General features: G+C 39.3%; 15 protein-coding genes across 21 annotated transcripts; 5 read left to right on the top strand and 10 right to left on the bottom strand.

The window, feature by feature from the left end:
* Window positions 1-2676: 2676 nt before the first annotated feature.
* afap1l2 (actin filament associated protein 1-like 2) lies at window positions 2677-42838 on the top strand. Of its 2 annotated transcripts, none has more exons than XM_053340727.1 (19): window positions 2677-3009; window positions 18534-18662; window positions 22632-22697; window positions 25345-25436; window positions 33538-33649; window positions 35415-35626; window positions 36788-36967; window positions 37073-37159; window positions 37301-37385; window positions 37474-37578; window positions 37804-38015; window positions 39411-39556; window positions 39653-39755; window positions 40181-40432; window positions 40638-40914; window positions 41331-41504; window positions 41592-41779; window positions 41941-42132; window positions 42271-42838. In XM_053340727.1, the coding sequence occupies exons 1-19, from the start codon at window positions 2994-2996 to the stop codon at window positions 42295-42297; spliced, it is 2655 nt and encodes an 884-aa protein (XP_053196702.1). In that variant the 5' UTR covers window positions 2677-2993; the 3' UTR covers window positions 42298-42838. The 2 variants fall into 2 exon arrangements, with proteins under 2 accessions (XP_053196702.1, XP_053196703.1); XM_053340728.1 differs by having other exon boundaries at window positions 41592-41783; window positions 41948-42132.
* LOC128380868 (kelch repeat and BTB domain-containing protein 13) lies at window positions 25754-28093 on the bottom strand. Its single transcript, XM_053340740.1, has one exon. It carries the CDS (start codon window positions 27834-27836, stop codon window positions 26319-26321), a length of 1518 nt encoding a protein of 505 aa, XP_053196715.1. The 5' UTR covers window positions 27837-28093; the 3' UTR covers window positions 25754-26318.
* Window positions 42839-43944: 1106 nt separating the features above from the next.
* Window positions 43945-55999, bottom strand: vwa2 (von Willebrand factor A domain containing 2). The gene is made up of 14 exons (XM_053341060.1): window positions 55923-55999; window positions 55529-55599; window positions 51667-51741; window positions 50643-50776; window positions 50451-50560; window positions 48049-48246; window positions 47794-47927; window positions 47235-47364; window positions 46340-46395; window positions 46120-46227; window positions 45458-46039; window positions 44589-45140; window positions 44268-44390; window positions 43945-44075 (listed from the first exon to the last, which is right to left on the bottom strand). Exons 1-14 carry the CDS (start codon window positions 55997-55999, stop codon window positions 43945-43947), a joined length of 2481 nt encoding a protein of 826 aa, XP_053197035.1.
* A 5695-nt stretch (window positions 56000-61694) lies between these two features.
* On the bottom strand, window positions 61695-72881 carry tdrd1 (tudor domain containing 1). Its single transcript, XM_053340723.1, is given in 23 exon segments — window positions 61695-61766; window positions 61920-61963; window positions 62073-62138; window positions 62639-63058; window positions 63154-63321; window positions 65161-65289; window positions 65395-65511; window positions 65599-65946; window positions 66279-66446; window positions 66667-66774; window positions 67146-67277; window positions 67665-67931; window positions 68332-68502; window positions 68721-68828; window positions 69077-69253; window positions 69610-69693; window positions 69824-69989; window positions 70182-70325; window positions 70431-70610; window positions 70710-70831; window positions 71050-71172; window positions 72387-72447; window positions 72693-72881. Coding segments are annotated over 23 exon segments (3564 nt in total).
* A 1257-nt stretch (window positions 72882-74138) lies between these two features.
* ccdc186 (coiled-coil domain-containing protein 186) lies at window positions 74139-103875 on the top strand. Its single transcript, XM_053340724.1, has 16 exons — window positions 74139-74241; window positions 75804-76828; window positions 77280-77406; window positions 78958-79086; window positions 80787-80999; window positions 83106-83225; window positions 83811-83915; window positions 84529-84627; window positions 86611-86697; window positions 86792-86934; window positions 88937-89192; window positions 89642-89831; window positions 91449-91529; window positions 91803-92031; window positions 97987-98206; window positions 101737-103875. The coding sequence occupies exons 2-16, from the start codon at window positions 75825-75827 to the stop codon at window positions 101818-101820; spliced, it is 3087 nt and encodes a 1028-aa protein (XP_053196699.1). The 5' UTR covers window positions 74139-74241; window positions 75804-75824; the 3' UTR covers window positions 101821-103875.
* A 17057-nt stretch (window positions 103876-120932) lies between these two features.
* On the bottom strand, window positions 120933-122126 carry adrb1 (adrenoceptor beta 1). Its single transcript, XM_053340750.1, has one exon. It carries the CDS (start codon window positions 122124-122126, stop codon window positions 120933-120935), a length of 1194 nt encoding a protein of 397 aa, XP_053196725.1.
* Window positions 122127-127721: 5595 nt separating this feature from the next.
* On the bottom strand, window positions 127722-149013 carry nhlrc2 (NHL repeat containing 2). The gene is made up of 12 exons (XM_053340732.1): window positions 148851-149013; window positions 146127-146279; window positions 142288-142337; window positions 141150-141555; window positions 139756-139877; window positions 139515-139644; window positions 136741-136834; window positions 136254-136485; window positions 132795-132917; window positions 132390-132599; window positions 131921-132134; window positions 127722-130120 (listed from the first exon to the last, which is right to left on the bottom strand). The coding sequence occupies exons 1-12, from the start codon at window positions 149011-149013 to the stop codon at window positions 129858-129860; spliced, it is 2160 nt and encodes a 719-aa protein (XP_053196707.1). The 3' UTR covers window positions 127722-129857.
* Window positions 149014-149662: 649 nt separating this feature from the next.
* On the top strand, window positions 149663-160196 carry dclre1a (DNA cross-link repair 1A (PSO2 homolog, S. cerevisiae)). The gene is made up of 9 exons (XM_053340726.1): window positions 149663-150170; window positions 151251-152648; window positions 152728-152861; window positions 154157-154275; window positions 155313-155456; window positions 155788-155933; window positions 157486-157640; window positions 158387-158528; window positions 159982-160196. The coding sequence occupies exons 1-9, from the start codon at window positions 149744-149746 to the stop codon at window positions 160146-160148; spliced, it is 2832 nt and encodes a 943-aa protein (XP_053196701.1). The 5' UTR covers window positions 149663-149743; the 3' UTR covers window positions 160149-160196.
* A 2795-nt stretch (window positions 160197-162991) lies between these two features.
* On the bottom strand, window positions 162992-171239 carry LOC128381108 (pleckstrin homology domain-containing family S member 1-like). The gene is made up of 14 exons (XM_053341059.1): window positions 171215-171239; window positions 170684-170778; window positions 170461-170579; window positions 170130-170264; window positions 168970-169045; window positions 168810-168839; window positions 168333-168386; window positions 167562-167645; window positions 167356-167439; window positions 166670-166740; window positions 165227-165346; window positions 164383-164478; window positions 163149-163275; window positions 162992-163063 (listed from the first exon to the last, which is right to left on the bottom strand). Exons 1-14 carry the CDS (start codon window positions 171237-171239, stop codon window positions 162992-162994), a joined length of 1188 nt encoding a protein of 395 aa, XP_053197034.1.
* Window positions 171240-173761: 2522 nt separating this feature from the next.
* On the top strand, window positions 173762-176891 carry si:ch211-28p3.4 (E3 ubiquitin-protein ligase TRIM39). The gene is made up of 6 exons (XM_053341058.1): window positions 173762-173779; window positions 173910-174005; window positions 174958-175191; window positions 175321-175340; window positions 175989-176131; window positions 176314-176891. The coding sequence occupies exons 1-6, from the start codon at window positions 173762-173764 to the stop codon at window positions 176889-176891; spliced, it is 1089 nt and encodes a 362-aa protein (XP_053197033.1).
* Window positions 176892-177746: 855 nt separating this feature from the next.
* casp7 (caspase 7, apoptosis-related cysteine peptidase) lies at window positions 177747-187143 on the bottom strand. The gene is made up of 6 exons (XM_053340753.1): window positions 187034-187143; window positions 183166-183317; window positions 182933-183061; window positions 181713-181888; window positions 181203-181341; window positions 177747-181055 (listed from the first exon to the last, which is right to left on the bottom strand). Exons 1-6 carry the CDS (start codon window positions 187141-187143, stop codon window positions 180829-180831), a joined length of 933 nt encoding a protein of 310 aa, XP_053196728.1. The 3' UTR covers window positions 177747-180828.
* A 2329-nt stretch (window positions 187144-189472) lies between these two features.
* On the top strand, window positions 189473-207820 carry nrap (nebulin-related anchoring protein). 3 transcript variants are annotated; one of them, XM_053340715.1, is made up of 43 exons: window positions 189473-189538; window positions 190317-190411; window positions 190528-190615; window positions 191763-191862; window positions 192348-192478; window positions 192657-192764; window positions 192933-193037; window positions 193121-193228; window positions 193336-193443; window positions 193625-193732; window positions 194165-194281; window positions 195030-195134; window positions 195354-195446; window positions 195670-195774; window positions 195860-195958; window positions 196112-196216; window positions 196353-196460; window positions 196596-196703; window positions 196810-197007; window positions 197109-197213; window positions 197310-197408; window positions 197497-197601; window positions 198400-198507; window positions 198623-198780; window positions 199474-199627; window positions 199728-199832; window positions 201044-201142; window positions 201253-201357; window positions 201487-201594; window positions 201817-201930; window positions 202071-202268; window positions 202702-202806; window positions 203082-203180; window positions 203350-203454; window positions 203551-203658; window positions 203969-204280; window positions 204389-204493; window positions 205145-205243; window positions 205407-205511; window positions 205602-205709; window positions 206011-206322; window positions 206424-206579; window positions 206676-207820. In XM_053340715.1, the coding sequence occupies exons 1-43, from the start codon at window positions 189473-189475 to the stop codon at window positions 206982-206984; spliced, it is 5436 nt and encodes a 1811-aa protein (XP_053196690.1). In that variant the 3' UTR covers window positions 206985-207820. The 3 variants fall into 3 exon arrangements, with proteins under 3 accessions (XP_053196690.1, XP_053196692.1, XP_053196691.1); XM_053340717.1 differs by having other exon boundaries at window positions 191763-191867; window positions 192371-192478; window positions 206751-207820; XM_053340716.1 differs by having other exon boundaries at window positions 191763-191867; window positions 192371-192478; window positions 206694-207820.
* On the bottom strand, window positions 207282-212820 carry LOC128380866 (hyaluronan-binding protein 2-like). Of its 2 annotated transcripts, XM_053340737.1 has the most exons (13): window positions 212697-212820; window positions 212565-212577; window positions 211783-211872; window positions 211557-211667; window positions 211193-211312; window positions 210850-210966; window positions 210391-210562; window positions 209725-209816; window positions 209183-209426; window positions 208962-209104; window positions 208484-208621; window positions 208189-208331; window positions 207282-208076 (listed from the first exon to the last, which is right to left on the bottom strand). In XM_053340737.1, the coding sequence occupies exons 1-13, from the start codon at window positions 212760-212762 to the stop codon at window positions 207921-207923; spliced, it is 1605 nt and encodes a 534-aa protein (XP_053196712.1). In that variant the 5' UTR covers window positions 212763-212820; the 3' UTR covers window positions 207282-207920. The 2 variants fall into 2 exon arrangements, with proteins under 2 accessions (XP_053196712.1, XP_053196711.1); XM_053340736.1 differs by having other exon boundaries at window positions 212565-212764.
* A 1326-nt stretch (window positions 212821-214146) lies between these two features.
* On the bottom strand, window positions 214147-218721 carry habp2 (hyaluronan binding protein 2). Of its 2 annotated transcripts, XM_053340739.1 has the most exons (11): window positions 218645-218721; window positions 218292-218399; window positions 217765-217881; window positions 217518-217634; window positions 217222-217393; window positions 216477-216568; window positions 216134-216386; window positions 215870-216012; window positions 215588-215725; window positions 214612-214757; window positions 214147-214500 (listed from the first exon to the last, which is right to left on the bottom strand). In XM_053340739.1, the coding sequence occupies exons 1-11, from the start codon at window positions 218655-218657 to the stop codon at window positions 214342-214344; spliced, it is 1458 nt and encodes a 485-aa protein (XP_053196714.1). In that variant the 5' UTR covers window positions 218658-218721; the 3' UTR covers window positions 214147-214341. The 2 variants fall into 2 exon arrangements, with proteins under 2 accessions (XP_053196714.1, XP_053196713.1); XM_053340738.1 differs by having other exon boundaries at window positions 216134-216568.
* Window positions 218722-220207: 1486 nt separating this feature from the next.
* Window positions 220208-241247, bottom strand: dnmbp (dynamin binding protein). 2 transcript variants are annotated; one of them, XM_053340718.1, is made up of 14 exons: window positions 239258-241247; window positions 228319-228527; window positions 227501-227600; window positions 226997-227144; window positions 225746-225763; window positions 224391-224590; window positions 224145-224275; window positions 223937-224041; window positions 223663-223791; window positions 223235-223570; window positions 222893-223081; window positions 222603-222801; window positions 221832-222499; window positions 220208-221604 (listed from the first exon to the last, which is right to left on the bottom strand). In XM_053340718.1, exons 1-14 carry the CDS (start codon window positions 241062-241064, stop codon window positions 221419-221421), a joined length of 4425 nt encoding a protein of 1474 aa, XP_053196693.1. In that variant the 5' UTR covers window positions 241065-241247; the 3' UTR covers window positions 220208-221418. The 2 variants fall into 2 exon arrangements, with proteins under 2 accessions (XP_053196693.1, XP_053196694.1); XM_053340719.1 differs by having other exon boundaries at window positions 223238-223570.
* Window positions 241248-255655: the final 14408 nt, after the last annotated feature.

The following is a 255655-nucleotide window of genomic DNA, read 5'->3' as shown; positions in this document are numbered from 1 at the left end:
CTGTGCAAAGTCTACACACAAGTTCACCTTCTTTACTGAAGCTAATGGGCAACGTGCTTCAAGTGAGACCAAGTCTGTGACATTTGACATTTTCTTAGAATTTTACAACAACAACCACAACAAAGTGTTAGCTATGGTTATTCAAAGTAGCCCAGGATGTGCAAACTCATCTCATTCCTGTCAACAGTATGTCTTCGCACCACCTTAGTTGACTAGCCTTCTACACATACTCCCATGTAGCTTATCTCTTTTGCCTCTGGTTCTGATTTACTTTACAGTCATTGTTTTGTGTCTTGTTGGTGTTTCTTTTATGTATATCTCTTATCTTGACATTATTTCAGGTCATACTTATAGCACTTATAGCCATAATTTCATGGCCAAATAGTCAAGCTCATTGTATATATCTATAAAAAGTTTTATATTTCATAACACTGCTTTGACTGGCTTTTTTTTAAAGCCAGTTTAATACATTATTATTAGAAAACCCAGTCTGTATAGATGGATAAGCATAGTTGATGTATACTAATAAAGCTTTTCCTTATAAACACTGTTTCAGGGATTAGGCCACTAATGTTCAATAGAGTTTAAACCACTAGAAGGGAAAATTTATGACAACACACAACACAGTGAAATCTATTTGACCCCAAATATTGTAGTTTCACATGAGAAAATGTCAAGCGTTCAGTGGAAATTGTTGCTTTTATAGCCCACATTCATACCTCAAACCCCTACCACACACACACACACACACACACACACACACACACACACACACACAACAAAGATAATACACTTAATGCTCATAAGTAATTGCATTTATGTGTGTGTTGCTGTGGGAGAGGGACACAAAAGAGGGATTTAAAGTGGTCTGTATCTTTGGATGAACTAAGGGTCACCGGCTGAAATCACAACTGGGAAAATATATATAGAAATTAGAAAGAAATTAGAAACTTAAACAGAATAAAGAGACTTGTTTCTGAGTCAGAGACCACAACTGAGTATGTTTGCCCCTTTTTGAATGCTATACGACACTGTCTCACCATTACAAGTGAGTCCAAAAGTCAGGCTTTGAAACCTTTCACTCTTGGCTCAAAGACAAAGCCAGAGCCAAAGACAAAGCCATCATCAAAGGTATGAGGCTAGAAAGACTGTTAGATTAATGCTTTTGAAAATACTGGACCTCCTTTAGAGAACGCCCATTACTTCACCATTTCTCAGACATGTGGGAAGTCTTTGGTTTTGTTCTAAGCTTCTCTGTGCTTACCACAAGTCAAGGTGGATTGGAAACTCTGACTGTAATGGACAGAGATGGTTTAGTGATGACAACCTGTCATGACTAAACATTACTTTGTTAAAACCACTGACAACAATACATTGTTTGATTAATCTACATCTCAATTTGGGATGAAATAAACCAGAGAAATACAAAGAACACTTTCAATTAAATGTGTTTACAGTCCATATCTAATGTCACTCAATTATTAGGGATGTTCTAGCACCCCTAAATTTGATCTCAGCACCCCTAAAAATGAATAAATGTATTATTGTTTTGGGTTTTTTTTAAATACTTGCAGGGCATTGAATGTCAAATTCTCATTATGGGCTGAGCCCCCCTAAATGTCTGATCCTACAATCCATGTATACACCATGTATACAATGCGTATACATGGTATACATGGTGCTATCAAACGTTCAAGCACAAGATCAGATAATGAATGTATGAAGTAGTTATGATTCACCCTCCCCACCTCAATGACTAGAATCCCTCAGTGCCTTATCAGCTGAGACTTCTTTGTCCCAGCTGTCCCATCAAGAAGACACTGCTTTTGTCAACTTCTGTGCTACACCCCCATCCTGACCCTCTGTCTGCTCCAGTTAGTCTACAGAAAGACTATCATTGACCAGCATCAGATGACATCACAAAATCTTCACCTGTCATTTCCTCTCTGTGGTTTATCTTGGGTGCAACTCTTGCGACTGCAACTAACCATGACCCTGAGTGCTAGGCTTTCCCTTGGGTTAGTCAACCACAAAATCGCCACTATTGTCTGAGCTGCAGCTTGCATGAAATGAATATCTTGCCTGTGCGCGTGCCTGTGCCATAAAAAAAAATACAAAATCATCAACTGAGCTGCTTTACGCAAAACTCTCGGACGCGCGTAATGCGTTTAAATCATCTTCTGGGGTATGTAATGTTACTCCGCTTGACATTCCTCTCATACCTCCGCCCGGCCATATATCTCCCACGGGAGTGTGCGGTTGTTTAGGTAGAGAACTTCCATGAAAAACCATGGCTGTAAAAGCACAATACAGTAGGACTACGCCATCGGACTTTCTAAGAAACCTATACTCTCTGCATTTAAATGCGTAATGGGCTGATATCGATGCCCTTGATTTTATGTCAGAGTTAAAACACTATACAGACATAATAATTTATTGTGTTTCTGATTGATTTGTGGGTGAACTGTGCTTAAACAGACGTTTTACTCATACGACTGAACACATGTTTCTGACAATATCTTTAAAAGATTGTGCGGTTCCCTGATGTTTTGAGTTTTTTTGTTTTTTGTTGGCAAAATTTGGGTTTAGTTTAGGAGGCGCCAAAAGTATCCATAATGATGTCTCTCAGTGTCACAACTTAGGTAATAATCTTCCACAACTTATTAGAAAAGTATTTTACTGTATGTTACCTAGAAGTCTTTCGAGAAACAATTAACCCAGCGGTTTCTTGTCACTGCGGTCTGGATGCTGCAAACTGGGAGGAGGTGCGGTGTAGAGCAGTTTAGTAAGAAGAGGAGAGCGCTGTTGTTCCGTCACTACTCGGCTCTGTGTAGTCCAGTCAGTCTAGGCTATTTGTCGAAAACGGGAGCGCCGGGTTGAATTCCGCAGAAGTTGTTGACCCCCCCATCACCACCCCTGTCAGCAAACTTTGGGATTGTTTGATTTTTATGAGAGGAGAAAAGCTTGGGATAAAAAGGTGAAACTGCGAGCGAATGGAGAAGCACAAAGGTAAGTGTCACTTACAGGGACGGGGCAGCTGACTTCTAACCCTCGAGTCTCTCCATGACATTGTTGATAACGCATCCTTATGGGCTATACTCTAACTCTCTCTAAAACTGTAACTCCAGTAAATTTAAGAAATACACTACAACCGACTCTATATTCGTTTATTTATTTATTTTACATGCGGACACATTGAATCCACCCATGACATTCCTTTGAGTTTGGATATGAAATTCATTTGCATGTTGTCAGCAGCATGGGTGTGATGTTTTGGCTTTTTTCAGTTTGACAACACACTAACAACTATTTCCAGATATCTGAGAAATGTATCCTTGTTGTGGTTGGTCTGTGCTGCAAGAGCTTATTGTGTTTCATGAAACTGGCTTTGAACACCGGTCACCTGCCACTAATAATACTTTTTAAAATTCTCCTTGGTGGTGGGTATACCTAATTAAAAATGGACAGGCTGTCTTCTCAAACTAGTGAACTATACCTTTAGGTGACTATGCTGCATCCAGTTGAAACCACTTAGAGTTGAAGGCACCCTGTTTTACCATTGAGGATATGAAGATGTGTTGCTTCTCTCTATACCACCTCCCCTCCAAGTGGGCTCTATGTAAAATAGTTTACACTGTGGCTACTGATGAATTCCAATAGCAGCAACATTGTTCTCACAGCATACCTCACATTCCTGTGGTTATTTGTCCATGAGGGATGAGCAAGGCCATTTCAAAACTTCCTGACTGACATAAACAGATAGCCAAAATGCTAAAATCTTTATCAGTCGACCATGAGCTGCACCTCAAGTTGCTGTCTGAACATCAAAGGCAAAGGCAACATCAGAGAGGGGAGGTTAGTTATCTATTATCTGGACCTGACAGGGAAAACATGAGTGCTTTATACACTATAGCTCCCCTCTCCTTCATTGGTCTGGCAGAGGCAACCTGCCGGATAAAAAACAATGGCAACTAGTCTAACTTGAATGAAATCACCACAATTTGTAAGACACCGGTTTTACTGCAAGGTTTCTGTCCCCCAGCTGACTACAGTCCAGTCTGTTTACTCCCACATTCATTCTGGCTCTCTCTGTGTAAATAGACTGTGTTGCAATCTGCCAAATACACTCAGAGGTGTTCTGCGTATAATAAATCGGTGAGCGGATATCATTAACTGTGGAGGCCTTGGATTGGTTTGTATTCATTTCATTCATTTGTTTAGTCATATATCCATCACATGTACAGTTATTTATGAACAAAAAATAAACATTGTCTTGCTCCATCTCCTCAAATGTAAGAATGTACTGATTTTATTGGTTTTAAATCATTTTAATGTATTTAAAGTTGCACTTTGGTGTGTTGGTTGGACAATAGAACTATTTAAAGGTGTTTTGGTTCTGGGAAATCTTGATGGGCTTTTTAAACTATTTTTTATGACATTTATAGACTCAACGATTAATACATTCACTGAGAAAGTAAGCTTAATCAATAATGTCCCTAAGCACATGCATTATATCTGTATACATTTATTAGATTTTGACACAATTTAGTAGTTTTACTGTTTCAGCATTTTATGGAGTTGCACTGATTGTCCACCAGGGTAGCCACATTGTTCACTTGAATGCTAAAAAATAGGTGGGCGGGGATTGCTAGAGCATGTTTCCGTATTTTAATAACCTAGAGTAGTATGCAGAGGTGAGCATTGCAGCATTGGTTATTTTACTATCAACTAATCAGGCTTTGAACCATAAGGAAATGGTTGCATTGGCATGGTTGGCTTTCCAAATTATAGTGACTTCCTTAAGAGGCGAGATTAAGCTAGATGTTTTCTTGCTAGGTGGGGAAAACATGAATAATGAGGATGTAAGTTATTTTAAAAAGGGGGAGCTGAGGTCAGGTAGAGTGAAACTTACAGATAGGAGTTACATAGTGCAGGGAATAAACTGGTGTGAATGGCAGAAATGAGAGCAGGAGTTTTCTCTTTTGGCAGCTGTATGCAGCAGCACCAGGGGACACTGAATTAGATACTTACAGCCACAGGCCGTTAGTGGAGGGGGTACAGTAAGGGGGAACCTGAGAAAAATTTCAGGGAGACCAATGACAAGGCAAGGCATTGTTTAGAATTCTGGATATGCTCTGTGTTTCTTAAACCTTACTCATGCAGGTTTAATTCCTGAAGCAGCTCATGTGACTGATTCTCACACCTTTTGCCAGAAACAAGGATTAAATTAGGGAAACCACCTGAAGCAGTGTTTTGTTTGAAAGACCTTTTGGGCCATGATTGGATATGTTTGAGAATCATTACAATAGAAGACGTATTTTGGCCGGTCAGGCAAGAGCTGATTAGAGCACTTTTTGTGCAATTATTGGCCCACTGGTCACTTTGCCCAGCAGCTAATCACTACTCTACATGCTAATGTTTTAGCAAAGGAACAGTTGAATAATCACATTGTCAAATAGTTTTCTCACATGACTCTGTTTACTCCAACTGTCCTAAAAACTCTTGATTAGCCTGAAAGTATTACATAGATTAATGTTTTCAGAATGATGTCCTACAAGGGAAACCTATATAATACACATATGGTATTAATTAAAAGTATGATTTCCTTAAATATCCCCATAACCCATGGAAGCATTCTTGTTTTGTTTTTTTGCAAGAACTTCTCCAGTAGGCTATTTATTATCATCCTTTTCTTGTCAATCAGTGCCCTCCACCTCATGGCCTTGCTTGTTTTGCTTTCCATGTTATTATGGATCCCACCAGTTTCTGGGTAACACACTGTTCTGGGTTTTACTCAGAAATATGTCAGGATCTTTGATGATGGATCCTTTTCCTTTCCTTTAGCGTCAGCTGTCTTCGACAATAAACTTGATTCTATGATCAGTGCCAAAATAAAATAGAAGACAAATGGAGGCAGACTGACAGACATGGTGATAGACATTGTTGTATCAGTGGATAACTGAGTTGACACCTATGCAACTGAAAACTAAATAAACTTTTATGTTTTGGTACCCAGTTGGGAATGGGTGCAAAATCATCCAGTTTTACCTATGGCTTGTTCTGAAGTTTGGTACAGACAGTCATGTCCCTCTGAGGATTAATTGCAATAACTCGGGTTACCTGAGCTTTTCATTTTGTACCACCATCAGGTCAAACTTCTAATCTGACTATAGCCTATAGGTGAACGTGCTAAACATGACTTGTATGTGTCATGGGTTGCACGTGTGAGTGTGGGTAATTCAGGAAGTTATACTGGGCTATAAAAATGATGAAAAGAAAGACGGTCTTCCTGCTCTGTGGCAGTAGAGTGCTCCGTGTGAGATCGGCCCTTTTCACCCTCTGGGTCTTGCTCTTGTTCATTTTCAACACATCAAACGTGGCTTTGTTTATTGGATACAGAAGCTCTGGATCAGACCTATATTGTGATTTTTTTTTAAATTTTCTCACCAGGTACTCTTTTGAAGGAATACAGGAGAACAGGAGCTTACACACTTGTAATCATGCACATGTGCACACTCACTGGTTCTTAATCTCCCTGCAGCCCTCCTGGCCACTTATCTGTGGGATAATAACTAAGCAGAGAAGCTTTTATGTGGGTGACTCTGAGGCAGCAATGCTAGTTAGTTTTTATTTGTCAGCAGCTGCTTCTGGTCTGTTGCGTTCTTTCTCATCAAGCCAAGACTGTGGAAGCTTGTTAAGCTTCACTTTTACTTGAAACATGAATCAGTTTATCACTGCATATTATATCCTAATTGAACAATGACTGATGGTAAATGCCCACACAAAAGGATATGTACATGTGCATATACACCGTTCACACCTCAGAGCACCTAGGATGCAGTATTTTACTGGTGGTGAGGTCCTGCAGAGCAAGGAAATGTTTTGGAGGAAGTTAAGAGAGAGTGATGAAGGCAGTGTGCTGCATTAAGAGGAGTTGGCACCATGCAGAGTCTTATGCCTCATGGCCCAGGGCTGACAGATTTTTCATCTCTTCATCTCTGTGTGTGTTTGTGAGAAAAACCAGGAAGAGGAAGAGAATTGCAGTGTTTTGAACTAGTCATAATATTACTATCATTTCCTCATGACGAAGATAGATAACTTATTTATAGCCTAGTGTTCCATCACATTGAGTTTACTGAATGAAATACTACTCAGATAATCCTAAAAGTATATGTCTGATGTAAAAAATATATTTAAAATTTGTTTATTTATTTTTTGCCACTTGGGGCAACAAGCTTTAAACACAACACTGACATGTTATCACCTTATTAAGCCGAACAAAGATATTAGCAAAAAGCTGCTTGTACACTTTAGCATTCATTTAAAGTCATGTTTTTTGGCCACCTGGGGAATGTGAGTGCAGTGTTCACTCCCCATCCTGCTGTGTTTTTGGTCTTCCACAACTCCCGAGGGGGGGGAGAGATCTGGCTCTGCAAAATTGTTACTGCTACTATAATCACCAGCTAGCCAATGTTTTTGTCTGCTGTGTGGTTCTGAGCCTGCCTGTTTTTGAGAGGGTTAAACCATAGGCTGTATCTAAAGATGGCTGTAGCAAGGTGTGATATCACCCATTGGTTTGCACTGAAGCCAGGTTGAAGGCCAGAGTTGCTGCATATTGTCAGTGCCATCTTTTGCAGCCAGAACCTTCCAGTGGGAGTGTGGGGTGTTGCCTTTCATGCTCTAGAAACACACCCTGCTACCTCAGACTGAAGCAAACCAGAGCTTACTGGTACCCCTTTTCCACCAAAGCAGTTCTAGTGCTGGTGCTGGGTTAGTGCTGGTGCTGGTTCACAGGCGGTTCAACAGTGAACCAGCTGACAACCAATTTGCTTTTCCACGACTCGAGATGGTTAGGGACAACAACAATGGTAGACTATGCGTTTGTACAGCTGTTGCTCCTGGCTCTACGAGGCTTCATTGGCATCCAAACATGGCAGATACAACGTATTTGTGCTGCTAGACAGGATTGTGATGGTTATGTTAGCCTTTGTTGTGCGCTAGCCGGCAGAGCAGCACCAAATGGTGCAAACCTGAGCTGACATTAGCTACTTTAGCTAAATTGTGCACTCGTATTGTTTTGAATTGGATGGTTTTTTTTTGTTGTTTAGCTTGAAAGTGACTGATAGAGTCTAAAAATAAAAAAAATAAAATAAAAGGGTAAAAAAGGTAAAAAAAATTCCCCTCCGAGCTCGTGGTGGCATGTGAGGCCAGGAGATAGGCGTCTGGATGTGTCAATAAGTGTCTGTATCACAACACTGGAGGATTTCCGCTCAATGATGAAACCGGGCTGTGGTAGAGACGTTCATTTCCTCGTATTTGAGGCGGGATCAACGAGTGGCGATCAAATGCTTCTGTACGCTACTGGATAAACTTACAGCCAATCATATCAATGATACACAATGACGTGGTCAGAGCCTTTAGGGAGCAGCACGAACACATTCCTTTTTATGAAGGACAAATCATGTAGTGAAAGTTTTTGTTCTATTTTCAAAGTGAACTTGCCTTACAATTTATTTGGCACAATCTATTGCTGCGTTGTACGGTTGCTGCACACTTTACATTTAATCTCTTGTTAATATAAAAAAAATGATAAGAGCAGCTTTAAGAGGTAATATTTGACACTTTCATTTTTCTTTTATATCACCAGTTCATACAGTTTAAGAAACGTCATTGGCTTTTGACATTCATCTGTCTTAAACAGCCTTTTTTCATTATTAACATTCCAATACATTAATTAATCTGAAAACACATTCCATTGAAGTACCACTTTAACATCATCCATCGAGCTTTGACAGTATCTCTATCATAGTAGTAAACAGCTGATTTAGTTTTTAGTGGAAAAGGAGTTCAGCATTAAACTCTAACCTTTATTTTCAGTCTACTCTATATTACTCACTTCCCACATATCTGGCTTTTTTGCATACACACCATTTCTTACACACACCCAATGTATACACACACACACACGCATGCACAAACACTCACACATACACGTCATGTCCTTGTTCACTTTTGGGGACATTACATAGTCTTACAAGCATTTCCCTACATCAACCCTACTTTTGGGGATACATTTCAGGCTTAGGAGTAGTTAATTGGGGGTGGCTTGTGTCCCCAATTGGGTAAAAGCTGAATTTTGGGTCAGTGGTTATGGTTGGTAGTGCTTCCCCAACCCCCAACCCCCAAATGCACACACACATACACACACACGTTTCCCTGTGTCACTTTTGGGGAAATTGCAGACTTGCAATCATTTCTTGGAGACCATAACCAAAACCATAACCACTGCTTGCCTAAATCTAAATCTAAATCTAACCTTTACCCTAACCTTAACCACTGACCCAAAACCAGATTTTTAAAAATGGGGGATTGACTTTTGTTCCCAGTTACACAAGCAGTTCCCAATCAAGTGCTCTTAAGTCTGGTGTGTGGCACTGAAAGTAGGCTAAGCCATACCCCCCTTCTACACACACACATACACACACAGACAGACACCCCCACACACGCACACACGCACACACACACACACGCACACCCACGCCACACACACACACACACAAACTTCATGTCATCATGCCTCTGAGCCAAAGTGTTGAATCTGCAGCTCAAGCTTCTATCTGCAGAAACTACAGTAACATGCACTGCATCCTAATCAAGATGAAGTTGCTGAAGTAGACCCAGGCCCCCTCCTATAAGAAAGGGGATTTATTTGGATTTTGGCCCATTAGCATGTTTCGGCTGTAAAACTGCCTGATTTCTCCATGGACCAAGCTGTAAGTCTGAATATAACAGAGACAGCAGAGATCTAAAGAAAGACTAGAAAAAAAAGAGAAGAGTTAGTTAGGAAATATAAAGTGTGAGAAGAATAAAGCCGAGATTCAATAGTTGGGGCGTAGGGAAGATGAAAGAAAGAGAAGGAGAGAAACTTTATAAAGAATGTGAAACTACACTTTATAAATGACTACATATTTAAAGCTTTTGGTGCAGTTTTTATACTGTGCATAAATTAACACCATAATCTGTTGCTCAGCAGTTTAAGATGCATCAGTCCATCGAGCAACACTGTATGCATTTATGCCCACAGATTCTTTGTAGTCTTTCTTACCGTTACTTTACCCTTTTATCTTTTTCCTCATATGACACTGGGGCTTTTGCTCCCTTTCATGTTGTCTCCCTTGTTCTAATCACATTGATCACACTGTTTAATAATTAATTGTCATCGCAGCATGCCTCAAGCATATTTTATAAGCGGTGTTATTTTTTATGTGTCCCATACAAAGACAGAAAAAGATCAAATTTTTAGTGTAGTATCAATTCTCTATCATGTGCAATCTTGGCAAGATGGCAGGTTTCCATTTCAATCATACATATATCAACTGATTCCAATAATTAGTTCCTCGTTCCTAGTTGAAGGCGTGTTAAATAGTGCAACAAGCTGCTGTAGTGTAGGATTTAACTAGAGGATTCTTTACTCTAACACCTAACCACTGGACAGCCTCAAACTCCTCCCACAACTATGTTTCCCACAGTTTCACTACAGTAGTATACACACTAGTATAAAATACTACTACAGTGGTATATTTTTAGTTAGTTTTTCCTCTGAATTGCCTATGAATGAATGGGTGCTTGGATTTAAAGTTTTGCCAGTTTCTATCCTATCTTTTAGTTATCATTCACCTGGTGTTTCAGGTGTGAATCACCTCTTGATTCAGTTGTGCAGTGTTGCTGCATGGCTTAAGGGCCGGGAGTGTAAAAAACTCAGAGGGATTTCCTACAAACACCACATCCTGGTGGTTTTCAAATCCAACAACTATGAATTTTGGTGTAAGTAAAATAATTCTTAAGGGAGTGAGTGGAACCATGCAGACAGTGTTAGCTACATACAGTCCAAGTGCAGTAATATTAATAGCTTTTTTCATAGACTGGTCTACATAATAACCATTTTAGTGTTACTTAAGATCTCCAGATACATTACAAGTACATCATGAAATGTTTTGTCATACTAGGTGAGGCTTTTTATTTGCACTTAACATGCAAAATCCATCACCTTTGCCTTTATGTTCAAACTTAGGGGAATTCTGACTGAGAAAGGAAACTCATTAATTTATCTGTTATGTTTAAGGTCCATCTTGTTTCCAAATAGTTTGGGGTTTTTTTTGTTGCATTTTTTACTTCTCTCTTGTGTCGTTTTGTCTGCTTCTTTCTAAAGTTCCTTCAGTGCTGCTATCAGACACAGGCAGCCCCTTTTCTGAGGTCATCAAGTTGACTTTTTTTTTTATTCACGTTTCTACGGCAATAACACCAAAACACAGCTTGGATTAATTCAGCCATGTCCATGCAGTCCCTGCCCCACAGCTGAACTGAGCTGCTGCAGGGATACAGACCAGTGCCTGCCAATAATGACAAAATGCTAATCAAATTGGTGTTTAATTTAGGCCTATGCCATTTCTCTGCCATTCTAACCAAAACAAGGCCAGGCTGGAAGTAGAAACTGACACAAAGGTCAATGTGATCCATGTATTTACCCCTAGAAGTTTGGTGTGTGATAGTCAAATGATGAGAAAAATCACAAGAAAAAATAAAAGTCAGTTTGTTCCTGTCTTACTGAAGCAGAAGCACCTTGAATCTGTGTCAGTGTGAAAACAGTTAGGGTCATTCAAACATTTTCCTGTCATGTTTAGCCACTAGTTCCAATTCTGCTTCTTGTCATCACTTCCCTTTCAGGTGAGGCTGTAGCTTTTTCATTTACAGCCACGTGAGTGTACTGTAAATGTATCATTTTATGTAACAAATATAATACACCTACCAATCATCAGTTTCCTTAAAATGGAATTATGTAAGTTCATTTTCTTATTTATTGCAATTGATCTTTTGTATATCTTTCAAAAAATTATTTGATTGATGAGTATGCTAATATATGTAAGTAGTCAGACAAGCACAGTTTATACACTCAAGGACTGAACTTTGTCAAGTATGTTTGAAGTGTTAAGTATTCAGTGTCTGGGGAATCAACTAGAGAGCCAAACTCCTAATTAATGTATATCACCAGTAAATGACTATTGTAAACAAGTTTTATGGGTTTACAGAATCTTGGAAGCGTGAGGAGTCAACAAAGGGAAGGCTGATTTATTGTCCCTTCATTACTTAAAAAAAAGTGAACAATGTGGTGATTTCAGTGGTATTTCATGGTATTTGTCAGTAGTCACTGTGTTCGGATAAAAAATAAGTTACTGAAATTATATAATTCATCAGGGTAATCATGATTGCTTAACTGTTATATACCATAAATCAGTTATTTACTATACTGGCCATATTAATATGTGTGTGTGTGTGTGTGTGTGTGTGTGTGTGTGTGTGTGTGTGTGTGTGTGTGTACAGGAATAGAGCTGGTTAGGAATGAGCTATTGTTGGTGTTTCACAGAGCACAGTGTGTTGCTGAACATCTCATTGTTAAACTACTTGGAGTGTGAGTCTGAGTCATACGATTAATCAAGAGAAACTGTCTGGCCTAAAGAGAGACAACAGCACTGCATCCATATTGGTGCCATTGTGTCCACTGTGATCTGTATCTGGAATACAAATCTGCTGAAGAGATGCACCTCTGTAGAATGAAGTCACTGAAGGAATGAATTGGTGAGTGGATGGGTTGATGGTATTGGGTGCATGGATGAACAGATAGACAGACAAACAGACAGACAAACACACAGAGCCCGTTATATAAAGGTTCAGCAAGTGTAGTGTGGACTTTTTAGCCAGACGTGAAGACAGCAATGTGAGCACATCTGCAGCTATTTTCAACATCTGCACCACATCCCAAAATATGACTGTGATTCAGAGTGTAAAGGAAGTGTCCCAAACAGACCTCAACCAACAGCTCCAAGCTGAACAAGCAAGAAAGCAAGCTTACACTTCAGCGGACTTTCTTGCATCATCATATCGAAGCAGTATTATAATTTCACATTACATCTTGTTTTTGTTTTCTTTAACTCTCTAACCATTTAAAATATATCTTTGATCAAAGTCATAAACATGCTTGAAAAGAGCACAAATATTACATCACTGGAAATGCATTTTTCCTAGAGCATGAATAGATATTGTAGGATCTGAGGAGTTGCTTTGAAAGGACAGATGAAGGGAGATGATGTATGAAGATGAGAGAAGACATAATAAGACTTTATATATTATATGGCTGGACCATGCACGAAACGCTAGAAGAAGAACGACTGGCTTTGACTGAAGCCAGCCTTTCTCAATACTAAATATGCCAAGTTTAACTCAGGAGCACAAACTTCCAAGGAAGGGAGGACATGGTACAGTCATTCTGCAACTGGAACAGCAGTGAACTTGTTGAAAGCATGAGGTCAGCTTTAACACAACTTCCTGACAGTGCATTGACAACATAATCTCAACTCAAAGCAACACCTTTTTTTTCTCACAAAATAACCCAATTGGCAGAGATACAATAAATTATCATATTCAGTTTGTAATGCAGCTATAATAAAAATCAAAACCGTTATGTAGCTTAATAAAAAATAATAAAATGTATTAATTTTGATATACTTGTATTTATGTAAAAGAGGCTCTATATGTTGTTCTGTCCAGTAAGAACGTGAAGCTTCACTTTACCTTCAGACAAACTAAGTTGTTAGATTTCATGTGTGAGACCAATTTATCTTCCAAAAGCAACTATTGAATTGATCAAAATGCTACTGAGACATTAGAGTCTGTGGTAAATTACCAAAGAGCTACACAGATCAGTTCATTGAGTCTTGTTTTGACGGTTGATGATGACAGATGTTGTTGCTGATCATCTCAGGAGTCGGGCTGCCAGCAGTTGAGATGACTAGCTGTCTTACCCAGGAATCAAAATGGCTGTTTCCTCATCTGACTAATATTGAAAATTAAAAATGATTAAAGTGACATTAACAGTCCTACAATGAAAATGGCAACAGCTTTTAGCCTGACTCAAAATCTCTGAAATCACTGCAGGTTGGTGCTAAATACACTCTGGAATACTTGGCTGTCCTAAGCGGGTGCTGCCTTCAACTGATCAGCAGTGTAACTTCATCACTCAGTCATGACTCAGCCAGCCAGTCAGCCAGCCAGTCAGTCAGTCAGTCAGTCAGCCAGCCAGTCAGTCAGTCAGTTTACAGGGCTGGTCCTGCTGTTGTGGTCCAGCCTAAAAAGAGGCCAGTTCAAACAGAGAAAGAAGAACAAACCAGTCAGACAGAAAAGGAAAAGACATGCTAAAAGAAGATATGAGTTTGTTTCTGCCATTCAGATGATGTCAGTGACTTGATGGTTTGGTGAACACGCGAGTGATGTACAATACTCACTACTGTCTCAAGTCACCAGTTCAAACCCAATTGACCCATTATAAGAGATTCAAGAGAAATTCCAGGCACAGTCCTCTGTTGCTCAAAATGTCAAATAATGGGAAGCTGTCATTTTCTATCTGCAGGGCTTTTGACAAGGCATATTTAAGGTGTTTTGGCAACTTCTGTGGTCCCGATGGTCTTTTTAACTTTTCTTTTACGTCCTTGGGTTTTGGTTTTGTTTATGTGCTTCTTATTTTAGGCACTTCTTTTGGCAGAGACTTGGTGGGAACGCTAATTAGATTCATGTCTCCTAAAATTCTTCCAGCATCTCTTCGAGACTGATCCCACAAAGCAGGAGTGTAGTGTGTATCAGCAAATCTGTTTAACCTGGAAGCAGTTTGATTGAAATGAGAGTCCATGCCTGCCTTGTTAATTAATAAAGTGAAATTCTTGCGCTTGTCTCTGCTCAAATGTGACCTCTCAGTGTTGACTCAGGGCCTCAAGCTACTCTGAACAGGAAAAGCTGCCAGGATCCTGACAAGACCCTCTTGTTCTGCAGAAGATTTGTTCTAATTTAACAAGGAGTTTGGCAGTAAAGTCAGGTCCAATTCCTCCTCTCCTTTGAATGAAAACATGACATGACTTTTTTGATTGCAGTCCTATTTTTGTCTGTATACTATGGCTTGCAGATCCTTTTGTTTGATTTCATTGTAAATCCCCATACCATTCAACGTTAGATATCACAAATGAACATTTTCTATATATAGTTAACATTGAGATTCTTTTCAGTAAAAACCCTTCTAAATATATTCCCCCTCACAGGACAGCCAGGAGCTTAACGGCTGTGTTCGATGGCTGTTTAAGATTACAAAGAAGCTGTCATTTGTAGTTCTGGTGCACAGATGGATACACAAGTAGACATGCACGCAAAGGCATGGGTACACTGTTGGATATTTTTGGAATTGCTAATAAAAAGAAGGCCACATTCAGTTAAGATTTCAGCTAAATTGAAATAATGAGCCTTTGCGACCACAGCCAGGGTCACAAGGTAAACAGATGGAGACAAGCACAGATAGATGTTTACAGTACAGTAGGTGACTGCAGTAAATATTTCTTAAATGCAATCTCGGCTCTAATGTTTTGGCCTTTAATTGCTTCAGCAACTGTGGAAGTATGTGACATTTCATCACTGAGAACTGGGAAATGCAACAAAAGACTGGTTTTAAACAAGACTCCATATGGGTCAGTCTTCCTTAACAGCTTCATTCTTCTGCCTTAAACTAATTAGGCATAGCAAATACACCTTAATGGTTTGACAATTTATCAGAGCACTTTATCGAAAGCCATAGACGACGATATCTCTAGTATGGGAGAAGTCAAACAAAATAGGGTGTTTATTATTGTTAATGAAGCAAACCAGGAAGTACAACCTTAGGCATGAGGAAGACAAAATTCCCCTTGTTTGTTGAGTAGGTGTTTAGAAACTTTTACTGACTTCTACTTTCACTGATTTAAAAAAAAAACAACTCTTATTTATTTCATTCTTAGCTGTCCTTTTTTACGGTGTTTTATTGCATCAGATTAGTAGGAAACACTGTAGTAGTCTGGCTCTATGATGTTCTCTCAGATTCCTTTTCTACAGAAGTGAATTGTTTATACTGTGGAGGCTGCGGTAACTCACTGGATGTGCTGTGGGCATCTGGCCAAGCCGTAGCCCACAGAGACAGCCTGCTACAGACCTCCCTGTCCTGTCAGCTGACTCCGTTTCCCAGGGTCCCCCAATCCAAAAGGCCATCTGAGTCAATCTCTGCAAACACACAAGGAGGCGAAGCTGGAAAAATGTTTAGATTCATGCTGAGGAGCCAAACATCAGCAGCTAAACAACTATTAGAAATGTAATGAAAGTAAATGTGTGTGGTTTTAATCATTATAGTAACGTTTCAGCACAAGCAGTAGAAAAGTCAGTAAGTTTTTGAGGGGCTTTGTCATTGTTTAAGCTGCTTTTGCTTTACATCCCGTGTGTGTGTGTGTCAGTGTGTGTGCTTATCTATATGTGTCCAAACCAGCGTTGTTTTCCATCCATGACCACGGGGCCTCTCAGCAGTAGTTGACTCAGCTTGAGGGGGAGTCATTAAAACATACCAGCTTGCAAGAGCTTTTGGGAAAGCCTTGTGTCATTTCTGATAGGCAAAACTTACCTGGATCTGACACCTGATGTTGCAGAAATCTCTCTCTTTTGATGGAGCCTTTGATTTGTGTGGGAGTGTAGAAAGGAAAGGAGAGGGTATGAATGTACTCCCACCCCCAGGGCTCATTCGGTGATCAGTATGAGCCGGAAGGAGCCACTTGAATAGACTAGCTGACAGTTTAAAAAGAGTTCAAACAAAGATGTGCAGTTTACTATCCTTACATTCCTTAGTTTTCATTTTTTATCTGGAGTGGAGTTCACTTCTTCAGATTTTCACGAAAATAACATTGTTACTTTCTAAAAAGTATGATTTTCACTTTTATATCAATTTCAGTTTCAATTTTAGTAGTTTGGTTTCTGTGGCTACAAAAGCTGATTTATCCCATGTTTCAGTTTTAAATAGTAGGTCATTAGTACAGTATGTATTTGCACATGTGAAGTCAGTATATGTACTTAATGTATAGAGCTACTGTACGTTTAATAGGATTATCACAGAGTGTTTTCTGCTATTCTTGATTCACTATGACCAAAGGATTTACACTGCACATTGTGGATTTCTGGCACATAGTCAGCTACTCCCAAGGAGCATTGAGAAGGGAAGTCTTAAGCAACACTTTCTAAACAAAATAATGGCAACCGTAGATTCCAGGAAGCTACTGACCAAAGCCAAGAAATTGTCTGGCACATAACATCCTGTAAAACTGGATATTTTTTGTTTTTGGTTATTGATAAGTGGATATTCCAAAATGCAAAATTATTCCTTTCAGTAAATATTTGTATTCTTCTATAACCTTGCTATTTAAAGAGTGCCTCAAGACCAGAGTGAATAGCAGTGTTTTGCTGCCCTGTCTGGTTGAAAGTCAGCATCACCTGATTGGGTGTGATCAATACTGTGCCCTGCTGAACCTCTAACGATACCCACCAGTGATGTCACGGGGTCCTTGTAATACACCTGTACATCATGTACAACATCTGTAGCAAGGTGTAATTTTAAACCAATTGAGACCAGCAAGAAAATTATTTTTACTTGTTTAAAAGTACATGAGAATTATTTTATTCTGTGTACTCTTACTATTCATATGAAGCTGATGGAGGGAAATTTGATTTGCTAATTGAGTTAACTTATTTACATTATCATGACATTTGACCTTGTTTATACTTTCTATTTTTAGCATTAGTCAAGTGGAAACTTGCTATGGTAAAGCATCAAAAACATCTAAAAATGTCGATGGCATACCTTCTGTGGGGGTTTTATACATTCCAGTGTCTAAGACCAGTATGACACCCCCCACCGGTATCTGCCCCACCTTTTCCTTTAATAAAGTCTTTCTTCTTTATCCCCCCTCTGCCTCACACACTGAGGCCCACTGTAGCAAGGAGTCTATTCACAAGGCCAAGAGACAGTGAAGGGAAACACAAAGAACTCCCCACACAGTGAAGAGGGCTGTGAGCTCAGCGCTGACCCCTGAAGGATGTGTGTGGGCTGCACCCAGACACTGTGGCCCCGCCAACCCCTGCCCAGGCTCCACCCACCTCTGGACTAGACCTTTCACTAAACCCGTACAACTCCCAAAACAACCTCAAACGAGGACTGTCAATAGTAACTACTTGAAGAGAGATGAGTGAATGACATAAATTCTCAATGGTTGCCAATAAAAAAACCTCTGAAGAGTCTCTCCCATGTACAATGATGGCATGCAGCATATGGCTTGAAGCACAAAAGCAAGACAGTGAGAAGCAGCAGCTGAAATCAGTATTAAAAGACGTACTTGTGTTGAACTCCCTGCTCTCAGCTATAAATTAAAGTATGATATTCTGAATGTGTCTGCCTGGAAACTTCACAAGCTTTATCACTCATGGCTTTTCTTTTTCTTGTGGATGGTAATCGTGACAGCTCTGAGCTAAAGCCATTGTTTTAAAACTCCCCTACATATTTTCACGCCAAGAAATGTGTAATAACATTTAGCATGAAAGAATTCTTGTTTTTGCTATACATCTGAGACCCTCTTCTCTGTGTGTGCTTCCAGTGCTGGATCAGCTCCTGACAGAGCTGCATCGATTCCTGGTTATCCTGGACAAGGAGACCCTGAGTGGGAATGCCACCGTCCAAAAGGGCCTGCTCACTGATCTCCTCCAGTCCTACAGAACTTCAACCGGTATGAAAGAAATAACTGAGAGTAAAAGTATAGCTTCTTGAACAGAGAGTACTAACCTGCCATTGCAAAGCACATAGATTTTATATAGAGTTTCACATTTGGTTGCAAAAAATAGTTTTTCAATCTAGAAATAATTCACTGTGGTCTGCTGCAACAAAGTAGAATATGTTTGAAACACCTTTAAATGCAGTTTTTTTTTTCATTAAATCATGAGCAGTGTTATTTGAAAAACCTCAATGACTTTTTATTTTACTTAAAATTGTCCAAATGTTGATTACTGTACCTTTTGTGATGAAGTTTTGGTGTTAGTAATTGATTAATCCATTGTAAGACAACTTTTCACTCATTAACCACCATTTAATAGTGTCATCACTTCATTTCATACATTCTGTGCATGTTCATCCTGTCACACAGCGATGACAACCCTCTTTTTACTTTTTACCTACCATAACGACTACTTGAGTGTCTAAGAGTCAAAGTTCCAAGAAAGTTAGTTTTTGCATTTAATGGCAACATAACAGGGATATGTAATCAACCAGGCCAGGTATACAGGAAAAGAGTTGCCTTCCTACCCTCACCATAGGGTTGCACAGTGGCACTTCACAGCAAGTGGCTCATGGATGTGAAGCCACCAGCCGGCTGGGGCCCTTCTGTATGGAGTTTGTACATTCTCCCCGTGCCTGCGTGGGTTCACTGTGGCTACTTCAGTTTCCTCCCACAGACAAAAACATTCAGTTTAGGTTGACTTGTGATTGCCTGTAGATGTGATTGCTTGAAAGTGTAAATGTTTGTCTGTCTCTCTACACTTCACTTCTTGCAAGGTCAGCTGAGAATGGCTCCAGCTCCCCTGCAACCATCGAGAAAATAAGGGGTATATAAAATTGATGACTAGATACTTGAAAGGCTAACTAGTTAACTCATTAGCCTATATGCATTTAAAACATGACCACTTGTCACCTGTAAGACAAATAGGTATGCTTTCTGCTAAGATTGAGATATTGAGAGATTTGGTCACAGGCATTTCTTCAGCGTAATTCTTCCTTACTAATGCTCTGGTTGTCATAACATGACCATTCCATTAGATGAAGTATAACCACAAATGTTTTAATGTGGGTCTGTTAGTCAGGCAGTTAGTCTGCCTTTATGCAAAGCACCTTATGTAACATGTTGTCATGCCCTGTGGTTCCCACAATTCAATGAGTTTACACTGTCGGCAGTTTGACTAATGAGAAGCTATCAAGCAACCCAATGTGGAATTATTTTGCTATTTTAAACCCTCAGTAACCACCATGTAATAATGATACTCTTGCAGGCCTCTATTATCAAATACATTTGGGGTCTTTTAGCTCATTTTGGTTTCTGAAAACCACGTCGTGGTGACAGAATTAAACAATTTTGCCTACATCTCCTAATACCATAGCTTTAGGAAATGTAATATAAGATTTTCTTGCAAAATTATCAAATGGCATTTTTATTGGGTGAATGTTTGCGGTTATTAGTTTTACACTTATAAGCAATCTAAAAGCAAACAAACTGCCTCTCGCTACATCATTAATTGATGCATGACCTGTTAAAGTATTCTGTCAAACAGCTTAAAGACAAGTTTATTTTTCTTGCTCACTGGCTCTGACACTTAACATGAAAATGGTGAACTGTTGGTGGGCTGAGGTGATTTATGGTGGCTGGAAGTTGCATTACATACCAGCCTCAGCTCCTAGGTGTGTGATTAATTGAAAATAATGACTGAAACTCTGCTGCTCCTTCAGAAACCTGAGCTTCATGTAAAGTAGTTAAAAGTTGAGGAGTTATGAAAACATTAAACTGTGTCCAGAACTCATACCGGCCCAAAATCTTTCATTCATGCTAATCCTAGTAATACCAATTTCTGTTAAATTCACTGTCATTTTTGGATTGAAAAGCCCATGAGTTTTTTCAATTCCCTCTGTGTCTTTCTCTGTCTCTTACACACTGACACACACACAACTATAAACCAACACACACAAGCAGTCAAGCTTTTCCATGTTCAGGTCCTGGACTCGTCTCTCCATACTTCCTCTCCTGGCTCCAAGCTGTATCATTTTTCCGAAGCTGCATTTATCCTCTGGGGACACTCACTTCCTTTGAGCAGCAGTTTATAAATAGCATTTCAAGTCCGTTCCCCCGAAAATCTGTTTTCACTGTATAGGCAAAACATCGTTTCCTTCTGCTGCTGTTTGGTTTCACTTCGCAAAATCTATTTCAAAGGAGAAACCTTCTCCAGAGTATCACCCAAGGTTAGAGTTTTGTTTGATTTCCTCTAAGGGTATAATCTTAGTCAGCTAAAATATTCTATTCAATGAAACAACACTCCTTAAAACTTTGCTACAGCTCTGCAACAAATTCCCATGGCAGGTTACAGTAACCAGCTGGAGTCTTCTGTGCCAAAACCGCAGCATTTATTCTGTGACAAAAGACATTCATTCAAACTGTTTATGTGGCAAAGTTATGGCAATGTGTTCGCCAGCTTGTAATTACTCCACCATGTTAGGAGCAACATTAAACCAAACACATGCATTTTCTCACTGAGCTGTCTTCCATACTGACGTATGACATGAGGTTTCATCATCTCCTCGTGATGCCTAAATGACCTGATTGTTCACATTGCCTCTAATAGCTGTCCTGATCATTTGTCTAATAAGATTCAGATCCTCTCACCATGTGAAACATGTCATTTCTCTATTATTGTGCCGTTATTGTCGTCATGGGAAAACTTAACTATGAAAATAATAACATTATTTACTTAATTTCCTGACCCAATTTCTTCAGATTGAGAAATAGAGGTAATAGAAGTAGTGTCTGATTTTATAAAAGTTTCAAAAGTGGATGTAATGGTTGCTTTTGTTTCTTGTAACAAATCTGTACAACGTCCACACCTAATTATTCATGCTGAGATGAAGTATAAGTACTATTTACACATAATCCCCAGTCATATTGTAAATGTGTCTGAAGTGCAGACCGGTCTAAGCAGATGCACAAAGTTCAGGAGCTACATTGTATATTTAGCTGTACGAACTTCAAAGATAGCAGTGACACAGTGCTCTATCTGTGCAGGAAAAAATGAATGCCTGCTGCAGTAGGAGTGGGTGTCAATAATGGGCTCATCTGTTTGCACAATGGGCCGCTTGTTTGGGTGAAGTCCCCCTTTAATCCTAGACTTTTCACAAACATGATGAAAGTTTGTTTGCTACTTTCCAATCTGTGCTACAAGTGAAAGGAAAAGTATGCTTTAGGAAACTCCTCACACGATTGTACACAGATAAATCACATTGTGAATTTGCAACAGAACGAGACAACTTCAAGAAATGAGATTTTGTGAACTGCTCCGGTTACAGTCAACCAGCTATTCAGTTAACATCAAAATTTACTCTTATAACATACAGGTAAAGTGTATCTCCAGTCTTGTACATCATTAAAATGAAATTTAATTTCACAACTAAGCAGAAAAAACGACCACAACTTTGTCACTAAATGTACAATAAAGTCAATGTGGACACGTTTTCACAATGAAATTCAGAAGCTTCCTGGTTCTCACCTCATCAAAGGTTTTATTGAAACAGCATTTCTCTTCTCTCCTTTACAAGCAGCAATCACATGTTTATTTTCAGTTTGATTAAAGCTAATATCATTACTGTGCAGTGGATTAACTGCATGGACAGAAGAAGTGCAACATTTCGAACAACTTTGGACAGTTTCATCCTTTATCAAGTTTCCCCCCATCCTATTTTTATTCATCTTAAGTGTATCGTGTACAACAGCATTTGTATGGATAATGTAACACATAACCTGACTTATGTGTCTAGTGTTTTGGGGCTATTTGAACAGCTACTTCTAGTTCTTCTACTTCTATGTCTAGTTTAATGTTTACTAAAGAACCTTCATGAAGTCTGTGCTGAACTGTTCTCCTGTCAACCTTTTGCTGTTTCTATGCAGGTGCTGATGAGGAATACATCTACATGAACAAAGTCATTGTTACTGGAAAAGACAAAGCCAAAAAAGGTGTGTGTTTCAAAAGGTTCCTCTCCAAAGTTTGATACTGATACTTGGTGTGCATTTTTTTCCTGAAAGGTTCCTGAAACTAATTCCGTAAAGAAAAGGATTTTTATCTTGCTGTTGGGACAAGGGATTATGGCAAGGCATAACATTTTTAGCCTTGCATGACATGAATGGCAAAATCTTTATCAAACACTGGCGTTACCATGTCATGCATGTCATGCAGTTGTTGATATATTTCAGTCTGAAAAATATTAATGACTGTTTGACAGATTTCTATTAACCTTATACACAAATTCATTTTCCTCAGGATGAAACCTTTTAACTTTTCCTCTGGCACCACCACAATTTAGCTATTTTTGTTTTTCCCCATAGTGAATCCTCACGACTTCAGTGATCCCTTATCTTTTCATCTAACGTCCCCAAAACATCAAAATGTGTCCAATACTCTGATTTATGACTAAATATTTGCAAGACCAATGATATTTCATCAGTCTCAGCTACACAGCTTTACATTATTTGGTGCTAATTAGTAAATGTTAAGCTAAGATGGTAAACGCAGTATTAAATCTGCAACATATTTCAGCATTATCATAAACCTTTTAGTTAGTATCATACGTCATTGATTTTCATCTTTAATTAGGGTCATTCTTTGTCAGTCTTCATGCACTGCTTTTTCACATTCAGTGTAAGCATTTGATACTTGAAGTATTTAAGTACATGTTCTGTTAGGGGTATGCTGTCACCTACTGCGGTATTCCAGTTATGATGACTGTAATCTCTCCATTTCAGACAAGCCTGGCTTGGGTTTTGAAATGCATTATCTGTAAGAGATGTTTCTTGTAAAATGATATCTGACTTGGAACAAACCTTTTAAAAAGAAGTCTCCCACTTTCTAAGGTACTTTGAGTTGAGGTGGTCGATGTCGGTCAAACACCAGTGCATACTTGTTAAGTTATTGCTCCTCCTACTCAATGGGATGAGTCAAGTCAAGAGAAGACACACGCAACAACCTCCCAGCTCCCCACTTCTCAACCACCATTTCCTGTTTGCTTCTTAGCAGAACCTCACCACCTTAAACTGACCTATTTTGTTTGGACCCTGATGAAGAATGTGGTTTGAGCGAGCACTAGACTTATCACACTTTTTTTTTTAGCAGCGACGCTAGCAAAGCCACAAGTTTACTTTCACAGAGACTATAGAACTTTAGCGGCCAAGATGTGAAAACTGAAGTGTCTCAATAATTGATAGTGTGACAAATCTGCCCTTTCTCTTTCAGCTGAAGTGCAAGAGAAAGGCATTATATTAATATACCAGCAGAAAAAAGACAGTTATCTTACTTATAGTTACCTCAATGCAATTAGTTGCACAATCAGTGGGAATGCTGACAGGTACTGGAACTGGACATTTTGCTTAATTGTTTTTTGCTGTTTTATGCTTAATATGATGTAAATGAGCTTGTTTTTTAGATAGAGAAATAGACACTGAGAAAATGTTAGAAGCTAAGTCAAAGTCACTGTGTCAAAGCTCTGTCCTTGTACTTCTATGTAAATTTACATATAAATATTCAAGTAGAAACAAGAAAGTAGGTGAAAGGTTTGAGGATAGAGGAAGTGGTAAACAATGGGACACCAAGTTGTCACTTATCTTGGCAGAGATATAGAGTACATTTTCCCACCCTGGGAGTCAAAAGATTACAACAGAATTGTGAGGGATTGTAGGATAACAGAATGGAAAGACAGAATTGACCCTTTTTGTCTTTCTTTCTTTTTTCTTTTTAGCTTTAATGCGGTTTATTTTATAAAGGCTATTTCTAATATTGTCTTTTTTTTTTGTGAATGTGTGATCATTTGATTCCTTTGAATATTCAAATGAATCAATCTGAGAAGGAATAATCTGGTCACAACTCTCAACACATCAGTGATGACAGGTCATACGTATATACTAGCTTCATATTAAAGTAGTTCCACCTTTGGAAAATACACTTAGTTGGTTTCTTGTCAAGACTTAGATGAGATACCACTCTGTAAGCTGTACACTAAAAATGAAACTATAGTCAGTAGCCAATTACCCCCCCCCCCCACCCCCCACCTGAGTCTAGTGTTTATGCTTATCCTAAGCTAACACTAACAGTCAGATATGGGATAATCAATCAATCTTAAAAGCAAAGCATATATTTCCTTAAAGAATTCCTGTAGGCTAAAGTGGTCACAAGTCAGAAAGGTTGTGAATAAAGGTTGTGCATAAGCGTCAGCCATTGTTAATTAAAGGGTAAATTCACTAAAAAAAAACACAGTTTTTCCATCTCATAGGCAAAGTCTTTTCCAATTTTCTTGATCCCAAAATGTGGTGCTGTGTGTTTTGTATAATAGCATTGTTGCTACTCTACAAAAACTTCCCTTTGATTTGACCTATACTGGTCACTGTGATTTAATAACAAAGTGTCTTGTGCTCACAGTGAGTGGTAGAGATCCCAACATCTTGAAATAGTGTTGAATGGAAATGAAGTGAATTTTGACCTGCATGCATAGAAAACCAGTTCTTTCATTTATCCATATTTTCCATATGTTTATTTTATAACAGACAATATAAATGTAAGAGCCCCCTATTTCTGGTGTGCACTGACATCCTGCTGTATACTTTTATGACCTAGATGACAGAACAGATGCCCTGGTCAATGGAAAAGCAGCAAAATATGTCCCTGTCCCACAGAAGAGCCTCCCTGACCTGCCACCCCCCAGAACAGTAAGTGATTACAAACATAATTCTCTCAGTATGGATTAACATGTCAAATGATTTGGCATAACATACTCAGTCTTTTGAACCTCTACCATCTTGGTGGGACTGGTAATAGTACAATTGACCTCAGTAGCACTGCTGAACTCAACAAAGTACATGGGAAAGTTCAGTGGAAATCATGATGTTTAACTATGTGTAATAGAAGTCTAAAGATAAATTCCAACATTAAATGTAACTGACAGTATTTTGGTCTTTTGTTACAGTAAGTATAATACCATCCCTATGCATATCAAGTATGCAAAATAGAGTATTAGGATTAATATCACATGTTGCCAGTCCATTCTCACTCCATTGGTTTTTAATATACCGAAAAAATGCAGTCTGTGGCCATACAAGCAAAACACATTTCCCACAATTCTTAAAGTCACAAGCTAGAGGCTATGTGAAATGTATTCTCCCACAGAAACAGGTATTTAATCATTCATCAACAAACCTGGTAAAGTGAGGGTTTCAACAGTGTATGAGAGAGTAGCTGTGGTGTTTTATGTTGACTGGGAGGTTAGTGGCTCCTGAATTGGCCCAGTGTGACTTCAGGAAAAACTGAAGGATGAGAGGTTTAAAACATCCCGTCAGTGCCTTTGAACTTTACACACATTCACACAAGCACAGTGGCCTCCCCTAATATAAACTACAGTAGCAGCTGTTGCTAATCAGGACAAATACTTAGTGTCAGCACGTGTGCATGTGAGTGCATGTGAAAGTGAATGTTTTAAAATGAAGACCTTTTTTGTTAGTGTTGCAATCTTCAGAAACCCTTAGCCTCAGTGTTATTTCATTCTCAGACTTTAAAAACCCTAAAAAACATTATATTGTTTTTCAGTTGTCCTTTCACAATTGTGATGTAGTTGCCGCAAATCCCTCAGATGTGGTTAGTGAAGGCATTTCTTCTTCCTTCCCTTCTGAACCCAACCGTGGTATAACTGGTCCTGTCTTGGGAAGCCTGAGTAAACACGTCCACAGTGAGCCACTCTTTGGAAATCCCTTCATCTGCCTGCAGGGCTTCCATCCATCTCCAGTGACGGTGTATTCAAGAGTTAACATATGTTTCACTGTGAACACAGAATCCCCCCTTACCATTGCAGTGAACAGTGCCCCCTTGCTGTTTATGTAGTGTCCAGGCAAGGCTGTCCACTGGCCTGTGGTAATATTGTAGGAGTCCATTAGACAACGCAGGAAGTCATCACTAGGCCCGTTGCGCATCACATATAAATTGTCCCTGTGTGCTACCATACAGTGGCCATAACTTTGAGGTTTTATCATGGTGGTTGCCAGTTTCCACTCATCTTTCACTGGTATATATTCATAGATATCTGTGGTATCCGGTGGCCTCCAGAAGCAAACAAATATCCGACGTCTTGCAACAGCGCAAGCCGCAGATGCAACCGGTCTTGGTGCATGTTGTATAAATGTCCACTTTCCTTTATCAGTGTCGTAACTCTCTGCTGTGGAAATCGTTCGTTTTTGGAGCTCGCCACCAATGGCATAGAGTTTGCCCTCGTGTCCCAGCAAGGTGAAATCATATCTCGGTTGCTGGGGTCCCGGAAGAGGAGTCCAAACCCCTGACTCTGGGTTGTAGCAGAAGGTGCTGTCCACTGTGTCCTTACCATAACCGTAAACTCCCCCTACAATGTACAACCGATTGTCAAGCACAGTCACACCAGCCATGGAGGTGCTACAGAGAGTTGGGAGGTTTGTCAGATGCTTCCATTCTCCCTGTTTTTCATCAAGGTAGCAAACAACCCTGAAGGAGTCGTGTAACAGTTCCATTGAAGGAGAATGAGTACCTATTGCAATATAAGTAGCAGGTGACAGTGATTGAGAATATCGTAGCAGGGTTTCAGGGATTGTACTCTCTGCTGCTTCCTTCAGATCATCGAAAGCATCGCAAAGGAAAAGAGCAGCGCTGTGAAAGAGTGTTTGCAACCCAAAGATGGAGGCTGCATGGTAAAGCAAGAGGCAGTTATTTGAGTCAATAATATCACAAAGATACTGCTCCAAACATGCAACCTGCAGGAAAGCAGCACATTCAACAGCATCTGCAAGCTCATCCGGGTCGCAAATAGTTGGAAGCTCCCCTTTGCAGACAGAGAGAGCAATAAGGAAACCCCTTGCGGGCACTCCTCCCTTCAGGCAAAGCTCGTCCTGCTGACTTTCTCTCATTCCAGAGTGAAAGAGGGCACAGAAGTAGCTGCTGTGCCTTGCTAGCAGGGCCCGCTCAACAGTGAACCAGCTCTCTTCCACCCTCACTCTCACCCAGCCCGCCTGGTGCTCTGTTTCCTGCAGATCAAGGGTCGTATTCTCGGCATGAATATCCTGGGTAGGTCCCAGGCCTTCAGGCACTTCCATGATCTCTTAAACCTTTTCCCTTCCTAAAACAGGCTCTCAAGTGGCATTGTTGGGACAAGTGTCTGACTCGAGTGTAGATTAGCCATTTTTTCCCCAGAAGTGGACGGTAAATAAAGGTTTGAGAGAGTTCCATTGCGTCCTGTCTGCATGGTCTGAAAATAGAGTTGTACTATAGATAGCAGCTGTGCCCCTTGTGAGTGTCAGGCAGGAAAAGAGAAACAGTTGACATCCACAGCAAGCGGCGCTGTGGCTGCTGGTAACTGGTGATTATCATAGCCACAATACGATTGGCTGGCTTAGGTCTTTCTGAATTATTCATGATCACATTGTCTACCAGTGTTTACCCCAATTTGATAATTTCCCTTTCATGCACTTTTTGTGTTTTGCTTATTTCTGGTTTGATATTTTAATTTGGTTACTTGCAAACATTTATTCATACAAAGCAAGGGAAAAACTAAATCTGGCACCAAAACTATGGTGGGTATAGTGGAGGTCAAATTGTTCCCATTTAGGCAAAAAAAAAAAAAAAAAAATCACATATTGTATTTATTTTTCCATTTTAATTCATGGTACTTAGTTAGTTTCCGTTTAAATTAAATGTTTTTAACTGAAAGTCTACTATTTTACTGGAAGTGAAGAGATAGGAAAGGTCCGGGGGTTCTCCTGAATCCAGTCTTCCAAATCTGAGCTGCACTGATTATTTTTATCTCTACCTTCTCCTCTTCTCTGAGCTCCCAGCAGGCTCTCAGATACACTCTGTGTGTGTGTGTGTGTGTGTGTGTATGTGTGTGTTTTTGCTGCGCCGGATTCTTGGCATGGGAACCAGGGAATTTCCATGTTCCTCTGACTGTTCATTTTTTGGGCTCTTTTTCCCACTCTTTACTCGAAGACCCTCCACCACACTCCTATCCCTCCCTCTCCACCCCCTCTCCTCACTTTGTTATTTATGCTCTGACTCCCAGATCCATTCCTTTAGCTCAGTGTTTCTGTGGTGAGGATGTGCATATGTGTCTGCGTGTGAAGTGAAAGGTGGGGGCTAAAGTGAAAGCAGGGTGAATGCAAAAGTCTTAGTTTCGAAATAACATATGCCTGTATCCAAAGTAACAGACATACACCTGGCATGTTTCCCTCCTTTCTTGCTTCATGTCCATCCAGCCTGTCTATGCAGCCACTCACAATCCTTCTCTTTATAGCCTCTGCCCAAATAAGAGGCAGATTTAGTTTTTTGGGAGAAATACAGTGGGAGTGAAAGAGAAAAAGAAAGAAGATAGCGATAAGAGTGGGTGGGCGTTCCATGGGGCTGCTGCTGCTGCTGCTCTGGAATGCCTGAGCTCTTTGTTTTAATTAATAACAGATGCCTAAACGGATGGCTTTTTTTTTTCCTTTTTTTTTTCTCCTATATTTTTTTTTACTATGTGTGTGAGTAATTTTTTAAGAATCACTTTTTCTTATTAAGTTCCTGTCACTTCTTAAGCTTTTGTAGCTGTCTTTATTTCTTCTGGGGATGTGCAAACTCTAATAGATTAAGTACTGTCTCTGGTCACATCCAAACCGCAAAGAGACATAATATACTGCACTGGAACTTGCACATTAACATTTGTGTTATTGCTCAGCAACAAAAACACTTGAGAAAAGATTTTTCCATAATTTGTAAGTTAGACAGTGACACATATATTGTTGGCCTCTCAGATCCAAAGACTTTTTTATGTCCATCACTGGGAAATTGGCCTGAATGCATCCTATTCTTTTAAAAGCCAATTAATGATACTGTTTTCCCCACAATTTATTTGCACTTCTTTTGTTGTGCCAAAAAGGTTATTTTATTGCATTTGAACATCCAAAGGTGAGATACTGTTAACATTGTAGCCAAAACACTTTTAAATAGAGCTAGTATAATTTGTAGAAAGTATAAAGCTTTCTCTGACATGTCATACAGAAGCACATGTACGTGAATAACTAATTTTAACGATAGATTTTACTGATCAGGCTTGGCACTGGCACACCTCAACTGAATGCAGTCATTATTGGTGTTAATGGTTTCACTGCTTGTTTGTGTGATGAGTCTGCTCTTAGCCAAAAAAACAAGTTTAATAGTTTAAAATGTGATTATATTCATTTCCTCTATTGCTTCTTGACCTCTGTGATAGCATCTCTGTCCCACTCATTTCTGCAGAGGTTCTACGTATCCCTCTAACTGGCATTTAGGTTAATCACACAAAGAAGTGTGTCATGATATGAAATGACGCCACTTATGTCAACTGCTTACTGCATCTGTTATATGTTACTGGTAATGTGTCAGTTCACAAATGGTGTGGAAAGAGCTCACAAGCAGGGGAATCCCTGTTTGCTGAGAGCCCACATGACAACTAGTGGTGTTGTGATTTTTATATATACAGACAATTATGATTTTTTTTTCAGCCTTTTGTTGGTCTGTAAATCTAAACTAAATAAATAACTCTATAATCACTTTATCATGGTATCTGAGGACCTACCACAGATTGGTAACCACCAGCCTCACACATAACAGGATCTTTTTTTCTTTTAATTGTATTCACTCCTCCTTTATAGAGAGAAAAACAAGCTCAACATTATCAACCTCTTTAAGTCAATTTGGGAGTCATCTTGCAGGAAGGGTATAACTTTTGCTATATCAGCCTTTTTAAAAATGAAAATAAAAACCCATTGATCTCCACCCTTAATTAAACAAACTCTGATATTATGAGATGCTTGAAGATGCTCAGCTTTAAGAAAGCTCATACTTCCCAACCTCCCTCAGGCGCGGTTTGCATGATATATATGTAGCTCCTCTGTTGGAGGGGTTATATCTCATATTTCTATGATCTTGCAGAGAATGTGACAGTCTTTGGGGGAAATAAAGTGAAAATGAAGGAATACAGATGGCATGTGCATGTCAGCAGTGGGAGGGAGTGTTAGACAGAGTTAAGACATTGCTTATTCTTATTCAACTGAAAGGGGTTTATAGAGTTCACTTGAGAAAAACTTATATATATATTTAAAATAGATTTTAAAAAATGTAGTTAAATTTGACTTCTGCACTATGAATATATGAGCTGTATCCTCAGAGGACTTATGTTATATATTTAGCTTGGGTACAACATGAGCAGAATATTTTAAATCATTTTACAGCAATCTCTGATCCATTGAGTAAGTTATTTAATGTGTCCCTGTTTGCATCAAAATGTAATGACCTCTCTTTTCACTTGCTCAGAATACATTGCATCTTGGTAGATTGCATCTTAGGAGGCAGTCATTGACTTTTACAGCTTGTATCTCATCTTGTGTATAACACGTTGCAACATGCACACAGACAAAAAATGTATACAGTACAGTATCTCCCACCATCTGCTACCCACAACAGATACTGTACCTGGGAACTCTGGACTTGTGGTCACAGGTTGAGTTTTTTTCCAATGAAGTAATTCCAAAGGGTGGAACATGAGAGTATGAGTCAGGAAGTGGCTATTTAATGTTTTGGTAGCTCAACACCTGGCAATGTAAAAGTTTAATTATGTAATAAGTATTGCAAAACAAGAACAGGTTCAGTAGGGTGACACATTGTATTACTAAGAGCGGTGGTGTGCTGTAGGTGGATTTAAATAAAAGACATGTTGCAGCAGTTTCACAATTCTGAAGAAATCTGTTTATTCACCAAGCAACTGTAACTGTGTTCCCGAGAAATTCTCCCAAATTCTCTGCAAATGCCATATGTGTGTAATGAATGATGACAACTAACCCAAACCCCTTTAACATTGAAATTAGGACACCATGCATTACTTTTAAAGTTAGGGTGTGTTCACTGAAAATCTTCAAGATTCTCAACTTACCTTCTTTGACTATTAAATAATAAAATGAAGTCCACTAGTGATAGACTTTTCCAAAACATATTTTGAGTCATGTAGCTGACTAGCTGACTTTGGTTCAGCATTAAAGTAATGGAGGTATTCTACATGAATTGAGCCAAACAGCAAGCAGAGAGTTTGGTGCTTTCCAGCACTATGGGAAGGGGCAGACAGACAGTCTTTACCACACAGGAGACTAGGAGAAAGACAGAAGTGAAGCCAAACTGCTGATTGATTTCAGGAAAGCCACTGGGCCACACACACACACACACACACACACACACACACACACACACACACACACACACACACACACACACACACATTTAAATACATTATCCCCCTCAGTTTTACATGCTCTCTCTCTCTCTCTCTCTCTCTCTCTCACACACATACACACACACACACACACACACACACACACACACACACACATACTCTTCCCTGAAGGCAAACATGTAACTCTCCAGTGCACAGGGTCAGATGAGGATTGGTTACACGAAGAATTCCCTACTTACAACTGAAATGACAGCTGGATTACCCAAATGTTAAGCCTGGGAGAAGAACACGTTTGTAATGTGTATGTGTGTTTGTGTGTGTGTGTGTTAGAGAGAGAGAGAGAGAGAGAGAGAGAGAGAGAGAGAGAGAGAGAGAGAGAGAGAGAGAGAGAGAGAGAGAAATCCCTTTCTGCTGGCATCAGTTAGCCTCTCTGTGTATAAACAAGGGTGGTCTCCATGTTTAGTGTGCATATACGTGTTTGGGTGTGTGTGTGTGTGTGCATGGACATTTTTTTCTTGTACACACACTAGTACTCATGAATACACCTGATATATTTGGGATCTTGACCATTTTTGATTTTCAGGAAGAATTTCTTCTGACTGATTTTCTGATGACCTTGATTTCTTAAGCAGCATTGTCAGGTCATGCTACATAGCTTCATTCATTTTTTAAAGTATGTATTTATATATTAATCTCACAGTCTATACTTGATTCCCAAGTGTCATTTCTGAAGATTGGATATAAACCACTGAAAAAGTTTGAAATTTAAAAATGCAATATATCTTTTTTTTCTTCTTTTTTTTGCCTTGTCAAATCTCTTTTACTTCCATTCCTCGGGTCTGATTCAATAGTTCTGTCACAAATTGTCTACTCATTATGTTGTTTTGTTTTTTTCATTTTTAGGAATTTCCATCCTATAATAAAGACTAGTAGTGACTGGCTCCCAGTCAGCTATAGAATAGATTTTAAAGTTCTGCTACTGGTCTACAAATCACTGAATGGTTTAGGTCCAGAATACATGAATGACATGTTAGTAGAATATAAACCCAGTAGAGCTCTGAGATCTACTGACTCAAGTCAGATAGTTGAGCCCAGAGTTCAAACTAAACATGGTGAAGCAGCTTTTAGCTGTTATGCTGCACACAACTGGAGCAAACTACCAGCTGAACTGAAATCAGCCCCAACAGTGAACATTTTAAAATCTAAGTTAAAAACATTTATTTTCTCCTGTGCTTATGATTGAGCTCTTTTAAAGCACTTTTAAGAGCAATTTTAATCTTTCATTTGCACTGTATGTATCTATTTCTTGTTTTTTAAAATGTATGATTATTATGGGGAGATTATTACAGTATATGTTTTGTATGTTTTAATGTTTCCATTTTTTTGCTATTATTGGGTTTTATTTTTATTTCTCTAATTGCATGTTTTTATGTTTGAAGTGAAGTTGATGAATAAAATGCTTTGAGATTTAGAATATCCTACTCCTTTCTATCTCTCTTTGAATCCTTTCTTTTCAACTTCCTCAAATTGTTCTTGTTTTTCTCTCTGTGTCTGTCCGTCAGGGTGTGGTGGGTCGGGAACCTTTTCCCTTACCTGTCATTCCAGCTCCAGCCTGTATAGACACTTCGGAGAGTTACTATGAGGAGGCTCAGCCCTATGAGGAGACTGTCAATGGTAAAACCCATCATTCAGTGTCATGTTTGTCTTTCCCTAATATGTGTTTGATCTTATGAAAATGTAGAATTTTTTACTCAGATTACCATTAGTCATAGAAAGGCCCAACAGCTGCATGATTGTTGGATCTTCATGTCTGCCGATTATTAGGGGAAAAATTTAACTTCTATTTTTCTGCAAAAGCATATTGACGGTAATACTGCAAAAGAAACATACGTACCTATGAACAAGAATTTGTCATATTTGGTTGTCAAAGTGTGTTGGTGAGATTTAAATTGACATCCTTTATGGCAGTTCATTTTTTCATAGTTTTCCAGCTTGACCCACAAAAAATGTTTTAATTTTTGAAATTTATGATGAATGGCATTTGCTATTTATGTATGTTTTAGCTGTATTTTCTAACCCACCACCCTGAGTGATTGGAGATGTGAACTGATCATCTGCTCTGTAGTTTTTATTCTTCTTCAGGGAACATCAACCTCAGAGCTTTTAACCATAATGGAAACAATAGTGACATTTACTCTACTGTCAACAAAAGCGTCAGAGCATATGGTTCCATGCACTGCAAAACCTACAGTACAGCTGTATATATAAAGATAAGCAGCGAGAGACCACAAAGCTATCTATTACAAGCTTTGCTGTTATGGTGCAGTAACTGTTTCACACAATGGGCAGCGGTAAATGAGTCAACTGAAATTTTGTGCAATGTTAAAAGCTAAAATGGTATTTCTTTAGAATTGATACATCGATGAATAATAATTTCTAGATTAGTCACTGAGAATACTCGCCTCTGATTGGGGAGAGAGAGTGCTTATTATTTTCAGACAACCTCATCTGACAACCTCTGATGGCCCACACTCAGTGGACCAATACTTCTCAATAACCTCAAGGTCATGGATTTTCTATAAAGTGACATTGGACTTTATTGCTAATGTTGCTTACATAGGTCAAAATTTTTAAAAAGTTGCTGAATAAGCCATTTCTATACTTTTTGAATATATTTTCTAAATTAAAAAAAAACATTTCTAAATGCATTTCCTCCCACAATTTTCCTCCAATTTTGCTATTTCTTCTTCTTCTTCTTCTTCTTCTTCTTCTTCTTCTTCTTCTTCTTCTTCTTCTTCTTCTTCTTCTTCTTCTTATTCTTCTTCTTCTTCTTCTTCCTCTTCCTCTTCTCCTTCTCCTCTCTGTTTCCTCTGATATTGTGTAGATCTGGACTGTTTTGGCCTCCTCTCAGGGCCCTGGATGCGAGTACAGAGCTCTGACAGTGTGGTCTATGCCGTTATCACCAGGGGTAGCTACCTCTCTGTCAAAGGACCTGTGTGTGTTTGCATGTCTTGGTCTTTGCCACTGTTTGAGGCATAAGCCAGAATGTGCATGGGCCAATCAGCATGCCCTCCAGTCCTCACTGTCAAGCATGACCAGTGTCTTACATGTGAAGGGACAACTTCAAATCAAGACATGCGACAAAAGCCATAAGTCCATTGCATCTTATCAGCTTTCTCATTTTTTTATTTTTTCCACTTTCATCGTAATCTTCTCCCCTTCAACATTTTCCATCATTGCCTTAACAGCTGATTTACAGTCTGACTGCAGCTTCTACTGAAGAACGTCATCAAGGTCAAGAGATCAGGCATTGACCTCCCCATCCCTCAGTCCATCTTTTTATACCTCTACTAATCATACCGTGTCATTTTTCTCCCCTTATGACTTTGCTTTTGTTCTTTCAGTTACATTATCAGCGTTTTTTATTTCTGCTTCTTAGATGACGGAGAGGCAGTTAGCAGTTCCTATGAGTCCTATGATGAGGAGGAAGTGACCAGGGGAAAGTCACCATCGGCACAGCACCAGTGGCCGTCAGCAGAAGCGTCCATTGAGCTGATGAAGGATGCTCGGATCTGTGCCTTCCTGTGGAGGAAGAAGTGGCTCGGCCAGTGGGCCAAGCAGCTGTGTGTCATCAAAGAACATCGCCTGCTGGTAAAATCAGAATTAAAACCCCAGTAAGGCTTTGTGTACAACAATTATAGTTACAAGCCTGCAGGGTTTTATGAAGGATAGGGTTTGTTTATATTGTCCTTGTATTTATACTGTAACAGGTCAGTGTAACTCAAGATGGAAAAAGTACCCATGAAAATATATTCAAAGCTCCATGTTTAGCTGTCAGAAGCTGTCCTTATTTTGCCTCCTATTTTTAGATGGAAAAATACCAATCCAATTAATCAACCTGTACATAAACATAGTACAGTCTATCATGTCTTTCTTCTCATGGGATTAGAATGGTGAAAATCCCCAGCATATTCTTTCACAGCAAACATTTTGAATGATTAATGATTACATCAAAAAGGTGTAACTGCAAAAAAACAGCATCTCATAAACTACACTGGCATGTTTCTGCTGTAAAGACAAAAGGTTAATTGCAGATTAACTGCAAGTTTAAAACAGAGTTTGAAACAAGGAAAAGTTAAATTGGTTGCTTCATTATTGTCAACAGCTTTTCAATAACCAAAAATAACACATACTACACTACACTATAATAATACCAATAGTGACCCACTGGTTTAAGATGCGGTCCATGTTACTATGGTATCTCTGGTTCGAGTCTGGCTATAGGCCCTTGTTGCTAAGTTAAACAAAGGCATATATATATATGTAAATACATATTTTTCTGCTATTTAATTGAAGTACTTTTGTATGATTGACAAATACTTTTTATGTGAGATCATAAAGTTCATGAGAAAGTCATGCAGAATTGTACATCACTGTACAAAACCACATGAGGGTCATGTTAGAATCATTTGACCTGTGATCAACAAGTCCATTGTCTGTCTGTTATATTAAATCACAAAGGGATTATGGACCCTTTAAAACACTTTCAAACGTGTATATTATAACATGAAAAAGGCTCTGTCACATATTAGAATGGAAACATATTTTTAACCTCAAACTAAAGAGACATTTAAGTGATAAGCGTTTGTTTTTTGGTACCTGTCAGAAATCATTCTAAAGATGCTGTACAGTACCACAGATATACCACAAATCTTTTTATTTGCCTCAAAATACATGTAACAGTAAAGCTGTTACCTATGGTCGGTCTGTATAATCACTAAGTTAAGTCAGTGTTGTCTCTGCTTCTCTCAGTGCTATAAGAGCTCCAAGGAGCAGACTCCCCTGCTGGATGTGAGCCTGCTGGGCTGCAGCGTGGTCTACAAGGAGAAGCAGCTGAAGAGAAAAGAGCACAAGCTGAAGATCATTCCAGTTGGAGGAGAGGCCATTGTGCTGGGCCTACAGAGCAAGGAGCAGACAGAGCAATGGCTGAAGGTGACAAATTCACAGAGATATCCTTTTTTAAGAAATCCTGCCATTTTGATAGGGATTTTAAATTAAAAACATATGAATTTAATGACATCTCTTTTTGCTCTTTAGGTGATCCAGGAGATCAGTCCTAAGCCAGCTGAAAACTATGATCACCAGCACTCTGGTTCGGACTCCCCCAGGCTCATTTGTACAAAAGTATGCTCATTTCAAACATTTACCTGTAGGATTCATTCCACATGATCACACATGCCTGCAAAGTCTCTACTGGTGCCTCAATTTGTATTTTTAAAGTAGGTACCTAAATGACTAAAATTGAAATATATTGTTAACTTGCAGGGGGAACTGAATGAGAGACACTCAGTGGCATCAGAAAGCGGCAGCAGCACTGACAGCCATGCTGAAACTTCTGATTACAAAGATGGTAAGTCACCCCTTAGCTTTTTTAGTTTTAACACAGTTTGGTGTTGACATGTCTTAGTTATTCATTGCTTGTATTCTCTACTCCACAGTGAAGAAAAAATCTAGTGGAGGTTTGAAGTTTAGCAACCTCATGAACATTGGCAAGAAAAAACCCTCTTCATTAGAGAACCCAGGGAAATGTGTTGACACATCAGGTGAGCACAGATCTTTAGTTGTAAGTTATAAAAAAAATAAAATAAAGAATAGGTGTCATTTCCCTGCAAGTGTGTGTGCGCACAGCCTATGTGTTGGAAATACCAGTGGTTTTAGCTGAGAAACATATCTAGACAACCATGGGTGAAGTGTTAAATGGAAATGAAAGTTACCAGGAAAGAGACCTGACACCTCACAAATGTGTTTGCCATATCCTCATCTGTCAGGCTACCTCAACGTGCTGGTAAACAGCCAGTGGCGAACCTGCTGGTGTCTTATCAAGAATGGCCAGCTGTGGTTTTACCAGGACAAGGGCAAGAACAAAGTGAGCCAGCCAGCTCTAACCCTGGGGGGCTGTAGTGTTTTGCCCAACCCCAGCCCTGAGCACCTGTACTCCTTCAGGATTGACATGGACGGGACACAGATTGCCACCCTCGAGGTAGGTAGAGGCAGAAAAAGTATATTTTCGGCTTCTTAAAAACTATTAAATATTAAAACTGAACTCAACTGTTTGACTGAAAGCAGGGTAAAAAATACACGCAAAATGTTGACAATGGTTTGACACCTATCACCAAAGTGAACTGTGACACCCAAACTAAAATTAGGTTTGATACTTTGTGTGTATTTGTATACTTCCTTTCTTTACTTACTAAACAACTTAGCTTACTCTTGTTCGCACTGCAAAATGCCACTTAAGTCATCTTGAAAATAGGCTGTGGTGTTAGGTGAACATGCTGCACATTTCCTTTGCTCAGTTCACATTTGCCTCAGATGAGACCTTAGTGGGTAGTAAGAAGACGGGTCAGAGGAAAAAAAACAAGTCAAGCACGTCTAGACCAGAGAAATGTCTGGTTTTTAAAACCACATGTCAGCATTTCTGAAAAAGTCTGGTGCTACTTATACGAAATAAACACTAGCATGTCCTCACTTGGAAAGCCCTTTCTGCTGACATCAGTGAGCCTACGTAATATCTGTGTGCACACAAGGGTGGTCTACATGTTAAATGTGCATATGAGTGTGTATGTGATGGGTGGGGTTGTACTGGGATTTCACGGGAATAATGCAACACCCTTTTTTTCATTAGGCTTCCAGTACCACCCTGCTGTAGTGTGTATTTGGTCATAGCCAATGGAATTTAATGTTTACTCCTTATGTTTATAGTTTGTTTCTTTTCTTGTTCTTATTTTTTTATTTCAACGTCACATTTTATTTACCAAAGTTCAGCAAAGAAACAATCAGAGAATTATGTTTCAAAAAATCACGCATTAAGATTTCACAGCTCTGATAGGCGTGCTTTTTTCTATTTCTATAATCAGGGTGTGAACATTTTTCATTGGCTGTGAAACCATCATATCACGTGTCTACAGTGTTACCCACAGTTTGTGCAGTATTGCTGGTTGACAGTATTGCATGTTACACAAAAGACCTAATTGTAACTGACACCACTGAAATCACATTCTTAATGGTCACGAAACACATTTTAACGTACACAGATCCCTAAATCAAATCATTACTGTGTCTCATTGGTATCTAAGTTGAGTGGCTGTGCTCAGCTGGGGGTGGGGGGGGGGGGGGGGGGGGTCACATCTTCAAAGGTTTTGCATACTGAACTACTCCTGGGAAATGATGCTGTAGTAAACTTTTTGTTAATACACAGTGAGATGGAATGCAACATTACCAAGAGCTAGCTTCAAGCTCATTGCAAATACATGGTATAGGCCTACTGCCACATCAACCATGACCTGGATTTAGGCTCATGATTTTGTGCATGGTATGTACTAAATGCTCTTTGTTGGACTCTTTCCTTTCCTCCCTTTTTTCCGTCCCCTCCCAGGCGAAGACGTCGGCAGACATGGGCCACTGGCTGGGTCTTTTGCTGTCACAGACAGGGACTAAGACCGACCCAGAGGAGTTGACGTATGATTATGTCAATGCTGAGAGAATCTCCAGTATTGTCAATGCAGCCAAAACTTCCTTATAGTAAGATCCTTACTTCTGCCTTCTTCAAGGGACATTGTAATGTATGCTCACAAGGCATTAAGCGAGACATGTATGTGTTTGTGTGTGTCTCTCTAGCTTGATGCAGAGGAGGTATTCAGAGCCAAACACCTACATAGACACCCCACCGTCCATCCCTCTCAACTCTGATGAGCTGTATGATGATGTAGCTGGTCCAGAGGTATGTTTGGGATTAAAGTGCAATATCAAGTTACTCAGGTACCTTTTGTCGAAGAAGAAACAAACAAAAAAAAAAACCCTAGACCCTTGATTGTTACTTAAATATGTTTAACCCACTGTTATCCAAGTCCATGTTGGGGAAATGTCTACTTTCCATGGTATAATTAATAAAAAAAGAAACACAGGAGGTACACAAGGAGGGTTTTCATCTTACTGCTACCTATTACTGATTAGGAAAGACATTGGATTTAATAACAATACAAGGACGCTCTTGCTGATTATTTTAATACACATTTCATCTCAGAGGACAATTGAGGGAAAGCAACTGCTGTTAAGTTTTTGGAATGAATACCTGCAGCCACCTCTGATTGTTTTTGTAATTGAGTTTCACTTTCGGTTCTCTCTTCCTACTCCCGTGTCATACAGGATGCTGAAGAGAGTGGCCTGCCTGACAGTGAGGACAACAACCTTCAACAACATAATGAAACATGTATACAGGCCCCCAAGAACCCAGTGGGTACAGAGCAAGATGCTGACAGGGTTTACCTGGACCTTGTCCCTGTGCGCTCCTTCCTCCATACATCTGGTGGAGGTAAAGTTACTCCTGCCAAAGAAACTTCTAGACATTCCCCGATTCCCTCAGAGGAACAGAAGGTTCCCTCATGTCAAATTAAAGAGGTAGGTAAACAGAGATGTACTCATGTCTATTTGTCATATTTGGTCTTCGTAACATATTCAGTATACCAAGACAGATGCAATGTTATACTCAGTTCAATCCCGAATCCTTCTGTGAAGAAGGCAATTCAGAAAGTCAACAACTTCCTTTCATAATATTGCTTACTTACATTATATTTATACTGTGTGTTTTATGTGTTTACTCCAGGTCACTTCAACTGACCCCCCTGAGACAGAGCCAACACCTGTTTTAAATGGCACCAGTTCAACTCCTGCTATCAGCAAACCAGAGCAAGAGTGCCCCCTGACTCCCACTCCACCGCAGCCGCAAACTCAAACTCAAACTCAAACTCAAGCACCCAAAACCTCATCCCAAAGCCAAGAGACCCCTAAGAGGAACTTCAGCCCCAAAGTCCCAATGACTCAAACTGCTGCTGGGTTCCCTCACAGTCCTCAACCCCCACGGCCCAAAGCATTTACGATCGGTGAGGACAAAATTCATACAGCAGGTTTTCTGGAGACTGTGTCACAAGAGGAGGAATACAAGAAAATATATTAGTGTTTAAGAGTACAATATACTTACTTCTGATTTTTAAGATAGTTTGAAAGAACATTTTCAAGATGAAGCAGAAATATTAGAAAATGGTCTCAAAAGAATTCAGTTTTTTTTTAGTAAATGTAGTTATTGCTGTTGAGTCAGATTAACTACCTCCACTTCTCTGTAATCTTGCATTACCATGGCTCCCTCTAGTGAAAGGTTGCACCCTCTACAATCAAAGACACAGTTTTAGTGGAATGTACAGTAGATGCATATTTGAATACAAGCATTTGCTCATTCTTAAGTAATCCATTTTGTATGTTTGTGTAAAAATGTTTCAAATATTAAATCTTCAATTCCCAGGGTGTCCAGGTGCAGTTGAGGGGAAACTGGGCAAAAACCGCACAGAGGCTGACATGCGCCGCTACACTGACGAGCGTGACCGTCTGGAGAAAGAGAGGGAGGGGGTGAGGAGCTCTCTGGCAAACCTGAAAAAGGAGAAGAGGGAGACTAAAGAGGAGCTGAGCGCCTGCCAAGGTAGATCTGTACTTCCTGTCGCCACAATGCCATTATGAATTTGACAGTGATCTGTGTGACTGACTGACGGCTGTCTGTTTCCCTCAGATCCCAAGCTGCAGGCCTCGCTAGAAGCCCGGCTGAAGCAGAGAGAGGAGGCGTGTCGGGAAGCAGAGCACCGCAGGGTAGAAGTAGAGCTCCGGTTGGTAGAGGTGAAGGAGAGTCTGAAGAAGGTGGAGTCAGGGCCTTTCACACTGGGAACCACACTGGACAGCAGCCTCCAGGACACACCTACGGTTAGTATGCTAGCTCAGTCAAACTTAAAGCACAATACATAATTCATAAAGATGAACACAGGAATGAACAGATTTAAATGAAATATTTGACATTCAAGTCAGATGTGATGCTGGTTGCTTCATTCCATAACTACAGTACCTCTCTGTCATTTTACCCTCAGCCTAAAGCAGTGACTACCCTGCCTGCTCCCCAGACTTCATCATTAACACCATCACCATCACCATCGTCATCCCAACCCTCCAGCAGTAACGTCAGCGCAGACCCAGCCTCTCCTGTCAATTCTGCCTCTGCGCTAAAAACCAGACCTTCCTCCATGATGGCCTCGAAAGTCAACGTCCTGCAGAAAGCTAAAGTGAGACTATAGATTTACATTAGATATACAAGGTTTCAGTAAGATTCGTTTGAGTCTAAAGTCTAAAAACATGGATCAAGAATTCAAGAAGTTATACTCTCAAATTCCTTCAACTTACTTCTTTTTTTGTATTTACAGGAGTGGGAAAAGAAATCCACCACCTAAGAAAAAATGTAAATGTCCTCTGACTTCCTGTGACCTTTGAGGTCAACCTGTTTCTCTCGGTCTGGTCGGCTGTCCACAGCTTGTCCTGCTTGAGTGAGGAAGCGCCGGTTCAACAGCCCAGACAATTAAATCAGCAACCTCTCTGCCCCGGATCTTTCATTCTCATCATCTCCTTGCCAAGACTATAAAGAGCCCATCAGAGAGAGACACGAGCCGTCTTCTCTAATACCACTGGATAATCTCAGTTTCAATGACTTGTAAAGCTGTTTTTCTCCATTTGCTAAAGGAAGGAAATTGACACAGTAGCATTTTGGCCAGTCTTATTATTCTTGATAAAGATGCACAAATAGGATGTTTCAACGCTGCAAACAACCTAAAGTTTGAAACCACTGAAGACAGAAAGACGCCCCTCTACTTAATTGGCCACTTTATACACTCTAGATTGTAGCTTGGTTCATATATGCTGGTAGCCAAGATGTAAATATATTTACACCATTATTCAGCCTTTTGGCTTGTATTGCTAGCTAAAAATGCACTTTTTATTCAAATAAAAATGTACTGACAACTCTGGCTTGACAATTGTCTCCTTTTTGCCTTTAACCTTGACCTAACGTTGGTTTACCTTTTCTGGACTTTGCAGTTTGAACCCAACCAAGCTTGCAAAGGATACTGCATTAAAATGTATAGGGTAATTACATCAAACACAGTCACTGATGAATGAAAATTAAGTTCAAGGTGTTTTTTAAATTTTTCCTTTTGGCTACTGAATTGAGTGGTCATTTTAAACTACCATTTGCATTTTAGAACTTATTAGCTGTTGTACACGTGGTACATTTGTGGACAATCTCATGATAAACAATTAGTCTGTAAAGCTTTAGTAAAAAATACCTATATGAAAAACAAAAAAAAAATATATATATATATATATCGCCACTTTTCACTAAAGCCTTATTGACGTATTGTCCCATTATTTATCTCCTCCCAAAATATGATAGTAAAGTAAAGTATGGGGAAGTAAAAGGCACACAAAAAGTAAAATGTGCAAATTGTTACATAGCACTAATCTAACTATTCGTAAAGAATAAATATATACAGTATATTGATCAAATATTTTGTTCATTAGAGAGGACAAAGAAGCATAAATTGTCGCTCAGTTCAGTGAATTTAAGCATCTATTTATATACCCATTATAACAAAGCTAAAAATGTGCATGACCTATCTCACTATATCAAAGTGTGAAAATGTAGCACTTAGTGAAACACATTGTTTTGGCACATTGTCACTTTAGTCTTGGTAGGAAGGAGAGAAGAAAATTGTGGTGATTACACACTGACAAAATAACATACAATCATGACACAGATATACATAATCATATAATATAAAAGTAATATAAAAGTTTACATCTTTGCATAAACAGCAGAACCATTTCAACAGTGATGACTGGCCAATTCAAGAAAAGACACAAATGAACACAGCAGTAGGAAGACATACAGCTTGATGGCACTTATTGAAGTTTGAGTGCAAGTTTAAATATTGAAACAGTAACATTGGTTTTCCCTTTATTATGTACCCACAAACGTCCTTGGCTCTTAAGTATCCACAGGGGATTTGTTTCTGTGTGTATGTGCATTATGTGCGTGTGGTGCCTCAGGCTACGTGTCTCCTGCGGTGCAGTTTGTAGTGATGCAGGAGCTCCTGGTGACTCTTCTTCTGCCTGCTCTTCCTCTTCAGACCAGCAGGTCTTGGAAGATCTCCTCTGGATGAAGGTCTGCTGCTTTCTGCGAACAAACCACAATCATGACTCAGCATATGCAAATAATGTTTGTTGCTGCGAGAATGGTTCACAGTGACTGCAAGTAACCGTGTACATTTTTAAGTAAGGAGAAAAAACAATAATTAAAAAAAAGGAAGGCATAGGAAGGAATGAAGAAAAGCACATAGGAAAGAAAATTGTCATTAGTTCCACAGACTTGTTTCACAATGTGGTCCCTCAAAACCTCGGCACTGGCAGCGGAAGCTCCCTCCTGATAGGACGCAGATCCCATCATTCATACAAGGGTTGGGCTTGCACAGGTTTACCTGCTTTTTCACCTCTGATAGAAAGAAAGTGACATAAAGCAGCTAATTACCTTGAGGTAAAGCTCACAAATGATGGTTTTGTACATGCCATGTACATAAAAATCTATTTATATGTTATCTAATTCATGAACAGCTGCTATTACTATTCATATCCATCATAAGCTTTCCTAGAAAGGCTTTTTAAGATATGAAGTACTTCCCTGCGTTCTTACCTGCACACACCATCTGCACCAGCACATCTTCAAAGTACTTGAGATCCTCGTAAGATGGCACTGAGATCATGTGCTCCTCTGAACCAGCAATCTGCAGCAGCCTCTCTCTCTGTATATCCCCGATACCGATCACAAACACTGACACTCCATTGTCTCTTATCTTTTGAGCTGGGACTGCAGCATCGTCCCCACCTGAGCCGTCAGTCACCACCACCACGGCCTTGTTGACTCCAGGCCGTGCGCCTTTGGCTACCGTGAGGACGTTTGAGTGGATGTGGAGTAAGGCTGTGCCTGTTGAAGCTACTCCACCTATGTAGTTGGCATCGGTTGCCGCCTTGAGGACCGCAGAGCCCGTCTCGTGGGTGTCCAGGTTGAAGACGGTGGTGGCTCTGCGGCCGTAAGTCACCAGTGCTACTTGAGCTACGTCACGGTTGATGTCAAACTGGACGGTGATGCTGCGCACAAAATCACGCAGGCTGGCAAAGTTGTCACGTCCAACGCCACCTGAGGCATCCAGGGCAAACACTAGGTCTGCCGCTTGGCCTAGGCAACCTGAAAAACAAAAGATACATTACATTTTTCTTTTAATACAAACAATAAGTATTAGCTTAAACATATAAAACAGCTTTTCTACTAAATCCAATGTAAACCAGAAATAAGCAACATTTTAAGGAGTATATTATTAGATACAGATAACATTGCTATTCATGTTTTGAATGACTGGAACTTAATGTAAGGGTTGGGATATTTATCAGGTAATAAGTTTACAGAAAGAATTTATTCAAAAACAGGAAAACTACATCAAATCTTGGGCGGAATATATCACATATGCACTGAATGTTAAGTAAAAGAGCTCAGTTTCATACTACCTTGGGTATCTACACTGCAGATCTTGGCCTTGAGTTCAGGGATCTTGGCGCTGAATCTATGAGGTGATGTGTAGGTAAGAGTCCTTTGGGGATTTCCTGTGATGTTATTCAGTTGTCCCTTTAAGTTGTCTGGTCCCACTCCTACGAGGAAGATCTCTCTGTCCCGTGCATATTTAGAAGGCTCGACCACTTCATCCACAGCGGGTGTGGAAGTAAGCAGCACCACAACGCGGGGCAGATCGTCTGAGACATCAGCATACACCTGTGTGCTCACAAAGCCATGCCGTGTGACATAGCGAAGTGCCTGGCCTGTCCGGGTCTCACCGCCGATTGGCTGAAGCGCCTCCACAGCCTTCAGCAGACCCTTCAGGTCCCCTTTGAACTTGCCGACCTGGGCCTCCACCCGAGTCTCTCCTCCAAATACCGCCAGGCCGACTTTGCTGGGTGTGTCAGACCCAATCACTGTCTGCAGAAAGCGTTTTAAGAAGGATTTGAGGCGGAGGAAGCCTTCCAAGGTTAGAGTGGCGGAGCCTTCCAGTAGGAAGAGCAAGTCCACTGCACAGTCCAGTGATAACGCAGGAGCTGAAGAGAGAGGGTGAGTTAGTTTCTTAGCCACTGAGGAGTTTCTTATATCTCAGAGAGTAGACAGACAGTGTACAGACCACAGTGCGGGTCTCCTCCATAGCCAGGCAGACACACACAGTGGTAGCCCTCTGGACCTTCTGAGACACATGTTCCACCATTCAGACAGGGCTGAGAGTCACACGGATCTACAGAGAGACAGAGAACTGTAGGTAAGTATGTACACAGGTGCAGGCATATACATCTTCCCACACTGTCTAAAGAAGAGAGAGAGTCAGAGAGAAAGAGCAGCAATGTTACCTGGACAGATGGTCCGATGGCAGACTGTTTGGTGTCTCTTGTAGGCCTTGCTGTATCTGCAACACACATTTAGACCCGACTGAAAATCCACTTGTTTTGACAGTTTGAAAAAGACATGCTTACACTTTGAAATATGATAAAATAACATTTCAGGCAGTTTATATCTTGTATTACAAACTATTCAATTGCCATGTATATGAATCCTTATTTACATGGATATTATAAATGAACATATAAACAATATTTAAACAGCAGACTCATTGCTGCCTTTTTGTGATGTTCCTAATACACTGAATTTCAAAGTCAGCTTTTGTGGAAAAAGTTGCAAGTTCATTCAATGTATTAACGATAAACAAGCAACACTTTACTTGCCTTCAGCTATTTCACTATGGTGAAGTTGAAACGTAACCTACTGTGAAATTAATGTTGTCAAAGGATGTTTTAATTTGCCCTGAAAGGATCTGACATGTTCACACTAACTCGTTTTCATTAACACTCCCACAATGACACAGCACATTAATATACCATCCCACTGCAGTCTTAAAGGTGACCAAATATCTTTTTTATATATGCATTTTGTTATGTATGTCTTTTCACTGTACTGTTTATTTAAAATCTGAATTTAAGCACAACAAGCTGAGAAAACTAAGAAAACTGTTTGAATTCTATTTAAATTGAGAATAATTTATTTGCCTTGCTATTTGCTTTATAAAATATGTCATGATTATATATTAATCATTATAAAGATAAAGGAGTGTTACAGTAGAAGACCTATCAGTCAAGAGTTGGGTTTTCTTTTGGGCAAGAATTCAAAATTCATCTTTCACTAAAATGCTATATTTGGGACATCAGATAACAAAAAAGGGTGTGTGGCTTTGCATCCATGTGCACTTGCCTGTAGTATGGACAAAGAGACGTGTATGGAGAATAGCCCTTGGAGCCTTTCCAACACATGAAATTCCCCTGCAGCTCTTTCACGGTCTCCAGGGTCTTTCTCTCACAGGGAAACGACTCCACCTGACAGCCTGGGGAACAGCAGGGAAGGATTGGTGAAGGATAGGTGTTAGACAGAGAGGGGAAACAGAGAGATGTGAAGGGGGTTTAGAGGGTGAGGAGAAGTACAAAAAGTCAATTCCAACACACACACTAATCACTTCTGCACTGATTTATTTAAAAACTGTCAACGTTTCTGACACAAGGACCTTTCTCAAGACATCAAGATCCTTGTCACTGAAACATCGACACTTTTTAAATAAATCAATGCAGATGTGACGGCTGTGTGCAGGAAATGACAATTTTTCTTTGGAAATGGATTTTTTTGGAATTGATTCCCTGTATCACAAGAGAGACAAGGCAAGTGGTGTGAATGTTGTCGTCCACTCAGAGTTAGAGCGAACAAAAAAGAAATGATTTAATGCTTAAAGCTCTATAAAGGTCATGATATGCAATTCTACCTGCAGGCGTGGCATTGCAGACAGAGAAGGTGGTCAGTGTGGTGTACAGGCCATTGACAGCATCATAGAAATGCTCAGCGAAGAAAACATGGCTCTCCATCGGGTCACTGGCCAGATCATGAAGTTCCTCCCACCTGGAGACCAGATACAGAAAGAAAACTATTAAAAACAATTTAAATTTTTGTTTTTTCCCTCCACGATAGTCTAAAAATGTATTTGTGGCAATGATTATTATTTTCCAACCATAAAACATACCTGGGGAAGCGCAGTCCCACAGCAAACAGAACAACACCTGTCTCTTTGAGCTGCGCTGCCGCCTGCACCACATTGCCCTGAGACCTCCCATCTGATAAGAGGATGATGATCCGTGGCACGGTGGAGGAGTTGCGGCCGCCTGGGAAACTCTTCCTCAGCACGTACTTCATCGCCAGGCCTGTCTGGGTGCTGCCTCCCCTGTTAGTTCAGAATTTAGAATAGTGGTGAGAACTAAAAGGATTTGTTAGTCATTATTAAAACAATACTGAAGATGAAACAGTTGAAAGTAGAAAAATGTGAGAGTTTGTGCAATACAGTCAATAATTTACAGCATATTACTGCCAAAGTAAACCACAACTCAATTTTGGTTGAATTCCTTTTGATTTTTTTTAAGCCCTTGGACTGAAACATATGTGGGATTGTCTGAATGTTGGCTAAGTTTCATCCCCCAGGGCTCATGAAGCACATTTAAAACTAATAACACTGTTTCAAAAAGGCATAAAAGTCAGTTAGAGACATTCACATGTCTCACAATTGATAAAAAACTGGGAACAATAGCTGAGCAGCTAGTTGAGGTGCCATCATATCACATTTTTGGCCCTTTTTTATGGCTGAGAAAACAATGTCTGCTCGGAGCGCTGAGACTACAACAACACAATGCAGTGAAAAGCACAAAGGCTCTCACGCATGATTTAACCATCTTAGCTCACTTGTGTCAACATAAAAAGAGGAAATTCTGAGCGTGCAAATGTAGATTTAAATCTTCTTTATGCTCACATCTTGGATGAACTGGATCTAAAATGCTGGGGGTTATTTGTTTTAAGAGCAGTAGGCTTAAACAATGCTGCATAAAAATTCATCTTACGTAAGACATGATCATTACCATTATCAGATTATTAGCTATCGCAGTGTTTATTTACACTTTTTATACCATTTAAGACTCAGCATTGATGTAACAATACTGGCTTTGTCTGTGTATCCATCTATTTCTAAAAGCCCACATACTACAAAATCACATATAAAATAGTTCTCTGGCAAAAATCTATCATACATAATATGTTTGGTCAAATAAGGAATTAGAAATGGCAAAGTAGAGTACTATAAAACAGTATTGTTAAGAATGCAACAATGTAGACCAATAATGCAAAAATAAACACTACAGTATGTACCTGCATTTAATATCCCTGAGATACTAGCTTGATTAGGCATCATCACAGCTATTCATTTGAAAACATGAATAACCATTTCACACACACCCCCTCCCCTCTCCACACACACACTTGGCCAAATTGCATTCTTCTTAGGCTTATGCACTCACCCAGTATCCAGTGACCACCTGTGATGTGCCTCTAATCTGAAATTAATTTGTTTTCCTTCCCGGGGAGTCTTTACTTAACCTCTGAATGTGTGCGCGCTTGTCTTTCTGCCTTTGTGAGGACACATTTTAGTTCGACACCATCGTAGTGAGGACATTTCTGCAGACACCATCGTAGTGAGGACATTTCTGCGCTGTGAGGACATTCTGGCCAGTCCTGCTACTTTAAAAGATTATTTGAAGGTTGGTCAAGACAAACGTATATATGTATATATATATATATATATATATATGTGTGTGTGTGTGTGTGTGTCACAGCATGTTTTAACTAGATTCAGATCCTGTCCATATCATCTAACCTGTCAGTCATGTAAATAAACATACATCAGTTTTACTATTTTTCTAATTCAGTCATTCTCAGTCAGTCATAATCAAGATATGTTACCACAGAAGAAGACAGATTATTATTAAGATTATTCAGACGTTTATGTAGATTTATTTGTAAAACTATGAATGACCCGTTCATATATATATGGTAAGGATATTGATGTTATTTTTGAGTTCTTCTTTTTTCATTTTTTTGGGTTGAACCCAGATTATGCTCAGCACATATGAAATATTTGATATTTTCCCACTGATTTTGTTCTAATAAAGTTCCTTGGAAGACATCACTGTAACATATGGTCCTGATAATACTGTGAAAAATCTTTCTGAAAACTTTTGACCTCACAAGAACTCACAACCATCTGCCTATCTCTCTATGCAAACAAAAAATAAAGCTTTTTCCATTGTAAATCAATTACATCATCAAAGAAAATCTAGAGGATAGAGAGAGATGATCCATGGTTCCATGTCATGCTTACAGTACAGTAACTCTCTTTATTCCTGAGCAACAAATACACTCCAGTTGAAGTCCAGCTTATTTTTTAGTATTAAATAATTTAAGGGCCAACTGTTTGCTTTATAAGCTGTATTTGTGCTTTTATATGGTTTTAAACATACATGATCATGATTCTTTCATTCATTCTAGACATATTCATTCATAATCTATTGTTTGTCTGAGGATGAGATGACAGGAGATACACACCTATAAGAAATCTTCTTCATGTGTTTCTTAAGCTCTTGTTTGGTGGTGTACGAGTCCAGAGCGAACTCCAGCCGAGGAGTGGAGCCAAACTGAATCAAGCCGACTCGCACCTGGAACAAGGGTGAATACCAAATGAAAAGAAGAGACAGACTGAAGGAGGGAGAGGGTGAAAGGAACAAACACAAACCGAACCTTTTCCGGTCCGATGTCTAGTGCTTGACAGAGTTTGATTGCGTAGTGTTTGGACCTCTCAAAACTGCCCTTCCCCACACTGTAAGAGCCGTCCATGAGGAAGAGGATATCCATGGCTGCTGAGCACTGCATCACTTCCCATGAAAACACACACACACACACACACACACACACACACACACACACAGAGAATAAAAAAGTTAAACTCATCTGGTGTGTAAACTAATGCATTCCTGGTAAAGAGCTCTGATTCTCCTGTTGAATATGGGTGTTAGGGGACTACCCTTGTTAGAGATGAAATGGGCTATTGTTGATGAAATAATATCTTGACATAATAAGAGAAAAACAGCTTAGTATGCCAAAGCTCCATTTCCCCCACTCAGTAGCACACTCACAAAACCATTACTGTGCTACACCTCTCTCTCTCGCTCTCAAATACATGTTTGTACTAGAGGCATACTGTAAATAATCTGCCCTCAGGTTGCAATGTGCAGCTGATCACGAAGGCAGACATTAGACACAGGGAGAGTGTAGCGTCTGTCTGTCTGTCACCCTGTCTGTCTGTTTGCCCTTAAGAGTCACTTGCAAAACTTTCCTTTGTGACACAGACACCAGGCTAATAAGACCACCCACTACCTCAAACACTAATTCCAACAGTATGTGCTGTCCTCCCTCTACTCAATTTATTAGTTTTTTCCTATTACTTAACCGTATAGCACTTTAAAATGTTTGTATAACTCCGTCTATACCGTATCATACTCTACAGACAATGCCACTTTAAATCATAAAGATCCTTGCTGTAGTATAATATGGAGTATAACATTAGTTCAGGCAGAGCACTGAAGTCATGGTTATAAGATTTGTACTTTGATACTTTAAAAGCTTCTCAAGTTAACAGTATAATAATTGGCCATAAATGCTAACTTTCTTGATATAAGCACCTCTAACTGAACTGTATTTCATTCAGTGTATCATTTCTTAAACATTTTTGGCATGTTAAAGGCGGTTTTCATAATGTACTCACTTTCCCCTGCTGAGTTGATCTTCATGATGTTTTCATGGCTGGTTTGGATCTCCTGCACTGAGGCGCCCTGCTGAACTAGGAGGGAGAAACAACAGGAGTTCATACATATTTACACAGTGTTCTGCACATGCATGGCAGCAACTTATGTTATTTGAAGAAACACTTGGGCCAACCATGATCATGAATGCATGTTAAAAAACCCCCACAAATCACACAATTCATGCTTTTGTTAAATTAAAGAAACATCATCTATCTTACAAAAACAAGTTAAAGAGCCTGTATTTATCTATCAACATATAAAAACGTATATATACACTATGCAGTGGCATGGTTAGTGATTTACAGTACAGTGCATCTCAGATCACATATGCACTGCAACAAACAGTTATTTTTTATTATTGATTAATCTCTTAATCAATTACATGATTACTGGGTTTCTTTAGCGTATATATTAATAGTGGAAAATAGTGCAAAATGCTATAAAAACCTTAACAACATCTTTCCATTGCTCGATCAACAGTCTAAGATATTCCCTTTGCAGTAATATAAAACAGAGAAAAGAAGAAAAGTCTCACAATGGAGAAGCTGAAGCCAGAGAATCAATAATGTTTTTTCTTACTGAAAAAATGAATTGATGATAAAATGGTTTCAGATTGATTTTCATTCAGCTAATCGTTCCAGGTCAGATACATTCAGAAATGCATACTCTGACCTGGAGACCTTTTCTATTCAGTGTAATTTAATCATTGGCAAAGTCAAATGAGATGAGATGCAGCTCCCGAAGCCAACAAAGTTCACTGACTCCCACTTGACCCCTTCTGCCATGAATAATTGCGTATTCAAAGCTACTGTGAATGGACAAGTGAAGATGATGCACTCTTTCATTTCCATTCACTAAAAGGACATTGCTCTATTCAGGCACACGTACAGCACAGAGAGGAGGGACAGTCATGTGATTTCCTGTTCAGAGACCATGTGAACATGCCTTGTTGTCCCTGGTAACCCCGTCGGGTCACAGAAGCATGTGTCCACACTGTGTCCACACTCTGAAGAGCACAGTCTTTGTCTTCAATAAGAACACATAGATAAATTGTCAGTTTGTTCCCCTCAACTTTGCTCAAACGCTTTGGGCTGTCCGCCTCGTGTTGATTTAGCACCTGCTAAGTAGCTGAAATAGGCGATATGTCTTTTGGTGACGCCCTCAAGTGTCAAAACTGCAAAAAAAAAATATATATGACGGAAACATCAAAGAAAAGTTCCATGTACAAAAGTTCAATAGCAGCAGGAACATGTCTACTGTACATCGCATAATTTAGGACTAATACTGACTTTGTCTTCATCTTTCTATCACTGATGATGAACAGTGAGGGTTGTGTAGGAAAATAAGGGCATGGTGTAGATCTATGGAGTAAGTCATTTAATCATTAGCAATCATTAGTTACTAAACAGATACTCTTAATAGTATTTTTTATATGGGTTGTGCAAATATCAACAAAAAAAACATTTTTACTGAGATTGAAATTAGGATGAATGTGGGTCAAGTAGAAAAGGGGGGTCAGCTGGTTTGGATCACCTCTCTTGTTTCTTGCCTTTGGCTGATGGACAGAGATCCAGCACCAATCATGACTGGAGTTCCCATTGTTCTTTTTTAAAACAACACCAAAATGCTACAGTTTTAACAGTACTAGACAATTTATGTACAACCATTAAAGGAACTGCTGCTATGAAGAATGAAGGAGTGACAAATAACAAACTTCACTTCACAAGTTACCATATCCACGTGAAAGGAGAAATAATAATACAAAAAGCGCAGAAACACAAGCTATAGTCATGTCAAACAGTAAGGAAAAAGAAGCAAACATGGTCCTGTTCTTCTAGCATGGAGGTCAATAATGACATTTTATGGCGAGGTTAATTGATAATTACTGCTGGTAATTAATCTGGATGGTTTCTGAGCCACCAGCTTTACCAGCCTCAGGGCTCACGACTCATTTTTATATCTCCACTAAAACATCCAGACAGGCTTCTTGATAGACTGATTACTGATGCTGATAAACTTTACAAGAAAATATATTTTATTTCAGACAAAAATAGAGCCAAAGACTTTGTTTTCCTCTTTGAATACTGATGAGAGTACTTTACCAAAGAAAAAAAGAAAGTTATACTCTATAAGAGGAAAGAGGAAGTGCAAATCAATAGAAAACTATTCATAATGAAAAGTAACACCTGAAACCGAGAGGCCTCTGCTCCCACCTCTTCACAGACCTGACCCTTTTCATCTGCCCCTAATTCCAACATCATTCCAGGTCCAAAGTCCTCCTGACAGTGAAAGTTTAGGGGTCTTGGCAAGCACTTTTCTCATGGTCAGTGAGGCCCCACCGCTCTGAACAGAAAGTCTATCTGTTCAGTCAAGCGCTTCTAGCTAAATGACTCCTTAATGTTTGTGAATGAAAACATAGCAGGAATATCCAGACCAAGATAATGAGCAAGAATCCTCAGGCCGAGGGGTTGATGTCTAATTGGCATTAATCCCACCACCACAGCCTGGGAGGAGAAGAAATATTTCCCTTGAAATCTGCGATAAAAACTAGGATCTGTGAAATGTAATTTGACAGGCTGGATTACACGGATATCTAGCAGGTCAGGCTCAGTAACATGTTATCTGGGATGTCAGCACAGGAGGAAAGAGGGGGGGGGGGGGGGGGGGGGGGGCGTGTTGAAGAGGTGAAACAGTCTGGTTTGCTCAAGTTCAAAGTCTTAAAAACGGCCAGTAATAAATACTTGGGATGGTGCTAAAGCTGTCATTTTTGAAAACAACTCAAAGATTATATTGCCCCACAACTCCTGCCTCTTCCCCTCCGGCAAATACCTGTACTCCTCAGGTCCGAGAGAACAACTGATGATAAGCAATGAAAAGCGATGCAAAATTTAACTTGCCTGGAAACAAGCAGCATTTAAAGGACAGAGACAGGAAATCACTTTGAAGAGAAAATAATGGGGAATTCTTCAGCGTTGGGGACTTGACAGGTTTCGGCAGTAAAATATCTTGTAAAGAATCTCCCTATGACCCACGAAGCATCAGCATCGCATATTATCCACCACACCTCATAGATCCCAACACATTCTGAACCTTTCCATCATCATTATAGTTTCTGCAGGGCATTATGTCATCTAATCTCTCTATCCCCCACCAATATACTGCATCGCTAATTTTAATTTTATAGCACTTATTTCAACTTTAACCCTGAAACATGAAACAGGTCATTTAAAAGTCCTGAAGACAGACCAGTTCTCTTATATAGAACAATGCCAGCACATGCTTTTTTTCCCTTGTTATTGGATATGCCTGTGTGAGCTTTCCAGTGGTGGAATTATTTTCCTTATGTTACACCAAATAGCAGAGTCACTCCCATCTTCTGTTGTGACCTGGTATGCAGATTGTTGTTATCTTTGAAAAGAGTCAGGCAAGCCGTTTCTATTCTTTACCTTCATATTTAATGCACCGACATGAAAGTTGCATCAAGCTTCTCATCTAACTCTCAGCAAAAAATTTCCCGAAATGTCAAAATGTTCCTAGTAACTTTGGAAATTAGCTTAATGTTCAAATATATATGTATAAAAGGTGTCACCCCATCATGGTATTTTATCTAGCAGGTTGTATACCGTCTCATTTTGTATATTTGCAGTATGCTCTTTTGAGCAGCCAAACAGTTATAATGGTGTGGGTTGATTTAAAACAATCCAAAGCTGTACTTAAAAAAAAAAACCCTCTTTGATCTGAAACTCCAAATTCCAGAGAGGCACAGAAGACACTCCTCAGCTGAAAGTGAATGCAAAACAGTAATAAAACCATTCAACCGACCTTGAAGAAGCAGCAGCAGCAGCGTTAAAAGGAAGGAGAGGTGGATGATATCAGGGGGCATGTTGGGACACCTGGAATGATAAACATAAGGCACACGCTTAGCAAGCAGAAGGAACATAATGCATTTAAAAGCAGAGGAGACATGGGAAAGAAAATGATATGAAACACAGGCCTGTAGAGTACAGTATGTTTAAGTGAGCATTTAACACTGAATAAACGGACACATCTTTAAAGCCATTTCTTTCTCTTGACATGACAAAATGACAAGCATGATGTATGTAGCTGTAGTAGCCCACCTTTACTGTTTTACCAGATAAGTCAATGACCTACTTAAAGAACCCTCAGTGCACCCTCACTATGTTTTCACAGCTAATGGTAAAGGTCGAGCTCTGACCTTTCAAGTAAACTTAATAAAGGTGACTGACAGCCATCATACAGGAACACCAGGATGCTGGTACCACCTTGTGCCATATCTGTGTTTTAACTACACTTCGACTGATTTGACTGTCCATTATTCTCCAGCCTTCTTTTTAACCCTTTATTGGGCAAATAATTATATTTGGTAACTTCTGTTCTCCCAAAATATCCTTCCTTCCTTCTTTCCTTCCTTTCCTTCCTCCCTGCCTTCTTTCTTCCCTTCCTCTTTTCCTTTCTCCCTCCCTCGTTCCTTATTTCCTCCGTCCTTCCTTCCTTTCCTTCCTTCCATCTGTCCTTCCTCCCTCCCTCCTTCTCTCCTCCCTTCCTTCTTTCCTTCCTCCATCCTTCCTTCCTTCCTTTCCTTACTTCCATCTGTTCTTCCTCCCTCCCTCCTTCTCTCCTCCCTTCCTTCCTCTATCCCCCTTTCTTTTTCCTTCCTTCCTTCTTTCTTCCCTTCCTCCCTCCTTCCTTCTCTCTTTCTTTCCTCCCCCCTACCTTCCTTCCTTCTTTCCTCCGTCCTTCCTTCCTTTCCTTCCTCCCTCCTTCCTTCCCTTCCTTCCTTCCTTCCTTCCTTCCTTCCTTCCATCCTTCCTTCCTTTCAATGAGTGTCCTATAAAGGATTAAGATATGAAATTTGCAAGAAAGTATAACAAAAAAACCTGCTGTGAAACACATCTCAATTTTAACAGTCCCATAAGAGGTTTGTTTAAAGGAATAGTGACAGAAGAAACTACTAAACAGTTAACTCTGTGGTTTACATGTCTAAAACCTTAATATTTTTCCTACAAGTCAGCAAGAGTGAGGTAGTATACAAAAAGGAACCTCTATTAACTCAGTCCAATAATATGACACACTCTGTCTTCTGTGTTTTGCCTGGGTTAGCAATATCAAGATTTCCTCTGGTTTTAAAGTGTTAACAGGGATGTGTCGGATCATGTGTTTGCAATAAGGGTCGTGTGTGTCCTCGCATATCTACGACGTCATCAGTGTGTGTTCATTTGGGAAGTGGGTTACCAGGGAGAAGGCTTATCATTGCAAGGGCATGAGAACAGATGATAGAGATAGCCTGCTAACAAAAACCTCCTTCTTCAAAATCCAGACTTTCAAGCAGTCAGCTGCTTGGAAAAAAAGAAACAATTGATTATATAAAAAAAAAATTGAATTACTTTTTAGAGAGTTGACTAATTGATTTATCAGTTTCAGCTCTACTTAAATACTCCAATGTATTCTCTATCAGGACCCTCCTGCTTTTCAAAGCCAGTGTGACTACTACCTATTAACATTTTGCAACACAAATCTGCTGGAACAGTGGGGGATTTTAATATGATTTTATTAGATACAGCTCTACAGTCTAATGGAATTCAATTGCCCTCCTTCTGTTAAATTTATGATGTTCATTTTAGTTTTGAGGCTGCAGTTAGTAATGGTGTTGCACTGGATTGCATTACAAAACATTGAGAGACATTTCAAAGAATCTATCCCCCTCCTGTATGTGAGTAAAGGTGGACAAACTAATTTAGAAGCACCTTACTATCTGACACATTTCTTTGGCCCCAAAAATGAAACATCCGGTCAGTGCCGACAAAAAGTAAACATTTTATATTGACTTACATTTATTGTCAGATTGTAGGTGCACCTAATGAACTGTTAATTGAGTGTACAATATAGTTCCATGTGTTTAAAATCCCCACCTGGCTTCCTCTGTTCATTGTTGTGTACACATTAGAAGTTGAGAGGCTGCAGATATGGTTTGATTAACTGTGGCTGCTGATAAGCTTGGCCATAATATCCTGTCTGTAGCTGAAGTGTGTGTGTGTGTGTGTGTGTGTGTTGGGCTGGGCAAAGAGTACGGACGTGCCAGAGACACCCTCCCTATAGGTAAGGCCGTGTGTGTTTCTGAAACAGAGATAGAATTGTGTGCAGGACGGGGCCTCTCTTTAAGAGGAGTCTGTGTGTCTGTGATACAGATCTGAGGAGCTGACATGCAGTGACTGTCTGAGAAGCCCCGGGCAGATAAACATCACCAGGGCTATTGATGCTGTATGTGTGCACTCGCTGATACGTACGTCTGGAGGACAAGAGATTTTCTTACTACCGGGGGGGGGGTGCGGCTTTGAATGTGTGCACTGCTTGTAGGAGGAAGCAGTCATGCATGCCTACATATAAAACACGCATATACACACACGTGCACCACACACACCTGTCTCAAAATTGGCAGCCTCTTCACAAGCATTCTTCTGGATCCCTCCACCCCTCATCTTTCTGTCCTCCTCTCTCGCTGCCTGTCAGTGAACACCTTTCTGCTCTGTCTGCACTGCAAGTTCGGGTCCAGCTAAACTGAAAAACCTCTACAGACTGAACAAAAGTAAAGATACAGATCAAGATCCTGTATGTGCCTTTTGTTGCTGTCAGGGCTCAAAATGTGTCACTGAAAGTCAAAATCAGATATGAGAGGAGGAATAAGACAATTTCTTTCACATTTCTGGCCTAAATTGAATAGTTAGTCTAACCCTTGTAGGCTATCAGTTCTCATATAATAGGGATATTCCTAAAATTAAAGTCCTAAGTTGTGGATGTGCCGTCTGTTTTGAATTGGTTGGCAGGTTGGAAAGTGCCTCCATTCTGTGGTCTATAATTAGAAATGAGTGCTAGTTTCTGGACCAACTTCACACAAAATCCTGAGATCTCCTAACCTGTACTTGATGTGTGAGACACCCTAACAGTTTAAGGTAGTTTTTAGGATGAGTCACCAGAAATAAAACACATTTAAAAACGACAGAGGAACAAATGTGGAAACTTTTTTCCTCCATAATGTGACATGTGTCTCATTAAAGAGCCACAAATATTTATAATTCAAAATGTCTTGCATATAAACATGAAAATGTGCAAGAGCAAGCATACAGAGCCTATGATTACTCTTTTTAACTTCACAAACATGGAAACTGAATCAAATAACCATCTAAATGCAATAAGGGTCATTGATGTGATATGGTATGATTGTTTCCCCCCCCTCTACCTTACACTATGTTATTTAGCAATTTCCCTCTTGACCAATAATGTAAATCTTATCTTAAAATATTTCACCTTATTCTTTTCCTAAGTGAAATAATAGCCTACAAGATGCTCATCTGTAACTTTCAAGGGCACACACACACACACACACACACAAAATCAATGAAACCTGTTTTTTCATTGTAGCTGGTGTGTCAACATCTGGTCACTCTGAAATGTGTCATGGGTCAAGGCAGTCTTAAGATGGGGTCAGAGGTTATGACCCTGACATGCAACAGTAGAGGAGGTTTACTCAAGAAACTAAACAAACTGATCCGTGTCAGCCTACTTAAGTACAAAGTAGGTACAAGGAATTCAAGAAATGCAGTTTTAAAGTAGTTTTTAAGCTCTCAGGTATTGCTTTAAGTACCTGGTCGCTTTCCCATATAATTGGATTATAGAACAACCTGAGGAAACTATTTGATAGAGACATCACATCATCAGTTCCCTTAATTTAAAATATGAGGAAATGTAGTTTTTTAAAATAGATCTGATCTGACATCTGTTATTAGATGGTCTCTCTATATGTCCAAAACTACACTGAAACCCTTTCACTTGTTTTAATAAAAAGCTTCTTTGGAGTCACACGTCGGAGAAAATGGATAGTAAATACCTGACTGCAGACTCCGCACTCCGCCACCAGACGAGCGAAGAAATAAACACACTCCCATCTTTTCCTTCAATGAGCGATGAAAATGCTTTCACTTACCCCGAGCTCCTCAGTATTCACTATCCTTTATTAGTAAGTGTTTCAGAAAGCAGTCCCCCTCTCTGCGGCTCCACACTGATCTGATCTACATGGCTTTCAGTTCCCGTCAGGAGGAGAGCAGCGACCCCACCTCCTCACCAAGCCCACCTGTGATGTACCTGCACCGGCGCGGTCTAAATGTACCCTCCTTATTCCACAATAGGTAATTATAAAAGACTGGGAGGCGCCGACACGCATATTAAACGATTCCTGCTAGTACCATTATTATTTTTCTCATCTCCAAACTAATCCACATACTCACCTGCTGATTCATTACGCAGCCTGGTAGCACCGGTTGTACTTCTTAACCACTAATTCATCTATTATTTAATTGATACCATAGAGCAGGGGTGTCAAACATGCGGCCCGTGGGCCAGAACCGGCCCGCCGCGGGGTCCAATTCGGCCCACTTTCCTTCCTGTCTTTTTTTCCTTCATCCCTGTCATCTGTCCTTCCTCTCTTCCCTCCCATATTCTCTTCCTTCATTCATTCCTTCCTGTCCTTTTTTCCAACCTTTCCATCTTTTCTTTCTTCCCCCCTCACTTGTATTCTTTCCTTTTCTTCTCCTTCTCTTTCCATCCCACCGTCCTTCCATTTGTCCTTCCTTCCTCCCTTCTTTTCAATCAAGATCAAATTGGGCTGTTTGTGGCCCTTTAATGAAAATGAGTTTGACAGCTCTGCCAGAGGTTAACTCAATGGGAGAAAGAATGTCTACTCAGTATAGGCTTCACTCTTTACTGCCAATCTACAGTATAGACATTTATGGAATAAATCTTATCAAATACTAGCTCAGCCTGATGCATTTTAATTTGGGGATCCTCAACACTAGAAAGTTTGAGAACTGCTGCTCTATTGGATTGAGATGTGGTGAATGTGGAGGCCACCTGACTACATTCAACTCACTGTCATGTCTAAGAAACCATTTTCAGAGGATTTGTGTTATCCTGCTAGAGATAGAAGGGTACACTGTGGTCAGCAACAATGCTTGGGTAGGCTGTAGTGCAAGATTTAGGGAGGATCGATGGACAGAAATAGAATATATGTATAATGTTTCAATTAGTGTGTAATCACAAGGGAAAAAAAGGATCACCGTTTTTATTACCTTAGAAAGAACATGTTTTATCTACTGAGGTCTCTGCATGTGTTTTTCAGATCAGCAGTTAAGGAAATACTCAAACCAGCCCGTCGGGATACAACAACCATGTCATGTTCAAAGTCACTTAAATCACCTTTCTTCCCCATTCTGATGCTTGGTTTGAACTTCAGCAGATCATCTTGACCCACGTCTATATGACTAAATGCATTGAGTTGCTGCCACATCATTGGAGGATTAGATATTTGCATTAACAAGCAGTGTAACAGGTGGCCAGTGTGTGTATGCAATCAATTCAAATGATGCACAGTCAAATAAATGAAACCGTCAAAGTAAAATAACATACACATCCCTGGTTTGGAGTCTGAACTTTATGTTAAAACTGAAACACATGTCAACACAAATCAATCAGGCTGGACATCCCACCTGAACAGGTGATTAGGACTGCAAAAAGGAACAGAAGACAGCACAGCATGCACTACAGCACACTTACAGGACACAAATACACACTTGAATTGAGTTTGAACACCTCGTGTTGATGATTTTTTCTGCTGACTTTAACAGGTAAACCTAATAAGTGCATTCAACATCTTTATTTTCTGAAAACCTCCAGAGATTTTAAAACCTAAAAAGTAAAATAGTGACAGGAATTTAACCACAGGTTAAAAACATAAAAGTCCTGATCATAGTCCAAGATCTGTAATGAGGTCACACAAATAACATTAAATGATAAGCTAGGTGTCAGTTTCTGGAGGTAGCATTCAGAGTGAACTTGTTTTAAAGGAAACATGGTCTGAAAAAAAAAAACCTGTTTAACAAATTGGTGAACAAGAGTAAAGTTGTATACTTGGTAAATCTTATTTCGTCTGTCCCACTAACTGCTTGACCAGAGAAATCTGCAGCTGCATCAACTGTTCCAGGTGGTCGATCTGTGAAAGGCAAGACAAATCAGATATTTATAAAATATTACTTTTCTGTAACAAGTGTGACAAAACACTGTATGTGCAAGATGTCCATGAACATGATTAAGATCTATCAAAAAGAAATAAAACAAGTTCAAAAGCAGTGAAACCAGTTCTGACCTTGGTCTTCAGGCTCAGACAGCAGCAGGCAGAGTTCTGAGGATCTGCAGTTCAAACAAAGTCAAGTGAATGCTAAAAAGTCACAAACCGGTCATAGCATGACAAAGCCTGAGGTGCAATAATATATAAAATATGATCTGGAGACCAACATACCGTTAGTCTTTGTATCCATTTTGCATGGTGGCTCCATTTGCTCAATAATCTTCTGTATTGGATCTGCTGAAAAACAAAATATCATCTTAGAACAGCTACCTGATTTTAGCTCCTGCTGTACCTCATCAGCCAGTGTGACTAATTAACAGTAATCAAAAACAAACACTCCATTCATTAACTGAATAATGGAATTAATCACATCATACTGTATTTTGTGCATTTTTAAAAGGTATGCTGTTGCTTTTTTATCATTACATCTTACATTATACACTTTTTATGGTCTTATTTCAATAATTTCACTCTTGTGAAACACTGTGACCTTGATCTCTGCTAGGTGCTATATTAAATAAACTTCATTTACTTACAGCTATTCTTTCTAGTCACTCAAACTTGAATAAGCAAAACAACATGATGCAAATCATAAATTGTGCCATTATAAGAAAGTACTGGGCTAATATTTAGTTTGTGTTGTACCTTCTTAAAAACAAAGACTACTTTACAGACCTAATAGTCAAAACTAGCATCTGAATTCTGCAATCACAGTGAAATTCTTAAAATCGACCAACCGCTGACGGACTCCGCTGAAGTGTTTTTCTTCTGCTGTGGCATCCAGGATGTCAGATGATCTGAAGTTATATCTGGGTCAGTGGCAGCTGTTGAACTTTCCAGCACCTTTTGGGTTTCAGGTACCGACCTGGGTTGGGGGCAGTCAGGGGCAGCTGTAGTGCTGGTAGAAGTTGTGCAGCTGTCAGTTTGGTCAGTCTTCACCATATTGGATGGGAGAGTAGTACTCTTAGTCTTGGCCTGTAGTGCATCCAAAATCATGGAGGTGAGGTTTCCCCCACCTTTCTCAGCAGGCAATGTGAGTGAAAGGATGTTAGCAGAGCCATCGAAGGACTGGACAGTGGCGAGGACACCATTCATCAGCAGGCTTTTAAACATCTGCTGCACCTCCACTGGCCACTCAGCTGGAAAGTGTTCCTTACCTGAGAGTTCAGAGAGCCAGTAGCAATTACAAAAGGGTTAGGGTCAAAATTGGAATTAATGCCAGAGAGAAAGAACAGCAGCACTACTGCCTTACCAGTGAGGGTGCAGCGGGTGATCTGAAAGGGGAGCTGCATCAGGTGTGTGGGGATGGGCAAGATTCGGGAGATTGGAACTTTCTCTGTGTTGCCGTAGTCTGCGTAGATGACACTCATCTCATTCTCACTGGCTTCCAGGACCACCGCACGGTACCAGTTTTTATCAGCTGAAAAAAAAATAATTTTCTTTCATATAGCAGGTTTGTGATGATAAACTGAGAATAAGAGAAAAAATAGTATAGTATAACAGGAATATTCGTTTACCTTCATGCCAACCTCCAGAAGGTATTTTTTGATTTTTTATCTGCTTGTGTATTCATGTAATATGCTTTAGTAATTCACTAAATGTCAATGAAACATAAAACACCCTCCATAAAAATTCTAAAACATTTGTGTTTTTTGGCCCTATTACACAATGTACTGACAATACATACATGAGATGTAAGCTAGCTAGTACAAGCACAGTATACTGTACATCAGCCATCTTCAACTCATTCCACAAAGGGCCATGTGGCTGCAGGTTTTCATTCCAACCAAGCAGGAGCACACATGCACACCAATCAGCTGACTGAAGAGTGAGTTCAGCTGATTAAATGAATTGAGCCAGGTGTGCTCCTGCTTGGTTGGAATGAAAACCTGCAGCCACATGGCCCTTTGTGGAATGACTTGAAGATGGCTGCTGTACATTGTGTTTGACTAAACTCAAACTCTATTGCTTTCTATTATTTCCCTCCAGATTCTTTCCAATTCTGTCTCGCCTTGTAACATTTATAAACCTTGGGATAAGCTCAAGTTGAAACATTTTCAATTATATATCATATGTATCTTCTTGTGTCTGTCAATTAGCTTTGTATGCAAGAACGCCGCCTATGCTTTACTTTTGACAAAATTTGCTTTGTTTTACATTTGGACACAGAGTAAGGGTCGCCAACCTGCACAAATTGTAGAAAATGTTTCATATTTGGTAAACATTCAGATAGGCTTCTGAAAAAGCCTTGAACCCAACATTTAAGAGAAGACAATGATAATTTTACTCTCAGAGCTGCCTCTTAAAACATGATGCACCGTTACCAGCTAAGGACCTAAAGGCAGCATTGAAAAAACTCCATTAAAAACAGACCCTGTTGTTAGCTGGGCTGCGGAATGTATGCCAGGCTATAGTCTCCTTCTTGTATGCTGTGTTTAAAGCAGAGTCGCTCCTATGCTCGGCTGCTCACACGCTGTGTAATTATTTCTCCTAGCAGACACCAAATTACCAGCTTAGGTGTGCAGGGGCAACGACTGCAGGTGGGGTCTCGAGACCAGTCAGAGAGCAAACATATCAGCTAGGTAGGAGAATGAGGGAAAGAGATAGATAGCAACAGATATGTGTGCATGAGAGGAGAGTATAGCTGACTGATGGGTCAGCTGGTTTGTCCTCATAGGGTCTCTTGCCTGTAATCAATTTAACAATGTGTGGTAATGATACTGCCTGAGCAGAGATTGGGTTTTCCCAGCTGTAAATATCTGTTAAACTCTAAATGCAGTTTTGTCATAAACCGTGATGTCATGTGAACACGTATCCACCTCACTGAGAAAAGTCTGGCCATAAGCTATAAAAACTATCACATCTTAAATATCATTGATCAAACATTATTTTGGAGTCAAAGAAAAAAGAAAGCATTTACTAATAGTCTAGATAAGTCAATATAATGATGTAACATTAATATATATATAAAAAAAAAAAACTTGATTATTTTTTTCAAATTTGTATGTTTACTAAACTTAGTTGCTAGTTACTTCTAGTTTCAAATTAGACAACTCATAACAGATTTTGGAGAAAATTTGACTAACAAAAAGGGCACTATGAGCGCAAGATTGAACATTAACTTAGCTACTGCAGCACATTGTAGTTTTCAGCAGGCACACTGTCTATTTGGCAATGTGACATAAAGACCAGATATTGTATTTAAATGAGTACTTGCCCAGTGATGATGTATTTATTGAATACTAAGTGTGTTCCTCACCAGAGAACTGGGCACAACAAGCAGCCCCTGGGGCAAGCTTGCTCTGGACAGTGGAGGATAAAGAGGCCTGGTTGTTGCTACAGTAGGCAGCCAGAGCCACCATCACCTCCTGAAGCCTCTGCTGATCCACTGCAAAAATGACGTGCAACAATTACAACAGCAGAGCACAGCAGATTTTCATCATTCTTGCATGTTCTTACAAGAGACACAGAAGTAATAAGTGAGTGTTCTGACCCTGGCTGGGACCAATCAGGTAGAATAGGGAAGGACTAGTGACAGCTGCAATGTAAGGTTGAAAGGTCTCGTTGAGAGGCAGCTCTGTAGTCTTCCAGTCCATTGGAAAAGATGGAGCTGAAAAAGAATTAGACACCATTTCAATCAGACTCCTCAAATGATCAAACAATGCATTTCTTCCTAAAGATGCCGCCTCTAACTGACCTGATGGTGCTGCCACAGGCAGCTCATTAGTTGATATCTCCTTAGAATTTCCTGTCTGGTTGGAGGCTTGCACTTGTATTTGGCTGTGATTGTTTTCCTTTACACCCTCTTGGTGTTTGCCTGCAGAGGCTGTGCTTGTATGTGTCTCTTTTGGAATCTCTCCAGGGACTTTGGCTAGTTGCTCGGCAATTAGGGCAGCTGCCACATTCTGTCCTCTGCTCTCCAGCTCTACACCGTAACCTTGTTCAGTGACAGAGCGGACACATGCCGAGAGCTGCTCACCATCCACCCGAGTCTGGAACCAGAGCAGGGCTTCACTGCTCCACTCTGAACCCAGGGGCTCCACACCTGAATACAAACATACACACCTTGTAAAAAACCTACGGAATACAAATCGCAGGATCACCTCAAATCTTGATCTCACATCAATACCACAGATTTGATTTGCCACACACGTTTAATATAGGGTTACATTTGGAAAAGATATTAAATAAAAACAATATAAAACTTCTTCCATTTAACATGGAAGAAAACACCTTCACACTTTCTTCTTAAAAACACACACACACACACACACACACACACACACACACACACACACACACACACACACACACACACACACACACACACACACACACACACACACACACACACACACACACACACACACACACAACCTGTGAGCCAGCAGCGAATGGCCTGGAAGGGGAGTGCCAGGAGTCGGGGTGTAATGGATCTGAGATGGCCCTCGTCCATCTTCATGCTATAACCATAGTCCACAAAGTACACAACCACATTGTGTTCAGACTGCTCCTTTACCATCACACGATACCAGGCTCCATCACCTGGAGAGCAAAAAGCAGATCATGTACAATAAATTCACCCAAAACAAACAAGAAAAAAGATCATCGTGAATGTAATCTGACCAAGATCATCAGGATATTGTTCCATGGGTTTACTGAAATGTGTTCAATTTTCAGCCAAAGAATAACTTGCCACAGTAACAGCCCGTCTTAAGAACTGACAGTGTTTATGACAACTAGAGGTGCTATTAGGTAGTCTCACCAGGAAACATGGCACAACATGGCTCTCCCACTTTGGGCACAAAAGGTGAAGCATCTGCCTCACAATGCAGCTTCAGTTCAGCCCCCAGCTCTATCAGCCGCTGATGATCTGACAAAGAGACACACAAACATAAACTCAAGTCTTGTGTGGACATCTGAAATGATTTGAAACTTGGTTATAATACATGTACTGCAGCGCTTATCATAGTTTAAGATATTAGGAATAACTTGTATTTCAGAAAACATAAGTCCAATTTTGTGGGAACAATGTAAATTTGTGTCCATAAAATATATGCCAACAGACAAAGTGAATGCTTAGTTGATTCGAGATTACTAGCCTCTAAAATTTAATAAGATGAAAACACACAATTTGAATCAGCATTATTTCTGGATAAAAACTCTTACTAGCACTCATTACCAGCCAGTTGAGCTTTTTTGTAGTCTAAATCAATAACAGCGGCTTGCTAGAAAGAGCCACACCTGTAGGATTGTCAATGCGGCAGAAAAACTCTCCAGGGTTCTCCACGACACTGGCTAGCAGCGCCACTGTCTGGCCTTCACTGGGAAGCTCAGCAGAAGACCACACCATGCGTTCACTGACTGTAGGAGACACTGAAGAGCAAACATCCATCACATACATACAAATGTCACTTTTTGTATAAAATTCTCAGTAGTAGGTGGTAGCTGAGACAGCTGCTTACAGTGAGTGAAAATAATCTGTGACTTTGGTAAGTAAACTTGAGATTTATGATACAACAGCCACAAAGAGAGCCTTAAGTGGCATTTCAATTATCAGTAGCCTAATATTACATTTCTGGTCAAATCCACACAATTCTCCGTAAAAGGAACAATCATTCACTTCAAGTCAAAAGATATTTCTGATGTTTTAGACCAAACTTGATATTGTCATTTTCAACTTTTTACTTGCATGTTGCATCTATAGCATTTTGACTGGGACTGAATGTAAATCCTGAGGGATATATTTCAGATATTTCTCACTGTGTGGTTTTGCAGGAGCAGGAAGAGCTGTTGTCTGGTCGGGCTGCTGGTCACCACTGCTGTTAACAGGAGCAGGAGCCGCATACCCAGCAGAAATCAGCAGCTCCGTGACATTGCCCTGAGGATCACTGGCCTCATCAATCATAGCCACCAAAGCCTTGCCCTCTTGTGCTCCATGGATCTCAATACGTAGTATTCTGTTGGATACCCTTCGTTGCAGGGCCAACAAGCATTCCTCTGACCAGCTCTCCCCAACAGGCTGCACCCCTGGAAAAGACCCCAATCGAGTGTGAGACAACTTCTTTAAGGGAGACTCAAAGATGTGAGTATCAAAACATACATTTTTCAGAAGTAATTGTGGTATCTACTCAAATATAACATTTCAGATTTGCTCAGTGTGACAACCTCCTGGTCTGATATTACAAAGATGTTTCTCAAGAACTCAAATAGAAGAAGTTGTTTAATGCTGACAGACAGAAGGACAGGGCCAAATCACAGTTACATTACTGGTCCAATGTAAATAATGAAGGTAAAGGAGGTTTAAGGTAGATTTCTTTGAGTGACACTGGCTTGTGTCTCAATATAGAGCCACCAAACATATACAGTAATTTTACCCACTATGCTAATTTTCTAAACATTAAAATGTGTGTCACAGTGAAAATACCACCTGCTAGACCACAAGGCATAGCTTGCATGGGCAGGGCCAGAAGTGAGTTACTGATGGGTCGCAATTGGCCTAAATCCACTTCTTCAGAGTTACCGAAATCCAGGTAACCAACACAAACCCGCTCCTCTGAAGAATATGCCAGCACTTTGGCCCTGTACCACTGCTTATCCTCTGGAGGGACACACATGGAGGTCAGGTGATGGATTAACAGTCAGTTTGAAATCTTGTGTGTCCTGTATTGGCTTGTTTAGTTACAATATTATCTCCAAGCTCATTATTTAAATGGAACAAGAATACATATTTGAAGCAGAATTGAAATAAGCCATATTTTAATTAAACAGCGTGCAACGTGTTACAGTGATATATTTATGTTTGCATGTGTGTTGTACCTGAGAACTGGGCACAGCAAACAGTGCCAGGTGCTGGTCTGAAGTTCTGGGGTTCTGCCACCTGACAGCAGTGCTCCCTCAGCTTCAACTGCAACTCTTGAATAACTCCTGTCAATGAATGAACTGTGTCACTCTACAAGTTATAAACAATGCCAGGATAAAATATTTTCAAGGGGAATTTTAGAGCACAACCATGCACACAAACTAAGCAATGCTTCAGATAAACAGAGGAGACTTGAAAAGGATAGTGACTGATTTGCTTTTTGCATTCTTCCTCTAACTGTGACTCTTAACATGAGCCAATTTGTTGAGGTCTCGAGGTTTAAGTTGCATGTGCCAGAACAAATGCTACTTACCAGCGTGTTCCACCTTCTGTACGACAATATCATTTGGTGACTGGAAGTGGGTGACCACAACAGTGAAGGAGTCACCCACTGCCTGTGTCAGTGGCTCTGGCGGCTGAGCCCAGGTGTTGGCGTCCTTCCCATCGGAGCGCCGCCTGAAGTTTTCCAAGGATGCGCTCATCATGGCACCTGAGGAGATCAAAAGAATTACTGAAACTGTCTTCATGTATGGAATATTAACAGGAAGAATTATTTTCCTAGTTAGAAATAATGATTTTAACACTATGGCACAGGTACACACTGAATTTTGTCAGTCTTGTGTCTGATATGGAGTGAAACATACAGTCCTAGTAACCACTCTAATTGTATTATAGAGCCCAACTAATATATTGATTAGTCAATATTATCGACTAATAGTAACCTAAAGATATATCCATATCAGCGTATATGTTGTCTAATATGTGCAGGTTTTTTTTATTTTAAAGTAATGTTGTTCCTTATTCCTGCAAACTGATCTGGGGAAAGCACCCATGAAGCTGACTTACTTATTTCCTGCTCAGTTGGTGCAACACTGACTGTTTCCTCTGCTGCATAACCGTGCTCAAGAAGCAACGTACTTAGCTGCTTTCCTAAAAGAAAACAATGACAATGTTATTGCCTTTAAATTCATACTTTAATTATGCATTCATATCACAAATCATACTTCATTTATCATAAATGAATCATATATATCAGCCATCCTAACACTGTATCACCTACCACTGGAAAGCACGATGTCCACAGCATGGATGTGACCATTCTCTTGTGTTTCCACCACCCTTGCAGTGCAAGTCTTGCCGGCCAACTGCTGCCTCACTACCATACAGCACTCACCAGACCAGGTGCCAGTCGCTGGCACCACTCCAGAAATACGGCACTCCATTGCCTAGAGGGAATAGAATGAACAGCTAGTGTCATCATGGCAGCTATACTGTCTGTTATTTAAAGTTATGAGGGTTTCTGTATATATAATCTGTATTTATAATCATTGAAGCATAATATATACTTTAACACTGATTGTCACACTGGACACATGAAAAAAATTTAACTAATTTGTATGATGGGAACATGCACTCACACATGGACAAAATGGCTGAATATTGGTGGCCAGGGGTCTGATCCTGTCCACAGGGACATCTTCCTCATTGCCAAAGTCAATGTAAAGGACTTTAGCTGTCTTCTGGTCAGCAGCCAAAGTCTGCGCCAGGCCTCGGTACCAGTTCTACACATAAAATATATATAAATACAGTGAGTGGAGGAAAGAAAATATGTAACACAGTGTGCATTCTAAAACTTGTGCCTCTTCATATCATTTGAAAAGTCTCACCAAATCAGCGGAGAACTGAACCGCGCAGACCTCCCCAACACTAGGTATATGTGTCGTCACTGAGGTGCAGCTGTAGGTTTTCTGGAGCTCTGTGCTGATGCTTTGGAGAGCATTAAGAAGCTCTGGGCTTTGGGCAATGAGAAAAAACCTACCAGGGCTGTAGAACTCCAAAACTACTGCCTACAATAATAATAGTTACAACAAACAGATGTTGCAATTTAGTATTTAACACCACAAAAAAGAAGTCTTAAGATTTAAGGCAAACTGGGTGTTTTGTACCTCAAAGTCTGCTCCCTTAATGGATTTAGTTTTCTGCAAGTCCTTCAAATAGACTCTCTGGAGGTTGGGTGCATCTCCCTGCTTCAATAAACACAAATCAATTGTAGAGCTTGAAACTTTTACTTCCATTAGGAGGATCATCAAAGTACTGCAATTACCTTTGAGGCCACCAGGAGAGCTTTGTCTGCTATCACTGGTGAAGCAGTGGCTTCATTTGCTTTCTCTCTACGATATAAGAGAAAAAAGTGAGCAGATTCTATTTACTGGATATAATATACCAATTCCACAATAGGCTTTCATTGTTACTACTATACAGTACAGTGACAGTTAGTCACTGAACCAGCTTACTTTACGGGTTCTGGATCAAGGGGCTTGCACAAGTGTCTGTGTGCCTTCCAGTCTTCTGTCTGGCAAACCACAGAGCAGTAAGGCGTCTTCTTGCAGCGCTTGCACCGAAAATTCCCTGTCAGGTGAACACAGGTGAATTAGAAAGTGATTACTGTACCAACTCTGAACAAGCAGAGGTGTCCCCAGAGTTTTGTTGATACGACTAACCGAACTAACCGCCATAGTCTAATTTGTGCCGCCACAGTCTCACAGTGAGCTGAACAGGTCTGTACCCTCTCCAAAACCTTACGTTGTTTTAGGGCTGAGCGGTATATTGAGTTTTTAAGACATAGCGTATTTTCAGACAAGATATAGGATATAGGAGATCTTCATTTGTGCGGATTACATTATTAAATTACTGAAATAAGTTGTAACAACTTTCTACTGTCTCTGACTCTGCTGCATGGAGGACTCAGCTCTGCCCCTCTAAGACAGAGGAGAGGGGCAGCTAGTTTGCTGTCACTTCTCATGGCGTTGCTCTCCTCTGCTCTCAGAGAGTCTGTTCAATGCGGGAATGCTACTTAATTCCTCCTCACTGTTCTGTATAAAAGGTCCGAACACTGAAGAGGTGGACAGAGTTGCTCTGTCAGTAAGCGGCTACACAATGCTGTTATTAGCAGCTGTGGTTGCGTGAGCTAGAGAGTGAGTGAAATGAGGAAGTGGTGACAGTAAGAAAGCCTGTGAATCAAGATCAATACATTATTTTCTGATTGTTTCACAGCAGCTACGTTCAACAGCACAAATAAACTTCCCCACACACCTCCACTCAACCCTGCAGGTCCACCTCAACCTCTGAATCTGAAACACCTGCGAGCTGTTTAAAACACAGCAGCAGCATTATACTGCTTTAGTTGGTTCAGTTTTAAAAAAGCAAAGTCTTAATGAGAGATGTTCTTTATTTCCATCTGTTGCATAAATCAACTCTGATCCTGATCCACTTCTAAAGACATCTGGAAGTTGAGTATTTTATTGATCAGCAGATAGTTTAGTTATTTTAAGAAATACAATATAGAAAAAGCTATTTACTGAAGCAGTATTTTATATATTCATAAGTAATTAACAAGTTGAATTTAGATAATCACTTCTGCTTTCTTTGTTTCACAGGGGAAATATGGGCATTGGTCTTTTTTGATTGTTTGATTGGAACATTAAATAAACTGGTAAAAGGTCTTTCTTGTGCTTTGTGGGTGGGTCATAACCAGTTTTCTTCCAACCAGTTGGAATACAAACATGTATACTGGAACCATACTCCTTTATGCAGTATTATGACTTTAAAGTCTGCAGTATTACCTTGCTGACCACAGTAGTTGCAGAAGTACACTATCAGTGCTGGTGGCATGAATCCTAACACCTGTGAAGACAGAAAAAATTGGCACTGAGGAAAGAACTTTCATTTAGACAGAACACACTGAATTAGCCAATGACGAAAAAGTCTGACACATACTGCAGATTTATCCCTCATGGATGGTGAATTAATTGGACCTGCAAAAAAAAAAAAAAAAAAAAAAAAGGTAAATTAACCTGGTCTTAAATACATTTGGTTGCCAACAAAATCATCATTGGGTGTTGGCAACCAAAAATTCATCAAGCAGCTACACCCTTGCTCATTTAATTAAACGATAATGGCGGTATTGACTTACCATCTCCTGTGGCGCTTGCCGCGGGCCGCACAGGCGTTGCAGCGGGCATGGTGAGCGACGCGGTGCATAGAGCCATGGGGCTCGATGATGGTTTCCTCAGGGGTAGGTTAGGCCGTACCAAATTTTGGGGAAACGAGCTTTTCATAGCGGCAGCTATCAACATCAAGTTATACAAGGTCAGACAGTTTATCATAATATGAGGAACATTTTTAAGGCACGCCAAGCGCTAAAGGTGCCGAAAAAAGCTGCACTTTATCATATCATTTTCATGCTAGCACGTTAGCTAGCTAATAAAAAGGTTGTTGTATGGCAGAAATTACTCCAACAAACGTAAATAATGTTGTGCTAAGAAGCACAACTAAATATCAACACAAACAAGTATATATCAATGTGTAATTTATAGTTTTAAAATTAATTTTTGCAAAGTCGACGTTTTACCTGAGGCACGTGTTGGAAGAAGAGGTCAAAGTATTGCACATGCGCAGTAGCGTCACCTGCACAGAGGTCAAAAGGTCAGGATTTGCCTCAAAAACAATGACAACTACATATTGACCTGCGATGCAAAATTGTATTTTTTGTTTGATAGTTATTTTAAATATTGTACTAATGGCTGAACATGTTTTGTCCTCACTTTAGCTGACTGTGAATTTATATAGCATAGATAGTTATTCTTGATTTTTTAAAATTAATTAATTAATGTATTATTTAAAAAATCAAGTTTGCACATTTTTTACATATTTATTTATACATTTGTGACTTTTAATGTTCATTACATTAACAAAGACGGTCAGTTCCGATGTTGCTCTTGCCTCTTGATATTCTTTATGAGTGACAGGAAAGGTTTTTTGATATGAGAAATTCTTTATAACTAACAATTTGAGCTTCATCCTTTTAGACGTCAAAAACATTATAGTCCTCTCAACTTGATGTTGTAAAGGCCGTTTCTTGCTTTATGCAAACTATGCATATGCTAAGGATAGTTACAGTAAAAAAGCCTAAAAAAAAAGGCTAAAAAAGGAATTAAAAAGACAAAAGAAACATGAATAAAAAGATAAAACTTACTAACTAGAGTGAATATAATAAAATGAACACAATTTTAAAACATGAAAACAAAGACATCTAAACAGACTATAAACAATTCTTAATCAAATGGTTCTGCACTCTTATCTTCATCCTGTTAGTGTCACTTTGTAATACTTAATCTTATCTTTATTATTGTACTTATGTATAATTTATTAAAAACATAGATTGTAAAGACGTCATTTTATTGGTTCATTAACAGGTGGAGGAGTACCTGCCGTGCGTTTACGTCGCACTGACGTCACGGCGCACTGGGCTGTCATTGGTTGATATCAGCTCATCTCTTCTCCTGCAGTGGCCATATTTGTTGATGTGTCACATCAAAGTGACTTGCTGGGGCGATCAGCTGGTTGGAGAGCAGGCTCAAAGTTCGCCTTTATCCCTCTTACCGGAAAATTGAAGCACACATGGATTCATCGCAATCGGTGGGTGAAGATCATAACTGTCCATTTGTATTAGATGCTAGTGTTAGCGACGCTAGCCTGAAGTGTTTGCTGAGCTAGCGCCTCTCACCAACGTTAGCTTGAGCTTCGCAAGCTAAAGTAAGCAGTACCTCCATGCAATATGTCAGTCTACTGGGTTAATTAATTGTACAAGCTGCTGTTAGTTTGTTAAGTTTTACGATCAGTAACGGGTTTTACATGATATCTCAATCTAACGCTAGCTGGATAGCACGCCTGCAGTCTAAACCCATCTGGTATAACGACATGAAATGAACCAAAGTGTTAGTAAAACGGTAGTAAATACTATGGTACACCGGCCTGCTGCTTGCTGACTACACAGTGACCGGTGCATAGATACCTACAGGGTCTGTTCAACAAGGCTAGTCAGTGACACTATAGCATGTGTTAACTGTTGTGCATTCACTCCTGAAGTGTGTTTCTGTATACAGCCATGTCCCATGTTTTGATCTTAATTTGTGTGATGTAACAAATATAGTGAGTGTAGATAAGATGGTATTGAAAGAAGTACTGTAGATCACATTGTATCATAGGTACTTGTTGTTGCAGAGGAAGTCTTCTTAGTCATTTCATATCAGCTTTGGAGACAGCATACACAGAGACATATAAGCTTTTTTTGTGCATGGCTTCCAGTTATGTTCTGTTATCTCTCAGCAATTAATAACACATCATATGCTGACAGAGCTGTTCTCAGTTCAAGTGAATAATGTGTAACTGTTGAATGTTTTAAGTGGTTCAAGCCAAGACTGTATAAATCAAATTGAGGCAGGGCTACTTTATTTATTAAGCTTCTCAGTTTCTGTTTCCGTTAAAACAGGGTTAGTTGCTGGCTAACATTTCTGATCTCTCCAAGTTAAAGTGAAATAGAAACTTAAATCATCAACCTAAACCATTTAGGTATTGAGAGTGAACTGCTATTTACAAGCCCTTGTGAGATGTGTTTTGGTTGGCATCTTGTATCATATTGACTTTGATACCTATAAGCCAATAGACAGGTCCTCTCTAGTGTGTTTCACTATGATCTCTGAATGGATTGCCCTAACATTTTGGTGATACCGTAATGCACTGCAGCTATGTAATAATCTTGAATACCTATCTCTGCCGTATGACGATCTGCACCGCACACCTACAGGTGCTACTACGTCACAGGTGTTGACAGGACCACACCTCCTAGTGTGAGTCAAAGTAAGAGAGTATGTTTCTGTGGCATACCTTTTGAGTGATGAGTTACTTTTGGTAAGATACAAACCTGCAAGTCACGGGAGTAATATGAGGAAATATCAAGCTTGTTTCCAGGATTGTCAAGGTTTTTCTTGGTTCAACACAAGACCAAGATTGTACCTGATAACCAGGAAGCCATAACATTTAAATATTACAGGCCTATTCTGTTAGTGGACATGCAGTAATTTCAGGCTGTTCTGCTTTCAGAAAAACAGTCACACCATTTATGACAACCCAAATAGTTTATCAGTCATTCCTCCCACTTAGAATTCTTCTCAAGGTGTTTTTCTCCCTCTCTCTGACAGATTTAAAGTGGACCGGGAAACATGGAACAACCTGATCCTGCCTCAGATGCACACATGATGGATGGATCTCAGGTTCAATCTGTGTCAGAGGGATCGCCCCCGGTGAATCAGCTCCACAACAGCACGTCTAATGTAGAACAGGAGGAACAAATCTCTGACAGCAGCACAGATGAAGCAGAGAAGGGCAGTCAGGCAAGGGATGAAATGCAACTTGACAGCGAATTAATTGAGACTACAACAGATGTTCACATGAACACAAAGACAGAGCTAGACACTCAAACACACAGCCAAGAAGAGGTAGGAAGGAGTGAGCTGCCTGCTGATAACAGTTGTGATAGCAGTACAGTTTCTACTGAAGATGGAAAACCTCCTTTTAGTCCTTTAAACGAAGCTGGTGATGCTTTGGTAGCTCCGGTCACCACTGTAGCAGATGTGGTAGAAAGCTCTCCCTCTGTTCTTGAAGGAATAACAGAAACCTTATTAACTTTTGATGAAGTGAAGGATTCTCACGCCACCACTCCAAACAGCAATGAGCAGCCATCGGTCTTGGTTACAAATTGTTCCACAGAGCCCTCTCATGATGATGACAGTGGGTTAGTTAAGAGTCCGTCATCCTCCTCCGTCCAAAGCGCTTCCAAAAACTCACCCACCGACTCCACAACCACCTCCGGGATTTCTAATGGGCCCTCTACTCCCAGTTCGGACACTGTCAGCTCCTCGCTTGCTTCCAGCCCTCAAACCAGTGCCAACACCTCAGCCCCCTCACATTCCTCGTCAAGCCCATACGACACAGACTGCAGCCGAAAGCTCATTTCCCAGATCCAGCGCTCCCTGTCACAGGAGTCACTGCTGGACGAGCTGGAGTCTGAGCTGTTGGCGTGTCAGCTGCCTGAGGGTGAAGGCGAAGGTGAGAGGAAAGGGAGCCCACCTGTCAATGGACTCCCCGCAGACCAGGAGGGCTGCATGATGGTCTTTGAGAAGTGTGTCCAATACAAATATGCACAACAGGAAAAAGCTGTTCAGAGGTAAATGACTATTTCATGAAAAAAAAAAATTTCTGATCTAATGATGGTGCCAGTTATTTTAGATTATAGATGATTAGATGTATGTTCTGCAGAGAGTACAGTAGATAATGATGTAGTAGACCACCTTCTGCACATTTGTACAGCACTTAGCTTCCACTCTAATGGGTCAGTTTAGTAAGAGATTAACCTACTTGCTAATAGCTATTGTTTTTTTCTTTCACTTTACTTGTATTTAATCTGTCTTAATTAAGCTGGCTCAGGAGAAAATTCGTTTTTAAGCCCTTTTTACTGTAATGAAACAAGACATTTTTGGATTGCGCAGAGAGCCTGCACATTTTCCCAGCTAGCTCTATATTTTGGCCTTGATAACAATAGCCCAAATTCTTCAGTACTTTGTATGGACTTGACCTGATTTGGTATTGTGTGTGTTTGTTTGTGTGTGTGTGTATAGGTTGCTCGAGGAGAACAAGAGACATCAGGAGCTGATCTTGGGTATCTGTTCAGAAAAAGACACCATGAGGGAAGAGCTGAAAAAGAGGGCAGAAACAGAAAAGCAGCACATGGCCACCGTTAAAAAGGTCAGTGTCATTCTCTTATGGCCTCTCCATGCTCACGTAGTTAATTATCACACAGAATTGACTGGTTAATGATGCCGTCTGTATTCCTTGATCTGAAACGTGTGTTATCTTATCTGATGAACTATGTTCGTCATTACAGCAGCGTGTCTGCAAGCTATTTGTAATAGATTTTCAAAAAACAATGGAAGACTATCAACCTTATGTTTCCCATCGAAAAGGAAGCGCTCCCCTGCAGTGTTTTGTCTGACTTCCCGTCCCCCTCCCGGACATCGACTTCTGCTAATTGTGATCAAAAGCAGCTGTGTTTTGTAATGCTCTTTTCATTTTTGCTGTATAATGTTGGGTTTTTGGTGACTGTCACATATTAATGAAAGGATAGACACAATATCCTCAAAAGTTGACGCAAACTCTGATCACTTATTTATTAGGTTAATTGCTTTTGGCCATGGCTAAATCAGCTTTTCATACTATTATCTGAGATTGACCTGAATGTGTGGATGGCTGCTTGTAGTTATTTGTTTGTTTTTTCTTTTGGTTGAGTACTGGCATTCAAAAATGTCTGTTAATACAATATCTGCAACTGAAATACAGAACATTTGCTTTTAATTAGGTAAAACAACAATTATTAGGTACTAGTACTAGGATGGGTTATCATTCAAAGTTGATGTTACATTCAGAAAAAAAAAATGGAGAGCAAAAAAGGTGGTGAACCAATTATATCTTCATTAAGAGTCAGAGTGTGGCCTCTGCTGGCTGTTGTACAATTAGAGGACAATCCAGGGGACAAAGTGTTGAGCAGCACCGGTCACAGTGACACTACAATTCAATTAAATCTGACGTTGAGCTCTCTATAGCTGGTAATTAAAGAAGTCCAACAAAGCAGGATGGTGGGAGGAAGAAAAGGACACTGAGTCCTGATTAGCTGTGTGTGTGTGTGTGTGTGTGTGTGTGTGTGTGTATGTGTGTCTGTGTTTGTGTGTGTGTGTGTGTGTTATCCTTTTGATTTACAGTGCTTGCATCTAGCTAGCACTGAAAACACAAGTACTGCTCTATTCATTGGCCTGGGTAAAGCATTACTGTTGCCATAGGAGGAACAGAAATTGATTCATGCTGTTGAGGTAGTGGCGTTTGTTTAAGCGTTGTGCAAGCAATGGATGAGTGTAGGAGGGATTTTATGGCATACACCCAATGTATGCTTGTAAGCCTTTTTTCCCAGCCTTTAGATTTGGATTGGTAATTAAATGTTTGTTATTCATGTCACTGAACATTTTCCAGGAAATGTATAAAGGTATAGTTTCAGTTTTTCCAGGCAGAAAGGTAAATTATTCTAGGGTTACTTTGACACAAGCAAGTATCTGATTTCAATCAGAACAATGTCAAACTGCCCTCCTCTTCCTCTCCTATCAATTTATTATGCCATCTACATTTTGTGTCAAGTGTCATCCTGTGTAGCAGGTTAGGCCAGATGTGATGCAAGCGTAGGTGTTTCCCAACAAGTCTCTCACCCTGTCTGTTTTTTTTTTTGTTCTATTTTGTATTGTGTATCTGCAGTTGGAGGGCAGGGTGGAGGAGCTGCTGAAAGAGCTGAGGGAGTCTCGGGACAAACTAATTCATCAGGATCAGGCAGCTAAGGCTGCCCTCCAGCAAATGCAGAAGGAGATGACCTACCGGCTTGAACAGGTATAACTGGAACCCAGATACTCTGTGACTCCTTAATAAGCTGGTCACATAATACCTTTGCTACTGTTTGCCCCTATTTTGCATGTCTGGCTAGTTTCCATTTTAAGTTGGTACTGTACGTCTGTTTTGCTGACATAAAGCTAAAGAGATAAAAAATCTTTCTTTGCCCTATATGTCTTCACAGTCATCTGTCTAAAAAGATGAAATAACAGCCAGTGTTACTTGATAGAGGCTAAGGTGAAGATGAGAAAGGGGCTTAACCAAATGCACATGTACTCAACTTTTTAGGGATAGTTAAGTGTTTTGACCAAAATTGGTATGAGTTGGTAGTGTTCAGAGCTCAGGCTACAGCTCCTGTGGTCAGCAATACACCAACAGTATAAGTCAGCAGCTTGACATAGAGAGAAATGACGAAAACATTTAAAACCACAACACAGCACTCGTCTCTCAAAGCAAACAACATATATAGGAAATACTGTAAAGATGTTGCATTCTTTTGAGCCTGTGATATGTCTGACTACAGTATCAAAACCACCTTGAATAAAAAAAAGTCTGTACTACTTACCCAACAAGCTCATGTTTACAACCTACAGCAAGAATAATGGATACTCAGAAGTGACTCAGTATTTTTGCCACACATTGTATCTCACATATCATCCCAATGTTTGGACAAAACTAGCAGCAGAGAGGTCAAGGTCTATGCACACAAAACTCTTGTTATTGCAGATTTAATCACTTGTTAAGCGAATAGTAGAGGCAAGCATATTTTTCATCCAGTGGTTTGCACACCTGATTTAAAAATGTGTAGGGCACTTTTGCTCTTGACAGTTTTGTCACACCTCACAATTTTTAATTTCACTGTTCAGTGAGCAATACGAGATAGATTTTGCACTCCAGTCAGCTCTTCCCTTCTATCAGTCCGAGCTCGCATTAAGATGGTGACCCAGTCCTAATCAGCTGGCACCCCAAAAGCGTGGTCATATTATGGAATAGAAGTTTTGTGCAATTTCACTGATAATTTCTTCCCTTTTTTAACACTTGGTGAATAAAATGTGCTTCACTTGCTCTCCTGAAACACCAGCGTGTTAGAGTAAACAGCGTGCATGGGGAATTGGAACATAACATGGTTATCTGACAAATTGAGAAATGGCACATGAACACACAGCATCTTGTTCACATGAGGAATGAACATAAAGGTGTGAGTTTGAGAGCGATGCAGCAGGGGTACTGACCACTGGTCTTCGAAAGGAGCTGATCAAGGCTGCCAATATAACTACATAAATAGTTTGTCATTGATAATATAATACCCATCATTAGTGTGTTTTTTAATGTGTCAGCAATAGTATTTGGTCTGCGGTGCTTCTTGACATTATGGATTTCTATCAGACATTAATGACCTTGCAAAAAATAATGAATTGATAATTTGCAATGAACACAGAAATAAGGCTACCTTATGTGTAAATGGTTGAGAAGCTGACACTCTCACTGTAAATCAGCAGTTTTGCCTTCTATTCACAATGTAATCCAAGACCATCCATCAGGCTTCCACCGGCCAGTTTGCAGTCGCAGCAGGAAAGCAGCTCATAAATCCTTCTCCCCAGCCATCTCATTATAGAGATTCCTAACAATACAAGTAGCTCACTGGCTAAATAGTGGGGGATTGCTACAAACCTATCTCATGATATAAACTACTCCACCAGGTGAACAAGAAGTGTGACGAAGCACGCCAAGAGAAGGAGGCCATGGTGATGAAATACGTGCGGGGGGAGAAGGAGGCCCTCGACCTGAGGCGGGATAAAGAGAGTTTGGAGAAGAGGCTGAGGGAGGCCACCAAGGAAGTGGACCGCCAGGCCCTCCGAGGGAACCAGCTGGCCCAGGAAAAGGGCCGGCTGCAGCAGCTTTATGATGCTAAGGTAATTATTGTGTTCATGTGCTGCTGTGTTGTAGCATTGTCATTTTGTCATAATAACATTAGGAAAAAAAACCCTCAGCTGAACTTACATTAGCTGGGTTTGATTAGCATTTACTGCACTGCTTAGTAACAGCAGCGTTTTAAAGTAATTTAAATCTGGATTTTGACGCATCTCACCGAAACCGCTCTTCTAAAGGTTACAAACGACTTATTAATGGCTGCAGGCTCCTTGTTCACCTCCTATCAATAAAACTTGAAATATTATGTCTCAGTTAATTAATTAATCTCTTCATCTGCACAGGCAACATGTGGCATATTTTAGGGATCAATTCTTAGACCTGTTCTGTTCTCTCTGTATATGCTACCATTAGGTCATATCATTTGTCACCATAACATCTCATTTCACTGTCATGCCAACGATACACTGTGTTATTAAACCCTCTGAATTCAACAAGCTGGCCACACTTCAGAGCTGGGTAGCTGATGTAAAAGAAACTTTTTACATTTAAACTCTGACAAAACAGCAGTGCTTATCATCGGGCCCTGGGAACCTCCGTAATCAACCACTGCTCGCTCCCCTTATCCCAAATATTAAGGGCACTGCTAAGAACCTGAGGGTGATCTCCGATAAGCTAAGCTTTGAACAAAACAAAAAAAATGTGTACCATTGTGTTTCTACTACCTCCAGGAAATTGTTTTCTTTTACCTATACAGAGAAAATGATTGCTTTCATTTCTTCACACCTGAACTACTGCAGTGCCTTGTTTAGCTTCCTCAGTGCCTGAGCCATAGCTCAACTTAAGACTGTGCAGAACTTCTGACAAAGACCAAGTGCTTTCCTTATAACACCCCAAGCTTTAGCCACTTGTTATGCACTGGTTATCAATTTTGTTTAGAATTTTGAAATCTTACTTGTGGCTTACAAGACTTTACATGGCCTGGTGCCAGAGTACATCAGTGTCCTCTTAACTTTACTGTCCAAAAGGATCTGCTGAGTTAAGGCTGATTTATTCTTCCACATCGTAACTACGCTGGTGCCCCGACGCTGTCGTGCACCTTTCAAAGTGCTGCCTCTCTCCAACACATTGTGTTTTGTCGCGGTGCAATTCTTATTTTTTTCCTATTACAAGTATTTTAAAAAACTTGCTCCACAGCAGATTGAGCTACTTATTTCAAGTGAAAATGTGCTTGAAACAAGTAAAAGTTGTTTAGAAAAAAGTTACTTTTTTGGTGATGAATCTTATTTTAAGTGCAATGAGATTTATTTTTGACTAGAAGATTTAAAGTTTCTGCAGTGTTTTGTTGTAATGCACATGATTGTCACACAACATTGTTTTATTTATTAATTATTTAATTATTATTTAATTATTATTTAATTATTATTAATTATATAGTCTGCATTGCCTCGACGCGTAGTTACATTTCTGGGGAGGTGCATGTCAGGGTACGCCGTCAGCTTGACATCGACCCAACATAGAAGCATAATTCAGCCTTTAGGCCTACTAGCTGTTCTGGAGTCGAGGTTAAGTTCAAAGGGTGATGGAGCTTTTCCTGTAGTGGCACCTCAGCTTTGGAAAAGTCCAGTTATCTGTTTTTAAATCCTGTCTTTTTACAGACCTGCATTTCTGACTGACCAGTCTTATTTTTTTGTACAATACAGCCCTGTTGTGCAACCACCTGATTTTAAGTTAATTTTAATAGTTTCATAATTTTTCTTTTGGATGATTTATTAGTAAATTCCTTTCATGCAGTCATTTAATAAGTGTTTCTATTTTACTGTTCTTCTGTTTTTTCTTTTTCATATTTGTGATGTGCACAGATAAAACCTTGCCAGTCTTTTGTTACTTTGGCTTGAGTCTTATCTAAGCTCTCAAACTCAGTGGAGGCAAAACATCATCCATGACAAATTGTTAAGTATCTCATAATCCCAGAACAAGAGCAGCAAATATGTTTTTTTTAATATGCTCTCTCCACAGCTGTGTTGTGCATGTGTTATGAATACTGATGTAGATAATTTAGCAAAACACACATTTAACAACTGTACAATCAAAATGTATAGAGCTTGTTATAAGATGTTAGTGAATTTACATCCCTGTTGTGTTCTCAGGAGGGGGAGGTCAGTAGGTTTACTCGAGAGGTGGAAAAGTTGAAGGAGGAGATTAACTCGCATCTCATCAAGGTCAAATGGGCCCAGAACAAGCTCAAAAGTGAAGCAGATGCCCACAAGGTAAGAGTGATATTTATTTCTTTTTATTTTAGTCACACAGAATGGAGTCAAACAACACTGCCCATATCATTTTAAACAATATACATGAATATCAGGTTGTTGTTTTTCTTCATTTAGACTAGAAACCCTCCTCTTGTTGCTGTTGTGTGCTCGCTAAGTATCTCCAGTAAACAGAGAACACCCCCTTCAGTCATTTTAATTTGCAGCTGCTTCATGGAAAAAAAAAAAAAAAAAAAAAAGATTAGATGCGTCTTTTGATTCAGGGGCTAAATGAAATGGGGTGCAAATGCTTCAGTAATGATCCTGCAACAAAACCATCATTAACGTTTAGAAAATGTCTATTACAAAGTAATGGTTTTATATCAAACTGGCCCAAAGCAAATACAGGAGAAATGAAGGACAGTGTGTGTCTGTGTGTGTGTCTGTGTGTGTGTCTGTGTGTGTGTCTGTGTGTGTGTGACAGAGAGAAACATATGACAATGAATGTTATGGCTTTTCAGTGGCTCTGCTTTGAAGTGATTTTTGCCCCTTTTTCCTTCAGATATAATTTTTTTTTACAAAACTCTCACACATGTTTATTTGCAGGAGACTAAAGACAAGCTGAGGGAGACCACATCTAAATTAGCCCAGGCCAAAGAGGAGACTGAGCAGATCCGCAAGAACTGTCAGGACATGATCCGAACATACCAGGTCTGTCATATTTACCACATAGACATATTAGTTTGACCAAGACATATCTGAAATATGTGTCCTAGAACACAGCTGCGTTTGAGTTGATGGCATGGATGTAGATGTGGATGCATGTGTATTTTGGTGATGTTAGTCTACTCTCAAATTAACCAACCAGTTGTTAAAAAAAAGGAAAAAAAGGATTTGCATAGACTGTTTGCATGTCATTTTTTAAGTAGGATATAAAATGACACTTCTCAATGAGGAAAAGTTAATCCTAGGAGAATGGTAGTTTTCATTTGTACCTTATGATGGTGGTAAAGAGCTGCCAGGGTTTTCTCTTTTTGGTGGGAGGATTAGTCTGAGCTACTGTTTTTTTTTTTTTGTTTTGTTTTTTTCACCAGCGATGTGTTACAGTGTAAACGGTGCAAGCAAAAAACTAGATATAAAAATGTAAAAGACCAGCTATCTTTTTTGTAAATGTTGAAATAAGCAGTTACTACCTTTTTCCCATGTCTTATCTTCCATAAATATATCTTTCTGCATGTATTGTATTTACTGCATCAGTCTTGTCTATTTTTATTTTTTTGTTTTTTCCTCTTGTTTTTAAATGGTTTACCTTTCTGTCCTCCAGGAATCGGAGGAGCTCAAGTCCAATGAGCTGGATGCTAAACTGAGAGAGACCAAAGGAGAGCTGGAGAAACACAAGCAGGAACAAACAGACCAATTAGAGGTGACACAGCTTTGCACACAGAAACACATGTTAAACACATGAACACACTATTCACTCTCTCATACAACACTACCTTGGCCACCCACTTTTAATAATGGACCAAAATGAAGCTAAACAACAATAAACATGAGTAGATTATATGTTGGCTTTATGTCTGTAGAAATACTAGTCTGTGATTTTTTTTTTTTTCCTAGATTTTTTTTTTAATGTGACAGACCATTACATATACAAAATGATTATTTCTGCAGGTTTGCCATTCATTCTGCAATGCCTGGCCATTATTCAGTCTTTTATTGATGGTCTTGATGCCAACTGTTGTTGTAAAAATGTTTATTTTCAGCTGTTTTCATCAATTAGAGAGGTGTAATTGCCTTAACTAGGAATGAGTAACAAACTGGCACATAAGCTCTGCATGCATGCAAGCACAGACATGGACTCAATCCAAACACAATGGCCTGTTTTTCCTCTCTGCCCCATTCTAAAGGGAATGGTACTTTAAAAATAAATGGCCTAGAAAGATAGATTTGCTGATTACAAATCAATATGGAGCTGCATTTCAACAACAACCCAGTAGGCATCACCCATTTTCTTGCCATCATTCCACAGTCTTGTTATTTTGTGTTTACAAGTCTTTAAATGTCCTTTTAAAATATTTAACATTTCACAAATATATATGGCCTTAAAATTTGATAGGTTGTCTTAAATGCAAAGGGTTTGTACTTAGAGGTCTTAATTTCAGTGAACTTAATTGCCATTACAACCAACGTCAAGAATTTGCTCTTTAAAGGTTATCCTGTTTATATTTTTGTCAAGTTTAGCATATTCTCAGAATGTAACTTCCCATAAAACAGACAACCTAATGTTTACCTCTGTGCTGAAGCTTAAATACTTATCCTTGCAGACATCCGCAGTAAACAGACTTAATCTTACTTCCAGGTCATGCTAATCGGCAGTGAAAAATGCAAACCAGTACTTGTACTTGTACTTGTATTAACTTATTCATGAAAAGTACATGTTTCATTAAAATAAGTCCATATAAACAGAGAATAGCGTCCATGAAGTTCCAATATTTAAAAATACAAGCTGGAATTACAGCTCCACTTATGAACTGAAACTTTCCTATTTTGTGAATATTTAGAGATAAAAAGCTCAAAGGTCACTTTAGATCTGTTATAACAGACTTCTTGTTATCCAATCAAAATTTTCCACTGGCCATGTACAGTACATTGCTGTCCCATATCTGATAGATTAGGTTTTTTTGACAGTTTTTATCCCATTCTACCTCCATTATGGCCCTGCTGATGAGTAATTTGGCCCAAGCCTTTGTTCATTTTTTTCCCATTTGTTGTGCTCAAGTGATGATGCAGCTCAGTTATAAATAATGCAAACAAAACCGTTAAATTTCCATTACTTTTGGGGTTTTAACATTGAAATGAGACAGGAAGGGATGAATGAATGGAAGAAATCCATTTGGCACGATCTCCATTACCGACATGTTGTCTTGGATACCTAATAGCTTTTGGAAAAGTTGACTATCACTGGTACCATTAATAGCTTTGTTAAAAAAGATGAGACAAAACATTATTAAGATTTGCTTTTATGTGTTTAATGAGTTCGTGACAATGACTTTAATGAATTCAACACTCTGATTGCAGGGAAATGTATCTGCAATGAAATGATGCAACTGAAGATTTTTTTTTTCTTCTCATTTCTCAGTTAGAGAGAATTACATTAAGCATGATTGAGGTGTTCAAGTTGATGTTTAAAACTACTTAACAGAATTTCGTAATATACTCTGTATTAAATCTTAGTCATCACAGCCAAATTGGCAATGAAAACGCCTTTTTAGCATTAGGTATCTGTTTACAATTACCCTTTTACAATTAGGCTTCAGCTGTTTAGAGACAGAAACCCCTTCTATGAATAGACTCAAAGTAAAAGCTGAAGATTAATATCTAATTTATAATGTACTGCATCTGGCAGGTCCACCGAGTGAAGGCGAAAGAGCTGGATGACCTGAAGAGGAGTTACAAAGAGGGCATGGATGAGCTCAATACTCTACGCACTAAGGTTTGCCATACAGCTGAGTCATTTTAACATCTGCGTGAGCGCTCATGATATCCACTTCTCATTAGCCGAATGTGTTTGTGTGTCTGTTCTATAGTTAAAGTGTCTAGAGGACGAGCGTCCACGCTGGGAGGACGAACTGTCAAAGTACAGGGAGATCATCAACAGACAGAAAGCTGAGATTGGTCGCCAGAGAGAAAAGCTTGAAGAGATCACCGCGCTTCAGGATCAGCAAGAACGGTATCAGCACACACACACACACTCACACACTCACAGTACTTAAAGTAAAAGCGTGAGCCAGACACACAACAGCAGTAAGCGTGACGTTACACACCACCACACGCTGTGACGCTGAAAAGCAAAATCAATGTTATGCAGCATCTAAGGGGAAATGACTAAAAAACTATAAATTTGCACTGTCACATATATTAACACCAGCTTGTTCTTTTCTAATGTGTTACTCTAAATCATGGAGGTCAAGACACTCTATCATGACCTCATCATTTAATGCTATTGTCCGAAGATGGGGAAAAGTGTAAAACAAATTTAGTGACACTTAACTTTTGTTCAATATTTACTACAGTACATGAATTAGTGACATTTGTAAGTTCCCCTCAAGTGTGCTGCAGTGTGTTGTTAACTGAGCACAGTCTTCTCTGGCTGTAAATGTCAACATTCACTGGCAGAAAGTCTCAATAAAACTCACTGTAATATAATAACCAGATGCTTACGTGAGACATTAGTTTGGCATGTTTATTATTATTGACTTTTATTATGAATTTCAGCATCATGTGATTTCCACTACTCTGAAATCATAGTCCTACATTCTGTCTTCCAGAAATGTTGAGTGTACTGAATACCCCCAGAAGTTGTGACTTATTGTGTTACAGTGAATTATTTTGGCTTGCTCCAATCCCAGTCTTTTTTTGAGAAATAGTATACGTGTCTATTCAGGCTACATATCTGTGTGCATACTGTGTGTCGCTGCCACAACTCAGTAAAAGCTGGTCATCTGTGCACTTTTACACATCGCACTTCAACATCTGCTGCTGGCGGTCGGTTGCAGTTTGGTCTGTAAATACTGAAACATCACAGCAGCTAGTGTCCTGAAATACTTCTGAACAACACACTGAATCACCACCCGCCTGTGAACCCTTCTGGTTTCCTTTTTATTTCTCTCTCCAGCGTAAAGCAGCAAAGGGTCATCAATAGCTTATCTATTTTCATTAGCTAACGACACAGCTGGAACGCACAGATTATGCTCCACACTGCTGTTTACAGGATGTTATAGTTCAAAAACATATGTGCAAAATATACACATGTATTTTAAGACGTGTCAAAACCTTAAATAAGTCCAGCTGTGCATTGCATACTTTAGTTTAACTTACATGCCAGGTTCCATCTTGACTTATGCACCTGTGCTGCCATTCAGGCATAGTTGGTCTGATAGGACTGCACACTTTGTATATAGTTCATGTCTCTATTATTTTTTCATGTAGTTTTATCAGAGCATTCAAAGATAGGCCAAGGACAGATATAGCACACAGAACAGAAAGGGACTCAGGTCCCTCTGTGGGCGTGCAGCTCTTTCGGCCATGTGCAGATGATTTAATCGAGAAACTTCTACTTTTCCACTTATTAAAATGCTGCTTTGTGTGTGCCAGGGTGCCATAAGTGGGTGGCGCCAACCCAGATTAATTAATGCTAATCAAACTTTTGTTTGTCATATTTCTGACTGTCACTCTGAGCAGCGGGGAGTTTCTTCCACTGCTCGAAAAATCATTTTTAGCTATTTGCAAAGAACAAATCATTTGAAGCCACCATTTTTGTTGCAGAGACAACTTCATAACCAGTGAGGATTGTGACCTTCATCCTGACACATTATCTCTGATTTTTGATTTAATTTGGAGATTAGAATAAAACGTTTTCCAGTCATTTCAGCTCTCCTTTAAGTTCAGTGCCTTTGCAAAAATAATTGACTCATTTGAAGAAATAATCCGTTGGATATGATTGAAGCAAGTCTGAACTCTAACTGTCCTTTACGTCAGTAGTTTGTATTTTATCATATTGTTTTCTTTTATCTTACTGATTACTGTAATTTAATTTACTGTCATACTGTTCTCATTTAACGTCTCTGATGGTACACATTACGCACACACAATATAAAATTCATAGTGATATTCATTTTATGTAAGCTGCTCTCTTTGTTAACACCCTGTCAATATTATTATTTTCCATGCAGTGACAAACAAGAGATCACATCTCTTCGCGAGGAAGTGGACAGTTTGACCAACCAGATGTCTGACCTCCACCGTGACGTACAAGGCAGTAGGGAGCGTGAGGCTGAGTTATTGGGCTTCACTGAAAAACTGAGCAGCAAGAATGCCCAGCTCCAGTCAGAGAGCAACGCGCTGCAGTCTCAGCTGGATCAGCTCTCCAGTAGCTTCACAGAGCTCCAAGCAAGGCTGGAGGAAAGCAACGGGCTACTAGATGACAAGGTCAGGAACTTTGAGCATACATGGTGAAATATATCCATATCAATAACCCTAGGCGTATCAACATATAAAGGATACGTGACTGAAAGCAACTTGCTTGTAATAGCTAAATTGAATTTGCTAAAAATTCTGTCTCAATTAAGGCCTTCACAAAAGTCTGATTTTTAGAAATATTGTGATTGTAATGTCGGTTGTTGGTCTCAGTTTAAAGATATCCTCATCTTTTTTTTAATCAAATCTCAAGTAGAAACAAATGTACTAAAAAGTGAGTTGTGCTTTTGACACTCTCATTAAAGCTGAATTTCTGACCTAGAACACACTTTGTCCCTGAATAGTGATATTGTCAATAATCTCTGAGGCTGTGAACTTTCTTTTTGGAACAAGCCACCATCATTCATGGCTGTTATTGCATTATTCCTAACCTTTTTCTTTTGTCTTTATTAATCCTGCAGTCACGACAGCTGAAACGGGAAGAGATGCTGAGGCAGCAGGAGGTGCAGGGCCTCCAGGAGGAGCGGGCAGCACTGCAGACAGAAGTGACCCAACTGAAAACACGAGTAGAAGAGCTGAGGGATGAGCTGGTGACTCAGAAAAGGAAACAAGCTGCCAACATCAAGGATCTGACGAAACAACTCACTCAAGGTTAGGAAACAACCTAACAGTGTATTTCTACACAGTGGCTGCATCATGCCACTAATCTAGTATAATCCAAATGAATGTGACTGTGTTATTACAGAATATAGTGAAGCTTAAAAAAAACACATTCAACTTCAGTTTTATGTGTCAGATATTTAGGAAACATTTTTATAGGAAATGGCAAAAAAGCACTCTGCTCTACCAAGGTGCCCATTGTGTTCATGTTATGTTCATATTCAGATTTAGTTTTCGATGCATACATATTACAAGTGATGGATTTCTTTTTTCACACCCTCTAGTTTTGCTTCACCGTTATGCTTATGCCTCTGCCGCAGTGAGAGTCTTGGGCGGGCATTATGTTTTTGGGTTGTCCTTCTTTCCCATTCTCATGAACGTGACATCTCAGGAACGCCCGGTGGGAATTTATTACATCTAGCACAGACATCCACTTGGACTCAAGGATGAACTGATTTGGTGGTTGAAGGTCAAACTGTATATCTTCTACTAAATTCTTTCAAAAACTTCACTACATATATTATATGAATCTGGACAGACATGGGCTGATTGCCGCAGGTATCCAACTGCGAGGTGATTTTTCTATTTATAGAAAATGACTCTGTTGAGAGATTTTACAGGCTATAGTGTCCGGCCATACCTGTAGATAAAGAGACAATACAGGGTGATAAGAAGGAAGGGAGGTGGGACTGTACGGATAGGAGCTGTGCTTAGAGAGCTAATGTTCCTCCCATGCTGGGATTATAAAGCCTATTATAAAACCTCTTGCTCCTACTTGGTTCTCCGGGCACACGCAGTAACCTTAAGGCATGACCTTTAGCGCTGTTATCTTGTATGCACATGCTTTTGTGGAATGTAGGACGAACCAGTCATTTTCCTTAGGAGAGCCTGTGATCAGTTTTAGTCAAACTTGTTTCTACTGTTTTAGTAAAAATACTGTGTAAGGTTTGCTTAACATGCTCTCCTCCTCAAACCAGCCTGCATTCAGGTAGACACATTTACTCATTGACTCAATCAGTCAGTTCAGTCAGTGAATTTGTAAGAATTCATACACAGTTCACTTGGCTGTAGTAGTATGTTTTCAAGTTATTATTTCAGTCATTTTTGTCTGTTTTTCTCACACAAGACCAGGTGATTTTTTTTTTGTTTTTTTAACTAGTTGAGGAAGGAGGAAGCCAGGAAGGAAGTTAGTTGATTGAGAGAACATTTTCAAATCTGTTAAAACTGATCATCAAGTAAAAATGCTTCCTCATTACAGTCTTGACTTTCCTTTATATATAAGAACTGAGTATTCATTGTTTATTTGACGAAGCTCAGTTAATGCAATACAGGTGAATTTTTCAGTTTCAGAGTTTCCAGCTTTCTCTGCAATAAACCTGGAAAAGTAATCCTTTCGACAGTCACAGTTTCTATGTGTATATTAGTGAGTGAGTAAGTTAACTGTGAGCTTAGTTTTCCTCCATTTTCTTTCAGCAGTCCAACAGATTCCTCAATCAGCCCTTAATCTCATTAGCAATAATTAGCAATGTCAACAATCAATTTCCCCCAATAGGTATTTTTTTCTGTAAACACTTTTCTATTCAGTTCACATATTCTCTTCTTCTACAGCCCGTAAGAGACTGGAGCATGTTGAGAACGGAGGCTGCGACCGAGATGTCAGCAGCATGGGGAGTCGATCCAGTTCCTCAGGTACAACTTCTGAAATCGTGAATGTTTTTTATTACACTGTATAGTAGGGTCATAAAAGGGGTTCATGTATTCATTTTGTTTTAGTGCGTTAGTCTAATGAGGCAATTTTCGGGCTCTATGCTTAATGAAATCCAAGTGAAAAGGCAATCTAATTTGTTCCCTTTTTTATTATAGAAAATAACCGCTCACGGCTAGTTGTTACATGACCAAAGTCCCATCAATAGTTTTTCTAACTGTATCTCGAACTTTCATCCCCTTTTTTTTATTCATCAGGCTCCTTGAATGCACGCCACGGTGGGAGCAGTGGTGTTGAAGAGCGGTCACCAGAGAGCCAGTCTGGTCCTTCAGTGGTTGTCGTGGACAGCTTCCCAGAGGTGGACAAAGCTGTGCTAGTGGAGCGCATCGTCCGTCTGCAGAAGGCACTGGCTCGCAAGCAGGAAAAAATTGAGTTCATGGAGGATCACATCAAGCAGCTGGTGGAGGAGATCCGTAAAAAGACCAAGTGAGTGGCACGGACCAAAGTGCAGGCGGCAGAGAAAGAGATATGATGGGGAAACCTTGTGGTATTTTTTTTCACTGCAGTATAGAATGTCGCGTTGGATTTCAGTGAGCAGTTTGATCAGCATTGAACGTTGAAGGTTGAAGTGGAGCTAACATTTCTAACTGCGACTAAAGATTGGTGACACACTAAAGATTGGTGTTTCAAAATCTACATTGCACCAAACTCAGCAATGTTACGGTGGTAATGCAGTTCGGCTAAAGGTCTGAGCACTTTGACTTTTTTAGTGGATTAAAAAAAAAAAACTACAACCAGCAACCACTAAACTCCATTACTCAATGTATTGGAGTTGTTATAACATCTCATGTGATAAGAAAAATTACTCAAGTCTACTCAAAGGCCAAAAATGATAACGCACAATACACCTTAAATAGAGCGCTTGGCTTCATTTCAAATCTAATCATTATTAAGGAATTTATTCAGCATTTTCTTTCATTTGAAAAACTGCTTAGGCACACCATACCTCACTCCTCCTATTTAACATTGCTTCCACTGACCTTGACAGACAGTATATGCTAACACCCAAAGTTTATGACCCCTACCTCCCGCTGTGGCTCTCTCATCGTTAAGTTCGTACCTATGCAAACACTGCAGTTCTGATTCGTGATAAACTTCATCCGAAGCTATTTATAGTTAAGTCGATATGAGAAAGAATTTATTATTATGGATCCTTGGTGATTTTAAATCCATATTCATAGCCATCATCAAAGCTGAATAGACAGTGTGAAGGACATTAGTGCTATCTTTAATCACATCACCACTTCTGATATAGTTTAGGCTTTGAAGTGAAATGCGGACCTGTGCTAAGGTACTGTAAAATGGGTTATGGGGGTTTTCCACAAAGATGGATTTCTCTTTAATGAGTAAAATGATTGAAATCTTGATTGATCGGTAAAGATTATTCCAAACTGATTTGTTGTAGTTCTGCAACAGATTCTCTTGATGATATTCATTTACAGTGTGCTGAGATATCCAGCCAACTTCATTCATCCTATTTGGATAATCTCTTCTTTCCCACTTCTCATTTGTTTCCCAGCTTTACACTCAGATTGAATCATTAGCCTCAACCTACATTCAAGAGTTAAAATTGAGGACGATTCCCACGGTTGCTGTGCTAAATTTAGCTACTGTAAAATCTCATCTAAGCGGGGGAAGTTACACTATACAGAATGTGGATGTGAATTTGTCCTTTTTGCCTTTCTGTCCCTATCCCTCCAGGACAGCATGGTGAACTCTCTAACAGTAAGCCTGAAGCAAGTGGTGAATACAAAGGCAGAGATGTGGAATCAGTGGCTTAGGGGGGGTCCCTGACAAAGGACAGTTAGTGGTAGAAACTCAATATGCTAATTAGATTTATCTTACCACATCCATACCAAAATAACAACCATCTACTCTGTTTTTTTGTCATGCTCTATCAGTGTTTTTGCATCTTTTATCTCATTTACTACTTAACTATGGCAATCATTTACTTCCTGTGTGTAACCACAATTTCCCAAAGCCTGCAGGGGTCCAAATTGGTGGGGATTTTTCAGGTTCAACATATTTTTTCCCAAAGAATCATAGTTGGAGGACTTCTACAAATTCAATTGGCAAGAAATTCTCCCAGTTAAATAATCAATATAAAAGATGAAATGTTTTATGAATGTATGGTTAGTTCTTTAATAAAAAGTCAAAAGTTCAAAAGCTTGGATACATAGAAACTCAAGGTGAGAAGTAAACTACAAACTACAACTCCAAAGGAACATTCCCGTAGGAAGACATGCAATCACAGAGCTTATAATTCTGTTACATGCACAGCTAGCGGCACGTGGAAATTTAATATTATGCTGATGAGAAAGCTAATAATGCTTCTGGGTTTATTCTGAATTAATTCAGCAACTGTGACAATGTGTTTTGTTCCAAATTGCCACATCAAAGTTTGAATTTGCTGCCAGTCAGATTCGTACCTCTGACTGGCCTTTGCAACACTCAGGACTCAACACACAGGATTTCTGGGAAAATGCATTCCCTCTTTCTATGTACATTAAGGATATCATTAAAGCAAACATTTGAAATTGGAATGCAGAGTGGTGAAAAGGTATTTCTGGAACCAACAGCTCCTCCTGCTTTGCAATTCTAGTGCTGCATTGCTGTTGTATGACGGGTCACTGGCTGCACTCTTCATATATCTGATTAGCAGTAAATGAGCCAAAACATGCAGAAACAGCAGCATAATCCTTCAAGGGCAATGATGTCTGTCCTTCAACCCCCCACACCTGGCCATTATGACCATTAAGTTTAAATGATCCATTCATGTGACTTGAATTAAAATGCTGCCCATACAAACCAGATGAGATAAAAGCAGGAGGAGGCCTTCTGTACAGGAGGTGTAGATGGCTGCTGATCCAGAGTGCAGTGTTTTGGGGGTTTTTTTACATGTTGCAAAGACATGGCTCCATCATCATACTCATTATTGCCTTTTAAATTAAGAGGTTTTCGGACCTACATCTTTCTAACCTGATGTACCAGATGGTTTGTTACATAGAACCATCTGAGAAGTCGTCCATGGTAACTGTTTGGAAAAGACACTTTCAAAAAATACTCGCCAAGTGATTGGACAAACCATCATCAACCGTCTCTCACCATCTGTAACAGGCTATCACTTCTTGTTGTCACACTTAAACCGTGCCTGTAGAGGCCAGTAGTTCTAGGGCGCTGATTGGTCCGAACCATTGGTGCTTCGGACACAAGGGCAAAACTCAAAGCCTGATAAGATGGATTCTCGTGTGATCTCGTGATTCTTGCTTGATCTTGCGAATCCAGCTGCCTAATCCTAATCCTCTTCTTTTTCTCTCTTGCTACTTTTGAGGAACAAGGTTTAGTCACCCAAGGAACTGAACTTTGTAATGGGTGCCATGAAACGCGTGCGACAGCTGTGCTGTACCCAGAATTGCAGCCCTCACTTCATGCATGCTTGACTTGCTGCCCTCATTCCTCACACTCACACTGTTGGAGGGGTTTACAAAAAAGAGAACATATTACTTATTAATTGAAAAATAAGTTATGGCTAAGTCTGGCTTATTTTTCAACTTGATGCTCACCTCCCTGCTTCCTCCGCCGACCCGTGCATGCCATTCAGCACACCATGTGGCCACATCTTTAATTTCTGTCACTTTTTTGTTTTTACTAAACACTGTCGTGATGGAACTGGAGTCCAAATATGGACCTTTGCAAGTCTAGTCAGAGGTAAGTCCTGTTGTATGTGTGTGCAAGCCCAGGTGTTTGTGTGTGTTAGTGTGGGACGGGTTATTTATGATGTTAGCTTCTTTGTACTGTTTCCATAGCTACTATATCATTTCTTCTTTTTTTTTTTTTTGCACCATAGATTTAGTTGGTTTGTTAGTATGATATGCATACACAACACCGTACAGTTCTTAGCTTTATGTAGTGCATAAATGTTGGGTTGACTTCTGTGAAAGACTTTTTAACAAAGAAAGAAAACACATTAAATACTGTTTGTAATATACGAATATAATGTATCAAAGATAGCTGTGCACTGATTCTTTATCTCCACACAAAGTGCAAGCAAGAGCCAATACTAAGAGGTGCTATGATGGATCAGAATTCAGGTTAAAAATTATATCAGATGTGATCCTTCCTTTTTCTTCAGTGTATACTCCGTCAGCATATTTAATATCTTCATTCCAGGGAAAATGCTGATAAATGATTTTGCATTCTGTGTTAAGGACACTGAGCCTCCTCTGTATACAGTAGTAACTATTTATATCAATGCAAGTCTGGTGTGAAATGTCTTTAACAGAAGTCGCTGGCATGTTTTCAGTCCTCCCAAGACCTCTTTCACATCATATTCACCTGAAAAAATGTATGTACTTTTTCAATCTCTTTGTCCAAAACTGAATGACTAACCTAAGTAAACCCTCTGTGCTTAACATGAGTCACCATTTTAAAATAAATAGAATTGCCTAAATTACATCCATAAAGTTATTAACTCATTACGGACCGGTAGATTGTGTAACCGTACAGAGCAGTTCTGTCTGGCACACCTTAAAGGATAACTTAACACCAGACTGAAAAGCAGTGTTTTCCTGTCGGGAACACCCAGCGGTGGCCAGAGGTGTGGTCTGTCTCACTTGTAACCGCTTGTAACAACATCCCATGGTGACGTAACGTGATACGCTTTTACATCACGCTGCAAGACGAGACGTGAAACCACTGGAGGTCAGCAAAAAACAAGATTCTCAAAGGGTGTTAAGTCACTCTTTAAGACACAAGACTCAAAGCACAGGAAGAGCATTATTGTTGAAGACAAACTATTTTACAAATCATTTTAATTTTTGGTATTAATGTTATTTTTAAGTGCTTTGCATTGTTGAATACTAGATGGTGATGATTGGTGGTAATTGTAGCAGTAGTAGTAGTAGTAGTAGTAGTAGTAGTAGTAGTAGTAGTAGTAGTAAGTAGTAGTAGTAGTAGTAGTAGTAGTAGTAGTAGTAGTAGTAGTAAGTAGTAGTGTGTATTCACTTGTCTTTTATCTCTGGCTAGCGAAACACTGGTTTTTACTTGGTGGAAGTCAGAATCTCACTGCGGTAAGGGACGTTCCTCTGATCAGTGCTCATCCTGTGCAATTAACCAGCTCCACAAACTCACTCTCAGACACTTCCTGAATTTTAAAATGAATATAACCTTGAGTGAGAGTTGCTGTGTCTTGTTTCCACACATTGGGTATAGTTTCAGGTGTTGTGAGCAGCTTAACAATATTGCATACCGACCCATTTTAAGAGATCTACAGAAGGTGCTTCACTCCTTCCATGGAACACCACAACTTTTTCAACCTGCTCACACATACACACACACTTGAGTCTTGATAGTACAAGACTAGCTCAAAACCATGTCTATGGCTGGAACATGTATGACACAGGAAGTGGCAACACTCAGCAGAGGCACATGACCAATGAAGTTACTTTGATCGACCAATGATATATAACTATATTTATAGGACTGAACCCTGTAGTCCAGCCTAATAAGAACAGTGGCAATTCCAATAGCTTTGTAGTTCATATTAACCACCTACATGCTTCTTTTATCTTTGACACCTAGTAGCCCGAGCATCCTCAATCTTACAGCCAAAACAATACCATAAATGAGTTCCACACATTAAATTCCTTAATCTTCTCCTTTCATTTGAAAAGTGCTTTGTATTATTCTCTTTTGTTGCATTGTTAGAAAAAAGGTTAAAATGTATGAGTCAGTAATGAATTGAAATGACAGTGGGAACTCTCTGGATGTGTTTTCCTTTTAATTGAAACACTTGTCCGTGTTCTCTTGGCTTCGCTTGGAAAATTGGGACAAGAAAAAAGTTTCGAGCTGTTAAGCTAATGAATTCTCCTCTCTACCTCTTCACTGACACAAACAGAGCTTAACCACAACACTTTATTATTTAGATGAAAATGTATAATGAACATGATTTATCGCACTCTCTCTCTCTGTGTCTCTTGTACATTCACACTCAGGCACGCAGTTGATTAATTGAATCCTGGCAACCCATTCTAGCGCCGCCGTTTTCATTACCTTTCCTTCTCTGACTCGCTCAATAATAATCTTTCTAAATATGGCTGAATGTGTCCCATGCATATGAGTTCAATAAGCCATCCCACTGGAATTTACTATTCAAGAAACGTCTGCTGCTTTTGCCGCTGGAGACGTTTTTATTGCTCTTTTGGAGCTCTCCACGCTCCCACCTATAAATCCCAGTTTCTCCATTTTCTTTGCTCAACAGTCTCCAGCTGAGGATACGCATTCACTCCGTTTCTCCTCCCTTTTTTTTTTCTTTTTTTTTTTTTCTTTTTGAAGCGTAGCGATTGACTCATCTTCTCACTTTCCTCCCCTTCCTCCCCACAGAATTATCCAGAGCTACGTGCTAAGAGAAGAAACAGGGGCCCTCTCATCAGAGGCGTCAGATATAAACAAGGCCCACTTGAGCCGGCGGGGAGGCATCATGGCTTCGCTTTACACCTCCCACCCGGCGGACAGCGGGCTGACCCTGGACCTGTCGCTGGAGATCAACAGGAAGCTCCAGGCTGTGTTGGAGGACACGCTGCTGAAGAACATTACCCTCAAGGTAAGAGTTCTTCCCAGCAGGCATCACATCCTGCTGATATTGAACTGTACATGCAGGGAACTGATTTATATAACATGATATTATTGATGATGTGGTGTTATTCAAGGCTTCTTAATGAGAAGTGAGCGTGTCTTAGTTGACTTAAGTAGGTCAGTGTCACGCTCTGTCTTTGGAGTCTCTCAGCCTGATGTGAAGTGACTATCGAAGTGCACCATAAAAAACACGATTAGTTAAATGCAAATACAGAAAATGCAAATACAGAAAGTTCATCTTAGGCCAGTCAAATAACAATTTAGTGTATGAAAACGCACATTAATTACTAAAATTATGCACTCCTAATTAATACAGCTCTCAAAGCGTTCTGTTGTCTTAGCACTTCACTTTGCCCTTCAGTCTTGCTGATACTGTTCTTTTTTGCAAAGTTGTTTTTTTTTTGCCCTTGAGAGCCTATTTAAAAAATGCTCATGCTTTTTGAGTCAGTCATCATAAAACTGTGTCTAAATATAGTCCGGGTCTTACATTTTACTGTAATTTAGCATTAAATGGTTTATTAGTGTCACACACATTCACTCAGCTAATAGCAATGACCTTTTTTGTTTGTTTTTCATACTGAACATTTCCCTGACTTCATATAAGCCCTCACATCTACCCAGGAGACTACATGATCCCTGCTTAAAGCTGCAACTTGCCTTTACTTCCTTTATCAGTTAAATATGTTGACTATTTTCTTGATTAATCAATGAGTCATTTAGTCTAACCAGAAGACTTAGCCTCATGCAGAGGCAGTAGCTTATCTTCCTCTCAAATCAATTTACTGTCTATCAGAGAGCAAAGCTTGATAATCTGTTTTGTGATTGTGTAATTAATCTTTGATGAAACATTTTAGATGTGGTCTCAAACATTACCAATACCTTGAACTGATCTGAAGCAAATCCTGTCAACAAATCGTCTAGCTTTCTAAAAATTGACATTACTGCTTGAATGCTTGCCAGAGAAAAGATTTTGAACCCAGTTTTAAGTTAATCTTGTGTGGTGGTGTAAAGACTTTGTTACAAACAACAAACAAACAAAGTGCTTAAGAACATAAAAAATTAAACATTTAGATGGGTTTTTAGCTGGCATCATTTAGGCACATTCGGTACAAACAGAAATAGCACAATTAAGAATGAGAAATGAATATTGTCTTAACAGCTTCACTTAAGCAAAAACACAGAGACCGTAATAAAATCCGACACTGCTGGGGTCCTGATTTAAATCCAGAAAAGGTCCTTTGTTGCACATCATTCCTGATTTCTCTCTTCCTCCCCTCATTTCCTATCATCTCTCGACTCAATAACCATAAAATCCCTTTAAAATATTACAAACACTTCAGTGTGACAATACAAGTGTGGAACAAAAGTTGAATCATACAAGGCAGTGTGATTGTCAGGACAGAGCTCACCAGGTTGTCTCAGCCAGATTAACATTAAACTGTGGTCTAATTAAGATCCTGCATTATTAATACTTACATTAATTAAGGAAATTGTACCTCACTATAATTGAGATGTGTTTTTATTCCTCACCAGCTCGTGACCTGAAGTAGCTGATTTAGCTGATACTCACAGTAGTCCATCCTAAAGCCCAAATGTGTGTGTGTGTGTGTGTGTGTGTGTGTGTGTGAGAGAGAGCTTTGTCCAGCTTCCATTTGTGCACCTGAGGGTTGCTTTTCTTTTTTTTTTCTGGATTAATGAATTGAATTGGGATTTCAACCAAACCAATTTTGGGACATGTTAGTGGTAAATGAATGAATCCGTTCCACTTCTCAGCTCTCGGTTTACAACAGCAGTCGATCCTCGAGAGGTGATGTGTCCAGATGGTGCACTCTACCCATAAGAAAATGTGGCACCAGGACTGAGGCAGCCTGTTGTGATTAGTTTATTTGAACTCCAATGAAATATGCAAATTTCTGTGGTTCCACTTACATTCACCACCCAGCTGTGTCCATGCATGCCTGAACCATAATGTCCCTGGATTGGATAAACTTATATTTACATGGGTTTTGTCAGTGCATGTAAATTTTAACATCAAATCTTGGGTTGATTTTTTTTATATTTATTTATTTAACCCCAAGTGTTTTCATTTTAGCACACGTTATTATTTGAACAACATGGCACAGTTTTTGGCATTTTTTCCTTGATAAATGTGAGGTTGACACATGAGAGTCTGTCCTGATTTCACCTTGCGTCTGCTGTCCATCTTTTTTTTGGCCACTATGTGACAGCAACATTAGCTGTAAACGCAACACTGGCCTATATTCACCTTTTTTATAAAATCATTATGGCTTGTGTTTCTGTCCACCTGAGGAATGAAAGGTCCAATATTACTCTTAATAACTCTCCTTTAGCTCTGTTTTTGGTCTCTTGAGGTAAATAGATGCTAATTGCTCCACCATGTCCACCAGCTACATGTAGTTGCTAACATTGATTTCCTGCCATTTAGTGCTCTGCAAGTAGCTTACAGTGGTTTCTTAGAGCTTTTTTTTTTTTTTCCAAAAATGGCTACCTGCTTCTGCTGAAATCAACACTGACGAGAGTGGTAAAAAAGAGCTGAAAGTGCTGAAGAGAGCTGTGGAGTCTGATTTTTATTTGAGTTTGCCCCTACAAGCATCCAATTTCACATGACACGTAGTCATTTGATATATTGTTCCTAGGAATACTATCAGGAATCACTGTCCAGTACCTGCTTTATATAACTTAACATTAACCTATATGTCACCATGTCTACATATTTGAAGGTGTCCAACTTGTGGGTTAAAAAAGGTTTTACAACACTCATTAAAGCTTTCAATGCATTCATATAAACCAGAAGAGCACAAATGTGTTACTATCCTGCCTGCATGAGTGATAACAGCCTCTTTGATATTTGTCTATTTTCTTAATGAGCACGTTTCTTTACATGGGGCCATCAATGCTTTTATTATGTATTTTTATATTTTGCAAACAAGCATCTTCCTATTCTCTCTGTTGTGTGAAACTTATCTTAAAGCCACTCTGTGTAAAAACTAAATGAGATAATAAATTGGTAATGTCGGAGAATAATGTGGGCAGCAGCTTTTCTTTCTGTGGATGACAGATGATTGGCAGAAAGCAGGACGTAATGATATATGAAGACTCAACAAAGGACAATAAAAACAAATTAAGGCTTCAAGTTTGTTGTGATGGATAATCTGGCTGCGACAATTTTCTAGTCTGTAATGATTTTTTTTTTCATACTGTATTATAAGAATGAATGGTCACAAATAGCTTCTTAAGTTCTAAAGAGGAGGCGCTGCTTTTCTTCAACCACTCTATACAGAAAGTAAAAGCCAGAGGCAACCTTTTTGAAATCAACATTATTGTTTTAATTTCAGTACACTTTCTGAATATTTCAAAGACAAAAATGCTTTTCTTTTTTGTACTATTGCATGTATACAGGTATCCACACTAATCCACCTCTCATGAATTCATGCTTTAATGTTGCATTTGAGTCATAAAATCTTTTCTGATTCCCAGGAGAACCTGCAGACGCTTGGTGCAGAGATTGAGAGGCTTATAAAACAGCAGAGAGACCCCAGGGACGAAGCAAGGAGGAAGTGACACAACCACGGCCGGGAGAGAGAGGAAATAAAAGGACCAATAACTATTTAAGGGATCTCCAACCCGCCATTTTTGAAGTAGACACACTCGTACATATGAAGGAACAATTGTAAATGTGTCAGTAGCACCTAAGGTTGCTTTTCTTGAACTCTGTTTGGTGAATGTGTCTCGACTTACTTGAGCAGTCACTAGTCCATCTACATTGTGCCACATCTGTTTCCTCCTTCGACATGAGGAATCTTCCTCTGGCAAACATCTGTCTCCTCTGAGACATACCAAGATGAACATTTGGGCCTGTTGCTTCAAACTCTAGACTCTGACTGCCTTGTAAATGGATTGACTGAAGATGCCATAATTCTGAATGTATCGCAAGTTCTATCTGGAAATTTAGAAAACACTGATTTACCAATGATTGTTCACATAAGAAAATGGAAAAGGCAAAAGAATTTGTTCCCTGCAAATTTAAAGTCTCCTGGTACATTTCTGTCCTCACAGCGGCTCTGCAGTGAACTGAGGTGAGATGATCATCGCCCAGCATGCGCTCTCGACTCGTCTCCTGATGTCCGTCCGCCAATAAGCCAAATGTATTATTGAAAGGCTGCTTCTTCAGCTCGACATCATTACACAGCACTCCATATGTGAAGCAAAAATGGAAAAACAAACAGATGTACCACCTGCATCTTTTCATCGCCTTTTGCTCTGCACAGCACCTGCAACCAGGCTGGTGAAGCAAGGTGCCTCATATCAGCAGAACCACCCATCTGTGTGACACCGGTGCTATGACTTGAGGAAACAGACTGTTTCTTTGCAGTGTTCCATGCAACCAACAGCACTATGCCACCCAACTCTGAAGATGCTTAAAATTGAAGAAAATGTATGAGAAATATAATATCATGCTAAGGTTGAAATGTAGAGCTGGTCTTTAGTTTGGCCATTTTGAATGTGTAATTGTAATTTATTAATTTTTGTTGAAATAGATTTTTTTTTTCAGCGTGTCTGATTCCCTTTCTATTTTTTTATTATTGTATGTTTTCTTTTGAGAAGGATATTCTTTTAGAAAATTTTCATCTTTGCTCTTAAATGAAACGAATCCTGCAATGAATACCTCAGGCATTTTTTGTTTTTTCCTCCCAAATCTGTTTTAAATGTTCTAGTTGTTCAATATTACCAACCTGTAACAACTGCAGATGTTTCAGCCTCCTGAAAAGTGGCTTGTTGCTGCAGCATCATTGGCATTCAACTCTTTTCAGCTTTAACAGCTTGTAGAAACTTTCTTTTGCACCGTGTGCAGAGCATGATCAGGTGGGGAAAAGACTTAAATGTTAAGGTATTTCTGTCACACTCCTCTTTTCCTTTTTATTTGTAGTGTCACCGGGTCCGTTGAAGTACATCCAGTGTAGAAGGATTTGAGGAGAACAGGACATCTGTAGCTGTAGCTCAGAAAAGTCTACAGATTTATATCCAGGGACAAAGTGCAATGCTGTTCCTTTCCATTTATTTTTTTTTCTGAATGTGTTAGTGTGCCAGTATACTGTTCTGTTTGTATGTCTGGGTTTATGCTTGTGTATGTGCAACATACAGTACTGTACGACTGTGCCGTTGTTTCGCATATTTAGAAACATCCAAATAATGTGTGTGTTTATGCGCCTGCGTGGCTACATGTGTGCCTTTTTTTTTTTTTTTGGTTACCTCTCAAGCTTTCATGTTTACCTTGTGTGTACATACTCGAGCCGTCAGGGCTTACAGGCCTTCACCAAGTTGACCATGAAGTTTGTTCCCTCCAGAGGGGTAAACATGATTTGCATTTAGACCAGAGTCTGACAGCCACATGAACACGCACACACCTGCAGCTCTGTACCTGTCCGCTATGCTGCTCACAGGGAACACAATAAGGCTTCTCTTTCTCATTCACAGCTGTTTGAGAGAGTGTGTGTGTTTGCACTACAAACACATAGGATGAAGGGTATATCGAGCCAGGTCAATCCACCAATTGTAAAGTTTCTTCTGTCTTTATTTGATCTGACTGTAGAAGCTGTCACAACAGCGTCCACCCCCCCCCCCCCCCCCCCCCAAAATCAGAAAGGGGGTTTTATGGGTCATGAATGGTTGCAGGCGGATCCCCTTCCAGTGCACCCTGAGGCGATGTTGACACGGCCCACTACGTGAATAGAGATGAAAGTTTCCAGGATTGAGGTCATGGACTCCCTAAAGCCTTGGTGCTGCTGCAGAGGGTGCTCAGTGTTTGATGTAGCAAACTGATTTCTTTGCAACGTGGGATCAGTAAATAAACTAACAGGCAGCAAACCTGGTGATTACATCTTAATTCTCCTTCAGACAGAAACTTACTAACCTCTTTAAAGTTGCAAAAAAAAAAATCCAGCATAGGTTTAGTAAGGTTGCAGTTTAACTATTTATCACATTACATCATTTTACAGGTTTCTTTTTCCTTTCAGCCAGCTAGTAAACTGAAATTAAACTTTTTTCAGTCTTTAAATGCTAAAAAAAAAATCATAGCAGTGTGTTTTAGGCATATTAATACATTTCCTCCGATTTGATCAGTGTGTCACCCGTAAGAGACGGAGCACCTGCTGATATGAGATTTTCCACATTTCCACGGCCTTGAAATGAAGCCACGCTGCAGTATCGTGTGGATGAATGAGCTGAACCTCACTATACAGATATGAAGAAATGATGTTAAGTATGTCCGAATGTTGAAATGTGACGTTAAATGAGAAGTTTGTCTCTTCTTTTTTTTGTGTTTTCTCTCTGCTGTGCAATGATTCTCCTCGCTCTGTTTTGTGAAATATTCAAACTGTGATCATTTGTAGATATTTCATCCTGTAAAATGATGCTGAAGATGTTTTTAAAAATACTGATTATGGATTATGTTTGTATATATGGTGTTTCCAGGGAATAAAAGGAGATGCGTCTTAACATGGTTTTGTTTTGTTGGTTTGTTTTTCTTCCCCCCCCCCCCCCCCCCCCTCCCCATCATATTGACATTTTAATTTTCGTTCACATCTGTTGTCCTCACACTGACACTTTGTGGGATACAGCTTTAGGTCCTGCTTCAAAAGCAGCAGTGTAAGCAGTGCTGGAGGTCACAAACATTACTCCGCCACTGTCAGTCAAAGCAGATGGCCTCTGAGATGATTTAAAAGCAGCACTGTGGGAAGACTCCCAAAATCAAAATGAAAACAAGCATGAAGTCTACTCTACAACCTTGACATTTTAACTGAAAGTCTCATTCTTGTGTTACTAACCTAGTTTGTTAAGAGAACTGGGACTACATTCATAGGTAGATATAAAAGACTGTTGCATGTTGAATTTTGTGTGTCTTTTGGTTTTGATCAAAATCATGAGTCATACAAGCAGTTATGTTGAATATCCTTAGTCACCCTCTCAATCTGCACACATGAAGATGTAACATCATGCATGAGCTTTCTCTATTATTCTTTCCCACGCATGCACACATGTACGGATATTCAAAACCACCTACAGACCAGCTGATAGCAACTGTCATCAAAATAATACATCATTTAGCTGAAAAAATAAGACATTTTTCTCACGTATAGATGACATTTCTCATTTTCTCCGTAGGCACAGTAGTGCACAGAAGGTACAGATATCTAATTCAGACCAATGACTACTGACAGGCTATTTTTAGCTCACTGATAACGGATTCTCCTATCAGCTTTAGATGACCACCCTTGAATTCATAAAGCATTGCATTGTCCTTTAGATGAGGCGGCAACAGTAGCCAAGTCTGTCCTGGTCAGTCTATGATAGTCACAGCTGCAACATAGAGATAAAAATATTTTAATTTAAGTGGGTCTTTAATAGTCTATTGTTATCTTTACTCTTAGATTATTCTTATTATTATTTCTGGTGTGATTTGATTTGTTTAAACTGTTGTGATATCCTATGTAGTTTTGGAGCAATTAAAGTCCAAAGTGAGGGTTTTTACAGCAGTTTTCAGATCTCACCATGTGTGTCATGATCAGGCAGAGGGGAGAGCAAAGACTTTTTGGGCCATACTTCTACAGTTTTAACTCTCCAATCACATATAGTACTTCAAAATAATGCCACAAGCCTCCTCACTCTCAAAATGTAAATACAGCTCCCATAGGAGTTCTAGTTTTTGAGATCTAAACATGAATTGATAGGAACCACACTGTCTGGCTCTCATTGACTCTCATGCATTTTCAAAGGCATTAACAATCATTATCAGAGACTGAAACATCTCTTGTAGAAAACACAGTATTTCACCTTGACATGCATTTCCCACATCAGGCTGAAAACAGGAAAGGCACATTTTACATAGAGCTGAAATGAAAGTTGATTGCAAAAAGAGAGTTGCTGCTTATTTTTTGTCTTTTATGATAGTAAATTAAATGCTTGGGGGTTCAGACTGTTGATCTGACAAACAAGTAATCTGAGCTCAAGAAAGCAATCTTGTTATTAGAAAGTGTGATTGCCATTTCTCTGACAAGAATAAGAATAAGAAAATAATTGGCTATCCATACCAAAAGAAAATAAGTTACAGCACTTATCTCACATGAGTAGTGCCATTAAAATGACACTGACACTGATTTATTTTAAAGGCAATAACTGTTAAAGAACCGTGGGCACTTCTAAACATTGTAGTTAACAGAAACACCTGTAAATCTGATTGACAACACTAACTACTCGCCCATACTTGCCCTTATAACCAGCACTATGAATGTTTATGGACAAAGCAACCATTAGCAGCACAATTGCTTTCAGTGTCTCAAAAAAAATGCCTGAGACAGCAAATACAAGAAAATCAATAAATAAAAATAGAGAAATAAAATAAGTTCAAGGAATCAAAAGTACATAAAAATCCAGATCATAATGTGATTGTTTAAGATAGTCATAAACAGTGCAAACTGATAGGTAAGGTGGAAGTTTTGAATATCTTTCACCTGCTGTAAGCTTGTAGGAAACATATTGAGCATATATGGATTGACAGTTCAGACATGGATCATGCTGTTTGAAGTTGAACCACTGGTATGAAACGTAGGAGCAAGTTACAAACCTGTCCAAGCTATTTTAGCAAAACATACTGTAGGTTTTCATAGGACTATGCCCTTAAATTATTGTAATGTCTCTTTGTCAAAAAAATAACCTAATCAATGACAAACTGACAGAAGCGGATCCATATATGTACCATTATAGCACATGTAGGCATTCAAACTTGTCACTTCATTCACTATTTAAAATAATAATTTTCAGGAAGAACTTCTTCAGTGGTAAATTCAAATTAGTATTTACTGGATAAAGGTGAACATGTGAATGATAGTCTAATCTAGTCTTTAGGATAGTTTAAATGTAATGCATACATGAAGCCAAATAAAAGTACAATTGCGTCAGCCGACCTGGGGAGACCAATCACCATCACAACTTAATTTTCTACTACAACAGAGAGGCTCTCAGGGCTGAAGTGAACCGTAACAGTAGTGTTGTCAGTGATGACAGTGAGCAACAGGACTGTCAGGCTTATCTGGCTCGCCTTCCCACTGCAAAATACAAACAGTACAATCATGAGTACAGTTCCAGATGTAAGGCTGCAAGTCATACACTGTGTAAAGTTTAGAAGTTTAAAGGATCAGTGTGTATGGTTTAGTGGCATCTAGCTGTGAGGTTGCAGATTGCAAACAATTGAATACCCCTCCCTCCTCCTCGCCTTTCAGGTGTGTAGGAGAACATACGATGGCTGCGAAATTTCCGAAAAATATGAACAGCATTCTCTAGAGCCTGTGTTTGGTTTGTCCCTTCTGGGCTACCGTAGAAACATGGAGTGCAGCATGGTGCAACATGGCGGCCTCTGTGGAAGGGGACTCACTGCCTATGTTGTTATAAAAAGCTCATTCAGGTGATTATACACAAATTAAAACACACTTATAATAATGATCATAATATATTTTATTTAAAAGCGCCTTTCTTGGCACTCAAGGGCACTGTACAGAGTTACAGAAACTAAAAACACATTAAAAAGAAGCAACAATACAAATAAAATATAAAAATAAAGACAATATAAAAGTGACAATTGGCATCAGATGGAATGGACAGTTTTAAACGTATGATTATAATATTCCTTTTCTGCAAAGTATTTCTAGATGCAACTCAATTCTACACACTGTACCTTTACCTGCCATATCTCTATAATAAAAAAAATCCATGGCAAGCAAATTCTTCAAAGTTGTAAGCCTACAGATGAGGATGCTGGACAAGTCTGTAGCATTTGATACTATTTCATCTGTAGGTGGCGCTACAAGATTTTTTTAAATAGCAGCAGCTCTCTACAACAGTTGGACAGTGGAGTATGATTTTTCGCCCATTTTCATCCAGCAAATCAGATGAGTTCTTTTATACTTTGCTTGGTAACATAAGCAAAATCCAGTCAGTTTGACTTGGGCTTCATGCACTTCTGCCATGACAATTGATTTGGCACCATACCATCTATTCACAACATCAAACTAAATAAGCTGTTTTACTAGTTTTTGTTGTTATTATTGTTGTTGTGTTCATTATACCTGAGATATACTCTTTGAAAGTCCCTCTGGCTTATCCTAATGATTTGGAGTTTCTGCTCAAATTATTTTCTTGAAGTGAATTTTATTCTGATTAGTCTTGCTAACTAATTATATCTGTGCAGCTGCTAAAATAATATCTTGTTTCAGTGGCATTTCTGAGAGTGGAGCTAGACTTGTGATTCTGATGCTCTAAATTTCATCTCCAAACAACTTAACTTTATTTAGATGATGTCCTGTTGCTGTCTGCGTAGTACTGTGTACCACTCTGAAACTGATTAAATAGTTTTCTTACATGCCTAAGTACTAGTAGATTTAGTACTATAGTGGCCTACATGAAACACATCAGCAATTTACAGCAGGACCCCTAACTTCGTCCTTCAGTGTTGAATGCATCACTGGATTGATGCAACACTGAAGAATGGCTCTGCTATATAAATAAAGTATTTTAATCATTACTACCATATATGGATACGTTTTTTTGTCAAAAAGTCACACGGAAAAAGATGACAATAAACCCTTCTGTGTTGAGTCTGCTAAAGAGCATAACTGACTTCAAATAACTCTTATAATACTTTCAATGAGAAATGATATCATGTACCAAAGTTTGGCGGAAAAGGCATAGCTTAAGTTTCCCCTTCAGTCTCTGTAGTCATCAGCCTCTATCTTTCACAGAATGCTTTCTATTCCCTCCCATGGGTTTTTACTAACTATACACAGTAGGTGTTTTCATTTGCCATCATAGGTTTATAAGGTGTGCTGATTTAGTCTCCTCTTCTAATTCATTCAGTCCCAAAATCAACATTTCATTTTCTAACTTTACCCTTCATCCCAAACTTTATCGTTTATTTGTTAAGTATTCCAAACAGAAGGAGCTTGTTCCTTTATTATTGCTCACACTGACTACCCTTTCTCTTGTTATATTTCCATGTTAACATTATTAAAGTCCAGACAATTATGATCCACCATAATCCCTCTTTTCATTGCCAAATAGTAATCCCATGACTAAACCCTGGTTTATTGATGGCTTAAGGCAAGTGCTACTTGAATGTGGTTGAAGCCTGTTGGAGTCCTCGGGTGTTGCTGCTTTCTTGGCTATGCAGATACGTCATCCTCTACTCTCCAACAAATGGGCCGCTGGTCATCCTCAGCATACTCCACATACATTGTATCTGACTCCAACATCATCCTCTCTGCCGACAAAATCCCTCAAGCCCTAAGACTCATGGGGTAAATCATGCATGAAGCTCGTGGTGGTTGCTCATTTATGATTTCAAGCCTTTAGCTTCCTTCACAGATGTTCTACCTCTCCCCTTTTTCTATATCGAAATCCCTAACAATTGCACATGTGAATGAATCACTCCTATTGCTATATGTTTACTGTTTAATAGTCTGTTACATTGTTTCATGACATCATCCTCACCTCCTTTCAGATTTGAATAGAAACTCCAAAACTTTCAAACATCCTCCAAAATGTCAAAAACATTCTTCAAAACTAGGGCTGGTTATTATCAATGCTTGATACCTTTAAAGTATCTACTGAAATAACAGTACCAAGTAGTAACAAAACTGCTCCAGTCAAATGACCATATGGTTTAACTCGCAGCCAATCAACGAAAGCATTCTTCAGTTTAATGCAATGTGTGATTTGCCCACTACTGCAGCAGCTACAGCCCATACAGTCTGTTGTGATAATACTTCATTGTACAGTTACAAAAACACTTTCAAAATGTATTTGTGTAAAAATTAAAAAAAAGCTGAATGTTTCCATTCATATGCCAGATATTGAATGAAGTAGAAAAAAGGTATTGAATTATATAGTCTGTACTGGTATCATAATTTTTTTAAATGATACTCAGCCCTATCCAAAACTATCCGTATGTCACAGCATCCGCAACCAGCAGTTTAACTGGCTAGCAAAATCGGGCAGTTTCCAGCTTTCAGACGTATTTTGCACATTCTAGTTACATTCTAATATTTTCCTTTGATTCATTGTTATTCTACATCACCATTGGCCTGTCCAATTAATGTGTTTTTCCTGTCACCTGTGTACAAAAATAGATCTTTGTTAATGAAATATTCATGTATCCACCTGGTTTGTCCCATTAAAAAAATTAATTGTATGTGGAACCTCTCTGTAATGCGTTGATTGCATGCTGCTCTCCTGCCCTGCCTCTTAACGTGACACCTCACTTCAGACTCAAAGATGGAAATTGAGAAGATTCATAATTCTCCAGGTGGGCGGCACTCCCACCAAAATACTGTCATGTTCATTCAGATTTTTGATTCACAAGGTGTAAGGCTGATATGTTTATGAATGGGTCCATACATGAATGTAACCAGAGCTCCTTCTAAGTGTGTTTAGTAACATTTTCTCACATGTCTGTACTTCTGAATCTTTGTGCTAGAGGTAGATGTGGGTAAAGTCAAAGTCTCGGTCAGTTTAAAATGATTTGTTTTTCAGAAGAAAATGCATTTATAACAATGAAACCAGTGGGCCACAGCCTTTTTAGCTTGACAGTGATTTCTCCAGTTAATATCACAGTCACAGATAATTTTATTTCTAGGCCCATATTTAGAAGGTTAAAGTATACAGTGCTTTATTTGGGAACCAAAGGACTAAACTTTTGAGCTATATATAAAATAATTCAAACTAGATTCACTTCAACCAGCTACAACAGTGAAATGCTGTGTTTATATTGATGCATCTGTATTAACAATCTGATGTCATACATAACAATATATCAGTCATACCGGACATTTTTCTGCAGTATTAGTACTTGAAATACATTTAGGTGAAAATATTTAAGTAGGCTAAGTAGGATTTTTGAGAAAAAAATCATATCATATGTATTTCTTTTACCAATAACATCAAGTTTTGTAGTCTGGTCAAGGAACCTGAGGTGGTCAGTGGATGTCCAGAGGAACAGTTGAGAAGCTGAGGAGGGTTCAGGGATGTAATGCACCACTGTGATATTTAGCAGGTGTGACACATTGGCCTTTTACTGTGAGGGGAAAAAAAAAAAGTATGTTGGCGGGTTTGCAAAAGGGCACTTTTCCCCTTTTTAGATTGCAGTTTGGCCTCCGAGAGTGCTTGAACACTCTGTGAAGCCACTCATCATGGGTGTGTGTGTCCATCTCTTGAACCACAATGTTATTGTGAGAGACCGTTAATCCACCCAGAATGGTTAATGTTTTACTTGGAAAGCACAGGCTTTGTGAAGGATTAAGTGTTGCACAGAGACTTAACAGTAAACATCTCTATCTGAAGACGTTTGCATATGTGATGATGGTGATCAAATATCTGCTGTGAGAATGGGATCTAACTAACATGTCTTTTTTCTCAGTAGGTCATACACCCACAAGAGATAAACAATTCAACAATGCTTGCTTTAATCAGTGTAGTTGCCAGCTGCCTCTGAAAACTTAATGACATTGTTGGACACACACAGTCATCCTGTACACAAAATCTGAAGGTATCAAAAGAGGACCTTTGGATCATCTGACGCTGAATCATCAGCTTATTGGGACTTATGCCATGGATTTAGTAAAAGGTCAAGGCCTACAGTATGAGGTTGGCTCACCTGAAGTACAATTGGGAAGAAAGTTAGAGTGGACCTTTGGAGCCACAGTGCATCAATATACAGACTGTGCCAAAGGTGTGTCATTTGGAGTCATTGGAATTACTCACCAGAGAGATAAGAAAGATACATACATCCATATCCAAGTGCTGAATAACACTCATAGGTAAAATAATTCATACAGCATACAGCCCCTTATGTATACATGCAACTTTGGGTGTGAGTTGAACCCTCAAGAGACAGAATGGTCCAGTACTCTGTCAGCATATCACAGCACTCCCATGTCCTCTTTGTAGATGCTCCACCTTAATTTCTGGTCAATTTATAGCATTTAAAAGTAGCACTGGCTGCAGAACTTTCCATGTTCCTGCCACTCTCTGCTGTTCTTATTGCAAATGTTTTTCAAAGCAGTCATGTAGTCACAACTGTGCTATGCGCCTTTTCACAGTTCATTTTTCCAACGAGTTTAGATTATAAAAGGTAAACATAAACGCTAAACATGACTGACTGCATTTGTCCAATCGTTCCGTGAGCCGCAATTAAAGGGAGCCAAAGCACAGCAGATGGAGGCCACGAGGTGCCAAGTTAACGCGGGAATCCAAACAGATGGACACATGAAGAGTAGCACCTGCTTTTGGCACTGCATGTCGACACTCTCAGCGGGATTTAGAGTGGAAAAAATCACAGGGGAATTTAGTCTTGCAGGGTTACAAGGTAATTATTAGCAAGTGGAAGTTGAGTTTTATCAGATTTTCTCATCAGAAACGTGTGCCAACTGAGAGGTCTCTGTGAGTTCAGGCATGTCATTAAGCTATATGGTGCATTCATAAATAATATTATACGAGAGGAATGCAATTTTCATCTGCTGTCTATCTATGTTATCTACATTTCAATTAATTTCAATGTGGACAGTTAAAAGTGCTTTAAAAGTGAATAAGGGGAGCACTTTCATGCTCCCATAGAACCAATCTATCTATCTATTGAGGTTTGATAAGCAATCATTATCTCCAGGTGCTGACATTTCAAGCAATCACAAATTACTGCTTTGTTTTTTTTTCCCTCTGTGATTTGGAACAACCACCCGCCCCATCCCAAAGATAATGACAGTATTTGCATAGTATTATACAGTATCAGGTTTAATCAAGGTAATTCTGTTGGATCTCTGCTCTGATTAGCTGTAGTGCTCATCTCTGCTGTTAAAAGCCCAGAGACCTTTCATGGATGTTTCAAACCCTTGTTCACCAAACAAGACCCGTGATCTATATTTAATCAGTCTACAATTGATTTTTAATTACAGTGTCATTTCCTCTATGTTGTTTTTGAATTAGTATCGGAGGCAGTGAATTGCTAATCAAAAGAATGTCCATTGAAAAAATATGGAGCAAAAGCATCTTAGCATCAATTTTACAGTAGCATTTGAAAAAAGTGAAGATTAATTATTAAGATTCACAAAGACACCCCGTGTTCTGAATGTTTTTAAGTCTCTTTGATGATTATGGTGCTTGTGTTGGTCTCTAATCAAGTACAGATGGCAGTAGGAGGTGTTGGCAGAGACAATATTAATGATCTGGAAGGGGAGGGGCGGATGCAGCTCATACGATCACTGAATGAAAGCTCACACCTGTTGCCTGAGATCATCTGAAAGAACTCCGGACACTCCCTTAAAGTTTTTTATGTGGTGATTTAGACTTCATTCTGCTGTGAAACAAGTTCAGAATTAGTTTATAGATGCATTAACATTTGGGTGTATTTGAATGACATTGAAGAAATAATTCAATCAGCTGGTTAGCAATCTTTTTTTTAATTTATTTTTAATCAATATATGATGCTCCTGTCTTTATTAACAGGCAATGCACCACAGTCCTTTAAAATAGATTTATGAACCTCTTCCTAAAAAGCCTATTCTTAATCCAAATCATTTAGCCAACTATATAATCTTCCCTTTCTCTCTAAGATCACTGAGAAAGGAGTCATCAATCAGTTGTGTGACTTTCTTCACAATCCTTATTATCAGGCTGACCCAAGATGTCGCTAAAGACTCTCCAGCTGATCCAGAATGCTGCTGCACGTCCATCCATCCATCCATTTTCTTTACTGCTTATCTAGACTAGGGTTGTAGGGGACCTGGAGCCAATCTCAGCTGACAATGGGCGAGAGGTGGGGTACACCCTGGACAGGTTGCTAATCAATCACAGAACTAATAAATAGTTTAGAGACCATTTACACTCATATTCACACCTACAGGCAATTTAGAGTCATCAATTAACCTAACCTGCATGCTTTCGGTCTGTGGGAGGAAGCTGGAGTGCCTGGAGAAAACCCACGCAGGCATGAGGAGAACATGCAAACTCTACACACTACTGACAAAAACTAGGAAAGAGATCCTATTCCTCCCATTTTGGTCAAGCAGCATCAATATCTTAAAAAGCTCATAGCACCCTATTACCCCATGCCCAGAATGCAGGTTTATTCTTGGTTCCTAAAGTTTTGTTCCTAAAAGTAGAATGGGAGGCAGAGGTTTCAGTTATCAAGCTGCTCTCCTGTGGAACCATCTTTGAGTCTCGGTTCAGGGGGCAGACACCCTCTCTACATTTAATAGTGGGCTTAAAACTTTCCTTTTTGATAAAGCTTAAAGCTGGGGCCAGCGAGGCTTGCCCTGGACTAGCTCCTATGCTGCCTAGACGGCAGAGATAATTCCCATTATGCACTGAACTGCTCTGTCCTCCTCTCCCTCTGTGTACATTCATTTCCCATTAATGCATGTTACTAACTTGACAGCTTCTCTCTCCTGTAGTTTTGTGCTTTCATCTCCCTCCTCCTGTTGGTTTCTGCAGGTATGGCCCAGATGGGGTCTCGCCACATGCCCTTAAAGTATGTGCAGAACAACTCTGTGATATTTTACAGTTTATTTTCTCTCTCTCTCTTTTTCTGTATTGTGCCAGGGCCTAAAAAAGCAAATGCTCCCATAGCCCTGACTTCCCAGATCACGAAATGTTTTGAAAGAGTAGGCAGGTGACAACCATTTATCCTAATTAAAGGAAATCAACAGCTTTGTCAAGTGGTGTGATAAAAACACCTAAATAAGACAAAAGAACTATTGATTTTAGAAAGAAAAATACACCAGTGACTCCTGAACTCATCAGTGATGTGGCTGTTAAGGTGGTCCCCTACTACAGGTATCTTGGCGTCCTAACAAGAAGTTAATAAAAAAAAGGCAGGATCCATCATTAGTTTGCCTCCTGACTCACTAGAGGTGGTCATGGAGAAGAGGGGAGGCAGGAAACTAAGTAGCATCTTGCACAACAAGGACCACCCATTGCTTGGTGTTTTTAGTGAACTGAAGAGCTCCTTTAGTGACAGATTAGTGATTCCAAGGTGCTCTACAGAAAGATTTACAGTTGCTGTGTGGGGGGTTCCATGGGAGTATTGGGTATCGGACTTCCTGATACAGGCTGTCTGTTCCCTAAACAACCAGTGTCAGAGCTTGGTCCGCATTGCCGGTAGTAAGTCGGACTTATTTCCAGTGAGCGTTGGACACCACCAGGGCTGCCCTTTGTCATTGATTCTGTTCATAACCTTTATGGACAGGATTTCTAGGCGCAGCCAGAATGTTGAGAGGGGTCCGGTTTAGTGACCTCAGGATTGGGTCACTGCTTTTTGCAGATGATGTGGTCCTGTTGGCTTCATCAGACCGTGACCTCCGACTCTCACTGGATTGGTTTGTCGGGATGTGCAATAAGTGCAACATGTGCAATAGACTGTGTATGTGTGTGTGTAAATTGCTCTTAAAGTATTTTATTTTATAGTTTTTATGTATAATATTTATTTTACTTTTACTGCACCACGGGAAGAGATCCCAAACCAATCTTGTTGTGACACTTGTTGTATAATGACAATAAAGGATATTCTATTCTATTCTATCTATGAGAATCAGCACCTCCAAATCCGAGTCCATGGTCCTCAGCCGGATATGGGTGGAGTGCACTCTCTGGGTCCGGGATGAGATCCTGCACCAAGTGGAGGAGTTCAAGTACCTCGGGGTCTTGTTCACGAGTGAGGGAAGGATGGAGTGGGAGATGGACAAGTGGATTGGTGCGGCATCTGTAGTAATGCGGACTCTGCACAGATCTGTCGTGGTGAAGAGGGAGCTGAGCCGAAAGGCAAGGCTCTTGATTTACCAGTCGATCTTCGTTCCTACCCTCACCTATGGTCATGAGCTTTGGGTAGTGACCGAAAGAACAAGATTGCGGGTACAAGTGGCCGAAATGAGCTTTCTCCGTAGGATGGCTGGGCTCTCCCTTAGAGATAGGGTGAGAAGCTCGGTCATCCGGGAGGAGATCGGAGTAGACCTTCTGCTCCTCCGTGTTGAGAGCGGAGCCAGATGAGGTGACTTGGGCATCTAGTTAGGATGCCCCTCGGACGCCTCCCTGGTGAGTTGTTCAGGGCACGTCCCAACAGACCCCGGGGAAGACCCAGGACACGCTGGAGAGACTATATCTCTCGGCTGGCCTGGGAACGCCTTGGGATCTGCTGGGAAGAGCGGGGCAAAGTGGCTGGGGAGAGCGAAGTCTGGGCTTCCCTGCTTAGGCTGCTGCCCCCGCAACCCGACCCCGGATAAGCGGTAGAAGATGGATGGATGGCATTGCTGTTGACTGCTGAGTGTTGTTGATTGATGTTGATGTGGTGCTTTCCACTCAACTTGTACTGCCTGTACTGTTTTTGTGAGAAGGTGACATTCAATTTCCCCTCCAAGGGATTAATAAAGTGCTTCTTATCTTATCTTTCTGCTTCCGGAGCTGTCGAATCCGGATCTGAATCTGCAAGCCTCCCACTGCCTCTACAATCCCACTCAACGCCCACCACTAAAATAATAATTTTTAGACTTATTATTATGATTATTATTATCATATATCTCCATGTGGGTTTTACATTGTGCTATGCTCTCTTTCCTCCAGCTTCCTGCCCCCGCCCCTCTCTCTTTCTCTCTAAATCCAACTGGGGTAGGCAGATGGTCGCCCACTCAGAGCCCGGTTCTGCTCATGGAGTTTTTCCTTGCTCATGGGGAATATTGGGTCCCTGCAAATAATATTGTAAAGAGTAGCTACGTTTCAGACTTGCTGTAGTGAACCCTGAATTAACTTCTGTAATTATTTAGCATTAATACATTTAATTGACTTGACTTGAGACTGCTTATTCTAAAACACATATTTCTTCAGGAATACAGATATAATTAAAACAAAGTCATACCTACATTCCCAAAGGATTGGCAGTTAAGTTTATTTGATCTTATTTCTCCTAAAGCTGATATTTTTGGAAGTTATGTTTAAGCTTGTGATTCTACAATGGCTTCCTGTTTACATAGTGCTAGCTTCTTACTGGACACCTACAGATGTTTCCTAGCAACCTATTTACACATTACCAGATAAGACATTTTTTAAGTTTTAGTGGTGTAACCTGACTTAGTAAATCACTAATTTTAAACTAGCTAGTCGCTCATTGCTTAAAAATGACGTTGTGCACAAACGTAGTGATCGATTCACAAATAGCTGGTTCAGTTCTGGTCTTGTAAAATGTTATTTTATTCCTTGGCCATGAAATAAATAAGAAATAGTTTGAACAGAAATAAATACAATAAAGAAATACAAAGGAATAATTTGACATTATGTGAAATAAGTTTATTCAATTTCTGGACAAGAGTTACATCATGTGAAAATGTATACCACTTTCGTGTATGCACAGTAAATATGAAGCTACCACTGGATAGCTTATAGCATAGCGCAAAAAGACTGCCAACAAAGGGAATAACTAGCTTGGCTTTGAACAGCGATAACAAACTTTAGCATCCCAAAAGGTCACAATGAACATGTCATGTGTAGCTAGCTCTTTCCTTGTGTTCCCAGCCTTTATGCTAAATTAAGCTACCTGTCTTCTGTCTGCTTCATATTTACCACAGATACATGACAGTGGTATCAATCTTCATGTCTTTCTCCAAGAACATGAATAACCATGTCCTAAAATGTCAAATTATTCCTTTAACATTTGGAAATATAGGAATTAAGTAAGTTAGCATCAAATACAACACAGTAAATAAAATATAGGAATATTATTCAGTGCCTGGACATTGCCTGACATATTTGTTGGCTTGTGAACATTAAAGAAATGTTTAGTAGTAAGCAGTAATGTACCAGGAGTAAATCACTGACCAGTCGTATTTCTGAATGTTGATCAGTGGTAACCTTAGATGTAACAGAGGTCGTATTGATATAATTTAATCTACTTTGAGTTGCAGCAACCAACATTGATACACACAAAATACCGCTAATTAGCTTATCCATCTGTGAGCCTGTTGCTAATCTGCCCAAACACAAACTTCCTGCCAAACAAACAATGCTTAATAATGTGGGTCTGTGCCAGGAGGCCATCAATGATACCAGCTACATTGTTGTTGTTGCTTTTTTTCCTTTTTTTAACCCCATACACATTAGTTCAGCCAATCATATCTAAGCAACGTTCATTAAATAAAACAGCTGAGCTCAGTCCCATTCGGTTTTTCTGCTCTAATTGAAATGTACGGCTTGGCCCTTCTGGGAGAGAATCATTACCAGAACACGTCATGTTAATACATTTTTAAAATGACCAGCTTACGTGCTAATTAATATTCCCAGAAAGAGCTGGAAGAGCCCCACTTCATAACACCAGCTGTCATGATATTTATTAAACACTTTTTATTTTGGGGGGGGGGGGGGTTTCTCAAAGTGGGGCTCGTGGAAAATGTAAAGATCAAATGGCATACTTGAGAAGCATGTAAGCTCCTTAATGAGATATATACAACCAAGACTTAAAAACATGAGGGTCTAATTGGATTTCAACAGGTTAACAAAGCAAAGCTAAATAAACAAGAAGTTATACGTTTGAAATGTTAAGCCTAATGGTAAATGTTTTAGTGAAACCTTCTTTAACTTTGCACAATAATAATTTTGAAGGGGCACCCCACCAATTTTACATATGAGGTTCAGTTTATTCATTTTGAGTACCTATAGCCTGTGAAAACAGCTGCTTAATGACTTCTATGGCTGTCAGGGAGCTTTTGAAAGTGCAAAAATAGCACATGCAAATTATGTCACCAAGTTTATCTCAGTTTGGGTATGAGGACTTTAAAGAAATGAAAGACACCACGAACATAGAAATGGAAGGATGCAGCCTTTTTTGGAGATTGAAAGTCAAGATATCTCGGCCTCTGCTGCTTCAATCTTGACCAATTTTGAATCTGTCTCTAGCAAAACAAAATACAACTTTATGGAAGTTGTAATACAAAATTGTATTGTAGCCCTTTAAATGAGCATGCTGATTTGAAGTGCTGAAAAATCACAATGACCTGCAACTTGTGTATTTTGCACTTTGTAGACTGGAGCAAAAATGCCCTTAAATATACAGAGGTAAAACTAATACATTTATCTAGTGGTGCAATTTAATTTAAAAGTGAAATAGTAACAATCGTTCGTTCCTTTGTCAACATGTTTAACAAAGGAAAACTGATTCATCATTATCTCAAATCAAACCACAATGCACACAATTTGTTTCAGTGTGTGAGCTGCTCTTTTATGCCTGTGCACAATGCTTAAAAGAATACAGATGCATCATGTTATTGAACCTTTACAGAAGGACTGAAGCAGGTGAAACATGTAAACCTTCTGACTCTGCTGTGTATTAATATGTTTTAAATCCATTGATTAAATAAACAGATTTTCTCATGGCTCATATCTCCCCAGGGGTCATTCAGATTCCAGTTGCTCTCAATAGTCCCAACCAAAGCACAGAAGCATAATTGCATCAGTTTGCACAGATCTTGTTAGACCATTATTTCATAGTATGATTCCATTGATATTATTTCCCTTCAAGCATTTTAGTGACAGCATATGTTTTATAATCAGTAAACTTTAAATCAATAACAGAATAAAACACTAAATAAAACTCGAACAGTAATCAACAATGAAACTTCCTTTTATTTCACAGGAGTCAACACACCACCTCACAACAGCATGTAAAGCTTAAATGAGAAAGACAAAGAGAGAGGCTCAATTCCTCACTTCAGTAGTACTAAACACCACATACTACAATATGTACAAAGGGCGTGAATCAGACCCATATTCACTTGCTTAGTTGTAAAAGACAGCGCTGAATAAATACACGTCTATTTTACATAAATGTTTAATATAAACAAATACCTGTCGTACGAATTGCACTTGGCGATGGCTGTGAGGTAAAAACACATTGTGAGCAAAACACATGACTACAGGTCCGACAAATGCCTCGCTCATCCAACGCTTTTCAGTAACAACCAGTTTGTGACTGCGCCTGAGCGATCATGTTAAGAAAAATAATCTGTCACCAATCACAAACCCGGGCTTAATTTATACGATACACACATCCCCTTTATATATAGTCCCCCAGTAAATCACTGAACTGAGCTGCTTTACATTGAAAATAAGAAATAAACAAAAAAACATAAGGGATGAGCCACAGGAGCTCGCAGTGCGTGCGCACTTTGACAAGGAGCGTCAATTCACTGAATCCTGTTTGATGGCAAAGTGCATACACCCATTATGGTTTATCACTAAAGCTTTACCTAACTGAATTTTAAGGATCGATGTAATTTAGCAAATTGAATAATCTCTCAGACACTAGGATATATTTGAGAGACTTGCGCATCCTGGAAAGATTGGTCCTCGTTTCTTTTAAAAGAAAAAAATATGGATTCCACATTTCTGGTGATTTCGCCTGATGGTAGCTTTCTCTGATTCAAAAAATGGACCCACTTAGACTCTAAGGTATGGCTTTTGCGCATACCTTAAAGAAAAAAAAAAAAAAAAAAAAGACGCTCGTGTGTGTTTCAATGAGTCACCGCCCGTCTTTGTTACCACCTTTCCACAGACTCCAGGCTGCTGTAATCCACCTCAGCAAAAGTTTTGTTTTTCCTTCACAGCTGTGATTCAGGGTGAGTAATCTTTGCTGTCCCCACCAAGCTACTATCACTGTTGTCCAAGGCGGCGCAGTCCGACCACATCCCCAAGGTGCCAGGCTCCAGTGAGGTGACGAACCCACCGGAGCACCGGGAAAGGTCGCAGGAGCTGATGTGCAGCCTGCGGTCGGCTTGCCTCGGGCAGCACAGTAGCCTCTTAAAAGCCTTCCTGAAGTCCGGGCTCCGGCAGTAAATGATGGGGTTAAACGCCGAGTTGACATACCCAAGCCAGTTGAAGAATACGAAAAGGTCTTTATCCACCACCTCTGCGCAAAACACTCGCACCACGTTAACAATAAAGAAGGGCAGCCAACACAGGGTGAACGTCCCCATGATGATGCCGAGCGTTTTGAGCGCCTTCTGCTCCCTGAGTGCCAGGATTTTAGACGGCTTCTTCTTGCACTTAGAGGTCAGCCCGGTTAAGGTGTTGTGGAACCTGCCCTCGCACTTGTCTATCTTCCTAAGCTGCTTTTTCGCTTCTCTATACACACGGGCGTAAACAAATATCATTACTACTAGAGGAATGTAAAAAGATATGATGGATGAGGAGATGGCATATGCCCTGTTGGTGACAAAGTCGCAACATTCAGGGTCCTCGTAGCAGGCTGTGTCCATACTGTCCCGGGACCAGTGCATCAGGATGGGTAGGAAGGAGACCAGCGCAGAGATAGCCCAGACTATGCACACCACTGCTTTGGCCCGGGCTTTGGTTAACAAGCTTTGGTAGCGGAAAGGCGAGGTGATGGCCACGTATCTGTCTATGGCAATAACGCACAGGGTCTCGATGCTTGCAGTGACGCATAGGACATCCACGGAGATCCAAAACTCGCAGAAGAAGGTTCCGTACAGCCACGAGCCACGCACCTCGAGCGCAGCGCCAAACGGCACAACCAGTAGCCCCATGATGAGGTCCGCGCTCGCCAGTGACACGATGAACACGTTGGTGAGCGTCTGCAGCCTCTGCGTCTTGGCTATGGCCACTATAACCAGAATATTCCCGAACACAATCGATAGGACGATCAACCCCATCACCAAGCTCATCCCCGCCATCCACTGCTCGGACGCGGCCGCAGCGGTGCCCGGTGCGTCAGACGCCTCGCTCCCCGTGCCATTCTGGAGGTTCACCGGCGACGACGCGCCACCGTCCCCCATGACGGGCTGCTGCGCTGTGTGCGGGACCAGGTCGATTTCATCAAGGCAGTGCGAGGCAGCCTCTCCAGTCTGTCGCACGAGCCACTGCTCTACTACTTCTGTCGTGCGCCAACTCCATCTGGAGCCACTCTCTCGCCCTCAGCCTGCACGAGCTGCGGCACCGATCGGGACATCAGTGCAGGCAGTGACGCCACTCCTCTCGCGACCAATCAGGTAGCCCAGTGTACAAAGGTCCCAACAAAGAAGCTTTGCAAACAAACAACACCTGAACCTTAAAAAAAATAGATTGAGAAGAAACGTCATGCCTTTATAAGCATACGCATGAATGAACACATAACAAACAGTTTAATTAAGAAAGAGCAGGATTTTTTTTCTTTTGGCAAGCAGCTAGCCAACCAAACCTCCATGCTCTACCTGAATGTTTGTGATTGTTATCTGTCAAAAGTCTGCCAGTGCTTGGGAAAATTGGATGCCAAATATGGAAGTCCAAATTCCACCATGACATTTTGAACTACAGGCTTTTCATCACTTGCCATCACAAACAAGATTTGTTTTTCCACTTGTCCATTTTATATTTTTATCACAAAGAATACATTCCACCGCCATGAGGTCAGGCCCAACAACAGATCTGCTTTTTGCTTTACAGCAGCTTCATTACACTGGACCACTTATCTAAAATCATAAGTTAATACAACTATAAAACAAGGTTTGACTCGCAGTCAAGCTATTCATCGTTATGTGAATCATTAAAATAACAAAGAATCAAGATAAGTCCCAGGCTAGCCAAATCCATGAAAACAAATCATGATGATTTGTAATCTACAGGAGAAGGAAAGATTTTCGAAGTTTCGCTACTTTGAAACTCCCATCAGAATGTCAAAAAGGAACATCACTGAGTGGCTTTGACAGACAAGCCTTTCTACACACAACCTAGTCCAAACAAAAACTCAGTAACACAAGAAAAGGTCAGGCAGACAACAAAACACTGCAGACAGACATTCTGTTATTAAATATTTGTTATCAAAGTAGAACTGTCGCAGCAGTAATTGAACAGATGTCACAGTACTGATTCTTACAACCTGAACTCATCACATAATTTGAATAATCACATTTATGTTTATTTCTTTAAGCATTCATGTTTACACTGTAAGAAACAATTATTGTGAGATTACAGTGATTCTCAATAGTATCCTGTTTGAGTCTAAAGCTGAAAGAGTTTCCAAAATTTGGACAAGGACAGATATATTGATGATCAGTTAGTAAAGGTAATGTTTTGCACTGGCCTTCTGACACATAGGCTACATACAAAGACACATGACGCCTCATACTTTGTTTTTCTGTGTGCTCATTAACATGCTTGTCCATGAACCTGACAACCCCAGCGCCAGAGGCTAAGACATGACCTGACCCTGCATAACAAAGCCCTGCCTCAGAGAGTCAACATCACTGCATGGATCTATACCTGTGGCACTCACAGTAAGCAGGGTACAGTAGTACAAATACCTGTCCAGTAAAGTCAGTTTAGTGGCCGTGCTCATCAACCAGTCAGTTATTCACACAGGCTTTACCTTCGTAGCTTCCTCACTTGTGAGTTAGATAATAAATTTACTTTTTTGGAATCATTCTTCCTGTTCATATTAATCCCTTCACAAGGCACTTACAATGTAAATGATAGGAGACAAAATCCACAGAAATTCTGTCCTAAACTGTATTTAAAATTTACTGGAAGCTAATATGATGCTTCAGCTGTCCAAATGAGTCAAATCAAGTCAATATATTTCAAAGTTACTGCCTTTATAGTGCCAAACTCCCTCTTCAATAAATCCCACAATCCTTTCCTTGCAGCTTAACAAGAAAACACTGTCTGTTGAGACACAGAGGACATTTTTTTTACTGAGAAAAAGACTGGGAATCATCCACTTTACTAACTTAGACAGCTGAAGCCTCATATTATTGTCAGATAAACCCTTAAATAAATCTTTATTCGAAACAAGGACTGCAGATTTTGGCCCCCATCTTTTACATTGTAAACCCATTTGGAAGGGATCTTCTAATGGTCAGTATTAACAGGAGGAATCATTAGAGCAAGCAAAACCTGGTCAATGGTTATAAGGGCAACTGACTATTGATGTAAGACAGACTTGAAAATGTTTAATCTTTATTAATGAAAAAAATAATTCCATTCACTTCACAGAGATGGACATCTCAAAATTGATAAAAAATTGCAAATAAAACAAAAACTATTTTCACAGCTAAGATAGTTAAGTTAATACAGTTTTTTTACTTTTACTTTTTTGTAATTTGGGTCAACTGGCACTTTAAACAAACATATTTTTGAAAGCCTCCATCTCATAAACATGACCCCTCAAACCGTTGAAACAGCTACTAAATTGTTTTCATGTCTCTTAGAGGCTACGTTTATAGCGTTTGTACCTCTTTGTTGTAATTCAGCTTTCCATATTTTTGCACAATTACTCCTTCACTTTCACAAAAATAAGCCGAGTGAAGAGCTTTCGACCACTGAACTACCTCCCACATATCTTCATGCAAGCTTTGCATGCCGGAAAACCAGGGAGGTAGAGCAGGTTCAACTTGACTTAGCAACTTGACCTCCCACATTAACACCTGCACTGAGTCGAAGGTCAAAGCCGATTTTATTATTTGAAGCGACAGTTCATAAACTGAGGCTTGTGCTTCTCAGCAGAGGTGAGAAGGGAGGTTAAATGCAGAGGCCGACACACTATGATATGTTCAGGTGGGAGAACATTTTCAGCACTTTAAGTTCCCGCACTGTCACACAGACTTGAACAATGGTAATCATTTTTTACCTCCACATCGATATGATCTTAATTGAGCTGTATAATATTCTAAGAGTTTTCCGTTCCGTTCAAACCTCCATGATGTTAACTTTTGGCCTGCAGTCAGCTTCAGTTACAATTAAATCAGTCATCTTATTTTGGAAATCATTTTTTTATATGCTAGCAATTAATTTGGAGAGGTCAACAACAATTAACCAGTGTCAGCACCACGCCTCATATGAGTGTCACAAGAGCCATGGAGGTTATAAGCCCTTGAGAGAAAGTTTTTAAAAAGCCTTTTTTGTGTGGCTGAAAGAAGCTGTGTGTTCTTGGAGGCTCTTATCTGATCATTCAGAAGCAGAATCCTCATGGTTTACTTGAGGGATTTGCTTAGATTAGAAACAAATGGTAATTTTAATCTCTATCACTATGAAGGCACTAAAAAGAGGAGGTAGCATTGCCAAGCTCCTCATGACATCCCTGACCTGTGAACGCCTTTTAATATGTAATTCCTGTAAAATGTGTTAGGATACTCGCCTGTTTCTAGTGATGTACACGTTGGCAGAGACTGTGTGTGTGTGTGTGTGCGTGCGTGCGTGGCCTCTGGCAGCGGGACAGCAGCCAGAATCACACAGGGTTAATGATGCTGTCAAAAGGATAGTGAGGGAGGCAGTCGAGGGGAGGTGGAGGGATGAAACAGCGGGCAAAGATACAAAAGGAGGGATGGAGAGCCAATAATAGCTCTTCTACTGCACCTTGCTTTTCCCTTTGTTGTGATTTTTAAAGTAGTTATCTCATCCAATGCAGCATTCATACACTCTAAATTAATCATACACATATGTCATGTGAGTTACGATGGATTAATAATATTAATTAATAATAAAAGATAATTACTACTATGGATTCATATACTGGACTCTTTACAACTCTAATGATGATAGTTTAATGTATGCTGTAATCAATGTCTGTACTGATAGGAAATGTTTTTTTTAATGTTCTGTAGTTCTTGCCTTGGTTGGCAGTGGTTCATGTTATTTATGTCTGGCCTCAATGTTTTTTCAGGTCATTCTGTGTCTCATGTCATTTATGTAAAGAATGTTTGCTTTGCTTTATATTTATAGTTGCATGTGGGCATTAGGGCTGGGCAGTATGGATACAATCAAATATCACAAATTTTTTTTGGACCAAATACCCTGCATGATAACATTACTGATGAATACCCTGATGTATAATCATTAGTAATGTGGATATAAAATGATTAAGTGGGTAAACACAAATAATAGATGTACTGTAATGCAGCCTTTTACACAACATTGATCAGTCTCACACACGTCCTGCTGTTGTAAAAGCTCTATTCAATCATACCTGCAGGTGAAAGCAGTCTCATACAAATGCATTTTATGTTTGAGTAATATTTGCTAAAACTGACAATCCTCAGCAGTTTTAGGAAATTACTAAACCTTTTAAGTAAACAAAATTATATATTTGTGACCTGTTTTTAAGGATTTAGTCTACATCTCCAGGGGGTAATAAATGAGCTTAGGGCTGACTGCACTGAGCACTGAGAGACCAGAGCATAAAATAACACAAAATATCACCAGCTTTAACCTCTAAGTGTATTGCACCATAAAAAGTGTATTGTCCTCCATCACCTCAATCATGGGAGACTTTTGTTTCTGTGTGTTTTATGTGCCGATAAAAGGAACCAATAAACAGGATGTTTAATTTCTTAAACTAGTTTTTAGGATGCAGCACCTTTTTGACTTGTAGTAAGTTGGGGTTACTTTTCAATAACTGGCTCACAAAAAAACACCAACCTGATCCCATTTTCTTTTTCTTTTATGGTTCAGATTGCCTAGCTGGGGCAATGTTTTACATCCAATTCCTGTTTTATTTTACAGAGGCAAAACTAACTTAAGGCTGCAATACTCATAATACCTCACAGTACAGAATGTGTTGGGTGAAAAATACACATGACATTTGTGGAGTATAAAGGCATCACACAGTTACTCTTTCTGACATACAATTCATAGTTCCATTTTTATTTATTGCCTGATATCACAAATTTTCCAAAGGGGCTTTAAGTACCAAAAAACATCAGATTCCAATCTTCTTCGCTTCTCTTCATCATAAAAATGCAGAATTGCTTATGTAGGGCAATTATCTGTGATTTAGTTTGGACTGCACTTGGTAAATGGACTGCATTTTTATATCACCTTTCTAGTCCTACAACCACTCAAAATGCTTTTATAATACATGCCAAAATTCACACAGTCATATGCTGATGGCAGAGGCTGCTAAGCAAGGTGCCAACCTGCTCATCAGGATCTAATCTAATGCACATACATTCACACGCTGCTGGCACAGCTCTCAGAAGCAATTTTGGGTTCAGTATCTTGCTCAAGGACACCTTAATATATACGGATTGGAGGAGCCGAGAATTGAACTATCTCAGCATCCCCACATTGTAATAATGAGGTTAATGTGCAGCTTCTGGTAAAAAGGAATGATACTAATGAAAGATACTTATTGCATGTTGTGGAGTCTGTCATCTGAGGTCAGCTCACACGTAACCTGGTTTTGTGACAAATATATGAAGCAGCTCATTAGCTAAAATTTTGATCATGTCTTACATAACACAGAGAGCGGTATTCTTTCAATTTAATTGAATTGTGTCCCAATTCTCAAATTCTGGAAATACGCAACAGGAAACATAAAAATGTTATGTAACGGTAGTCACACAGATCTTTGTAGGAAACCTAACCTTTAACTCACACACACACGCACACACACACACACACACACAAAATACACTAAATAAAAATGTTTTATTGATTTCCCTTTTCTTCTAATGTTAACAAGGTACCACTGAGGTTAAAAGCATGCCAAGGTGAGTCTACAAAGGTGGCAGAGTGAGAAGAAATCAAATGTGGTTTTAATGGCCGCAAGCAATCGTTCAAGCTCATTACAAGTAATTTAAAACATGCCAGAGGGGTAACAGAGCTAATAAAACACACTCGCTAAACTTACATAGTTCATCTGAAATAAATAACTTGTGGGAATAAAACATTACTCCCATTATGGAAACATGTTGTTATTGCCTTTGATACTGTTAAAGTGTCACTCCATAACACCCCTTTTGCAAGGCACTTGGGCCAAGTGAAACCAAATAAAAACAGTCTGACAAGCACAATTACGTTATGAGACGTGATGACAGCAATGATAATCAAAGTCTCAAACCCATTTTCGGACAACAACTCATAACTCTGAAAACCAATCAGGGGAAATGACTTCCACATTATAACAGAATCATACACAAGAAAATAGACAACATATTACAGTAACTCATTGTCAGAGCATCTCTTTTATATTATGTTCCCTTCGTGGAGTGAAGATGAAGTCTATAAATGCCCGATGGAGAGATTCTAATAACAGGAAACATTAAAGACTTTTTAATACAATAACCCACAGTGTGTGGAGCAAACAGCAGTCAGTCGGTGTCATCAGTTCACAAGAGGTTAGAAAAACAGGCACTTTATTCATTACTTAGATAACAGCCGTATTTTATGGTCAAAAGGGCTCATTGTGTCATGAATAATAATAATCAAAAGTATAATCAGTCATACAGAGACTGTGAACTTCGTAAACTACACTGCTTGGTCTGTGGTGACACATACTGTACGCAGACAAATATTTATGTAAGCTTGGTTAGTGTGCCTGAAGGCAACGTTGAACCAGAGTGCAAACTAAACAACCCCACACATATATATGAAATATATTATTTAAAAAAAGTGAAGATGCCAATGAAACAAGTAAGACATATAGACATTAATATATTAATGAGAATAAGACAAGATTTTTTGCATAGATAATGGTATAGGGACTCAAGTTTCATGTCATTTCCTCACTTCTACAGTTTTTCCTTGGACGGAGATTAAAGACATGATTCGAGACGGATTTTCAAAATCATATGTTTGAGAAACTGGCAGTAACCTGATATTAGCATTCATAAACAAGGCTTGTGTGAGCAGAGGCAGAATAAAATGTTCTTTCTCTAAGTTTGAATGACTTATCAGCTCCATTAGACGTGTCCCCTTTTTATTCCTACTGGTTATTTATTCCTGGGATTCATGGAAATTTAATTTAGGTGGGAAAATTATTTCAAACGTAAACAGAAAGCTTCCACTAATTTTTAAAAAGCAGAGATCTTTCGATAATAATTTGTTGTTTAAAAAAAATATTTTGTTGACAGCATCTGAATGTAAATAGTCTTTGAAATTCACATCCAGCTGGTGGTTCAGGTGGAAATGTGAAGCTAATCATAGGCTTTGCTTTTTATATATTTATATATCTGGAATCAACCGCAACATCATTATATGACAGAAAACCTGTTCCTATTCCTCTCATCATTACTGACACCATCATCACCACCTGCCAATTCGATTATCATAATTTCTTAGTTCCTCATTAAATCTACAAAGCTGCTTTTATATTTTTCATATTTAATCAGTTTATTTTAACATGACTTTCCAGTCAGTGCAGCTTGTCCTTTTAAGTTTTTTTTTTTTTTTTTGCATAAATCATATATCATATAGATGCATTTTTTAGGCTGCAGTAATGTTTGCTGCATGCCAGGAGATGTTTGTGTTCTTATCAATAACTGTCACACAAGGTCAATGACATTACAGCTTTGATGTGCACTTTTTCATAGAGCGCCTTTTAAAATGAGATTCCCCCGAAAATCAGGCTTGTAAGAATTGCTTTTTTTCTCGAAAGTGACAGCTCTGTCAGAAACAATCTATGCTTTCTTCTTCCAGAGCTGTGCACACACAACAGGGATCTGAGCTAGCTGAGCCTGAAGGAATAGTGACGTGTCAATGCTACAGAGAGTGTTGATTTCTGTGGCTATTGTGACTAATACAGAGATGGGGCTTTAGAAGGCATGCGCCAATGCTACAGTGACCTCTTTCTCTCCGAGGCTGGTACTTATTTGAAGAGGCTGGGTGAAAGAGGCTGCCTTCATCATACAGGCTTTACCTGCTTCCATACAGTAGTACACCCACACACTCAAAGTTAGGCATGGGGAGTTCTTTGAGTCTTTCACAGCTGCTGGAAGTTTGGTTGAGATATGGAGTGGCTTCGACAGATCCACAATGTCACCAGTGACTACCTGACTGTCTAGCAGCCACTCGTTACCTGTGAAAAAGAGGAAGCAGAAATGTGTTGTGTTAATAGCGTCAAAGGTGATGCAATCTGGATAACAAAGGAATTTCAAGTTTTACCTTAAGAACTAAGATGAAAACTGCTTTTGCAATGTGGTGATTCACAAATGCAACAGTCACAATTCTTCTGAATGAGTCTGTATAAGAATGTCTGTCTGCTATCTGAATTTATTGATGAGCATGGCATGGTGTACCCAGTGCACTAGGTCGTTATACAGCAAAGCTAAATGGAGTGCTCTAAAATATCCCTAACCCAAAGAACCCCACTGAATCAGATAAAGTGAATTCTCTGCATCACAGAGAATATTAATAGAAACAAATACACATCTTAAGAGACGGGAGCGGTGAAGGATAAATGAAAGCTGAAAAAGAAAAGGTTGGAACTTCAACTGTGAGAAAATATTAAACCAGCGAGACTGTCAGTTTCATGCCAGTGGTGATTAATGAAGCCAATGCCTAACATGAGGTCCCAGGGAAGCCATTTCTAAAAAGCCACTAAGAAAATTAAGATCTGGCGTGCACTTCTAACTTGATCCATTAAAATTCCTGCCTCTGCACTGATCCGATCAACTTAAGTCTAGACTGGTTTTAATCGGACAGTGGTGGATCACGTAACATAGCCTGGTAGCTAATTATGTGAACCAAGGCATGTCCTCTTATCAAAATGTTCTAAAAATAGCTCACTGATATCGCTGACTGCATGCTGCATCGCTCAGAATGATGGAAACACTTTTGTTCCAAACCTAATGAACAGACCATCAACCCTCACTAGCACATCATCTCCAATCTCTTCACACTCTACCTTAGGGACAGACTACTGTGATACGGTCTTACACTGAACAAAGATTTCTGCATTGTAAATAACTCATATATTCAATCATATAGACCATATATTACCTAAATGTGCCTTTAAGAGTCCCTGACTGATCTAAGTATTCCTACATCCTCCAGCGGAGTACTATAAATCCCAGGCGTGGGCCCTCAGGGGGAGAATGTACTCGGCTGTACAGTGAAATGACATGATGGTTAAAAGCATCATTCACTTCCATCAAAAACCAAAACACAGTCTGGTAGGAGAGGTTGAGAGACTTGCATTTGAATCAGGGTGGTTACGAATGTAGAGACTTTTACTTAGGACTACGATCATGATTCTGGCTACTCAAACAGGTGAAACATAACTTCTGCAAAGCATGCAACTGATTTGAAAAAACAAATTAACAATTTATCAATGGATGGATTTCCTATCATTGTTTGCTTAGCATGAAGGCACTCGTTCAGCACTATGAATGCTTTCCAGGTGTACACTGTTATCGCTGCATTTAAATAATTATCGCATGCCCCTCTCTGTGGCCCTTCACACTGCCTTCAAGTGTGGCCACATGGAACGGCCTTCTAATGTTGTCAGACGTCACTTCACACAAATAGTTTTTTCCCAGCAGACCCCTGCCTTGAGTTTTGGCAGCTGAAAACAGGACATATGCACATTCACTAAAGCAGCCAATTCCTTAAGTGTGGAAATAGGATTAGTCTGATTTCACTGTAACTTCCTGCCTGTCATCTAATTTAAATCCCTCTGCTATGTAAACTTCACCTAGGGAAAGAAAGCAACGTTTTCCAGCTGATGTTTGTGAAGTTTTCATGTGACGAGCGTACAATCTTTTGACAAAAATATTACCCGATACCTGAAGATGCCTTACATGGGTATGAAGTCAAATGTACTAAAGGGATAAATCTGCGTAAAACATTTTGTGACAATGATTGAACTTCCTCTCACCCTCAGCAGAGAGAGCCCAGCAGCTGGGGGCCTCGTCAGTGAGTCTGGTTCCTTCTGGAAGCATCAGCTTGAGTGACATAGCGAGAGTCTGGCCCACAGACACTGCCACTGGTGGCATCTCTTTCTTGGCAGCTGACTTAGGCAATGTGGGGGCTTTGGCAGGACCTGAGGGCTTTGTAGGTGCCGAGTCTGTGCAGAACGTGGAAATGGGGAACTGGAAAGGAGAGAAATTTGGGTGTTTGGATTCATGAGGAGGAAGGAGAAAGCTATGTCACATCAAGGAAAATGTACTTTCCTTGTATTCTTTTATCCATTATAGTAAAAAAGCTTTTAGAATAGATTCATTACAGACACATGCACAAAATATAAATTACTTTCTCAAGGTTGGAAGTGGAGCATTTCTCACTCACACACACACACACAGACACACAGACACACAGAGACACACACACACACACACAGATCTGACCAGTGAGACAGTCTTGGAGTCCAGGTCGAGCACTTTAACTTGGTGGTTGTTGGTATCAGCAACATAGAGAAGCTTTCCACTGGCGCCGACACAGATTCCTCCAGGTTCATTAAAGCAGGACTTGTTGAATTCAGGGCCCAGAGTATCTGCAGCCTCACCAGTCCCCGCCAGTGTGATACACTGCTTTGTCTTTGGATCCACCACTTTAATCTGAACACAATCAAACAAAACAAAAAAAACATAACTGGGGTTATTTAAAAGATGGTCAACTCCTGTATGTTCCCCTGTGTGATCAAAAGGAGATAAAAGCTTTGTGTGTCCACTCAGCAATCTAAAGGAACTTATTATGACCACAGAAGCATCACTTCAGCTTTGAACCAGAGCCTTGTGACATACAGCCATTACCTTGTGGTTGTAGGAGTCGGCAACATAGAGCAGGCTTTGTTCGGGAGCCCAGGCAACACCGAGGGGATGCTGCAGCTTTGCGTCCACCCCCTTTCCATCCACATCCCCGAAAGCAAAGAGGTTCTGGTTCGAAAAAGACAAAATGTTCAGAGCAGATCAAATGGAGATATAAAAAGGCCACAACTCTAACTTGTGACCCTTTTAAGGTCCCATCCAAATTAGTGAAACACCTCTAACAACACTTAAAGCATTTTTGGACTGAGAAGAAGCTCTTTATCCATCATCAAGTTAAATGACTTTCTTCTGAAATTACAAACGGAGGCCATTCAGATATACTGAAAAGGATCAGTTTCCGGCAGCATTAAACTTGAAATAAGAACATGAAAGCGACATTGGGGTTCATTATCTGAAGCGTTTCTGAATAATTCATACAAGAACCAGAACACAAGAATTAATGTTCTGCATTTATACGAGACACCAGAAATACGAAAATATCTTTAAATCACAGCAGTTTCTGAATCACAGAGGAGCTGTAGCAAAAATAGCTGGGTGAGTCATTCTCAAGAAGTTTCTATGAAAAGTACATTAATGAAAAAATGTCAATGAAATACTGCAAAGTTGAACACATTCTGATTATGTGAGAGAAATTCTTTTAAAAACAACAACTCTAAATGTTTTCCCCAAAAGTGACAGACGCCAAATTTAGCAAATAGAGTTAAAAAATATTTTTAGAGCTACAGTTTGTTTCAGGCCAACATGACCCAAATGGATAAATTACTATAACAGCTAATTTTCAACCAATTTGTGAGAAATTTGGAAGAATTGAAATAAGTAGCTTTTTCTCTGTATCACTCAGCTCAATAAACAACAACAAAGAAAAACCTAGATAACAATCTTATTAAGGGTCTCATGATTCTCTATGGCTCAATAACTCACCACAGCTGCACAGTTCACTCAACAACAGCAGCTGAAAGTGAATCCCAGAGGGTTTACTTGTGCTCAAATGTTCACCTTCGCTGCAGGAATGCGATCCCAGTTTCTGATTGTGATGCATTTATTAGCAGAAAGACGAATTCTCTACTTAAATGCTTACACTATGAAGGCAGAAGAATGGATTTGGTGGTCCTGAAACATAACATGTACTGCCTCTACACTGTTACCTACTGATCCTGACCTATTGCCTCTCAACTTTTAATTTGGTTAACAAATATTTTAAAGGTTTTATTGCAAAAAACGGATAAAAACAAGACCAAGATTTGACAGCCATGTTAGCAGCCCTGTGAGTGATGCTTCGAGTTAAATGCTAACATCAGCATGCTAACAATATCAATGAATACATGCTGATGTTTAGCAGGCATAATATTTACAATGATGATGATTATTGCTTAGTACTTTAAGTTTGCTCATATTTGCCAATTAGCACCAAGCACAATGTAGAGCTGAGGATGAAGGGAATGTCATTCGTTTTGCATGTATTTGATCATAAAGCCAAATATTGGACAAATTAAAATTTGGACCAGATGTTGGTGCTGGATAAGAAGTCAAGGGATCAACAATGTTATTACAATTGATTCAGATGGGGTGTGAATGTCTGTCTACAAATTGTCATGGCGATCCATTCAAAAGTTGTTGACAAGCCAGAGGTTCACCAAAAGTCATTAGGAACCTTAAATATATATTGTATAGCAGATGTTGAGATATTTCAGTAGATAAACGAAACAACTGGCAACATGAGATGAAAAATCAGGCGATCACCAAAGTCGTTAAGTTTCATCCTCTAGGCACCAAAGACATCTGTACCAAATTCATCACTATCCATCACTATAAACCTGCTAAAAATGCTAACCTCATGATGACACTAAAGAAAAACTAGCAGGGACCAGGACTTGGGACCATGACTGTCTGAACCAAATTTCATGGCAATCCATCCACAGTAATTGTTGAGATATTTCATGACAAAAGTAATGAACTCCCCGCCCAACAGACATACCATCTGACTGTCCAACATTGTCATTCACGGAGCCGCTAATTTGACTAAAACACTGCGATATACAGTGGATAGAGCTCTATCTTTACAAGTACAAATGATTCCTGGTCTTTACAAATGACGTTTCAACAGTTTATCATTAATCAAATTCTACACTCTTCTCAAGCATGGCAGATAAATGGAAATCAATGGAGAGGCTGTAAGGAATAGAATACGTTACAGTATGATTTCAGAAGGAAGATTACTTTAAAGAAAGACTTGTACGAGGCCAGTAATCGAGGAGGGGATTAGTGCATCAATGGATAGACACAACATATACTGATGCAAATGTTGTTAATAACACTGTAAATATATGAATGACACCTCAGACGGGGATTTAGTTGTAACAGCTTCAATCCTATTTGGGTTTATTCTAATTCACTGTCATTAATAAGTTATGGCTCTACAGGCGTTAGACTTTGTAATAATTATTTTTGCTGGCTCACAGCCATGTTGCATAAACTGTATATGACTGGCCAGTTAATTACTCCCCATTCTCATGGGTGACTATGAGCTTTTGAGCACTTGGGACTTTCCAAAAATACACCAATGTGGCAGGGGAAACACTACAGCAGAAAGGCTGTTAAGACATAAAAGAAATATCAAAAATTGTTTCAGGCTCAGCAACAAACAAGAGACACTGTGTTTATTTATGGCTTTAAATCAATATCTTCTATGTATAGAAACACAGCCCTGAAACCTTGTGATTGCCTACGAGTTATCCAAAGCTTTATGCAACATTTTTCTTCATAATTGTCCAAGTGATTTCCATGGCTGGAAATGTGGTAGATTAATGTGCAGGTTTTATATTGTGTGTCTGCTGCTGATGAATAGTGGCAGAGGCACAAAACAGATTGTTATTGAAGGTAATGCATGAGGAGATTTGGGAGCAGACTGCATGTACACATTTGCCTTTTGATTTTCTCCCAACTTCTTTACAAACTGATGTTCACTTCATTGTTTCTTTTGGTTTTTTACCTTTATTCATTTAGGCAAGTTTCACTGAAAGGAAGCCTCTGTTTTGAAGGAACACATTGACACCTTGAAGCTGCCCAGTGCAACCACAAACTGATCTGCTGGTGACAGGGCAGTTGGGGTTGAGGACCTTGCTAAAGGGTACCTCAGTGGTGTTAATGAGGGAGGAGCAAGTAGCTGCCTTTTCATTTTAAAAACAAATGGCAAATATTGTCAGTAACTGCTAGCTAATGGGAGAGTTAGTGAGCCTTAAATCAACCAGTGCGGGATACTTTAGTAAAGTCATGTGTGATTCACTTAGTGCTTGTACTTTCTTCTTCTTGTTATTGTTATAAACCACTTTGGAAGAAATAGATACACTTAAATAATCAATTACAAGAGATAGAAAGCAGTAAATTACTTCTGATAAACAAGTAATTCCAACCATAAACTCATCCACTCAGCTGTTATACACTCACCAGCGGGTCCCTCTCTCCCCCTACCAGCAACTTGACGGCTCCATCTTTCAGTGCCACCGTGCGGATGGTGCTGCTTTCACTGTCGGCCACATACAGGCAGCTCCAGGGCTCTTCTGGGGCTAAGGCCAGGCCTGAAGGTTGTGCAAAGCCTGCTTTGTGTGGGTAGGCATTGTTTCGGTTCTCCTCGTTGCCACTGCCTGCCCATCGCACACACGTCCCAGCCTTGGACTCACTGTTTATGTTGCAAATATTCGATAACGACACAGCAAATGTTGGGGATATTAATTAGATAATATCATGATGCAGTTCCCCTCTACTGAAAATATATATTTGTGGTTAACATGGATATGTTCTTACATAACCACAGCCAATTACTCAAAAAATCTTTGCTATAAAACTGGCATTAAAAGCATGTGCTTATATTCTTAATGGCTTTGAAGGGTGACAGTTGCAAAGCGGCCATGGTGGTCATGTACCAGTCTCTCACCTTCCTTTGGGCAGTTTCCCATCTGCTAGGAACAAAGCCCAGATCTGGTGGGTCCCTGCCATGGCTATCCACAGCACGTTCTCCTCAACACCACCTATACATGCAATTACACACACACACACAAAAACACACTTTGAGTTAAGAACCAGGAAACTTTTGTCTCAGCTTTTGGCTGTCTACCCGTCACCCTCAATATCAACCAGATGTTTTGTTACAATTTGTTCTGAAGGGGGAAAAGGTCATTTTTGGAAAGTTTTAATTACATTTTATAACAGCAAAATGAATATATTCATCATTTTTATACTATTAAACTGAGATTTCTGTTTATATCTGAAAGCATATCACTTTGCTGTGATTGTTTGGTGAAGGCAAAGTAGTTTTTATGAGTTGTTTGAGATGTTTGACATAGGCCATGTGCCACCTCAGACGCACACAGCAGAGACAAGCCTGACATCATGACATATACACAACCCTTACAGACGTACAGTATCTCAGTTGTATTTTTAATGCAGCACTGAGCTCAGCCCTTCTTCATCACATCTGCTGGACTGTCAGGAACATCTGACAACGCCAACACCTGACTCAGTGCATCAATGTCAACTGTAATACTTTACAGTTCAAAAGGTGCAGGGGTACTCTTGATTTGGTCAGCTTAATTATTCATGCAACATGGTGAATAAAACATGCATATGCAATGAGTGTTTGGATGTACTCTCAGAGGATAATGTTAGTGGAGTTAAAGGTCTGATAGCACATCCTCAGACCATGTGGTGATGTATCAAAGCAGCAGGTTGCATCATCCATCATATATGTGCAGAATCTCTGACGAGGACTGATTGCCTCCTGCTTCTAGGCCGAGTGCAACAGCCAAATAATGGCACTAATGGCCCACGTAATGCCTGTACTTCAAATTCACTATGATTGACTATGATCAATCATTCAATCACCACACCTGTTCTAAAATGTTAACTGTTGATGAGTACAGTAGGGAGAGTAAACCACCTAGTCTAGATGCAAACTTTCATCTTTTGTTTGCTTTAAAGAAGTACACAATGTCAGACGAACAGTCCAACACATGCTCACGTTTTACTAAATCTACAGCTGTCTGGTATTACAAGCCTAATAGTAAACAATGTTAACTCACAGCAAGAAAAAGATGTGGCCATGACTTAATAACTTAAACTAAGGGTTTGTTTGCAATATTTTATCATTGTGAAATAGTGAAAAGTCTTGAATCTGTAATATTGCATCTTTAACAAATACATAATTCACTGAGAATGGCTTGTATCAGGGGTGATTTTAGACCCTTTTTATGGGTGCTCAAGTACCCCTAAATTTAATCCCAGCACCCCTAAAAATAAAAAAATTATTACATTTTTTCCCCTAAAAATTAATTATTTTTTTGGGACCATTATTATCATACATTATTAGTAGAGTAGTACTATGTATTTATATTTCTTGTTGTTGTTGTTGTATTTATATTATCCACTGAAATGTGTAAGTTAGCAGGGGGTTTGAACACTTGCAGGGCATTGTATGTAAAATTCTCATTAGGAGCTGAGCCCCCCTAAAGGTCTGATCCTAGAATCGCCCCTGGCTTGTATTACACTAGTGAAGTGCAAAATGCAAAGAAAAAAAAGCCAAAAAACAATTAGGCTGGTATATTGCATAATTAACTTGCATTTGTATTAGATACGATCCTTAACTGCAGAGTAAGGAAATGAACAAGAACCTACAGGACTTGTTGAAGACTGTCTGTCAGTGTGCTCTTCTCAACCACAAAATAGCCTTTGCTGTCTGAGCTCTGCGGATGATGCATCTGTATGTATGACATCAAATCTTTACAGACTAAAATGTCCACAGATAGCAATACAGTAATATTTAGTGATAAAAAGTCTACGAGATTTAAAAAGAGGAGTTTGAAAAAGCTTTCTACTTTGATAAAAAAAAATGGCACTGCAAGGCACAAAGATTAATAATAGAAGAACTCTGAATGCCTTTGGCAAAATAATAAAGCAAATCATCAGGATGGATTGAGCTTTGATTTTTAAGTGGCGATTACTTTGTGAGAATATTAAAGACCTTGTCGGCAAGTTTGTGACTTGCAAAGTTTCCATTTATGATGGTTGATTTTTATCCTCAAGCTGCTTCTGTAGAACTAAAATGAGGCATTTGACAAAGAGGCCTTTTGAGTATCCTCCATGATTTAGATCTTACAGATTAAAAAGTCTCTCACAATGACTCACTTAGCTCATTCAATTTTTACCCCCAAACATATTGTTTTGTTTCTGCACTTCTTCTAGGTCATTAGGTTCAGAAATATCATCTGAAAAACAAATCCAACCCACCTAAAAAAAACACTTTAATGGTCTGTGTACATTTTTAGTGTACACTGGAGTTGCACCGAATATGCAAGGTGGAAATAATCCCTCTAAAGGTGTGATCACAACAGAACCCATACCCCCGTCTTTTCAAAGGAAGAGGGTTGAGTAATTTCCTGTTGCACAGTTCATTCTGACTGAACTCTGACCTGCAAAACAGTGAGATTATGCCTGAGGGAAGGATGGGACTGACCTCTCTCTAAGGAATTTATACATTGTTTGTAGTCTTATTTAAACAGCTGCAATGTGGACAGAATACTAACAGCGGATTAGCAGGGACTCCATCAGCAAGAACAGGCATCGAGGCTAAAGACAATATAGTGTCGACCTTAAATAAACGATAATATAAACGTCGACCTTCAAATCCTTGTTGGACCTCGCTACAGGACTCACCAGCAGAGCCAAGTGTTAGATCCCAAGGAGAGCTGATTTGCTGTTGAGGTCCCATGGCCCCACCCTCTTTGTCTGTGCCTTGAACACCTACTCCAGCAAGGGTGCTGACTCGTCCCTCTGACAGGTCAATCTGACAGACAGATACAAGCACAAACAGGAAGGTGAAAATATAAAGACATACACAGAAAGACATTTTAATTACAAAAATATGAGCATTTTAACAGAGAGTGTAGAGCGCTACCTTTCGGATCAGGTGGTTTTCTGTATCAGCCACGTACACTGTGTCCCCTTTAATGGCCAATCCTTGAGGAGAATTAAAGGACGCTTCAGACAGGTCGCCATCTCGTCTCCCACTTTCAGGCCCTGTGAAAGTGAAAGTGAGAGCCCCATTCATATCATAAAGGTTTTGTAGGTTGTCTTAACTCCAGAAATTCATCTTTTTCCCATACTAAGTAAATGGATCAAAGCTTATTGGTCGGGTGGTTTTGAAGGATGTGAACATGACAAATACACTGACTACATCACCAACTCTGCTGAGCTGTCCGATTAGAGCTTTGGAGGAAAATATGTGTATATTCATATTCAGCATTCAGGTATTTACCAATGATGTTGTGAGGCATATCCAAAATACTCAAACAATTGCCTAATGAAGTGAGTTTTGGACATTGAAAAGTTACTCTATTTTTAAAAGTATTTATCTTTCATTTACACATTACTGATAATTATTTATAAAAAATGTCATCCTTACAGTGTTATTGCAATATTGATATTGAGGTAATTGGTCAAAAATATTGTGATATTTGATTTGGTCCCTATCGCCCAGCCCTGCTTACAGCTGATGCACTTTCATTTTTGTAAGTGGATTGATTATTTAATTGTATGACAGTAGATGATGTAATCTCATGAGCTTATTCTGAATGCTGGATATCTGAGAAGTTTGATCTGTTTCAGGAGTTAAATGGAGAACATTGTAAACCACTGTTCATCATTTGTCAATACAGAAAGAGGAAAAAAATGTAGATGCGCTGTTAAATAGTGACATTTCTTTTAATGATTGCTTATAATAACTCCCACTTTAAGATGCGCTTCATGTTTTGAAATTCTAAAGCAAACATAAATGTCTTAATTTCTTATACAGTACAAGTGTCGTGGGATGAGGTCAACCTACAAAAATACATGCATTACTTTCCCCCCCTCATCTTGTCCACACTCAGGTCAGTGCCAGTTCCCAGTGTGTACAAGTCCTGCTGCTGCCAACCTCTCTGTTGGTCTGGGGACAGCACAGACTACCATGTGGCTCCTCTGAGGGTTTTTGAGGCATGTGACTTATCTAAAAATATCAATATTTGTAAAATATTGTAAGATTCTCACAGATTATTACAACAAAAATAACATTTGTATCCACAATCCATCTAAATTGTCATATACTATGATACAAATTCCCATTCCCTTGAATAAGAAACTTTTGACTGGTACTGTATGTTCTGTATATTCTTTCTTACAAATGGCATAGATTAGAACTGAGGTTGGAACATCACAATACATTGTTTCAGAATTGAAGGTGTGAAATGTCCACCAACTCAGAAATAATGACTCTATGCTTACTAATAAATAAAGGCATTATGGTCTTCTTACCTCCTACAATGTGTAACAGCTGCCCAGTAGAAGACACCACCAGGATTCTGTGATGCCCAGTGTCTGCTATGACCAGTCTCTTGTTGGTGTTGTCTACAGCCACCTTCCCAGGGAAGGACAGGATGCTGGGTGGCAGGGAGTCTCGGTACAGCTTGATGCCCACTGTGTGCTCCTTCAGCAGGCCCTGCTCCCCGTAGTGACGGAGGGCGCAGTCAGTGAAAAGCACCAGCCTGTCGCGGTGGCCTTCGCCCACCAGGGAGAAGAGCAGATTTCCACCCGGGCCCAGGAGGACCAGTGTGGGCCAGCAGGACACCTCCAGGTCATGCCAGAGACGCGCCTCGCTGTCATTCACCACTGGGTGGCAAATGTCATAGCGAAGCACGGCGCTGCGAACATTGTCCAGGACCTTTAGGGAGTAAGCGACAAATTTGGATTTATGAGTAAAGGTGTGTGAATCTGCCGATGAATGCAAGTGCTATTATTCAATGAAACCCTGCATACAGTACTTTGGCTGTTTGCCAAAATCTTAATTTCTTGATAAATGAAATAAATAAATAAATGCATACAGTGTTATGAGTGTGCAGATTTTCCATTTTTTAAAACAAATAATTGCATATCATATTGTATAAAACAATTATGAAAATCAGTCATATTAGCGAAATCACATTCTTCCTTCTCTACTGCTAATACTATTTGGGGAAAGCCCAAAGAAAGCCCAAAGACAGAGCCGCACAGATTATAATGTGTCATCATTTCACCAAGACACAAAAGCTTATGTAACTAATGAGCCAACAACTTTCCAAATTCATTTCATTTTACAGCAGACAACTTGATCTTAGCTGGAAATGTGCCTTAAAAAACACCTTAAAAAACACTGTCAAACAACTAAGGGACATGACTTTGTGTATCAAGCATTCCTTTCCTCCATAGACAGCAATAGGAAAATGGAAATGAGTCTGCCATGCATTCGCTCTTTGATTTCGCACGTTGGGAAAGAGAGCAGTTCATAGTGGCAAAAGACTGCATCATACTCCATTGTAACAGTGTTACACATGTTTGTAGATACTTGGCTGTTACAGAAATTCAGCAAGGACATAATGTGGTGAAGCATGCGCCAAATAATGATGAGAACACTTACCTTCTCATTGGGGAATTTAGCAGAATGCACACCAACAATAACCAGTCCATCTGAGAGACAGAGATGCAAAACATAGGGAGTCAAAAAAATTGAAATACACGATTTTGCTTTCTGAGCTGTATTCCTTCAATTAAGAAGAAAGGTGTGTGTTCATTTAGTTATATGATGACTGAATATATTGCTACTTATTCCACTAACTGTAAATGTGTGATGGTAATTCTCAACAAGTTATAAGCTCGATCAATAACACAAACATCACACACACTCACACAGATGTCAAAGAGGAGTTGGTAAAAGGGAGCAGAAAGAAGATGGAAGTGATCTTCAACTGAGAAACGGAAATTCTTGAGTTATCAGATCTGTGACTCAAAAGCAATACACAAAGTTTAGCCATGTTCTCAGAAATGTTTTAGTGTCTCATTCATGTCTTAAAGGTCATCAAAGAGAGTACATGAGCATCCCTCACACTACTCTTATTGCAGGCAATGAGAGCAGTTGGCTACAATTTGTGATTTTCAACAAGGTTATGCAACTGGATGGTCTAAAAACTGCTGAAAATACACATTGTTGATCAGCATGCTCTGCTCAAATGACCTTTTTGTGGTGTTAAGCAGCCTAACAGAGCAGATATCCTGATAAGTATGCTTTCCTGTTTCCTCTGCCAGTGTTTCCAGTACAGGACTCTCTATTGAAACACAGTCACTTTTGTGCTCATGTGATTCCTCCTATGAAAAGCTCCACAATACCGTATGTAAACAGAGCTACAGTAGAGCGTCTGGAATGTCGAAACTACCTCGTCATTCTGGGAATACTTCATTCACATGGAATCCATCGACCTCCATTTAGATTCGATTGTGCAGGGTTTTTATAGTTCTAACACCAAACTAGTCAGATTTCAAGTTTTCAAGGATTTCTTACATTGTAGGACTGCCAGACTTCTTTAAAGATAAAATGGTTTAAAAGGATTAGGTTCGCAATTTTTTCAAGTCTATCTTGAAATAACACTTAGAAGCGCAAGTGAACACTGAAGTAGCAGTTTTGCTCGTTGTAATGATTCCTCCTGTTGGTGGAAGATTTCCTCCAAATGTGCTTACAATGTATGTGAGGGGGGACATAATCCACAGTCCCTGTATTGAACAAAAATGTAACCACTTTATTTGAAGATGAGATGAGGCTTCAGCTTTGTTAGACAAATAAAATGAACCTCTTCCACGTAGTTTTTTCAAGAAAAAGATCACCCCTGATCAGCTGTGTGGAAGGAATGTAACATGTAACACAAAGAATGTCACTAAAAAGACTGTATTTGCTGATTGATTTGACTCATTTGGATCCCTGAAGCCTTAAGCTGCTTCAAATAAACGTTTTAATATATTTGACGGCATTGTGAAGTGATCTCTTTATGGCCAGCATGAACAGGAGGAATTATTACAGCAAGAAAAACATGTGTTAATATTGCTTTGGTCCCCTGACTATTGTTTTAAGACAGACTTAAGAAATTGGGAATCTATCCTTGAAGATGGTTTTAATGGCACACTCCCTCATGCATTGTACTAAGGATCAGACCTACAACAAGGTGTTCTTTCTGAGCATGACCACATTCACCAAAATATTTCATTTAAAATCTATTGTTGCATGCATTAGATGTTTATATTCAGCTCTGTTTTCACAGTAAAAGTGGTTCAAGAATGTTTTAGTGCCAGAATCCTGTGGGTAAACAAAAAAATATGCGATTACAAAGAAATTAGATCCAGTCTGAAACTGCAGTATATTAAGTAAGAGTAAAACTAACAGAACAGAAGCCATCTGTGGTTGTGAAAAACAATTTTAAATACATTAATTTGTATAATTAAGGGTTATACATTAACTTGGTTTGTTAGCCCCCCCTCACACACACACACACACACACACACACACACACACACACACACACACACACACACACACACACACACACACACACACACACACACACACACACACACAAAAACAGGCAAAGTGTCAACATTAGAATTTAGATTTATGATGCATATTTTGTTATGCAACATCATGGGCCACTTCAGGTGACAATAAAGCAAACAAAAGTCTTCTGTCCTCCATAAATGGACTCAATTGGCCACTCCATCACTGACTCAGCCTCAACAGAAGTAAAAAACACATAATTCCAAGCCCTCAAACACAATCTGCAGCGGATTTCGTCACCCATGGCCTCTGCCAAGCAGTACGGGCACAGATTGCAGTGACGATAGGTGGGTGTGGGGGAGTGATGGAGTGGGGGAAGGGGGGGGGGGGGGCTGTGGGAGTGACTGGACAGGGTGGCTCCCACACCTCACTGACCAGAGCAGCAAACAGAATGTACCCATAGCAGTGCCAAAGATAAGGCAAGTACGATAAATGTGTGGTGGAACTACAGCGTGTGTGTTCTGTGTACTCGGGGTGCCCAGTGGCCTGTCTGGCTCACAACTGAATTTCAAGCAGCACAGCTTCCTCAGATGATCCCTTGAAGGACCAGCAGGATGCCAGAGTCAGTCGGATGTGATTACGCTCTACATGGAGTTGCTATATAAAGAGCAATACAGTGAAGTACGACAGGGTACAATTATGGGCCCCATACTCAATGACACTGCAGCTTGGACATATTTTTGGTTCCCGTCCCCTAACAGCTGAGATAAGGACCGTCATGCACTTAGAACATAACAACTTGATGCATTACAGCTTCTCTGGCCCAGTGAACTTACACGTTTCTATGACGCAGCATGACACACAATAAGGTACCACTGGACTTTTGTTCCCTCAGTTAGGCCTGACAGGCTGCTGCCTTTTTGAAAGGCCTGATGTGCCTGAATCCTACATATGTAAAGAAACTCAGCACAAGCACTAACATCAGCATTTTCTTACTTATTTTAGCTATTTCATACCATAATCCACCTATTCTACATTGATTACATTAAATTATTTATCGGCCTCCAATTAATTACATGAACGTACTGGACAGAAACCAATCGTTGTCTTCCTTGCAGTCAGACACTGGGTACAGTTAAAATGAAGTAGTGTCTAAAATGACTTGCTCTTTCTCTCAGCCACTACTTCCTGTGTAATAGACACTGAATGTTTTTCTATAGTGAGCAGTAAACAGGCAAGAGGGTACATACAGTGGACACTACTTTTGTTCCATTGTTGACATTTTTGATAGTTTTATGAAGTTGATACTTTCCACATTAAAAAGTGAGGCACAAACATGATAGCAGTGAATATTATGCACAATATAGCAAATAGGGATTGATTCTTAACTCAACCTGCCATCTTTACTCTACTTCATTTCAATGTGTCATAGCTCCTTGTAGATACAGCCAATCCACTGACAGGCAGGGTGTATTTGATATGAAGGTTAAGACTTGAAAATATACACTTGACAATTTAATTTTACCCTGATTTTTCTCGGCTATCCAGTGAAATTATTTTACAGTAAAAAAAAGGTGTAAACTGATCATGTGAGAAATATTCACAACCCAATAAATAAAAGACAAACATGAGGTTCACCAGTTTTCCTTTCCTTTCTGCCACTTGGCTCGGTCTGATAATTGTGTTTTCCCAGATGCTTTCTAACAACATAATACAAATCAAGTTATTCTGTGTTATCATAATGCTTTGCTTTTGCTTTAGTTGAATAGTTGGGAGGGTGATGGGAAATGGTGCAGTTTTTATCTCACATACAGTAGGCGTTTCTTCATGTAGATTACAGTATCTATATAAGATTCTCTGACTTGCATTGCACCATCTCAACCACCTTAAAACCAACACACACATGAACTGTTCCTGTACTAGCAGATGTACGTCCATACCTTTGACAGAGCGTTTCTCTTCAAGCTGGTGCAGGTCAGGCAGGATGTGCATGCAGTTGATGCAGCAGTAAGTAAAGAAATCCAGCAGCACCACTTTACCAGCCAGCTCCTTGTTCAAAGACAGCGGTCCCTCTGTGTTTAGCCATTCCAAGCCTGGAGAAAATCACACAGTGGAAAATGATACTGTCATCTTATTAATCAGGTGAAGCCATAGTGTCGGCAAATGCTTTACAGTGCTCATCACTGTCCTATAGGAAGGTGATATTAATAGTCACAAAGATACCTGAAGGGTGTATCCGTCTAGCCTGACACTGTGTTCATGTCAAAAAGGGTAAAAAGTTGGAAAAGTCGATGGATCAAATCAATGATTTGGAAACGGTCACTGCTTCAGAAGTGTTATGAAGCTATTAAATGCCGTAAATGAATTTTGTAGATCAACATCGTGGATAATGGGTTTTTCCATGGTTACCTCACATGAACTCTAGATTGTTTCTGATAATGTTTGTCACATCGTCAATATTTTACAGTACACTGGGCACCAAAATCTAGCATGTAGTGCTTAGTATAATACCCTTCCCTCCAGATAAACATCTCTTAGGTAGCATTCCTGTTATTAATTCTGAATATTCTACTGCCTGTTGGAAACTCTTTGCTTTACTTGTGCTGCTTCCGAGCTCAGCAACGTCTCCTTTGAAAAACAAATTTGTAATCTTGATATCACTTGACCTGGTTAAATAAAGGTTAAATGATAAAAAGAGTTCAGAGAATGTTAACAGGTCTTGTCTGGTGTATGAAAAGATGCATGTGCTATGTGAAGTGGTTTTATTAAGTATTATTAAGTTTCATGCGTAAATAAGGTAATGCTCACCCAAATCATCTCACAACCCCTTTCTTATTAGTGTGGCCTCAAAAAAGGCTGGGATTGATTTGAGGTCTATGAGTAGAGGACATTATTGCACCTAGAAAAAGCTAAAATATTTTACATGTCAAAGGTTTATTTGACTATTCAAAGAGATAGCTATTAGATACTTTAGGGAAAATCCCATTTTTTGACCACTGCCGTTGCTGTTCGGGAGAATTTAAAACTTTCAAAAGACATACATTGATCAAGGCAAGATACCTTTTTGCTGTCGTGCCTCAGCCTGTTAAACAGTATAGATGACTTCACGTTAAGCCAATGATAAAGATGAAATTATACATGCCAAAACTGGCTCTGTAACTAGAAAACCATACTGCTGTACAGTTGTGTCCATGGTGGGGTTGAGGGCTCAGTTATGGTCCCCATACAGGCCTGTCACTCTGCTGTTGGATGTTCTACTGTAGATCACCATCTACTGGTGTGTTGGGATATTGCCTACATGTTGCACCTACCGGAAAATTCAACCTGTTGCTATGGACAGAGGGTCCCATCAATTATCTGTCACTTCTATTTGAATCTTCTGATTACGTTTATTTTTTTACAGGCAACAGCATTAGCAACACATTTTATTTTTATTTTACTGGTCGATGCTATTCATATCATGGTATAATTATAGCAGCTGTAAAAGAGTCATTAGTGTTATTAATGTTGCTTTACAAATAAGATGAACAAACTAACCCTGGGTTGATAAGTCGATTAGTTGCAGAAATTCTGGTAATAATTTCATAATTGTCAAGAAAAAAAAAATAAAATTCTCTAATTCGAATTTCTCAAATGTGAATATTTTCCAGCTTCTTTAGTTCTCTACGACAGTTCACTGAATATTTTCAGTTGAAGACAAAACAAAATAGTTGGGCTCTTAAAGGTTGATCAACATTTTTCACCATTTTCTGACATTTCATGGACAAAACAACTAGTTGATTAATTGAAAAAATAATTGACAAATTAATCAATAATCAAAATTATGATAAGCTACTGTGAATCAAGTAAATCAGGAACCATTTAAAAAGATTTTTATTTTATTTTTTATTTTATATTTTATTATTTTGTATAAGTACACTTAGCCTAAATACACTGGAGGTGGATAAAATATTTAATATTTATTTTTGTGGTTACACCATTAGACATTTTCAGGAACATACAGTATACTTTACTTTTGGTAAAAATTGTGCAAATGTAATTTCAGATTACAAAAATACAAAATTGACATTTCAGCAAACCTGATGTATGCTTTTAAGACATTTTTTAAAAGGTATTTTTGAATTGCTCATCTTGCCAACCCTTATTTGTCACTGACCCTTATAATAGGTATTATGGTGTTAGGGAGTATCTTGGTGAGGCATTACCCTTTAAATGAGGAGAAATCCATATTTGCGTTAAAGCCACATGTATTTGTGGCTTCCTGGTGATGCCCCCCCCCCCCCCTGTATGTGCACAGTTTGAAGGCTGTCTCACATACATCTGCTGAATGTGGAAACTTTCTCTGTGCTCAATGGAAATCTAATTTTAAGGGGTGGGCCGACGAGAATGATTTGTCACATTTTACATTTTACAAATAGTTTTGAAGCCTTTTTGTTGCAACTTCTCTGATTGTGACATCAGCTGGTCTGGGTATCGACAAATTGTGGTTAGCAGGAATGTGATACTGTAAGAAGCATATACTTGAACAGGGACAAACAGGGATACAAATAGTCTATATTAAAAGTCATTAAATGTGGAAAGAGCACAAGTGTTCATTAACTAACCCAGAATATCCAGTATTAATAGTAATTGGAGTTGACAAACTGAACTTATAATGGTCTAACCTGTCGGGAAATCGGGTATCTTCAGATCATGTCTCTCGTCTAGTTTTCTCAGGTACTGGTAGACAAGATTTTCTTTCTCTTGCTGTGTCGTGGCGTCATCTAGGGCGCAATCCAGCTGACTTTGTATAGGAAACAGGGTGGAAAGGCTGCACTGAGACGCCATGTTTCCAACAACAACCAAGGATGTGTATGGGCGGTAACCCTAGGTTTGCGAAAGATCTCGCGAGAGTGTCATAGAGTTGAACACAACCCATGATCTTTCTCTAACCCTAAGCAAGTGTTTTTTGTGCCTCAGCCAAACAAACGCTAATTAGACAGCTTTCTCGCCATACAATATAATTATTTTGTACAATGACAAACAATTCACACATTGAAAGAACAACGCATGTAAATGTCGCGAGGATTTCGCAAAAACAACTTGCTAGGTAAACTCAAGACAGATATTGATACCGCTGATTTCATCAATTGTAAAATAAAATAATAATCGGTATAATTATCATATTTTTCACAAAGATAGTTTCATATTACTGAATAAATCATCATATGACTTCTTCTTAATTTTTTTGCAGTCTTTAAATACAACTGTTTTGCAAAATGTATAGAAAGTGCGGCTCTATGTCTCCAGTTGTATTTACTAGATTCATTGTTGCACTGTGGCGGTAAGATCTGCAAATAGACCGAAATGGACAGACATAAGTTGAAGCTAATTGTTAGCTACAAATTGTAATTTACAGTTACGATAAACTATTTTCGAAGCGACTTCTATTCGTACAGTATTAAGGAAGCTACTGGTAGTCGGTAGTTTAGTTAGTCTTCCGTAACGGGATGTTATCAAACACTGAGTCTTGTATAACAACGAGGGCTTTCTGGAGGACGCCTTCTTTTTGCTGCAAATGTCGCAGAAGGACCACTCTGAAAAGGACATTTGGGAGTATAAACCCCTCGAGAAGAAACAGAAGAGACGTGAATCGCCTTCTGTGACTGGTGCTGTGGCCAAGAGAAGATGCACCTCCAGAAAAACGTCCAAGAGAAACATTCCTTCTTCAGTCAAGTCACCTGGCAGTGCTGTTAAAGTCAAAGCTGCAGATGGTGGCGATGTCAGTGCTGCTCATGTTGATAAAGAAGAGCACAGCAGCTCAGTGACACCCTCAACGCCTTCTGCAAATCATGAGACACTCACACGTGACTTGAATCCAGCTGAGGGACCATCCTCTGGACACTTTTGTCCCATCTGTCAGATGCCATTTTCCATATTGGTGGTACAGTCTCAAAGGTGGCATGTTGCTGAATGTCTTGACACCCCCAGGGACACATGCAAAGGTATACATACATTTCCATCCTTCTCCTTAAACATTAATAACACAGTCACAACCAGTTTTTGATTAACTGAATTTGAGAATTCACACCTGAAACTCATCAACCTAGCTCTATGCATGTATGTATTTATAGTCCTCTACCCCACACAGGTCATCTGACTCTATTCAGACTCATGCATGGTATTTGTATTAATGGATAATATGATTATCATTTTATACACTTAAGATCTCATGGCTGATGTGGCTTTCACATTTTATCTTGGGGTGGAGCAGTCCTTTCCGTCATATGTGACACAGTGCCAGCGATTGGTTCACATATTTAAATCCAAATAACTTTATATACATTGCTGGTGCATGTTTGTCAAAACGCTTGTTTTCTTCTTATTTCACCTGTCAAATGTACTATAGAAAACCATGGTGTTTCATTACCCTTGTAGCACATTGTTGCCCTGAGGCAAAAATATACAGTATTGTGTTGGGGAAGATTTTATGACGGATACATTTTCAGGGATCCCCAACCTCCCAAAAAACAAAAAAAACTAAATTCATTCGTTGATTCAAAATGGGGTGAAAGGTTTTCCTCAAAAATAAGAATTCATGCTATAGAAGGTTAAGATGTGGGACTGACAAGAGGCAGATTAAAGAAAACACAATGGTCAAAACTGATGCAGCAGAGGTGAAATATTCTGTTAAACTGGACCAAAAACACAGGATCCTACATATCCCATAATATACCCTGAAAGTGTATTTCATTGGGGTGTATTCATGTGGGATGGACGGTAGCCACGGGAATGATTCCCACGTTTATGATGGTTGTATGATTAGAGTCGAATTAAACCTCAGTCTGGAAGGACTCCAATGCGAACTTATTTTCTCAGACTTCAGAAAGCTCCCTTGAGAGCCATTTTTGACATTACACAACAGACTGGGTTACAAGTAAACAATAAATTGGGGGCGTGCCCATTAACAAACATCTGTGTAAATGTTGTCAAACTGCACTTTCAGATTTTGTCTTCAGGGGTTTTGAATTCTGATTATTATGCATCCTACTGCTCTGATGACTGGTGTTTGTATGTTCATACAGAGTGTCCAGCTGGCCTCCGCTGCTCCTCTACCATTCCAAACCATTACAAGATATTCAACCATACACTTCTGGCCCACAGTCGGGCAAACAGCGACACAGGTTTCCTCAGTCTGTCCCAGCAGGCGGGGACCAGCGGGGAGCCTAATCTCAGTTCTCTCCCAGGACTGAAAGACTCTGAGGGTAATGACTCTGCTTTAGAGACGTCACAGGACAGTGCTTTCAGTATCTCTGCCCTTTCCAATCATAGTGCCTCCTCTCTCACTGATCACACCGGAACACCTCCATCTAAACGTACAAATGGACTTCTGTTACTGCGCTCACCTGGTCCAGAAGATTTTAAGAAAAAGAAAGGCTGGTCATCCTCTACTAAAGGCCAGAAGTCTATCAGTTCTTCCCAAGAAAGTAAAACAGAGCTTTCATCTAGTCCTCTTAAGGCAGAGAGTAGAAGGCAAGCTTGTGACAATTTAGTCAGAAGTGAACCCTCTCCTGACAACACTGAGGCAATATCCTACTCTCCTCTGTCTGAGTTCCCTGCTGAGATCGAAGTCATTAACAGTGGACCTAGAAAAGCTCTTTTTGATAATGATGCATCTGAAAATGACGACTCTATGCTTCTGTTCAGTGACAGGTTCTCAAGTGACGATGAGCTCTTCTCTGAATTTATAGATAATCTTGAAACCAATAAGGTGCCAGTAGCTTTCTCAAACACCCAGCTGGAGCCAATTATAGCAGCGAGTAATCAGCTAGCTGCTTCTTCAGTTGCTGAAAACAGAGCTGATTCCACAGGTGAAACACAAGTGCACGGTACATTTGCTTGTGAAATCAGTCCATGTAAAAGTAGTATTCAGTCTCCACAGAGTATTGTTTTAGAGCGGCTGCGAGAAACTCTTCTAAACTCAGATAACCTGCATTCCAATAACTTTACTGACAGCAGTATTCAATCAGAGCATCCTCAGTCAGGTTCGCCTCAAGTTCCTTCATCTCAAACCTCTGTTGTTCCAAGATCTCAAAATATGGCGCCTCAGAAGTGCCAGAGCAAGGCAGGTCAGGCCTCCTGTCTGAAGCAGATGGACATTGGAGTGTTTTTTGGGCTCAAACCCCTCAAAAAGAAGGAGAATGAGAACAACAGTGGGCCAAGTGAACTCAATGGGACCTCGAGTGCAGCTCCTGGTGAGAACTCAGGACAGAGAAAACAGAGGAGGAGAGACAGACAGAGAAAGACTGACACAACCGCAGATACCTCACAAAGCACAGTGACTGTTACAAGCAGCGATGCAACAGATGTTCAGGGAGAAGCAGGAAGAGGTGGGAACAGAGGATGGAGAAGAAGAAGGTGGAACAGAGGAAAAGGTGAAGGAGAAGACCTTCCACGTTGTCCGTTCTACAAGAAGATTCCAGGTGAGTGGGTGACAGTATATCATATCCCTGCATTGATCCTTGTGTTTTGTAATCTAAAAGCGTCTGTGAAATTTTTCAGGCACAAAGTTTGTCATAGATGCCTTTCAGTACGGACTGATTGAGGGCATCACAGCCTACTTCCTCACTCATTTCCACTCAGACCATTACGGAGGGTTGACAAAGAAGTGCACATATCCAATCTACTGTAACAGAGTAAGTCAAGTGTTGTAAAATGTAAAGGACTTCTGGTGTGATTTCATGGCACAAATTGACACCTATACTATGTATTGTCAAAGTGAACAATGTGATTTTTACCTGACAGTGTTGTAGCTGTGCAGTGATGAGTCATAAATAAAGCAACACCACTGTTTACCAGCAGGAGTCAGTTACTATTCTAATTATGAATCATATTAAATGAACTGCACAGCACTATGCCCTTTTATTTTTTGCATTAGCAAGTTCTCTGCAAGAAAAAGTGGCTATTGGTAGTTTTTAACCTCATTCTGAGTCCACTACTGAAACAGAAATCCATAAAAACTCACCACCTTTTGGAAATCAGTGATGCAAAAGTACAGAATTGAGATTCATCTGCAGTTTTATAAAGTAAATGAACAGCAATCTCCCCTCTGAAGGCCTGCTTCACTTCCTTGAAGGTGCTATAAAGAACTTTCTTGGAAAAGAACGTATTTGTTTGAGCCTTATTAAAAACCTTCCTGACTCATCTCATCCACTGAATTCATAGAGTAAATACCTGATCCATTTATCTCCCTGCAATGCATTGATTCGAGTAATGAAAATTTGCTTGCAGTTGCAGCTCTGAATACCAATTTGACAAAGGCTCTGTCCATATTGGAGTTGATTGAAATTTGAAAACCTTTGTGTTTTCTATTCTTCAATTAATACCCAGGATGGTCTTTGACATTATGAATAAGTCATTTGTCAGTTAAGGTGTGGGGATTGAGCAGTAAACTGGATTAAATGAGGTGTGCATTTTTAATTCAGAAATTTCATTTTATTTTGATCAAATTAGTCATATCATTGGTTTAGAGTATTTAACTTCACTCATCAGGAAATAGACGTTTTCTCTATCTAGCTAGGAAATTTAAGGATATATCAGTGAAATAGCTCATTAAATGATATTTGGAATAAAATATTGGTGAAAGAGGCCAGATTTGATGCAAGTTCTGCTATCAAGTGGGTCAAGATTTATCACAGTGCAATATGTGTTCTCTGGGGATTCAGAATAAAAACAGACTTATGGGAATCTGCTAGGGTTTTGTTTATTTGGTAGGTCACAGAAAATCAGCTTGGATGCCAGGTGGGTCACACCCTAGAAAAGTTTGATCAGAGTCACTGAGGAGATTTCCAAGTAGGTTTTTGGGAAAATGTTGATGATTTCAGGGGATTTAGCAAAATATAATGTAGTATTCATGTTTTTCTAGCTTTGGTAGGTGCCACTGAATCACTGTATGTATGTAAACACACTAACAGCTGCCTTTCCTGCTCAGATCACAGGGAATCTGGTGAAGAGCAAGCTGAGGGTGGCAGAGCAATATGTCCACATCCTTCCCATGAACACTCAGGTCACTGTAGATGGAGTCAAGGTCATTCTCCTGGACGCCAACCAGTAAGTCTTCCACCTCCGTCAATGTTTTATCTTTAAGTAAATGAAACAAAACAAGGACATGTTGTCATAGATGCAAAGCAAAAAACATTCTCACATATAGAAAATGAAATGACCCATCCTTTATATTTCACTGAACACTAAATTCCTGTAATCAGGTATTTACCATCGGATTAGGGAGTCTATTTCAAATAATGAAATAGACTCCCTAATCCCATGGTAAATACATTTTTCAGACTCATTTCTTCCACTCCAAGCTTCCTGATTTCCCTCTTTGATGTTTCTCATTCTCAAGAGTTTTTATGGCAATGAAAAATCACATGCTCCACTGATTCCTCTATTTGATAGTGCTGACATAAGCCTGAGAGATGTTTGTGTCATGCATCAAACTAAGAGCCTAATCAATTCTTGATTGGCCAACGGTGCCAGGATTGTCTGATGCGTGCCGGGGGAGGAGGCTGTTCTGTGTGACAGAGTATAATTTATGATACCATGATGTTTGAAAGAAATGATTGAAACAATTTTGGGTTTTCTTGGCCTATCGATCGAGTAAATTGCTAGATTTACTAGCTCGACATGCCATTTTACTTGACCCAGGCAATCAGGCAAGCCTTATTGTTGAACCATGATTTTCTTTAATCAGCATTTGAATTCAGAACTAATTATACCAACATTTGTAACGACCTGTTCCTACTTTCAAAAATGTTTTTTAAACTTATTTTTACGTATCAATTATTTCTGTACTTTATGAAAATCAGTTTACTGGAGACAAACATAACTTTAACAACATGTAATTCAGACTTGATGTTCAATCTGATGCATGCCCTTTCCCTACTTTAAATTAAATACCTGCAGTATTTGCCAAAGCATCTGATAAGACACTAATCTTAGTTTATCACCTTGTGAACCTCCTTCAGTTTTCCCATATTTGTGAAATATCTTTTCCCCAGATCACCAGTGACCACAACTGATGTTTTAATAGCTTTTCTCTACTGTCTCCAACTTCACCTCATCTGATTTATTTGTTTTTCTTCTTTTAGTTGTCCAGGAGCTGCCATGTTGCTGTTCTTCCTGCCTGATGGACAGACGGTCCTCCACACCGGAGATTTCAGGGCTGATTCCTCAATGGAGATGTACCCTGAGTTACTCAGCTGCAGGGTGCAGACTCTATACCTGGACACCACGTTAGTACCTCGTCCCTCCTCACATGCATGCGCTGAATGTACCAGTCCAGTTGCTGAATTGCAAAGGAGAAACAGAGGACTGTAATTGCACTATATTATCACTGTGCTTACCTGGGTTGCCATTGCAAATAAGAATACTCTGGATACTGGGTAAAACATGCACATATAATACAGCTACAGCAACTCTGAATTTGTTCCCAATTTGAGATTTCTCTCGGCACTATGAAGTCCAAGTTTATTTTTGTCTAAAAGTGCTACAGTACATGTCCTTTTAATGTACTCAAGCACAACTCAGGTATGGTATACAAGGTGAACTATCTTCTCCCTGTAGGTATTGCAGTCCTGAGTATACGTTCCCTAAACAGCAAGAGGCCATCAACTTTGCAGCGAGCACAGCCTTTGAGTTGGTGACTCTCCACCCACGTACCCTCGTAGTGTGCGGATCCTACTCTGTGGGAAAAGAGAAGGTCTTTTTGGGTAAGTGATTGCAGGATATGCAGTGCATATTATCTGACTACATGTCTGCTACTAGGGGCAGCTGTCACTCTGGAGGTAGAGTGGTCGTCTGCCAGTCTGAAGATTGTCAGTTCAATTCCCAGCTCCTCTAGTCCACATGCCAATGTATCCTTGGGCAAGAAACTCCAAATTGCTCCCGCTGGCTGCATCAATGGTGTGTGAATGGTTAGCCTCCATCTGATGAGCAGGTTGGCACCCTGTGTGTGTGTGTGTGTGTGTGTGTGTGTGTGTGTGTGTGTGTGTGTGTGTGTGTGTGTGTGTGTGTGTGTGTGTGTGTGTGTGTCATGTAAAAGCGCTTTGAGTGGTCTAAAAAGACTAGATTTGTGCTATATAAATAAATCCCATTTACTAGAAGGCCCAATATGCAGTGCTGACAGATTCATAACTTCAAATAGTTCTATTAATTATATTGAATTGAAGACTTAACATAAGATTTTATGAATGACGAATCCTTCCTGCTGTCAGACTTCATATGAAGAGATCATTTGAGGCATCTTGTCAGCTTGACAACCACATATTTTCAATTAGGTTTAGTATAGAAGGGAAATAAGGTTGTCTCAAGCCTATGAGGAGCATGATATCCTTGAAGTGAAGCATTTAAAAACAGACTAAATAGCAGGTTTTCACATGGCATCAATATGCTCATAGTTATACATATTTCAACTCACATGGCAGTGAATGATTATACTGGAAATATATTTGGAGATGGGGGATGATATAGGCTGCACATATTTCCACATCAGCCTGATAATTAGACAGGTTGATGGTGAGTGACATGTTTTTTTTTATTGCTAATTATATTGCTGAAAATGACATGGTAATTTATTCATTTAATTCTGGGAATAGTGATATAACTGCGATATCAGGAAGTAAGGCATTATCATCAACACAAACTGTTAGACACAAAGTGAATGTGTTTCATAACATAATGGCAAAATGAGTGGAATACTGCTACAATCTTTTATCACTGCATGACCTTTTGTCCTATTGAAAGGTTGTGTGAGATTACATCTTTTTATTGAAGTGTGAGCGCTGTGGAGCATGTGTGGTTTGAGAAAAACAGCCACTCAATGTGTGTTGTCCTCACGTGGAGGCAAACAGTCCTCTGGTGACACATATGAATAATGGTCTGTTCTACTTTGATAGAGTGAAGTACTGAAAAACCTATGTTGTCCTTGCAGAAATTGAACAGCGTGTATTCATCCTGCAATCACCTTTTGCTACAACGAGCTCTGTGTGAAATTGGAATTGGGGGAAAAAATAGCTAATTGAATTTACTGTATAAGAGTACCCAGCCACTGTCTGCACAAATATTTGTGCTCTTATCCATACACACAGTAAAAAGTTTCAAACATGTGTGGAAGTTGCTGTAAAGTAAGATACTGGAGCAAGTAAACTTTATCCTGAAATAAAATGTATCCATTGCCAACAGGGTGTTACGTCTTAAAAAGAAAACGCCTGAATAGCGCACATTCTTGCTTCTTACACAGACTTTGTTCTGCTTCATTTGTAGCGTTGGCAGAGGTCCTGGGGTCTAAAGTGTGCCTTTCCCGGGACAAATACAACACCATGTGCTGTCTGGAGTCAGAACAAGTCAAACAACGAATAACCACTGATTGGAAGGCAGCTCGGGTCCACGTGCTGCCCATGATGCAGCTCTCCTTCAAAGTAGGTGCAGCAGTTTTCCATCAATTGACCTGAAAAGCATGGTGATTATGGTGGGACTTAAGGATTTTTTTAGGAGCATTTTTTCAAAACTATCAGTAATTTGAATAATATAACTACAAAATAAATCACATCAAACATGCAAGATGTCCCTGAGTTTCTCTCTGTTCATTGCAAGTTTACTCAAATGAAATAGAGCTGGCTTATATAGTTTTAATATAGTTATTTCTTAAATGGCCCGCAGACATTTTTGTGTATTAGCATTTCTCTCGTTTAACTGATGACTGTTGCAGTTTATTTCTGGACAGTTTATTATGGTCTGCGAACACTCCCTTACACTCCTGTTTATGGTCTATTCATATGCGAGAGTCAAGGACAGGAGTTAAAATAATTGGGGAATGCTAATTATGATGACCGAGCACATCTCTAAAAGGGCAATGGAATTTAAATTTGCTATAACTAAAGATTATTCTGAGAGCTGCTATAATTCAAGCATCACTGGGCACAGAAAGGCTGACTTGGAGGGGAAAAGATGCACTGTAGGATTGCATGTGAGACTTTTCAGCAGTCACATACATACATATGGAAAAGAAAGTACCAGGATATTACAATAATAATAAATTCTCAAAGGTCTAGTCGTTGTCTTGTGTTTTTTTTTTTTTTCAGGAATATTTCTTTCCTCATTTTCAGAATGTTTGAATGTGAAATCCTCATTTCCGTGCACCTTGTCACCCTCATCTTATCTCCAGAAACTGCAGGATCACCTGGCACGCTTTACAGGACAGTATGATCAGCTGGTGGCCTTCAAACCCACAGGCTGGACCTTCAGCCAGCAGGTGGAATCAGTGCAAGATATTCAGCCTCACCGAAGTGGCAATATCTCTATCTATGGTACACACTGCTCTTTTTTTAATTTTAATTTTGTATCTTTGCAGTTATTTGTCAGAAAGATTTGATTCACATGGGAATATGTAAGTCCTAAAAGGGATTAATAAACAAAGCAACCCTAACTTCAAGTATTTGGCAAGTGTATGAGTATTTAATGCTCTCACAGAATGCCTTTCTTTGTTTTTTGAAGTCAAAGGCCAAAAGCAGAACCTTAATAATGGCAAATAATCTTAATTGTCATCATGCCACACACTGCTGAGATGTAATCACAAGAGCAGCATTTTTCCCCTGCCAGAAATCTGATGTTTCTCACATGTTAAGCATACAGCTCCCTCTTTTGGAGAAGAGACGAAAGGGGGAGAAGAGGGAGGGAGACTTGGATCATGACTCAGTTTCAGGTTACAGAGAGAGTATAAAATGAAGAGAATGCTGGGAAATTTCTACCTTCTAGTCACTTATGTCTTTAGTCACGGACAGCATTAAACCCTAGTTCTCCCTAGTTTGGTCATGACTTTGGCTTTGCCACCGCAGATTTATTGTGTTTTTCTTGCATGCCTTGTTTCATTTGCAGAATAGATCCATCAATAACATCAGCCATCTGGCCTGTAACCTGCAATCACCAGCTAGAGGCTTTTTCAACGCACACACACACACACACACACACACACACACACACACACACATAATGTCTTCCCCCTCAGCAGTTTGTGTCAGTCAAGCGGAAGCCAATTTTTTCTCTCGCACTCTCTCACTCGCACTCACACTCGCACTCGCACTCACTCACTTTCACACATACACACACATGTTACTAGTCCTAACATTGTTCTCTGCATGCGGGAAGACTGTCTGTACACTTGAGTTGGCTTAGTTCCAGCTAGATGTGTTTTAAAGCAGCCAAGAAGCACATCAGACCTGTGAGAGCCAAGTGAGGACAAACAAGAGAAAGCTGCTTTTGTTGAAGCTGTCTTTTTATTCTAAACCCAAAAAAACAGGAAATGATGTCCCTGTATCTGAAAGCTGCCGTGTTCCCCTTCAGAACAGTTTGGGCCTTTGGGTCACTGGGATGAGCAGCTGGTGTTTCTTGTAAGATTTTGCCCCACTGCTTGTCACACTAACATCCCCACACTTCTAGACATCTGGCCCCTTGACAAGTTTTTACCTCAAACCAAATCTCCTCTCTGCTCACTGGGCTTGACGTTTCTTAATTGAGGCAGTAAGAAGAAGAATTCTGATGTCGTAAAAGTCCCTGCAGTTTCAAACCACTGCTGGCATCTTTCCCTACAGGACTCTTGAGAAATCGGATGTTGTGATAATTACACCTACACCTGAAGCAACCTTGCGAGAGCAACACACAGTGCAGCAAAATGTATAATCCTTAGGCTTTTTTATTTAAATGCAACTTTTAAGGCTTAATGGCAAGTTTGACCCTTTTTTCTTTTTTTTAATTTCTTTCCAGGAATTCCCTACAGTGAACACAGCAGCTTTCTGGAGTTGAAACGTTTCGTCCAGTGGCTCCAGCCCCTCAAGATAATCCCTACAGTCAATAACGGCAGCTGGGCTAGCAGGAAAGCTATGGAGAAGTGTTTTAGCGAGTGGCTCACGGAAACTAAAGCTAAACTGTAACTTATGTCTGTCGTTCATAACAGCAAAAACAAAACATTCATCAACATGGCAATACTGTGGCAAACATACTGTGGCAAACAAGTGACAAAAACAACACTACACATTTTATTATTTTTATTGAGGTTGCTCACCTCAGTCTGCTCTGTTCATTTTGCAACAATAGCATTTCATTGCAGTGCAGGGGATGTGATGAAGTAGGTGAAACTGTTGAATATAAAGGTCCTTTTAATGCATACTGAACCAAAATAAATGTCTCACTGAAAAATTAATGTTTTATTAAATATTCTAACACTTTTCTTCCGCCTTTGCTTTTCCTTTCCACCCACATCCTCCATCAATGCCACGTCACATAAATATGATGTAAAGAGGGAAATGCCATTGTTGTGTTGTGGCTTTGGAAATACAAACTTGTTTTGAAGAGAGGTGCAGCCATATCTTTCACAATTTTATCTCTGACACAGCAGAGACTTGCAATTTCATAATCTCATCCTCTGTAAAACAGCCTCTTCACAGTCGCTGCTTGACTTCGCTTTTCATGCAGATGAACAATGTATTAGTTTTGTCTTAACTGAAATCCAAACATTGACAAAGTTTGCACTATAGATCCTCACAGTATATCCTGGGGCACACAGCCTGTGTTTTATTCAATACACAATTGATATATTAAACCTTCATAAGAGGACCATAACAGCTGCCTGGCTGTATTTCTGATAAAGGAATATTCCTCTAAATTTCAATTTAATGACTATACCATCTTGCAAATTAGAGGTATGATTTTAAAATAAAGTGTTCATCATAAAAGGGTGCTCTCAAAATAGCAGTTTTGACCCGTCCCAGACATTTCATTACACCTCTTCTCATCGTATTTTATACATCATACTTGTGTCATCACCCACTTTACTTGGACACTGTAGTTATAATCACTGTATGACTATCTATGCCCACAGCAAGCCATTTCCAGTAAGTCAATTCTAATAATAATGGAATATTGTATTCCTTCAGGCATGAATTAAATGTATTAAGTCTGGCCAACCTGAAATTGGATTGAAGTTTGACTGGGGCCCTGGATGAAATGTCTTTTCTATTTTAGTCAGTGTGTGTGTGTGTGTGTGTGTATACATATCTATATCTCTGTCTGTTTGTTTCTTGGTGGTGTCTGACTTTGGTAGGGAATTGTTTATATCCACATAACAAGGAATCTGCTATATAAAAGTCTGTCAGAGTAACAGAATGTCTTTGATTAGAATATACCTGTACTATTCTTCAGGGATTATGATATTCATCATCCCATACATTCAGGCCTGCAAAGATAGGAAATAAGAAAGAAAAGTGGTAGTTCAGGTTCTTGCACCAGCAAGCATTCACCTTAGTGCCAACTTTTTATAATTAGATAACCTTTGTCTCTAAGTGTATGCATCAATAAATACAATAATGAACTGAACTAATCCTTGAAAAAGAGACAAGACGACAAGAGCTCTTATCAAACTGGTAAAATGATTTAACATTACATTTCCTACGTGATATCCTTGCACATACCCTGTGAGTAAAAGTAAAATATAGTGAACTATTTGAAACTATTTGTTATATTTATGATCCCTCTGTCACAGGAAAAAAGAGCAGTTGAAGACATACAAATGGTCAGTGTCTGGTCAAATTTATTCATAATCATTTTAGAAATAAAACAGATTCAATGTTCCAATACAACCTGAATTTGCTACACCCTTGCAAGTGATACATTTATGAAATACTTGTCTCTGCCTAAATCGTTTGTCATTCACCAACCCTCAAAGCATTTTCAAACAATAAAAGAGAAGGTAAAGTAAAAATATGAATCTATGCAAATGTACATAATCTTTTTAAGTTACAGTATACTGCTCAGTGTTCTCAAGAATGATTAACCAAGCATACTGAGCACACTGGAAATGAATCAGCACTGTTAGGTGATAACATGCACACTAGTCATGCAACTCAGATGTTCCTGCTCAAGTTATAGTCGTAAGATACAAATAAGATTGAAATATTTACAGCAATCTTTCTGACACACAATCACAGTATTGGAATCATAAAAGACAAATATTCAGAGTATAAACTACTTATTAAATGCTTTTGCTTCCTTTCATCTTTGATTACACTTGATTAGTAAAAACAGTGTTCATATAGAAGTCACGTTAGAGATTCAGTGTCGAGAAAAGATCTGAGAAGTTTCTGTTGGTTTTCTACTTTGTGAGTTCTTGAAGCCTAAAAATGTTCTGATTAAAAATAAATCAGTGTAAAGTTGTTTAAGCCACACAGTAGGTTTGTTGACACATCTTCATGTGTCTGCACTGCATTTTATCTCATAGACATGCTTGTGCTGGTTCAAAGAGCTTGTGTGATGATGAGATTACCTTTTTTTGGCATCATACTGGCGGTATGAGGAAATATGTTTCAGTGAAGCATTTCCCTTTGTTTCCTTCTTGGTACAACTTTTGATAACAAACTTCATGTAGTTTATGGTAAATACAATACACAATTAACTAAGCCCATTCATGCTCAGTTGAAAATACATGAAAGTCACTGTTAATGCTGCAAGCACTTCACACGTAAAATGCATTTAATGTTTTAACATATAGTGTAAGACATTATTGATAACTTTTAATATCCTTCATTTTAAATTTTTAACTTCACTTTTAACTCTTTAAACTCGTCTTAATGTTTATATCGAGTAAACTGGTGGAGTGACAATTCAATAGAAACTGGCAATACATGGTTTAAACCCACCATCTATGCTGCAGGAAGGTCCTCAAAAAGTCATTTGAAGACACAGAGACATGTAAGAGAAGTAGCTGTCTCATGTTTAAAGGTCAGTCACTGCAAAGACCGCTGGTCGAATGCAGAGGCAGGCATCCAGGTAGACGCAGGATGGTCACTTTCACCTGAAAAGACAAACAATTTGCCTCTCAAATGGACTAAAAACGCCACTACATGATTGTGTTTTGACATTTCACCTCATGAACGTACCTCATTCTTGAGTGATTTGCTGATGTACATGTTAAACTCCTCCACACTGCTGGTGTGCAAGTCATTAATTGCCAGAATTTGATCTCCTTTGTGGAACAGACATGGCTGACCTGTCCATCCAGACACACTGACACACACACACACACACACACACACACACACACAAACAAGATGTTTCAACACTTCACATCAAGAGGCCTCATCAGACTATACCTTTACTATTATTACGACACCTGTCATTATTATTAGTCATAAGTCTATTGTTATTATTGTTGTTAATGTCATTATTGTTGTTATTATGCATACTATTAGTATATTATCATGATACTCTGTGTCTTCTCTCTCCCACTCCTTCTTTCTCTCTCAACCCAACCGGTTAAGGCAGATGGCTGCAGACTTAGAGCCCGGTTCTGCTTGAGGTTTCTTCCCATTAAGGGGGAGTTTTCCTTGCAGCTTTCGCCATATGCTTGTCTTTCTATTTTAGTCGAGTTGGGCCTCTGTAAAATAAAGAGTAGAGTATAGACCTGCTCTATGTGAAAAGTCGGGTGATGTAAATCAGTTCACATTAAATACATAGCGATTGCTGTCTGATGTCATAGACTCTGACTCTATTAAAATCTATTAAAAGCAGCTCAGAGTCCTACAGTTACTGCTGCCTTGATGGATGAATCAAATCTATTAACAGGTTTCTAAATGGTTTCAAAAAGTTAATCCTGAACCAAACACACAATCTCAACTGAGTTAATATTAAAATCCAGTCTATAACAACTTAACTGAGTTTGACTTGAGAAAAAGCCCAAATTTATATTTATAAACGGATGTATGTAGCAGCTGAGAAGTAAACCTGTGTTTTCTTCATCTTCAAATGGATTGAGGATCCAGATTTTCCACAATTAAACTAATTAATACAAAAACCAATAGGAAAGAAATCCCAAATTTTCACACAATACAGCTTCTGAATCATCCACCACAAAGAGGATAGAGACGTTCATGCTCCTGCAATGCAGCAGCATTTGCATTTGAGCCAGAGCTCCAATGCAAAAACAGCCAATAAAGATGTGTAGTATCATCGCCAGCATTGCCTGATGTGAACTGTGTTTTTCACTATATGGGCGTGTAATTTCTGGGACATGAACAGTTTAAGTGTTTATATCAATATTAATGGATATGGAGAAATTAACAACGAGGAACTGATAATGAAGTCAGTGGTCCTCCTTTCTTATACAAAAGATACCTTGGTTTCCCATCCACTTCTGTTAGTGTCAGGTGTTTTTTCAAGTCTGCCTGCTTCACCTCAATGTCTCTCTCCTCTGGGCTGATGAAGTCAAGGCTTGAATGAAAAATAAAAGACAAAAATATCTTATTTTATAGTACTGTATATCTATGTTGTATAGAAATATAACAATCCTGACATTTCCCATTCAAGATCAAGCGTTCAAAGCAAACAGGTGTGTTAGTATAAACACTGCTGGCATTTGAAGCCTCCAGATTCAAGTTTTTCATAATGTTACAAAAGTGTGTGCTTATCATCTCCCTCCTTCATTACAGTGGCACGAGTGTCTGTACAGGTAATGACCTACATTTTCTTTGAACCACTCATTCAAATTATTGCAGCTGAGTTAATAATGTTTAATGTGTAGTGATGATTGTATCATGATTCCACTATTAGTTCCCAGCCTGCAGAAACCACTGAAACCAGTCAAGCAACATGTCTGTGGTCACAGCATTCATTTCAGGTTATCTATTTCACTGAGTCATCTTAAATGTAGCCAAAGCATAAATGTGCCTTTTTAATATGTGCTCTATAAACATGACAAAGCAGTTTGATTGGCAGCAGCACAGACAGTGCCACAGTGTGTTTCAAATGTCTGTTTGTGCTATTTACAAGTCGGGCAAATGTTGAACGAGTGTTCATGCTTCAGTTTATCATCACATCCCACAGAATTGTTCCTGTTACTGCTGATATAATGCAGACATAAAAGTTACAGTTCCTTTATTGCAAAAGAGTCTCCTGAATTCACACTTTTTATATATACATTTTTTTTTTTAAATTCATGATTCTATTACTTATGTGTCACCTCTCAGTAGAGCTTTCTTTTTGCAGTCTCTTCACGTTTGGTCTTTCCGACATCTCCACAGGAGAGATGGCACCGGTTTCACTGGAGCTGCTGCTGGAGTCTGAAAGATGTGTTTCTTCTCTGTAAAAACAAGTAATAGCATGGGGGATTATGAGATCAGATCTTGATACACATCTCAGTTACATTCATCTTGTTGTCAGTGATGTATTCTTGGTTGACAAATGACAAAACACTGCTTGAGACAGCTTGGAGAGATGGTTGGAAAATAGTCACAGGCTGGATGACTTACATGCATATAACACATTCTGACTCATTTGCAAACCCTTGATGGACAGAAGACCGTATTGAAAGAGGTACAATAACATTTTGTCTCAGTTATACAAAAGACAACCAGATGTCTTTATATTTTTTAAATAGTTAATAAAAGCAGCATGGGAGAAGCAAACAACTCCCAAATCACTGTGGAGGCGCAAGATGACTCTTAATTAAAAGGTACTTTAGAAATACGTTTCTTGACCCTAATGCCAAATATAGAGCGAAGATATTCTTCAGTATGCACAGCACATTCAGATATCAGTGTGATACGTGCAAAATGTACACAAAGTTTTTTATGATAGCAAATTCAGTCAAACAGAGTATTTTCCATACAGGGAATGATGGCATGGAACAGCTGGGAAAGGAAACGAGGATGTCGTTAACTGATTGTCTAGCTGGTGTATCTGGTGATTAATGCAATCTAAACAGGAAGATTAAATCTGATTAGCTGAAGACTTGCCCTCCTTGAGATATCAAATGTACACACTTTACATTATGGATGTGATTAACGTCTTAACTAAGCAGTCAACTGTGACGGCAGCAAGCAATGTAGCTCATCATGGAGCTAATTACTGAGTGTTTCATTTGGGACAACAGTCTAAAAATAACAGCTAAAGGTTATACACCCATGCTATCTATTTTAGCTTATACAAAGGCTTGTGTTTCTTATCTGCATCTTCACTCATCACGGTCAAATAAAAGGTAAAGATGTCATAGACACACACACAATTTCATGGCTTGTTGGGTATGAATCAGTGACGATAATCAGTGCCATGCAGTGTGTTCAAGAGCTCTTTCACAAGAGGAAAAGATTCTTTTCAAATAGTCAAGTCAATAAGTTGCTTAACAGGCTCTGAGGTGCTGCCTTTCTTATATCCTTCTTAGTCCTGGAGTGTCAACAGTTTTGTGCTGTAAAAATAACACCCTTGTTGTTGTCAGTCTAGATGTTTGAGCCAATGACGCCATGGTTACCTCCGATCAGAGAGCTATTTCGGTATCTAGGGCACTGACTAAACACGTTACACAAAGAGCACAGGGAAGGGTACTGACACTGAAGACAAAGTGAAAAGTCAAAAATACACACAGCCCAAAAAGAGGAAAAGACCCAGCGATGAATCTGACATCTACCTGTCTTCAGCGCCTGTCTCCTCATCGAATGTGGGTAGTGGAGAAATCTGGGTCTTCAGCTTGTCATAGACCTGAGTGACAGATCTCAACAGAGTCCCAGTGGTATGTGCTTCGACTTCACAATCCCTGGAAGCATTTGGCACAATTAACTGCTATCAATTTCAGTAATAATCAGCAATTATTTATCAATTTAAAGGATTTTTTTCTCTCAGTTATCTGGCACATTATACATCAGACTTACACTGTGTGAGCCAGCTGTTCATCATCTTTAAGCTCTGTCATGGTTTCATATCTACAAAACGCACAGATTCACATCAGAGCAAGCAAGCAAAAAAGATAAATACTCAAATAATCAAACTCACAACTCAAGCATGTGTTACTTGAAGAATGAAGGTGAATTAGTGATTATAAATGTGATTTTTTTGTCTGTAAATTATCAATGAAAATAATCAATACACTGTCACACATGTACACATGAGGAAGGAAACTCACACTGACTCCCCCCTGCTCCAGCCATCTGTCTCACCATTTTCCCTGACCTCATTCATGCCATTTGGGGAGATCAAAAAACAAAAAAAAGGCAACAACCACTATAAGTTACAGTCCGTCACAATTTATGAGTTACATTTATCAATTACATAATAATCAAAAAAATACAAAAAAATAATCGTCAGTGGCAGCCTTACTTTTGTTTGTCTTAAATAGGATCTTGGATAGTCATAGATTGGATGCACAGGCTCTGATGCTCGTCTTCTCACATGATCTTCATCCTGCCGGTCAATCAGAAAGCAAAAGAAAAGCCACTTCCGATTAACCTAACTAATGCCTTAAAGAGTCATCCTTTCAATTCAATTTGTGTTTTCAAATTAGAAAAAGAGTCAAGAGAAGATACCTTTCCTTTTTCAGTGTTGATGCCCAAACTGTTTGGGGATGGATCAGACATGGACCGTATTTTCATCTTTGGCTGAAGGGCTACCTAAAAGACAAAATAACACAGACAAGTTAAAGCACCTACATGTTCAATATTTAAATGATTAGATTATCTTTGACATTATTCTGAAAGCAGAAGGTTTTGTTTGTAAAGAAATGAGACAATCCTGATGAAAATGTGCAGTGTGTTGCTTTCAGCCCATTCCTCTTAATATACTTGTGTCAAATCCATTGTTTATACTTTTATATATGTCCAAGTTATTTTTTTTCTATTTAAGAACAACCCTAATAATATACCTAAAGGCATAATGTTGCTGTGAGAAGAGATAAAGAACAGTAAGAGTTCTTGTATGGGCATTTCACTAAAAATGATCAGAATTTCACCAAAATAACAAAACAGTGATCAAACTGCCATAAATTCATGTGGGTTGATAATTAGCTTTAGACTAACAGACATAAGAAGAAGAAGATTGCAACAACAGATTGTTTTGTTTCTGTGTAGTTTGAGTGTCATTATGAGTTGGACATAATGAGTGAGCAAACGTGTGTTTCATGTGTGTCTTTCCCTGCACAGAAACAATCCATTCAGATCCATACAATGCAAGTTCATGACTGACTGATTTGGGCAGTCTTGATGTGCCTGAGTAGTATCAGATTGACAGGATGCATGCATTTAGAGAGGTTAGCCAGATTAATGAAGAGCTCAGGTTGCAACATTACAGTATGAACTAACCTTGTCAGTCCCTACAGCAGAACTCTTTTTCCGTAACAGAGGGTTTGAAACAACCTGTCAAAGCAAAATGAAATGTCAAAGAGCTGGTGGATAAGTACAATTAATAGATGACTAATAAAACTATATGGTGAAGATTTGTAGGAATCATCAAGAACACTGAGAATTTAGACTGAGCATCCAAAGTGATGTGAAAACGGAGGAAAAAGGCTATTGTGGATTTTGAGTAAATGGATTTAACATAAGCTCTTACCTAAAGGTCCACTTACTAACTTATGTGGGTCAAACTACTGTTTCTAAACTATCGGAAATTAACTTTAAAGCTTCATTTATTGGATATTGGCTGAAGCTTGTTAGGTTTCATTTCAGCCAGTGAGTCATGTGTAATGTATTTCTTTTTGAAAGAAACATAATGAAGAATTAATGATGATTGTGGTGAACACAGATGAGGAACACTGGACAAATTTTCTTCATATTTACCTCGATTGTTTGCTGTCCGTTTTTCATTTCCTTTAGCAGAAAATATACAAAATAATTATTGTCAGCGACAGTAACACAGCTGGTAAACAAACATGACAGATACAGAGATACTTGATCTCCTTATGTTGTTATATGATAAAGAATTAAAGTCTAAATGTACCTCTGGACTGACGAATTTATGTGGCCTGTTTATCAGGGCGTTATAAATGTCAGAGAACCAGCCGTCCACGTACTCGCTAAAAGCAAGAAGGGCAAATGAACATCATTTTTGGACTACATGAATTATGGCTATTACATTAAATTCAAAATGCAATTCCAAAGTCAAATATAATGTGGAAAGAAGCGACATTTAGCAACAATTTGGTGTGAGCAGAGTGGAAACCAAAGCCATTATCAGCTGATTGACTGTTACTAAACAAAGCCACAACATAATTTCATTTCAATTGTTGGAACTCTCAGAATAGCAGAATGTGTAAAGGGTGGCAGGGGGTGTTTTATGAGGCACTATGAAAGTGTCAGTGAGGGCCTTGTGGGGGCGATTGGCCAACCCAACTGTGGCCTGAATTGCTGACTGACTGACCGTTTAGCTGCACTGCACATTGCCATTATAAAATAGAAAACCAGTCTCTTTCAAAAAATACAGATTTGCAATGTTTGCATTTTAGAGCTGGAACAATCAGATTACTTGTTTACTAATCTGATAATATTTTCATTGTACATAGTCATTTTTACAGAAAAAATACCAAAATTATCTGGTTCCAGTCTCTTAAATGTATTTAATATAATATGAATGGATTTTCTGGTTTCTTTAGTCTTCTATGAAAGTAAATTGCGTATCTTTGGGTTGTGGACTGCTGGATAAAACAAGACATTACAAGGGCTTTGGGAAACAGTGATTGAAATTTTTTTTTTTTATTTCTTTTTTTTTTTACCAAACAACTAATATATCAATTAATAATAAAAATAATCATTTGTTGCAGCCCTACTGCATTTTTGGAAAATCCATATACATTTGATAAAGCTAGAACACAATAAAAAGTGATTGAAATTCATTTTTCATATTAACTGTTATCAAATACCACAGATGATTTACAACAGGTTTTATGATTAAAATTAGGTTTACATTTTAGGTTGCTGGTGGCTCATCCAGCCACTCATCATTCCCACAAATCCCTAACACAGTAGAGTAGTGAAAAGAAATTCCTATGTGTCTGTCTCCAGTGTGGTATGTATTGTAGGGACTTTTTACATGACGGTGCAGTAAAATGCATGGAAGTTCCTCACTGCTTTGGACTACCTGCAAAAACCACCTGAACCAACCTGCTCTCCCCGACGAGGAAGTAGTCCCGCTCAGCAGCCCTGATGTAGAGTACACAGGACGGTGAGCACTTAAAGCTCTTCTGGATCCAACTCCATCTCTGGTGGTTCTGAGGGTTCACATATAGCAGGGAGATTCTGATAAAGGGACACAGAAAGATGCTTATTAAAGTGGTACAGTAAAGAGGAATGTTTCATGCATTGGGTGGACAGTATTAAAAATCACTCAGTAAAATGAAAGGGGAATAAATAGATTTGGGGAAAACTGAAAAGCATGTTTTCAATGTTTTATTCTTTATGTTCTAAGGTAAAAATATGCTCTTTGATAACATACTGTGATAAGTCTATCCCTCCAAGTGACTTGTCCATTTCCTCATGATCCCTGAAGTACTTGAGTTGATGTTGTTGCTCACTGACTTTATACAGTACAAAATATCTCTTCTTCCATGATTTCTGTTGGAGAAACATGAAACAAAGTGAATTAAAAAAAAAAAAAAAAAAAAAAAAGCACCCAAATGAAGATCAATATCTAGCATTCATTGTGCCAGCTCTGTTACCTCTGTCTTCAACCGTTTTGAGGGAGGAGACTTGAACAGATAACCAGATCTTATTTCTGTCACATCTTTGGCTGGTTTGTAGAACACCGCTTCGCCTGAGGGCAAATGAAAAGCTTTGTGATCTTTTGCTTAAATGGTTTACCTGTAGAAATCTACAACTATTTATTTCCAACACTGTAGGTGAGGGAGAATAGAGAAATAGTAAAAAAAAACCCAACTAGATTAAAAAAAGTACAGTAGCAGTTAAAAGTTTGGACACACTTCCTCATGTAAGTGATTGGGAAAGCGTGTCTAAACTTTTGATTGGTGTAGTAGATAAAACAAAGGACATCAGTAAGTGGCTATAATCCAAACAGTTGACTGTGTTAACATGCATTATGTTAGTACATTAGCATATTCCAGGTTTCCTAGTCAAATGAATCTTTTTTAACAAGACAAGCCATAAAAGCAAGTTGTCTACACTGTAAATAGCTACAAAATACCAGTAAATAAACACCCAAATGAAACATTAAAACAGATGTGACACAACACCTGGGCTCTTCTGGTTCTTGCTCATTGTGACACCACACCTAAACAAAAATAACACAAGAGTTTAACAGTCTATGTCTCTTCAAAACAGCATAAAAATATGCATGGGGAAATAGTTAACCTTTTAACAAACGATGTAGGATTTAACAGTAGACACGTCACGCCTACACGAAAGTAGAGCATGAAATAGAGCTTTGTTAACAAACAGAAGATGTAAATATAATGGGGGAAAAATAGAAAATGTTATGATTTAGACAGTTCCCTGAAGAGGCATAACTGTCTTTAATTGAAACACACACATATGAAAATACAGTATCTCTATTGTTGTAACTCAAGAATTTGTTCCACACCATTAACATTTACACAATTAAACACTTGTCTAAACCAGAACCAATCAAGTGTTGGCTAGTGGATGCATGTTAAATTTTATATCACAGAGCAATTAAACAGGAAAAACTAATCATTTCAACACATAATCAGTGAAAATACTGGAGAAACACTTACCTGTGGAGCACCTGTATAGAAATCCTGTGTACCTCTCTCTCTTTGACAACAAGCACTGCTGAGTGAGGAGGCTGAACATTTCCTTATAGCTGGCAAACAATAGCAAGATAGTTACAGTATACTCAGAACTTGAGTTTCTGGTTCTTTGCTTCAGTGGTTTGTATGGGATAACACAGCGGTTAGACCTTAAACCGCTGTGTTTTCATGATTCAACTGAAGGATGATGTATTTAACCCCTGTGTTCATATGACACTTTTTCAAAATGATAAGTGAAAAAAACTTTTTTTCTAAATGCATGCACACAAGTCTTCAGTGTTACTGGCATGGATTGTTTTAAAGTTAGATTGGCTGAGGTCCAACAAGCCAATGAAAATTTAAGGCACCACATTGAAGAGCTCTGCAGATAAAAAAAAAAAGTCAACTTTTTAACATCAGATTTCTTATGTAGATATCTCATGAATACTGATGACTGTATAGTTTACTTTAAGTGTGGACAAAATAAGTGAGTCATAATGGGTTAAGTTGGTTGCACCAGTTTTGAAAACCAGTAAACAACTAAGTAACCGTTTGTGAATACTCATTAATAATAATCAATTTATTTATATAAATCTAATCAGCCTTGGCAAATGTACTAATGCACACCAATGATGGACAAACACATTAACAGGACTTTAAGACTATGATACCAGCTCAGCACCTTGGATGTTTGTACATTTCAAGCAAATCCAATCCAAATGATTAAGATATTTAAGTCTGACAGGTGGTAGGCCCATTAACCGACAAACATATGATACCATATGATACCATTCTACACCCACACCACCAGTGTGACTACAAAAGAGCATTCACATTGGACACAAGTCCAAGTCCGCTGGTGTGGACAACAACCTCAAAAATGGCCGTAAAATATAATGAACACCTCTGTGAAAGACCCTAAACAATGTGTGGTGATGTGTTTATAGCAACGCTGACATTCAAGGGTTTCTTGTGTCAGAGGCAGATGCACTATGGCAAACCCAGCATATAGGTGAAGAAGAGTAAAGACCTGAAAAACACAAACATGTCTGGTAGAAGTAGAGGAGAGGGCAGTAGTAAGTAAATAGTAAGAGAGGAGACATTTCCAAGGTGAAATGCAGACGATAAAACTCTTGCACTGATTCAAGGTTGATTTATCAGCAGAGTCACTGTCATGTGTAGTCCATAATCTAAAATGACAAGCAAATTTCTCTCGAAAGTGGCTTGTTCGTCTATCCCTGATCTTAAATTTATCTCACAAAATGGCATGTCAGTCTGAGAGATCACGGTCGATGTAACTCTGAGAAGGAGGTATATGGCCTTGCTTTGCTGTGCCAGTTTTTCTATGTCATCTGATGAAAAATATGTCAGGATAAAAGGGAGGAAGAGACGGGTCAGTCAGATTTCAGGAGATATTCTGTGCACGTACTGTGACGTGGGCATGACTAAAATGTGACTTTAGCGCTGTTAACCATTACGCAGAGGGACATCAATCCAGCAGCTGCTTTTGTCAGATTTGACATCTCCCTGCTTGTACATATGGATGGCTCATTTGTGCTATGCATGTTAAAGGTCATTGGTTATGGAAAACATTTTAAACAGGCAGTGTCTGAGACTTAATTTAACTTTCTCAGGGTGAAGATGCGATTCATTACACTGTCTACTTGATAGATTTGTGTAAAAGCACTCTCATAAAGGCCACAAGAACACAAACACTCACATACTTACATCAAGGTCATTGTCAGGTCAGTATAAATAAAGCTCTTGGGCTTCTTGTTTAGTAGGACACTGAACAGCAGTTTAAATATCTGCATTACAGTCCTGCTACAGTTCAGATTCACCTTCTGCACGTGTTTACCAGAGCATCAGAACTTTGGAGTTGACAGGTGGACACCCTGTCCCTGACCCTCCCCTACGACCAGGCTGTCACATCAATGACAGACCTATAAAAGCCCTCGTGGTCGTCTTGTCTCTGGTGGTTAGTGGAGTTTTATCCGCACTACTGTACAGAAAATGAACAGTAAGGTAGGAATGAAGGCCACAAATGAAGTAAGCATTTCAACTTTGGTTTCTTTTTCAGAAGACATGTCAATGACAATATTGACCTGCTACCCTTGCAGTTCCTTTTATCTGCAGTTCTTGATTGATTTTTGTTTTCCTGCCTCTGTGTATTTCTAAGGAAACGCTTTTCAAAAATCAGCAGCACCTGAAGAAACAAAGAGCTGCCATTGCCCACAGAATGAAGAAGCTAGCAGCAAAGCAGGTGGAGATAACAGTAAGTCTGTTATATTTCTTACTCTGTTATGAGTAGAAATACGATACAATACAGATTGCATCCAGTCAGTCGTTAGTTGATTATTTCTCACCTCCTTTTATTTACTAGCCTGCAAGCTAATAGTAAACACCTGCAAAATCACACAAGGTGGTGCCACATGATGGAAATATTGACTTTGTGATGTCTTGTGATGTGTCTCTATACCTCTTAAAAGTCAGAGATATTGTTAAAGTCAATCATGGTTGATGTGGGAACACTCTGAATCATTTAGGGGTTTCAAAACAGCAAACAGGAACATTTGTCCATGGTGTGCAAGTGTCAGTGAAGTGAAGCTCATGTTCGAAAACAAGCCAAGGGTGCAAGAGTCACCAAAGTCATTGTTATGTACCCTAAAATCATGATGCATGCTTTGTCACCTAGTGTGATGTGATTTGTGGGCTTTTTTCCCCATAGAGTTAAGTGATCAAGTGCCCACATAGTCTCATCGTTTTTTATTTTTGCTGACAGCAGAGGAACATGGAGTCTGCCCTTGTGCTGCGGTAGGAAATTCATTTCAAGGTTAAATTAGTTTTTTATTCTGAAACACACTTCTTTTTCTTTTTGTATTGTGGCAGTGGTCCTAGTGTGCCATTTTTCTGTGCTCTACAATCAAAGGGGCATGTCTCCCATAAATGTGCTTTGCTGTCATTTATTGCTCTCTGTTCTGTATAAAAGAATATTTTTTTAGATACGGGAAGTGTTGCATATGGTCCTAATTATCATACTGTGTTCAAAGGTGGTTATATCAGGTGTTATTAACACTATCAAAAACACATCCCAACGGGATCAATATCAAGGGTTGGTCAATATCAAATAAAATAGCCAAATGCATGGCTATGCTTTTGACTATTTGAGATGAAAAATACTAAAACTGTATTTGTTCTGTTCCTCCTTACCCCCCATGGTACCGCAGAAAAAGACCAACGATCTGAAAGAGAAAATCAAAAAGAGATATGAGGATATGAAGCGGGTTCTGGATGAGGATCTTCGGATCACACTGACCCAGCTGGACGCGGAGCACGATGCCACAGAGAAGTTAGTGGAGGATAGGATAGAGGACTGCTACCAGCTCACCCAGGAGCTGGACCAGGAACTGGCCAACATCAGTGCCCAGGTGAAAAAGGACGCACAAGAAGTTCACGGCCAGGTGAATACAAATCCAAAATGCTGATTTCATTGCGATGCCATTTCCAATTTATGGGGCATGTACAGTCTATTTTACTTTTTGTGTCAAATTCTTAATGCTATAAATATATTGTTTTTATACCTTCTACAGAATGCTGAAACTGCAAAAAGGTATGTTTACATGACAGAATGTAACAGTCTTCTCTGCTACATAATTGTGTGCATAGTTAAATTTGCTAAATGAGGCACATATAGGAAACTAACTCAGTGGCTACAAGACATTACAACAAATTACAAACCATTTTTTCTCTTTTGACAAACGGGAAAAACCAGTGCAATTCAATGACGGAGAAGATGCGTAATTTACCTGGTATCTGGATTTGTTTATTTACCGCCAGTTGTTTGTGTCTCACTTACTGAAAATGCATGTTATTTTAATCAACCACACTTCCTTGTTTGTCTCAGGAACTTATTTACACACTATTAAACACTGTGTAGACAAAACTTGAGGCAAACATGTGACATCATGCTTATACCAAGAGTACCAAATTAAATCCAATAATCATTCTAAGATACTTCCTTACATACTTTTTGGTAATGTTTGTTTTATAAATGTAAAGCACTATTACTATGATTACTATTTGTTAATGTCAACTTTAATATGGTCCTAGTTCTTCCATGTTTTATTTGTATTTGATTATGTGTTTATACTTGTGGTCTAAAATAGATTTGTTATTGTTTCTAAAAAAAGAAAAAAAAAGAAAAGCTTGACAATCAACCTTTCATTGTTCTCTGTCTTTTTCTTTTGTTTGAAATCAGAATTTCTGAGACACTGAAGTTGACTGACCCTGACCTGATTCACATAGATGAGTTCAAGAATGCACAGCTTCTGAGTATAACCATCAACTTGCTGTTGTTCATCAGATCCCAGATCCCAGTCACCAAGAAACTGTTTCAGAGCTGTGAGTTAACCTAGAACGACAGGTAGATTGAAATATGAAGGAATCTTGCTCCAGGCTTTCTCAAAGGTTACAATTACCATGCCACTGTTATCAAATCTGTCTCAGTTGTAGGAAGAACGTGACAACTTATCTGCACTATCTTATGTACAAAACACTGGACTGATTTGTTGTGTGTTCTGCAGATGCTGCAGATGTTGTCCTCAATGCCGACACTGCCCACCCCAAGCTGATTATCTCTTCAAATGGTGACTCAGCCACCTACACGGACACCTGGCAGGATGTCCCAGAGACACCCGCTCGCTTTGACACCACCCTAAATGTAATCAGTCAGCAAGGCTTCAACAAGGGCTACCATTACTGGGAGGTGGATGTGAGTGAGAAGACCTACTGGGAACTGGGTCTCACCTACCCGAGCATCCCACGCACGGGCCGAGAGGAGGTCTGCTGGCTCGGCCGTGGCAGGGAGTCTTGGTGTGTGGAATACTTTAATGGAGACTACACAGCCTGGCATGGTGGTGTTCAGTATGAGCTGCCCCTGCTGGCAGGAAGACAGTTCACTCGCATTGGGGTATTCTGCAGCTTCCCTGGGGGCTTAGTGTGCTTTCTAGGAGCTGATACCATGACCCCCCTCCACTGCTTCTGCACTGGGACATTCACTGATGCCCTGTATCAAGCCGTATGTCCTGGCCACGACAATGAAGGCACAAACTGGAAGTCCCTAAAGATTTGTGATGCTTCCCGATCAGATCCTGTTCTTTGAGGTGGGGCAGGAATGCGTTCAGGGTAGAATGGAAGGAGCAGAGATTGTCAGGAATGTGTTGGGCTACGGGTTATGCGCATCAGCTGCCTGATCAAACATTCCTGACTTGTGAAACAGTGCGTGTCAGGCTAGTCTAAATATATTTACAGGAATAGCTGGAGAGTATCTCTACTTTAGATTCACCAGTCATTTTCAGTAATTCATGCTTTTCTTCACAGTGGACATGCCAAAGCTGCTCATTGTGTTCTGGCTAAATGGTTATTTCCTCAACTGATGATATGATAGTACATCTCTCAATACTTTTTAACATCTCAGACCTTTGATTCCTACTGAAGACATTGATCTAAAAAAACAGGTCAAAAATATGTTGTTTAATTTTCTTAAACAGATTAAGTAAGTTTTACAAAAAGGTGGGCACTGTACCTTTTTGCAAACATTACTCAAACAGAAGTAAATACTGTATTTGTTAGGGACTATTTTCTGTTGCAGACTAATACACACTTGGAGTGCTTGCCAGTATTTATGGCAACAAAACAGTGTATCTGAGATCATGTTCTTAGTATTGAATAAACCTGTCACCCATTGCAACACTGTGGCTCATACATGTGTTTTTAATAGTTTTTATGGACTCATAGCACAGAGGAATCATCTATATCAGGCTTTGACAACAAGGCGAAACCTGTTAACAGATTCAATTAAAATATATAAAATATCACAAGCCTTACCTTTTATGTTTGAACAGAAAGCTAAAGATGTTTATTGTCTATTGTCATTAGAAACATGGACAGATGAAAATATAAAACAATAGTGAGTATGACTTCAGGGTTTCGTTCAAAAACATTTTTATTACATTTTTAATGTCTTCAATATTTGATAGTAATATTCAGTGTATTCATTTACCATGTCAAGCATCATATCAGCCTTTCAATGTGATCTTTGATCACATATATGCTAGGGGAGGTGATAAAAAGAATTACACAACTCATTACACAATAAATTCTTTATGTTTAATACAATAAAATGTTTACATAAGCATTCCTCTGTTTCGAAATTATTTAAACAAGGTATTATTGCCCCAAAATGAAAAATTGGGCCAGATTATACTTTCTATTTAATGCATTCATTCATTTTTCCAAATCTTTTCAAATATATTCCTGAGGACAACAGCATTTAACACCGGAAAGCATTTAAAATTTTACCCTCTAAAAATAATTTTTTCCCTCCTTCAATTCCATTCCAAAACAAGTGGAGCAAACACTACTTTCAGCACAGGTTGGGCACCACATCACTGATCAGAGATCCATGTGTCGAGAGGATTCGAGAGTTGTGTCTGTATTGGACAAGTGCACTGGTTAAAATGGGAAATGCCAGTATTGATCACACCTCTGGCTCCAATAAATATTATATAAGTGTGCTATGAAATAAAAAAGTGACTGATAAAAAATACAAATAGTGAAAAGGGGAAAATGACAAATTAAAGCTATTGCTGAACTTTTCCCCAAAGTTCCTGACGCATGCAGTCATGTGAATAATGTAAAAACATTGCAGCAACAGTGAGAGTGTGTATTGTAGACATGTGGATTGTGTATGTTCAGACTTGTCACCACCAGTAATAGCTGCCTCTGTGATTGACACACTTAAGGACAATGACACAGCGTATCTGAAGAACAAACTTTATGTAAGCTGTAATGACAAAATGGCAAATGTCTTTCATTTGAAAAAATATATTGTTAGTTTTTATCAAATAACTCAATGACAATAAATCATTCACTAAATAATACAATGTTATTTTAAGAAATAGTTGGCAATATGTTTAAAAATAATAAATCAAAGCAATCTAATTGTTTTTTGTTTTTACTTTAATCGAAATCAAAGCTCAATTTTTAAATTAAGTAGGAAGACATTGCTTATTACCTGTTACTGTGTGTTACAGTGTAGTGTGTGTTAAAGTGTGACAATGTACAACACTAATATACAGTGAAATGATGTGGCATTTGTGCTTTGGGCTCCCGTCCAGCTTTACATAATGATATTTCCCAAATGTATGACACAGCTTTAGACATTCTCAAGTTTTCTATCTGGAGTAAAAATCCTAAAATCTGTATCATATTCTTTGCTAAAGATACAGTTGTGAAGAGGAATGTCTTAATTTAAGGATTAAAAAAAGGGAAATTCATAAAACTGATTTGTTGGACCCTGACTATTAATAAGACAAATGCGTAGTTTTGATCATATGCAATTACATGAACTTCACTTATGCAGGCTTGAACAACAAGCGAGTGAAGTTGTCAACATCACGCTGAGAAAACTGGCAAAGTTTGCAAATGATCGTTGCTTTTATGGAGGTGGACTATATACTATGCACTTGACCCAAGATCTCATAGAACTAAGCATTACACAGCAAAAGATTGGACCTTCCTAGCCATACATATATGAAATTCTTTAACATTACATTTACCCACTTCATGGGACATTAAAGAACCTGAGGATGCCAGCATGCTGCTACCAACTTAAACTTGCTAGGAAGGCTGAAACACTGCGCCTTTGGCAAGAGCATCATGAAGTTTGTGCTCAGAGGAGTGTTGTCTTTTTCTTTTGCCTCTTTTCTGGACGATTGACAGCTGAAAACATTAAAACACAGATAGCTGAAAATGATCTGATCCATTTTCCAGATGCGTTTTTTGTTTTTGCCTCCACATCAGACAGGGCTGTTAATCAAAGCAGGTCCCTCATTTCTCATATGGCAAACATAGGATTCGTAATCACTCTAATTTGTTTCCTAGTAGAGATTTCTATAGACTGACCTGAGATAAAACATAAGGACAGCATTCATTCACAAAGGCTTTTAAAAGAATAGTTTGACATTTTTGGAAGTACGCTTATTTCCCCTGAGTTGGAAAGAAAAGATTTAAGGTAACTCTCATGCATTAAGGGATATGGAGCTACAACCAACAGTGTAGCACAAAGACTGGAAACACACCTCTAAACCTTACTAATTATCACATCAAATCCACAACTTGCTGTAAGGTTTTGTCCAGATCAAATATAAGTATAAATATACGATATAACATGTTGATTAGTGAGCTTTTAGAAGTGCTGGAAGGCAGATTTTGTAACCCCCGGAAATTGCCAGGCTAGTTGTTTCCCTGTTTCCAGTCTTTTTGCTAAGCTAAGCTAATGAGCTGCTGACTTTAGATTCATATTTACTGTACAAACATGAAAGTGGCATCAATCTTCTCGAACTCTGCAATAAAGGTAATAAGCACATTTTTCAAATTGTCAAACAATTCATTTAAAACATTTAACTGTCCTTTGTTTTCTAATTTAATTTTGGTTAGTAGTTAGTTATTGTATTGTACACTGTACAAAGGACATAGGACTGCCTTTGATGGGTTCATTATGTGTTTCTGGAGAGATTACTCTCAGTCAATCAGAAACCCTGATCCAGACAATGAAAGCAAGCTTTGCCTTGAACAGTCCTGTCCACTAGGTACAGTTCCTTTCAACATCTGTTTCAAATGCTGGAAAATGGTGAAACACATATTCAGATATGATTCCCCAAACCCACAAAAAACTGGCAGCAAATTTTCTGGGTTGGTAGAATAACATGGATATTTCACAGTGCCTGTCGACAAAGATCAGATCAATGTGACGCCATTATTCTGAAGAATAACCTGAAGAGGAAGTTTCACCATCAACACATGAACGCGGAGTGTCACTGTAAATGTTTTTCTCTTCTCACGGAGTGCTCATTTTCAGGCCCAGCTACACATGCAAAATGTCATACGTGCTCTAAATGTGCAGTGTCCTGCTGGGCCTGAATCATCCCTGAATGCTTTGGCCGCTAAGTCGGTGCCTGATACAGTCAGTCTGGTCGGTCCAGTCAGTCAGTCGGTCAGTCTGTGGTGTCATACAGTACAGTCAGTCAGAGTGGCGGTCAGTTAAAATACAGTTCTTTCGTCAGCATAGAGACCACGCATGGAATCTGCTTCTTCTCACTGAAGCGTGGGTCTTCAGACCAGGACTCAAAGCTGGTGGCCACCATGTAGTTGACACGTGTCAGGATCTGCATTATTTCCAGCTGCTTGCCAAACTCGTTGAGGACATTGCAGAGCGCCTGGACAAACCAGGAGCCACGCCCAGGGTTCCTCCATGAGTAATACCCTGCAAAGTCATCATGGATCAGCAATGAAACTGCTAACTGATATCCCAGTATAGATGTTAAAAATTCTTAAAATACTCTCACTTCAAGCGTTCATACATTTGCCAGTAAAAATATTTACTTTAAAACTTCAATTCAAACTTATTTACCTGGCACAGTGGAGTAGGCAAAGAGGAAATCTGCCTCTACAGGGATCTTATGTCTTGGATTAGCATCAGTCTCCAGGGTATCGTTTGGCGGACCCGAATCTGTCTGTATACCATCATCAAATTCAGAACCCCGACAAGCCTGGTGAAGTAAATGAAATGACATTTCATTGTGATCCTGAGTAGCATTCTCAACGATGACCTGGTGAAGCAATTAAAAATTAACTGTTTTTAAAAGCTGGTTTAGGAAACACTTTTTAAACAATTATTATCCACCGTCCTTTTGGGGAGCCACTGAAAGTCATATCAATCTATCTACTCCACACTGTTACATCTACAGTTACTTTCTTAACTAAATTAAACCCCTCTGTTAACTACTTGGGTCAAAAGTGGTGAACACTGCAACCTGTCATACAACTGTAACATTATTGTTACTTCACAACCACCATATCACACCATATTTTTCTCATCACACTCTCATTTGTAAAAAATGAAGTCTTCAGAATTGCATACCTGGATGAAGAAGAGTTTTGGCTTTCCGACTAAGCTTTTGCACATGTCCCCCCTGAACAGCGAGGTCATGGACTTGATTGGCATGGCTCCGTCTGTGCCGTAGATCATGCCTTCCTCACCGTGGCTTAGCAGGATACAGGCGAAACACGAGCTGTCACTATGGTCTTCCTCCGAGGCTGACCCATACACACACAGACAAACACTCAGCTCTTAGGCCTCATTAAACTTTAGATTAATAAATTAATTAATGATCTCAGTAACGTTATCCAGTCTGGAACCTATTAAGCCCTTTACTCATTTCCGATACTTGAAGAATATGTTGTCGCGGTTGTGGATGTGACATTAAATATCTATAATGTTACTGTTGAAATATCAGTGTTTCCTTGGACGAATCTTGCAACACCATAAAAAGATTTAAAATGTAAGGTTCTTTTTATATATAAATGACTTTTGTGTATTTCAATTTCAATTAGGTTACAATTTTATAAACTTGTAATCAAATGTTGCGACTCAGCATATTGCTAGACCCTAACACACAATGGTATTTGTCTCCCAAGGAGCATGAAAGTGCTGAGCTAATTGCACTGCAATCTTCCTGCTGCCATTTAAGACGATGAGTTGTTTTGTGTGCAAAGTTGACATTTTAGCCAGCGGGCTACACGAGAGGAAAGCATTCATCCTCAAGAGAACACAACTGTGCTCATTAAACTTCATCACAATATGTCCATTAGATTTTTACAGCTTTTGTGTACTAGCAGACATTTTGACATGATGAAATCTGGCCAGTCGACCTGCAAGTCTGATTGATGATACCAAAAGTTGAACCTTTTCCAAGATGGGTAACAACTTCAGTAGTGTATGAAATTACTTTTACAACAGCACCACCTGCTGTTTTACCCAGGGGTTTACAGAAACACACATAATGGAGTCATTAAGTTTCTTAAATGTGAATTTAAGGCAGGTAACTGTACTGTAATGTATGTATAATTAATGATCTGTTATATACTTTAAAACTATTAACTTGCAAAGTCAGGGGACATCTGTGCTGCCAGTACCTGAAAATCCAAATCTTTTCACATTTTCATAATTTAGGTATCACCTTAACCAGGAATCCAGTCAATTCAGCATTGTTATGTATTTTGTCCAATTTAAGAGAAAAAGTAAAAAGTAAAAAATGATTTGGGCACCAAAGCGGAATAGCAGAAGACTTCACTACTCACCCTCTTTGAGAAGACGCTCCATCTTCTCACATGTCTGATCATTGTAGATGAAGACGTCAAAGCCCAGGCTCTTGAAACACTTGAACAGCTCACCCGCGTCTCGGTCCGTCCCATTGCGTACATTCATCCCTGTGAAGACAATCTGCTTAGAATACACACTCTTTATGCAATAATACTGAGCGTTGACATTGAAATAGGAGATGTACAATGTGTATGAAACATGTTTGCTGTACCTGTCTTTTCATCAAAGTTTTTATTATTGATGATGATGCACTTTCCCACTCGTTGGTGGCTCATCTTATACTGGAATGTTGGTGAAACAATTCTGTAATGGCTTTCAGAAGAGTAGTCCTGCTCCCGCGTCTGGCCATCCTTATTCTTCTTACTAGCGGAGTCAGAGAGAAAAAGAACATTGAGGAGAGTTAACACTGATGATGATAGCATTGTTAAAAATTGAAATTAATCACTACACTCCAACAATATTTATTACTATGCATAACATTTCTTAAGATAAGCTGATCATTGGAAAAATATACAATACTAATGAACACATCTATAGTAATATTATTACTACTGTTACTTCTTTTACACCACAATAACACAAAATAAAATAAAACCCCAAAAGAATAGTTATACGAATGAAAATAACTAAAATAAACATAGGAGCCATTTCAAAAAATGAATTTTAACCCAACAAACCTAACTTCTGTGATGCAAAAGGTGAATAAGTGCTTATCTTCAACAAGGTCCATAAGCGCTATTAAACTTGACTCTTACCCAACATGAGAGCGTCTTGGAAGCCAAAAGTTTTCAAAAAAATTTCCTGGACTCTTACAGAACATTACAATCACTTTTAAGCCCAAACTGTTTCTACAAATAAAGGTTACTATAAGACAAGAAAAACTCACATGAAACTGAAAACACTATGAACCACTTACTCAGAACCTAAAGTGTACATACATTTTCAAATAAGGCATTAACTTCCCGGCCAAATTTGGTCGCAGTAATCCACCGTCTGGTTAAAGAGAAAACTAGAACATTTTTGTAAAGCTAAGATATAAAAAAAAACTCAGTAGCGTATCAATGTAGATTGAGCGAGAGGAAATCTTCCACGAGTGGCAATTCTCACAGACCTGTCATATTTCCATTCTTGAAAAGATCCATCCAGATAGCTTAGCCAACACTGGCCCATTGGGGGCTTACAAAATCCAGGCTTGTTCCAGAAGAGCCTAGTCATCAGGTTACTCAAGCACGCGAACAATACACAGCAACGCGCACCAGCCACCTCATGCAAACACACTCACAGGCGGCCCAGCCATATTCGAATAAACATGTGATCCAGAACTTTTGACGCCTCCCTCCCACCTCCAAACTGTGCCAACATACCCTACCAAACAATTGCGTGAGGGTGGGCAAAGAGCTGCAACTCTTTTGCTGTGGGCTGGGCATGCCAGAAAGAGGAGCAGGTAGGAGGAGGGAGAAGAGGAATATGAGGCGGCTGTGTCGGACTTACCTGGGTTCGTCATTAAGCGCTACGCCACTCTGCATCTGAAATGCGTTGGTTTTGTCTCGTTTCTTTTTTTCCCCCAAAAGAGTACGTTTCTCCAGACCTGGCAGCTTAATTTTTGGCTGTGTACTAGGATACTGACATGCTCTCTGTACTGGATGGAGACCTGACTGGGCCAGCGGGTGCTGAGGACAGGGGCGGCGCACTGTGAGCCCCCTGAGTCAGCAGCCTTGCCACCACACCAGTGATTTCTAAAGGCCTATTCACACATGGCCCCTGTGCCTCGCTCCCTGCTGAGGTCAGACAGGGCAACAAGTTGCTCCTCTGCTGACAGGCACATAATCCACCTGTACCAACATACATACTGTGAGTGCCTAACCATCTCAGCCTTTACATAAGAGGCACAAGAAGGAAGACAAAAAGCAACCACTTTGCTAAACATCTTAATCTTTGATTAATCAAATAATCGTCTAAGCTCTACTACAAATGACTAAGAACATACACGTTATCAGTAATTTCTTTAGTTTAAAACAAAAATCAAGAAATGTAGACTAAGAGACAGGTATTATCATCTATATGACTCACAGATAAGCATGACTCAACAGGCCTCACATGTTGATCTATTGGTTGGTCATGCCTTCTTCCTCTGAAGGACGCCACTGAAGTACTGTAGATAAGCTGGTGTCAGTTTCATGTAATATTTCTAAATATGGCACACACATTTCCTGTTAGGTAGCCATGACTAAGCGACTATGCAGATATGGTATACGTCATTTAAACATTAACTTACTTCTCAAATACACTCGTCATGTATTAACTTCAAATAATTCAGCATATTTCAAAGGCACTTTTATTCTTATAAATCAAAACCCGAAATGCCTAATTTTGTTGTTTTATGTTTTTTTCTTTTTCTTTTTTTGTTGTTGTTGTGTTTTTAGAAACTAGCTTTATTTTTAAAAAATTGAGGTACACTGTTATCCTGGCAGTTTGGGATAAAAGTCAAAATGCCACACAGAACACACAGACTTAGTGTTTGATTATCAGTGTCTGGGAGAAACTTGCTCCACTATAAAGGTTTGTAGTGCCACCTTGTGAGTCAGACTGGAATAAACAGAGGCTACTCTCTGTAACGCTCATGTAATGTCAGTGATGCAGTTCTATGCTATCAACTTTTTTTGTGTCACTCACACTGAATTTAATATCATCCATGATTTTGGCCTTTGATCATGATTTGCCCCATTACACGAATTAGATACAAAACTGGGTTGTTGGGTCAAATCAAGGATAGAGTTTTTTAATTTTTAATAGTTTAAGTAGTCGGGTGCTAACAGGAAATATGCTACCTCCATGCTTAAAGAATACATTATCTTCTGAATACACCTCTGGTAAATTCCTATTCTCAGAATATTGGTGTTTTCTATTCTTCTATAAAAGCTGTTGCACACATTAAAGGTATACTATACAGAATTTTCCTAAAAAACAACATATAAACAAAAGTAATGACTCTCAATCATCACTTACAGTATGACCAACTAGAAGTGTGTGACGGTGTCAATTTTTGGGCAGTGGGTGTGTAGCCCTCAGCCAATAGGGAGTGAGGTTGGAACTTTTAGTGTAGTGACCAGGTTACATTGCTGTCTCCGTCTTTCTCCTCTGCTCCGCTCTGCTCTCTGTCTCTGTGAAATAGCTGTATATGAGCTGCAAGTCTATGTATCTGCTTGGGGGGGGGGGGCTGAGCTACACTCGCGCAGCGCAATGAGGCCACAGCGGACACGATGAAGCTCTGCATTCACACAAAATCTGGCAATGCAGTACCTTCCTGCAGGGTTGTGGAGGTGTGGACACTCACAATTCATGTTATAGCTTATACCACTGCTGCTTACGTTCACGCTTGTTGAGCCAGGGAGAAGGGGCTAACTTTGAATGCTATGTGTTTAGATATTTGGTGACGTACAACCATTGAAAAATAATTTCTACATTTATAAGGAAAATGTGAAATCAATACCTTAGAAACATTACTAATTTACCACAAAAGCATATTTTTCTTTCTACATTAAGTAGAATTTAAAAAGTTACTAGCACAGGAACAACCAGGGGGGTGATAACAAATACGCCTTGCTTGCTCAGCACCACTGCCACTAAAGATGAGTAACTACTGAGGGACAGGCCAGAGCAAAAAACAAAACAATCTACATAGACATTTCAAAAAGAACCACATTCTGAAGAAAAAGGAACAGGACTGCGACCACAAAATAGTCTAGTCATGCCTTTCAGGTTACGCAAGGCCTTTCTGCAAGACCTGCAACATATCAACAAGCTAAAAAGGCACATATTAGTCCACAAATGAGTAGTAGTTTAATAAAGGATAATAATCCTGCTGCATTATAACTCTAGTACTGAAACAACCCAACTCTCATAGACTACTGATAACCTAGGAAGGAGTAATAATGGAAGTGAAAGCTTCATGCAGAGTCCTATACATAATCTATTAAAGTGAATGTTAAGTGAATTTAATTCATTATGGTCCAAACTATGTTCATTTATTTATTTTATTTATGTGGGTTTATAGGTTAATGGATAAAAGAGGAAGTCACCCAAACAGTAGAAATCTCCCTCTGCGGTCAGGTTTGGCGTCTATTTCGTCTCCACTCAACTTCCCCTCTTCATCTCCAAGTTCAGTTGGGTTTGCAGGTTCTCCAGCCATCTGCATCAACACATATACTGCATTTCATCTCATAGTTTACTGTACATTAACTTATATTTAACAACTCCAGTTTCACGAACGTCGACTTCATTTTCATTTCCTTATTGCCCATCACTGCTAACATCAAAACTACTCAAAAGGTTTAAAATAATAATAAACAGCCACAGTTATAATAAGCTATGAGCTATACTAATTAGCTATTTAAATAATCACTTCAACCTAGTTAGCTTTTTGCCTGATTAGCATAAAACATATTTATGCCAACTTTCGCTATAACGCTAACAAACGGTTAAAACTTATCAACGGCTACGTTAGCATGAACTTACACTTTGTTATTCGTGTGTTATCTTTAAGTCAGCTTGGTTGACTGCACAAAAATTGAGCGTGTGTCGGTTTTTCTTCTCCGCAGTTTGTTTTATACCGACTTTCTATTCCTTAAAAATCTTCAGAAAACGAAAGTACGCTCAGCTTGGTTGTCTGGGCTGCGTCTCTACGTCACAGCCGTGCGTCACTCAGGTCTGCTCAAACACTTTATACAGCAGCCAAACTTCATAGACAGTATACACAGGTGGAGAGTTACTCACTATATTTATTCAGGTACTGTGGTCTACTTAGGTACACTATCGAGGTACTTAATACCTATATTTAATGCTCTCTTCTAGTTCGAGTATTTCTATTTGATGCTATTGTTCAATTTCCACTCCACTACTTTTCAGAGGGAAATACTGTTACTTTAGTTAATTTTTGTAGTCATGGCTACATTTCAGATTAATGTATCAGGTAGTTGAAACTACCTCCAGCAGCTACAACGGTAACATGCTGACACACTGATGCTTCACTGATAGTAATCTCATGATGTCATATATACTAATATATCAGTCAGAGCGACCAAACCACTACTTTCCTTTAATACTTTAAGTACATTTTGCTGTTAATGTACATTAACTTCAGTAGTATTTTTCATACAGGACTTTGGCTTGTAAAGGAGTATTTTTACATTCCTGTATTGCTACTTTTACTCAACTGAATACTGTATATATGACTATGTGTATTAACATGTAAAGACCAGTCACAGTCTGTCTAATCCAACATGTCAGGTACAAGAAACAGCTGTAAAAAAAAAAATGTAGCCTGTACTTTTGAATATGTGTAAAATTAAACCTACACACATAAATAAAATATCAAAATACTGTATATCATATCCTCATTGTTGGCTGACAACCAAAATCATGGAAGTCACTGAACCATACACCAAGAGAAAAATATTATTGTTTTATTTGATAAGATAGAATTGCCGTCACACTTCTTAACATTCATTCAGCCATAATTTGATGATGTGATATCTCAAACCATGTTATTTTTCTTACAAAATACAGGATGTATGAATGCCCAAGCAGTTCAATATTCCAGCATCATTTTTATTCTCTCTTGCACTACTTGTATATAAAGTACCTACCACTTTGACTTGTTGGCAGCTGTAATAATAAGTTGATTCATCATTCATGACTATTTTAATAATTGAATACTTATTTTATTCATTTTTTAAGGAAAAATAATGCTGCCTGAGGCTTCTCAAATATGAAGTTTTTATGTGTCATTATGACAACAAACTAAACAATATCTTTGGATGTTGTACTGTTGATTGGACAAAACAAGACATTTGAAGATGTCAGCTTGGGCCTTAAGAAATTATTACTTTTAATTTGTTTTGCTATTTTCTGACATTCTGACAAATTGATTAATCGAAAAATTATGTCAGGTTGATCAGTAAAGAAAATAATGGTTAGTTACAACCCTATGTGACAATATTATGATAATGTTGATTCTTATACATATTGTGATTATTTGTGCTGATAATATGCAATGATCATCTGTCTATCTATAGCTGTTACACCATCTATTACACTGTGCTATTTACTTTTGAGTGCCATACCAAGGTGCCTAAAGTTGAACTAGTAGTCCAACTCAGGATCATTACACATATGCAGTGACATCTGAACTCTCTGTCACTCTTTGTCCCTCCAGCTCTCAAGCTCTCTCCTCCTGCAGACAGACAGCTGGACTCAGCCAGTCTTCTATCTCGCCACATAGAAGGGGGTTGGCCCATCATGGGACATGGTGTCAAGTAAGAGACACTTTCAAAGTTTCACAGTCACAGAGCTAAGTTTACCACCACCAGAGACACACCATCACGACTGTCTGGGAGTCGCTGCCATTTCCTCTACTAGACTACTGACTGCCTGCCTTGGTTTTGGGCAACTTTTTATACTAGTTTCCTGCTTCTGCTGTTCTTCCTAAAGGTTTTCTGAGAAAAGGACAAGCATTCACCATGCAGTCCTGTGCACGTTGTGGGTTTGTGGTCTACCCGGCCGAGAAGATCAACTGCATTGACCAGGTAACACAGACATTTTGTGATTGCAAGAAAGTTTCTATTAATCTTTGAGTGAACCCATTAATCTTAAACAGTAATTCGAATATACTTACTGTAACATTAATAAGAAAGTCAGAACTCACATCAAAGTATGGCACAAACTTTTAAGGAGCTGAAGCACTGTATTTTATATTTTTCAATCAATCTCACAGAACACATTTGTCAAAGCCTCAAATTGTTGGTGAAAGGCACCTGACTTACTGTATATCAGAAAAACACAAACAACATAAATGTCGCACCACTAAAGCTATTTCAAGTATTTCTGTGCATCAGATACAACACATAGCTCATTGTACAAACAGGCGAATAGTGAAATGAAACATTGGCCTATAAACTGCTTTTTAAAGTACAAAAAAAGTATATGTTTGGCTCAAATAAACCATCATCATGGATCTGTTCTGTACATATGTTTTTATTAAAATGCCAAAGAAATATTGCAAATACCATGAACTGAGTGCTATGATGTAACTCCTACAGCATGAAAAACATGCAGCTCTGACTGGTTGCTATTATGAAATACAAACTTACTTGTGAGAAAAAGAAGTATATGGTTTAATAATCTGTTTCATAATCTGATGTTATCATAATAGTTTCATAATCTGATGTCATCTATCAGAAATTACCTGCCCACACTTTTTATCCCCACATGCTAAACTAGATTGAAGTCATGTTTCCTACTGTGAGTTAGATATAAGAATTCAGCTGTAAATGTCCTCTAAAATAATGTCATTTGTCTTTTCAGAATTGGCACAAAGCATGTTTTCACTGTGATGTCTGCAAGATGGTGCTGACCGCCAACAACTTTGTCAGCCACAAGAAGAGGCCATACTGCTCTGTGTGAGTACCAAGCTCCTAACACTGATTCAAAATCAATATTCAGGCACTATTTTGGTGTGGAAAAACTCAAAATGGGTGAAAATTAAATAAAATGAAACAAAATCTTATCCCTCCAGACACAACCCAAGGAACAATACATTCACCAGTGTCTACGAAACCCCCATCAACATCAATGCAAAGAAACAAAGCAAAGCGAGCAGTGAGGTAGGATGATGTCACTCGCAAAAACAAACCAGCGGCAACACGAGACAAAATATTTCGGTCTTGATCTGAGTCAAGATGTATTGTTGACAAGCTGACATGAGTTACTGTCTATGTGAGGGGTGAAATGATGGTTTATCATGGGTTTGGCATGTCTGAGTGTACTGAGGAGATCACTATGCATGGTGGTCATTTCTCTGGTTTAGATCATCTTCATTGTAAAAAAGAGACCAATGCTTGTAATACAATTGAAATTCAATAGACCTCCATTGTTAGTCTTATCCCACATTTCGGGTGGCCATATTATACAAAGTGAAAATTGTATAGACTCTTTTACACACAAAAATACTCAAATAGGATGTTAATCAGCACTGAGATCAAACATACATACATAAAAAAAGCTTTAAAAAAAGATTGACCCAACTTTAAGAAGGTATATTAGTGATTAATACATTTACTTCTTATTAATAATAATTAGAGAGAGAGGTGGGCGGCTGTTCTGAGTCCATGGTGACCGCAGTGGTGTGGAATGGATAGTATGGCTCAGGTTATTTCCGTGCCTGTGACTGAGGCGAGACACCCCCTCCTTTGCTTAGCCCACTTTAATGCTTCAAGGGGCTAAAATTACACATCAGGAAAAACAGCCTCGCATCCCTTCCTTTCCTCTGCCATGCCACCTGTTCATGTCTGTCTGAGTCTGTCTGCGTCTACGAGTTCATGCAGTGCTCCTTGCTTATATTAGCAGTAGGCCAGCAAGCTCATCAGTGTCTGCAGTGTATGCCTCTAGAGAGATGTAGGATCATCAGCAAACGGCTCACAGTTTCATCACTCAGTGGTCATTTTGGACATTTCCTGGCAGGCCCTTCTTTATCTTGACTGGAACATCTTATTATTAATAATAGCACACTAATATTATCCCTTCATGAGTAAGCATGTGAGCTCAGGTTGTCTGGTTTGAAGTTGACAGCATAAGAATAAAGTGATGTTTGGTACTGTGGATCTAAAGTCAGTGAGGAGTGGTTTATAATGTTGTTGTTGAACGTCTTCATGTCATGCATCAAGCTACCTGTTTCAAGCACAATGTCTAGTGTGCGCTTGTGCAAAATGTGCCTGCCTTGGCTGAATGCTTGTCGTCCATGTACATTTGTAGCTGAAGTATCGTGAAGATGGCGATCGCTTTATGTCCACCTTCCACCTTGACATGAGGTCCATGGAGCTGGAGAAGGCTCGTCTAGCCAATCAGATGGCCAGTCAGGTGAGCTCCCGGTAGAGCAACTGGCCTTCAACCACAGTTAGGGAATTCCAGCTTAAATTTTGGTCTTCTCTCAGATAACAAAAACAAGTTTACTATTGCCATATCTTTAATATATTAATTCATCCTCACAGCTTTTTGCCAAAGACACTCAGCTTTCTTTTCACATCATCGAAATCAGTTTGTGTACTGATCCCAAATGATCAATATTAAAAATTAATTCAGAAAAATATTGAAAACTATATGGTGTCAGTAATCATGCAGGAGAATACTGAAGTAATTTATTTTACAGGCCCGTAATTGTAAATGCATGAAATCTCATCACCTCCCTCTTCTATTTGGTAAAGAATTTGAATTTGGTCATCTGTGCTGTGTAGACAAAGGTTTGTTTGCACTTTACTAAATGAGTAGATCAGATTGATCATGCTCCTAAGCATGACAGGTAAAGTACTGTTTGTCTTATGAATGTCTGGAAATGATCAGGTTTGTCTTCCATGTTCAAACAGGCCTTTCAGTCTCAGTCTGAGTTCTCACAACAGCAGACGTGGTACTCAGGCATGGTGACCAACCAGGAAGTAGTAACAGTATCTCAGGCCCAGAAGACCATCAGTGACGTGAGTGCGCTTTTTAGGGACTTCTCTTGTTTCTTGGACTCTTGTTTTATATTACTTGAATTTAAAATATTGTTTATCTTTACATATATTAAAAGTCATGGTTGCTTGTACAGATTGTATATCTGTTTTGCATCAGCATAGTTCAAATATCTTGACTTATTCTGTGCTTTGTTAACAGGTGAAGTACACGGAGGAGTATGAACAGTCAAAAGGAAAAGGCAGCTTTCCTGCCATGATCACACCAGGATACCAGACTGCAAAAAATGCTAATACTTTGGCCAGTAGCGTAAGTGGATGTTTTGCTAACATTACAGATAGCCGAAATAGAAGCAATCATTATTCACATTAACAATTTCTTTTAAATGAATATGCATCTCTGCCATGCCAGTGACTGATGTGACTTTATCATGAGTCTAAGAAACCACATCAAGTGAATTGTTTTCTCTCTCTGCAGGTGGAATATAAAAAAGGACACGAGGAGAGAGTTTCAAAGTACACCACTTTTGTTGACCCCCCAGAGGTGCTTTTGGCCAAGAAACAAGGACAAATTGCCAGTGATGTAAGTGTTTATCTTACTATGTTCATAGACATCAGGTTCTATTGTCTTTTTTTTACTCTGAACCATCATTTTTCTTCCTCTAGTATGCTTATACAGAAGAGTATGAGCAGCAAAGAGGCAAAGGCAGTTTCCCTGCACATCTCACACCTGGATACATGATATCAAAGAAGGCTAGTGAGCAGGCCAGTGATGTAAGTATACAATACAAAAATGTACACATACTGCAATACATGCATCCAAACATTTTTTAAAGAGCCTTGATTAGTTGGTTGCTAATGTTTTTTTTATGTCCTACCAGATAAAATATCGTCAGATGTATGAACAGGAGATGAAAGGTAAAGCCAGCACTGAGGTTGCATTAGCTGAAGCAGTCCACGCCAAAGAAAATGCTGAGAATTTCAGCCACGTAAGAAAGTTATTTAATTTCATAATTTTCATAGTTAGGTATCAGATTCAAATCCAGGTTATTGCATTTATATGGTTTGCACCATACCATTTAATTCCAGCCTCCTTGTAAAAATATCTTGTGCTTTACAGATTATTTGTGTGTTCATGAATTAATGTATTATGTGCTCCTCTGTTCGCAGATTGCCTATACTGAAGAGTACGAGCAACAACGAGGCAAAGGAAGTTTCCCAGCAATGATCACTCCCGGTTATTGTCTGGCAAAGAAGGCGCAGGAAAATGCAAGTGATGTGAGTATCAATGCAGCATATAATTCCAAACTTAACCCTTTTGAAGTGATCGAATGCTGTAAATGTAAATATAGAGTAGATCTTAAATGAAACTTGTCAGCATTTTGGTTTAACATGCAGCTGTATTGCTGTAAAGATGATGAAGATAACCATGTGAGCTGGATATACAGTAAATTCTGTCAAAACATTACAGAATGTAGACTGTAAAACAGCAGCTACATCCATCATCTGACCTTGTCATCACTGTGCAGAATAAATAGGAGTCTACAATGAGAATGCCTTACCATGTTGTCATCCTCTAAACTCCCAACTCTCCACACTGACTGAATTAGACTGTGTTTGTGTGTGTGTGTGCAACTAATCTCCCGATCCTACAGAAATACACTGTGTTGTTGTCCAAAATGCACTAAATTATCCTTTATCCCTCTGCAGCTAAAATACAGAAAGGACTTAAAGAAAATGAAGGGCACATCGCACTACCACAGTCTGACCTCTGAGGACAATCTGGCCTTGAAGAACGCCCGAAAAATCAACAAACTTGTCAGTGAGGTGAGGTATAGTCATACAACATTCAAGCAGTACTTTTCACTTTTATTTATAGCTTTATGTAGGACATTTGAGAAAGAACAAATAGGATATTGTGGGGGAGGGGTGCAAACTTTTAAGTGGCGTATCTCTCTGTGGTTGGTTTTATTTATCTCCCGTAAGGTCTATGACAAAGCGCTTCCAGATAAATATACTGCAAGTGCTCAGTGTGTGTGTGTGCATTTGTTAAATAGATGGAAATACTGGGCGTACTGTGTCACTGTCCAGTAGACATGAAGCCACCCAACCTGCATGTTTGACATGCTTGTCCGGTGGGGTTACAGCTCACCTCCAAGGCCACAGGACATCCCATTAAACTAATGTTACCACACACACACACACACACACACACACACACACACACACACACACACACACACACACACAAGCACATACACTCACACACGCACTGTGAACATACATCCTAATTTTGCTTGGATGTAGAAAGGTGACAAAATTTCAAGTCAAGTATTGTCACACTGTCATAGTTGAAGCTTATTAAAGCATATTTAAGATTAAAGGTTTATCTCAGTGACTCTTGCATTATGATGGAGTGTCAGTGATGGTGACTGATTAGGTGCTTTATATTTAGCACATAACATGGAAGAATGGTTGGCACCCTGGTGCCTTATAGGATCAGCTCCAACTGTCCAAAACAAAAAGGCGCATATGTTACAAAACAGCTGCTTTAATTATGCACATTCACTAACAGGTGGAGTACAAAAAGGATCTGGAGAATACCAAAGGTCACAGCATCAATTTCTGTGAAACACCACAGTTTCAAAATGCAGCCAAAGTAGCCAAGTTCACAAGTGATGTAAGTATGACACATCTTTTTTACAATAATGCAGCACAATTTCAACCAATGTTATTTATTTCCCACTATTTTTGACTCATATTACACATACCCATGATCCCTTAATAGCAAATCATTTTAAAAATGTACATATTTGATCAAAGATGTCAACTGGGAAGAAGTGCAAAAATTGTGGGTATATTGAAGTGATTTTTCTTTGTCTATATACTTTTTTAAAAGAACAAGTACAAACAGAAGCACAGCCACTATGAAGACTCTGGAATCGATAAGAAGACCATGCATGCCATGAAAGTCAGGAATTTGGCGAGTAATGTAAGCCTCCTTATGAATTGTATTAATGATAACACAAAAATGTCATTAATAGTTTTAGATTTCCCAAAATAGGCTGTGAATTTGTTTTTGTTTGCAGACAAAAAAATATGATTGATGAAAACTTTATTTACAATATAACATATAAAGGTTTACAGTTATGTATGGTTGATAAGGATGAAATCATGAAATCTGATCCAACAAAGCTGATATGCCGCTCTTCCAGATTGCTTACAAACAAGGCACTGAACAGGAGCCGGGTGAATACACCTACCAAGCCACCCTCACACCAGGCTACAAGAGCCAAAGGAAACTGGACATACTAAAAGATGTGAGTTTGTTCAAATCTAATCTGAGCTCAAATTTGATTTTGTACAGTTTTTGTTTTGTTTAAATATTTTATTTCATGATTGCAGAAGAACTACAGGCAACATATTGACCAAGTCAAGTACAATACAGTGGCAGACACACCTGAGATTATGCTAGCAAAGAAAAATGCTGATCTTGTCAGCAATGTAAGTAAATAGCATAAACACAACTCACGTGATAAATATTGAGCTCTCATATTAACACCAGCTTTATTAGCATTTATCAGCTACACACTGTCCTTACTGTAAGAGCACTGTACTGACTGTAGTGTTTAAATTTGTAATTCATGTGTCCCTTAGCGGAATTACAAGGCAGACTATGAAAAGACTAAGCATCAGTACACACTGTCCAAGGACCTGCTCCAAATCAAAAAAGCCAAAGCCAATGCCGCTTTGAGCAGTGATGTAAGTTAATACACAGACGTCCTCTCTCGTGAATGCACAAGCCTTCATTTTGCATGCACACGTTCACAAACAAACTCACTCACACAATTACAAGAAATCCTTGCTAGAATTTGATAATCCTCCATTGTCACTCCAGATTAAATATAAGGAAGAGTGGGAGAAGACAAAGTCTAAAGCCTGCGACATCGGTTTGGACGACCTGAGCGTCAAAGCAGCAAAGGCTTCTCGAGACCTTGCCAGTGATGTAAGCAAACAACACACATTCTTCTCCAATGCAAGAAGATGCAATCTAAACAAGACTGAAAAATAAATAAATAAATGGGTTTAATCTGATATCATAGCCGACAATGAAATTAAGTCAGATGGACATGTCTTTCAGCTTAAATACAAAGAAGCCTATTTGAAGAACAAAGAACAGGCAGTGGGGGTCAACATGAGTGACTCCAAGACTCTGCACTCTCTTCAAGTGGCCAAGATGAGCAGTGATGTTAGTAGAATTCATTTGCCTCTAATTACAAGAATTCAAAATCATGTCCAGCAAATACAAATTTGTATGCTGTCACTCACAAAATTGATACATTTTTTGACTTTAGATTGAGTACAAGAAGGGCTCCAAGGAGGCCCAGTCCCAGTACAGCCTTCCTAAGGATATGATCAACCTGAGCCATGCCAAAAAGGCCCAAGCCCTCGCTAGTGACCTGGAATATCGCACAAAGCTGCATGACTACACTGTCATGCCTGATGACATCAAGGTCCAGCAGGCCAAAAAGGCTTATGCCCTGCAAAGCGAGGTAGGAAACAGGACTACACAGGCAAATGTGAAGATTCTGTACATAATAGGAAAAAAAGCGAAAATAAACTCTTCTGGTTGATTTTCTAATTTGCTCCACAGAACCAGTATCGTTCAGACCTGAACTGGATGAAAGGAGTGGGCTGGGAGGCTGAGGGCTGTCTCAACATAACTCAGGCCAAGAAAGCCGGAGAGATGCTTAGTGATGTCAGTAGAGTGATGAGTTTTAATCTGTTAAAAAACTTTGATTAGATTGTATGAGACACACTATTTATGTGCTGTCTTTTTTTCTTCTTCATGTAGAACAAATACCGTCAGAAGGCAGACAGCATCAAATTCACCCAGGTGGCAGACGACCTCTCCATCAAACACGCCAAGAAAAGCCAGGAACTACAGAGCGATGTAAGGTCTCCACTTCAAAGCTGTAATCATGCACATTTTTATTACTGTTCACTCTCACGTCATACCTCTATTTGATTGTATTTCTCAGCTGGCATACAAAGCAGACACAGAACAAATCATTCACCAGTACACCATGACAAAGGACGAACCCCTTTTCAGACAAGCAAAAGCTAATGCTGACCTTCTCAGTGGGGTAAGTTCAATGACTGTCACAGCAATATATTGTATACAAATATGATAATAATATGTTGTTCTAATCTGTTAAACTGTAAAATGTAGCTTTCTTCCAATGATGTGTGCTATACCTGCTACATTAGACTGGATTTGTTTTAAGAATTATAAGAAGAGTTTTATTGTGTGTGACCTGGCTGGTGGTTCAACAGGCTCCTGTTATTTCAAAGATTAATTGGTTTAAATCATTTTTGAACCCAACTTAAAATCTTCAAATCAGGATCTGTTTTCAATTGAATAAACTAAAGACTTAAAACTAAGGAACATCAGATTAGAATGGAAATCCTAACTCATACAAAGCACACTAACTGTTCAAAAGTTTAATTGGCATTAGACCCACGCAGTGATGGAGACAACAAGGTGATACATGGTCAATTTGCTTTGCACGTGGCACAAACACAAAGCAAAACTCTTCATTTATTGCTTAAGAAAGACTTTGCAGCTTTACATTCTGTTTTTAAACAAGTCTTTTGTGATTTAGAAGTTGAGAAAAATATCTTAATTCAAAACTACAGTTTTTACAAAGCATAGATCACTGAGTAAAAGTGAGGCTAACACACCTGAAAAAATAACTTTAGTGATCCAATTGCTGACCAAAAATGCATTTGAAATCTTTTTATGTTTTGTTTGGCCATCCCTGTGATTTAGGGATTGAGAAGCCAACCATGAACTGCAGCATGCCTGTTTTGAGTCCTGCTGGGGACTGTTGGTGAATGTTGGTCCCTCACTTTGCATCTTTTCTCTATGTGTTTTTTTCTAGAAAGTGTACAAGAGCAACTGGGAGAAGCAGAGGGAAAAGGGCTTCGAGCTGCATTTGGACTCACTTTCTATACTCACTGCCAAAGCGAAGAGAGATCTGGCCAGTGATGTGAGTTATTCTAATACTGTTTATGTCCGTATTAAGTCCATCAGAAGAGTAGAAATTTGATTGCAGTAAAGTATTTTTTTTCTGGTAACACTGCTGTCATCCTGTCTCTTTGCAGGTCAAATACAGGGAGCAGTATGAGAGAAACAAAGGCAAGGTGATCGGCATTAAGTCAGTCAGTGATGACTCTCAGATGGCCCACTCCGCTCTGGCCACTAAACTACAGAGTGACCGCCACTACAAGAAGAGTTATGAGGACACAAAGACCAATGTCAGGTGAGACTCTTTACTTTGATGATGACCTTCAATCCTAGTTTCTTGGACCCAAATTCATAATCAACCATCATGTTACACCTGAGATTAATGCACTTCACCATAACTAACTGGCTAGTAAAAAACCTCTGATTTAAAGTGACATTAATAAAGATAAAAATGCAAAGAAGCTGTCTTTGCTACTGATTTATTCCACTCACAATTTCCTCTTCATTGAATTAGTGACAGATCATCTAAAATCACCTTAAACAGCCAGCATTAAGACCACATTTTCTGTCCCTGTTGTAAGTGTACTTGACCTCTGGGGAGTGCTGTGATGATTTAAGAGCACTAAAATCCAGATGTTGTTGTTGATGACCATGCTCTAATTCAAGATTTAATATCAGATATACACTTGTGCTTACATTGTGGCTGACAACCTACTTTACCTTGATGTCAGGAGATATTTTCAAGCAAACTTTCTGTCTTTTATGAATATCTCATTTTGACTTGCAAATAAAGTAGTAATTTGCTGATGCAAAGCCCCTTCTGTTATCCTACACCGTCCAAAGCGAAGTATATCAGTATCCTTCTTTTGGGGATGAGTCCAATAACCAAATAGCACTGATTCACCATAATACCAAGTAAACTGGACTGGATCTTGTGTCATTTTGGAACAAAACTCCTCATCTTAACTAAATTAATCTTGTCTCTCAGCGTTTCTCTGGATATGCTGAACATCAGCCATGCCAAAAAAGCTCAAGACCTGGCGACTGATACCAATTACAGGACTATCCTCCATGATTACACTACGCTGCCAACTGATATGAATGTCACCTGGGCAAAGAAGGTCTATGGACTACAGAGTGATGTAAGTAACTCAAACCACAAATGATTCATTAACTACAAGACTTAATTGCAATGCAAGAATTTGGCATTTGAAAGTGAAATTTCTGTGTCTGTGCCTTTAGAAACAGTACAGGTCCGATCTGAACTGGATGAAGGGTGTTGGCTGGGAGGCCTCAAAATCTCTGGATGTCCAGCAGGCGAAGAAAGCGGGGGAGCTCGTCAGTGAGGTAACTACTGATTCCACATTTATAAAACATGTTAAAATGGTTATTAAACCTACAACTAACTATAAATTAATATGTTTCAGCCTTTAACCTTCATTAACTTTTCCATCTTTTGTGGTAATTATAGTGGGGGTCAAATGTAATTTAAACCTACAATCTTGCAGTGTATTATTAAGCACACTTACCTATTAATAACCATAAAAGCTATGTAGGTAAATTAGCACAGAGAAAGTGATAAGCATGATTGTGTAACGTGTGACTGGAAGGCACATATCTAGGTTTACGGCTGAGGTCATAATGTATTTTAAGAGATTCCTTTCCATTCCTGTTCTCTAGAAACTGGGTTAAATACGTGGACTGCAACCGGCTTTAACAGGAGCCCTGTCTGAAGCTATTACATATGACAGAGATTCAGTGGATGTGGTTTATTACATTGCAATATTACATTACATTCTTTTGCCAAAATGTGCTATCCATAAAAAGGCGTGACACATTCCCCACCACATGTCCAGTTTCCTAAAAACTTCCAGATGCACAGATAATTCCAGTTCAGTGTTCGCAGATTTTGGACACTAAAGTCTTATCTTAAACAAACAAAAAACACAAAAAAACAAATCTTGATTATTTCAGTTACATTTCTTATCTAAAAAAAGAGGAAGTCAGACATTTTGAGAAGTCTATTTTTCATGTACTCATGTCCACCAAATAAGAATAAGTTTTAAACTCAATGACCCTTGTTATTTATAGGCTTATTTTTATAAAATGCCTTTTTGTAAACGCCAGCAAATGGTAAATAAAGAAATATCTGTGATAAGTCTAGTGCTGACTGGCAGCACAAGACACTATTCATAAGCAGCTTATTTTAAGGGTCATTCCAGTCGGGGTTGCCAACATTAGACCATGATATACTGCATACAAATAGAGTAGAGCTTCTAGTTCCTCCTTAGCAGGCCTCTATCTGTCTATGTACAGTATCTATCCAGCTAACTACTTATGTAACTAGTTATATACTGTATCTATCTGTCTATGCTTTTTGATAACTTGATAATTGCTCTGCTTTTCCTTTATTCTTATTTAATTTTTGCCAGTGTATACTGTAGTTTTTGGTGTTATTGGGCCCTCTACTGTTCATAAAATGCATGTGCACCTCATATTTTTCTCACTGTGAGTCTAATATTCATCATTCTGCCATTTTTATGTATTTCTTTCTCTAGAAAAAGTATCGCCAGGATGTGAGTGCTCTTAAGTTCACCAGTGTTGAAAACACTCCAGAGATGGTCCAGGCCAAACTCAGCAACAAGCTTGCCATTGATGTAAGTTCAGCTACTGATTGGCATCTTATAAAAATATGAATGAAGAATTTTGACTGTGTAATAGCATGTGTATGTGGATGTTCAGTAATGCTATGTTTTCTTCCATACAGAGGTTGTACAGGGAGAAGGGTGAAAACTTGAAGCACAACTACACAGTCAGTGAGGAGATGCCTGAGTTTGTGCAGGCAAAGCTCAATGCAATGAACATCAGCGAGGTAAAACCACGCTCACAAGAACACATATATAGTGAAAACATGAAATCCATCAATCCGTTCAATCAGCAGCCTTTGTTTGAATTTTAGCTCATAGATGTGAGTTTATACATCTGCAAAATGCATTTTCAGAGCCGTTATAAGGAATCTTGGACTAAGATACGTGATGGTGGTTACAAGCTGCGTCTGGACGCCATTCCTTTCCAGTCTGCCAAAGCATCTGCAGAAATCCTCAGTGATGTGAGCTTGCAATCAATTTACACTCCTTGTTATTATCATATCTTATTGTTTTCACAATGGCTTAGAAATCTGTTTTTAACCTTCCTGACAGAGCTTTCTATCATAGTTGATATTCTGTCTAATTAATAATGATAGTACAATCAGATCAGTCAAATAATTTTAAATACCCATCTTCATTCATCTTGCTATAATGTCTTGAAAGGGAATGCTTTATCCTTTCAGCAAAAATACAGAGAAGATTTTGAGAAGACCAAAGGCAAGATGATTGGACTGAAGGGACTGCAGGACGACATCAACATGGCTCATTCAGTTTATGCCAGCAAGCTGCAAAGCGATGTGGGTTTTTATCTAGCAAAAACAATAAACAATAAAATGTTTGCAAATACTAGACTATATTAGAAGCTCTCTCTCTCTCTCTCTCTCTCTCTCTCTCTCTCTCTCTCTCTCTCTCTCTCCCTCTCCCTCTCCCTTTCCAGGTTAAGTACAAGAAAGACTCAGCAAAGGAGCTCTCGAAGTACAATCTGTCCATGGACATGTTGGAGGTTGCCCATGCTAAAAAGGCACAGTCGCTGGTCAGCGATCAGGACTACAGGCTCACCCTTCATGAATACACTACACTGCCTGATGACATGAAAGTCCAGGCAGCTAAGAAAGCATACGCTCTGCAGAGCGAGGTGAGAGGGATAGCAGAAGATTGTTTTGTAATTTACATGTTTAATGTATAGGGCATAAAGCTGCATGCATATTTAAACACATTTTCAATATGTTGCAGAATATTAATCCTTCTATTGTTTTTATATGATTGTCAGATATTTTTAAATTTAAAGTTAACGTAAAGGTTTTGCCAACATTAACTTTAAATATTCAAAAAAGTTATACATTCAGCATGCAGTAGAGCTGACACTGCCATGTACTGGCTGAATTTCTAATGAGGTGTCACAAACTTAAATAAAACACAATATACAATATTTACAGCAATAAAATGTTGCAGACCCCTGTTTATAATAGAAAAGTTTCATACAATACTATTCAAATGAGTGGTTTGACAGGTCATTTTTCTTTACATTATACTGTTTTATTCAATGTGTACGTTTGTCTTCTCTGCAGAAAGTGTATCGCTCGGACCTGAACTACCTGCGTGGTGCAGCCTGGATCGCAACTGGAGCTCTGCAGATTGAAGGCTCCAAGAAGGCCACAGACCTTATTAGTGATGTAAGATGTATTCTTTTTGTGTTCATTTGTGCAGGCACAGTACTGGAAACTGTAAATGCCGACTCTACATGAAAGTCCAATCAGTTTTGTTGAATATCAACTTTCTCCCAAAGCTGAGATATTATGTCTGTGAATGTTGTGTTAGATGATATACAATATGAAATCATTGTAATTTTCTGGATTAATTTTTAATTTCTTTGTTAAGAATACAAAACATCTTCTTGAAAGCTACTAAAACTTAACTGAGACTAACGCTGATGTTTCCTCTGCAACAGAAAAAGTACCGCCAGCAGCCATACCACTTCAAGCACACCTCTGTGGCAGACTCCCCAGATATCATCCATGCTAAACTCAGTGGACAGATTACAAATGAAGTGAGACAATAAGCTTAATGTTTAAGCTCTGTAAATTTCTGCCACATTTTTTATTCTGTGTTTTTGCTTAATTAATATGTACATTGTTCTCTATGTGAATATTAAGTATTAGTTTGGAAAGACTTAATGAGATAAAATGTATATTTATATATCTCTCCCTCTCTCCCAGCGTTTATACAAAGAAAAAGGGGTGAATGACCAACACAACTACACTATCACAACTGAACAACCAGAGATGACTCAAGCAAAGATAAATGCAGCCAACTTTAGTGAGGTAATATTACTGCACCAAACAATTTCTTTTCGTTTTTACATAGCGACTGTTATTTTAAGGATAATGATAATATTGTGTGTGTCCTTTTTGCTTCAGGTCAAGTACAAAGAGTCCTGGCACACTCTGAGAGCTCAGGGCTACAAACTCACCATGCAGGACATACCTTTCCAGGCTGCCAAGAGTTCCACCGGCATCGCCAGTGATGTAAGATCACAATAATAAACTTTATTTGTATAGCACGTTTCATTCTGGAAATGCAGCTCAGAGTGCTTTACAACAAAGAAATTACATTCACCAAATGTTTCACCTCATACCAGTCTCAAAAAGATTATGGATTCAGTGAAAGAACACACAAGTCGTTGAGCCTAGTATAGATTCATGTTCAATAAAATATCCATCTGAAATCATCTTCAGCATATTATGTGCTATGAGATTATAATGCAAAAAATGATATGGAGCCACATTTTATGTTTGAATAAGTAGTCCTATAATTATTCATTTTCCCTCTCTGCAGTACATGTATAAACACAACCATCTGCTGGAAAAAGGGAAACACATCGGCGCCAAAAGTGTCCTGGATGACCCACGTCTGCTGCACTGCCTGCAGGCAGGTCGACTGGCCAGTGACCAGGAGTACCGCAAGGATGCGCTGACAGCCAGCGGGCAGTACCACCTCACCCAAGACATGATTCACCTGATGACTGCCAAGAACGCTCAAGCTCTCGCCAGCGATCAGGGCTACAGGAAGAAGCTGCACGAGTACACCGTGCTACCCGATGACATGAAAGTCAAGTGGGCCAAAAAGGCTTACGATCTGCAGAGTGAGGTAAGCAAAGGAGATGATTAATTGATCAGCGAGAAATGAAGGGAAGAAGGCAGGACTATAGGAGTAAAGATGCAACTTTACTGACATATTGCATTGCTTTCTGCCCAGAAACTGTACAAGTCAGACCTCAACTACATGAAAGGAGTGGCTTGGGATGGAGTGGGTGCACCTCAGCTGGAGTCAGCCAAGAAGGCTGGAGAACTTTTAAGTGACGTGAGTACACATGTCAAATGGTATTAATTAAAGATTCCCATAAGATATGCTTAAAGACACACACAATCTCAGCTCTCTAATAATTTCTGTCTGATGTTTTTTCTGCAAAAAGTACAATTGCTTCTTTAAAAATCTCAGAAATGACCTCCCCCATCTCCCTCATTGAAAAACTCTGAAAATGTAAATATTTTTCATTTAAAAAGTTATCAGTGTATGTTTACATCATACTTGTGTAAGTTACATACTTGACCACAAATGGCTCTAAAACAGTTGTGATGCCAGAAATCATATTTGTAAGAGTGCACCTTAAATTCACATAGAATCTTTACATTTTAGGCAGATGAATGTGAAAACAGAGTCATACTCTGCACAACATTCTTCACAGTGAAGTTCAAGCATTCGAGTGAAAGAAACAAAGAAAAAAACATTTTTTTGAAAAAAAAGTGTGATCAACAGACAAGACATTTGACCACTACAAAGCAATTTCACCAGACAATACTATTTTGTACTCTATGCTCTAAAGAGTATAGAGTGCTATACTAAAACCAGATGATTTAAGATTACAGTATATGTTCTTATATCTGTCCCAGCTGACTGTATTTCCCAGTGTTAAAGTGTGTGTGTGTGTGTGTGTGGTCTTCCTTCTTGCAGAAGAAGTATCGTCAGCTGCCAGACAGCCTGAAGTTCACCTCAGTGACTGATTCTCCTGATATTGTTCATGCTAAGACAAGCTATCAGCAGTGCAGTGAGGTAGGGTAACAAGAGAAACATGATTTAAGTAATAATTACAACATCACATTCAATTCTAATGATTTTTTGTTGTTCTAACTGGAAAACGAAAAATCTAATTAAAACTCATAAAGGCTGCTAATAAAAAACTCTAACATCATTCTCACTCATTCTTACAATCCAGAGACTGTACAAATCAGGAAAGAACGATGACATGCATAAGTACACCTTACACTCAGATGATCCAGACTTCATCAGAGCCAAGATTAACGCCCAGCAGATAAGCGATGTAAGGCACTCTGCAAAACACATGATTTAAAATCCATCTGAAAAGATGCATCTTTGTGACATTAAAAAATAAAATGTCATCATTCTTCAGAAAGTCTACAAGGCATCTGGGGAGCAGGTGAAGACACTGGGCTGTGACTTGAGGCTGGATGCTATTCCCTTCCAAACTGCCAAGGCCTCCAGACAAATTGCCAGTGATGTGAGTTATTGTGATCGTAAGACCACAGAAAGAGATAATTCAGTGTGTCAGAAGATTTGAATCCCATCAATCTTTCTTTAAACTTTTTCTTTTTCTAGATATCACAAATTATGAATTTGAGCAGTCTAGTAGGGAGTTGTAAATTAGTATAATTAAAGTATTAAATTAATCTTACAAAGTCAGAGCATTCTGTAGTTGGTGCATGCAATTTTAATCCACTGCAACTTTAAACTAGTCACAACTACTGTAGTGATGCTGTCAAACCCGTCTGCAAACGTAAAACGCTTTCTCCCTCCAACAGTTCCGCTACAAGGAGTCCCATCTGAAGGAGAAGGGCCAGCAGGTGGGGCTGCGCTGTGTGGAGGATGACCCTAAGATGGTGCACTCTCTGGCCGCCAGCAAGCTCCAGAGCAACCTGGAGTATAAACGCCAGTCCAAGGAGGACCGCTCCAACTACAAAATCCATGCTGACCAGCCTGAGTTCCTGCAGGCCAAGAAGAGTCAAGCGCAGGCCAGTAACCTCAGCTACCGCCACAAGCTCCACGACTACACCTGTGACCCCGAACAACTCAATCTCAAGCATGCCAAGCAGGCCTACAAGCTGCAGAGTGATGTAAGTCATGAGGCTTGTACTGCATGCATCTTCACTTTTCCTCTTCACTTATTTCTTCCAGTACATGTTGCTCTAATTGGTGCTCATATTTATTATTGAAGGTGAACTACAAGTCTGACTTGAACTGGATCAGGGGAGTGGGCTGGACCCCTCCTGGCTCCCACAAGGCCGAGCTCGCCCGACGGGCTGCAGAGCTGGGGCTGGCTGAGGGAGTTAGCACTGATGAAGCTATCTCAAAGTACCAGAACATGATGATGGTGAGAGAACATGGAAGCTGAATTCTGTTAAATGACTGTAAATCAGCTTTTGTGAATGTTAGATATAACAATCTTGTTAACTTCTTCATCTTTCAGGTGTATCGCCAGCAGCAGATGGAGCAGCAGCAGATGGAGCAGCAGCAGCAGCAGCAGCAGCAGATGTCAGAGCAGGTAGAGAGCAGCGAGGAGATTCAGCAAGGCGTTAACATGGATGCCATGGAGGTCCTTCACGTCAAGAGAAAGAAGACCACCCAGATGGTCCAGAAAAAGTCCAGTTCTACCACCACCTCATTCAGATCCATGGAGAAGAAGTCTAGCAGCACCACCTCATCCTCCTCTTCTGCCCTCCAGAACACAATCAAGACATCAATGTCTAGTAAAGCAGCTGCGATAGAAGATGCATAGAGTTTTTATAGATATTAGTGTTTAGAGAATGTTAAAGAGAGGCCCTTTCAGGATGTACTTTGAACTTTTACTGAGTGGAGAACTTTACAGATGGTATTTGTGGAATCTACTTTGATGGAATGACTCTGTAGTTACATGAGATGAGAGATATGTAGCATGCAGAGCACAGTAAGTGCAACAATGAACTATAATATTGAGTTAAATGATTAATAAGGGACTTAAGCATGTTGAATGGAGGCAAGATTTGTCATGTTTGTTAAAGGAATTGTAGACATACAGTATGTGGTGAACAAAAAGGAATTTAGAAAGAAACTTTATTTTGGGATTGAATGCAGTGCATTTTTTGACATGAATGGGATACATAGATCATAAAACTACCTCTAAAGGACCATGTTCAACATCAGTTCAATCAAAAACATAAATATTGGCATATCTGAATTTAGGTTGGTTCAGGACTGCATGAAAGATTAAATGGAAAGCATTTTGCTTTTGTATAATGAATGTTCAGAAGATTGGGAGCTGGAGCAGATATTGCTTTATGGCCAACACTGAGAAGAGCAGAGGATTTTTTTTAATTATTTGTTTTTTATCTTTAGTGAAGAACACATCCTGTAAGTTCATATGAACAAGGCACAAACGAACTATGCGAAAAAAGCAGTTTTCCTACCAGGTCTAATAAACTAGTGCACTTTGACCTAGGCTCAGTGAGGGGTAAAGGCCTACTGTAATGATGTGTGATCAACATTTTGTCTGGCAGGTTCAGCTTTGTGAGTTTGTAACGGTGCCTGTTTTAACTCAAAGCTGGGCTGGGAGTAAATGCTTGGTTTTATTGCTGATATAATAAACAGTTTTTTTTCAGGCAACCCAATCTATAGTCACTTTTCTTTCCTGAAATAACAGGATAGGGCAACGTTTCACAGTTCAGCTCATTAATCTTCAGTTGATCTTGCTTTTAATCCAGTCGATAAATGTGTGGACGTTGGCGTAGACACCAGGCTTGTTCTTCTCACCACAGCCATCGCCCCAGCTCACCACACCAGCGATGTAGCTTATGTCATTTTGCTCACACACCAACGGGCCGCCTGAGTCACCCTGCAGAGTTAGAGAGGGCAAGTTGAAGACATGATATTTTCTTTAAGGGCCAGAAACAGTATTTGCAGGAACCCCTGACATGAGGATTATTCACATTCATAAACATACATACCTGACAGGAGTCGATGCCGCCCTGTAAAGTCCCTGCACACATCATACTGCCGTCCAGTCTGTTACTGTAGACATGAGGACCATTGCATCGCTCTTTTGAGATCAGGAGAACACGAGCTTTCAACAGCTGGCTGCTGTGGCTCTCTGCAAAGTGAGAATCAAAGTGAATTTGAATTAAGAAATAAACACAAAGAATTCAATTGCCTAAGAAATACTGATGAGAATGAGAGCATTAAAACAATATAAAATAATATTTTTATATGATACTGTATGAAAGGACATAAATCACTTATTACTTGTTTCAGTGGCTCCCCATCCAGAGATCACACACTCTTTTCCGGGTGGGAAGGGCTCATCTGGTAGACACGCGGCCTTCACAAAGCGAGTTTCCTTGGCACAGTAAGGGCTGTCGGTAACTTTGAGTTTAAGCAGAGCTACACAGGGAATTAACACACACAGAAAGTGAAATTAATCCCTTGATTTATAATTTAAACCAGTTTTCTGAGAAACAAGCCCCAAAGCATGATTACCAGTGCATAATGAATGAAAATAATGATCATATTGTGACATTCTGGGTGAAATAAACAAAATAAATACAGTAAAACCAATAATTGAATGATTTGATGGTTTGTATTAAATATATTAAAGTAATTTCGGTTTAACTATAAACTGTGCATTGTGTATACGGTTCATTTTGTATTAAATTAGCTTTTGTGTGTGACAGATGCTTAGTTTTTAGGTTTTTACTCTACTGAAACAATACATTTGACCTACCAATGTCATTGAAGAGAGCAGAGGCAGCATCTCTATAGTCCTCGTGGATAATTGTTTCTACCACTGGGATGGTCTGGTCCATGTCCTCATCTCTATGTATGTTCACTCCACCCAACACCACTTGGTATTCATAAAGCGAATCACTGAAAAAAAAAATCATGTTAGCTTCACAGTAGAAGACTTCAAGTGAAAATGGCCCACAAGTGATTCACAGAACCTACATGCAGTGAGCAGCTGTTAGGACCCAGCAGGATGAGAGGAGGATACCACCACAGAAGTGGACAAACTCATTTGTGAAGCCTTTAGGTCTGACCTGCACGGACGCCTGCCAGGGGAGGCTACCGGGGAAAGCTTTGCTACCACCAAAAATCCTGCTGGTGCGAGTAGGAAAGGGGGTTAACCCACACTGGGAGAACTGGGCAGGGCCTGCAGGATCTGGCTGAACAGGCGTGGGTGGAACTGGAGCTGTAAGATACCAGAAAAGAATGAATACAGTGTGGGCATATAGAGCATACTATTAATATGTGTCTGTGTGTGGTCCGTCAAAGGCTACTTTTGGTAACAAATTTCAGACTTAGAACTAGTTAATTGGGGATGGCTTGTCCATCAGCTATGTCCCCAAGTGGGAAATAACTGTGGCTGAGGTTTGAGTTACTCAAGTAGTGGTTATTGTAGGGTTAGGGTAAGTCTCCAGGAAATTATGTGTGTGTGTGTGTGTGTGTGTGTGTGTGTGTGTGTGTGTGTGTATCATCAAGATCATCACCAGAGCACTTCTTGACTTTGCAGTATTCCCAGCTCAGCCTGCCTTTTTTATTTTTAAAGAAACACCAGGGCCTCTCATCCCCATCTGGGTTCCTAAAATGTAGAGTAAATGAAAAAAAATACATCAGTTTTTTTTAATTAGTTATTTTGAGTTACTCTCATAAGTCAGTATCCTTTTTTAAATATCTTCCTTAACCCCAATTTTATTTCTCTAATGGCATTTTCTTAATTGATGGTAATTTGTGTTACGGTTAAATATTTCATTAATTTATTAATTTTATCTTGACTCTCGTTTATTTCAAATTTGATTTATTCTTTACTTCTTGTTTCTAAGGTAAAAAACATTGTATCTTGGCTTTGAATGTATTATATAAATAGTTCTTATTTTTTATTATTCTACATACAGTCAATCAAGAAAAGGTGAAATCTGTTGACACAAAGGAAACTGTGTTAATATCACTTAATTTGTGATGAACAAACATTTACTGAATATATATCCTAATTTTAGCACAAAAAAGGGTTTTGAATTTGAATAATCCAAAGCCACAATACTTTAATTACTTCAATGCTACAAATAATGGCTTAAAAACATTATTCATTTGACTTAAATTTGAACTAAAACTTTAAATGAGAGACAATGAAATTTGATAACTGGACATTCAAATACCTGCAGTGGTTGTTAAATTCCAGTCCAGTGAAGTCGGAGTACATGGTGAAAGGATCTTCCCCATTCATCAAAATGATATTGGAATGCCAGTCCAGACAGTCCAACCCATCGTCTGTTGTACTGACCATACCTCTGTAAGTCTCTCCATTTCCCTCATAACAGTCAGTGGGTGCTAGACAGACAATAGAAAATATCGAAGTGAATTTAAAAGCTCAAAATAAACAAGTATGTATGACATGCAGATAAACACAGAAAACCTAAAAACCAACCAGTGTTATTTGCAGTGGAACTAACAGATACAGGGTACTACTTTAAATATGGTGTGCTGATAAACATATTGCTATGGACTTGATAACACATGATCTAACACTGTCTGCATGCAGTTTTGTGAATTTTAAAAGGAAATAATTGCACATAAAGGTCTAGAGACAGGAATGGGTTCATGTATCAAGTCTTTACCAGTTTCACAGAATTTCCCAGTGTATCCATTCGTGCAAGCACAGCGGAATCTGCGGTTTCCACAAATGCAAGAGGCTCCATTCTGGCAAGGATTGGGTTCACAGGGAGACGTCGGCACTGATACAGATAAGACATAAACAATTCAATAGTAAGGTGTGGCAGGGATGTAACAGGGGAATCTCCAGTGGTCAAATGAGCGTCCATGTGGAGTATATAGTGTGGAGTAATACTCAACACTGATGACTTAAACTTATGTCAGTTGTTTGAAATTTGGACAGGAAGGCAAAAGTAGGCCTATGTGTTGGGCCAATTAAAAGTTAATATGAACAATGTACAGACTTACATGTCTTGCAGTCTGGGCCTTGGTAGGGAGGCTTGCACTTGCACTCATAAAATGGGGGCTTCTTTAGGTTGACGACACAGTCACCATGACCACATCTGATATTCTCACAAACGTTTCTCACTAAATATTTTTAAAAATATATAAATATAAAAAAGTAAAAGTTAGCCACCAAAACTTCAAATTCACCACATGTGAGTACAATCATCAAGATATTGCTATAACCTGTAATGACAGGAGAAAAAAAAAACCCAGAACAGTGACTGAGAATTTATATGAAAAATAAATTAGAAACCAGACATTGCAGTTTTAACCCTTTATAAAGCTAGCAAATCATCCTGAAGCCAAACTGGGAATTCCTACCTACCTTTTTGACACCTCTTGCCCATGTAAGGTTCAGGACATGAACATGTGAAATTTGTCTCAGATTTACTTTGGCATGATCCACCAGAGAAGCAAGGATTTGGATCACAAACATCTAGGGGGGAAAAAAGGTACAAAAGTGACACATCAGAGGGATAAAACACAAGTCTCAGTGCTGACGTTAGATTGAAAACACAATCTAGTATCACATAATGTCCAGGGCCACTTACTGGACTCATCCAGGAGGTCAAACAACCAGTCAGATAATTCAACATTAAGGCTAGGTGAGTCTGTGGTGTAGTCATCTCCATAATCAATGTCTGCCAAGAACAGAACGCTGTTTAAACACAGGAACGTCACAACAAGAAGCACTCTGTACAGACATTAATCAAACAAATCCTTTATATGGAAATTCTGTCTTGACCCAGATCCTGATCCAGACCCTGAGATAAATATCGAAATAGGGAAAACCTGGTTTGTATATCAATTATTAGAAGAAAAAGAAGCAAAATCAAAGTCAGTCTTTATACACTTAAACCTGTTGGGGTTCGATTGATATCCCAAGTGATTACTGGAGCTAATACAGTACAATCATATACTGTAGTAGGAAAAAATGCAGAGTGAAATAAAGATATTATAGATATGTAATCACAAAAGAGCAACAAAACTTTAAAGCAATTAACAAAAACAAGACTCATAAAGAATGAAGGAAAAATGAATTGCTACACTGCATTAAAACCACATCTGGCAAATTATACATATGCATCCATTATTTGATCTACCCTGAGATTAAATTATATTCTTTATGTTAAAATAGGATTAAATGAGACACAATAAAGTCAGAAGGAAAGCAATTACAGAACACATTCCAAGATTTGATGATAGTTGATAATGCAGGGGTTTTTTTAGCTGCTTGGCTTCTAGAACTATGAATCATTAAGTGAAACTTCAGTAACATGAGGATGAAGAAAAGTGTGTCACTACATAATTCGTCTGTAAAAAAGGTTCTTACATATGGCGTCCAGCTGAAACGACACAACCACAGAAGAAAACTTAACAGTGAGATTTCTTTTTAAGGGTATCCCTCCTTCCACTAAAAAATCATCAACCTGCATGTTAATTCATAAGATATTAAGATACTTACAATCGTTTCAAATCCATGAACGCTCAGTACACTGAGGCCAATGAGGAGGAGTCCTGCGGTCAACATGGTGCTGTGTGAAACTCTCAGCTCAGTTTGGAGGGCAGAAGATCCACTTTTTGACTTTAATATCTCAGACTCTATTGATGTCCCGCTTTATACTTTGTCAATCTTTAGCTAGCTGTATTGATTCTGGGGGAGTTTGTGTGTTTTAGACTGACTTAGACTGCTGTTTTGCAACAGATTTATTTATTCAACCTTGCTTTATTGACATACTGTATATACTATAACCTTTAAAATCTATCAAACTTTAACTATGAATCCATTCAGTGAATAGAAATTAAAAAGTGGATACAAAGGGAATGAAGAAAAAGTGCAAACCAATAAAAAAAGCTATTACCAAGTAACACAACGTATTTAATGAAAACAAAGAGGACAAGAAGCGCAAACACAAAGTTTAGACTGATGAGCAGACAGTTTTTAAAAAAATCAAACTCCAAACCAAACCATTATCATCACCATAATATTATATGTATATATATATATATATATATATATATATATATATATATATATATATATATATATATATATATATATAGCGACAGTCTGTGTGTGTGTGTGTGTGTGTGTGTGTGTGTGCGTGTGTGCGTGTGAGTGTGGTGGTGTGTGGGCTGTGTGGGTATGTGCAAGGTGAGGATAACCAACAACATTGGACACACTTTTCCCTTTTTTTGATACCTAAACTGTGTCAGAGACCGGATTTCCGGTGAGTAATAACTACACCCTGAGGAAAGGGGGGCACAAACTGGATTTCCCCAGTGCAAATTATGCCTCAGATTGTAAATTATTGCATAATATAGTAGAACCTTGTGGAAGGCTCTTTCTGTGTGTGCATCTATGTACAGTACATGTTATCTATGTTATGTGTTTCAATAAAAAAGACAGTAAATACTGGGAATGTAGTAAGAGGACATACATTTTTTGTTTATACAGCTGTCCATTGATATCTTTGTCTGTCTTTTTTTCTTTTCTTTTAAAAAAATACCTGAATAATAACTACACTGATCATGATCACGGTTCATATTACTGGATATTGTACAATGTCCACCTTTAAAATGATCAAAAACTTAAATAAAAAAAGATATTAAGAAATGAAAATGCATGCTTTGTGCTTCAATAATGCAAGACATTGCACTTCAATTAAACTTAAAATCAGTTCTAATTCTAATTATCATGATGCATACCTATAATAAAAGTAACACCCGCACATTTACTCCAGGCTACAAAATTTAAAGAAGAGGAAAACTTTTCAATCCAACTCAAATCAAGTCAATGTCAGGTACTGAAACATCCTGATTAAATCTTGTGGCTTGGAGTGAGTGTGCAGGTGTTACTTTTTTTTATAGATGCTGCTCTCTAATTACGTGCATCAACATGATGTGTGTATAATTCCTCTCCTTCATCATTGTGTATACCTACCCTATAGCATTTGAACACAGTGAGATATAGATGAGTTATAACAGTACATAATGAGGTGATGTGTCACAAGTTTAATGCTCACCCATTCTGGATGGAATGAGAGTCAGAGTCAGTGGCGACAAGTCTGTAACTATTGTATACAGCATCAGTTAGGCCACATTCATGCTTATTGCATTAAATAATAACTAATCCAGTCAATAAATCTCCTGACGTTGGCATAGACACCAGGTTTGTACTTCTTGCCACATCCGTCGCCCCAGCTCACCACTCCAACGACATAGTGAGTCCCATTACGCTCACACACCAGAGGACCACCAGAGTCTCCCTGCAGGGATAGAGATGTATTTTTACTCTCTCTCTTTTTATTGACTTGAATGCTATTAAGTCATATCTCTCACACACTCAAGTACTCATGAAGTGATCCATGTGAACACACCTGGCAGGAGTCGACACCTCCTTTCATGTTGCCTGCACAGAACATGCTGTCATCCAATGAGTCTCCGTAGACATGGGGAGCTTTACATTTCTCCTGGGAGATCAGGAGAACACGAGCATCCAGCAGCTGGTTGGTACCATATTTCTCTAAGTGCCAAAGAAAGACAACAAATAGATTAACTGATGTTCAAACTGGCCCCATGACATTTGAAGTCTTAATGGTAAAAGATAAAGAAGCTTACTCAAAGCTTTCATTTTCTTGTCTTTTATATCAATATTGTAATTTTAGGGTTAACAAAACTGGTGACATCTGTTGCATAAATCCATATACATTATGTTTTTAATCATGATTGCTGCAGTTTAAACATAAAGGTTTGATCAAGGCTGACAAATTGGAACATGTATTTCCTAGGCTGTGCGCACACACACACACTTGCAGGGAAATAACACCTATTTTTTTTAACTTACAACTAAAACAAATATTTCAGGGTCTGTATGCATTGCTGGTAGTAAAAAAAAATCATTTTCGTAACAAAATCTGAATCAATCAGAATCAATAGTAAATAAAAAGGTTAAAAAGCTATGGATAAAAGATTTTAATTTTAATTAATAACTAATTCATGTTTATTTGTGGCTATTTATTTATTATTTTATTTATTTAGTTTTCATTTATAAAGTGAACTGAGTGCTACCATACTTGAAATTACATCCTGAAATGAGAAAGTAGGAAATACAGTACCCTGTTTTCCGATGTAAATGCGTGATATAGGTCTAGGTGAATTGGATGAATATCCATGAGCTGCCAAAGTTTAAAACATTTTTCATTGTATTGGTTGCTGGGTTGTTCTTTTTGTTTTGTCACTCTGCATAATTCAGGTGCAATTCCAGCTTTCAGCTTTCAGCTTCACACTGATCATTATGTTACAATAGTTGTCCTGCAGGCTGTCGGTGAAAGTTTAGATTCAAATGATACTCACGTGTTTCAGTCACACCCCATCCTGAGATCACACACTCCGTCCCACTGTCGAAGGGCTGGTTTGGCAGGCAGGCTGTCTTTACAAAGCGTGTTTCTTTAGCACAGTATGGCTTGTTGATGGCTTTCAGCTGAAGCATGGCTACACAGGAAAGAGCAAAGAATGTTGTCTCTATCATTGATAATACTAAAATACAGGTTCCGACAAACATAATACGTTTCTTTTTAAGAGTGGAGACTCTTTAACTGAATTATCACATGTTTAACTGAAATCTTTTCATCTTACCAACATCATTATGAAGAGCAAAGGGGCTCTCCCTATAATCCTCATGCACAACAGCTCTCTCCACAGGAATCACCTGGTCATATACTTCATCCTTCCCTATGTCCACTCCTCCCAGCACCACTTGCATTTCCATTTCAGCTTTACTGGAAAAACAGCACATCCCCCAAGAGGGTTAAATATGAGTCATTTGAGTGTGTCCATGTATAAAGCTACATCAAACAGATCTGAAACAGTGTGCATATCCTAAAACAACACAAAGCTTACATGCAGTGTGCAGCAGTGAGAACCCAGCAGGACTCAAGAAGGATGCCTCCACAGATGTGGTTAAAGGGCCCGGAGGAGTGCTTGGGTCTGGTCTGCAGGGAAACCTGCCATGGATGAGCACCAGGCAGAGACTTTTTCCCTCCAAAGATCCTGGACGCTCGGCCAGGCTGTGGACTCCCACACTGGGAGAACTGGGCAGGGGCCACAGCGGGGGTTGGATCTGTTTCATGGATGGTTGGTGGGGTAGCTGGAGCTGGGAGGGACAGAAGATCAAAAATGAGCAGAAGAGATATTAGAAGGCCAGGATGTATGTGTGTACTGTATGTGTGCATGTGTGTTTTACCTCCAGAGCATTTCCTGACATTACAATAGCTCCACGTCAGTGTGCCATTTTTGTTGATATAACACCAGGGCTGATCATCTCCATCAGGGTTCCTTTGATAAAGAGAGATTTTAATACAAGCTCTATATTTAACATAATGTGTAGGGACTATTCACTACCCTTAAACAGCCACAGAGGTGCTGCTGTTGTGAGATGTTGTGACGTAGAGAGGACCTTTTGTGTTTTTCATGAGTTTTACAGACACTGTGGGTTCTCCTACATGCTTGGAAGAGGAGGAGTATTCACTTGGTTGTAATCTGCAAGCTCATCGGTAGATGCTACTAATTCCTTCACACTAGTCCTTTAAGTACAACTATCATTCTACCAGAACCAAGGAAGCGCCATCTGCTGGTCAGAGGTGTGCACATAAACGCAAACATGTAAAGTACAACTGAAAATGGCTCCTACACAACGTTATCTCACAACCTGGCAAAGCAAAGGTCGTTTATATTTATGGATTTTGACAGCCTGTTATATTTTTTGTAAAACATTTGCAATGATTTAAAAGAGATTCTAATGTAATCTCTCAATCTATAAAGATTATAAGAACAAAAAATGCTGCAGAATTTTACAAATACACATGAGCAGAAACAAACAAGAAAGGTTTTGTTTAAGTGTGCCTCACATGTACTCTATGCACTCTATGCACACACAAGGCTATATCAACAACAAACATATGCAATATTTACACACAAGAACTCCTTACCTGCAATAATTGTGTGGTCCAATTCCATCAAAGCCTGCATACTGTTTGAAAGGATCACCACCTTTCTGCAGTATAAAATAGGAATTCCAGTCCAGGCAGTCTTCCCCATCAACTGTTACACTCACCATGCCCCGATAAAACTCTCCATCCTCTTGGTAACAGTCGTTCGGGCCTAGAAACATGAAACAACACAGACGGCCGTTGACTCTTAAGCTCTTTGTTCTCAGGTATTATATAAGGTCTAAAAGTTGTTTTTACAGTCTGGTTTTCCATTCAAGACAGACAGTCATACTTACGAACTTCACAGAACTTCCCACTATATCCAGTGGGACAAAAACACTGGAAGGAGGAACGTTTGGGACCCTTTGTGCAGGTGCCTCCATTCTGACAGGGATTGGGTCTGCAGGCTGAAGCTGTGAATGCAGGTCAGAAAGATAAATGTCTGATGCAATACAAACTTTGTGAAATAAAATGAAGGTAAACTATGAAACTCAAAAAACAAGACTATGTATTTCATAACACAATTCCCTAATAAAAACAGACCTTTTCTGCAGTGGGGTGGTTTGAAGGGAGGATGGCACTTGCACTCATAGAATGGTGCGGTAGATGTGAAAACACAGGTTCCTTGGCCACATCTGGCACTGTGGCAAACATCTTTCACTAAAAAACATTTGATGCATTAATTCAGGGAAAATTCCTCACTTCCACACCTAATACATACAAAATCAAGCTTGAAATCTAGTATCTTCACTATGTGCCGAATTTTCACCACTGCTAATTAAACACCACTGGAGATGCTAAAGTAGGAATTGTTCAAATCCTACAAATAAGGGCTTTAAATTGAAAGATGAAAAAATACATACTTGTTTTTCTCTGATTATTTTATGAGCATTATTACGCTTTTACTTTTTACTTAAAAAACATATTGTAATAAAAGCCCTGATATACATGATGTTATACAATGTAATATAAACTGTGGTTGATTCCAGAGTCAGTCAAAGGACAGTGAAAATGAAAATGGAGATGTTCAAAAAGAGTCCACATCAGTGAGTACTGGTACACAGTCCTACCTGTCTGACATGTCTTTCCTGTGTAAGGCTCAGGGCACGAACACACAAAGCCGTCACGAGTGGTGTCACAGAGACCTCCATTCAAACATGGATTGGGTTCACATGTATCTACATGAAGACAATCATAAATGCTTGATAGCATGAATACCTTATGTGAAGTTTTACATGCAGTTAACATAAAACAAACAAATTGGGCCACTCTAGGCCAGAGCACAATTGATTGTTTCTCTATCAGTTCTCGGTTAGTAGATGTTGAGACAGAGCAGATACCCACATTACACTGCTGCATGCGCCTCAGCAAAAACTGGCTATCTCATCAATTTTTCCTATTGGAGGGGTCAGAGGTCTTTTACCTTTGACATCCATGAGTTCGTACAACCAGTCATCCAGAGTCAAATCAACATCTTGAGCTGGGATTTCGGCGGCAAAGTCATAATAATAATCTACGAGGAAAAGACAGACATTGAAGCATTCCAACATGAAAAACCAATAAAGTCCAATTTAGTTACTAGAAGTTAAATTGAATTACCATCAGTGTCCTCTTCTGTGATTATCTGTAACAAAAACAACATTTTCTAGTTCTGTCCCAAATTTTTACAGCTGGAGGCTGGACAGTTTCTAAATGAACATGGATATATAGTAACTGGTTGTGAGATGACAACAATTATGCACGCTTCAAGTCTTCTTTTGATCAACTCTGGTCAAGCAATTTTAATAACCTCCATGCCTGCTTTTTTGTCCCAAATATTTAACAATTGCATGGATTCCTAAAAGGTCTGCGTGTTTAAAGATGTTTCTAACAAATAGCACTCATCCTATGTTATTATATATATACTTACATACAACTCCTGTCCAAACACAGTAGGGGCTCCAAGTAAAGCTATTAAGTAGACCGTGATGAGGCACATCCTGGCCATGATGGTACCAGTGGATGTTTGTGATTTGCTTTTTGCGGACATCTTCTTAAATATTCCCAATGTACTCCACCCACCTGTTAATCATTAGGACCCTGCATTGATTTGACAGAAGTTACGTGATTGAAAACGTTGTCTTTTTTGCCCTGTGAATTTTATCTTTTGAAGAGGTCATCAAAAGTAAAAAAGTTGAAGGCAACTTAAATAACCCAGATCTTAACGAGCATACAAATACTTTTAAAAGATACAGTCTCAGCTGCAATGTTGCCACAGAGTGCTTTTAAAGCAGACTGTTTGAAATTGACTCGAACATCTTTGAAAGTATGGTCAAATGTCAAAAGAGTGGCCTGAGATTTCTCAACATGCAAGATTCGCTTTGCTAACAAGAGCAGCTGATACAGCATCACATAATCTAGACAGCAGTTTTTATACATACAACAGTCAAATTACTTGGTGCCTTAGTATTGCAATCCTTTACAGCACATTGCTATAATGCTGTGTTGTGTATGGCTGAAATAAAATCTCTGAAAACACTGAAAGGTGATTGAAATTGCTACTGTAGTTATTAGTTAGAACACTTTACATTACTGTTTAACATTGTGGAATACATGTTATTTTTAGATTATCAAATTGTTTTTTTTTCCATCTTCCAGGGATTCATTGGTTTCCACCAATATACAAGAAATAAAATCACACATAAAAATGAGCATGCAATTTTTAAACCTTAGAAAGGAACAATCCATTACACTGCAGGATTGTTCTGTGGTAAAAAAGCTGAAAGTGTAGATTTATTTGAAAAGTCTGTCTCTGTGGTGTGTTCATGCACTGGTGGTAATTTCTGATATCTACTGATGACAGACATAACATAGCCATTAATAGCCCTACAAATACCCCTAAAATATGTAGCACAGAGACAAGAATGTTTACAACAGAGTGCAAACATTGATTGTTCACATGACAGAGGGAAAACAAACAAACAAAACAATCTGTTGAACACTGGTCTAATTTGTCAGCAGAGCTGTTTTTTTATTCAAACAGTGATCACTTTACAGTGGGTGCAATAGCATGTTCTCAATATACATCACTATATATAATGTACATGGGGAGCATGTAGAGTTGAGATCAGACTACAAACTCGCTCTCCCTGTTCGTTAACCTCTTCTTACAGGTCATCACCTGTTTGCTCAGTGTCAAACCAGTAAAAAAAGTTTTCAGGTTACTGACAAAAAGGTCAAGGGGAGTGCTTGTAAACCATAAGTCATATGCCATTCAACTTGGTTATATTCTTTAAATTCATATGGTTGTTATCAATGTCATACAACACTCCAAACTCTTGTTGGCGTCCCCACAGACACTTCAAACCTGCAACCATTGATTCATAATTAAGTGCTTCACACTTTGATTGTTGAGTATAAATGTATGCATTCCACATGCAGAAAATGTCATTAACACAGTGTTTAGGTCAGTCTGTCGGCATACTAAGTGATATCAGTTTAGAAGAACCAGTTTGAACCCAAAACATTCACATTTCCATTGCAATCTCCCAATGTGCTAACCTTTAAGACTATCCTTTTTAAGGCAGAATGAGCAGGATTTTCCTAAAATAACAATGTATAACAGTCATCACCCACTAGAGGAGTGTGGCAGTGTGTGTATCTGCAGAGACAATGCCCTCTGCCTGTATTTTCTTATTATTTTGCCGTGTTTGGGACATTTCTAAGCGCCAAGCTTTGGCCAACAGCACACAGGGTGTGAGGGCAGGAAAACGTAGCAACATAGCGCTGCACGGCAGCGTAGCACTTCTGGTGTCGTCAAGCTAAGGGGGGTGGGGCCAACTTTGAATGTTGTGTTTACAAACCGCTACTGACAAATCTTACTCATTCTGCCTTTAAGCATACCATTCATTGTCTTTAGCCCCAGAGAATATGGCAAAATCCTGGTGCAATTCACAGGTTTTTCACTGGAAACGAGAGGGGGTAGGGTGCAGTTTCCAGTAAGTAAAAATAATATAAAAAGATCTATAAATATAGGCATATAATGCTAACTTTGAGGAGTCAGCAGCACTAGTCAGTCTTTTTCACTTTCAAACTCCATGACAACAGATCAAAAAATAAGTCACCATGTGTCCAGATGCTTGTTTGCCTTTTTGTTCTGTGTGCGCTCGCAGTGTGATTGCAGTACAGTCTCATGTATCAGCACTTGGTTCAAATTGTTCATGTATATTCTGATTTGCGAATATAGTTGGAAGGCACGTAGCCTCGTCGGCCTCCGGCCTCCCCCAGCCACCAGTCACCGTTGCCATTCATGTCCTGGAACTCAAGTATACGCAGTCTCTGGTTGGCTGAGATGCTCAGTTCATTGGCGCAACGTGCATTGAAGGAATAGAGGGCATAGTATATCTGGAAAAACAGAGAAAGAAAAACACAGTCATGATTACTTTGTGTTTTTAAACATTTCAATCAGAATGACCTTTTTTTGCTGCTTGAGTACACTGAAAAATCAGAATAAAAATGTTATTATTAATAGTTAATAACTTGAAAATAAACTGTCTGCCCATGGTATGGTATGGTAAATGTATTTCTGATTATAAACACAAATACATCATATTACTCAAACAAAATCTTACCTGATGACCATCTAATTCACTGTCATGTTCTGGTTCTGGATCCGGCTCAATGTACTCATCTTGGGAGTGGGCAGACTTCTTCTGGGCACCGTTATCTCCATTTCTCCACTGGTATGAACTGTTGGCTTTGTCTGTGTGTCCATACCGCTGCGAACGGTTGTTTCTGAGTGAAGAACAAGAGTCTGTGTCATAGAAGTCTGACGTCTCCTTGTGGCTGCTCTGACTCGCGTGAGTCATGTCATATGAGTCTCTTTGACTGCCCGAGTTTCGGTAGGAGGGCTCTGTGTCTCTGTGACTGGGGGAACTTCGGTGCGTTTGGTCTGAGAAGTCCCTGCGGTTTGAAAGATTTCGGGGTGACGAGTTTATGGAGTTGCTCTGACTGACAGTGTCGGGGTTCGGTGGATCTCTGTGGTGACTCCTACGAGAGGAGGCGGAGTCCAGCGAAGGGTGTGGTGATGATTGACTTTGAGGCTGTGAAGTTGAAAAGCTGACGGTGGCTGTTTCCTGGTTAAAGGTCAGTGTGCTGTTGCTGTTCTGGCGGGAAAAAACAGGGGAGGAGCCACCGTAGCCAGACTCATTGGACGACTGACTCTCGATGGACACATCTGACTGGCTCCTGCGTGGGTTGTAAGGTTTGAGGAAGGAGCTGTACACAAAACCCTTGTTGACTGCAAATCAAGAAAAGCAAGATAAGACATGGAAATTAATTATATTGCTGCAACAATTATTTCCTATGTTGTTAGAAGGTGAAGATATTAAATTACTACCCACCTCCAGTATCAATAAGCCAGCGATTGTGGCTACCCATGGGGTCCTGTTGCTTGATTACACCCACAAGGTCCCCCTCTAGTATAGACACATCCAGATCCTGGGCTGCATTGAAGTTCCTCTCAGCCTGGAAGAGTTTCTCAGGGCCATAGCGTACCAGAAGCCCTGCACGGTGCTCATCGGTCTGCAGGATGTGGTTGGGCTGAAAGGACAAGACTCATCATTACTGAATTATTCTTCTCAAGCATTAGAAAAATATGATAGGGAGGAGGTGGGATTTCAGTTCAACTCACAGGCCCTTGCAGTTGCTTTTTGGAGGTCTGCTTCTCCAGAGTCTTCCTCTCAAAGGTTTTTTTCGTGGTGGCGGCTGGAGGCAGATTCTCCGGACAGAAACTAAAACTCTGCAGAAGTTGGAGAACACGGCCATACTCCTCTTGAAACTGCGCGATCAGGTTGCCCTCTGTGCCAGCTTTGCGAGAAAACTGGAGACAGATGTAAAAAAGAAAAAATCTGGGTTAATAACAGATTACAGTTACTAATACATTTGGAATGGAGGTGTAATATTTTTAGCATGAAAAAGATGAGATTTAAGCCACCAACGCTCTTCAAAAACCAATAAACAAAGACACACTCACAACCTGAAGGAGGGGCTTCAGCTCTCCAAGTGTTGTCTTCATGAAATCCTTCTGGGATTGAGAGAAAGCCCTCACACAGCCAGTGAACAGCTCCTCTGCCGCAGTGTGGAACTTGGGGAGCTCGTCCAGAAGTTGGGCATTGAGCGCCTCATAGTTGTTGCGTGCCACCTGCAGCTCATCCTGGACACGACGATCCTTAAGGCGGTCAGCGCGCTCCTTGCAGTTGTCATAGTCCAACAGCTTGTCAAAGCGTTTTTGGATGAGTTTGTGGGGCCCCGCAAACATGAGGAGCAGCTGGGTGAGTGGGTTGATGACTAAGGCCTCTGTGCGTTCCTTCTACTCAGGGGAGGAGAGGAGGAGAGGAAGGTGATCAGAAGTCATGTCAAACACACTTCTACAGCAACTGACTGAGCTAAAGCAGAACTTACAAAGTCTGTGAATTGTTTGTCACTGATGCTGCGGTGAGCCCTCTGGAAACGCTCGGGGTCCAGGATACTTCGCTCTGTGTAGATATCACAGAAACTGATGGCTGCCAGGACCTTCACGGATGCAGATTCCTGAAGATAGATATTTTAACAATTAGAATCCTTCCATACAAAATAAAACAATATTCATAAATGCAGTGCACCAATACCTCAGATACAATTAATGTATTGTAATATTTAAAGAGCTTTTCAAATGATAGAGGTGAAGTTCTCTTACCCTGATGTGTTGCAGGTACAAGGAAATATCTCTGATGAAAGACTTGATGAGTCTCTCCTGAAGCCTGAATCGCTTTTCAGCCTCATCAAATGCTTCATCTTTAATCTGTGAAGAATATATTTGTTAGATTCAAATGCGTTTTTATTCAGAACACTCACATAGTCTTCTCTTAACCTTAATATGAACTCATCTTGGAGCAAAAATGTACCTGTGGTGAAATTCCTGTGAGGTGCTTTAGGTGGCTGCTGACTCGGTTGGATTTTTTGATAATGGAGTGCATGCTCAGCTTGGAGATCTTGTCAATGAATGTGTCTTCGTCGCCTTTCCTGTACTTAACCACTGTGGACAGCAGAAGAGAACAGATAAGAAACTCGGTCCAGAGCTTGTACTGGCGAAGTAGTAATCATAAACAAAGAGAGGTAAAGTTAATGAGGGGGGCGAGGGGGGGTTTTACCGAGGTCCTTCCTGCGCTTGTACTCGTTGATGTTTACATTTATCTCCTTGACGGCCAGCAGAGCTTGAGTCAGCTGGGGCCGGTCATGGTGGCTCTCTGGCGTGGCCCCCAGCAGCTCCATCAGCAGCAGTGGGTAACGCATCACTCGCTGCACTGGCTTGATCAAGAAAGAGCCAAGGTTGATGTAATTTGTTTTCCCCCTGAAAAAGTGACAGAAATGGCAGGTAATGTTTTGATGAGAGGAAAACAAAAGCATGTGACATATGAGAGAGATTTTATGTGTCGGGGCATGACTTATGTTGACATGAAATGTTTTCTTCCCAAGTTCAAACATGTTTCTATTATGTGGACTGAAATGATATGTAGCCACCATTATATGTGTACACACACATATTCTGATGATGGCACATACATTTCAGGGAGACAACAAAGAACAGGGAAGGCACAATATGTAAAACAATATTGATTTGCTTAGTTCTAATGCAACCTGGGAGGACAAACAGCTCGCACAGCTTAACGCTAAACTGAGTGAATTAATTTAGGAAATGCACCAATACAACTGCTTAATATGACTGTTTTCAGCCAACACATGATGCATCTCAGCATCAACTCCACCTCAAAAAGATCTGCTCTCATTTCTTACAAAACACATCCTTAATAAAAACTTTGATTTGAGATATTTATTTGCAAATGTAAAAGGAAAACTGTTCAGGGAAACTAATTTTCAAGTCTAAATATTAAAACATGTCTGTACAGAGAGTTTTCACTTAGTGGAAAATCTACATGTTTAAGGAGTTTGAGGTGGATTTTAATTTCCCTCATTTTCTCCAGGTCTGCAAGCAAGTATCTGCAAATCTTTGTAACACCAAAAAAAAAAAAATCAACTCGTAATATTGAGAAAAAGATCCCTTTACTGATGATTTTTGAATAATATTGAAACACCTGTCACTGTTAAACTGCTGTTGCTGTTTTTGTCCAGAAGATGGCATTAGATGTGTTTCCCAGGATCAATCAATCCTTTACTTATCCATACAGTACAAGAGGGGAAGAGGAAGGGGTCACTGACTTATTGAATATTTCTCCTCACAACAAAAGCATACAATCCACACATGCAAACACAAACAACAGAATATGAATATGAGTCCATCTCAATCCAGGGGAGGAAAGTGAAATGGCCTTATGTGGCAGCACAAGTTTTTAGAGTCTTTTAGAGCCCGCACAGAGTTGGAGTTTTAGATGTCACACATAGTAAAACACACACACACACATTTCAAGGGTTGTTAGTGAGCAAGAGGCATGCGGTCAAGATGATTCTCATGCTGGAAATCATGGCAACACTCTTTATGGAGACTTACCACTCTCGATATATGGCCCTGTTGAAGGAACGGATGGAGAGAGATAGAAAGATAACAAAAACAGGATTTATAAGCCTATGATCTGATGACAACTTGCATGAAGTCTTCAATTCTGAATTATAAAATTCTAATTAAAAAAAGATACAGGGAGCGTTTGCTTGTCCACCAACTCGTTTCACAGAATTTGACTTTGCAGTCAATAAAACAGTCAAGACAACTACACTTGTGGTTAAAGTTTTGTTTTGTGAATTTGCTCTTAAACCTGGATGGACACCCAATGTAGCAGTAAAACTTTTTTTTAACAGTTTCAACAAGCACACATGACCTTTTAAAAGCTGAATAGGCTGCAACAGAAGAGGCTAAAAACTCTGAAGTGACTAGAAAAGCTGGATTTCAGAGAGAAAAATCAACTTCTTGTCAACAAGGGATTGGCAGTGTGCAAACTTTGTCATCCTTTTCCTTTTGTTTACGAAAATGTGTTCTTGGAACCATCATGTTTTTTTTCCTCAAGCTATCAGTCAAACAAAACCTATGTTTATCTTCAAACATGAATTCATGACTTTATTTCACAGCGACACAGCAGTGTCAACTCAAGTGTCTGAGTCAATGGCAGTGAAACCAGACAGGTGAAACCAGGCAGGTCACATTCTCTAACTGCTTCACATGACTGAAGTCTACAGAAAAACCATGAAATGAAACACACATATAATGTACAAGTAAAAAGTAGTAAGATGCCTTTAAACGAAAATGGACCATTTTAAATGCAAATATGTTTCAGACTGAAAGTGTCTCTTTTGTCTAAAGATTGACTCTGTGTCTCATAACATGCCTACACATCCGCTTCAAAGTCCAAAACACCCTGTCATAAATTAATGAGCTAAGTGAATACTAGCTAACAGGAAACCAAGCTGTTGCTTGATCTCCATAACAACAAGATTATTTCAAAACAAAACATATACTGTGACGACAGAATGAAACTAAATGTCTTAAAAGTCAAAGTCCAAAGTCTGCTGACTCAGTTACATTTTAAAACAACGGTTCTTTACAGTTAACGTTTTACTTCTATTTGTATTAGCAGTCACTCCTGGGGTTGTTTTCATGCTTTTACACACACAAACATGCACATTTCTCGTCACTCACATGCAACAAAGTGAATGATCTAGGTTTTTTTTTGTTATACAAGTCACAATGCTGAAATGTAAAACTACTGACTAACCCCTTCTCATACATTTTCTCTCCATAGTGACTCACCTCAGCCTCTCCAAGCTCTCCAACACATGACGCTGGATGTGCTCATCTTTCTCGTAGCTCTCCAGCAGAGAGATGGCATCATCGTGGTTCTGGCAGTAGATCTTGTACACCTCCTCCAGCTCTACTTTGAAGTCCAGAAATACCTTTCCTAAGAGCACAGGATACAGAAAGGTGATGCCATGTGTTTAATTAAAGTTGAAAACAGGTATAGAAAAAAGAGGAAATGTTTTACTAATACAAAAATGAATCAGATATACCAAGTCAGACCAATTAGTAGCCTACTGACAAAACAGTTTGGGAGCAAATTCATATTTCTTTTTCAAATTTCCACTGAACACAACAATAAATCAAACATTTATTCAAATAATTAACCCTCAGTCTGCTTCCTGTAATGGCAGCTCATTTCAAACTGCGTTCAAAGTTTTATTCAACCAATAATATGTTTAATCAGCCGTCGACTGGACCGTGGGTGAAACAATTGCATCACAGGACACCACTCCTTACCAATAGAGTCTGTGTCCTGCAGTGTATCAAAGAGGCGTTGCGACAGGTCAATCACAGAGTTGATGTTGCCGAAGAGTCCATCAAAGTCCACATTCTTCACCTTTAGAAAAGACAGATATTAAAGTGTTAAAATGGTGATAACACTTATTCTATGTGAGCTGATAAGACAAAGCCAAAAAACATGTCATGTTATGATTATGTTATTTTTGGTGTATCCTGTTATGTTTTGTGCATGTGGTTTCCTGGTCTCAGAAACTTGGTTAAGCTAGCTGGAGTAGGGATTGTAAGATTCAACAGATTTGTGATAAGTCTCTGCCATGTTCGCGGGTGTGTTCATTAATTAATGGAACTAGTTAGTCAGTAAAGCTATATGTGTGCGTGTCAGTGATGATGGTCATGCAGAAATAAAAGTTTGATAGTAGCTATGCATGAGATGAATTTTACAGTTGCTATCTTCTTCTATTACTGAAAACTAGATGAAGAAGTGAAATTCAGCAAAGTAGTAATTGCAGCAGAACCCACCCAGTCAGAGTAATGTTAGACTGTAGTTTACGTTCATGTGATTTTCCATGTTCCATGTTCTAAATTTGATCAAACTGACGGTAAGGCTCAAAATCAGGATACTAATGTGTAAGTAAACGGCTCCCTTCTATTTCTTCTAAGCATTTTCTGGCCTCCATTATCTCTGTAAAATTGTTTCTGTTGGAGAATATCTTACTTAAACACCTCTCCATTCCTGCTCATCCATTTTGACTCATTTCTCTTGAAGCCCTTGCATGTTTTAATTCAGCCACATCATGTTCACAACATGTCCTCACCTGCTTCTTCTGCATTGGCTCGATGATCTCCTCCACACACATCTGCAGGTCTTTGATGTAGTCCTTCTCAGTCTGCAGCAGCTCCTCGATGACCTTGGCCCTCTTCTCCAGCATCCTTAGCTCAGGATCCTCTGTGCCGGTGGCAGGGGTCGCGTCCGAGGCCGAGGCCGGCTCCAATGATTTGGGTTGGGACGACAGGAGCGTCATCTCTGGGGGGGGGGGGGGGGGAATCAGGAAAGGAGAAAGATTTAGCTTTAACCGATCTCCCCAAAAGTCAATGTCAAACGTCAAATGTACCAGTTTCCTCTCAAACTTATCAATATCTCTTCATTCGTTGCCAAATACTGGCATAAATATGAAGCTTATTGTAGCAAAGAAGTGACAGAAAAGTGGTTATTGTAAAGATAATGTCTAAAACAGGAGAGAGATAAATGAAAAAAAGCCAGGCCACATCTCCATTCATTTGTAACAAAACACACTCTTGCCCACCCACCCCGGTCCAGCCTTTACTCCTCGTCTTGTCTGGCTAGCTTTTGATCAATGTCTCTGCTATCACTCGCAGAGGGCTGATCTCTGGAGATGCCTGGGGCTAGAGGGAGAGCCTGGTTCATGCACCAGTGCTTTTTATGAATGGACCCAAAACTGGAGTGGACTCAGGCTCTTTGTGTGTGGCACAATGGCCTGTGACAGCAACTACAGACATAGAGGCTCTCAGGGGACGGGCAGACATTAAATAAGAGGCAGTAAGAGAGAGGGACAGAGGGGATGAGAGTACTGGAGTGATGAGAAAGAACCAGGACCAATGTGTGCAGTGCAGCACATACATGTTGTATAAAATGTAACAAAGACAGCTGGACTGCATATAAAAATGACTACTGCTGCTGTATATGTGAGTGGATCCTTTAGTTCTCAGTGGGTCGAACAAGATTTTAGGTTATTTGTGGTGCTAACAGGTGGTACCACAAATAAAGCAGTGCTCTTTTGCTTTGGTATGTTGAGCTTATTTAAATATATAAAAAGGTATCTGTAATATTCCAGCAGTCTGCACTGTGTTGTGTTAACTGATGACGTCACCCTTGCTTCTTGAATAGATGCTGGCAGAGACTGACGAAGTTAACTCTGCTACGACATTTACAGTTACAGTTTTATGTGAATTACATAAAGCAATTGTGTAACCGTTTTAAATACAAAACTTTCACGATAATATTAAAACATCACCAAAATTAAAACCACAGCTTTTTTACATTTTGAAAAAGTGTGTGCCTGATCCTTGAGCCACCTGCCCACTTTGTTGCCTGCCCACCCTGACTTCAACCCTCTCTCTGTCTCTCTCCCTCTCTCTTCACGTGACTTGGCTAAAGCTCGACTCAAAGGAGCTTTTCTCATCGCTTGCACCATATTTTCCTGCACCAATATTTCTCTTCCAACTACCAGCGCTCTAGCCTTTGCCTACTGATGAAAAAGTAGCTCAACTAATGGGTTTTTAAAAGTCATACAATGCAAAACAAAAGAGAGATGGAAAACAAAAGACTCTGCTTTTAATTAGAATCAATCGGTTCATTCCCACGTTTGATCCTCTACAACACGCATACACACACACACATACACACAACAGCATCATATGCTCCACTTCTCATGGTTTAATGCGCAGCCATTTCCATTATAGGCAACCTGTGAAACTGCATGACCAGATTTTGACCCACTTCTATTGGAATTCCACTTTTCTTTGTTGTATGAAGTGCAATCATGTAGGTCTTTTACACACACACACACACACACACACACACACACACACACACACACACACACACACACACACACACACACACACACACACACACACACACACACACACACACACACACACACACACACACACACACACACACACACACACACACACACACACACACACACACCAAAATATAGTATACACATCTTTAGGCCTTTCAAACAAGTATACACAGTATTTCAGGGGCACATTAAGTTAGGTGAAAATATTTGGCTGTGCATCTCAGTTAGCAGCAAGCACAGGGAACACCCCTATAACAATCCTTCAATACATGTCACTATTCAGTACTGAATCACACACCTGTGACTGGATGCCAATAATCAGAGAGACTTATCATGCCGTACAAAACAACAGTCTGCTGCTGATATCCCGCCAGTAAATTCAATCAGAGTTTCTAAACTATTTTTGAATGATACAGGTACAGAAAGTCAGAATATCACAGAGATGAACTGGGACCTGCTCAGTTTTCTATCCATCACCAACAGGTATCATATAGAGAGCCATATGATCTCAATCTGCAGCTATTTCATTACTGTTTACAGCTGTGCTCTGACTGTAAACACTTGTTGATTGTTAACCAGTATACGTTAAATAGCTGCAATTCATCACTTTCTTTTTGCCAACAAATCTTCTTGTAATCTCATCTCAACACAAAAACATTCAACAAGTTTACTGAGGGAGTGTTTAAATAGATACAGGTGTGTATGTCATTTGTTGGCCTTTGAAAACAAAGTGCTAGAGCATACAACAAGCCTAAGGGTTATACACTATTTAAATACACAAAGTATGGTGTGATCTACTTTTTTTTAATGGGAAGCAAACACATACAGTAGACATAGCGAGGCAGGGATCATAACTCTGCAGGGGGTTTGAGGGGGTTTGAGGGTTAATAAATGAGTTACATTCAAACGCTGACCTGGTTACACATATTAGAGAACATGGAAAATAAAACAGTGAGACTTTGTATAATGTTATTTGCAGGGGAGGGTAGATTGGAACCTTCCACAATGTTAATAAATACCAAAGTGATGTCCGTGGAAATTTACATGGTCTAATGAATACAGAGAATAAAGGATACAGACCTCTTTTCTCTCTATTCACCCATTAAGGATGGGAATTGCAGAATGATTTTAATTATTCTAATGCCACTACTCTGTTACATGCTTTATCCATTTGTATGAATCCTGTTCAGATAAAATAATTGGTGAAAAAAGCTTACTGAGCCTTCTGTTGACTCTTATTGAAAAGAACCAAACAGCATATACAGGAAGTGAAATAAGGATACTGTAACTTTGACAACATTTCACACAGGGAGTAAAAAGTTAAGGCTTTCTGTGAGGCTCTGGTGTTAACATTAGGCCATAATGTTCTCACACTATCTTGAGGTAATGTTGCATTGTACAAAGCTAATCAAAAAGTACAACATTTCTCTAACACATGCTTTGCCAATGCTGGGAGTTTTTTGTTCATGATGGTAAAAGAAAAAAGATTAAAACACTGAATGCCTTTTCTTTCTTTACTAAGTCACTGTTTGTAATGCACAGGCTTCAACAGGTGGAATATATAGTCTGGTGTGGAGCTGGGACCTGTCCCAAAAAAACAGGTTTCACTGAGTCATCTGGATACCTTTGCAGAGTAAACCCTGAAACAGCTCTTTTTTTTTTTCTTTTTTTTTTTGCATAAGTCCTTGCTCTAGATTTTGGGAGGTTTGTGCTTTTCTTGGCGAAGCTATTCAGAGAAAATTCAAACCTGCTTTTTAGAACAGGGTCCTGGACATTTCTAGGGAAACATTTGTAAATGATTTTCAAAAAAAAAGAAGGAGGAATTACTTCCTGATTCCCCTTCACCTTATGAATCATGTTCGACAGTAAGCTTATACAGTAGTTCAGAATTGGATTTCTGTATCAATCACAACAGGGAGTGTATTATAGCACTATAAAATAACTATATACACTATAAACAAGCCTCATTTCTCACCACACATACATTGGCACAGGTCATCAAGGATTTCACATAAAACAAGGTGTTATCAGGGGGAATAAATGACAGCTCAGAGAATGTATGAAGATTTCACAATGAATTAGATTAGTTAGACTGTGATTATTGTTGTTATATTCCTGAATATCACATACTCCCACTATATGATTTATGTATTATTTAATTTATATTATATCCAGTATTGTACAGCTCAGGTTTTGACCATCCATAAAGTATGGCCCTGAAACTATTATACTTTCTTTTGCTTGGCCAACCTTAACACATGCTATAATAAATACATAATTATAGAAGAATTTAAATTTAACTGTGGTCCCATATCATTATGTATTCATCTGCAGATAGTTTTTTCTTCGGTAATCTGAGAAATTATTGTCTGAAAATAGTGAAAATATAATTTCCAAGAGTCCAAATGTTATGTTATGTCTTAAAAAAACATTCTAAAATCCAAATATATTCAGTTTAGTATCAAGCATGATAAAGAAAAAATAATTAAATCATCACATTTGAGAAGCTAAAAACAACTTCAGATGCCATTTCATTTCCTGCCAATAGACCAGGAATCATTGCAGCTCTATTTTTAATTCGAAGAGGTCACATTCATATATAGACTTTTTTTTTTGTCTTTATGGAAATCTCATCTGTAAAAACACAAATCAAACATGAGAAATGTATAATCCAATTTTCACATTATTTTACAGAACTATATTTTCACTCCGTCACAGACAAATAAAACGAGAGCAGGAGGGAGAAAGGAGAAGATGATGAGGCTTCACCCACCTGCTGCTAGCGACTTTCTTCAAACCACTTCAAAAAGAGGCACCACCCCTCCCCACACCCACACACACACACACATACATACAGAAGTTCAAACCACAACAGCCATTCTAAGATAGTCCATTGTCAATCTAAAGTTCAGCTCCTGAGCCTTGTGGAGGACTGTGCGTCCCGTTGCAAAAACTCCATTCCAGAGCTCCAATTACCATGAGAAAGGATGGGAACCCACCATGATTACACACAAACACACACTCACACAGGCACACACACCAGGGAGGATGACCACTTTGACAGACAATAAAACCTGGAGCTGGACTACTGCTGCTTGTTGCCCAAATGCAGCTGTATGTTAGCCTATTTCACAGTTACGTTGCTAGATATATCAATTTTGTGAGCAACTATACATGCTGAGTGCGTGTGTGTGTGTGTGTGTGTGTGTGTGTGTGTGTGTGTGTGTGTCATATGAGTTTTGCTGAATTTATTGAGGTTAGTTTAAAAGACATCCAATTGCAATTTCATACTGCAGAAATGCACTTTCTGTAGAGGAAAATATGTTTTATCCGCCCATGTTTCCTCTGGTGCTGCTTTTCTAATACAAAGAATCATTTTTGAGACATAAGCTCCAATTTGGCTACAGCAATGCTGAGTGAAGGTTGTGCTGAATGCAGTAGGAAGGGCTAAGTCCAGTTCAGTCTAGTCCAGTTTTGTGATGAATCTGCATCATGTTTCACAATCTACTGACACTTGACTAGGCTCCACCCCTAACAGGCTGAACTCTATCAAAATAATCATGCCTACATTCAATATCTAGCCCTCAAACCTCCCCAATTAACTTGCACTTTTCCCACTTTTTTAACTCTCTTATAATCCACAAAACCATTCAAGAAAACCCAATACAAGTTCTTTCTTTAGAAGATCTGTTGCTTTGTCGCACAGCTGCAGCAAAACCAGCTTTCAAATAAAACTTCTCACGTTCTCTAGTTTGAATGCTGCATTAATAGCCACACAAAGTCAAAAGTTTGCCCTGCACACAGCGCTGTAAGGTCAGACACAATCAGCGCTGTGTGCGCTCTGCTCCAAAGTTCACAGCAGACTGCACAGTCGCCGTGGCAACAAGAATAGCGGGGGCCCTCTTCATATCAAGCCAAGTTTTGGAGAGCAGGGAGTGACTTTGCTGAAATGATCACATGGGTAACTCTGTGTGTGTGTGTGTGTGTGTGTGTGTGTGTGTGTTTTCAGTTGGAACATGAAGCTACTTGAAAATAAGTTCATGCAGTAAAAGCTGAACTTAAAGACACTTGCGACAATATTTACATGACAACCTGCAAGTCAAGGCTTGTAATTAATACTGGTTAAATAAAAAACTCCACAATGCTGGTAACTGGTTTAAGAAAGCAATGTCAGCACAAGCAGATTAAATATTAGCAAGACTCATAAAGGCTGTGGCACTTAAACATGTTAGCTTGGTGTTCTTTTAATCTCTAAATACATTTCTCTGCACGCGCCAAAACATCTTACATATACAAGCAACTAAAATACCCATTTAAATACGCACATAGGGACTTTTATTTGGCTATATTCTTGGCCCTTTGTCTTTGTTTTGTACCACCAGCAAAGCGTCACTTAAATGACGGACATAGGGAAGCTTGTTCAGTAACATACCATCCTGTTTATCTCCGAGGGACAAATGTCAAAAGGTCACATTCCAGCTTCTGGCAGAATTTCACAGCAACCTCTATGTAATGTCGTTGAGTATTTCTGCTAATTACAGTTCTCTAATTAAACCACAAGAGTCATTAAGAAGAGCCAGCCCTAAACTTCTCCCGCTCTAATCATATGTTGAGGTACAGCTTTACTTGTTTCCAGGTGGGTAAGGCTACAATTTAATTAACTAGTTGGATAAATAAGATGCGACAATGTGACATACCAAACGGGAGGTACACTGTGATCTCAAGCTTCCTTGGAATTTCTCATTTTAGTGATGAACAATGTGTAATTACTTCAGGAGGCCATCGGTTTTGCATATGTGCACAGAGGAGGAGGAACCACTTAGTGAGAGGCCTGTTCACCGAAAAAGCTGTACAGTCTTTAAGTTGATGGAGGGTTAGGGGGACAATGGGGCTATTGGTAACATGCATCAGAGATACACAGTGGTGCAAAAACACAGTAAAAATAAAGACTTTAATACTTAAAATGGTCACAGATCCACATTTATAAAATACTGCTGATTATGTAAATGAAAATGAATGACATCTCTTTTTATATATTTTAACTATTGCCTGCGAGACTTCCTTGGTTCCTGATGTGGGAAAATACTTGTTCCCTGAAACCACACCTGTTGTCATGTTAATTGGAGGACAGGTTACAACTAAAATCTGCCTAGGGGCTTTTTGTGTTTTCCCATAACGAAATAAGACTGAGACTTGAGTTTGAGTGTTAAAAAAAGACTTACCCCATATCAAATTCATTTTATTGTTGATAAAATCTTAAACACTCTCTAACAAGACTATGAGCCACACGATAGGAGGTGACTTTGTTTAGAATGTAACCTAATTTTATTTTATTGCCCTGTGCTGCAATATTCAATAAACTGAATTGGACCAACACTAATTTTATTCTACTAGTGTTTAAGATTGACCACAGAGGACAGTGACATGATCACTATGTGTATGGATATGTAAATACACTTCTTCCCTAAAATAATCTCATGATAGCCAGGATCAACATTCGCAACCACAGTGACGGCAGTCGTTACCACACATTAACATTAAAACAACTGAAGGCTTAACTTTGTTTATCTATGATACACTAACACTGACACAGGTGTTTGATACTGATGAAACTGGGGGAAAACAACTCTAGTGAGGAAATAGAGTTTCACCACAACAGAAAAACACAACACACTTATCTGACAGGCAGCCAGCATGAAGAAGAGAGACTGTCGTACATAGAGTGACGTACTGTAATTAGCAACTAGTTGTTCAGTGTGGTCAGCACAATTAGACAACAACAATAAAAAAAGACATTGTTTATGGAATTTGACTGTGAGCCTCATTTATAGTTAAACTGCATCTAAACTTATCTATATTTCACATTCAAATACAGTAAGGAGCCACAACCATACATAAACCGGCTATATGACCAACACCTATGTATGTCTTATAAGAAACTAGTTCTGATGGGAAAGGTTAAAGATCAAAAGGCTTTGTCTTTTCTCACACTTCTATCTAAAGAAAAAACACAGATAAGAGCATTCTTGTTATTTATGCAGGTGCCAGCAGCCTCACCTAACCCTTACCTGTAGCAGAGTTACTGTGTTTGTATCAATGTTCCTACTTTCAGACACAAGACTTGCTGACAAGCTGACAGTGATAAATATAAAAATACATATTAGATGTAGAGGGGGCTCAGCTATGAAAGTTGCATTTCAGTATACTTATCACAAGAATTTCAAATATAAGTGTAACACCCGACTGATGAACCAAACTCAACTATTTGAGTTGATCATATCTGAATGTTATCTGCGTTTCTCTCTCTCTTTCATATGGAGTTGACTTAACATGTGTGCTTCAGTACGTATGCGCACGCACCCACACATTCGTCAAAACACACTATTTACATTATTAGCTTCCACTATGATAGAACACGGCTTTTTGTGAAACTCAACATTAACCTGAGAAATATCATTTACCATGTACCAGATTAGCAATGAATTTTAACAGTATTCATTCATACATGTAGATGACATTTGCACCATTGTAGAAATTATCTATTAACCCTCAAATACATGACTCATGCAGACTTTTGGACTAATTTCCTTGCCAGCAATGAGATAAGATACTTTAGAGCAATGCTGTCAAACATTTTGAGATCTGGTCCAAGATTTCCTGTCTTAACTCCTAACCCCCCCCCCCCCCCCAACCCACCCTCCATCCATGCTGCCCACCAATAGCAATGACTGCTCAAGGATTACAAGGAACAACACAGCATACAGTACGCTGACTACAGATCATAGCTGGATGACGACACTTTACTCACACACACACACACACACACACACACACACACACACACGTTCAAACACTGCAGCAGAAGACGTTTTTTTAGAAGTTTAAGACTTTGACCATAACCAGTGTTGTGTTTGTCTGAAACATTAAATAGATTCAACACAGACTGTTCAGCTACCTTTTCATGCAAAAAATTGCTCATGATATCAGACATATAACATGTTAGTCTGTGACTACGCACATGCAGCACATACGCACATAATTATATCACCCGTAATAGTTACACGTCAGCTAAAACATTGATCAGCAGCTGCTGTTTACTAGCTTGTATAGATTTTTCAGGTCCAGAGAGGTCCATCTAATACAGGATTAATGAGGACAAAGGCCTTTATACACACTTTAAGACCTATTTCAAAAAACCTCAGCCATCACCTCAATGTCACTGAATCACTGCGTAAGCCCAATAAGCACTGCAACAGTATGGCCTAATGTTTTTAGCCGTGCAATCAAATGATGTACTCAGGGCAAAACCCTGACCGAGCTGAAACAGTTTAACGAGATTAAAGGATGACAAGACACTGCAGAAGTAAGTGAGCATGTATGTGTATGTGTGTGTGTGTGTTTTGAAAAATGGCGTCATCTCTCAAAATAAGCCTCCAAGGGTCACTCAAATACACACACACACACACACACACACACACACACACACACACACACACACACACACACACACACACACACACACACACACACACACACACACACACACACACACACACACACACACACACACACACACACACAATCAGTCTAGTCTTGCAGAGTGAAGGAGTCAGGGCAGTGCTGTCCACCGCCTGGCACCAGACAGACCCCCACCATCCACTCACCATGCTGACGCTAGGGATTAATACTTGGACTCCCGAAATTGGTTGTGTGGTGGGGGCCGAGGTGGACCGTGAGTGTGTGTATGTGTGTGTTTAGTTGACTGGGGGAGGGGTCATGGGGCGCCACCTGCTTCTTCTCAGACACAATGAATTCAGCCTGAGTAGTGCTCTCTCTTTCTTCGATTCCTCATGAAGACACACAAACACACACACACATGCACACACCTATTTTCAGACGTTGTACTAGATGAACCCCTAATCATCCCATCACCCCCTGTTTATATTCATTCAGGCATTTTGTCCAAACTTTTGGACCATTTCCGATTAGAGGAGATATCAGGATTTTACTGAGGCTTAACACTTTGAGTAATGACTAAAATGTGTCTGTGGCAAGTACTGGAAGCTGGAATTGAGTGTTTGTTCAGATTATTAGGCTCTAATTTGATAAGAAGTTTCCTGCTTTACAGAACATCTTTAAACTGTACTTAACTTGGCCAAAGTTGTCTAAATTGCATTGATGCGCTGAGCAAGGAGTTTGTTTTTACTTAAATAAAGGGTTCAAATATGTTTATGTTCCCCAAAACATAGATAGCCAAAACTTGATGTCAACAAATTTTACACAGTACGCAGCTCTAGATCTCACACTTTGGTTTTGCTTTCACCCTATGCTTTTTAAGACATGCCTCACAATCACAAAGTCCAAACTTAGGTTAAAATAATAGATAGAATAGAGAAGTTTTCCAAGTGAATTTGAAGAGTAACATTGAATTGTATATAGTAAATAAAGATAAGATCTGTATATGAAGTACACTATCAGCTAATTTCTAAGTTTAGATCCTTCACTTTTTAACTTCAGTCTTTGGTGTAGATGTATTTTGTGTAAGTGTTAAGTGTTTGCCTTTCTGAAGGAAACAGTCAAGAGTGTGAAAGACTTTCAATCGCGCAGAAACTGAACAAACAGGTTATGGGAAAGCAAAGCATGTGATGCAGAGTATGGCAGCAAACAGGAGAACTGCAGACAGAAGAAATGACAGAAAACAAAAACCCACAAGACCTGTCCTGCAGGTTCTTAAGCCTACAAATACCTGACAGTTCACCTTCCTGTGAGATAGGTGATACTGACACAAACACACACACTTTCTAAGGAAGGGAGGGATAGTCTGGCTAGTCAGCACTTTGAAGCCCCCAGCATTGATTAGAGGAGTACCTCTGGAGGTCATCAATGATAAGAGACACCAAAGACTGTGGCTATCCTGTTTTATCTTCTAGGGTTGCAAATGACATCGACTCTTTCGAACCATATGTCTTGTCTATGATTTCAAGATCTATTCAGTAAAGTGAAGTTCGACCTAAGCCTTTCATCTTACTGATTAAATGCAGAATGGTGTAAACCCTCCAAAAATAAGATTTAGGATTGATCCCACAGATGTAAGAACCTCATGCTTTGGGTACCTTGTCTCACATGAAACAATCTCACTGTTTACCTTGATTCTGCTTCCTGTTAGTGGCGAACTGTGACTTTCGCAGGGCGCTTGGAGCAGTCTTCCTGTAGAAGCTGTTGCGATCTAGGGAGCCAACATAAACAGGCTTGCGACCACGTTTTGTACCCGTACTCCCAGTACTGGACTCATATCCTTTTTCCTGCTCGTCACTGCGCCTGTATATAACGGGATCCTCAAAGGAGCGCATTTCCCTCAATGCCAGCTTCTGGTTCTGCTGCTCAACCCACTCCTCACAGTGTGTCTTGCTATCTTTTTTAGGGTATTCCTCATATCGCGGATCACTGGATATTGAACGTAAATCTCGATATCTGTCTCTGGGTTTGTAGTGGGAACGTCCCCCTTCCCTGGATTCATAGAGTTCAGTGTCTGTTCGATTGTGGCGGTCTTCACTTTCATGGTCGTAGTGATCCAGGCCCCCCTGCTCATAGTGTTCCTTTGCTTTGTAGTTGTCCCTCCTTCTGTGGTTGTATTGCTCATCTCTCCTGTCATCACTTGTATCCTTGTATCTGTTGTACCTGTAGTGGTCCTTCTCCTTATGACCATAGTTCTCATCCAGGTCAGAGTCATATTGGCCTCTTCCTTTACTGGAGTAAGTTTCCTCACCCCTTCGATTATAAACATCCCTGTCTCTGTACAAATGTTCTCTGCGGTCATGCTGATCTTCTGCATGCTGGTCATAGTAACGATCCATATGTTTTCGCTCATCATAGTAGCGGTCCTCCTCTCTACATTGGTAGTGGTCCTTCTCTTTATAGCGATTACGCTCTTTAGAGTCAAAATAATCCCTATCTTGGTCATAGTAGTGGTCACTGTCCCTGTACCTGTCTCTGCGAGTATATGTGTCCTTATGATCATAGTAGTCTTCATACTCACTGTTGTAGCTGTCATGTTCTTTGAGAGCATGCTTCCTGTGTTTCTGGTCGTCATAATTTTGCTGCTCTCTGTCATCATAGCGTTGATCATATTTCTTGTCATAATGATCCCTATATCTGTATTTGTCCTTATGGTCATATTCTGTGTAGTCTCTGTGACTCCTATGACTATAACGCTCAGCATCATGGTCATTTTCTCTGACGTAATTGTCCCTTCTTCTTCTATCGTCATCAAAATGACCAGGTCCTTCTTGACTTCTGTAGTCATTGTTGTCCTTTTCTTGTGGCACTCGGCTGTAGTCCTGGTGGCTGTTATCCTCTGGGCCCTGGTAGAAACAATGTTTTCCTTTCCTTTCAGATATCCTCAAGTTTAGGTGACCATCTTCTGAAGCAGGGTGGAAGTAAATATCCTGGCCTTGATGCCTCTTTTCTTTTAATGCTGCCTTGTGCTGTTCATCGTTCTCCCAGCTGGGTTGGGGGCAGATATTGCCCTGTATAATTTGAGGTTGGTTCTCCCATTGTACTGGCCATGGGGGTGGCATATGCACATGAGATGGCATTGGCCCCCCTACAGCCACCATTGCTTGTCTCTGAACAGGCATCATGCTGCCATGTACTGGCATAGGGCAGCCTGGACCTGGAATTGGGTTACCAGGACTTGCTACCATCACTGGTCCCTGTGGCTGGCCAGGAGGAACTGCTGCATACCCAGGATATCCAACCTGTTGCTGCTGAAGTTGCAGTTGGTGCAGTTGCTGTAGCTGTTGAAGATGAGCCATCCTCTCTCTCTCTTTGACCCAACCAGCATCCCCCAACTCCTCCACACTCTTCCCTCTCCTTACCGGGGCGCCAGCTGCATAGTTCCAATCCACGGGTCCAAACATGACTGGGTTGCCATAAACCACCGGGCTCCTCATGGTCCTTGCTGTTTAAATCAGCCTTCCCGGAGCTGATACAGTTTCTTGTTCAACGTGGCTTATTCTCTCTCTCCAAAGTACTGCATTCCATTACAAAGCGCTGTGGGAGACCCCACCTGTCAGGCATATTGCCTGTAACTCTCCCACTTGTTTTCTCTGTCTCCTCTCCACTGCCTCAGCAGGACTGCCTGGCCCAAGCACCTCCCAGACCTCAGTGTAACTGAATCATACCCTCCCCGCAGCCATCTCAGCGAATAGTGGAAGGAGGGGGGAGGTAGGGAGGGGCCTCCTTGGGTTAATGATTCAGTGGAGTCACATGAGTGGAGGATTAGCCCAACAGCCCCTCCCATTGTTTCAACTGGCTAGTAGCTCTGTTTGCAGGAAAACAATCTGCCTGGAAATATTTCTTTGATGGAAGATGGAGACTAAAATCTGCCTTTGAGGGGCTACAGACTTTGGCACCACATGCTCCATTTTCATTGCTATGAACAATCCTCCATCCTTCCTTGTATCCTGTTTCCTCTGTTTTTGCTATTTCCTGTAGTTTTCACTGCCATGTTCAACAGGTCATTAATGCTGGCTGCAGTGGCTGAAGCAATAATGCAACCCATTCCTGTCTGTGTATACAACCAGCTCTAACTTTGGTATTCTAACTTTCAACGCTGGTTCAAAGGCCATGATATCTGTGGACAAACTGAAACTGTGCAAGAAACTGACCTCAGCTCTACATTTCAGGGAGGAGCAAAGTGATTTTGTTTGAAAAAAGTTTTCTTCTTTGGAGAAATGACCTCCTGAAAGAGGAGTGTGAGAAAACAACAAGAAGGAAATATCTTAGTAAGAGATTTATTAAACTATTAGGATAGAGTGAGTGAATGAGTGTGGATAGTGAAGGATACACAGCCTGATTAAAACAGAAACTGAAAAAGTAGTTGCTGGTGTGAACAATGAGCTATTGTTGATGACTGTCCTCACTCACAGTAGCGACACGATCTTTCAGTGTGAGAAAAAACTCAGGCCTATTCATAAAGCTTGAGTATAATATATCCCTCCCCCTGCACTCCATGAAAAGAGACAGCCACTAAAGGGACAGATTTAAAAGGAACTGCATACACTCAAATGCACTGGATACACAGACACAAAAATATGGGTAGTGTGACTTTTCAATCAATTCAAGTGATCTAAAATGCCTTTAGAAGCCGGCACTTGTTTTTTCCCTGAATGCCAATAGTTATTTTCACAATTTGAACTTTCTGTTAAATGAGTTTCCTTATTTAACTAAATTGGCATCAAGTTAGCCCACGCATGACAGACCTTATTACAAACCAGGAATGAAAACGTGCAGGTATAAAATAACATGGAAACAAGTTCATGGAAACAATGAACACCCAAAGTAACAAATAAATAACTTTACAGACACTTAAGGCTCAATGTGTACACGACAATGTTTCCTATTAAAAAAATTGTTTTTTTAAAGTTAATCCAGTGAAATGGACCAAAATATCTAAAATAGCTAAATTACTTTGTAACAAGAGGTTATTTCAGCCAACTGAGTGTATTTTTTGCTGTTTCATAAAGAAAAAAATAATGTATATCATTGTTAAGATGCACACTTTTGCAGGGAACCAGCCAAACACATGCAGTTTCACACAGTAAGGCAAGCATAAAAATCCTACTTAGACATTGTTCTCTTCTTACATAAGACTGTTTAATTATCAGTGTTAAACATCTCAGCTTTCAGTGGTACAACACGACCGAAACTGTGTGTTTGTGTACGTGCGTCAACTGTAGGAATGTCAAATAAAGCATTCCTCTCCATGGTTGTTAGCTGATGTAAACGAAGCTAGCGAGCACTTGATCAAATCTCAGTACATCTAGGAAAAGTGTTGTGATGCCCAGGAATAAGGTCATATATCAAACTGTCTGCAGCCTTGAAGTCTCCCAGTTTGCAAGACTGACTGAGGGAAACTTGAAGCTGAAACGGATCCTGAAAACAGTGTTAAATAGATCACGCTGTGGTGACATGGAAGTTGAGGGAGGCGTTTTAATAGTGGGTTTAAAGAATTAAAAGGAGGCTGAAGGTCAAAGAGCTTAAATGGGAAAAAAGGAAACACAATGATGTGGTAGAGAAAGAAATATCTGCATTAGTGTGCAAAAATCTTTATGATCACAAGCACATTTTTTCAATGATTTATAGATATATAGATATATCAAGTAATTACATGATGCACTTACAAGCATACCCATGTCATACATATGTCATATATAACAAAAAAGTGTTTTTGTAACTCTGCCAAAGACTCAGCCACTGAAACGTTTTAGTCCCCCAGTACTACCACTCACACTAGCTATCTGGCTAAATCTGGTTTATTTTCTACTACTCAATCTCCTGCTTTTGAAACAGTTGATCGTACATTTTTTTTAAATAAACTGAGGAATCACATTTGACTGTCAGGAACATATTTTTAACTTCCTCTTATCTATCTATCTCTCATCCAAAAAGCTTTAGTCACAGATTCTGAAGCTCAGAGAGAGAGACAATGTTGCAAAGTCAAATTCACTTGACTTTACCCCAAGCCAACACATAAAAACCTTGGTGTCATCTTTGACTCAGAGCTGAACTTTAAGACTTACTAAGTGTCAATTTTACATTCTACACTTGTTTAGTTTCATTATCAACTTGTCAGTCATCTGTGATGCACTTTGAACTGAACAAACCTGTATGAATATTAATAGTTTGCTGCATTGACTGGCTGATTCTCACACGTGAAGAGTTTTGTCAGGTGTAATATAGAACGTAGCTCATACAGCAGAACATCACTTTGATTGTTCAATCATGAAGGATATGAAAACTTTCACCCGAACACACTTTAATTCACTTGCTCAGAGAGAAAAGTGTTATTTCAGTTTTCCCCACTATAAGTATTTTAAATGAAAACAAACCACAACTCATATTGCATATTGCAGTATTTAACATACTACAATTGATTCTGCTTGTTTTGAGTTTAACTTTTACACCACTATCAGTCTCTATAAGGACTTTGAGTTGCACACTGAAGTAAAGGCAAAGACCCACTGTTGAAGTTACTCCCTGCCTTGCAACAATAAGCTACCATTGTCTCTCAAGTAGGGCTGGGCAATTAATAGAAAAATAATCAAAACCGACATTTACAAACTCTAATCGACTTAATCTTGCTCATGTCACTTAATCGTGGTGTTCACTGTTGCCATGACAGTAAAGGTTGCATATCTTTACGGAATATGAAAGCTTGTCTCCAGTGATCATTTTAATCCAAACCATGATCTTTACATAGTTCTAATCAAGTAAAGTAGACATTAACCACAGCGTCACACCTTAAAACATCATTATTTTAACTCCCTAAAGATACTCAAGTACGAAAATATCACTAAATATAATTTTTGCCATAATCGCCCAGCCCTACTCTCAAGCGTCACGTTTAGGAACACTCCCTGCAAAAGCACAGAAAAACACTCACTCCTGTATGAGCGAGAGAGCAAAAGAGAGAAAGAGAGTGTGTGTTTGTCTGTGTGTGTGTGTGAGTGTGTGTGTGTGTGTGTACAGACGCATAGCGATAGGATGACAAACATTTCTTGCAACAAAGGTCCCGAGAGCACGCATGATAAGTACACACCCTTTTGTGACTGAAGTATTAAAAGTGAACACAAAGGGAAACTTAACATCCTACTAACATATCCTACTAAAAGCAGTGTTATCAGACTATTGTGTTTATAATTACCGCATCACCCTACCCCCCCGACACTTCTTAGAAATTATGCTATTATCTTAGTCCATTTCCACATCTAATAGTGAGGCAACTATCAAAGGAGAAGATGCAATGTCAGATTTCATTGTTGTGAAAGAAGGGTGGGAGGATTTCTGAACTGTGATGAGTGAATGGAAACTATGTGGTTCTATGACCCTGAGAGGCACCTGTAGCTATTGAAACCTGTTTCTGCCCCAGGCTGATTCTTTTTTATTGACACACATAAAGTTTAAAGTTGATTTAAACAAAAACTAAAAAACAGAAACTAAAAAACTCACACATGTATGTTTAAATGATTATTGGTGTTATGACAAAACAAGATTAAGGCAAAAGTATTACATTAGGATACAGGTTTTCTGTTACTTGTAATATCAGCCCAATGAGCTTAGAGCAGACAAACAATAGCCCGAACTGCAACTGTTTGTCAAAGTCACAATTGTGACTCAATCACTGGGACACTTAGTCATTAAATAAACATGTAATCAGTGTTTCCTCAATAGGCGTGAAATGGATCTGAGTCATTAATGATCACGTAGGATGGGACACATTTGCATTACACAGCAGCCTGGTTGTTGCTCTGAATGAAAAGTGATTAGACTGAAAGCTTGTAAACAAATGGGGAACATTTGTGGGTGTAAGTGTGTAGAAAGAGAGAAAGCGAGAGAGAGAGAGAGAGAGAGAGAGAGAGAGAGAGAGAGAGAGAGAGAGAGAGAGAGAGAGAGAGAGAGAGAGAGAGAGAGAGAGAGAGAGAGAGAGAGAGAGAGAGAATAAAAACCCAAGAATATAAGAAAAGATTGAGGAACTTTTTATAGATTAACAACCACACTGGATTGTTTGTTTTTTTACTTATCCAGAAAATGAAATACTTACTCAAAGTAAATAAACACACTGATAAAAAACCCCCACATAAATCCAATAGTATCATAAAGCAGTCTTGCTCATTAAATTGCAACTTTGCTCCCTTTGGTCTAATACACTCAGAGACACTAAAGTAACAATGTACAGCAAAGCGGTAAAAATTCATCTGCTAATCGATCAACAGAAAATTAACCAGCAACTACTCTCATAATTGATTAATTGTTTGTCATTGTCATTTATCAAGCAAAATAAATACTAAACATTTGATGGTTCCAGACTCCTAATCTTAATAGTTAATGGAAAATATCTTTTTGAGATTTTGGACTGTTGATCAGAAAAATCAAGACACTTGATGAACCTTGGCCACCTTGGGCAAGATGTGAGTTTTTAATGTTTTACAGAAACGATTAAATTCAATTAATCAGGAAAATAAACAGATGAGCAGTTTATTTTTTATAGTCATTGCAGCCCAAACACACAGTGTGGGAAAATGACAAACGATATGACAAATATATATCATCCCAAGGCTTACCTAGTCTTGTCCCCCAACCCAAGAACTGCTGACAAAGGACAAAATAGTGAACAATTTATTCAGCAGTTCATATCTCCATCCTGCTTACCTAATACAAATTTGAACCCATATGGGCAATCTCAACAACTACTATCAATTCCCTGGAGCAAGGCACAAAGTCACCAATTGCTACACTTGCCCAGTGAGGACAGAATTACTGCTATAGTGGGCAGTTTCCAGCTGTGGCTGTATGGAAAAGTGATGCTGAGAAACAAACAGCATGCATGCTTAGTCAACATAGCACCGAGTGTAAAACAGCAGAACAGTCCAAGAAATCACCAAATGAGCACCGACCAAAATTCAAACAGAATTCAAGCCTACCTGCAACTCTATTCGATCTGGCTTCTCGAGCAAGTGCAAGCAATGTGGAGAGGTGTGCCAGGGGCCATGTCATTGCTCGCCACAACCACACTTTGGGTCCTGCTCTAAAGTGGGCCATGCTAAGTCCGTCTCCACTACTGCAGAAATCCCCAAACCAAACCACACCCAATGTCCTCTCACTCCATTTGAAAACGAACAGATGATGGAGAAATAGGATGAAAGGTGCAAAGAAAGGAAACTCTGAGGAAGACGAGAGAGGGAAGAAATTTGGATAGAAAGAGTCACAGAGAGAGAGAGAGAGAGAGAGAGAGAGAGAGAGAGAGAGAGAGTGGAAAAAGAGACAGAGGCCCATGTGCATTGCTTACCCTCTCACTATGTGCAGGAATGCACCTCGTACCTAAGTGAAAAAGTGTTGGGCTGCCAAAGACACCACTGTGCTCCCAGTTAGTATGTGATGGCAGAAATAAATCAGAGCCAATTAGCTTTGGCTGAAGATGATCCATCAAGCCTAACATCAGATACTGCTGACAAATATTAATTATTCCCTGTGTTCACAATCACTAAATGAATTAATCACATTATCTACACAGAAAAACATGACAGCAATAAATGACAGGTTCATGGTGTGTGTTCATATTCTGAAACCTTGGAATTCTGATAACTCACCTGTTTTAGAAATCATAACAAATATAGCTTTAACTGTGGGTTGTTTGGGTGGTTCGGATATTCCAAAATGATAACCACAGTAAAAGCCAATCATGCACATATAAAAGGAAATCAGTCATGTTTAACGACATGTGAAAACTGTGAATACATAATAAATTTTGTGCTAAAAACTTAACTCAGATTTGCTGTATCTTTCTGAAGTAGCATTGTACTGAGGCAAAGCACATTCACACACACATACACTGAAACATACACACAGTCCACAACATCTGCACAGAGTTACGATAACCTCTAATTTAAACAAACAATCTTTCTTCCTCTGGTAATTGTGGACAGTAAATAGGGATGTCCTATTTGCAGAGAGTATAGTAGGATTTGTTTTAAACAGTGTTTTGGTGTGCGTGTGTGTCAGAGAGATCAGGATTACAGGTCAAAGAGGAAATCTGTTAAGCACTGATGTCTCATTTTTAGATTCCTACTATATTACATTTTGTTTTCGGCGTTGACTGCAGTCAGAACATTTTTCAGTGTATTACTTCAAGAACCAACCTGCAGGCAACACCGCCTCAAAAGTGACATCAAGGAAGAAAAATGTCTTATTTGTCCTCTGTTTGAAATTGTTTCCATCCAACCCTTTCTGCTAGCTAACTGACTTGTAAAAGGTGAACCACAGGAAAATATCTGCATTAGTGGAAGTAGGAAATATTAGGCATCTTTGTTTTTGCTTTCCTACTTAGTTTCCTCAATTTTTTCCTCAGTTTCTCAATCTAAAGTAGCTTCACAACTATTACAAATAGGTTTAACAGTTTGAATAGTTAGAGTGGAAAAACTGTTTTTTAAATACTCTGGGTCTGCTCAAATCTCTGTTTTAGGAAATTTTTGAGATACAGCTTGATCTCTGAATCACATTCTCTCCAATTGCCATATCATATCACGATATCATAGCCTCTAACTAATGATCCATCAAACTCCCACTCCACTGCCGTACAGTCTTACCTTGCAGCTGCTGCTGCTCCAGCACCAGCGTGTCCAGCGTATAGTTGCAGAATTCCAGATTTTCCATGACTTGCATGCGGGCTGTCTCGTCCTCCTCTTCCTCCAACATGGTCCTGAGTTCCTCCGCCGTGTGCGAATAGGCCTCTATGTCGTGCTCCACCTCTTGTAGCCGTAGCAACAGCTGGTACCTCTCCTCCTCTTCCCTCTGTCTCTCACTCTCCAGCTCCATCTCTCTTTCCAGCTCTCTTTCTGCTTCCAGCTGGCATTGGATTTCATGTTCCTGGGCAGCTGCGAGGTCACCAAACTCTGCCTGTTCTCCTGTTACTTGGTCGAGGAGATTTGAATTTGGGTCATCAGGAGTGTAGAAGATGGGGCTATTGGTATGGGAATTGCTAGTCGGAGGAGCAGTGTTTTGTCTAGGGCAACGAAGAGGGGGACGTGGAGCAGGTCGGGCTGGTTTGCATGCATATGGGGCTGGAGGACGAATGGCTCTTGGACGAGGAGGAGGAGGACGGAGAGTCCTGCGTCTCTCTAGTGAAGAAGAGGCAGAGTTCGATTGTAAGAGGTGGGACACCGGAGAATGTGAGGAGCCTCGAATAATATCACTCTCATCACTGAAGTCTAGAATAGAAAAGTGGCGTGAGATATAGGATTGCTGGCTCGGGTCACCAACAGAAGACATGTCGTTGGAAGCACCAGAGTCCATGTTGGTATCACTATAAGGAGTAGTTAAGCTTTTCTCAAATTCGAAAAGCTGCTGCGATAGCTTGGACTCCAAGTCACCGGCTGTGGCTGCGAGGGCATCTAAGGCGAGGGATGCTGACATGATGCCATTGGAGCCACGCATACTCTGCTGGGAATGTAAACATGGGTCAGCACTGCCCGTCATCATATCTGCATCACTGACGCTAGCATGGCGAGTTAGCTTCTTCTGCTTATGGGCCTCAACAAGGTTAAAGAACGCCTGGCCAAGACTGGCACTTCTATTATTGGTGGTGGCACCATCCGCTGGTGGCCTCTGGTAGGACCGGCTTTCTTTTGACCAGCCAGAATGAATGCTGGGAAGGGTTAGGCTATGACTAAGTTTGGTCTGCAAGGGTCGTGTGTTACCATTAGTATAACTGGACCGATTTGTGTTAGGGGCTGGGCCAACATGGTGCCTATGGCTACGTGCAGGGAGGCTGGGCCGAGGTGGGAGTCTAGGTCTTGCTGGAGGAGTGGATTTGGGTCTCTCAGGCCCCCTATAAGCTGAGACAATAGGTCTACGTGGCTGAGAATCAGGCCTGCTACCCCTTTCTCTCTGCTCTCTGTCAGTTTGTGCTACAGTGCGTCTGTGCTCACTTTGCCACCTCTGCTCCTCAGTCTTCTCAAAGTAGTCCAGGTCCCACACTGTATGATCCTCGTATGATTTCCATTCAGGATCATTCTCCGACCCGTTGTGTTCTGAAGTACAGCTGTTCTCCTTCTCTTCTTCTGGTTCAACATTTGTTTCCTCTGCATTTTTCTGTCCATCATCTTCCATTTTCACAAATCGATGAGGAAAAATACCACGTTGCCCTCTTAGCTCCCCCTCTAGCCAACCATCTTCCAAAGTGCTTATAACGCGTATGCGGTCCCCCACGTCAAAGTCCAGCTCGCCTGGTTCCATGGCCCGAAACTCATACAGTGCCACTCCATAGACACCGCCCTCCTCCTCCTCCTCCTCCTCCACTTCTTCTTCTTCTTCCACTACAGCCTCCTTCTGCTCCTCTACCTCTTCCAAAAAAACCTCCCCTTCTTCTGTACCTTCCTCCTCAGTCCCCTCTCCTGCATCATAAGGGTCCTCATCAGTGTCATTGTTCAAATACTGGCAGTCCAAAGGCTCTTGAGGAGATCGTAGGGGACAAAGCAGCTCCACAAACCCCTCTGGGAAGATGCCTCTGCGGCCATGAAGCTCCCCCTGGAACCAGCCTGGCTCGGGAAGGCCTGTGATGATGATCAAGTCCCCCTCACGGAAGTCCAGCTCCTCATTCAGCTGTGCATGGAGGCTCATAAGGGCACGGGCCTGGCCTAAGGCATACGGTGGGAGCTCTAAAGCCTGAGCCTGAGCTGAGCGCTCAGACAGCTGCCTGGAGCGGCCTGAAAGGTTCAGCTCCTTCACACAGGATGAGGGGAAGAGACCACGGGCACCAAAGGCATTACAGCCACGTTGCCAGGTTTCCCCAAGGTCGATAGACCCTCCTGCCTCTCCCACAACCACATCACCTAGAGAATAGGAATAAGAATAAAATAAGGAAGATTGCATTTAATAATCATATTATCATAATATCTTATGTTCTTATTTGAAAACTGTAGCAAGGCAGATAAGAAGGGAGTTCTAAGTACTGAGAAATACACAAAGTCAAAACAGGGATGCTTCAGGATAAAAAGGTAATAAAAGCAACAAAGGTTGTCATGCTTGTTGTTTTTTATCAGTCTACAGTATATGTATATTTTTTATATTCTTCTTATTCCCTAATTAAACCAATTAGTCAAGCATGCATAACACATAAGAAGAATTTGAAGAAGAATTTTACTTTTCGGTTTATTGCCTTTCTAATAACTTTCCTATGGTCAGCCCTCCTGTTAATATATGTGGAGATTCAGGGATTAGAGGAATGTTGACTGGTCAGCCAGACATTATAGGGGTCACATTCCAAAGGCCTGTGGCTCCACCTCCCATTGTGTCTGGGACAACAACACAGCCATTAGGACCATGGAAATTCATACTGGAAATGAACATTTCAACTCTCACACAGGCAGTTAGGGCTGTTTCCTACAATCCAGGAAAGGTTAACAAAAATGTACTCTATTGTTGTTTTTGGGTAATTTAGTCATGGTTTAAACAGAAATAGGGTGTAGATTACAGTAACAGTGATGAATTGCAGATTAATAATTTGACATAGGATTGAAGAGCAAAGTTGTTCCCAATGTATACTTAATATACTTTAAATTCACTATTAAAACACTTGCAATATTTCAACTATAACTATGATTACATCTACTTCTAACACTTCTAATGACATTAAAAGACAAGAATAAAAAGTTACCAATGTGAAGAATTCCTGTAAACATCAATGTTGCCTGATAGTGTCGGCAAATGAAAAACCAGAAACAATAACAGAGCTTATTAAACCATCAGAGACAATTCAGGAATTATGAAAAGAAAGCCAAAACTCAGTTTAGGAGTCTCCATGGGTTTCAGTTTGGCATCTGAGGACATCTAGTGGGCTGTTTTGGAAAGTAACCTCATGATTTGTTTGTTTATTGCGTCTTCATGGTGACACTAAGTGGGACGTTTAGAGTAGAACATGTCCAAGTTTAAAAAGTATAACATAATGAAATGTCCATCATTATATAGACATTTTAGATAATGATTTTAAACTATTTAGAACAATCTTATATTGAGCGTTCCTTAATTAATGTGATGGCTAAATGGTAAATTTACTGTCACAATCGAAAACTTACTGTTTGTGATAATTTTTTTTTAATTTTTACACACAGATGTGCATTGTGTGTTCTTTGCGGGTTTTTAATAAACTGCTTCCATAATTAGAGTTTTGATTAATCATAATTATATACCATCCTATGTTTGATATCAGATTCTATATCAATTATTTGGAAAGCTTAATCAATATTTGTATTTAATTGTTGAAAAAAGCATGTCTCCAGAATGTACATTTTGAGGAAGTAAGAAGACTTTTAGCCTAACAATAACTATAACTATAATAACTATAACTAATAATTGTTAGGGGTAGGAGAATGCATTTCCTTTAAAGAATTGGTGCTATTTAATGTTCGTAAACACTGAAAGTCATTTGAACATGAGCTCTTTTTCAAATTAAACAATTTTAAACCATGTCAAAACCTGTATTGTTATCTAAGTTTATCTTCTTTTCCTGTCCTCTGGTGCACTAAGTGACCTTTACCTTCTTTTCTCCATCAATTTTCTAGAGAAGTACCACCAAACATTACAACAGGGTGACATCACAAGCTTTAGCTAATTTTAGCTCATTTGTTTATAGCTTTGGGCCAGAGTTATATCTGTTGCTTCATTATGACCCTGATAATGCAAATATATTCCCTTTCAAGAAAATGCCAGGGATTACATTTGCCTTGTATCTTATTCACTGTTATCAGTATAGTCGAGGTTTGATTTTTATCAAAATGCAATTCAATTTAAATGAATTTTAGCACCAGACTGAGAATTGTGACTAGAAATAACACATTTTCAGTATAATTTGTTTCCCAGTCACCAATTTATCAGAACTGTTATTAGTATAAGAATCAGCACAACTAAAACTGAATGCTGCGCAAAAAATATTTTGTGATTTTAACTTCTGGCAACATTCAACTTAGTGTTTGGTTGACATTTAGTGACAATGGAGATAAGGAAAAATGTCCAAAACAACACAATTACACTACAACACAAAACAAACCTGTTTACCTGAGTGCAGCGACATCAACAAGTAGCGTTAAGCTAAATGAGAAGACATGGCCCATTAGAGTTGCCAATAGTACTATTTACCATACAGCTTTGGGTGTTATGTTGTGTTACATCCAGTATTATGTGCAAAGCATAAACTTCTTGAGTGTTCTGATAAAATAAATCTTAAAATTTTAGGACACAAACAATGTTCAAAGTCACAGTTGACATTGTTTGTCTGAATATGCACAGTATCGCCATACCTCTCTTCAGGGACAGGTTCCCAGACTCTGTTGAGCTGAAATCACTGATGCACACATACAGTCTGTCTCCAGGCTTGGTGCTGGGAATTGTAACCTCTTCCACAAAGGTGCTGGGAAACTGACCTGAAGACGGGACAAAAAGGAAAATCACAGTTATACATTTACAGTTAATGTAACAAAAATGAACTCCAACACATGCCTAATACTTCAATGTCTACTGTAACTTTAATTCTTCATTATGTCCTATGTTCAACTACTGTATGTTTACTCACAGACAAGTGCATCACTATCCTGATGTAGTATCCTCATCCTAATCGTAATACTTACAGATAATATGTCACATAATATTGGTACGAGGTATTGGAAAAATAGTGGAATCAGTGCAGTCGTATACTTGATGACTATATCAGCCTGCAGATTTATAACAACATTAAATTATATGATTTTCAGAGGAATTGCTTTGTTTTGTATCTGGTTTCTATCTCATATTCTTTTATAGCCTATCATAATTATATCTGTTTAAATGTATACATATATTAGTTTCAAGGTGAATACAAGGACCATTTCAGGTGATAAATAAGTCTGTTATACATTTCACAGTTTTACAGTGGTTACCAGCTGACCCAAATATGTGGGAGTACACTAATATATTTATAGTAGTTAAACCAAATAAAACAGAGCAGTAAAAACAGAATGGTATTTAGTCTAATTAGTGAATGACATGACTGTAAACATAATGCACATTTCTTTGAACTTCACTTCAGTGGACATATGTAGCAAGTTTTCATCTTTCTAAGGAAACCTTGTCATTATAAATTAATATCATCTGTGTTTTCCAGAAACAGTACAGCACGCCCACATTTACCCCTTTACCTATTAGGAAGTGCAGGAACAATGGTGTACACTTCAGGTTCACATCTTGCACAGAGTCAAAGGCAAACAAACACTGTGTAAGAACTATGTATAAGAACAAAAGTAAGGTCTGCAATGTTTCTTTCCTCACTTTTTAGGGTAATTTTTAGTATTCTGTGATTACGTCAGACTTGCTCAAGAGCAAAAACATTTTAATCCTTTGCGCATCTCAAACCCTGCCCCCTTACTCTGTAAGTGACCCATCATGGAGGTATGCATTACAAAACTCAGAGAGGAAATGAAGGAGAGGATGTCAAACAATTATTAGAAAGAACAGCTGGAATGCATCTTTTACTAATTCAAGTATCAAGGGAGCTTAATCTGCACAGAGACTGTGCTGTGAATGCACCCCTACAAATAATCTTCTCAACGGTCTAAAAACTCACACAAACCTCTCACCAAGCACATTTAAATACCAAATTGAATACAGTTTCCCATGTGGCTTCTTTGTACAATCACTATGATGCTAAAGGTTTCTCTGTGCAGTTTTACAATCATGCTGAGAATCTTTGTGGTAAAAAATGTACATACAGTATTATATACATATAAATTTACCTTAAAAGGTCTATTTACAGCAACAACTTCCCTTGACACCTTACCTGTGACGCCATCTTTGTTACCAAGCAACCAGAACTCATCCACAACACTGATCACCTCAATGACATCACCAGTGAAGAGTGGCAGCTCCTCAGAGACACTGGGGAGAAACTCGAACACGGCACGCACCACTGATCCTGCTTCCATCACTCATAACCTGTACAGACAGAAAGAGTGACACAAACAGATGAACAGATCATTCACACCATGTTTTATATTAAAATTAAAGAAGCAGTGAGTTTACACAGAAAAGGGGTTTGAAATAAAAAGTTTGGATAAACAAAAAATGCTCAAGTACAAAATGTTAATAAGTGAAATTTAAAGATGCAGAAGTCTTTCCATGAGGGAATGTGTCTCCGTTATCTCAACAAGCTACACCAGTGCTATTCAAAACCCTTGCCATACAGATCAACAAATTGATTCACAGCAAGAACAAGCTTTCATGAAATAACACCAAATGAAAGGGGATAAGAGAGCGTGAGAAACCTGCATATAGAAAAGGAGAAAGAAAAGAAAGACAAGAGCAAAAAAGAGAGCTGTACTTAAGACGGCTGAAGGACATTCCTTAACTCTCCTCGATCCTTCTCCTGCTTTCCTGCGAGGACACAAGGATTTGGGATGCTCAAATACTACAGTTCTGTCCTGTCAGTTCAGCAGATATTTTATTACACACACACACCAATTTCAAGTTATTCTACCTTTGAATTCATTAGTTAGTAGTTAGTACCACTAATCACAGGACTCCATCAGAGTCAAATAAACCAATACAATCATAATATGAAAGCTAATGTATAGGATCTACTGTATCTTTTAGAGGAGATCTGAAAACACAAGTTCATCATTTCTCATCTTACCTAAATAAATAATGCTACTGAACTTCATTTTGAACAGCGCTGTGACTGACCTGAATCCTGTTCTGTGAAACATAATCACATTTACAAGCCCTTGCTTCTTGAAAATGAGCATCCAAATTCACCAAACCCTGGTCAAACCCTTTAACTACTGGTTGGAGGTTTTGGGGGACACAAGAAATTTAGATGACTGCTTATAATTATTATGGAGGAGATCGTGCAACTGGTTGTGTGTGTGTGTGTGTGTGTGTGTGTGTGTGTGTGTGTGTGTGTGTGTGTGTGTGTGTGTGTGTGTCTGTCAGCTAATTTTCGCATACTACTGGACCTGTC

This window comes from Scomber japonicus, chromosome 20 (assembly GCF_027409825.1).
Source record: "Scomber japonicus isolate fScoJap1 chromosome 20, fScoJap1.pri, whole genome shotgun sequence".
NCBI classification, from domain to species: Eukaryota; Metazoa; Chordata; class Actinopteri; order Scombriformes; family Scombridae; genus Scomber; species Scomber japonicus.
The sequence above is the reverse complement of the archived record's forward strand: the minus strand, read 5'-3'. Positions and strand labels throughout refer to the sequence as shown.

Bases quoted from the DNA above. Each gene is read 5' to 3' on its own strand.
- ccdc186 (XM_053340724.1), top strand. From the start codon at position 75,825: ATGGAACAACCTGATCCTGCCTCAGATGCACACATGATGGATGGATCT. The intron at 79,087-80,786 runs GTATAACTGGAA...CTACTCCACCAG, and splicing joins TGACCTACCGGCTTGAACAG to GTGAACAAGAAGTGTGACGA. The intron at 86,698-86,791 runs GTTTGCCATACA...TCTGTTCTATAG, and splicing joins TCAATACTCTACGCACTAAG to TTAAAGTGTCTAGAGGACGA.
- si:ch211-28p3.4 (XM_053341058.1), top strand. The intron at 174,006-174,957 runs GTAAGTCTGTTA...ATGGTACCGCAG, and splicing joins CAAAGCAGGTGGAGATAACA to AAAAAGACCAACGATCTGAA. The intron at 176,132-176,313 runs GTGAGTTAACCT...TGTGTTCTGCAG, and splicing joins CAAGAAACTGTTTCAGAGCT to ATGCTGCAGATGTTGTCCTC.
- casp7 (XM_053340753.1), bottom strand. From the start codon at position 187,143: ATGGCTGGAGAACCTGCAAACCCAACTGAACTTGGAGATGAAGAGGGG. The intron at 183,318-187,033 runs GTGACTTCCTCT...TGACTCCGCTAG, and splicing joins GGGAGATTTCTACTGTTTGG to TAAGAAGAATAAGGATGGCC. The intron at 181,342-181,712 runs GTATGCAATTCT...TTACTTCACCAG, and splicing joins CAAAACTCTTCTTCATCCAG to GCTTGTCGGGGTTCTGAATT.
- nrap (XM_053340715.1), top strand. From the start codon at position 189,473: ATGCAGTCCTGTGCACGTTGTGGGTTTGTGGTCTACCCGGCCGAGAAG. The intron at 194,282-195,029 runs GTGAGGTATAGT...ATTCACTAACAG, and splicing joins TCAACAAACTTGTCAGTGAG to GTGGAGTACAAAAAGGATCT. The intron at 201,358-201,486 runs GTAAAACCACGC...ATGCATTTTCAG, and splicing joins ATGCAATGAACATCAGCGAG to AGCCGTTATAAGGAATCTTG.
- LOC128381108 (XM_053341059.1), bottom strand. From the start codon at position 171,239: ATGAGCAAGAACCAGAAGAGCCCAG. The intron at 168,387-168,809 runs GTAAATATGAAG...TTGCTTTGACAG, and splicing joins ACGGACAGCAAACAATCGAG to GTTGTTTCAAACCCTCTGTT. The intron at 163,276-164,382 runs GTATCTTTTGTA...TGTGTGTGTCAG, and splicing joins GAAGTGGATGGGAAACCAAG to TGTGTCTGGATGGACAGGTC.
- LOC128380866 (XM_053340736.1), bottom strand. From the start codon at position 212,667: ATGCAGGTTGATGATTTTTTAGTGGAAGGAGGGATACCCTTAAAAAGA. The intron at 211,668-211,782 runs GTAAGTGGCCCT...TTTCCCCCCTAG, and splicing joins TGACCTCCTGGATGAGTCCA to ATGTTTGTGATCCAAATCCT. The intron at 209,105-209,182 runs GTAGGTTCTGTG...TTTTTTTTTCAG, and splicing joins CTAACAGCTGCTCACTGCAT to TGATTCGCTTTATGAATACC.
- nhlrc2 (XM_053340732.1), bottom strand. From the start codon at position 149,013: ATGGCGTCTCAGTGCAGCCTTTCCACCCTGTTTCCTATACAAAGTCAG. The intron at 132,918-136,253 runs GTGAGTGTATAA...TTTTCGAACCAG, and splicing joins GGGGAGAGAGGGACCCGCTG to AACCTCTTTGCTTTCGGGGA. The intron at 132,135-132,389 runs GTCAGATCTGTG...TCTCCTTTCCAG, and splicing joins ACTCCAAGACTGTCTCACTG to TTCCCCATTTCCACGTTCTG.
- dnmbp (XM_053340718.1), bottom strand. From the start codon at position 241,064: ATGAGGAGCCCGGTGGTTTATGGCAACCCAGTCATGTTTGGACCCGTG. The intron at 227,145-227,500 runs GTAAGGAGTGGT...CTGTGCTCTTAG, and splicing joins GCAGGACACAGACTCTATTG to GAAAGGTATTTCTGGACTTC. The intron at 223,082-223,234 runs GTGAGTGTGTCT...ATCTGTCTCCAG, and splicing joins TGAAGCCCCTCCTTCAGGTT to TTTTCTCGCAAAGCTGGCAC.
- vwa2 (XM_053341060.1), bottom strand. From the start codon at position 55,999: ATGGCACAAGGTGGTACCAGCATCCTGGTGTTCCTGTATGATGGCTGT. The intron at 48,247-50,450 runs GTGTGTATCTCC...CTGAACTAACAG, and splicing joins ATGAAGAAGATTTCTTATAG to GGGAGGCAGCACCCAGACAG. The intron at 47,365-47,793 runs GTAGAATTGCAT...GCTGTTCCCCAG, and splicing joins CTGCAATGCCACGCCTGCAG to GCTGTCAGGTGGAGTCGTTT.
- adrb1 (XM_053340750.1), bottom strand. From the start codon at position 122,126: ATGGGGGACGGTGGCGCGTCGTCGCCGGTGAACCTCCAGAATGGCACG.
- afap1l2 (XM_053340727.1), top strand. The intron at 38,016-39,410 runs GTAGGTAGAGGC...GTCCCCTCCCAG, and splicing joins CACAGATTGCCACCCTCGAG to GCGAAGACGTCGGCAGACAT. The intron at 41,780-41,940 runs GTTAGTATGCTA...TTTTACCCTCAG, and splicing joins GCCTCCAGGACACACCTACG to CCTAAAGCAGTGACTACCCT.
- habp2 (XM_053340738.1), bottom strand. The intron at 217,394-217,517 runs GTAAGTATGACT...TCATGTTTCTAG, and splicing joins TGGGAAGTTCTGTGAAGTTC to GCCCGAACGACTGTTACCAA. The intron at 216,013-216,133 runs GTAAGCTTTGTG...CTGTTTTTCCAG, and splicing joins CTCACTGCTGCACACTGCAT to TAAAGCTGAAATGGAAATGC.
- dclre1a (XM_053340726.1), top strand. From the start codon at position 149,744: ATGTCGCAGAAGGACCACTCTGAAAAGGACATTTGGGAGTATAAACCC. The intron at 150,171-151,250 runs GTATACATACAT...ATGTTCATACAG, and splicing joins CCCCAGGGACACATGCAAAG to AGTGTCCAGCTGGCCTCCGC. The intron at 158,529-159,981 runs GTACACACTGCT...ATTTCTTTCCAG, and splicing joins TGGCAATATCTCTATCTATG to GAATTCCCTACAGTGAACAC.
- LOC128380868 (XM_053340740.1), bottom strand. From the start codon at position 27,836: ATGGAAGTGCCTGAAGGCCTGGGACCTACCCAGGATATTCATGCCGAG.